This window comes from Macaca thibetana, chromosome 12, assembly GCF_024542745.1.
Source record: "Macaca thibetana thibetana isolate TM-01 chromosome 12, ASM2454274v1, whole genome shotgun sequence".
In the NCBI taxonomy this organism is placed as follows: domain Eukaryota; kingdom Metazoa; phylum Chordata; class Mammalia; order Primates; family Cercopithecidae; genus Macaca; species Macaca thibetana.
Window position 1 is genome coordinate 67,880,603 of NC_065589.1, and position 288,358 is coordinate 68,168,960.

The following is a 288,358-nucleotide window of genomic DNA, read 5'->3' on the forward strand; positions in this document are numbered from 1 at the left end:
TTATCATAGGAGGTATACACACATGGTGTCACTCCCTGTGACATTAAAAGTAACATCCCACTAGGATACTACAAATGATATCACAGGGAGGTGTACACATATGATGTACTCCTGCTGTGACATTAACATTCCCCTAGGATGTTATGAATAATATCACAGGGTGTGCACCCACTCTGACATTAGGAGTAACATCCCTCTAGGATATTAGGAAGAATATCACAGGGTGTACACCTTCTGTGACATTAGGAGTAAAGTCTCTTTAAAATATTATGAATAATATCACAGGGTGTACACCCTCTGTGACATTAGGAGTAACATCCCTCTAGGATATTAGGAAAAATATCACAGGGTATACACTCCCTGTGACATTAGTAGTAACATCCCCATATGATATTATGAATAATATTACAGGTGTACAGCACCTGTGGCATTACAAGTAACATTCCCCTAGGATATTATGAATAATATCACAGTGTGTACACCCCCTGTGACATTAAGAGTAACGCCCCCCCAAAATATTACGAATAATACCTCAGGGTGTACACTCTCTGTGACATTTGGAGTAACATCCCCCTAAGGTATTACGAATAATATCACATCATGTACACCACCTGTGACATGAGGAGTAACATCTTTTTAGGATATTATGAATAATATCACAAGTTGTACACCCCCTGTGACATTAGGCATAATATCCCCATAAGATATTATGGATAATACCACAGGGAGTACACCCCCTGTGACGTTAGGAGTAACATCCCAGTATGATACTATAAATAATATAACAGGGTGTACATCCATTGTGACATTAGTAGTAACATTCCCCTAGGATATTATGAATAATATCACAGGGTGGACACCCTCTGTGACATTAGGAGTAACATTTTTTTAGGATAATACGAATAATATCACAGTGTGTACACCCCTTGTAATATTAGGAGTAACATCCCCCTAGGATGTTATGAATAATATCTCCGGGTGTACACATTAGGAGTAACATCCCCCTAGGATATTACTAAAAATATCACAGGATGTACATTCACTGTGACATTAGAAGTAACATCCCCCTTGGATATTATGAATAACATCACAGTGTGTACACTCACTGTAATATTAGGAGTAATATCTTCCTAGAATATTACAAATAATATCACAGGGTGTACGCCAACTGTGATATTAGGAATAATATCTCCCTTGAATATTATGAATAATATCACAGTGGGTGTACACACATCATGTGTGTACTCCCAGTATTACTGGGAGTGCACACACGTTGTGTACACTCACTGTGACACTAGGAGTAACATCCCCCTATGATATTATAAATAACAACACAGGATGTACAAACATCGTGTACACCCCATGTGACATTAAGACTAAAATCCCCTAGGATATTATAGGTAATATCACAGAGTGTACACCCACGGAACATCCCCCTAGGATATTATGAATAATATCACAGAGTGTACACACATGGTGTACACCCTCTGTGACATTAGGAGTAACATCCCCTTAGGATATTACAATTAGTATCACTGGGAGTACCCACACATTGTGTACACTCACTGTGACACTAGGATACTAGGAGTAACATCCCCCTATGATATTATGAATAGTAACACAGGATGTACAAACGTCATGTACACCCACTGTGACATTAAGAGTAATATCCCCTAGATATTATCACAGAGCATACACCCACGGAACATCCCCCCAGGATATTATGAATAATATCACAGAGTGTACACACATGGTGTACACCCACTGTGACATTAGGAGTAACATTTTTCTAGGATACTATGAAAAATACAACAGGTTATACACACATGGATATATCTCCCTGGATATTACAAACCATATCACAGGGGGTGTACACCCCCCACGATATGGGGAGTAGTATCACCCTCTCCATATATGATACAAACCATATCACGGGGGGTGCAGTACTCCCTTTGGGCCTCTGGTGATGGTGGCCACAGGCTGAGGCTCCTCTACCTGTGGAAAGACGAACAAAGAGTGGGAAGGACTGCATTTCCCGGATTGAGAGCCAGCTCAGTAGCAGTACAATAGAACCCCAAGTCGATTTTGAAGGTCTTTGACTTCAGTCCCTGGCTCCTGGACAGCCTCTGTGGACCTACCCAAGGTTTAGAGGAACTTACTGACCTGAAGGGAAGGACACAAGCCTACCTGGCTTTGCCACCTACTGATTGTAAAGCAGTAGGTCCTTGAGAAAATATAGGTGGTAGCCAGGTGGAGGTTACGGTGGGCCTTGGAAGAGGCCCAGTGCTGTGCTGGCTTCAGGTATGACCCAGCACAGTCCTAGTGGTGGTGGCCACAGTGGTGCTTGTGTCACCCCACCTCCAGCTCCAGGCTGCTTAGCATAGATTAAGAAAGATTGTGTTTGTTTAGAAGAAAGTAAGAGAAGAGAACAAGAGTCTCTGTCTGGTAATCCAGAGAGTTCTTATGGCTCTAATCAAAGACCACCAAGGCAGTACTTTACTTCTATGAGTTTACAAGAGCCACAGGGTTACTGGGTTTGAGATGCCCCCTAATGCAGACACAGGTTAGATTATGACACCCAAGTCTTTTTGAATACCGGAAAGATTTCCGAAGAAGGACACAAAGAAGGGTACAAAGAAACCCAGGCTGAGAAGACTACAACAAACACCTAACTCTTCAATGCCGAGACACTGATATATATCTACAAGCATCAACACCATTCAGGAAAACATGACCTCACCAAATGAACAAATAAGGCAACAGGGACCAGTCCTGAAGAAAGAGAGATATGTGACCTTTCAGGCAGATAATTCAAAATAGCTGTTCTGAGAAACTCAAAAGAAATTGAAGATAACATAGGGAAGGAACTCAAAATTCTGTTAGATAAACTTAACAAAGAGATTGAAATATTAAAAATAATCAAGCAGAAATTCTGGACTTGAAAAATACAATTCACTTATTAAAGAATGCATCAGAGGCATTTAATAGCAGAATTGATCAAGCAGAAGAAAGAATTAGTGAGCTTGAAGACAGACTATTTGAAAATGCACAGTCAGAGGAGACAAAAGAAAAAAGAATAAACAATGAAGCATGCCTACAAGATCTAGAAATAGCCTCAAAGGGGCAAATCTAAGAGATATTGGTCTTAAAGGGGAGGTAGAGAAAGAGATAGGGATGGAAAGTTTATTCAATGGAATAATAACAGAGAACTTCCTAAATTTATAGAAGTAACATCCCATTAGGATATTACAAATAAAATCACAGGGGGTGTACACACATGGTGTGTACCCCCTGTGATATTAGGAGTAACATTCCCCTAGGATATTATTAATAATATCACATGGTGTACAACCCCTGTGACATTAGGAGTAACATTAGGATATTATTAATATCCTAAGGACTATCCTAAGATATTGATATCGAAGTACAAAAAGGTTATAGAACACCAGGCAGATTTAACCCAAAGAAGACTACCTCAAGGCATTTAATAATCAAACTCCTGCTTCCTTTTGGCTGGAGCTGCCATCTTCCAGTAATTCACCAAAATGACAAAAACAAAGGGAAAGAAGAGAGGCACCCAATGTATGTTGGTCTTTTAGAAAACATAGAGTTGTTCTTTTGGCCATGTATATGCAAATCTGTAAGGAAGATGATATTGTAGACATCAAGGAAATGGGTACTGTTCAAAAAGGAATGCCCCACAAGTGTTATCATGGCAAAACTGGAAGAGTCTATGATGTTCCCTAGCATGCTGTTGGCATTGTTGTAAACAAGCAATTTAGGGCAAGATTCTTGCCAAGAGAATTAATATGTGTATTGAGCACATTAAGCACTCTATGAAACGTGATAGCTTCCTGAAACATATGAAGGAAAATTATCAGATAAGGAAGGAAGCCAAAGAGAAAGGTATTTGGTTCAACTGAAGCGCCAGCCTGCTTCACCCAGAGAAGCACACTTTGTGAGAACCAATGGGAAGGAGCCCAAGCTGCTGGAACTTATTCCCTATGAATTCATGGTGTAATAGGTGTTAAAAAATAAATAAATAAAAGACCTCTGGACTGTAAAAATGTTTCTCTTCATTGAGCAGAAATTTGGTGTCCCCTTCCCCCCCAAAAAAATTTAAAGTAAATTCTAATTGTGTCCTAATTCATTATGTAATGTCTTTACTATTCAAATTTAATGTTCTTCTTGCTGAAAAATGTGAGGTGACTTACTGTGCAAAAAATTACTCAATTCACTAGAAAGTGGCCAGATATTATTTATGAAATATTTGTACTGGTTTGAAGATAGTTCCTGTAAATCATCATGGAAGAAATAAAATAATTTTAAAAAGTACTTGACCTCCCAAAAATCAAGAATAAAGAAGGGATCCCAAAAGCAGCAAGAAAAAAGAAGCAAATGAAATCCAGGGGAGTTCCAGTATGTCTGGCCGCAGACTTTTCAGTGGAAAGCTTACAGGCCAGGAGTGAGTATATGAAATATTGAAAGTGCTGAAGGAAAAAAAACTTACCCGAGAATAGTATATCCAGTGAAAATATTCTTCAAACATGAAGGAGAAGTAAAGACTTTCCCACAGAAACAAAAGCCAAAAGACTTCAACACCAGACCTGTCCTACAAGGATTGCTAAAGAAAGTTCTTCCATCAGAAAGAAAAGGACGTTAATGAGCCATGAGAAATCATCTGGAGGTACAAAACTCACTGATGATGATAATTACACAGATTAAAAAAGAAAAAGAATATTATAATGCTGTAACTGTGGCGTGTAAACTATTCTTGATATTTTAAACAGGAAAACAAAAAGACGAACCAGTCAAAATAATAACTACAACAACTTTTCAAGACAGGCAATATAATAAAATATAAGTAGAAATAACAAAAAGTTAAAAATCAGGGGAATGAGGTTAAGGTATAGCATTTTTATTACTTTTCTTTGCATTTGTTTGTTTATGCAAACAGTGTTAAGTTGATATCAGCTTTAAATAATGGCTTATAAGATAGTATTTGCAAGCTTCATCATAACCGCAAGTCAAAAACCATACAGTAGAGGTGAGTGGATCACCTGAGGTCAGGAGTTTGAGACAAGCCTGGCCAACATGGTGAAACCCCATCTTTAATAAAAGTATAAAAATTAGCTGGGCATGGTGATATGGGCCTGTAATCCCAGCTACATGGGAGACACATCCCTTCGTGATTCAAACAAACAAACAAACAAAACTCTCAAAAAACTGAGTATAGAAAGAACATACCTGCTGAGTGCAATGGTTAATACCTGTAATCCCAGGACTTTGGAAGGCCAGGGTAGGCAGATTGCTTGAACTCAGAAGTTCGAGACCAGCTTGAGCAACATGATGAGAGTCTGTCTCTACAAAAAATACAAAAAAATAACCAGGTGTTATGGCACATGCCTTTGGTCCCAGCTGCTTGGGAGGCTGAGGCTCCAGGAGGATCACCTGAGCCTGGGAGGTTAAGGCTGCAGTGAGCCATGATCACACCACTGCACTCCAGCCTAAGACCCTGTCTGAAAAACACACACACATAAAAAGAAGGAACATACCTCAACATAATAAAAGCAATGTGCAACAGACTCACGGCCAGTATCATATTGAATGGAGAAAACTGGAAGGCTTTCTCAAAGATGTGTAACATGACTAGGATATCCACTGTCACCACTGTTATTCAACATAGTACTCGAAGTCCTAGCTAGAGCAATCAGATAAGAGAAAGAAAGAAAGGGCATCCAAACTGGAAAGGAAGAAGTCAAATTATCCTTGTTTGCAGATATAGTCTTACATTTGGAAAAACCTAAGATTCCACTAAAAAAACTTTTAGAATTGATAAATTCAGTAAAGTTGCAGGATACAAAATCAGCATACAGAAATCAGTAGCATATTTATATGCCAACAGTGAACAATCTGAAAAAGAAATCAAGAAAGTAATCCCATTTATGGCCAGGCACGGTGGCTCATACCTGTAATCCCAGCACTTTGGGAGGCCAAGGCGGGAGGATCATTTGAGGTCAGGAGTTTGAGACCAGCCTGGCCAACGTAAGGAAACCCCATCACTACTAAAAATACAAAAATTAGCCGGGCATGGTGGCACACACCTGTAATCCCACCTACTCGGGGGGCCTGAGGGAGGAGAATTGCTTGATCCCAGGGGGCAGAGGTTGCAGTGAGCCGAGATCACACCACTGCATTCCAGCCTGGGCAACACAGCAAGACTCCATCTCAAAAAAAAAAAGTAATCCCATTTACAATAGTTACAAATAAAATAAAACACCTACCAATTAACCAAAAGAAAGAAAGCTCTCTACAATGAGAACTATAAAATGTTGATGCAAGAAATTGAAGAGGATAGAAAAAAATGGAAAGATATTCCATGTTGATGGACTAGAAGAGTCAATATTGTTAAAATGTTCGTACTACCTGTATCAGTCCATTTTCACGCTGCTGATAAAGACATACCCGAGACTGGGAAGAAAAAGAAGTTTAATTGGACTTACAGTTCCCTATGGCTGGAAAGGTCTCAGAATCATGGCGGGAGGTGAAAGGCACTTCTTACATGGCAGCAGAGAGAGAAAAATGAGGAGCAAGCAAAAGCGGAAGCCCCTGATAAACCCATCAGATCTCATGAGACTTATTCACTATCATGAGAATAGCATGGGAAAGACTGGCCCCATGATTCATTGCCTACCTCTGGGACCCTCCCACATGTGGGAATTCTAGGAGATACAATTCAAATTGAGATTTGGGTGGGGACATAGCCAAACCATATCATTCTGCCCCTGGCCCCTCCAAATCTCGTGTCCTCACATTTCAAAACCAATCATGCCTTCCCAACTGTCCCCCCAAATCTTAACTCATTTCAGCATTATCCCAAAAGTCTACAGTCCAAAGTCTCATCTGAGACAAGGCAAGTCCCTTCTGCCTATGAGCCTGTAAAATCAAAAGCTATCTAGTTACTTACTAGATACAATGGGAGTACAGGTATTGGGTAAAAACAGCCACTCCAAGTGGGAGAAATTGTCCAAAACAAAGGAGTTACAGGGCCCATGCAAGTCTGAAATCTAGCAGGGCAGTCAAATTTTGAAGCTCCAGAATAATCTCCTTTGACTCCACGTCTCACATTCAAGTCTCACTGAATCAAGAAGTAGGTTCCCATGATCTGGGGCAGCTCAACTCCTGTGGCTTTGCAGGGTACAGCCTCCTTCCTGACTGCTTTTAGGGGCTAACATTGAGCATCTGTGGCTTTTCCAGGCACACAGTGCAGGCTGTCAGTGGTTCTACCATTCTGGAGTTGGACTTATAGTCCCACATGGCTGAGAAGGCCTCAGAATCATGGCAGAAGGTTAAAGGCACTTCTCATATGGCAGGGGCAAGAGAAAAATGAGGAGCAAGCAAAAGCAGAAACCCTTGATAAACCCATCAGATCTCGTGAGACTTATTCACTACCATGAAAATAGCATGGGAAAGACCGGCCCCCATGATTCAACTATCTTTCCTTGGGTCCCTCCCACAACATGTGGGAATTCTTGCGGATACAATTCAAATTGAGATTTTTTGAGATTTTGGTGGGGACATAGCCAATATCCAAAGCAATCTACAGATTTAACACATTCCTTATCAAAATACCAATGACATTTCTCATGGAAATAGAAAAAACAATCCCAAAATTTATATGGAATCACAAAAGACCCATAATAGCCAAAGGCATCCTAAGCAAAAAGAACAAAACTGGAGGAATCACATTACCCGACTTCAAATCATACTAGAGAACTATAGTAGCCAAAATGGCATGATACTGGCATAAAAACGGACACATAGACCAATGGAACAGAATAAAGAAGCCAGAAATAAATCCACAGATTTACAATGAAATCATTTCCAACAAAGTTCCAAGAACATACAATGGGAGAAGACAGTCTTTTCAATAAATAGGGCTTGGAAAACTGGATATCCATATGCAGAAGAATGAAACTAGACCCCTATCTCTCATCATATACAAAAATCAAATCAAAATGGATTAGAGGCTTAAATCTAACACCTCAAGCTATGAAACTACTACAAGAAACATTGGAGAAATTCTCCAGGACACTGGTCTGGGCAAAGACATCTTGAGAAAGCCCCCACAGGCACAGGCAACCAAAGCAAAGACAAATGAGATCATATCAAGTTAAAAAAAAACTTCTGTAGTAAAGGAAACAATCAACAAAGTGAAGAGACAACCCACAGAATGGGAGAAAATATTTGCAAACTAACCATCAACAGGGATTAGTAGCTAGAATATATAAGGAGCTGAAAACACTCTATAGGAAAAAAATCTAATACACCATTTTTTTTTTTTTTTTTTTTTTGAAACTGAATTTCTCTCTTGTCACCCAGGCTGGAGTGCAATGGCACAATCTCAGCTCACTGCATCCTCCACCTTCCAGGTTCAAGCAATTCTCCTGCCTCAGCCTCCCAAGTAGCTGGGATTACAGGTGCCCACCACCACACCCAGCTAATTTTTGTATTTTACGTAGAGACAGGGTTTCACCATGTTGGCCAGGCTGGTCTCGAATGCCTGACCTCAGGTGATCCCCCCGCCTTGGCCTCCCAAAGCGCTGGGATTACAGGTGTGAGCCATCACTCCCGGCCTAACAAACTAATTTTAAAAACGGACCAAAGACTTGAATAGACATTTCTCAAAAGAAAACATACAAATGGCAAGCACATATATGAAGATGTCCTCAGCCGGGTGTGGTGGCTCAAGCCTGTAATCCCAGCACTTTGGGAGACCAAGGCGGGCAGATCACCTGAGATTGGGAGTTCGAGACCAGCCTGACCAACATGAAGAAACCCCATCTCTACTAAAAATACAAAATTAAAAGGGCGTGGTGGTGCATGCCTGTAATTCCAGCTACTTGGGAGGCTGAGGCAGGAGAATCGCTTGAACCCGGGAGGCAGAGGTTGTGGGTGGCCCGAGATCACGCCATTGCACTCCAGCCTGGGCAACAACAGCGAAACTCCGTCTCAAAAAAAAAGAAAAGGTCCTCAACATCATTGATCATCAGAGAAATGCAAATCAAAACTATGAAGAGATATCATTTTACCCTAGTTAAAATGGCTTTTATCCAAAAGACTGCAATAAATGCTGGTGAGGATGTAGAGAAAAGGGAATTCTTGTACACTGTTGGGGGTTGTAAACTAGTACAACCACTATGGAGAACAGTTTGGAGGTTCCTCAAAAAACTAAAAATAAAACTACCATATGATCCAACAATCCCAATCCGAGGTATATACTTAAAAGAGAGGAAATCTGTATGTTAAAGAGATATCAGCAGTCCCATATTTATTGCAGCACTATTCACAATAGCCAAGATTTGAAAGCCACGTAAGTGTATATCAGCAGATAAATGGATAAAGAAAATGTGGTACTCATACACAACGGAGTACTATTCAGCCACAAAAAAGAAAAAGATCCTGTCATGTGCAACAACATGGATGGAATTCCAGGCACAGAAAGACAAATGTCACATGTTCTCACTTATCTATGGAAGCTAAAAGTCAAAACAATTGAATTCATGAAGGTAGACAGTAGAAGGATAATTACCAGAGGTTGGAAAGGATAGTAGGGGGAAGTGGGGATGGTTAATGGGTACAAAAAATAGTTAGAAAGAATGAATAAGACCTAGTATTTGATAGCACAGCAGGATGACTATAGTAAAAAAAATTTAATTGTACATTTTAATATAATTAAGAGAGTATAATCAGACTGACACACAAAGAATAAATGCTTAAGGTGATGGATACCCCATTTATCTTGATGTGATTATTTCATATTGCAAGCCTGTATTGAAACACCTCATATAAATCATAAATATTAATATCTACTATGTACCCACAAAAATTAAAAATAATAATTTTGTTTTAGAAAAAGAGGGATTAAAGAGTTAAATGTAAGACCTCAAACTATAAAAATCCTAGAAGAAAACCTAGGAAATACCCTCCTAGACATTGGCCTAGACAAACAATTTATAACTAAGTCCTCAAAAGCAATTGCAACAAAAACAAAAATTGACAAGTGGGACCTAATTAAATTTAAGAGCTTCTGCACAGCAAAAGAAACTACCAATAGAGTAAACAGACAACCTACAGAACGGGAGAAAATATTCACAAACTATGCATCCAACAAAGGACTAATATCCAGATTCTATAGGGAACTTAAAGCAACAAGAATAAAACAAATAACTGCATTAAAAAGTGAGCAAGGGACATGAACAAACACTTCTCAAAAGAAGATATACAAGGGGCCAAGAAACACGTGAAAAAATGCTCAACATCACTAATCACTGGAGAAATGCAAATCAAAATCATAATGAGATACTGTCTCACACCGGTCAGAATGGCTATTATTAAAAAGTTAAAAAAAAAAAAAAAAAAGAAAAAACAGACGGCAAGGATAAAGAGAAAAGGGGATGCTTATATATATATATATATACATATATATATATTTTTTTTTTTTTTTTTGAGACGGAGTCTCGCTCTGTCACCCAGGCTGGAGTGCAGTGGCCGGATCTCAGCTCACTGCAAGCTCCGCCTCCCGGGTTCACGCCATTCTCCTGCCTCAGCCTCCCGAGTAGCTGGGACTACAGGCGCCCACCACCTCGCCCGGCTAGTTTGTATTTTTTTAGTAGAGACGGGGTTTCACCATATTAGCCAGGATGGTCTCGATCTCCCGACCTCGTGATCCACCCGTCTCGGCCTCCCAAAGTGCTGGGATTACAGGCTTGAGCCACCGCGCCCGGCCTGAAAAGGGGATGCTTATACACTGTTGGTGGGAATGTAAATTAGCTCAGCCACTGTTGCAAGCAGTTTGGAGATTTTGCAAAGAACTGAAAATGTAATTACAATTCAACACAGCAATCCCATGATTGGCTATATACACAAAGGACAGGAAATCATTCTACCAAAAGGACATCACAGCACTATTCACCATAGCAAAGACATGGAATCGACCCAGGTGCCTATCAATGGTGGATTGCATAAAGAAAATGTGGTACATACACATTATGGAATACTATGCAGCCATAAAACAGAACAAAATTATATCTTTTGCAGTCACTTGGATGCAACTAGAGGCTATTACCCTAAGCGAATTAATGCAGAAACAGAAAGCCAAATATTGCATGTTCTCACTGATAAGTGAGAGCTAAACCTTGAGTATACATGGACACACAGATGGCAATAATAAACACTGGGGACTCCAGGAAGAGGCAGGGATGGATGGGGACAAGGTCTCAAAAATTTCCTATTGGGTATTTATGTTCACAATCTGGGTGATGGGATCAGTAGAAGCCGAAACCTCAGCATTATGCAATATACCCTTGTATCAAATCTGCACATGTACCCCTGAATCTAAAATTAAAGGATAAATTTTAAAAATAATAAATGAATGGCTTAACACTAAAACACAAACTAATCTGAACTATTCTAATGATTGACAGTAAAAGCACTACTGAAAAGAAAAGGATACTAATTGACATCTAATTCAAGTGCTTCTGATACAGCTGCCATGCCTGGTTTTGTGTATCTCAGAGACTAAAAACAGAGAAACATGGGCTTAGAGTCTGATTTAGCCTACAATTGAGAAGAAAAGCTAGAATTTGGGGCAAAGAACTAAGAAGAAATGCCATGCAAGAATTTTTAGGAAGTTCCAGGAGCTGTCATCCAAAGAGTGTGCAGCTAGGAAGCTGCCACTAATTCACCTGCCCGTGGACACTGACCCTACACACTAGACTCTGCGCTGTTAGCCCTGTGAATAGTTTCTTTTCTTTTGTTTTTTTTCCTTTGAGAAAGAGTCTTGCTATGTCAGCCAGGCTGGAGTGCAGTTGTGCCGTCTTGGCTCACTGCAACCTCCGCCTCCTGGGTTCAAGCAATTCTCTGCCTCAGCCTCCCAAATAGCTGGGATTACAGGTGCCCACCATTGCGCCCGGCTAATTTTTGCATTTTTAGTAGAGACGGAGTTTCACCATCTTGGCCAGGCTGGTTTTGAACTCCTGACCTTGTGATCCACCCACCTCAGCCTCCCAAAGTGCTGGGATTACAGGTGTGACACACCGCGCCGGGCCAGTGAATAATTTCTTAATGATGCCTCAATCTTTGCGTTATTGCTCAAGAGTTAAAGCTGCAAGTGGTAGCATCTGATTGGCTAAGCTCAGCCCCCAAGCTCCTCATGCTAACTCCTTAGGGATGGTGAAATGGGTACCCTCCCCTTGAAATTCTGTAGTGAGAGGGAGACCTTTTCCCACCAAGATTTATGCAATAGAAGACTCACCCAACAGAGAAATGAAGTTTGAATGCTCAGTAGCCAAGGAAACTAACAAACATCCACCATAGTGAAATATGAAATTGAAGCATCAGAAACAAAACTGAGTATGAGCTAAAACCCAAAATGCCTAGAACTGCTTTTCAGGTTGAAATGGCCTAGGAAATTTAGGGACACTTCACTGATTTAGGTAGGAACAATTTCGAATTTGTTTACATTTCAGCTGAGCAGGGCAGGACTGGGAAATACCTTATGGGGGATACTTCCATGAAAAAAGTCATATTTCATGTAAGGAGCCTAGGAAAAGCAGAAGCAACTCTGAGGACTCAGGAGCTGGCTGGGAGCAGCAGCCAGGCAGCTGGGCACATGGGCACAGTATAGTTGGGACTCTGGGTCCACCTGCTGGTGCAGTTTTTCTTCAACTTTTCTTTCCCTGAGCGTTTCACTGGATGGTTCACATTTCCCAGCAGTGTGGCAATGAGCAAAAATGGGCCCAGATACAAAGTCTAATGTGAGTTCCCTGCATGACAGTGAAAGAGGGGGTGATTAATCAAGAAGACAGTTCTTCGTGGGTCGGGATGGGGACCTGCCAGCTCCGGGAGTGCTTTTCATTTAGGGACACACAAAACATTTCAGTACTGAGGTACAGAATTTCTGTGATTCTGAGACTGGATGCCCAATTGACACCAGAGCTCTTAGGGGTCTCCACCTCATCCTTAGGGCCAAGATAGCAGACAGACACCTGCTAGAGCTGTGGCCCTGTGAAGCCCCTCTTGGTTCATGCGTCATCCTTCTTCCCTCTTTCCCACAACCCTCTTCTACGGACTACATCAGCAGAGAGGCTGCCTGAGCAGCTCTGCTCTCATTGCTGTGTCTCTTATGGCCTTTGACCACGGCTTCTCTCTTGCCCAACACTTGTACGTACCACCTGATTGGCTGCATTTAATCACTGCTTCCTAGGTTTCTCATACTTTCCTTCTCCAATTTAAAGGTCCAGCACTTTTTTCCACCTGCCCCTTTTGGTTTCATGTTAGGGTTTCCTGTGACTGTGCCCCACAACTTAGAGATGTACCCAGGATGATGTCAAACAAATTGAGGTTATTGCTTGGAGACTGACTTACTACTAAACAATGCCAATAAATGTCTTTGGGGTTGCTACACACAGATGTCCTTGGCTGTCAGTATCATGGAATCTCTTTATCATGGCAGTGATGCTGTGGGCAAGGACCCCTGGATCTCACCACCTTTATTCAAGAGACAAGCTGAACCCAGCCAACTTTCTTAGAAATGTAATTTAGCAGTGTTTTTTCTTTTTAAAATAGATTTAATTAAATTCAGTAAAATGTATGTATCTTAAGTGTAAAGCTCAGAGAATTTTTATGGACATGTGTCCCCATATAACCATCACCCAAATCCATGTATACATGTAAATGAAGTTTGAGAGTGTGAGTCAATTAGAGCTAATTTCTACATTAGGGGGAAAACACCTAAGACAGTGATTCTGAAACTTTCGTATGCTTCTGGATCACCTAGAGGGCTTATTAAAACACAGATTGTTATTCCCAGGTAATATTTATGCTGCTTGTTCAGGGACCACCTTAGGGAATCCCAGGGCTCAGGACTGCTAGTAAGCTCTAAACTGTCTCCAATTCATAGTCCTACAAAGAAGGAAACCCCATTAGCAAAATAGTTTTAGTTATTAATTTTTCTTTTTAAAATATACAATGTGTCATGAATTTGTGTGTCATCCTTCCACAGGGGTCACGCTAATCTTCTTTGTATTGTTCCAATTTTTTAGTATATGTGCTGTCCAAGAGAACACAATTTTAGTAAAACTGAATTGGCCATATACTTCACTGAGGATCTTTAAAGGCTAGCCTTCTATTTTCTGACCCAGAATTTTCTGAGTGCGTCTTGGTTGCCAGCAAAGGAGTCAACAAAGTTATAAGCATAGATTGCATCAGAACAATGCCCTTTTGAGACTACTTTCCAATGAATTAATCAGCGCTGAGTATGTGAAGAGCTTGAAAGGATCAATATGCTTTTAAAGACTGGAAGACTCATCATACCCTTTTTACAGTCAGAGCAGGGGTATTGGTAAATTGCTCTGAGATCCTCAGAGGGAGATTAACCAGCCAGCACTTATTGTTAGGGCATTTAAAGCATTTTTAAAAAGTAATACATTTAATAAATGTAAAACTAACCACCTAAAATATGTACTTTTTTGTTTTATATTCATTCTGTGGACATAGAAAACTTCATAATTTTCCAGATTTTCCTATTATGATCGTATATTGCTCTTATAGTCAGAAAAAAAAAAAAAAACCCAAAACAAAAAAAAAAATCCAGGGTGACTCACCCCTCTTGCTGCCTCTATTTAGTTAAACAAGCTGTATTTAATTAAGGTTTTTCATATTGCAAGATATTTACTCTTTTTTTTTTTTTTTTTTTTTTTTTTTTTTTTTTGAGATGGAGTCTCACTCTATCACCCAGTCTGGAGTGCAATGGCGTGATCTCAGTTCACTGCAACCTCCTTCTCCCAGGTTCAAGCAATTCTCCTGCCTCAGCCTTTGAGTAGCTGAGATTATAGGTGCCTGCCACCACGCCCGGCTAAGTTTTGTATTTTTAGAGACAGGGTTTCACCATGTTGGCCAGGCTGGTCTCGAACTCTTGACCTCAGGTGACCTTTGCACCTCGGCCTCTCAAAATGCTGGGATTACGGGCATAAGCCACTGCGCACAGCCTGATACTTACTTTTTTCCCCCCTACAAACACACATGTATATCAAAGTATCCATGGGCTGTTTTTCACTGCTATTTAAATCTACAATATAGAAGAAATAGATTTTTTTTTTTAACAATAGCCTTTTAATATGCTATCTTCTTATATGTATATTTTTTCTTTTTAAAAAGGTAGCATTAGAGGTGGGGCAGCTTTTGAGAACAAAGTTCTTTTTTTAAAGAAAAAGTAAGCCACTTTCACTGTGGAGTAAATAAACAGAGGAATTCAGATCCCCCTGATTTGTTTTAATTCCTTTGTGTTTACTTAGTGTGGGCTCATCTAGGCAGTGGTTGTTCTATGAGCAAATAGTCTGGCAACACCTTCTTTAGAAAGAAAATGCACTTGCAGATGGATTTGCACCATCTACTCTGTCTCCTATGCCTCCAAGGCTGACAGCAAGTGACCAGAATGAAAAACGATGACCCAGTGGTTTCACAAGTCTTCATCTTACACAGGGGCAGGACCACAGCTTCTTCCGCATCCTCCCATGGCTATGGCCACAGGCATCAGCAATACAGAAAGTAGACTCAACTTTGACCACGTGGGCACAATCCTGAAAGTGAGACCAGTTGGGAACAATCTGTCCCGGGAGGCAGTCATGCCTCTTTCCATTCCCATGTACTTTTAGGGCCAAAGCCAACAGGCAGCTGCTTCTACTTTTTACAAACTGCAATTCATTGGTCTAGTGTTTGGTTATCCTCCTTTAAACCTAAACAAAAATCTCAAAAAAGAGTCATGCAGTTTTAGAATATGAAATGAAACAGAGCAGGCCTGAATGATCCACCTATCTTCCATTTAGAATTCCTTGTTCATGTGTCCCTGAAATGACATTTACCTGGCTCCTCTTGGGACCAGTGGATTGCGGCCCTCCATCACCAGGCAGCTGGCGCTGGGAAAGAGCATGTCCTCCCACTGGGCCGGAGTCTGCACCAGGCCCTTCCTCGCAGGGCTTCAGGAGCAAGTCAGAAGTCCCATCTCTCTTCTACAGGACGGCACTTCTGGTATCTGAAGACTGTTATTTCATCTGCTTTGCATCTTGTGTTATTCAGAACAAGCCTTTTAAAGGCTCTCAACTGTCCTTCAAATTACATGGTTGTCTCTCTTCTCACCCTCCTCCAGGGCTTTCCAGCCCCTCAAAGTGCTGAGTACAGACTCTATTTTGATGGGTGCTGAGGAGAGAATTCAAAAATTATAATCTTCCATAATCAAGACACACTACTTCTAGCAATGGAGTCTCATCTTTGCAAGTTTTATAATAGCCTTGCCATTTTAACAGCTCAAAATGGACTTGACATCAGCTAATCTCATGTCAACTTCCTAACTCAGGGTCTTTTAAATTTTTTTAATTTTTTCATATTTTCTTTTTTCAAAGCAAGATACGGAGTAGGAAGACTTAGAGTCTTTAATCCATGAACTTCTGTTAAACTGTCTTATTTCCAGGTATTTGAGCCTGAATATGAGACTTTATATTTGCCTGGTTAAATAGTGAAAAAAAAAAAAAAAAAAAAAACTGCTTCTCAGGGAAGTTAGGCATTTCATGCAGTAACTGAGTAACTGAGGTTTTAGCATATCATTCCTTGATAGCGTATCAACACCTTTTCCATCTCAACTCTATCATTCAAAAATTATGAGCATGGGCCAGGCACGGTAGCTCATGTCTGTAATCCCAGCACTTTGGGAGGCCGAGGTGGGCAGATCACCTGAGGTCTAGAGTTCGAGACCAGCCTGACCAACATGGAGAAACCCCATCTCTACCAAAAATACAAAATTAGCCAGGCGTGGTGGCACATGCCTGTAATCCCAACTACTTGGGAGCTGAGGCAGGAGAATCTCTTGAACCCGGGAGGCAGAGGTTGCAGTGAGCCAAGATTGTGCCATTGCACTCCAGCCTGGCAACAAGAGTGAAACTCTGTCTCAAAAAAAAAAAAAAAAAAAAAAGCATGAAAATAAAACAAAAATAAAAAAAAATACTTGCATGTGTCAGGCATTGTTTAAGTGCTTTTTGTAAATTAACTCATGTAATCCTCATAACAACTTTATGGGACAGGTCTTATTATCAACAATATTTTAAGCTTGAAGAAGCTGAGACACACAGAAGCTAATTACATGCCCAAAGTCACACAGGTAATATAATAAATGACAGAGCTAGGATTCAAACACAGCAGTCTGACTCCAGAAGAGGTGTGCTTAAGGACTATGCCTCTCAAAGCAACCCTTCTAGTTTTTCGTCATCTATAGATTTAAGTGTCTTTTATTTTATTTGTTTGTTTGTTTGTTTATTTATTTATTTATTTATTTATTTATTTATTTGAGACAGGGCCTCACTCTGTAGCCCAGGCTGCAGTGCAGTGGCATGGTCTCTGCTCACTGCAGTCTCAACCTCCTGTGCTTAAGCAATCCTCCCACCTCAGCCTCCTGAGTAGCTGGGACCACAGATGCATGCCACTATGCCCCTAGCAAATTTTTAAAGTTTTTGTAGAGATGGGGTTTCACTATGTTGCCCAAGCTGGTCTCAAACTCCCGGGCTCAAGTGATCCACCTGCCTCAGCATCCCAAAGTGCTGGGATTAAAGGTGTGAACCATTATGCCCAGCCTAAAATGTCTTTTATTTTTAAGAGGATACTAGTTTATTTATTCAGTACTTGCTGATTCCCAGACCTTATGCTTGGCACTGGGTACATGACACACAGAACAGATGTGGGGAAGATTGGGCACAGGGTGATTTCAATTGTAACTGAGAGAAATATGACTAAAACTAGAGTAAGCCAAAGAGTAGAGTTATTGGCTCATATGTCCAAATTATTAGAGGAATAGAGTTTGGTTTAGAGGCAATGGAATCTAGAGACAAAGATGCTGTGGTAAGGGGGATGGGTGAAATTTGTCACCAGTACAAGATGAGGAAAAGCCTGATTTTCATAAAATCATAAAATCAGCTAAAGAGCCAGGCTCACCAAGAGCAAGAACCAGGGCAGCTTTAGGGATCCAAGGAGCATGAGATTCACTCAAGTAATCTTTGCTAGACTGAATCAACACTAATAATTTTTTTTCTCTCCTTGTGTTCTTTCTTTTTTTTTTTTTTTTTTTTGAGATGGCGTCTAGCTCTGTCGCCCAGGCTGGAGTGCAATGGCCAGATCTCAGCTCACTGCAAGCTCCGCCTCCCGGGTTCACGCCATTCTCCTGCCTCAGCCTCCCGAGTTGCTGGGACTACAGACGCCCACCACCTCGCCCGGCTAGTTTTTTTGTATTTTTTAGTAGAGACGGGGTTTCACCGTGTTAGCCAGGATGGTCTTGATCTCCTGACCTCGTGATCTGCCCGTCTCGGCCTCCCAAAGTGCTGGGATTACAGGCTTGAGCCACTGCGCCCGGCCTTCCTTGTGTTCTTTCACTGAAGATTAATGAGGCATCTCTGCACACTAGTAGAATGGCTAAAATTAAAATGACTGACCATACCAAGTGTTGATGAGCATGTGGAGGAACAGGAACTCTCATATACCATTGGTAGAAATGTAAAATGGCACACAACCTTTTCGCAAAACAGTTTAGTTGTTTCTTAAGAAGTTAGACATGCGGCCGGGCGCGGTGGCTCAAGCCTGTAATCCCAGCACTTTGGGAGGCCGAGATGGGCGGATCACGAGGTCAGGAGATCGAGACCATCCTGGCTAACACCGTGAAACCCCGTCTCTACTAAGAAATACAAAAAATAGCCGGGCGAGGTGGCAGCGCCTGTAGTCCCAGCTACTCGGGAGGCTGAGGCCGGAGAATGGTGTGAACCCGGGAGGCGGAGCTTGCAGTGAGCTGAGATCCGGCCACTGCACTCCAGCCTGGGCTACAGAGTGAGACTCCGTCTCAAAAAAAAAAAAAAAAAAAAAGAAGTTAGACATGCATTTATTATCTGACCCAACCATTCAACTACTAGGTATTTATGTAAGAGAAATGGAAACATATGTGCATAGTAAGACTTGAATATGAATGTTCATAGTACTTTGCTCATGATATCCCCAAACTGGAAACAATCCAAATACTCATCAGAAAGTGAATGGATAAACTACTATATCTATGCAATAAATTACTACTCAGCAATAAAAAAGCGTGAAGTACTGATGTACACAATGACGTGGATGAATGTCAAAATAATTATGCTGAATAAAAGAAGCTAGACCAAAAAGATTGCATACTGTATGATTTCATGTATATCAAATTCCAAAAAATGCAGACTAATCTATAGTGACAGAAAGGAGATCAGTGGTTTTCCGGGGATGGGGAGTGCTGGAGGAAAAAAATTACAAATGAACACGAAGAATACTTTCTGGGGCCGGGCGTGGTGGCTCACGCCTGTAATCCCAGCATTTTGGGAGGCCAAGGCAGGTGGATCACTTGAGGTCACGAGTTCAAGACCAGCCTGGCCAACATGGTGAAACCCTGTCTCTACTAAAAGTATAAAAATTAGCGGAGCATGCTGGCATGCGCCTGTAGTCCAAGCTATTTAGGAGGTTGAGGCACGAGAATCACTGGAACCCAGGAGGCAGAAGTTGCAGTGAGCTGAGATCGTGCCACTGCACTCCAGCCTGGGCAACAGAGCGAGACTCCATCTCAAAAAAGAAAAAAAAAGGAAACCTTTTTGGAGTGATGAATGTGTTTATTATCTTGATTATGGTGATGGTTTCACAGGTATACACATATGTCTAAGTGTATCAAATTCTACATTTAAAATATGCAGAGTCAACCAGGTGTCAATTATATCTCAAAAAAAAAAAAACTGCTAAAAAGGTTTTTAATAAGCTGTTTAAAATGTTTTCTAGTCTCCATTACAGAACTGGAAAAGAGATGACCATCCCTCTCCTCTTTCAGTCACCACCCAGTCTTAAGATAATACTTTCTTGGAAATCATATTATAGTGCGCTCATGTACAGTGTCCACTTCGTGGTTTACATTATACAGAAATAGTTTGCTTTTCTATTGAAATAATTATTTAACATGTGCTAATTTCTTAATGAGCCTTTGGTAAATTAGTCTTTGAATGTTGACTTTGGTGGATTTTAAATGCCTTTGGGGAATACAATATTTGATTAATGGTTTCATACAGCCCAATGCATTTTTACATGGGAAACTGGTAAATCAGTAAATTCACTAGAACTTTTATGTTTATAAAGGATTTTTACGTTTGTAGGAACATTAAAAATCATTAGGAAACATTAGAAATCATCTACTTCAACTGTGACATTTAGGCTACAGTTATTTGACTAGGTTTTTTTTTTTTTAATTTATGATATAATGAATTTTAAAAGGATCTTGCTGGGCAATGACACACCCCCTAGAAATAAATAATAACAATCTTGTCAGACCTTAAAATTTGTTTGAATGGTTTCTGCTTCTACAATCTCTGATTTCTTCAGTGTAGAGACCTTGCTTTTTCACAGGTAAAAAAGGATGGGAAAGACATGGTTGTCACTTGCCTGATGGTGCCTTTCTGAATTCAGCTGGATTTTCCTTTTCTTTTCTTTCTTTCTCTCTTTAATTTCTTTTCTTTTCAACATGGGAAACCTTTACTTTTAAACCTTTCTGGGTGATTTTTAAAAATACTTAATTGACAAAGATTGTATATATTCAAGGTGTACAATATGCATGGTGTAAGGATTGCCACAATCAAATTAATTAACATATCCACCACCACCCATGCTGTACCTTAGATACCCAAAACTTCTTCATCTTATAACTGAAAGTTTGTACACTTTGATCAACAGTTGTTTCTTCACCAAGTACTAGAGAAGGATTTTGTAAACATGGTGGCCTCGGGGAGGCTCCCATATTCTTTTTGTATTGATGAGCCATTAGGTAGAGTAATCTTGTTGGTATGATCCTAGCCTTTGGTCTGTTTTTTAACTGGTAAGGAACAACAACAAACATATAACCATGAGAAATTTCCAACAATTAGGTAAACATTATTTCAATAGCAGTAGTTGTCAAAAGTATTTTTTTTTTTTTTGAGACGAAGTCTCACTCGTGTCCCCTAGTCTGGAGTGCAGTGGCGCAATCTTGGCTCACTGCAACCTCTGCCTCCTGGGTTCAAGCAATTCTCCTGCCTCGGCCTCCCAAGTAGCTGGGATTACAGGTGTGTACCACCACACCCAGCTAATTTTTTGTATTTTAAGTAGAGATGGGGTTTCACCATGTTGGCCAGGCTGGTCTCGAACTCCTGACCTCAGGTGATCCGCCCACCTCGGCCTCCCAAAGTGCTGGGATTACAGGCGTGAGCCACTGAGCCCGGTGTCAAAAGTATTTTAAATAGTCTAAAAATTAAGACGTCTAGTTCATTTCAATAGCAATTTGGGCACATGTTCAATTTATTTTTCAATCACATTTTGGGACAACTGGCTAACCTTTTGCAATAAAATACAAAATAAAATAATGTGAGAGTTCTAAAGCATACCTAATATAAAAATTTATTTTAGATATATGGAAAGTTTAAAAACTATAAGAGTACTAGACTAAGATATATATGAATGTGGATTATATTCTTTTATGGCAAAGACTCAACACATATCCCATATGCCCTGTGAGAACAGCTCTTTCTGTACATGCCCTCGTCAAGATAAGCCCCTCGTATCTTGTGACTTCCATACTCCCTGGCCACAGTTCATTTGTTGGGAGAGGGCGGAGATGGGAACTTGATCCCTGGACCAGCCAATCTACTAGATGAACTGTGTGAATCGGCTTCTGTTTCCCACAAATTGAAATTGGGGCACAGAGATACCAGTCCGCTTGTCAGTAGTTTTGGAACTGAGGTGGCCACATCAATGATGTGTATAGATAAACAACTTATCAAAGAGGAGGAAAGGAGAATGAAGCAGTTGCTTAGAGAGAAGCAGAGAGGAGAGAGAAGGCAAGCTTAGAGAAATGGATAAGGATGTTTTGGTTCTGGACAAGGTTTCAATTCCTGGTTCCCAATATCTCATGAAGCCTGGCTAAATCTTCTGCATCTGGGTTCCAGTTCAAATCCCCTGTATTACAATGAATTTCCCTTTAATTAAGCCTTCTTCTATTGCTTGCCAACAAAAAAGCCTAGACTGAAGCAATAATCTTGGCAAAATACCAAGTATGATATTAAACATAGAACCTGTAAAGAAAATGTTTTTTAAAAATCTGTTCTTATAAAAATTAAAAATGTCTTTATCTAAAAAAATCATAAACAGCACTAAACTGAAAGAACAACTGGGGACAGAGAACTATACATATATGAAAAACAGCAACATTTTAAATATCATTGAAAATTCATACAAAAAGGTAAATATTCTAATAGAAAAATCATCCAATGTCTTAAATAGGCCATTCCCAATAGAAGAAATACAAATGACCAATTTATATATAAAATGTTTGGATGGAAAATAAACAACAAAGAAATATTAGTTTTGGTCAAGCAGATAGGCAAAGTCTTCTACCTGCTCTCCTACTTCGAATATTTTTAAAAATGTATTTTAAAAATATTAAATACTTCAGGAACTTGCATGTCATTCTTGCACAGGATCATGCTAATTTTCTCTATATAGTTCCAACTTTAGTGTATGCACTGGCAGAGCCAGCACATCCTACTTCCAATTTTACTTTCACTATACAGTCATGCTCTGCATAACAATGTGTCAATCAATGACAGGCCACATACACTACAGTGGTCTTGTAAGATTATAATACTGTATTTTTATGGTAGCTTTTCTGTGTTTAAATACACAAATACCATTGTGTTACAATTGCCTACAGTATTCAGTCCAACAGCATGACGTACAGGTTTGTAGCCTAGGAGCAATAGACCATATCGTATAGTCTAGGTGTGTAGTAGGTCACACCATCTAAGTTTGTCTAAGTTCACTCTATGGTGGTCACACAATGATGAAATCACCTAACAATGCGTTTCTCAGAATAGTACCCCATCAATTAAGTGATGCATGGCTGTAGTCTTTTCTTTTCTTTTTCTTTTTCTTTTTTTTTTTTTTTTTTTTTTTTTTTGAGACAGAGTCTCACTCTGTCGCCCAGGCTAGAGTGCAGTGGTTCCAACTCGGTCATTGTAACCTCCGCTTCTCAGGTTCAAGTGATTCTCATGATTCAGCCTCCAGAGTAGCTGGGACTACAGGCATGCACCACCATGCCTGGTTAATTTTTGTATTTTTAGTAGCGACATGTTGACCAGGCTGGTCTCAAACTCCTGACCTCAAGTGATCCACCCACCTCGGCCTCCCAAAGTGCTAGGATTACAGGTGTGAACCATTGCATCTGTCCTGTAGTCTTTTCTTAATGCCAGGGTGCGCCCTTCAAATCATAAATGGGAACCACGTACTCTTCTACTAAAATCCCTCTAGTGGCTCTCCATCTCACCAAGAAAAAGCCACCTTCCTCAAGATGACGTGGCAGCCCTCATTACCTCACTAACCTCATCTCCTAGTCTCTCACTTGCTCCGTTTGCCCCTGCCTTTGCATACTGCCTTGTTGCTACTGCTTGAACATAACAGGCATACTCCAGTCTCCAAAACTTGGTCCTGGTTGTTTTCTCTGCCCCAGATGCTCTTCCTGCCCAAACCCCTCTGCCCCTACCAGTATGCCTACGACTTTTTCCTTTACCTTCTTCCAATCTTGGCCGAAAAGCCATCTTCTCAGAGAGGGCATCCCTGACCCCTGCACATAACATGGACGCCCCTCACCTCCTGCACTGCCTGTCCCCTCCTGTGTCATGTGTCTCCATGACATTTGCCACCTTCTAGTGTACAATACCACTTACTTATTTTGTTTATTGTCTATCTCTTCACACCTAGAATGGAAGCTCCACTGTGGCAAGGATTTATCCCCAGCCCCTAGTACATAGCCAGGCACATAGTAGACACTCAATAGAGATTTATTGAATGAAAAAGTAAAAAAGGATAATATCAGAGTTGGACAGAGTCTAGGAAATGGTTACTTTGGCGTACTATTAATGAGAATGTAAGCTGGTGCAGTATTTCTGAAGGATAATGTGGCAATGGGGATTAAAATCTTAAAACTGTATCGCTCTTGTGTAACATCAGTTACTTTGAGAAACTTATCATAACCAAATAATATGTTAGTTAGAGCTTTGGTTGCAAATAACAGGAAGTGCTAACTTAAGTACTTGTGCTAACTTAAGTACTCATGGTGGGTGGTTTGTTTGTTTATTTTTTTATTTGTTTATTTTTTTATTGAGATGGAGTTTAGCTCTTGTTGCTCAGGCTGGAGTGCAATGGAGCGATCTCGACTCACTGCAACTTCCACCTCCCGGGTTCAAGCTATTCTCTTGCCTCAGCCTCCCGAGTACCTGGGATTACATGCATGCACCACCACACCTGGCTAGTTTTGTATTTTTAGTAGAGATGGGATTTCTCCATGTTGGTCAGGCTGGTCTCAAACTCCTGACCTCAGGTGATCCACCCTCCTCAGCCTCCCAATGTGCTGGGATCACAGGTGTGAGCCACCACACCCAGCCAGAGTGATTTATTATGATACATTATATGCCACATTACAGAGGAAGAAAGCAAGAATGCATTATACGGGACATTTAGACTGCTCTACCAAACCCACTGGCTTAAGTTAATCTTCCCAGGAAACAGATGGAGACGGAAAGTTTTCTAGGCAGTGCTCTTTGAATCAATACCTGTAACAGAGTGAAGGAAGCAGGACAGAGCAAAGGGCAAAGTTGAACTGAGATGCCAGTGCAACCCATGCTACAGTTAATTCCATGGTCAGCTCTGGCATTGTTCCCTTTTGAGGCAAGGGACTCAGACCTTTATATTGATATATTAACCAATAATTGCTTGTAGGATAATCCTGGAAAGAGTGTGCAGCCTTGGTCCAAACAGCTGCCTTAGTACAAGGGCAAATCCTAGGAACTGACTCAGCTTTGAGCCATCAGTAACCGACTCTCCTGGCATCTCGGGCAGTGGATAACTTGGGCCTGATGGGGAGGATCTGGAAAACAGCATACCATAGCATCTGCTCTACCAGGAAAACTAAAGAAAGTTTAGTTTCCTCCAGGCCTTCGGATAATTGGAACCAAATACTTGGATGCTGCCAGGGCTCTCTCTCGACCATTTCTTTCTATGCATCTCTCTCACTCTGGACTGTTTTCCCAGTTTCTTATTTCACATGGTCAAAGATTATTTCCAGCAGCTTCATCCTCAGAGACAGGGTAACTCTGAATGGTCCAGTTTGGGTCACTGTCTGTCCATGGACCTAACCACATAACTCTAGTAGAGGGTAATGTTGTTACTTAGTATTAATATGATGGCACCTGCTGTAACTATTTGTATTCAAAGAAGTAGAGAAAGGGGGCAAACCCATACTTGCATGTGCCACATCTATAGAGTCAGGAAAAAAAATCTCAAAGAATATAAAGTGTTAACAGTAGTTACTTTTTGGTAGTAGAATTGACAATGGTTTCTTTTTCCTTCTGTATACCTTTTTTTCATTGTTATATGTAGAATCATATTTTAGTAATTGCAATTTTTTTTTTTTTTTTTTTGAGACGGAGTCTCGCTCTGTCTGGAGTGCAGTGGCCGGATCTCAGCCCAGGCTGGAGTGCAGTGGCCGGATCTAAGCTCACTGCAAACTCCGCCTCTCGGGTTTACGCCATTCTCCTGCCTCAGCCTCCCAAGTAGCTGGGATTACAGGCGCCCGCCACCTCGCCCGGCTAGTTTTTTGTATTTTTTAGTAGAGACGGGGTTTCATCGGGTTAGCCAGGATGGTCTCGATCTCCTGACCTCATGATCCGCCCGTCTCGGCCTCCCAAAGTGCTGGGATTACAGGCTTGAGCCACCGCGCCCGGCCGCAAATAGTTTTAAAAAGGAAAAAGTAGATACCTGTTTCTGTCTTCCGCATGAAAGATCCACTAGTTATAGGCTGTAGGAAGAATATTCATATCAAGTATGATGTTCTGGGAACTGGTATAGAAAAAAAAAAATCTGGCTTAACTTTGCAAGCTTATTTCATCAAATTGCAAACTAACTAAACAGGGGTGATTTTTAAATAAAACATTTAATTGGCTCATGGTTCTGCAGGCTGTACAAGCATGCCTCCAGCATCTGCTCCTGGTGAGGGCCTCAGGAAGCTCGCAGTCATGGCAGAAGGTGAAAAGGGAGCAAGCATGTCACACGGTGAGAACGGGAGCAAGAGAGCAAGAGAGAGAGGAGGGGGAGGTCCCAGACTCTTGTAAACAACCAGATCTTACATGAACTGAGCAAGAACTTGCTTATCACCAATGGATGGTGCTAAACCATTAATGAGGGATCCACTTCCATGATCTAGTCACCTCCCACCAGGTCCCACCACCAACATTGGGAATCACATTTCAACATGAGATTTGGAGAAGACAAACATCCAAACCATATCATTCTGCCCCTAACTTCCCAAATCTCATGTACTTCTCACATTTACTACAATCATACCTTCCTAATAGTCCCCCAAAGTCTTAACTTCGGACAAAAGCCTCAAGTCCAAAGTCCAAAGTCTTATCTGGAGGTGAGTTTCTCCACATATGAGCCTGTAAGATAAACAAGTTACTTACTCCCAAGATACAATGGTGGTACAGGCAATGGGTAAATATTCCCATTCTAAAAGGGAGAAATTGACCAAAAAAAAGGAGCAATAGGCCCCACACAAGTCTGAAACCCAGCAGGGCAAACATTAAATATTAAAGCTCCAAAACAATCTCTTTTAACTCCATGTCCCACATCTTACTGTGAGGGGTGGACTCCTGAAGCCTTGGGCAGCTCCGCCCCTGTGGCTTTTCAGGGTACACCTCCTGTGTCTGCTGTCATGGGTCGGAGCTGGGTACCTATGGCTTTGCCACACTGAGGCTGCAAGCTGCTGGTGCCTCTACCAGTCTTGGGTCTGGAAAGCAGCTGTCCCTTTCCCAGAGCTCCACTAGGCAGTGCCTTGGTGAGGACTCTGTGTGAGGGTTCTAACCCTACATTTCTTTCAGCAGTGCTCTAATAGAGTTTATCTATGGGTGATCTGTCCTGCAGCAGGCTTCTGCCTGGGCACCTAGGGTTTTCCCGTACCTCCTCTGAAATCTAGGCAGAAATTGCCAAGCCTCCTTGTTTGCGTTCTGTGTGCCTGCAGGCTTAACACGTGGAAGCCACCCAGGGCTTATAACTTGTGCTGTCCAGAGTGACAGCCCAAGCAGTATCTGGTGCCCTTTGAGCCTTGGCTGTAGCTGGAGCAGCTCGGATGCAGAAAGCAGTATCATGAGGCTGCACAGGGCAGCAGCACCCCAAGTCTGGTCCCAAAACCATTCTTTCCCTGTAGGTCTCTGGGCCTGTGATGGGAAGGGCTGCATCAAAGATTTCTGAAATGCCTTCGCATTTAGTCACGCTCCCTTTTAGTCATGTTAATCTCTCTAGCAAATGGTTGTTATCCAGACCACTTGGATTCTTTCTCTACCTCAGGACCAGGCTGCAAATTTTCCAAACTTTTATGCTCTGCTTCCCTTTTAAATATGAATTCCAACTTTAAGTCGTTCCTTTGCTCCTGCATCTGATTTAGGGTGTTAGAAGCAGGCATGGCACTTTTTGAATGCTTTGCTGCCTAAAAATTTCTTCTGCCAGATACCGTAGGTAATCACTTTTGAGTTTAAACTTCCACAAAGCCCTAGGACATGAACACAATGAAGCCAAGTTCTTTAACTGGGGAGTAACAAGGGTGACCTTTCCTCCAGTTCCCAATAAGTTCCTCATTGCCATCTGAGACCTTATCAAGCTGGCCTTCATCATCCATATTTCTATCAGCATTTTGATCACAACCATTCAGCCAGTCTGCAAGAAGTTCCAGACTTCCCCTCATCTTCTTATCTTTTTCTGAGCCCTCCAAACTCCTCTAGCTTCTGTTACCCAGTTCCAAAGCTGCTTCTGCATCATCAGGTATCATTTCAGCAAAGTCCCACTACTCATTATCAATTTTATTAGCTCATTCTTGCATTGTTATAAAGAAATACCTGGAGCTGGGTAGTTTGTAAAGAAAACAGGTTTAACAGGTTTACAGTTGGGCAAGCTATACAGGCATGCCTTCAGCATCTGCTCCTGGTGAGGGCCTCAGGAAGTTTCCAATCATGGTGGAAGGCAAAGGGGGAGCAAGCATGGTGAGAGCAGAAGCAAGAGAGAGAAGGGTAAGGTCCCAGACTCTTTTAGACAACCAGATCTCATGTAAACTAACTGAGTGAGAACCCACTTATCACTAAGGGGATGGTGCCAAGCCATTCATAAAGGATCTGCCCTCATGATCCATTCACCTGTCACCAGGCCCACTTCCAACACGGGAGATCACATTTCAACGTGAGATTTGGAGGGGACAAAACATCCCAACTGTATCACCTTCTTACATCCTGGTGCTCCTTAATCCTCTATGGTGTGACCCCGCAATAAATACAAACTTTAAACAAAACCATCCATTGCATTTGCCAAAATGTAGGCTGAAACAGGACAGTGTAAACCATTGACAAGGATGTCTTCAATATCCTAGCACGCTACCTGCTGGGAGGTCCAGCACAGCAGTAGCCTATTTGAAATCACTATTTGAAACATAAAATCGCTTTTATGTTTATATTAACGTATTCATCCATTCATTTAACTGATGTTGGTGAGTACCTATATGCTGGGAAATACAAAAAACAACAACAGAACCCTACTCTGAATGAGCTAAGGATCCAGTAGACAGAATGGTAGAATATGTGTGTGAGTGTGTGTGTACAAAATATTTATTTGCATATATACTGAAATAGTTATAATAAAATGTATGAAACATTAAATGCATTAAGATCCATCTTGAACAGTTCTCTGAGTGTTAAAAAAAGGATGAGTTACTTCTGGGTGGGCTGGCTTCATGGAGAATTTCAGTTTAAATGATTGTTTTGAGATTTCAGCTGAACAATATCATTATCTATCTAAATATATATATATGTGTATATATATATTTGTTGTTGTTATTGTTGTTGTTGTTCATTTTGTTTTAACCAAGCATCTGGATTATCTCCATACCAGTGGGATGCACAGGTTTTAAACAAAGGTGGGACCCTAAAGAACTAGTATTAAATGTTTTTGATTAAATTAAACTCTCACAAGTTTCAAGGAGGGAAAAGAAGGGTGAAGCTTTAAGGCCCTGAGGGTCTGGGAGACTGGGAAGGACTGTGGAATGTGGAGGCTGTCAAGGCTGATTCCCTTATGCTAAGAAATGCCTGGGTCTGAGACTGATTACCCTAAGATAAGCAAACACCAGCTCTTCCCTAAGAAGACTGTCCTGTATTAAAAAATATAAGCTGGAGAAATGAATTAGCTGCTCCATTAAGTAATGGGATACAAATGTATGTTGGATGGTAGAAAGCCTAATGTTTCCCATTACAGTTGGAAAGGAGGCCGAGCTTTAATGTGGAGGGAAAAACTTAACCTAATGCACTGAGGACAGAAAAGAGGTGGAGAACACAAAGGTGTGGCCAGGCTGATTGAAGACCGGACATGAGAAGCTTTTTCTCATTCTGGATGTTTTCTTCTTTGGGCTGAAACTAGCACTTTACTTCACCCTGTCTCTGGAGGTTATCTTTCTCCAATTTGCATTGTTCCTCAGAAGAAACACAGGAAACACAGGAAGACATTCCCTAAGACAGCTGGCTTCCCCTCACAGCTAAGAGGTACCAGGCACTTAAAACACTTTTAAAGCCAAAGAATCAGACTTCTTTCTGACCCAAGCTCAGAAAGAAAGGGGTATTAATGAAATCACTTATGGGTACAATAGAAACTCAACAGAAAACTCTTGGTTCTACCTTAGAGTGGAATTTAAAAATTTTACTTTTCAGTAAAATAAATTTCATCCTGTCACTCAACTGCTAAAGAACCTATTATCTTGTCATTTCTGGGCCAGCAATATCTGGGCATTCCAGTGACACTAATGGTCCAATGACAGGCAGGTTCTCAGGACCCCCTTCCCTTCTTCCTTTCCCTCTCTGCTCTCAGCCAGCTGTCTCACCAGCTACAATTATCCAGAGAGATTTAAGGGCAAGAGTTGCAGGTTAACTCTCTCCCAGCAGTTTTTCAATTTAGATCTACTCCAATTATATAATTTTTTTTTCAGTCGGTCTATTCAAATCCTATGTAAAAATTTTCTGTTAAAGCTCTTTGCAGAATACTAAGTTCATAAGCAATATTTTATAAATACCTGTTATTTGCTTTATTACTTGGAGTTTATCTTTTTTATATCTGAACTTCTGGTAGTGACCTGGTTTGACTGTGTCCCCACCCAAATCTCACCTTGAATTGTAATAATCCCCATGTGTCAAGGGCAGGACCAAGTGGAGATAATTGAATCAGGGGGGGCGGTTTCCCCCATACTGTTCTCTGATGGTGAGTGAGTTCTCACGAGAGCTGATCATTTTGTAAGGGGCCTCCCCCTTCTTTTTCCTGCCACCATGTGAAGAAGGACATGTTTGCTTCCCTTTCCACCATGATTGTAAGTTTCCTGAGGTCTCCCCAGCCCTGTGGAACTGAATTAATTAAACCTCTTTTCTTTATAAATTACCTATTTTGGGGTATTTCTTCATAACAGCATGAGAACAGACTCATACAGGTACATTATTATCATCAATGAATGTTTTGTCAAATGAAAATAAAGGTGGAATTTCGAAACTGGATTCTAATTGGAGCATCAACTCTAAACTCAATTTTTTATAACAAAATATTTGTTTATGCTATTAGGCTAACTTTTACAGTAAAGGATACTGAATGAGCAAACTATACCAATGTATGTGAATATGCCAATGATAAAAATTTGTGGCTAGATCCTTTCCTATAGAAAGGTGATGTGCAATGGAGTTCTGAGTTGAAAGTCCTGGATTCCAGGATCTACCCTATAAGGTTGCTGAGAGATTAAAAAAAAAATGTATGCAAAGCATTCCACACAATCCCTAACATTCACTTTAAGCTGGGGACAATATTTATTAGAATTTTATCTAGGCCATATTTCTTACTATTTCACCCTCCCACATCAAATTTCTCAGCTTTTTTTAGCAGTGTTGAATCAATACGGTGGGCACAGAGAAACTAGAACTGGAGGCAGGAAGACCAGGAGGAAGATTCTTGGTTGCTGTGCCAGTTCCTGAGTCCCCTTTACATAGGAGAATTTAGGTAATACTTGAAGGTTAAGGAAAGTAAACAGAAACCAGGGGAACAAATCTACATAATAAGAAATAGGGGCTGGAGAGAGGGGCAGGAAAGTCATATAGGCTGAGATATAGGAGAGAATTTGTGGGGTTTGGGAGTGCTCTGCTCCAGAACACTCTGGAGTGTTCTGTGGGGTATGGCAGAAAAGGAGGAAGGAAATTTTAAGAAGAGTCTATATATTATACACTATAGTATTCCTTGTGAAATGCAAGTAAAGGCTACAATTCCTTTTAAATTCCTTTTGCTACATAGACTCTTGCTTAGAATGCAACTCTGCAGACACTAGGCCATTTGGGGTCCTGGAATCTATTTATCTTATTATAAACTCTATAGTTGGTAGCCAGTTATGAACATAATTAATACTTACCCATCCCTGTATAGCAATTTATGTAAGTATGCTCCTATAAAGCTTACTGGTTCATCACATACAGGCAGATGTGAAATTCCATTTGAGGCTCAACTGGAAATCCTAAAACATATACAAAATAATGTTCCTGATGTTGAATAAATTATATTTTAAGAGGTTTAACTTATTTTGAATTTGAAAAATATGACAAAACAAATGGCTGATTTAATGAAAAAAATCCAACTATTTGGATGGCATTGCATAGTAGAAAACACACTTTGTGAAATAATTGATTAAGTTTTTATTTCCAAAAGGTTGTGTTGGTGATGCTGCCATGACTGTATATAGTCTGGGAAGCAAATACTTATGGGGTTAAAGGAGAAGGGCACTGCTCTGGCATTTCAAGAGATTGTTTCATAAAAAGAGGACTTGAAGCTGAGTGTGGTGGTGTCTCACGTCTGTAGTCCCAGTTACTCGGGAGGCTGAAGCAGGAGGATCACTTGAGCCTAGGAGTGTGAGGCTGCAGTGAGCTATGATTGTGCCACTGCACTCCAGCCCGGGTGACAGAGTGAGACTCTGTCTCTGAAAAAATAAGTAAACAAAAGATAAATGAAAATATTTAAGACTTTATAAGAAACTGGCTTTTACTGAATACTGAGGAAGATAACCCACATGGAGCGAGGAAGAAAAATATTCGTTGACTGTCCGCTCTGTGCTTTTACTCCTCAGACTGACCCTAGAAGCAGACATGTGCTAGTTGCCTGCCTAGTTCCTTTTCCATTCTTCTAGCTGTTGCCTGGTATTTCTACAGGAAATTCACCTCAGCCATGTGGTTTGAGATTATTCCCCTCAGGTTCAGGGTGACTCGTGATTGGCTTGCACTTACCTCTTCCCCCTGGCCACAGTGATGAGTCATGGATGGGCACACAACCCAATTCAGGCCAATGAGAGAGACAGAGAGAGAGCGAGCGAGAGAGAAAGATTCCAAGATGTATGCACAACTCTCTTCCCTTGGATGGAGAGGTGGGACTATATGATGTCTAGAAGCTCTGAAGCCATTCTTCTACCAAAAGGGGAGAGTCTGGAGATGCCATGAGTTGGGATGCCCTGTGGTATATGATACAGTGACTACAGAAATGAAGAAACTAAGTCCTTGGGGACATTCTTTGCACAGCTGGATCAGCCTCCCCTGAAACTCACCTTGACTCTATTCTTTCCCATTACAGAACAAACAAATTCTCTTTGTTCATTTAATTCAAAGCCAATTTGAGTTAAATTTTCCATCAGTTGCAACCAAAATATTGCAAACTGATACAGAAGGTACCCTTATTTTGCAGAAGAAGAAACTGAAATCCAGAAAAGTTTAAGCATTCTCCAAATCACATAGGTAGTGAGAGTTGAAGCCAAGATTCAGATCCAAGTCTTTCTGACCAGTGTTTTTTCAAGATGACTGTGGCATTCTAGAAGTCCCAGGGAAGTAGCAGATGAAATGATGAGCTTAATCTCAAGGGTATATTGTGCCTTAAGTTATTAGCTTACAATAATGGCAAGAGTGTGTGTGTGTGTGTGTGTGTGTATTCGACAGTTTTACTGTAACTCAAAAATGTGTTACTGGAAAATAGGGCACTACAAATAATCTGAGGCCAGAGTTTTACATAATGAATCCAAATTCCTATTTGCCTTAAGTACTTGTAAAAAGCAGGCTTCAGACAACGTAATAAGCATCAACTCAACAGGCTGGCCTTCTATGTCTGTCCTCAAACTTGCCTGTGTAGCCTCTTCTTCCATTTCTTCCTCTCACGAGTCCTTTGCTACAAACTGTCCTGCCAGCAAATTTTCTCTCATGATTTTCCTCATGTTCTGACTTTCACTAGAAAGTCTCAGACTTTCCTCATGCTCTCTCTTCTTGCCTAAACTCCATTTCCCTTTTTCTCTTTTCTGTTTGCCTAATTCCTGTTCAGACCTCAAAGCACAGCTTCATCTGTCATGAACATTTTACCTATTTCATCAGCTAGAAATCATCTTTCTCTTTTCCGAACTCCCACAAAATTTAATCTGTGCTCCTGTTATGGCCTCTGTCATTGTCCCATTTTCCCCAGAGACTATTTTTTTTTTAAGATCTGGATACATGTTTGATTCATCTTTTGCTTCTTTGCCAGAAGCTAGCATGATGCCTGAAATATCATAGGTACTCAGCAAATACTTGTTGAATGGATGAAGGATGGATGGATGATTTTAAATATGTGCATTGTCTCAAATATCTGACACAGGTCCTATTTTACAACAGAATACAAAAGAGCTTTATGAAAACTCCATCACAGCAGTAGACGAGTTTCCAATCCAGATTGTGATTTTAATCATGGAATTTCACTTGTCCTGTTTTTCAGTTCTGTTTTCTAATTAGAGATTGTGTAAGTCTCATCCAGAGTTCATAGCTATTTTCCTGATTTATAACTCACAATGTAATCAACTTGAATAAGTCATTCTTATTGTGAACACCCACGTTAACCAAAAAAACCATGGCCATGTTAGGGAGATTTGATTTGTAGCCAAATCTACTTATACCCTCTTGAAAACTAAATCTGGCAGAAATCCAACTGCTCCAGTCAAATAGACATTTAGCCACACTGTGCATTAGATATGCCTGGTGACCTCAGAAAAATACACTTGAATAGAAATGCTGGCTTAAAGTACTATAATATGATTGTAGTTCAGAACAAAAACTTTTACTTAAGAGCAGCCAGAATCATTCTTCTGTTATCTAATGTGTATTTGAAAATGTATTTGACTTTAAGCCTATAAAAAAATTCCAAAAGATCTGCTATACTATTAACCAGGAAATAACTATTCTTTTAAAACGTATTCAAAACACATTGAAAACAGACCTTTTCTTTACCCACTCCCTTCCTTTTTTGTTCCACTCGAAACCAGTAGTGATTTTGACATTATATCAAAATAAATCGTATCACAAAATTTAAAAAACTAGAACCCACATCTTTTAGAATATTCTAACCTAGGGTTTACAGTAATATATGCAGTTTTATTGCCTATTGAACTAAGAATTCCTCTTGGTGCTGAGCAATGAACAAGAACTCCATTCTCCTGGGTCAAGGATAGAAAACCTTATTTTCATTCTGATTTTCAATTCCAATTTCCCCTCCCTTCACACCTACACACACACACACACACACACACACACACACACAGCTCCTACAAACACATTTTCTTTTTACTTTGAAAGTGATATAATAAGGGCTAAGCAGTGTTTCCTCAGTAATAATCCAATTCCTAATCTGTTCCTAGCCAGATGATAGCCACCTCTCATTTTAGCATATTTTTGGTGACAGTATCTTCTGCTAATATAGCAAACACTGTGTAGGGGAACTGAGAAAGTTTTAAATTCTTAAGGTTTCTTATGTATTTCTCAAACTGAGTTTTACTTCATTTCTAAGGCCCAATATTACTACTATAATTTAGGTGTGATGAACAGAACACAAATAATTCTTCTAAACATTGAGTTTTTTAAGCTTAATGGGCAATTTTATAGTTTAGAACATAGGTTTTTTTAAAAAAAATAAATAGTGTTATAACGGCCGGGCGCGGTGGCTCAAGCCTGTAATCCCAGCACTTTGGGAGGCCGAGACGGGCGGATCACGAGGTCAGGAGATCGAGACCATCCTGGCTAACCTGGTGAAACCCCGTCTCTACTAAAAATACAAAAAACTAGCCGGGCGAGGTGGCGGGCGCCTGTAGTCCCAGCTACTGGGGAGGCTGAGGTAGGAGAATGGCGTAAACCCGGGAGGCGGAGCTTGCAGTGAGCTGAGATCCGGCCATTGCACTCCAGCCTGGGCGACAGAGTGAGACTCCACCTCAAAAAAAAAAAAAAATAAATAAAAAATAATAAATAAATAAATAAATAAATAGTGTTATAGTCTAAATCTTTATGTTTGAGGCAAGCGCCGCCTTAGTTACTTGTATGCATATGGCTTTGTCCTGTGAAAGTGCTATTTGTAAATCATGGAATGCCACACAAATTACAGGTAAGGTATTAATTCAGAAAGTCTGAGATAAAAAACAAGAAGGGGGATAAAAAATCATCGGAATTAAGTGTTTAAGGAAAACGTTGTTAAAAACAAGCCAAATAGTCTGGGTGTGGTGGTTCACATCTGTAATTCCAGCACTTTGGGAGGCCAAGGCAGGTGGATCACTTGAGGTCAGGAGTTCAAGACCAACCTGATCAACATGGTGAAACCGATCTCTACTAAAAATACAAAAAGTTAACCAGGTGTGGTGGCTCATGCCTGTAATCTCAGCTATTCAGAAGGCTGAGGCAGGAGAATCACTTGGACCTGGGAGGCAGAGACTGCAGTCAGCTCCGAGATTGCATCACTACACTCCAGCCTGGGTGATAGAGTGAAACTCTGTCTAAAAAAAAAAAAAAAAAACACCTAACAGACCAAATAGCCCAATACAGTGGCTCACACCTGCAATCACAGCACTTTGGGAGGCTGAAAGGAGTGGATTGCTTGAACTCAGGAGTTCGAGACCAGCCTGATCAACATGGCAAAACCCTGTCTCTACTAAAAATACAAAAATTAGCCAGGTGTGGTGGCATTCACCTGTGGTTCCAGCTACTCCAGAGGCTGGGGTAGGAGGATCACTGGAACAGGCGAAGTCAAGGCTGCAGGGACCTGAGATCGCAACAATGCATTCCAGCCTGGGTGACAGAGTGAGACCTTGTCTCAAAACAAACACAAAACCAAAAACAAATCCACTTTAAACAAATTCACATAATGGAAACAAACACTTTCACTAGCAACATAAATATGGGATAGAGAGAATGTCACATATTGTGAATATCTAAATAAATAATTTTAATTTTCTTAATCTTTAGCAGAAATATACTGTGTAATTTTTCTCTTCACTAGCAAACTTCTGCACTATTTTGGGAACTGTGCTAATGGCACTGGTATTCCTAGTGTTTAAAGCTGTGCTGACATGATAAAGTGCTATAATTTTAACTTGTTATTGTGAGGCAGAAACCGCCTCGTTAATTTCTGCTTCATTCAAAATGAGGAACAAATCAATGTTTACCAATGGGAATGAAGCTAAATAGGTAACAAAAAGAAAACTCAAAACACTTGTGATAAGTCATTAGTTTAAAATGTAGGAAAATCATTTTAAAGGGTTGTCTAGGTTCTGTTTAGTCAACAAAACTTAAATAAAAATGAGAAATTGTTTTAGTAAATTTGAAATGGGTTGTTCAGCGCACACTTTTAATTTTAATCCCGTTAAACCAGAAAAAGGTTGCTTTCTACATGATTAATGTAACATTATTAGTACAACACACTGCAGAAGAAATAGCAGTACCAGTGGTTTAATAAAATATGACTTCTTTATTACATTAGGTATGTATGAACTTTAGATATAACAGTACTTTAAATATATTGAAGATTCAAATAAAAATGTCCTGTTTTATCCATAAACCAGTTAATTTAAAGATTTTAAAATATCCAGAATGACAGATAAACCTAAAAGGGATATTAGAGATAACTTAGTACTATCCTTTCATTTTACAAAGGAGAAAGATAAGAACTAGAAAGAGTAAAACATTTGTCTAAAAATCTGACAGCTAGTTAGTAACGAGTAAACAAATCTGGCTCTTCTAAGCACTTGCATGTTAAGCACAAAATGAAATCGTTGAATGAAAACATAAACAGTTTGAGAAGTCAATTCATTCTTTGCCTTCCTTTTATAAACAATCTAAGTCACCACCCGTAATAATCACCTCCAAGTAGTTAACGCCCTTCCTTGCATTGAATCTGTAGCTGAAAGGCTGTGGCTTTATTTTCAGCTAAGTGAGAAAAGAAGCACATGCAATAGAATAGGAATAGCTCATTGAAAAAAATACGCTATTTTAGATGGAGTCTCGCTCTGTTGCCCAAGCTCTGGAGTGCAGTGGGGCGATCTTGGCTCACAGCAACCGCCGCCTCCTGGGTTCAAGCGATTCTCCTGCCCCAGCCTCCCAAGCAGCTGGGATTACAGGCAGGCGCCAACATGTCAGGCTAATTTTTTTGTATTTTTAGTAGAGATGGGGTTTCACCATGTTGGCCAGGCTGAGTCTCGAACTCCTGACCTCGTGATCCACTCACCTTGGCCTCCCAAAGTGCTGGGATTATAGGCTTGAGCCACCATGCCTGGTGAAAAAACTACACTATTCTAAAAACCAATACTATTTCCAAGACAGGCACTTTGATCAAGTATAGAGAGCATTTTGTTAGAGCATCAAACCATTTGGAAGTCAGTTGAAAGGAATGGCTTGTGGAAAGCAGGATGCTTTAAAGGGAAACATAGCAACATTCACACTGTTTTGTTCCAAAGTGTACCTTAAAAACAGGGGTATGTGTGTGTGTGTATGTGGGTGTGTGAGTAGAAAGGGGAGAGGAAAAGGATCTTCACTTGAGTTTAAGCAGGGTGTCACTAGGATTCAGCTGTACTTGGCCAGACTAGTGAGAGGAAAGCTGGTCCAGTAACCAAAGGCTGGCTGTATGATGGGAGGGTAAATCTGAGCATATGGAAGCTCATTTCCCTCTGTCTCACTCCCAGGACAACCTGGCAAGGGATGGAGAGAGCTACTAGCAAGCCCAGCTGCAGCACCAAAACCCTGATGCTCTAACAGAGCTCAACAAAGTGAGAAAGGCATTGTTTCTCTTTTAGCATGATTGGACACATAGTTCGGAGTAGAAGGGCATGTTAATAAAAACTCTTTGAGACGAAATGCAACTTCCCAAACTCTATGCAAAATGGCTAAGGACAAAATACTCTTGTTATTTTGTTTCTAATACTAAACAGATTTTTCTTTTGAAATTCAAACCATGCAACGTCTAAATTGATGCGGGATGGGGGTAGGGAAGGTGGTCGGTGAGAACACCAGAACCTATTTTCCCATTGGTTCTGCTACTAAATAGGTGAACACATTTGCGAAAATCTTTTAACAATGGGGAACTCAATTTTCTTATCTGTAAATCATGGGAGTTTTGGTCTTTTCCTATTCAAAATTCAATGGTTCTATTCTGAAGGAAAATATTTTCTTTTAAATTATAAGGGCAAAAGCTTTCTGAGATTACAAAAAACACTTCCAGGGGATAACCTAAGGTCCCTGAAGAGCCCATAATCCCCTTGAAATTATGTGAAAAATTTCCGGTGAATGTGTGTATGTATGCAAGCACTTTTCTAAGAGGAGGAACAGTATTTTCATGAGAGCCTCAAAAGGAAATTAGGTCCAAAAATGTTGAAGACCACTGGTTGAAACAGTAAACGGAGTCTTCAGTTTCTGATTTATTTGGCTGCAAAGTAGATTAGCAGCAATCTTTATATTGTTATAAAATCTATCCCACAAAGCTTTCGTGAGTTTCTCATTTATCTTTATGAGCTGTGTGTTTGTAATTTTTCATGAGCAGAAAGGTTGTTCAAAATCAAGAGCTCATTTTCATGAAAGATTTTAAATTCTGGGGATTTTAAAGATTTATTTTGATTAGTGGCCAAAGAGAGCCATTTTACATCACAAAATTCCAAGCATATAGCATCTTAAACACTTGCCCATTCATGTTGAATCATTTTAATATTTCTTTCTTTCTGAGTTAACTGACTTGAAACAAAAGGCTTGGCTCCTCCTTCCAACCTGCTTTTCTTCTGATGCTTAAGTCAGTTGTGAAATAATGATGGTGAATTAACTGTGGTTCCATTGGAAGTACTGTAGTAATCCCCCACTTCATCACGACTCGGTCTCTAAGATACATTAAATACAAGATCTTTCTATAATATTCTTAAATAATTATTTGAAAATCGAAGAGAAGAGGGAAATGACACCAGGGAACCTGAGGAACTAAGAGCAAAGACGCCTGTAGAAAGAAAGGAGAACCAAAGAGAAGATCTACATGATCAGATACCAAAATAGTACCAAATCCCTAAGCAGAGAAACAAGGAAAAAGAAGGAATTTCTTAAACAGGGCACACATATAGCAACTAGAGAAGAATGACTTTTTGAATACATTAAACGACAACGACGGAAAACATCATAACCCAGCTTTTCAAGAACATCTTTTGGCTGACAATCTCAAGGCGTTGTATGGCTCCTCATGGCAGAGACAGAGGTGAGGAGAGAACATCACAGAAAGGAGGACGTTGCCGGTGATTATCAGATAAATGCAAGAAGCTCAGGGGAACAATCTTTTGTGGCAAATAAGTGCCAGTCAGTGACACATGCTGATATTTTTTTCCCTTGAGACAATATCAAAGAGGTATAATGTAAAGGGAAAAAAATCAGGTGTAAGGTAATTTTAACAAATTATCTGAGGTAATCTCAGATGCTTTTTAAGCGACTCCTGTTTCCTAATGTGTGACAATTTGATCAGAATTACTCCTAGCGGCTCCTAAGTCCAAACGGAGAGGAAAGCAGCATTCAGTGCCTCTGTTCCTTCCAGAGCCCTGCATCTTCAGGTCACTGGCTCCAGCCTCAGTGAACCCGGAGGGCGCCAGAAGGAGAAATATGTCCTCACACGCACCAGGTCCCCAGATGACCCTGCCCGGACGCTGTATTCACGCAGCATCCTCCTGTGACTCTTCCTCTTTCGAGTAACACCGTTTTTCTCCTCTCTGCGCCTCCTCAAATTCCATTCAAGAAAAAACCTGGGCTTTCAGCTAAAACGCACACCGGCCCCGCTCCATCCCCGCTCCCGGCGGCCGCCTCTAGGGGGGCGCGGGCGGCTCCTCGCCGCCGCGTGAATGAGGGCGCACCCCCGCGCCCCCGCGCGCGCCCGTTGCCATGGGAACGCACTGGGCCGGGAAGCCCGAGGGAGAGGCAGGAGGCGGCGGCGCGGCCAAGCTCGTGGGAGACGCTATCGCAAGATGGCGTCGGCGAGGCCGCGGGATGCGGAGTGAGCGCGCCCCGCCGGGGGCTGTGCGAGGCTGCTGCTCTCCCCGTCGCCGCCGCCGCCGCCGCCGCCGCCGCCGCCGCCGCCGCCGCCGCCGCCACTGCGGCGCCGCCTCTCCGCCTGCCACTGCGCCGCGGCCAAGCCTCCCGCCTCGCAGGTACCTCCTCCCGCGCGCACGCTCCGCGCCTGATAGCAGCGACAAGTGCCGGCTCGAGGAGAGCTAGCGGGGCTCCCTGGGCCCGTTGCGCCCGACAATAACGCGTGAATAACTTTTTCTTGCAGCGGTCCCCCGCGTCCCGGCCTGCAGCCTCCCCGGGCGCCGGCGCCCCCAGCACGCACCATCGGGCACCCCACTCCCTCCGAGGTGAGGGTGCGGCGGGCCGATGAGGTGATCCCTAGCCCGCCTGGGAGGAGCGCGTGGACTCGGCGGGCGGCGGCGAGCAGGCGGCGAGCGCCTTTACAATGGCCCTGACCCTGTTTGGTAAGTGCAGCTGTCTCCCCGCGCCGCCGCAGGTGGGCCGCTTCCCGGGGCTGGCGGGCGGGGACCTGGGGGGTCTGGGTGCCCGGGGAGGGGGCGCGGCGCGTGGGGTCGGAGCGGGCCGGGGTCGCAGAGTTGGGGCGCCCGGGGCGCCGGCTCGCTCCCTCGCGCCTCTCCCATTGTTTCCTCTCCAGGCACGGCCGATGGGCGTGTGCTCCCTTGGCCAATTCTCGGCTGGGAGGCTCAGAGGTCCTGGGTGTTTTGCAAACGCACAACGGTTCTTTAAGATGCCAACTTGGGAGTGTAGTTAACCGGTTGTTTTCAAACCTCCCTTTCCCGTCGGTAAATAAAGGTCCTTGGAAAGTTTATTTATTTTGAACGAGGTATCTGTGCATCCCCAGCCTCCTTGGAATTGCCAAATGCATGTGTTGCTTCCTGTTGGACTATTGGGGAATTTTTTTTTGGACTCAGTATATTCCATTGGAAATAAGTATGATTTGTGAACTGAATATGGGTTAAAATTGAAAATGTTTGCGCTAACGACTGAGAGCAGACAGAAGAAAGTTGGTTACCGGAAGGTAACTGTAATCTCAGGAGACTGAGTATTCATTAAGAAAGAAATGTTATTTTTGTGGTGTAATTACTGCAACACTGTTGCTTTTAGTGTTTAAGACTTCAAGGTGTTTTTTTCTCAGTGACAATGAGAAATGACAATGGGTTGGGAAAAAGGACTGAAAAGATACATTCTTTCCTTTTACAAAACTGGACTATGGTACATACGTACCTGACTTTAAGAAAACTCAATATATGAACATTTAGACGTTCAAAGTATTCAGCTTTTTCGAAGAAGCAAAGTACAATGATATGTAATTGATAGCTACAAGAACAGCCTCAGTAAGTTATTCACAATATCAAGTTTCCAGTTCAGTTTTAATTATGTCATTTGATTCAAGCACGTTAGAGGTGTTACATACCTCAAATGCTTTTTGATGTAAATACCTCCCAGTGAATTAAGCTGCTGGAATCAAAATGTTACTTTTATTTAACTATCTTATTTTATAAATTAAACTTAGATCCAGAGAGGTTGTTTCCCAAGGTCACAGGGCTCTTTTGTGGCAAAACTGAGCATAGAATTCACTTCACCAGGCTTCACTCTGGCACTGTATTTACTGTGCCCAAGTACGTTACTAGAAGTGACATTTCTTACTTGGTGATGATCCTCCATAGGTACTTAAAAAAAGTTTATTCTTTTTCTGAAAAATAGTAAAATTCTCGCTGCTTCTTAGTACTTTGTATCTAAGCATTATTTAATAGCAGCATTTTCCTTAAATGTGGAACTTTTTGGTACAAAAATTTTGTTTCCTAAAGAGATATTGAGCATGTTCAAGGTTTGATTTCAGAAGTAAGGTTTACAAGTCAACTTTTCAAATACTGGCTTTCCTGATGAATAAAAAAGATAAATTGGGGTGAAAAATGCTCTTTTAAAGGATTTCTAAATTCTAAATCTTTAACCACTGAGGTGAAGATGAGGAAGGGAAAAGTACGGAATGTGGCCTGTAGAAGAAAGTATAAGAAATCACTCCCAGCCTTCAAAATGAATAATGTATATTTAAAATGTTAAAGTCTACTTGTGGGAAAATAGAATTCACTTCACAAAATCCAGTTTGTTACAGTGTGAACGTTTCTGTGTTATAAAACAAACCACTCTTGAGTGCAGAGGCTATTTGGTAAGTAGTGATAGAGCAGCAGCTGTTTTTAAAAGTCATTGTACACGACTCATCAGTCATCTGGGATGTCTGTTAAAAATGTAGATTCTTTTGCCCAAAGACATGGGGGAAGGGGATTTTAAAGTGACTCCCTTTGTGATTCTTACGCTCACTGAAGTTTGAGAACTGTTGTATTAAAGATAGATACTAGGAGATTGGGTCAAACTTGCCCAATTCAAAATAACTTTTTGTGTATGTTGAGAGACATACCCACGGGTTAGAAGAAATGGATTTTATTTTAGATTTTACTACCTTTAACTAGTTGGTTTTAGTCAGAAGTGCCTCATGTCCCTTTATATTTACTCTTAATGACTTAGAACAGAAGAGCAATGGAGCAATAAAGTTCTGTGAGATGGTAGTGAAAAGAGTTAGAGGCAGGGACCTAACCAGATCAACGGAATTAGTCAGAGCTCAGCAGAGTTTATACCTGAGGCTCCCCAGAGTAACCATTGTCAGGGCCCTATCTTTTGTATCTTGGTTAATCAGTTAGCCCAGTCCAGCAGTAGAGTCTAGACTAGTTATTAGCTTTGTGTTTTACATTTTCTTTCAGGCTTTTTATAAATTTAAGAAATGTTCTTTTTATAGGGAGTTGGTGACTTAGTTTTAAAAAGTGGAACCTCTAACATTACCTGATTTTGCATTTGCATACATTTAATTTTTTTCACTTGTTAAGTATGTTATAGGAACTCAAATACTTGTTAAATTAAGCTGAATGGCTAAGACTGTCTTATCTCTCCTCCTCACTGTTAATCACCTTTGCCGCTTAAAATGATATTTTTAATGCATATTTGTTTTATTTTGGGATAGAAGAACCAGACCCCAATCTTGAATGATTTTACAGTCTCATTTGGGAATTGAAAATGTGCATTTTTGAAAGCTTAAGGATTTGCACCCATTTTTCTTCTCCTTTCAGATGAACTCACATCTCATTATCAGCTTCGATATAGTTTTTAAATCTCCCAATTTCAAAAATTATCCATATGTATTACAGACTCTGCTCACTCACCCTGTCATTTGTTCAGCAAACATCTGTCACAGTGTACAAGAGACATGGTCCTCTAGTGGCACTCCAGAGTCTTTTCTAGAACTATAGCAAATGCACCTAATTCACTAATTACCTAATTCCATATAGTGAGTGGCACTTAACTATTAACTAATTCCATATAGGCTTTGTGAGAACTTCCTTGGTAGAGAGCACATGTTTTCTAGTAATTACTGGGATAAAAGGAAAGTCTCAGATCCTTGAATGTGGGAATTTGTAGCTGGTGTACCTGACAAAATGTCCTGATTGGCCACACCAATAGAGTCTTAGTTGGCAGAGCTGGGTGAATAAGCATTCTGCCAGCTCTTGCCTTGGCAGGAATTTCTGTCATTTATAGCTTAATGGGGCTGTGGTTTATAGCCCAGACCAACTGATGAGATTGGGAACTCAGTTACCATCCACTGGGCTGGCTGAACCTTGAATAATGCTCCTCGATCTGGGTATAGTCACCTCTAGCGTTGCCACTCACCCTCCTTGCCTCTAATTTTTCTATTCTTGTTATCAGTTAGTCACCATCGTTACTACCATGGATCACTTCTAATAATACTTACAATTTTGCTATATTTTTATACCATCTTTCCTCAGACGCTTCTGCCATGGAAACCTTTTCATTATCTCACTTTATTCAGCATCTGTCACTAGCCTGACAAACCTTCCTATGGACATCTTTTGGAGCAGTTAAATAGCAATGGCATATCCTTTGTGATATAGTTAGGAAATCTTCTGATTTCCCAAATGAGTGTCCTGAAATTAAAATGTATTTTTTAAAAGACAAGTCAATTGAACATTTTCAGTATGCTTTATTTGACTGAAAGCTAATTTTATAGGAAATTCCCACTCAACTATACTCTCTGCTGACATTTTTATTTTTCAGTTATCCAAAGAATACGAGAGGGTGGCCCAGTGGTGTGAGCTCATCTGCCTTTTTCAGAATATATTCTTTTCAGCTGTCATTTAAATAATCATCCTTATTTAAATTTTTCTCCGTGTTCCTTCTCACACTGGTGTCAAAACTTAATATTTTAGTCAGACATGGTGGCAATGTGCCTGTAGTCCCCGCTACTTAGGAGGCTGAGGCAAGAGAATTGCTTGAGTTCAGAAGTTCAAGACTGTGGTTGCACTATGATCGTGCCTGTGAGTAGCCACTGCATTCCAGTCTGGACAACATAGCAAGACCCTGCCTCTAAAGAGTAAAAATAAGAAAACCCAGCTGAGCATAGTGTCTCACATCTGTAATGGGTGGCCCATGCCTCCTGGCACTTTGAGGGGCCGAGGCTGGAGGATCACTTGAGCTCAGGAGTTTGAGACCAGCCTGAACAACATAGGGAGACACCATCTCTACAAATAATAATAATAATAAAAAAGGCTGGGTGCAGTGGTTCACACCTGTAATCCCAGCGTTTTGGGAGGCCGAAGTGGGTGGATCATTTGAGGTCAGGAGTTCAAGACCAGCCTGGCCAACGTGGTGAAACCCAACCTTTACTAAAAATAAAAAAATTAGCCAGGTGTGGTGGCAGGTGTCTGAAGTCCCAGCTACTTGGGAGGCTGATGCAGGAGAATCCCTTGAACCACGGGAGGCAGAGGTTACAGTGAGCCAAGATCGCGCCACTGCACTCCGGCCTGGGAGACACAGGGAGACTTTGTCTCAAAAAAAAAAAAAAAAAAAAAAAAAAATCAGGCCGAGTGTGGTGGCTCACGCCTGTAATCACAGTACTTTGGGAGGCTAAGGTGGGTGATCACTTGAGGTTAGGAGTTCAAGACCAACCTGGCTAACATAGCAACACCATGTCTCTACTAAAATTACAAAAATTAGCCTGGCGTGGTGGCACATGCTTATAGTTCCAGTTACATGGGAGGCTGAGGCAGGAGAATAGCTTGAACCCCAGGAGGTAGAGGTTGCAGTGAGCTGAGATCACATCACTGTTCTCTAGCCTGGGCAACAGAGCGAGACTCCATCTCAATTAAAAAAAAAGAAAAATTAGCCAGGTGTGGTGATGCATGCCTGTGGTTCTAATATTTTAGCTTTAAAGTTTGTCTTTTAATGTGTGGAGAGCTGGTACAATGTAAGAACAATAAAATAATTATAGTTGTTATAACTCTGATAGTCACCATCTGTGTACAAGGAATATTGGTGCTGCAGTCTTTTGAGTCACATCTGGCTCTGCAGATAACCATCCTATAAGCAGCCTAATTTTTGAACATAGAAAATAGTGATATGTATAATTGTACAAATTTGACATATTTTCAATAAAAGTTTTAGTTTCTTTTAGATTACTTTTTCTCAACCTTTTAAAAAATCTTCCCCCTCCCAGCCTTTTATGCCTGTTTTCTAATTGTTCTCCCCATGAAAATTTAATACCAGAAATATACCGTGTATCTCTTTATGTACCGTAGATATATCTGCTTTCTGCATAATATAAATATAGTACTTTTTAAACCCAACTCTCCGTCTCCCCAACTCATTGAGAATACATGTTTTATACTAATTTAAAGCAATCGTAAAATAGGCAGAAAAATACTGTTTGGTGATGTTTTATATGTTATAATAATAGTTTTAAAGGAATGACATTAGTATAATAAGTTACAGATTTTTCATAAGATTGTTTTAACCTAGGAATTTACCATCATCTTGAGAGCAGCCATGACAAAGAGTACCTTGCTGGGGCTGGTGAGGGTGTAGCGTTTCTCAGAGTCCCTCTGATAAAGACAAGGTCCTTTTCTGTGGGCAATTGATGTTTTCTCAGTCTTACAGAAAGTATCAATTACAGCATCTTTAGAAGACTTTATTTATCTGAAATATGTAAACTAAATGAAATCACAGAACTTTCTGTGCAAACTCAATTCAGGACAAGTCCTTGAGCCTGGCCTTGTAACCAAATCGCCAGCCATAAGTCATTCTTACATAGAAAATAATTTCTATGAACTTTGATTTTTTTTATTAATATAATCCTACTATCCTTAAAATAGGATAGGACAAAACTAAGGAAAGAGGATACAGTATGACCATATTTACATTGAAAAGTCATATTGAATAGAAAAAAAAGCCTGACAAAATAAAGTTATAAATGTATATTCCTAATTTGGCTGCTTATTTTTATTTTTTAATTTATTTTATTTTATTTTATTTTTTTTTTGAGACGGAGTCTCGCTCTGTCGCCCAGGCTGGAGTGCAGTGGCGCGATCTCGGCTCACTGCAAGCTCCGCCTCCCGGGTTCACGCCATTCTCCTGCCTCAGCCTCCCGAGTAGCTGGGACTACAGGCGCCCACAACCGCGCCCGGCTAATTTTTTGTATTTTTAGTAGAGACGGGGTTTCACCGTGGTCTCGATCTCCTGACCTTGTGATCCGCCCGCCTCGGCCTCCCAAAGTGCTGGGATTACAAGCGTGAGCCACCGCGCCCGGCTTGGCTGCTTATTTTTAAAAGAATAGATACTTTGTGAATACACTAGAAACCGCTACATTGTATACTTTAAAAGGGTGAATTTTATGGTATGGGAATATATCTCAGTAAAGCTGAGATATATTAATTTAAAAAACCACCTAAGCTTTAAAAATAAAGATTAAATAGAAGAAAAGAATGGTTTTATATCTAAGAACCTTTAAGAGCTTTTTACATTTTTAGAATTTTTTTTACTTTTCTTCCTCAAAGAACAAAAAATAAAATTAAAAATGGATAGGTAAAACTGTTCCTACCTGTTTTACAGTTAGAAAAGTAGGCACTTCTTGGGAAGAGCCAATACCCACAGTTGAGAGAATGGGGGAGAAGGGAAGATGAGTCAGGCCAGCATGTCACCAGCTGCTCAGTGGCCTGGCATAGAGCCACCTCATTGTTTTTTATCCAGCTGCACTGAGAGTGGTTCCTTTCTCTTTCTACTCTGACTTTGACCTTTCGATTCCTTTGGATTGCATGTGTTCCGTGGTATAAGGCAAGCACAGGGATGTGTCAGACATATCTCTCCTTGAATAGATTTTTGTGACCACAGACTTGACATTTCAAAACTGAATGAGTCTTTGAGGCTTTTAAAACTGCAAATTCTTCCTGATTTTTCCCATTTCTGTCATATCTTCAGCTCTTAAAGTATGTGGTTTTTTTTTTTTTTTTTTTTTTTTTTTTTTTTAATCTTGTATCTTTTTTTTTTTTTGAGACAGAGTCTCACTGTGTCACCAGGCTGCAGTGTAGTGGCGCAATTTCAGATCACTGCAACCTCCACCTCCCAGATTCAAGCAATTCTCCTGCCTCAGACTTCTGAGTAGCTGGGACCACAGGCGTGTGTCACCACGCCTGGTTAATTTTTGTGTATTTAGTAGAGACAGGGTTTCACCATGTTGGCCAGGTGGGCTTGAACTCCTGACCTCAGGTGATCCACCCATCTTGGCCCTCCAAAGTGCTGGGATTATAGGTGTGGGCCACTGTGCCTGGCCCTATCTTGTATCTTTTTTTTTTTTTTTTTTTGCCCCCGAGACAGAGTCTTACTGTCACCCAGGTTGGAGTAGAGTGGCGTGGTCTCAGCTCACTGCAACCTGTGCCTCTTCGGATTCGAGCAGTTCTCCTGCGTCACCCTCCCGAGTAGCTGGGACTACCACACCCAGCTAATTTTTGTTGGCCAGGCTGGTCTCGAACTCCTGACCTCATGATCCTTCTGCCTCGGTCTCCCAAAATGCTGGGATTACAGATGTGAGTCACCACGCCCGGCCTTTTGTATCTTTTATATAGAACTTTGCTATTGTTTTCTAGCTCTTTAATGGCTGTGAAGTTACTCTGGTAAAGATGATTTTAGGGTTTGAAGTAGTTGATGCTAGGTCAGGCAGGGAGCAGGTGAGTGGTATGGATGTCCATTTGAGGGATATGGAAACATCTGTTTGACTGAAATATTTTTTCCTGCAGACCTCCCATGGTAAGTGAAATTTACACTATTAAGCATGATTTTTTAGCATGTTACCTATGAGGAATTACATGCTAAATATAGATAAATACGTTCTTTTAGCATGAAAGAATTATTTCAGTTTATGGATGGGCAGTCTTAAAGTAGTAAAAACATAGAGCAGGCATTTTGATTGAGGGAATTATACTGTAAGAGAAAGTAGAAGTTGTAGAGGGTGGGGCTTTACTAAAAAGGTTTGTAGGAGGTGATGTCATAAGCAAAAGTGCATGAAAAAGCAGAGGACATTTGAGGTCTGGGGAAGGAGTGGATGATACCGTTAAGTGAGAGAAGGGTGTAGAAACTAGAAGAGTACTCTTCTATAATTTTGCCAAGGAGTAGCTTTGAGGCTTGGGATGTGTTTTCCTATTTTGTGATTCGTTTATCCATCTATCTGATGAATATTTAGTGAGTGCCTAATATGTGCCAAGTACGTATTCGTTCCTGCCATCAAGGAATTTATATTTGCAGTGGAGGGAAACAGACAATGAAACATGTATAGTGTGCCAGGTGGCAAATGCTTTGAAGAAAAATAGAGGAGAGTGAGGGGTAAGGGGTTACCTGTCTCACAATGTAGGGGGAGGGGGAGTAGGCCTCACAGACAGGTGAATTTTGAGCAGGCTTGAAAGAAGTGAGAAACCCATTACATGAAATTGGGAAATTGCCTCATGGAGCAGGCTTTGAAGCAAGGATGTGCTGGGCAGTTTTCAGGAACAGAAGGGCCAGTGTGGCTGGAGTGGAGTCAGCAAGGGGAAAGGTGGAGGAGATGAGGAGAGAGGCAACTGGGGGATAGAGAGTACTGAGGTGTATCCCCCAGGGCCTGGTAAGGACTTGAGATTTTACTGAGTGAGATGGGAGGTTCATGGAGGATGGTACTTTCGTAGCATGTAGTGTAGTGGAAAGAGCTTGGATTTGGCGGTAAGTGAGCTATGTTTAGTCCTTTCTCTGCCAAGGGTCAGCTATATGTTCTAGTCTCAATTTCTTGATAGGTAAACAGGGACTGTTCCCTTATCCCATTTGCGCAGGAATAAATGAGATTATTATGTAGGGTTCTTAGCACAGTGGTTGAAGATACATAGTAGCTCTTATTGTCACCAATATTGTTATTGTAAATATTAACAAAGGTTGAAGATACCAGAACAATTTCTCCATTTAACAAGTCTGTTGACCCACTTGAAAAAATGGTTTTGTAATATTTCTACTTTGTGTGTGTGTCTGAATAAGTGCCATGTGCCATTGCAGACCTGGTTCAGGGGGCTTACAGTGAAGATCAAGTAGATTTCTGTGATAGTGCTGGCCACTGTGACACTTTCTGTTACTCTCTGAAAATTAAACAATATCCTGTTCAACAGGCAATGCTTACTTCTCCTTTGGGAGGTAACCCAGATGATACAGTAGTCTCCCCTTATCCTCAGCGGATACATTCCAGGAGCCTCAGTGGATGCCTGAAACTGGATACTACAGAACCCTATTATCTACTATGTTTTTTCCTATACAAACATAGGATGGTAAAATTTTAATTTATAAATTAGGTACAGTAAGAGATTAACAGTAATTAATAATCAAATAGAACCATTATGATAGTATGCCAGCATTGCTACTCTTATACTTTGGGGCCACTGTTAAGTAAAATAAAGGTTATTTGAGCATAAGCACTGTGGTACTGCTAAAATGGCTACTAAGTGACTTACAAGCAGGTAGTGTCTGCAGCGTGGATATCTTGGACAAAGGAATTACTCACATTCTTGGCAGCAGGGGTCCTCACCCCCAGGCCATGGACTGGTGCTGGTTGGTGGCCTTTTAGGAACTGGGCCACACAGCAGGAGGTGAGCAGCAAGTGAGTGAGCATTACCACCTGTGCTCCACCCCATCAGATCAGCAGTGGCATTAGATTCTCACAGGAGTGTGAGCCCTGTTGTGAACTGCTCATGTGAGGGATCTAGGTTGCACACTCCTTAAGAGAATCTAATGCCTGTTGATCTGAGGTGGAGCAGTTGCATCCCAAAACATTCCCTCTGCATGCCCCCATACCGCCACCGTCCATGGAAAAATTGTCCTCCATGAAACCAGAACCGGTCACTGGTGCCAAAAAGATTGGGGACCACTGCTTGGTGGGATGGAGCTGTGTAGTGTAAGACTTCATCATGCTGCTCAGAACAGCATGCAGTGTAAAAACTTGTGAATTACTTATTTTCTGGAGTTGTTCATTTAATATTTTCAGATTGCAGTTGACTGTGTGTAATTGAAAGCATGAAAAGTGAAACCGTGGATAAGGATTTCTGTAATCAGTTATATGCCTGCCCTCATAACACTTAAAATGTGTCAAGGACTGTAAACTCAGTGTTTGGCACGTAATAGGTACTCAATCTAAGTTAAGTGAATAAATGAAGAAAGAAAGAATAAACATATAACAATACTGTCACTGTGTATCTGTAACTTGTGAATCACCTTCAATCAATTTAAACATTTACTTTTATGTTTTTTCCTCCTTTATTATTTTACATTATCCTTGCTTATTATATGAGAGTCTGTAATCGGAAACTTAAACCTGCCTCTTAGAAATTGGTTAGTTCACAATTTACTTCCCTACTTAAAATCCTCCAGTGGTTCCTTGTCACCATTAAGTCCAAATTCCCTAGCTTGTGTATAAGACTATCAAGATAGGACCCTTGATTACTTGTCTGACTTCATCTCTCACTGTCTCCCACTTAGAGACTGTGCTTTAGCCATACTGGACTACTTTCCAGAAAAAAATGTACTTAATGAGCCTTTGGCACCATCATGTCCCTATCTCTTCTTTGCTCTCACCTCTACACATCTTGCAAAACTCAGCTTGAATAATCATCTCTTCTACCTGGCCTTCATTTGTGAATTATCCCTTTTCTGCATCCGGAGTGCCCTATACTAAACATCTCTGCCCTAGCACTTGTTATGTGGTAACATAATAGTTTATAGTCTCCTGTCTCCCCATTGGATGAAGTTCCCTAATGGGAAAGCTATAGGTTTTTTCTTTGTATATTTAACAACCGTTACAGTGTCTGCTGCCTACTAGCTACTCAATAAATGTTGCATGTTATGGAGTCTACTGTATTTATTAAATATGGGAGTTAACTGTAAGGCCCAGATCCATACGACATGGACCCCCTGTTTTCCTTTCATCATTTTCTGTGCATTTTTAAAAATTCAGTAAATGTGTCATTCTGTCATGCCTTGGTTCTATATTCTAATATGGATTCCCCAACTGTAAGCTCACAAAAGCTTGAATAAAATAGAAATCTCTCTGGATCAAATTCCGTGAGGTTTAACTATAATATTACTAACCACCAGCAGATGTTTCTAAATTATTTGGCATAATTAGATAACAAATTCCACTTCATTAAACTATTGTTCATTTTCATTTCAATAGTACAAAGGGATTGTACATAAATTAGCTTGGTTTGTTCATGTTTTACCCTCACAGTAGGGAACATAATTAAATTGAATATGAATTCAGTATGAAAATGGCTAATTTAACCTTTTAGAGGTCTGAAAATAAAAACAACATAATCTTTCATTAATTTGTCTGCTACATGAACATTCCTATTATTTTTCAGATGGTTGTGAGAAGAGCAGATATAAACAACAGGTTAAACATTAACATTTTTAGATGGATTAAAAAACCTTTTATTTCTCTTATTTATTAATGCCTCTTATTTTTCTAGGAAGAATTTGAGGCAATTTACAAAAAGATTCAGTGCAAGGAGATTGAAACAATAATCATGGGAATTTGTTTTTCTCTGTCTTGTGTCATTAGAGTCTTCCTCTCCCTTGGGTTGTTTCTCTCTGACTGCAGCCGTGATTTGTCATTCCATATGGTAAAGCCTTTTTTTTTTTAAACTTTGGTACCCTCTCAAGCACTGTCATGTGTTTTTTTGGTGCTCCTCCCATTACCAAGGACTTATTGAAAGAGAAGTCTCTGTATGGTCCCCTTCCACTTCTACATGTCTGTTTTCATCTCTTCCCAGCCACAGTGCCACAGATAATAATTAGTTTTTAGGTGTTTGTGAATGTCATTCATCTCTAGTGAAAAACAAGAGATTGACAACTATTAAAGAAAAACTTATTCTAACACTTGTTAAAGCAGCAAAGAAGATTGTATTTAAGATGATCATGACAGGTGTCCAGACTGCTGTGATAGGGGAGAGATATTGGACTCAATTCTGAATACAACAAGAACAAGCAGGAATTTATAACCATGAAGCAGGTGGTGGGGTGGTCGATGGACAGTTACTAAGAGGAGACATCAAGGGTGGGGGGAATTATTGCTAAACTGACATAACAGGATTCTTACTGAGGGCATGTCAGTGTGATCAGATAACAAGAGTAGGGGGATGAGGAATTCCATTAGCTAACAAGTGATTGGAGCCAGGTGTGGTGGTGGCTCATGCCTGTAATCGCAGCCGTTTGGGAGGCTGAAGCAGAAGGATTGCTTGAGGCCAGGAATTCAAGACCAGCCTGAGCAGTATAGCGAGACCCTCATCTCTACAAAAAGTAAAAACATAGCTGGCATGGTGGCACACACCTGTAGTTCCAGCTATTGGGGGGAGGCTGAGGCTGGAGGATTGCTTGAGCGCAGGTGTTTGAACCCAGGCTTCAGTGAGCACTCCAGCCTGGGTGACAGAGTCAGATCCTGTCTCTTTAAAAAAAAAAAATTGATTAGCTATCAAAGGTGGAAGGATTCTCTCTAAACTGACTTAGCAGGCTTCTTGGTAAAACTGGGCTATGCGGGTCTGGTGGGGCCTGGGCCAAGGTGGAGCCTGGTTGAGAAGAGGGCCTAGGAGAAGCCTGACTAAAGTTTGGTCAAGGAGAGCATCTTGCCACAAGTGTCGTCTTACATTTGCTTCTGATCAACTGGAAGTGCTTTATCCTTTAGGAGCCAGTATCCAGTGGCTTGTTTGAAAATTTGTTCTTTCTGCACTATTTGATGTCTTTGATTACATCTTTCTTCTTAAAACTTTTTTCTCTCGTCTTTTGAGACATTGTGTTCTGCTGCTACTCCTTTTCCTGCCTTTCGTATGCTTCATTTTGTTCAGTTTGATACCCTCTATGTCAGTGCTTTTGAAGAACTGACCTTCTTTTCTCGTTTGGAAGCTTGTAGGCTTCAACAGTGAACACCGTGTGGATGATTCCCAAGTCTTTATCTATCTCCAGCCTGCCCTACCATACACTCCACATCTCTGTCTGGATTTCCTATAGACACTTCAGATGCCACATATTCCAGCCCCACATTCTTAGTGTTTATTCTTCCATCCTCTCTTTCCTTGCCTCTGATATCCAACTAGCTGCTAACTCTTACAGATTGGTCTTTGCATGGCTTTCATACCTCTTTCTTTCTGTGGCTCTGCCCTTCCTTTTAGTTCTGCAACCTTTTCCTCTGCCCCCTGTCACCCATCAGAAGGAGTCCCTTCATGTTCTGAATTCTGTATCATTTTTTCTGTGAATCTCTCATAACATTTGTGAATGCATTTCTTTCATAATAGTTATGTATCTTATTTTTGTCATCTTTTCTAGACTGACAGTTTCTCCAAAGTAAGATTTATTTCTTTCTCATTTCTGTATTCCTCACCTTTCTTAAACTTAGCACAGTGCTTCATACATAGCAGGTGCTTGAAAATATTTGTTAAATGAAAAAAATATCTCCCCTAAACCATGGTGTTCCTGTAGCTTAACAATTTCCAGGGTAGAAATATAAAGCATTTTTAAAGTTATTCTATTGCTTTATAATACTTTAATCAAGTTATCAACAGTTAACATTTCCAGATTTCTTAAATATTGTTTTTGTTAACTAATTATCTTTTTTCCAGGCTTTAACAGAAAAAAATAGATGTATTCCTGCAGTATTGTTTCATGTCAAGGGCAGGTATATTATTTACTCTGGGATTGGTTCCTTTTGCTAGCTTTTCTTTCTTCAAAAGTTTCCTGTGAAATTACAGTTACATTTATACTGTGTTATATTTTATAAAAACCTCTTTATCCGTCTTTTAACTTTCAAACCAGAGGAGAAGGGACACTAAACAGTATCTATAAACACAGGGATTGTTATAATCCAGGTTGATTTTCTGGCCCCTTTAATGTTGTCATGGGTCCAGTAGTCAACTGAAAACAGAAACCTTCTGGAGGGACCGTGCTAAAGGTAAGAAAAATGATGGGTTCTTCTGCTCTGAAAGCTGTTTTCTCTTCTTTTAGACTTTTCTAGGCTGATGGCAAGGAGTTGTGAAGGGCAGCCTTTCTTTGTTCAGATCTCCCTTTCAGACCCCGGTGGGTTAGCCAAGTGCATAGGACGTTTGCATATTAGTCCTCCACTTAAAAACTAGTTTGTGTTTTGAAGGTTGCTGAATAGATGTCACTAAGTAGTAGACCGAAAAGCTCACACTAATGATTGTTTTACAGAATGGAATATATTAAACCGTGACCCTTGAAAAAGATGCAGTCAGTGGTTTATAGGACATTTCACATATTGCTTATTATAATATTTAATTGTGAAAAAAAGTTTTGATGAATTTGACTTTGCTACTCCTGTAAGTTGTTCCTATAAGATGATTTTGCCTATTAAGTCTTTGGATGGTATTTGTTACTGTTCTGAGATTTGGATCTCAGGTTTGGATGTTATAAAGATGCTCATTGTGTATGTGTACAGCATATGTAATTAAAGATGAGAGCCATAAAAATGCAATTCATGTTTCTTTTATCCTAATGTTTAAAAGTTAACCAGAGATTTTAAAGTTATTGTATATTCCTGGAATGAGAAATGCTTCTCTGGGCATGTCAGTTCATTTTTTTTAGTTGAAGTTAAAAGGATAGATTATTTCAAAAGGACAAGAAAAGGAACAAGATGGATTAATAATACAGTGGTAAAAAGAAAGGGGGCAACAGACATCGCTATACAGTAGGGACACTTGCAGAATACTTAAAGGCTTGTCATCCTGAATTTTCCAGACACATGACTCTGCAGTTCTCTGGAGAGCCTGACAAGCCCCTTTCTTGCAGGAGTGGGACAGGTTGGTGAGGATAGGAGTGGGTAGGGGAAGATCTGCTGTTCCTAGGTCTCTCCAGACAGAGGAGCTCTTGCTTTCTCTTTTAGTGTTTATTTCTTCCTCTCTTCTCCCTGACTCTCCATCTTCCCCCCCTCGCTCTGACCTCGCACTTTTGCTCTTGCTCGCTCGCTCTCTCACGCGCGCGCGCGCACCCACACACACGCACACACACACGCACACACACACGCACACACACACGCACACACACACGCGCACACACACACACACACACACCCCCAAGTCTGCCAATGTCAGGAGCAGTGGGAAGGAAAGAGCAGTGATCAAACACACAGATCCCAGAACTTACTCATTTGGGATGAGACCTCATTGAGCTCAAGATGCCTTCTCATGTCACCCTTCTAATCCAAACTTTTCTTCTTTTACTTTTATTCAAGTACAAGAATTGATTTTCAGGAAAACAGGCCTATGACCATTTTTAAACTATTTTTTAGAAATAATTTTTAGTTAAAGGTTGATCAAAATCTTAATAGAAAAAGTCCAATGTTTTCAGGTCTTATCTGTTTGTACCAGGGGAAGAAGGAAAATTGGTATATGTTATTTACATTAATATTAGATAATTTGTAAAAGCTCTGTCCCAAAATAGTGTTTTCTTCATTAGTAAGAGTACATTTAAGATAAACATGCAACTTCTTTTTTTTCTTTTTTTTTTTTGAGACAGGATCTCGCTGTTTTTCCCAGGCTGCAGTGTGGTAGTGTGATCACTGCTCACTGCAGCCTTGACCTCTTGGGCTCAGGCGATCCTCCCACCTCAGCCTCCCAAGTAGCTGAGACCACAGGTGTGTGCCACCATGCCCAGCTGATTTTTAAATTATTGGTAGAGACAGGGTCTCCCTGTGTTGTCCAGGCTGGTCGCGAAGTTCTGGGCTCAAGCACTCCTCCCACCTTAGGAGGAGCCTTCAAAGTGTAATTCTTCAAAGTGCTAGGATTACAGGTGTGATCCACCATGCCCAGCCTAATATGCAACTTTAATATGTTGCTTACTATGTGTTTTCAGCTGTCATAATTAGGTGGCAAGGCACACTTTTTAAAAGTTGACATATTTATCTTTTTTTTTTTTTTTTGAGTTTCGCTCTGATTGCCCAGGCTGGAGTGCAGTGTGCAGTCTTGGCTCACTGCAACCTCCACCTTCTGGTTTCAAGCCATTCTCCTGCCTCAGTCTCCCGAGTAGCTGGGTTTACAGGCACCCGCCACCACACCCAGCTGATTTTTGTATTTTTAGTGGAGATGGGGTTTCACCATGTTGGCCAGGCTGATCTCGAACTCCTGACCTTGTGATCTGCCTGCCTCGGCCTCCCTAAATGCTGGGATTACAGGTGTGAGCCACCATAACCGGCCTTATCTTTTATTTTAAGATTTTAACAGGTTTATGGTAATACAGTTAAAGTACATAGTTCATAGGACTTTTAGCAGATTGAGAGATCAAGACTTTATAATAGATTAATTTCACTACTATTTTTTGAAAAAATGCGACAGCTTTTAATAATAAATACTATCAAGCAGTACTTTTTCTGACTTAAAATTTTAATGCAGACAAATGGTAATGTGAACTGAAATAAAACTAAGCTACTTTAAACCCTTGTGTTCTTTCAAATCTATTTCCCTAAATTACAGCAATATACACCTTTTTTCAAATTATAGAAATAATTTATTGTTAATGCTGAGATATTAAGCTGAGATGAACTGGTATATTTCATACTGTATTTATTAACACTTTACATACTGTCTGTTTTCTAAAGAGCTCAAACCAGTGATGAGTTTTATAGGCTCTTTTTATTTTCCAGTGCCTTATGATAAGAAGATTCATAGCCGCTGAGAAAGCTGCCATAGAATACTATCTGTCATGTTGTCTCAAGGCAACTAAATATATTGTTTTTTTTTTTTTTTTTTTTTTTTTTTTTTTTTTGAGACAGAGTCTCGCTTAGTCGCCCAGGCTGGAGTGCAGTGGCGCGATCTCGGCTCACTGCAAGCTCCGCCTCCCAGGTTCACGCCATTCTCCTGCCTCAGCCTCCCGAGTAGCTGGGACTACAGGCGCCCGCCGCCTCGCCCGGCTAATTTTTTGCATTTTTAGTAGAGACGGGGTTTCACAGTGTTAGCCAGGATGGTCTCGATCTCCTGACCTTGTGATCCGCCCGCCTCGGCCTCCCAAAGTGCTGGGATTACAGGCGTGAGCCACCGCGCCCGGCCGAATATATTGTTATATTATAAGTAATCACTAATAAAGCACTAAGAAAAAGATATTAGCAATATTTGCAAAACGGTACACTCTGTGCTAATTTTATTGAAACAGAGTTGGGAAGTTGTAGACAATTAAAAATGCCATCAAATCTTAAGCCAACTTAGACTTAGACTTGGCTTAACTTAGGTGTGGCTTAAGTTCACCTATTTTTTCTCAAGTATTTGGTCTTTTTTTTTTTCTCATAAAGAAAATGTCAAGTATAACAAAAATCTCCTCAGATCTACCGTCCAGAGGCAGGCAAAGCAGAAAGCCCTCTCAAAGTTTTACATTTCAAAACATAAATTTAAAAAGGTGAATACTGTATAAACTTAGGTGTTGCTACATCATCAACCAGTAGCAGACTTGGGATTAAGCACCATTTAAGAAGAACACTGGTGAAGAATCCTCAAGTAGTTACTATTCCATGACATCATAGGACATGATCTTGTCCTATGACTGTCCTATGTCTTGTCCTGTGTCTGTGCAAAAAAAAAAAAAAAAAAGAATACCAAGAGAAAGAACCCTGAAGAAAAAATTTGGGAAGTTAGAAAGAAGAAGAGTATAAACCAGGGCCACAATTCAGATGTTTATGGTGGGCAGACAGGTACCATAGACAATAGGGAATGCTGAGGCATTTCCTGATTTTAAATGTTGGTAATTTGGGCCTTTAAAAAATCACTGATAGGCCAAAGAAAATGCATCAGCAAAGTGACCCCAGGCCACTAGTTGATGACTTTTCACTTGTAAACTCAATATTGTGAAAATGGGAACCTTGACTGACCTGGTACGAATCTTTGATGAGGCAACTAGGGAGGACAAGATGATCCTAAAGATGATGGCTGAGTTGAATTGAGGGGAAAGGTAGGGTAGATAGTGAGTTGAAGATTTCTACAGTTGAGATATTGGCAGGGTCTGGAGAAGACTGTTGACAATACATTATATTTTGTGCTTTCTCCCATGTTAATTGTACCTTTTAAAAAGGGACATTCTCATTATTCAAGGAGGACTACATATTTATCAAACATGCCTTTCACCTAATACTTGTTTGTTGTCACTTTTTATGGCCCAATTTTACTCATACTTGGAAAGTCTCATTATGTACGGGCATGTTAGTGTTCTTTAGCATGTGAAAATTTTGGAGGTTTTTTTTTTTTTTTTGGTCTTTCTCAGTTTAGACTATCCTCACAATAATTAAAACTCACATCTCCCTCTCCCTCATCCTGGATAAGGTAAAACTGACTGTCGATAACCAGGTCTAAGAAAACAACACATCTATATAAAATTGCCATCATCAAATATTTAGTCTCAACAGTTATTAAAATTTGTCTCCCTTCAATCTAAAAGTGAAATAAAAGCAGTTTCTCCTTACTTACCTCTGTAAAAGAGTATTATGACCTGGCAGGTGTGATGGCTCACGCATATAATCCTAGCACTTTAGGAGGACAAGGTGGGCGGATCACGAGGTCAGGAGTTTGAGACCATCCTGACCAACACAGTGAAACCCCGTCTCCACTACAAATACAAAAATTAGCTAGTGGCGGGCTAATACAAAAATACAAAAATCAGTGGTGGCAGGCGCCTGTTAGCCTAGCTCCTCAGGAGGCTGAGGCAGGAAAATCGCTTGAACCTGGGAGGTGGAGGTTGCAGTGAGCTGAGATCGCGCCACTGCACTCCAGCCTCGGTGACAGAGCTATACTCCGTCTCAAAAAAAGTATTATGACCAAGAGTCAGTAATATAATTTGAGTTTCTATGTATATGGCAGTGCCATGTAAATCTAGAATGTTAATATTTCCTCTTGCATGCTATGTGAAATAATAAAAGCATACTAGAGTTGACCCTTGAACATGATGGTTAGGAGGGCAGATATCATCCCCTACCCCCCACCCCGCCTAGTCAGTCAAAAATCCACGTATGTTTGACTTCCCCAAAACTTAACTACTAATAGCCTACTGGTGACTGGAAACCTTACCAATAACATAAACAATTGATTAACACATATTTTGTGTTACATGTATTATATACTGTACTCTTACAATAAAGTAAGCTTTAGAAAAAATGTTATTAAGAAAATAAAATCGGCTGGGCGTGGTGGCTCACGTCTGTAATCCCAGCACTTTGGGAGGCCGAGGCGGACAGATCATGTCAGTAGATGGAGACCATCCTGGCTAACACAGTGAAACCCCATCCCTTCTAAAAATACAAAAAATTAGCTGGGCGTGGTGGTGGGTGCCTGTAGTCCCAGCTACTCGGGAGGCTGAGGCAGGAGAATCGCTTGAACCCGGGAGGCAGAGGTTGCAGTGAGCCCAGATCGCACCACTGCTCTCCAGCCTGGGCAACAGAGTGAGACTCCATCTCAAAACAAAAAAAATCATAAGGAAAAAATATTTACTGAAAATATGTGGATCGTCGTAAATGTCTTCATCTTTATCATCTTCATGTTGAATAGGCTGAAGAAGAGGAGGGGTTGGTTGATCTTACTGTCTTAGGGGTAGCAGAAGCGCAAGAAAATCTGTTTATAGGTAGACCCACGTGGTTCAAACCCATGTTGTTTAAGGGTCTGCTGTATTTCTAAAGTCTAAAGGGAATCATGAACATTGTGACTCTGGGGTATTTTCTTTCCTATTAGTCTTGTGTTTGTTTTCGTCTTTACATACTATGTATCTTAACTCTTAATCTGTAAACTTTTGATTATTAGGCATATACACATGGTGGATCTATTGATGTGTCTATTCATTAGTTTCACTATATTTTAGAATTATTGGTAACTTTTTTGGTTTAGTTTTTATGAAAAACAAAGGGCCCCCCTTTTTTTTTTGCAAGATGTATTCTATAGCTATGTTTGCTATATTATAAAATTAGGAGAGTAATTCTAACTTCTCTGCTGAGTAGATGCTTTTTAAATTTCTTTGGTATATCAGATTCTCAAGCTTCATTGCATAATATATCTCTCCGGCATAACTCCTGAAGATAATGTATGGATCCAGTGTGATGGTTTGGCTATAAATATTTCACGTAATTTAGAATAATCTTACCTCAAATCGACAATCGCAATTTATTACAGTTATTGATGTTTGGACCCTGGAAAATTAACCTTTTAATTTAAATTAAAGAAACATTTTGAATATTGGGAATATTGTATTGAACATTTATAATGATTTGCTTTTCGAATTATACTGCTGAATAGGTGAAAACATTTTCCAGAGAGTCCACAAGATGGCACTTGCCAACCTGTTTCCTCTGTTTTTCCTTAACTTACGGAAATGCAGCAAAATTTAAGAAGGAACATCTAAATATTTATGCACTTAAAATGCTAAAGTTTAGATTTCTAGAAGCTTTAGTCAGGACTCCTTGAAATTGATGAGCTTCAATTCAACATTTTAAACAGTGTTCATTTCTGGTATAGGAGCCAAAATCCTTTGTTGAAGATCTGTAAAACACACTGGGGTCTGTAGAATACAAAGGGCTGCCTGCATTCACTGTGTTTGCCTTTACTTTTAAAAGAATGTATATGATTTATGAGACTTGTAGTCTATATGCCTCATTTCTGGACATCTTAAAATATGGACATTTATTAGAATAGTGGGCATTAGTAATTGCTCTAAAGTAATTGTTATTTTCTATTTAAAAACAAGATGATGTAGTTGGACTATATTATATAATTTTTAATTATGAATGAAATTTAATAAGTGCAGTGGTAATAAAGGACAACAGGAATCCAATCACAGTGTTAATTAAATTGGGCTTCTTTTTTACTCTTGTATATTTAACAATACCGTTTTACATGTTTACTGTTTACATTAACATTGTCATTAGGGAAGAGAATGATGTTAAAATTATGTTGAGGTTGGTAGGGAAGTTTTATATTGTTTATTGCTTTCTGAAATCCTGTCAGTAATTTCAGTGGAAAGAGCTACATGTTCGTAGAAGACTAAAACAGTAAAGTGTATCAACTAAAATCTAGAGCAAGTTAGATTTATGTCTATAGCATTCTGATTTTTCTCAGCCTCATCATAAAAATCATCAAGCAAATAATATCAAAGACATATCACAGAATAAGAAAAACCCACTTTCTCTTGAAAACTAAGACTTGCAAAAATCTAAATTTAAGCTTATAACCACATGTTTTAGAGAGTTGTGAAAGCACTCATTTTTTTCATCATTCTTGTGAAGGTTTGTTGAAGAAAGAATCTATTACATACGAAGAAAGAATCAATACAGGTTTCTTTTTAAAAATGATTTTGTATGTACTGGCTGCTAAGCTTGCATAATGAATATGTTCTGTGGGGAGGCTGCACATTGAAACTATTCCTTTGTTAGCTTGCCCTTTCTTCTGTCAAGGGTTTAGTGTTCAGTTTCAGGTTACCATCATTTACATGAACTGTTTTGCAGAAGATCTCTTTTTAAAAGCTAATAAAACACAGCCAGGCACAGTGGCTCACGCCTGTAATCCCAGAACTTTGGGAGGCCAAGGCAGGCAGATCATAAGGTCAAGGGATCGAGACCATCCTGGCCAACATGGTGAAACCCCATCTCTACTAAAAATACAAAAATTAGGTGGGCGTGGTGGTGCACGCCTGTAGTCCCAGCTACTCGGGAGGCTGAGTGAGGAGAATCCCTTCAACCAGGGAGGCAGAGGTTGCAGTGAGCCAGGATTGCGCCACTGCAGTCCAGTCTGGCAACAGAGCAAGACTCCGTCTAAAAAAAAAAAAAAAAAAAAAGTGAAAGATCCAGGTTAGCTTCCTCAGTAAATAGATCTTTGAGCACATTGAAAAATATAATTTGATCGTGGCACCTTTCTTTAATTTGATTTCCTTCTTTTTGCTAAATGTGGATTACATTATATCCACAGTGTAAAATTCGGTGAAATTTTACATCTAAGGTTAATTCTCAACCTGATCTCTTTGTGGAAGCTTTAAGCAGTTTTTAAATTTGCAAATTAGCTTGAGTGTCTTACTTTATTGTTTCTAGCTAAGTCGTTTTTTCTGTTTAGTTGCAAACTATCTTTGGAGCTTTTCCTTCAAAATTACATGATTACAAGTCACTGGAAGAGTAATAATTTCAATGTAGTTTTTACTCAGGTATTTCGTACATACAGAATATCATAGTTTAGATTCATTTGCAAGTTTGCGATAATCTACCCATTTAAAAAATTGTCTCTCATGTTTTTTAGATGTCTGCTGCTAATTATTACTGATTGGTTGGTTGTAGTCAAGGAAGAACAGAGCATCTTCATCACTCTTAGGAAACCAGGCATATCTCACCTGAATTTTAAATAATTTGTGCTTCCATTTTTACTTTAAGCTTAAATCTTCAATTAGGAATCAAAGAATTGTTTTTAACCAATAATGCATGTTCCTATTTGAAAACAATTTTAAAATCATAATTTAAAAAAAGGGGGAAAAATTTTCACATGTATAAACAGGACTCTGGGTATTTTTATGTTCTGAGGAGCTCACAGTGGCAAAGAAGTGGAACTAAATACAGTGTTTATATACTAAATACTTGATCAAATGCAATTACAGCAGGAAATTAAACTGATATGTGGGAGTTTGTGGAGTTTGTTTGTATTTTGTTTTCAAGTAAACAAGCAAGGAAACCAAACATTGGTTTCTAGAGTGAAAACTTTCTTTTCCGTAAGTCTTGCTGTTGAGTAATTCCCTGGGTGAATTAGAGATAGCAGAGGTTGTTTTGGTCAGTATTAATGGCCTCTCTTATTCTCAAAGCATTAGCATTTATTGTTCACTTACACTTGAGGAAAAGAATATGCTAATAACATAAAAATGCCAACAGTTCTAGTTATTTTTTTTACAGAAGCGTTTCTGCTCTTAAGACTTTAACAACTTCTCCTTCCTCTATAGAGAAGCGAGAGTCAGGTGGTATATATAAACATTCTTAAATTTTCAGTCTTGGAATGAAATTGTTCTAAAAAGGTATGCCATGTTAATATTGTGTACATATTTTTTTTGAGGAGAGGGGACGGAGTTTTGCTCTTTCACCAGACTGGAGTGCAGTGGTGCGATCTCAACTCACTGCAACCTCCACCTACCGGGTTCAAGCGATTCTTCTGCCTCAGTCTCCCGAGTAGCTGGGACAACAGGCGCCCACCACCATGCCTGGCTAATTTTTGTGTTTTTAGTAGAGATGGCGTTTCACCATGTTGGCCAGTATGGTCTCGATCTCTTGACCTCGTGATCTGCCCGCCTCGGCCTCCCAAAGTGCTGGGATTACAGGCATGAGCCTGTGTATATCTTAAATATTGCCTTGTACCCCTTGGGTTACACATAACCAGAGCCTGCCAATAAGCAGGTTTCCTGGGTTGACTGTAGAGAAAGAAAATAGAGGACTAAGATTCTGGCTTAAGTCATATATTAGTAAACTGATATTTCTTTATTTTAAAATAGATAAGTGTGTAATCCAGAAAACCTTCCATTGCTCATGAGTATTTTATCAAATGGAATAATTATTCCGTGTAAAAATTCCAATAACAAGTTGTTATGGTTGATAAGGATAACACCTCTCATTTTCCTGTATTACTTAATAATTTTATTTTCAAAGTACTTTCTTTCATTGTAATTCCACTGTAAAATATCTCAACTGTTCATAAAATTTAGTAAATGATGATGCCTCAACTTGAAATTGGCTCTCCTTCTGGTATCTATTAGCAACCCTCGTCCAGCTTTTCTCATGCTGCATTGTGATTATTTAATGTCTTTCCTCAACCCTAAACTATGGAATTCTCAAATACAGAGACTGTGCTTTACTCATGTTTTTTTCTGTGCAATTTAGCCTTAGTTGGTACTTAATACATGTTTGATGAATGGATGGATGAAGGACTGAATGGGTGAGATTTTATCTGATTGATGGTGATCTAAGATTTTTTTTCTCTTCAGTCACTAAAGGTCTGGCTATCATTTTGATTTCCAGAGTATTTTGAAAACATTTTATTATTGGTTTGGTCAGCCTGGAAGGACAAAGGATAACATGCTAAGAGCAGTTTAAAATGATTGTGTATCATTAACTCCATTTCACACTATCAAAAGTTATTAAAGATATATTGAAAATCTGGAATCTTTATTGCATTTTGACAAATGTAAGTGAAAAAAGAACCAGAAGTAATAATAAACTAGAATTGATTAGAGATGCATTTGGAGCCTTGAATTAGTGTTTACAAAATGGATTAGTCTCTCAGTGTGATGCAGGGGAAAGTATGAGCCATTACCTGAGTAGTAAGTAGGTTTGTAGAAATGTTTAACCTGAATCAGGGCTGGCTTCATTGGCATGTGACCTATGCAGTCACTCAGGGCCCACACGCAGAAGAACCTCATTCTTTGTTTAATGCCCTGTGCTGCCGTTTTGAAATTTTTAATAATTTTTGAACAAGGGGCTTGCAAATTATCTAGCAGATCCTGATCTGAATTGTGGGGAAATAATCACAGAAATACAGAATGTGGACATTCTACAAGACAGCTGGTCTAGATTTTTAAAAAGATGTCATTGTCATGAAAGATGTTTTTAAAACCTAGACGAGTGGGAAATGAACACTAACTAAGGAGACATGGTAACCAAAAGCAATGCATGAACCTTGATTGGATCCTGGATCAAAGAACAAAATAAAACAACATTTTTCACATAATTGGAAATACTTGATGATATGTTTAAACCTTAATATACCATTAGGGTCCTTTTTGCCCAATATTAATTTTTGAGTTTCTTTTTTGAACAGTTCTAAATCTTTATATAGTTTGACATTTCATTACTTTTATTTTTTCTTAGAGGTCTTCCATAGAACAAAGAAAACAATTTACCTGTTTTTAATAGAATGAAAGTATTGTTATCTTTTAAACCTTTTATTTATTTATTCATTTTAAAGCCAGTCAAATTTAGCAATGGGGGGTTATATATCAACTTTAGTGACACAAATGTTAATAAATTCTGATAACTCACTACCATTGGAGCAGCCAAAAGTCATTATATCTAGCAATTACCCTACGGGTCCATTTAGAAATGTAAGTCTCATGAAGGGATTTTAGTGATCTTATCCTGAAACATTTTGCCACTCCATCATCCTAGGAATTATTTGCTCATTGCTTATCAATTACTCCCAATTATACTACAAGTAAAAAGACTAACATAAAAATCAAACAAAAGAATTGCATATTTGTGAAATACATGATCCGATTGTGTCATCCTTCAGTTTTCTTATTGCATTGCTAAGGTATTGCATCATCTTCAACAAGGTATAAAAGCAGCCCGAAGACGCTGTCTTTGTTGTTTGTTAAATTTTCATTGAATACAGTTTGTTAAACACAGTTGAAAATTTGTAATTGTTTATTTTCAGCCCATATTGACAAACAGAAATTCTTTGACAGAGGAAGGTTTTTTTAATTATTAGATAAATCAGATGAACTGATAATGGTACTCTAGACTCTAATGATAATGGTTAAATTGATTATATAGAAGAAATGTCAATATAAATTACCAGATGATGATATCCTAGGTCTAGGATTGACAAGCCGGCCAAAGTTTTATCAGGAAAGCCATGCCTACTCATTTACATATTATCTATGGCTGCTTTTCTGCTACAAAGGCAGGGTTCAGTCATTGAGACAGAGATGGTTTGTTTTGCCAGCCTAAAGTATCTACTTTCTGAAACTTCATAGAAGTTTGCCAACCTACTTGTCTAAGGTGAATTTCATCAAACTGAAGAATTGACAGTGAACAATGTGTTGAAGAACAGAAGGAGAAATAGTATTCAAACTCACGTAGTCATTCAACAGGAAGGATTTTATTGCAGCAAGATGCTGGACCATCCCGTTTGCTAATAGGACCATTGACAGTATTTTTTCATCTTTTATGATGTTTGTGTGCCAGAATATACTTGATGCAGTTATTTAGTGGACAAATGCCAAAGACAGGTATGTGTATAACAATGACTGGAAGGAAATGAGTGATATAGAAATGAACAAATTTATTGGATTGATCAGTTAAATTGGTTTTTATAAATCTAAAAATGAAAATATTTTGCAATTATGGAGCAAAGAAGATGGCTGTCCTTTCTTCAACAAAATTTTGAGCCATCTGATTTCTTTTTTTTTTTTTTTGAGACGGGGTCTCGCTCTGTCACCCAGGCTGGAGTGCAGTGGCCGGATCTCAGCTCACTGCAAGCTCCGCCTCCCGGGTTCACGCCATTCTCCTGCCTCAGCCTCCCGAGTAGCTGGGACTACAGGCGCCCGCCACCTCGCCCGGCTAGTTTTTTGTATTTTTTAGTAGAGACGGGGTTTCACCGGGTTAGCCAGGATGGTCTCGATCTCCTGACCTTGTGATCCACCCGTCTCAGCCTCCCAAAGTGCTGGGATTACAGGCTTGAGCCACCACGCCCGGCCGAGCCATCTGATTTCTTTAAGGTATTCTGTTTTGAAGATGCAAGTGCAAGAAGAAAAACCAGAAGTAATGATAAGCTAGAACTTAATGAAGCTAATTTTGAAGTCTGGAATCTTGATTGCATTTTGACAGGGTAAGTGCAAGCAGAAGAACCAGAAGCAGCTGGGTGCTGTGGCTCATGCCTGTAATCCAGCACTTTGGGAGACCGAGGTGGGCAGATTACCTGAGGTCAGGAGTTCAAGACCAGGTTGGCCAACATGGTGAAACCCCATCTCTACTAAAAATACAAAAAATTAGCCCGGCATGATGGTGGGCACCTGTGATCACAACTACTCGGGAGGCTGAGGCAGGAGAACTGCTTGAACCTGGGAGGCAGAGGTTGCAGTGAGCCGAGATTGCGCCATTGCACTCCAACCTGGGTGAAATTTATATAAATTTGAAGTCATTTTATGAATGATTTACCGATGTAATAAAAGGATAGTGAAACATAACATGGCAGAAATTTTAATAAAAATTTAAACAGGAAAGCCGAAATCTTATTTTTTATATTTTTTTGTTTGTTTTAAAGATACATACCCCAGATGGGCAGCATTCTTTGAAGTCTCATCAACTAACTACTCATTAATTCTATCATGTATGAACCTGGGATATATCCATTTATGTAAATACTGATTCCAGGCTTCAAATACATCTAGTTTATATCAAATAGATTCTAGCTTATCATTGCTTCTGTTTTTTCTTTTTTCTTTTTTTTTTTCCTGGCTAAAATTTATATAAATTAAAAGAGTTTATGGACCTCGTTGATAAATGGTAATGACTGCTCTTCCAGGCACAGAGGGTTAATTTCTTGGGTGTGATAATGTTTTCGTGGTTATATAGGAGAAGGTTCTTGTTTTTTCAGTAGTTAAGTGCTGAAAGATTTAAAGGTGAAGTGTTGCATGCCTGCAGCTTACTTTGAAGTGCTTGGGGAGGGCGTAATGTAGAGAAGGGAGAACAAATAGGACAAAGTACTAACAGTTAGTGAATTTAGATGAAAAAATACTGATTTCTTATACTATTCTTTCAATGTTTTTGTAGGCTTGGATATTTTAAAAATTAAAAATGAAATAAAATCTAAGAAATGAAAATTTGATTCTCAAACACATGTAAAGAACCATTTCCCCCCAGTACTTGTCCCTTTGAGAGGAAGTACTTGCATTTATACTATAAATACATATTTTTTAATTATTAGTTTAGCTTAATTATGATTGTGTCAGCTTTTTGCTACTGAGCAGTAGAGGAATAAAATGGTGAAGTTAATAATATGCAGTTGTTGGCCACCAGGGGTTTTCTAAGAAGTTCTTAAGCTTTCAGAAAATGTTACGTTTAGCAGTAAAATGCATAAATTATTTTCCTTGTCTGTTAGGCAAGATTGCTACAACAGTTGACCCCAGTGGGTGACTTAGCTTGTGTCAATTTGTTCTTTGTGTGTGTGTGTGTGTGTGTGTGTTTGTTTTTTTTTTAAATCATTTCTTATGGCCTATTTGCAGAAAATCAGAACTTAAAGTTACAGGCATATATACTGAGAACTCAAGTTTTCTGAATTTATTTCATATATGTTATATGTGCATGAAGGAAACCAGTCTCATGTTTGTGTGTTTATTAATGATATGAACAAAAGTATATTACTCTTACCTTTATTTTATCTACCTTTATTATTACCCTTATTTTTGAACATTTTATTGGTGCTGGGAAAACATTTACTACTAGCATATTTGCCTTGACTTTGAAGAGTAGTCCAATATTTACAAATTTATGAGAAAACAATTTGATCTAATTGTCACTTGTGAACAGTAAAAATTCATTTTTTGGGGGTATATTATGGGAATTTGAAAAGTCTTATTAGAGATAAATAATTCTCTCTTATAGACTGATAAAAGCACATGAAAATTTTTTTTCATTGCTGTCGTTTGTCTGTGCTGATGTGGGTTTGAATCAGATAACTTTTTTCATTTTCCAGTGACAATGACCTTTTGCTTTTCAATTCCTAGTATTCAACATCCTTGCGGGCATTCCAACAATGTTAGTGCAGTAAAGCATGCAGACTATATTTTCAACAAAATGCTTGTTCACAGCTGCATGACATAAATCACTCAGAATGCTCTTTGAATAACAAATAATATTGCTTATTAGAAATCCACATCAAGTCTGGAGTTGAACAAAAGAAGACTCTATTTGAATATTTAAAAACCGATTATCCACCTTTCCATTTTGGTAAACCTATTGGACTATAACATTTCATATGTGAAGTATGTTTGGCATTGTCACAGTGTTCTGAGTCCTGAAGTGGAAATGGGAAAAAAAGAAATAATATTTTCTAAATAAGGGCATTTTGGAAAATTCTTTAAAGTATGATATCTTGAGATTTTTAGGTATTCTGTTTACATATGTTCATATAAGAGATACCTTGCACTACTTTAATTCACATATTTATTCATATTGCTTTCTAGTTACATCTATATTTCTTTCCCTGGAAATTTCCTTAATGTCAGATACTTCAGGAATAAAGTTAAAAGATTTTTTGATGGTAATAATAATAATAACAATAATAGCTAATATTCATTTGTCCAACTGACATGCCCGGGGTCAGACTCACAATTAGGTTTCCAGGCAGGTTTGGTACAGGCAGGTTTCCAGACTTCCAGGGCTCACACTTCTGACTGCTGTCCTGCACTGCCAAAGCTGGCAGCACAAAGTGAGGTGGGTCCACATTGTCAGTCCTGAAACTCACATCAACCTGGCTGAAAATGTGTAACTTGTCTTCCTCCTGAGCACCCAGAAGTGAAGTGCCCAGGCATCCTTCATCTTTTGCTTGCTTTTGCTGCTGCTTCTTCATCACTTTGTCTTCCCTTGTTTTGCTTGTGCATGGAGAAATATCCCAGAACTTACTTTCAGTCATTAGTTTTTTTCCCTGGCCTTGATGTATATTTTGTCACCTCCTGCCTAGGTTTCTGCCCTTCCTGAAAAAAACGTGTTTTGTGAATGGGCTTCCAGCAGCCTGAGTTGGCCTACTGATATCATCAGGAAGATTTCCAGTGCTCTGTGGCATCTAAAACACTGAATAACTGTGTTCATATGTATGTTTTCTGTTTCATGATCTGGCAAAATGTTGTCAAGGTAATTCTGCATATCATATGTTGAAGCATGGGCTATAGTAGGAAGGAGGCATGCAGATTGCCCAGTTGCCCATTCAACTGTGGAAAATACCAGTGAGCATAATCATTGTTATCCAGTATTCTCTTTCTAACTCTCAGACTTTTACTATGATGACCCAGTATGGAAGAATTTGTGGTTGAATTACTGAAGGGTTCAAGGCAAAAACAGTGTGAGGGTGATCCTGGGTCACTAGTAAAGCTATGAAAGCCCTCTTAATTTTCTTTTTGTATCTGCTGATATAAAATGAGAATAGAACACTAGAAAAAGAGAATATCAGTGATTATATTAGGAACTTTTCAGGATCTCCCTCATTTAAAATTTGGAGAATAAGTTTATAAATTCACTTTTTCCATGGATTCAGATATTATGCTTACTAAGGGGTTATATTTTCTATTTCCGATCTTCCTTATGCATAGCTGAGTCAGAATTTTTAAAACATTCTCTCTGATAGAGTTATGTAGTATAATTCCTTACGTGATAACACTTAGCCTTGGCACTGAATCAACCTGACTTTATGGCCTCCCTCCCTCCCTCCTAATAGAATGAGTGAGGAGGACAGTTCCAGGATCTCACGTTACTGCTTTGCCCCAACTTCCATTGTCTGAATGCTGCATAGCTCAAACTACGACTACTGCTTTGCCACCCACTTCACCTTCTTTTTTTCTTCCCAATCCTAGATCACTCATTTATTAATCATCCCCAACAAAGTGATTCATAGACTAAATATTACAGGAAGTGTAAATTCCAAGATTTTAGAAAGTCTGTCTGCATATTCTAGCAGGAATGTTTAGCTTAGGGGAATTTGAAATTGGGTAAGGGATTACTGTTCTTGACCTTACAGGACTCCTTGAGATGCAGACAGTAAGTGTCTGTCTTGTCAACTAAGCTTATTGGAGTGATGAAGCATCAGGATAGCACCCTGCCATGGGTCAGAGAGAAGATATTTCTTGGCCTTGATGGTTTTAATGAGATGTCAACTCTTTTTGGACATGGGAACCAGAAAACATCCTAAACATTTCATTGAAGGTTATACTTAAGCTTGAGCTACAAGGAAACCAGTAGTAGCAAGAATACTTTAATGGCATCACGAATGAACCTGACTATAAGGGATACCAGTTTGTTGTCCTGGAAGCTACGCTTGAAGCCAGATACCTCAGGGTTATTATTATTCATTGTTTAGCCTAGTGATAGTTGTCTGGCCCTTGTGGACTGTACTTGAAGCATTTCCTCAAGCATCTGCATCTGCCTCTGAGAAGTTGTCCTGGCATTTCTCCTGCTCATATGAGCTTGCTTAGGTTATCTCCCTTCAATCCCCAATTCATTTGGCTTTCTATTTTGGCTACTTATTGCCTTGATATTTTTAGATGTAGTCACCTGGCATGGCACTTTTTGCCTTGTTTCTAACTTAGCATCCCTTTATTATACTATCAGTTTTGGTCAGGAATATGTGATCTGGAGGCACATGATCTTGGTTCAAGGACTGGCTCTGCTCCTCGTGACTTTAAACAGGTGCCTTGATCCCTCTCAATTACTGGTTTTCTCATTCATAAAATGGTAATAGTAATAATACCTTATAACGTTGTTTTGAGACATAAATGAAATAAGTATAAAAACATTTAACAAGAGACTGGCACATTGTAAGTGTTCAGTGCGACATAATTTACTGTTGTGTTCTAGTTATTGTTTTAGGTCAGTGGTTTTCAAACTTTTAAATCTCAGGATCCATTTATATTCTTCAACATTGAGAATCCTAAGGTGCATTTGTTATGTGGGTTATATGTGTTGCTATTTACTGAATTTGAAACTAAAATTGAGAAGTTTTTTAAAATTATCAATTAAAAAATAATTACATGTTAACATAGATAACACATTTTATGAAAAATACTATATTTTTAAATGTAGTAAGAAGAGCCATTCTTTTACATTTTTATAAACTCTTTAATGTCTGGCTTAGGAGAGAGCTAGATTCTCTATTTCCAGTCATCTTTTGAAATATATTGTTTTGTTTGGGATATATGAAGAAAATCTGGCCTTATACAGATATATAGTTGGAAAAAAGGGCAGTGTTTTAATAATCTTTTCAAATAGTTATGGATATCTGTCTTGACACTAACACTTGACAAGTGGTAGTTTCTTAAAGGTCAGTTGCAACGTAGACTTTGAAACCATATCAATGACATTTTTACTCTAGTACGTTATAATCTACTGTTCTATCTTGTATTTGACTGGATTTTTTGCCCACACATGATACTGTGTTATCATACATTCATCATTTCAAAAATATTAGTTCATTGATTTATGTAAATCTTTTGAACGTTAACACGTTTCGTCATGCAATATATCTTAAATCATCTTCTTTAATATCACCATCGATCTCATGGGAAAAGTCTTTAAATATTAACAAACTGTCAAACTCATGGTGGTGGATACAAGTTTCCTCGAATTCTTATTTTCACTTGAAAGCTTGAATCTTTGTGACTGACAGTAAATACTGTTAGTTATTTTTGTTGGAGTCGCAAGCTCACTTTGCTTATTCTTGAGAAAATATCTATTAAATACCCAAGTCTGATTAATCATAGTTTCTGAGTCCTTCTTTCAAGTGAAATGGCTACTATGAAGATAGAGCTAGTTCAGCTTGCAACCCCAATGACCTCAGATGTGCTTTTCTTCAAGACAACCATCATACTTGGTATATGCAACAACACATGGTGCTTTATGCACACTTCACACTTTTTTAACAGAATGCCCAAAAGAAGTGTACTCAAGGATCAAGATTTAACAAAACCAATACTTTAAAACTGCTTCATCAAGGGCATTCTTAGGTTAAACGATTTTTCTTTTTACTATGAGTGTGTACTGGTGAAGTACAGTGACAGCCTAGTTGCCGCAGCTTTGTTTTACCCAGCATAGCTTTTGTACCACCAGTACAAATGTCAATGTAGTGAAAAAGGCAAAATCCTTCTTAGGATTACTATTAAAATAGTTTGGGTTTTGTGGACCTCTCCTGAAAGGGTCTTAGTGACCCACAAGTGTTTACAGACCACACTGAGAATTACCGTTCTAGGCAGTAAGAACACAGCAGTGTGAACAACAGATGACAAAAATATCCTGCCCTCATCGAGCTTACCTTGTGGTGTAGAGAGACAAACAACAATATAAAATTGATAAAATATATAGCATTTTAGATAGCAATAAGTACTAAGTAGAAAAAAAAAAAGAATATGAAGTGCCAGGGGGTTTTGAACTTTTTAAATGACAGGGAAGGCTTCACTAAGTCAAGAACTGAAGTTGGTGACGGAACAAACTATAGAGACACCTGGGCAGGAACATTCCAGACCGAAGAAACAGCTAGGTGGAAGTGTGTCTTATATGTCTGATGAATGGCAGAGGAATAAAGAGCCTGGAGAAGAGTGAGTGAGAGGAAGTGAAGCAGATGAACTTGGGGGCTTAGTGGGGACAGATCACCCAGGGTCTTGTAGGTCAGTGTTTCTGAAAAATCGGTGTGCACACACATCACTTGGTCTTGTGAAAATGCAGATTCTGATTTGTAGTTGGGAGTTGGGTTCTGTATTTCTGCATTTCCAAGTTACAAGACGATGGCACTGTTGTGGTCCTCTTTAAATAGCAGTCTTTGTAGGCAGTTGTAAAGAGTTTGGCTTTTATTCTGAGTGACACAGGAAGTCATTGGAGAGAGCGCAGCAGAAGAGCGGCATGTTCTGACTTATGTTTTAACATGATCAGCTATAAATATTAATAACAGTAGCAGGCCTGTAATCCCTTATCCACAACCCTTGGGACCAGATTTGTGCTGGAATGCAGGATTTTTCAGACTTCAGAAAGGTAGTACATTTCACATATATATAGTATATTTTATAACAGTTGCAACAGTGTCTGAGGCATTACTCTGTAATCACACATTAGTATTTCTGCAATGAAATAAATGAATAGTCACACTCAACGGGATAAATAAAGACTAAATATTCTCACATTGATCAGGTAAGGTTTTTGGCACCAAATGAGTTATAGTTATTAAAATACTTTGACGTTCAGGTCAGACCAGGCTTTGCTGCCAAATGCGTTATAAAAATACTTTCACTTTTTAAGGCATTTGGATTTTATAATGGAGAAAATACGGACCTTTGTTGGTATTATACTTGTTAGTTACTCATATCCCTACACTGCTGGAACTTCTTTAAGACAACCAGTCCATTACACGTTCATTTTAGGCCTTGTTGTATGCAAGTGTCAGCAAGAAACATTACAGCCTTTCATGTTCTGGTTCTGCTCTCAGGAAGAAAAACAAGTACCTATCAATTTGAAACATAGGTTCTCATTTATAAAGAGTTTTTACCCCTTGGCAACTTATTCTGTTGTGTATGCCATAAAAGCGTAGTTAATTAAAAGATGCCAAGCATTTTACTATACTTTAGGATAGTTAACTTGCTTTAGAATTATCCAACTCTGCTCATTTGTGGTTGCCACAGTATTACTTCCATGTCTGACTTTGCTTTCTTCCTTACAGCTGTGAGCTGCCTTATTCCACATTTGGCTCTACAATTTATAATCTAAGGCAAACCTCTCTGTGTTCCTCAGAATCCACTTTTTTTTTCCTTAGTGACTGAGTGGTTTTCCCAGAGGTATCCAGTTTAAAAGAAATGCATTTGGAAATGATCAAAATAAGATGAGAAATGTTGTGATCTTTTCCCATCTCATTTACCTGTGATGTGAGTATTAGTAATAGGCCTTATCTCTTTTTTCCCAGTAGTTTCATTTAAGTGTTAGTTTATCTTACTTTCTGAGCAGCTGTCCTTTTGATAAAGCTTGAAAACATGGATGTAAGGAAGACTTTGAAGGGTTGCTGTTTTAATGCCTGCTGGCAAAATGACATATTGACTCTCATCGTTGGAAAATGCTATGAATCCGCATTACAGAATAATGCACATTCTAATAAACACATTACTTTAAATACTCCCAGGCTAGGGAATATGATGATCGATTCCTGTTCCTAGGGCAAGAATCCAAGTAGGTCAGTGCTACAAAACTATGTTGGAGTATGGGGAAAGCATGGGTTAGGAATAATTTGTGTCAAAGAATGAATAATAGCAAGGAGAAAAACATCGTTTGCAATTTTTCTTTTAAGAAAAGGTTGAGGAGGTTATATACTGGGTCTGCTGAAGGAGGTGAGGGTTATCTGAGACCACTGAATTATAGTTGGAAAGGTAACTGACAAGGAAAATCTCCACTAAAAGTATAGTTAATTATTTTCCAGAACTTGTACTTATAAAAAGTAAAAATTCTGCAAAGAATGTTCATATGGTTACATTTTTTAATATCTGGAACTTCAAGTGTTATAAATGGTTAAAAGTCTAAGTTGTTGAATTGGAAAAAATTGAAACATTGGAACATGAACATTGGAAAAAATGTTCATCAAGCATATATTATTTTATTGTAGTAAAACATATATAACATGTAGTATATTCTTTTTTTTTTTTTTTTGAGATGGAGTCTCGCTCTGTCGCCCAGGCTGGAGTGCAGTGGCCGGATCTCAGCTCACTGCAAGCTCCACCTCCCGGGTTTACACCATTCTCCTGCCTCAGCCTCCTGAGTAGCTGGGACTACAGGCGCCCGCCACCGCACCCAGCTAGTTTTTGGTTTTTTTTTTTGTATTTTTTTTTTAGTAGAGACGGGGTTTCACCGTGTTAGCCAGGATGGTCTCGATCTCCTGATAGTATATTCTTTTAAGGATGAATTATAAAGACTTCATAAACATATTGCATTTTAATTTAATTTAATTTAATTTAATTTAATTTAATTTTTGAGACAGGATCTCACACTGTTGCCCAGGCTAGAGTGCAATGATGTCATCTCGGCTCACTGCAGTCTCGACCCTCCTAGCTCAAGCAATCCTCCCTGCATGCCACTCCTGGCCCCTACCCCAGTAGCTGGGACTACAGATGCATGCCACTACACCTGATTAATTTTTGTATTTTTTGTAGAGACAGGGTTTCGCCACATTGCCCAGGCTGGTCTTGAACTCCTGAGCTCGAGTGATCCCCCGCCTTGCCTTCCCAAAGTGCTGGGATTACAGGTGTGAGTCCCTGCACCCAGCCGCATTTTAATTTTAGACGTGAGATGCCGAGAAGTAGAAGGATCTACTTTATTGTCGTTGTTGAGTTTTGCATATTCTATTTTCTGGGGCAGAGGGTTTTAGGAAATGTATTATATTATTAAAGGTGAATTTTTGAAATGTACCCAGCAAAATCCAAATGAGAGCCAGCTGGGAATGTTGAGATGTCATTGAGAGGATTGACAGGAATTAAACATCATCTTGGAGTTCCCTTTTGGAAAACCTGTACGTAAACAGGCCTGTCTGAGGACTTTCTGTAATTATGCCGACATGTTAGGAGAAACATTATCAGAAGTTCTCTTCTTCTCACCTCAGATTTGACTTGTCCAGAAGACTAATTAGTAGGTTGGAGAGTGACACTCTTTACCTTTGGATTGAGTTAAGCGACCCATTTCCTGTGTATAGCTTTTCATTTTCAAGAGTATAGTGAAAGATTTGAGTAAGCAGAAGGACTTTGTGTAATCTGTTTGCTAGGTCTGCCAAGCTGGTTAGAGGAAACTGCTTAGGTCTTTTATTGAAGACCAAGCTTTAAATAGGAGAGGTTTCCAAGTTTGCTTCACATTTCATTTAGGAGGCTTTGTTTGCCCAGGCTGTGGGTCCATGGTGAAGAATTGAGCACTGCACTTGCAAAATATATGTTTCTGGGGATCTTTGATGAAGTTACATGTGAGCACTGTAGTTGCACAGTTTCAGAAGTTTTATTATTTTTTTTCTTAGTATTAACAGTTCTGGGTCACTATTCTCTGAAGAATTAAAAATAATTGTCTTTGGTTTTAAAAATAGTTTATTTCCATCAGAGTTGAATCATGACACATCAGTTTTCAACTTGGAACAATTTTAAATGACTTTGTTATTTCTAAGGGTGAATTTAACTGACCTGATTTGGCCATGACTTTGCAGGGTGAATTTTAATTATCTTAGTTGTAATGCCTTCTTTCCACATTTTGAAGCATCTTCTAGGAAAGAAGTTTAGTCAGGATGTGAGATACCTAGAAACCTAGCAAGGCTCATTTTTGTTTCTCATTAGTTTAGAATCGTGTATGTTATTAGGAGCCTTTTCATTTTCACTGCAAATTTTTGTTTTCCAAGAAACTTCTTTTATTAAAGAGCTTGGATGTTTTCTTTGTGACTCTTTCACATATTACCTATAGTACTTGTTTGGTATTTACTGTTTATGCCCTTGTTCTTTTAAAAATCACTTTATAGTAAAATAACAATTTAAGCTTGTCATTATTTTGGTGTGTCTAAATATTGAACAGAAACAGAACAGCAACAGGTGGGGATTATTATTGCCTTACATTTTTGGATTAAAGCAGTACAGGAAATCTCACCAGTTGGTTGAAAGGCGACTCGTCATTTGAAGGGAAGAAATGGTCTTTTTTCTTGCCAATAAATGTCATTCTGGTTATACAATTCAAAATTGTTAATTTTCAAACCAAAGGCAATCTGAAACTAATATGCTTTAAAACCTAAATCACAATTTTTGAATGTTTATAGGTCATTTGTCTAAACCTCATTTAAAATGCAATATAGTCCTTTTTGAGAATTCATTATATTGTTTAAAAGTTGTAACAGCCTTTGGCTTGACCCTAAAACGATAAACAGCTTAAATTTAACATTCTAGTCTGTTCCAGAATGAACTGTTTAAAAGTAAAACGTTAAGCAGGTTTAAACTTCACCAGAGGAATATTATTCTAAACCAAAGAATGCATAAGATACAGATTATATAATGATACAAAAAGAATATATAATAAAAAGAAATAATTTTTGTTTTCAGAGGTCATTTTTAACAACTTCTATAGATGTAGTGGATGTAAATAGGATCTAATTGGAGAGAACATGAAGATGTATTCAGTCATAAAATGTTATAAATTAATCCAAAAAATCAGCACATTAAGGTATTTATAAGTAAATTTAATCCTATCAGTCAGTAAATGAATACTTTTGAGTATCTCCTAAATAACCATAATGTTATAAATTATATCAAAGATGGATTTAACTAGGGATTTTTTAAATCATTGCCTAAAGGCACAGATAAATATCCTGAAAGTTTTGTTATTTAAAGAAAAATGAATGTCCTGACAATACTAATATTTAGAGAAAAAGCAGCACAAACGATTATGGCAACAATGAGTTTAACACTAAATCTTGCTTAAAATTTAAGTTTGAGCTTAAAAAAGCAAGAAAAATTGGAATCACTTTTTATAAACATGATAGAATATGTAAAAATATGTTTACGTAAAGTTTTCTTGACTTGCAATTCTAGCCGTTAACCAAAAATGAAAGAAAATTTAATTAAGAAACTGTTTTTCATTTCCTATAACGAATGCTTGACATTCAGTAAATTCAATTAGAACCGGCAGAACAGGTAAAATGAAGACCTCCACAGGGATTCTGAGGGGAAATTCAAAGACTTTAGAAGAATATGGTGCTTTATTATGGATAAGTTTGCAACAAAGCTATAGTCGATTTCTAAGCCTCTCAGACTGGGATTTCTCTGGTAGTACATGCAGTTCAAGGACCCACCTAAAACAGTTAGAGCCTCCTGTGGAGTTTATTAAAGAGGACTTTTCTCTGTCTGATTCAGTTTCCATGTTTTCTTCATCTTATAGATAGTTTACTTGCACTTTTTTGTTTTTAATAGTTCTCTCAGCACAAATGTAATATATTCGTTGTATAATAGAGAGGCCTTTCTCCTCCTGGTTCTGGGAGAGAATAACACCCCAAGACCATAGAGCATCCATTACATGTAGTAAGGTGACCTCTCTCCTGTCTTCCACAAAGAGTTTGTTATCTCCCATACTTGGGAGAACTAGGAAAACAGTCACTTGAAACATTATCCAGGCTTGCTTTAGAAGAGGGGAAAGGCTGATCTAGAGATGACTGTTACCCTTCTAGTGTGTGTCTTTCTAGTTCTTTCATCCTCTCTCTTCCCTCTATGTACACATGCACATACATACACACAGAAATATCTTTTCTTTCATTTATTAAAAAAATGAAAAAATTCACTGATGAGGTTGTACTGTACATATGAATTAACTTAGGCTTATTTTGATCTCATCTTTTTCTTTCATTTTCATGAATTTGTTGATGTTTTTACATCAAGTCTCGAGGAGAATGTCTCGCACAGAACCTAGCTTAGACATGAAGCTGTCTCTCCCCTTTCCCAGGCCTTGCTGCCACCTGCGATTTTCAGTTCATTACTTTGTGCTCTTGTGAGTCTGCTCCATGAGTTGTGCTTGTTATCTTCTGCCTTTGGCTTTCCTGGTGCCTGGCTTGCTTTCTCCAACTCTTGAGAAGTGAGCTGGACCTGACTATAGCATTCTTCTATCCTCAAATAACAGTATTTAATTGGAAGAACGTACAAAGCAGAGAAAACCTCGCAGTGAGTTATTTATGGATGCCCCCTGACAACTCAGCCCAGGTTCCCTGCAGGGCCTAAGTCACAAACTTCCTTCAGTATATCTTTATTTCAGCCACTCTGCATTGTTTACAGTTCCTCAAACATATACTGAACTTTCTTGTTTCTGCCCTCTTATTCATGCATTCTCCTCTGTTTAGTGTCCTTCTGCCTTTTCTCAGCCCCTTTATTTTAAAAACCGTCTATCTTTTAAGGGCCTTGTCAGGTAATACCTCTTCTGGTATGTGTTTCTTGACACTCTGGGCAAAAGTGATTCCTTCTTTCCTTCCATTCATTCATCAATTCAGCAAATAGTGTAGACCTATTCTTGCCAGGCATTTAGACAAGACAATGGTTTGTAAAACTTCTGTTGCTCTTACTTTATTACCTTGTTTGTAAATAATATCCATCATACTTTTGTTACTGCCATTGAAGGCACAAACTGTATCTGGACCCACCTCGTAACTGACACCCTCACCCATAGAAGGTGTTTCATGTGTAATTACTGAATGAGTGAAACTTTCTGATTGTTTTAACATTTCTGTATGCTACCATAACTGATATTTTTATAAAATTATCTTTTATATTAGGTATGAAAAGTATTACTGACACTTCATGGCAATGGAGAAAACCTTTTAATAGATTTTATGGGTATATACTTAATTTAAATAGTCATACATATCATGATAAGGATATAAGTATATAATAATAATTATTATTTTTTGAGACAGAGTCTCACTCTGTTGCCCAGGCTGGAGTGCAGTGACACAATCTTGGCTTACTGCAACCTCTGCCTCCCTGGTTCAAGCAATTCTCCTGCCTCAGCCTCCTGAGTAGCTGGGATTACAGGCGTATCCCACCATGCCTGGCTAATTTTTGTGTTTTTAGTAGAGACAGAGTTTCACCCTGTTGGCTACGCTGGTCTCGAACTCCTGACCTCAGGTGATCTGCCCCCCTGGGCCTCCCAAAGTGCTGGGATTATAGGCATGAGCCACCGTGCCCAGCCATACCATGATAAAGATATTTTAAGCAGCTGTTCCTGAGTCATAGGTTATCTGCTTCTCATTCTCAGTCATATTCTACTGGAGTTTGACGTGTTCGTATGATGGGTCTGGGCAGATTTTGTGACAGAATCAAAAAGAGGTGTTGTGGGCTCTTGAGACCTTCAGCTGAAGGCGATCACAAACATTTTCGGAGTATTAGCCCTGGATAACTTTGAACAAGCTGCTGTTTTCTGCCAAAAGAACACATGATTTTCTCTCTTTTCTCTTCCTAATTTTTGTATTTCTTCTATTAGATGAAATATTTGTTTCTGAGACGGAGTCTCGGTCTTTTGCCCAGGCTGGAATGCAGTGGCGTGATTTTGGCTCACTGCAACCTCTGCCTCCCAGGTTCAATCAATTCTCCTGCCTCAGCCTCCTGAGTAGCTGGGATTACAGGCGTGTGCTACTATGCCCAGCTAATTTTTGTATTTTTAGTAGAGACGGGGTTTCACCATGTTGGTCAGTCTGGTGTCGAACTCCTGACCTTGTGATCCATCTGCTTCGGCCTCCCAAAGTGCTGGGATTGGTGAACCACCGTGCCTGGCCTTAGATGAAATGTTTACTACCTGTACTTTATCCCATATCTTAGATATGCCAAGGAAATTATGGTTTAAAATATTCATTTTCAAAGCATGGTCCAGGGACTCCTGAGGGAGTTTTTACAAAGTTAAGACTATTTTTGTAATAATACTGAGACATTATTTTCATCACTCTCATTCTGTTGCAAGTATCTAATTGAATCTTCTAGAAGCTACATGGCATGTGGTATAACAACAGATGTAGATATGAGAATCCAGCTGTCTTATATTAGGCTAGACATTAAAGAGATTTGCAGAATGTAAAACCATTTTTTGTTCGAAAAATATAGTTATTTTTCATAAAAATATTAAGATGTAATAGGCTTATTATTTTTAAATGAATTAACAAAAAATATGATTCAAGTTTCTGCCTGCCTGCCTCCCTCCCTCCCTCTGTTCCTTCCCTCCCTCCCTCACTTCTTCCCTCCCTCCTTTCTCTCCCTTCCTTCCCTCCCTCCCTTCCCTTCCTCCCTTCCTTCCCTCCCTCTGTCACTGTCACCCAGACTAGTGTGCAGTGGCACAAACACAGCTCACTGCAGCCTCCAGTGCCTGGGCTCAAGTGATCCTTCCACCCCAGTTTCCCATGTAGCTGGGACTACAGTCATGCACCACCTAATTTTTTTTTTCTTTTTGTCTTTTTTGTAGAGACAAGGTCTCACTTGTTGCCCAGCCTGGTCTCGAACTCCTGTACTCAAGTGATCCTCCTGCCTCAGCCTCCCAAAGTGCTGACATTACAGGCATGAGCCACTGTGCCCAGCTGTGTTTTTGTTTTTATTTTTATTTTTTTTGAGACGAAGTCACGCTCTGTCACCTAGGCCAGAGTGCAGTGGCACGATCTCGGCTCACTGCAACCTCTGCCTCCTGGGTTCAAGTGATTCTCCTACCTCAGCCTCCCGAGTAGCTGGGACTACAGTTGCGCACCACCACACCAGGCTGATTTTTCTATTTTTAGTAGAAATGGGGTTTCACCATATTGACCAGGTTGGTCTTGAACCCCTGACCTTGTAATCCACCTTGGCCTCCCAAAGTGCTAGGATTACAGGCATGAGCCACCTCGTCCGGCCCCAGCCGTATTTTAATTTCCAATGTGGCTAATATCAATAAATATTAAAAACTCTTTAGAATCCAGATTTCTGAGACCCAAAAGATCGATAGCCACTGATTTATAAGTTTTTAAATATTTAAGATAACAGAGAATAGACTTTCTAATAGATTAAAAGGTAAAGTCCTTTTCATGTAGTCCAGGTATCTTCAAACTGGAATACTTAATCATACTTAATCATAATTGATTAAGCCGGTTTTCAGTTGTTGGACATTTAGGTTGAGTACAGTATTTTAGTCTTTAAAAGTAATATTGTGGTCATATTCTTCTGTATTAATATTTTTCTAACATCCTTAATTGTTTACAGTGAATTTCTAAAAATAGAACTGCTGGGTCAAGAGGTATGCAGAAGGAACTGGCATGACGTGTTACATAAATTCAGGGGCCAAATATACTCTCATATTTTTTTCTATTAATCAGCAGGAAATTTAGTATCTTCTTTTTTAGACATTCTCCACCTCCAAGTTTGAGCCCCAGGAGGCTTTCCCAGTCCAAGAGTTGTCTCATCTGCCTCCAAATGCCAGAAGGAGAACTGACTACACTATTGCTCTTCCTTTCCATCATCATTTTCTGTCAGCATTTAAGACCAGCCCTACACTGTTGAACAATAGTTGCTTGAACTGCCACTAGGATCCCGTTTCTAGTCAGACCATGGCCCAGGTCACAGCCGTCACCCCAGTTAAAGGTCAAGATTGCAGTTTTTTAAAAGTTCATTTTCTTTTACTCAAGGATTTAGTGTACCAGGGAGGCTGAGGTCAGAGACACTTCCAGCATCCACCTTAGGCTGTGCCAGAGTCTGTCCTCCCTGATAAACACAGAAGCTTTTTGTGTGACCTTAGATCACCAGTTTCAGTTATTCCTTCTTCAAGGCCATTTTATTTCAGGAATGTCTCTGCCTCTTCTTGCCAGTGGGACTTGGCTTGAGCTAGGCGTGTCTTCTGTGACAGAACTCTTTAATTTTTGAATCTCAGGAATCAAAGATTGGGGTAATGTTTCTTCCTTTCCAGGTAGATTTAGGGTCCTGGAAAATTGGTCTTCCTGCCTTTAGCAACTAATTCTGCATATCAAGAGATTGAGGCACTTTTTCCTAAGCCATTCAACTTTTCCCTCCCAGTGTCCCCTCCTCCTCTGAGTCCTAAGGACAGTGGCACCTACCCACTGGTCAACTAAAGGAACATTCAAGCCATTTTTCTCTCGGCAAAAGGATCCACACCAGTGATCTAAGGTCTCTACACATAAACATAAGAAAGGCTGAAATAATTTTTAAGTGTTCTCCTTCAAAGAACATCTCATCTAATCTCTGCCGTAACAGATACCTGTTACACAGTTAAGCTTATGGTATATATAGCTAATTGCTCTGCAAAGAGACTATGCCAGTTTACACTTCCACCAGCAAAAAATAGGAAAATATATTTAAAACCTAAACAGTGCTCTTAAATGTCATTTAGAATTGTTTTAATATTAAAAGAAACTCAAACTTTTCGCCTAATATTTCTTATTTTTTTTGACAAATACTAAATTTGTTTGGCCATGATTGTGATCTGTAGCATCTTGAATACTGTCTTTTATAACAGAGCAGGTGTACATGGAAGACCAAAATAGTAAGAAGGGCTGAAATCATTAACAGTGGCTTGAGGCTAATATGGTAATACTGTGTTTTCAGAATCACTTTTGGTGAAGGCAGGAGAGGGTACTCATTTACTGAAGGGTCTCCTAAGTACAAGGTGCTTTTTAGATGATACCTAATTTAATTCTCAACAACAAACCTATGTTGTTACTATTCCCATTTTAGATGATATTGTTATTCCATTTTTATAAATAAATAGATTAAGATGCAGAGAGGTAGTAAATTTTCTAAAGTCACAGAGCAAGTAAAGGTTGATATTCCCTAAGAAAGTCCCACCTAGCACTAAGTACACAGTTCTCAGAGTAAGGACTGTGAGAATTAGCCTTTCTCTCTCACCTTCTCCAAAGTCAGAATGACCTCCGGGAGGCCTTCACCACTCGTAGGTGAGCTTTGCACAAGGTCTGTGAGGCGTTAGGGCCAACTACAAAGTCTCCAAGACTTCCCTCACTTTTGACACCAACTGCAAATTGGGTGGGGGGAGTTCCCTAACCATCTTTCACGGACTAAAATTCACTAGAAGGACTCAGCGGAACTCACTAAACATTACTTACAGTCATGGTTATTGCCGGGAAAGGATACATATTAAAATCAGCCAGGGGAAGATGTGCGTAGGACAGGGTCCAGGAGAAATGCAAAACGCAGAGCTTCCATTGCCCTCTCTATTTGGAGTCAGGACACATGTCCTCCCTCCCTCCCTCCCTCCCTTCTCTCCTCCTGTCCTTCCTTCTTACTTCCTCCCTTCCTTCCCTTTCGTTCCTTCCTTGGTGCCCAGGTGGGTCTTAAACTCCTGGGCTCAAGCAGTCCTCCTGCCTCAGCCTCCAGAGTAGCTGGGATTACAGTTATGTCCCTGGCTCCTTCTTGCATTTATGTGTGATGATCCACGTGGGATATTTCCTACCAGAGAAGCTCTCCCGGCCTCGGTGTTCAGAACTTTCATCGGGGCTTTATTGCATAAGCATGGTTGATTGTCCATATGGTTCCTTAACTGATACCAGTGACCCAAAGCCCCAAGTTACTCTCTGGCTAGCCCCAGGCAAACAAAAATTATCTCCAGGAGTTGAAGGCAAAGTCTAGACCTCTTCTGAGACAAGATTAAATTATTTACTACATAGGGTCCAAGGCTGGTTGAGTATCTCCTCCCTTCCTAGTCCCCCATAGTGGATCAGGAGGTGCCTGGTCACTACCTCTTATAGTTTGGAGCCCCACAAGGAAGTGGAGACATGCATAGAGTATGGGTGTCCTGTTATAAACTGGAAACTCACTACATGTCATACTCCTTAGGATTGAATAATAATAGCAAAATATCAAGGAAATAATAACATGACTTGAATAGTTACAGGCAAATTTTTTCTGGTATTAAAACTACAATTGAATTAATTATGGTTTACTTATTAAGACAAACTTCAATATAATTAACCCCCAACACACACACACACACACATATGCACACACCTTCTAGCACAGGAAAGATGTATGTATCATCACTGCATTAAGGTTGTGTTTCATTCTAACTTTTTATCATCACTGGATAAGTTCACCTGAGCAAGCTGTTTTCCTAAATAATTGCTTATTATTTATTTATTATTCATGGATTCCGTAGTTGCAAGTTTGCCCCCTTTCTAACATTTATTTGTAACCCTAAAATAAATCATTGTGGTATTTTTGTGGTCACTTGCAAATAATCACAGAGCAGCAAAAAATTTGAGTCACATGACCTGCCTGTTCCCGGCTGTGGCCAAGCAAGGCAGTGCTCCTCCTTGTTTCAGCTCTCATGCTGTAAACAAGTCCTCTTTTCATGGTCTTTTCAGGGGCACACCTTTTTACGTTTTTGTGGGGATTTTGTTGTTGTTGTTAGTGATTTTGTCATTTAAAATGGTCCCCAAGCCTCGTGCTGAAGTGCTGTCTAGACAGTGTTCCTAAGAGTTAGAAGGCTGTGATATATCTTTTGGAGAATATGCATATGTTAGATAAGCTTCATACAGGCATGGTTATAGTGCTGTTGATGTGAGTTCAGTGTTAATGAATCAACGGTATATACTAAATAAGGTATCTTTAAAGAGATACACATACAACACAAGTTTATGTATTTAATGGTTGATGAAAATGTTGTGACCAGAGGCACCAAGGAACCTAACCCTGTGTTGCCCCTAGGAGCAGTGGTTCAGTATATGCTGCTAAATTCAGTGTTTGAGGTAACTTCATAGTATATAATTATTGTGAATAATGAGAAATGACTGTATTTGCTGCATTATTTCTTTCATTATTCATTTTATTCATTTATTCATGTAATCTGTTATTCTTTTTTTTTTTTTTTTTTTTTTTTTTGAGATGGAGTCTTGCTGTGTCACCCAGGCTAGAGAGCAGTGGTGTGATCTCGGTTCACTGCAGCCTCTGCCCACTGGGTTCAAGCAGTTCTCCCTGCCTCAGCCTCCTGAGTAGCTGGGGTACAGGTACCCACCACCTAATGTTTGTAATGTTTGTAGTTTTAGTAGAGATGGGGTTTCATCATGTTGGCCAGACTGGTCTCGAGCTCCTTACCTCAGGTGACCAGCCCACCTTGGCCTCACAAAGTTCTGGGATTACAGGTGTGAGCCACCGTACCCAGCCTGTTATTCATTCTTCAAGCAGACATATTTGTGTGTATGTTTTGTTTTTTCATTTTATCATTTATTCCTTCTCTGATGCTCTTTCTTTCTTTATGTAGATTTGAGTTTCTGACTTACATCCTTTTCCCCCTCTTTTTGAAGAATTTCTTCTAACATTTATTTTTTGCCAGGTTTGTTGTGATGAGTTCTCTCATTTGTTGTTTGTCTGAGAAAGTCTTTATCTTTCCTTCTCATTTGAAGGATAATTCTAGTGGATATAAAATTTGGAGCTGTTATTTTTTTCTTTCTTCAACATTTCGGATATTTTACTCCTCTCTCTTAATGCTTTTATGGTTTCTAATGAGAAGTCTGCTTGTAATTCTTACCATTATTCTTCAATGGAAAAGTTATTTTTCTTCTTGCTTCTTTCAAGATTTCCTCTTTGTCTTTAAGTTTTCCTCAATTTTTTTTTTTTAAATTTTCAGCTTTTATTTATATATGGGGGTTCATGTGCAGATTTGTTACATGAGAATATTGCATGATGCTGAGGTTTGGAGTACAGGTCCTGTCACCCTGGCAGTGAGCATAGTGCTTAATAGGTAGTTTAACTCACCCCTCTCCTCACCTTCTGGTAGTCCATAGTAGACATTGTGTCATATTTATATCCTTATGTGCTCAATACTTAGCTCCACTTATAAGTGAGAAGATATGGTATTTGGTTTTCTGTTCCTGTGTTAGTTTGTTTAGGACAACGTCCTCCAGCTGCCTCCATATTTTTGCAAAGGACATAATTTCATTCTTTTTTTATAGCTGTTTAGTATTTCATGGTGTGTACATACCACATTTTCTTTATTTTTCATTTGTTTTTCAATTTATTTATTTCAATAGGTTTTTGGATGGTGTTTGGTTACATGAATAAGTTCTTTAGTGGTAATTTCTGAGAGTTTGGTGCACCTATCACCTGAGCAGTGTATACCGTACCCAATGTGTAGTCTTTTATTCCTCTCCCCGCCCATCCTTTCCTCTCACTTCCCAAAGTCCATTGTATCATTCTTATGCCTTTGCATCCTCATAGCTTAACTCCCTCCTGTAAGTGAGAACATACAATGTTTGCTTTTCCAATCCTGAGTTACTTCACTTAGAATAATGGTCTCCACTTCCATCCAGGTTGCTGCAAATGCCATTATTTCATTCTTTTTTATGGCTGAGTAGTATTCCATGGTGTGTATATATATGTCTGTCCCTCTCTATATGTAGATATATAGATATATATACCACACGTTCTTTATCCACTTGTTGATTGATGGGCATTTGGGCTGGTTCTGTATCTTTGCAATTGTGAATTGTGCTGCTATAAACATGCGTGTGCAAGTGTCTTTTTCATATAATAACTTCTTTTCTTCTGGGTAGATATCCAGGAGTGGAATTACTGGATCAAATGGTAGCTCTACTTTTAGTTCTTTAAGGAATCTCCACATGGTTTTCCATAGTGGTTGTACTAGCTTACATTCCCACCAACAGTGTAAAAGTGTTCCCTTTCACCACATCCACACCATCTATTATTTTTTGATTTTTTGATTATGGCCATTCTTGTAGGAGTGAAGTGATACCATTTTGTGGTTTTAATTTGCATTTCCCTAGTAATTAGTGATGTTGAGCATTTTTTCACGTTGTTTGCATATCATCTTTTAAAAATTGTTTATTTGTGTCTTTAGCCCACTTTTTGATAGGATTGCTTGTTTTGTTCTTGCTGATTTGTTTGAGTTCCTTGTAGATTCTGGATATTAGTCCTTTGCTGGATGTATAGATTGTGAAGATTTCTCCTATTCTGTGGGTTGTCTGTTTGCTCTGCTGATTATTTCTTTTGCTATGAAGAAACTTTCATTTAATTAAATTCCATCTCTTTATCTTTGCTTGTGTTCTGTTTGCTTTTGGGTTCTTGGTCATGAAGTCTTTGCCTAAGCCAATATCTAGAAGGGGTTTTCCAATGTTATCTTCTAGAATTTTTATGGTTTCAGGTCTTAGATTTAAGTATTTGATCCATCTTGAGTTGGTTTTTGTATAGGGTGAGAAATGAGGGTCCAGTTTCATTCTTCTGTGTGTGGCTTGCCAATTATCCCAGCACCATTTGTTGAATAGGGTATCCTTTCCCTACTTAATGTTTTTGTTTGCTTTGTTGAAGATCAGTGGGCTGTAAGGATTTGGCTTTATTTCTGGATTCTCTATTCTGTTTCAGTGGTCTATATTCCTATTTTAATACCAGTACTATGCTGACTGTGGCCTTATAGTATAGTTTGAAGCTGGGTAATGTAATCCCTCCACATTTGTCCTTTTTGCATAGTCTTGCTATGGCTGTGCGGGCTCTCTTTTGGTTCTATATGATTTTTAGGACTGTGTTTTCTAGTTCTGTGAAGAATGATGGTGATATTTTGATGGGAGTTGCATTGAATTTGTAGATTACTTTTGGTAGTGTGGTCATTTTCACAATATTGATGCTACCCATCCATGAGCATGGGATGTGTTTCCATTTGTTTGTGTCATCTATGATTTCTTTCAGTAGTGTTTTGCAGTTTTCCTTGCAGAGGTCTTTCACCTTCTTGGTTATGTGTATTCCTAAGTTTTGTTTTTGTTTTTGTTTTGTTTGTTTGTTTGTTTTTTGCAGCTTTTGTATAAGAGATCGAGTTCTTGACCTGATTCTCAGCCTGGTCACAGTTGGTGTATAGCAGAGCTACTGATTCGTGTACATTAATTTTGGAAACTTTGCTGAATTCATTTACCAGTTCTAGGAGCTTTTTGGATGAGTATTTAGGGTTTTCTAGGTGTGCGATAATGTCATCAGCAAACAGCGACAGGTTGACTTCCTCCTTACCAATTTGGATGCTCATTGAAGCATCTTGAAGCAGACATATTTGAACACTCCCATGGGGTCCCAAGCAATTTCCACATGATTTAAAATTTCCATGTTATGTTAATATGCCTACTATTAGTAGTCTTGCTATAACCCTTTTTCTCAAAGTATTTGTGTGATTTTTGATAACACATTATAAACCAAGTGTGATATTGCAGTTTAAAGGTTGCAAATTGGAGGCTGAATGTCTTTCGTCTATGACCATTTTACCTGAGCTACTTGTTTAGTTTTCTCAATAAACTTTCCAGGGATTTTTTTGCTTCCTTGAAGATGAAGATTTTAGGATCAGATTGCCTAATGGGTTCATGTTGGTTTCCAGCAGAGCCAGGTGATGTGGCTGGCCATATCTTTTTTTTTTTTTTTTTTGAGATGGAATCTCGCTCTGTCGCCTGGGCTGGAGTGCATTGGCCGAGTCTCAGCTCACTGCAAGCTTCGCCTCCTGGGTTTATGCCATTCTCCTGCCTCAGCCTCCCGAGTAGCTGGGACTACAGGTGCCCGCCACCTCGCCCGGCTAGCTTTTTGTAATTTTTAGTAGAGACGGGGTTTTACCGTGTTAGCCAGGATGGTCTCGATCTCCTGACCTCGTGATCTGCCCATCTCGGCCTCCCAAAGTGCTGGGATTACAGGCTTGAGCCACCGCACCCGGCCCATATCTTTATACCAAAAAATGTTTCTGCAGTCTTGACTATATAGTCTTGCAGGCAGAGCTTTTGGCTGGCAAAATTAGCCCCCAGCTATACTTTACTGATGAGAAGCCAGACCACACTGGCTCCTTCTCCTTTCTCTGATTACTTCACGTCCCTCATGTGTTTGTATTTTCATCTCTTTCCACTTCCTATTTATACTATCTCCTACATCTGCACTCAGGCAACGTGAGGGGAAATGGACTTGAAGAGCAGATGTTCACCTCATGTTCGTTGTCGTTCCGTAGATACACTCTCTTCCATTGAAGTGTTTCTCATTTCCTGGTTTTGATTGTCCAGGATGTGTGAGGACTGAGATCTGAATCTTGCTGTTCTCTCTTCATGTTAGTAAAACCATGTACATTGGAATCCCCTAAATGTAATGGGGGAAAATAATAGAAATACTTAACTGTTGGGGTAATTAAAATTATTAATCTGGTAAATTTGACTGAAAAAGAAAAATTCAATAATTTTAGGGGTCTTTCAGTGAAATAATCATTAAGCCCAAAGAAACAAAGCCTTTATTGACTATTACTTCAGTGATAGTAAGAAATGAGTACCAGCAGTAAAAGTTAACCTTGATGTTTTATGTAATAAGCAGTTGAATAAATACAATAACTTTCTTTAAACATCTTTGGAAAATTTCTCCAACTAAGGACGGACCAAGGCTAAAAAAAACCCTTGAATGCCCCTTCATGCCTAGCACAATACCTAGAACAAATAGATCTCAAATATGTATTAAATGAGTTAATTATTAAAATGTCTCATTTAAAATTTAAATGTTCGGTAATGTTAATTTGATGTTTTTTCTTTCAGATACAGATGAATATAGACCTCCTGTTTGGAAATCTTACTGTAAGTCTACAAATAAATTTAATTGTGTGGGTTATAGTGCTTTATAAGTAATATAAAAATATGGGATTATTAGATAGAAATTCCATTTTGTATCCATTGTTGAAAAATTAATTTACAACAAGGTTTGGGAATAGCATAGAAGTAATTGTGGTTAATTAAGTGTTTCCACAAAGTCTGTTCAGTGTATGGTTTTCTGTCTGGAATGCATTTCATCCCTCTGAGCTTGCATGAATTCCATGTAGTGAAACTTGAGACCACTTGTTAAGAGTGGTTAATAAAACTAATACAAGGAGACACTGAGAATTCAAACAGTCTAATTATTTTCAGGTCCTGTTTCTTTATGTGAAGAAAGGAATATTTAAATGACAATAATTCAGGAGGCTATGTTGACAGAAAGAATAAGTGAAAAGAGGCAAAAAAAAAAAAAAAAAAAAAAGGTGATCTAACTTTTAAATAATTACTTTCCCAAAATATAAGGGAGATACTTGATTCCATGCTGCTCTTTAAACTGCGTTAGGATAAATATTTCTTTTTAAACGTCTAGGGTTTTAGTTCTTTGTTTTCCTTTCCTTGTTTTCTAGAGAATATTATTTCATCAAGTAAAGGATATTTCAGATTTTAAGAGTTGAAATAGGGCTAATATAATCAAAATGGTTTTTTAAAATTTATGAATGTATTATTATGGAAAAGCACTATAAGTTCTTGTTTCTGTAGTTGAATGAGCAGCCTAAGAAACCTGTACTTTAATTATAGATTAACATCTTTGTAAATGTTGAGGTTTATTATAAATTTGATGTTTGTAGGTTGCTGAAATTTGCCGACTGAAGGAACAGCAATTCAGATTCTCATTGGTCTTATGTTCTCAGAAGAGATAATTTTGTTTTTAATAGATTGCCACTTTGGGCTAATTATAAGTAAAACATGAACAATCTTTAAAAATATTGCCGTAGATGCTTTGCCCCAACGCTGCTGGTGCCTTTTTCTTTTTCCCTTGGGAGTATAGTTATACGAATATGTAAAAATGACTAATGTTCTTTACCTCCTAAATATTTTGTCTCGTAATCTCATTGGCTGGAAGCCTATTTAAAATTCTTCTCTGGCCGGGCGCTGTGGCTTATGCCTGTAATCCCAGCACTTTGGGAGGCTGAGGCAGGCGGATTGCCTGAGGTCAGGAGTTTGAGACCAGCCTGGCCAACATGGTGAAACCCAGCTCTACTAAAAATACAAAAATTAGCTGGGTGTGGTGGCACACACCTGTAGTCCCAACTACTTGGGAGGCTGAGGCAGGAGAATTGCTTGAACCAGGGAGGCAGAGGTTGCATTGAGGCAAGATCATGCCACTGCACTCCAGCCTGGGCTACAGAGTGAGACTCCATCTCAAAACAACAACAACAACAAAACAACAACAACAACAACAACAAAAACTTCTCTGCATTTTCTGGTTTTCAGTTTGTCTTTATTCTCTGACTCTGACTTGCACCCTGCACATTTTTAATGTAAGAACATTTATGAAGCCTCAGACTATTATTGAGTTTGTGGTGATCTTTTCCTCTGTGAAAAATATCAATTAGTAAATGTAGTATATGCAATTGGTATTTTTTGTAGCTTCACATATCTTGCATGTCTTGCAGTAGCTATCATTTGTTTTAAAAAATGGCATTTATGTAATCCCAGCACTTTGGGAGGCTGAGGCGAGTAGATCACCTGAGGTCAGGAGTTCGTGACCAGCCTAACATGGTGAAACCCGTCTCTACTAAATACCAAAAAATTAGCTGGGTGTGGTGGCGCATGCCTGTAATCCGAGCTACTTGGGAGGCTGAGACAGGAGAATCCCTTGTACTTGAGAGGCAGAGATTGCAGTGAGGCAAGATCGCACCATTGCACTCCAGCCTGGGCAACAAAAGCAAAGAGCAAAACTCTGTCTCAAAAAAAAAAAAAAAAAACACATTAAAAAAAAAAGAGATAGGCTATTACTTTGTCGCCCAGACTGGCGTTCAGAGGTGCAATCTTGGCATGCTACAGCCTTGACCCCCTGGGCTCAAGTGATCCTACCGCTTCAACCTCCTGAGTAGCTGTGACCACAGGTTGATTTTTAAAAATTTTATTTTGTAGACTACAAGGTCTCACTGTGTTGCCCAGGAAGGTCTCCAGCTCCTGACCTCAAGTGATCCTGCCTCCTTGGCCTCCCATGTGTTGGGATTATAGGTGTGAGCCACTGTGCCCAGCTGAATCTTTCTTTAATAAGACTATAATTCTGTTACTGAGTTTTATCATTTCTCTTAATGACTTCAGTGTCTGAACTCCCCATAATCATTTTAATAGTAGAAATGTGTAGGAAATTATTAAAATAAATATTTTATCTTTTGACTGTCAAAGGAAAAAAAACTTCTGATTCAAGGAAATTTTATAATAAAACTATATTAAAAGCAAGTGGAAAAATCCTTTTTAGAAATTTTCTTATAAGATTATGATATTAATCTTCCAAGATTTGAGTATGTACAAGTTTTAACAAATGAGGAAACAAAAATTGCAGCCAGGCCTGGTGACTCAGGCCTGTAATCCTAGTAGTCTGGGGAGACTGAGGTGGGAGGATCTCTTGAGCCCAAAAGTTTGAGGCCAACCTGGCCAATATACGGGGATCCCATCTCTACCAAAAAATAAGAAATAAAAACATTAGCTGGACATGGTGTTGCCCTCCTGTGGTCCCAGCTGCTTGGGAGGTGGAGGTGGGAGGAACTGCTTCCGGGGTGGAGGTGGGAGGATTACTTGGGCCCAAGGGGTGTGGAGGCTGCAGTGAGTTTTGATCAGGACTCTGAACTCCAGACCCTGTCTCATTCATTTATTCATTCATATTAAATAAATAAATGCATTCTAACGATGACTTTTTATGATCATATAGATGGTTATTGTGTTTGTCAAATTCCGATCTTAGAAAAAAATGTGATTAAGCTGAACTTTTTGTTTATATTATCTTTACCACTCAGGCAGTTTTACAGTTTCTACAACTAGCTCTAAATAATCTTCATTAAGATGTTTATTAATTGTACCTTAAGGACTTCATCTCTTAGGAGTCTTTACATTTTAGTAGGAAAAATTTTAAAGACCGATAGGCCTGTAATACCCTGATGTCATCAATAGAGACTGGAATTTTAAATAACTGAGGTAGGAGGCATTGTTCAGTTTCCTTAATATTTGAGCCATGACAATCTTAGGCCAGATATATGTATACAGTTTAGAATTGATAATTGACAATATTTTCTACTAATACTCTTTGGGACCGACAAACTGTAATGCTTCAGCATCTCCGTAATGTGACTTAAATTTAATTATTAAAAAATTCTTAAAATGGTAATGAAATAGACATGGGCTGAAATTTTAAAAATAATTAGGTATGTCAATTCATGTAAGGCGGTACACCCGTTGAAAGCTACTCAAGAAGTTCTAATTGTTCACTTCTGTAATAGATCTATAAAAGTAAACAAGATGATTTAATTTAATGTCAAAAGTTGCCACATGTTAGTGTGTTTTGTTTTTCTATCTTTGGCATGGTGGAATCTGAACAGCATTTCACAATTTGATTCTAAAAGAAACTTATTTTACCCATGCCTATCTTGTACTTCTTACTGTTAGTTCCACTGATCTTGTTAAAATGTAACTCTGAAGTCTTACAAATATAAACCAATAGGGAAATAAAATTAGCGAGAAGTCTAAGTTTTGGACTCTTTTTAAACAAATATGGTTTTATTGCTTTTCAATACTTGTTGTGTGAATTAAACCAGGAACCTTACATGTAATAAATGAGGCAAGCAAGCCAGATTAGGACTCTGAGACAGTAGACCGTGGAGACCCTATCTATAGAGAGTAGCTCAAAATTAGCATCTTTTATTGTCTTGTTAGACTCTGGGTTCAATATTGCTAGATCTGAGTTTTCAAGAGAGGCTGGCATTCTCTTTTGCTTTTGTTGTCCTTAAGTTTCTTAATTTTTTGATGTTAAATACCTACTCAAATTTAAAAGACAGCAAACAAAACACATGTGGGCCAATTTTGACTTCAAGATACCAATTGTGATCTTTGGACTTGATGAACAATTTATTGTCTGTAGGGATTGAGAATTTCATTAATAAGTATATATGATTGACACTTCTAAGGTGATTGAAGATATTAAGTACTTTAATCATATATTCCCTCATCTTGAATTTAGCTATTAATTTTTGGTGAATCTTTTAATGATTGTGCTGATTTAAATTCAGCTGAGTTCCAATTCAAATTATCAAAAATTCTAAACTGAGAGAGAAGGGCCTGAATTAGACGTCATTACTTTGTATAATTTTTTACTGATCTTTTTGATAGGTGTTTTTTGAATCCAAATTTGTTATATTTGTTATAAAATATCCAAGACTTGATCAGGCACAGTGGCTTACACCTGTAATCCCAGCATTTTAAGAAGCCAAGGTGGAAGGATCACTTGAGCTCAGGAGTTTGAGACCAGCCTGGGTAAGATGGTGAAACACTGTCTCTATAAAAAATACAAAAATTAGGCTGGTCGTGGTGGCTCACACCTGTAATCCCAGTGCTTTGGGAGGCCGAGGCGGGCAGATCACGAGGTCAGGAGATCGAGACCATCCTGGCTAATATAGTGAAACCCTGTCTCTACTAAAAATACAAAAAATTAGCCAGGCATGGTGGTGGGCGCCTGCAGTCCCAGCTACTCGGGAGGCTGAGGCAGGAGGATGGCATGAACCTGGGAAGTGGAGCTTGCAGTGAGCTGAGATCATGCCACTGCACTCCAGCTTGGGTGACAGAGCGAGACTCTGTCTCAAAAAAAAAAAAAAAAAAAAAAAAAATTAACTGGACGTGGTGGTGTGTGTCTGTAGTCCCAGCTACTTGGGTTCTGAGGCATGAGGATTGCTTGACCTCGGGAGGTTGAGGCTGCGGTGAGTTGTGTTTGTGCCACTGTACTCCAGCCTGTATGACAAAGTGAGACACTGTCTCAAAAAACAAAAAAACAAAACAAAAAAAACCCAGGAATTAAAAAAAGCGAGTCTTAAAGGTAGATTAACCATTGGTAACCACTGGTAGCCAATCAGGAAGCATTTGTCTAAAAGTTTCTCTTTATGAAACAGAGCTTTATCCTTTGAGACAATTAGGAGGATTTGAAAGAAACTGAAAAGTAAATAACCTTATGTGACTTAATGTTAAGAAAATACTGTACCCTTTGAAACTCTGATGAAACAAATTTGAAACCCAGATCAATTCTCGTATGACAATATTGTCTCCCCTTTTTTCATAGTGGCTCATCTTAATGTATACTTACTGAACAGGCAAATGCTTACTGCTGATAACCAGATACTACAGTATTTGTGCTTTGAGTCAAAATCGACATTTTACTTTCTGTATTAACTTTTAATGTTCTTCTTGACTATCATTCAGTTCTCAGAATTGGATTTTCATAGATGGCAGCACTTTCCAGAGCATTTTCTTGACAAAGGGAAATACCAATGTTTTGAGAATTACTGATCAAAGTAGAAATGTGAACTGAATTTTTACCTTATGGTTACCAATATGGAGGAATGGACTTGAAGAATCTTTTTTTTTTTTTTTTTACATTTTTTAGAGACAGGGTCTCGCTATGTTGCCCAGGCTGGTCTCTTAAGCTCAAATGATCCTCCCACCTGGGCCTCCCAAAGCGCTGGGATTACAGGTGGGAGCCACTGTGCCTGGCCCTTGAAGAACACTTCTTTCTTACAAATCATGTTTTGGCCGCTTTTAAGGAGGGTGGAGATTTACACATATCATGGGGTGATACACATGTACTTTTCATTATCAGGGCCAGACAAATTTGACTTTAGTGCTTTTTCTTCCCTTTTCTACCTCAGAATTAACTCTCTTTGTGTCATCTCGTAACAATATATAAAACTGTATCCACAGGAATATTTCTTATTAACTCTCTCAATGAAATATGAGTATCTAAAACTATTTTAATGTATTACTTCTCTTGGGGACTTTTGCCATCAGGAGAAAAAGGTAAAGGAACACATTTCTACCAGTAGAATTTAAACATTACTGATGAAGTGGCTTTGTGTTTGATTTTTAAACAATAAAGCTGTATTTTCTCAGTTCCTTTTAAATTATAGCATTGCTCTGATACTATGTTTTAGTGAGGAACTCAAGATGCATCCTAGTAATCAAGTATTATTATAAAGAATTTTATGTATTAATACCAGTCACCTATGCATAATAATGAGTAATTTTCATTGAGCATTTACTGTGAGCTAGGGACTATTTTACATCTTTTACATAAATTATTTATATCCTTAAGTAATCTGTGAAGTAGAAATTATTATTAATCCCATTTTGCAAATAAGGAAAATGAAGGCACAGAATGCAGTGTTAGTGACAGAGCCCCAGTGTTCAGACTCCAGATTGTTCGATTCAAGAGTTCAAATTCTTAACCACAGTGCTGTATCCCCTTTGCATAGAAGTACACATGGTGATTGTATCTGTGTGTGTTCACTGTGTGTGTGTGTAGAGAGAGAGAGTGTATATATACACACACATTTATATATACACACACAGGCTAATTATGTATGTGTGTATATATGTATAGTCTAATTGCATTTATTCTATATATGTTCCTATGATGTAGATGAATCAGTGTGGTCAGAAGTAGAGTCTGTGTAATGATATCCCTTTGAAATCTGAGTCATCTGTTACCTGATGGTCCCAGATTACTGGGTAGTTTGATGTTATGTTGACAAAATATCTTAAGTATTTAGAATATTAAATTATATGTGATTATATATGTAGAAATAGAAAAAAATCTCTAAGAGATAAACTTAGACATATGTAGCCACACATCCTATTCATTCTTTTTTCATTTTAAATAAAAAAGTCTGAAGTGAGGCTAGAAGGAAGTCATGGTATCGGTATAATTTTCACTGATACATTTTCATATGCCCTGAAAATGATTCACTCTTTTGGCAAGTTATTTGAATATCTGAATTCTTTCTTTTGCTATATTTGCCCTAGTTGAATAAGCAGTGGTAACTTTGGCTCAGAACTTTTGTTTTTAGGGAAAGAGGAAGATTATCTTTGAAGGTAGATGTTTGCAATATAAATAGGGGAGAAAAACAGTGTATCCGTTACATTTAGCCTGTAAATCTTGATTTTAGTTTCAAGCTTGACAATAACATGCTTTAAATATATGTATATATAACCATTATTGGTTTATATCAAAGACATCCTTTAATATCCCCACAAAGAATTGGGAAAAATAAATGACCAGATTTCAGAGAACAGAGCCAAATATCCAGCACTGACTTGTTACAAGGTAAAAAGACACTTATTTGGATTATGATTTTTCTGTTTGTATTGCTCCTGGGCTTTCACTAAATGTAGTTTTGTTTACTTTCTTTGTTTTGTTCATAACACCATTTAATAAATAAGGTTATACCAGTTTTCTTGTGAACATAAAAAGCAGCCAGGTTTTTATTTCTAATATATTGATAAGTTCTATGGAAGGGACATTGACACTTTTTGTTTCTACCTTCTCACAGTATATCAGCTACAACAGGAAGCCCCTCATCCTCGAAGAATTACCTGTACTTGCGAGGTGGGTGTAATGAAACTGCTACCAAAAAATGTCTCTCAACCATCTGCTTCCCAAACTTTCACCTTCTTCAGTGACTTGGTTGTTTGTGAGATAAACCACTTAACATTAATTGATATCATAAAATTATAACTTGAATACATTTTTCTTAATCCTTCTCGTTTGATTTAACTTCCACTTTTTAGTGGACTGTTTGGAACACAGTATAGAATATGACGATATAGTTTTAAGGGTTGTTCGTATTCTTTTCAGTTAGTTCTTACATTGTTTTTTCATTGTTTAATATTCTTTTTTTAGAACAAAGTTTGAAGCCATCATTATAGGATTATTGAATTCTTTTTTACATTGAAATAAGTGTTTAACTTATGATTTTAAAAATGAACAAAAGATATGGATAGTTCACCAAAAAAAAGATATGATGTATGACAATATTTGTAAAGATGTTCAAATTTCATTGATAATAAGAGAAATGCCAATTAATATACAGAGAGATCATTTTTACTTTGCAGATTGGCAAAAGTTAAAAGCTCAGAATATACTTAATTGGTAAGCCTGTGAAGAAACAGGCACTTATGTTGCTGACTGGAATGTGACAGTGTAATTTTATGAGAATTTTGTAGTATCTACCAAATTATACCATCACCTACCTTTGACTTACCAGTCCAAATTCTAGGAATTTATCCTGATGAACCACCTGTACAAATATAGAATAACATATGCTCAAAGTTTTTCATTATAGGATTGTTAGTAATAGCAGAAAAAACCTAAATGTCTGTCCAGAGGAGACGGATTGAATAGAATAGAATACTAAAAAGAATAAGGAAGATTTCTATGTACTGATATGGACAGATTTCCAGATATACAATGTATATAGATATAGTGAGTATGGTCCCTTTTTCATATGAAAGAATAGAAAATAAAAAATATGTAGTCTGGCCAGGCAAAGCAGCTTATGCCAGTAATCTCAACACTTAGCGAGGCACGGGCGAGAACACTTTGATCCCAGGAGTTCAAGACCAGCCTGGGCAACATAGTGAGAGCTTGTTCTCCACAAAAAGGAAAAGTATATTTATAGATATAGTTTATTTTTTGCAAAAGAGAAGCACAGAAAGGGTTAAACCAGAGACCAGTAAAATAATTATGATAAGGATCGGATGAAGAGCACTGTGGAGGAAATAGGATGGGAGTGAGATTTTTCTAACTCTGATTTTATAGTTGTGACTTTTGACCCATGTAAATGGTCATGTATTGAAACAAAAAAGGTAAAGAAAAATGATTTTTAAAAAGCAAACCCAGCCGGGCATGATGGCTCATGCCTGTAATCCCAGCACTTTGGGAGGCTGAGGCGGGCAGATCACAAGGTCAGGAGTTTGAGACCAGCCTGGCCAACATGGTGAAACCCTGTCTCTACTAAAAATACAAAAATTAGCTGGTTGCGGTGGCAGGCGCCTGTAATCCCGGCTACTGGGGAGGCTGAGGCAGCAGAATTGCTTGAACCTGGGAGGCAGAGGTTGCCGTGAGCCGAGATCGCACCACTGTACTCCAGCCTGGGCAACACAGCAAGACTCCATCTCAAAACAAAAACAAACACACACACACACACACAAAAGCGAACCCTAAAATTCAAAACAAACAAGAACAAATGAGCCTTACAAATTCACGACGTAATCACCAAAAAAATAAACTTAAATAGCTTTTATTTATTTATTTAACTTTTTATTTGTTTGAGACAGAGTCTTTCTCTGTCACCCAGGCTAGAGTCCAGTGGCGTGATTTGGCTCACTGCAACCTCAACCTCCTGAGCTCAAGTGATATTCCTACCTCTGCCTCCCAAGTAGCTGGAACTACAGGCATGTGCCACCATGTCTGGCTAATTTTTGTATTTTTTTTTATAGAGATGGGGTTTCGCCATGTTGCCCAAGCTGGTCTCAAACTCCTAAACTCAAAGGATCCACCCACTGTGGCCTCCTAAAGTGTTGTGATTACAGGTGTGAGTCAGGGCACCTGGCCTTTTAAGTTGCTTTAAAAACTATATTTTAAATTGACACATAATAATTGTACATATTTGTGTAGTACAGAGCGATATTTTGATACATGTATACACTGTAATGATTAATTAGGGTTATTAGCATATCCATTACCTCAAATATTTATAATTTCTTTGTGTTGAGACATTCACAATTCTCTCTTCTAGCTAATTGAAAATATACAATAAATTATTTGTAACTCTTATCTAGGATAATTTTATATTTATTAACCAACCTCTCCCTATCCTTTTCTTTTCTCTACCCTTCCCAACCTCTAGATACCACTGTCTTGTTCATCTTCTGTGAGATCAATTTATTTAGCTTCCACATATGAATGAGAATGTGCAGTATTCATCTTTCTGTGCCTTTCTTATTTCATTTAACATAATGTCTTCCAGGTTCATCCATGTTGCTGCAAATGACAGGATTTCATTCTTTTTAATGACTGAATGGTATTCCATTGTGTAAATAAACCACATTTTCTTTATCCATTTGTCTGTGGATGGACACTTAGGTTGATTCCATGTTTTGGCTATTGTGAAAAATGCTGCAATAAACATGAGAACACAGACACCTCTTTGACATACTGATTTCCTTTTCTTTGGATATAACCCCAGTAATGAGATTGGTAGTTCTATTTTTAGTTTTTTGGTGGAACCTCCATACCATTTTCCGTAATGGCTGTATTAATTTGCATTCCCACCATCAGTGTATGAATTCCCTTTTCTCTGCATCTTTGCCAGCATTTGTTTTGTCTTTTTGATAGTAGCTATACTAACTGGGGTGACATAAAATATCTTATTGTGGTTTTGATTTGCATTTCCCTGATGTTTAGTGATACTGAGCGTTTTTCCATATACTTCTTGGCTTAAGTAACTTTTAAACATATTATTCTGATTGTACAAACTCAGAGGGAAATATTCTAAGGACAAAATTTGCAAAAGGCAGAGGTGAGAAGACAGCTTGAACCCAGGAGTTCAAGACCCGCCTGGCAATATGGCGAGATACTGTTCTCCACAAAAAAGAAAAAAAATAGTTTATTTTTGCAAAAGAGAAGCACCGAAGGATTAAACCAGAGACCAGTAAAACAATTATCATAAGGAGTAGATGATCAGATGTTCAACATGTGAACATTTACATAGTTCAAAAGTCACAACTATATAAAAACAGACTTAGAGAAGTCTCACTCGCATCCTTAACTACATGTATCTTGAAATTATTTTGTTTGTAATATAGGATAGAGCAAAGAAATAATTTTACTGGATTAGGGGGAACCAGGGTTCTTAGGAGATATTAATTAGGAGAATGGGATGAAATTAGAAAGTGTACTGTGGTATTAGTTTTGAATTGGTGGCATTAATATTAACTCATAGATTTAAAAAATTTGTTTTCTATCTCAGTCCAAGGAAAGGGCCTAGAAGCCCCAGTAAGAATGAATATATCCAGGGTGTAGATTTTGGGTTCCAAATATGGTTTCCTACCAAAAGGAAGCAATGTTCCTTAGAGAAGTTCCTGATTTCTTAATGGGGGGCAAAGAGGTCCTGGAACATACTGTGTCGGAAAGCAAGAACGTGCTCAAAAACTGATGGGGACATGTCAAAAAGGCACAGGAGCCTATTTGAAAGTTTCCTACCATCAAAACTTGAAACAATTTGAACATCTAAAAGAATAATGGTAGGTATGGATTATAACACATTATGTGAAAGAGAATTTGTAAGTCCATAATCGTACTTTAAAATTGAAAAAAAAAAACTCACTTTGTTACAAAGAGAGAAAAGGGGGAAATATAAAGTTGTTCGTTACAGAAGAAATGACACTTAAAATGTAGACAAAATATAAAATTACAAAATCACTAATTTGCACTAATGATTGACTCCAGGCAAGGATCATCAATCATTGGATGTTAAAACCATTGGGTGAAAGGCTGTAGGTGAACAGGATATTTACATGGTCTTAAGGTATGACAACACCAATTATGTGTTAATTGCAAAGAGAAAAATATACCTTTATAGTGGAGAGATCTGGTGGTCAAACTTAGCATTACCTGTAATGGGACAAACTGACACCTGTCTACTAAAGTGATGCAGTGAAACACACAGTATCACCTGTATAATATTTTTGCCAAAACTATTTAACTTAAATCTAACTATAAAGTATGAATCGGACAAGTTCAGAGTACGTACATTCCGTAAGACATCTGCCCTGGGTTTATAAATCATGTCGTTATCACACACACACACACAAAACAGAACAGTGGTGGGACGATATAAAATTGAAGGAGACTAAAGAGACATGGCAATCAGATTCAAGGACCTTGATCGGGTCCTCAACTTTATACATATATTTTAAAGCTATAAATTTTGGGTACAATTGGATAAATTTGAGTATGGACTGTGTTAGGCAATATGGAATCATAATAACTTTCCTAGATAACACATTATTGAAAAACAATTACTTCTCGGCTGGGCGTGGTGGCTCACGGCTATAATCCCAGCACTTTGGGAGGCCGAGGTGGGTGGATTACGAGGTCGGGAGATCAAGACTAGCCTGGCCGACATGGTGAAACCCCATCTCTACTAAAAACACAAAAAATTAGCCGGTCATGATGGCACATGCCTGTAGTCCCAGCTACTCAGGAGGCTGGGGCAGGAAAATTGCTTAAACCCTGGAGATGGAGGTTGCGGTGAGCCAAGATCGCACCACTGCACTCCAGCCTGGGCAACAGAGGAAGGCTCTTTCTCAAAAAAAAAAAATATATATATTAAATAAATAAAAGAAAAGTAATAAAATAATTATTTTTCTGTTGATAAAAATGTTAAAATGGATTTTGTCATTGTGACATCTGTTTTAAAACACAATATAGCTTTGCAAATATATAGTTAGTTACAAAGAGAACCAATTTAGAGAATTAGGTAGGAGTTTCATGGGATTGTCTTTTGAATGTCCAGTTGCATTTTAGATATATGTAGATTTCCAGTCTGTGTATTTGTAAGCATAGAATAAGTATGAGGTACTTGATTATTGCCTTTCATTGCTACTATGCTGTGATCAAGGATGATTAAACAATTTGCATGTAATGGGAATTTTAAAAATGCTTTTTAATAAGATGTTTCATTTTGTTTCATGTTCTCTTCAGACATACTTTTAAGTATGTGAGAAACTGAAGGTGAGAAATTGGCAGTACTTTGGAAAGTCCTGAAGTATTTATTAGTAAGACTATTATCTTTATTGAAAAACAGCTATATCATTCCTTTCTTAAAATAATTTGAAACCACACAAATGAAGATGTAATAAAAAGAATAAAGAAAAGTTGAGGAAATAAAAACAGCAAAATGCCAGTAGATTGCAGTGCTGATTGAGGATCAATATAATTGCGTGAAAAGTGTTTCACAGTTATAAAGTATATAAAACTCTGAAGGCCAGTATTATCCAGTTTTTTCCTGAATTAAATTGTTCTTAAAAAAATTCATTTGGCATGACATTAAGGTATGATAAATCAATGGAACTGACTTTTAAAGGGCTAAGCTGATGTGGTCAAAGTAGATTGCTTTCTGGTGATTCACCCTGATGCAGAGACACAAGATAGAGTAAGATATTGGAGGAATAGATGGATGTTAGAGTCTCTGAAAATAATTTCTTTTTATTTACCTTTCCTCTATGATTGATTGAATGCTGCTATCCCCTGAGGAACTAGACCAGTTGTATTCTCTCCTTTGGTTAAAAGCAGGCATGAAAGCATTGAAAAACCAGAAAAGCAAATTGTACAAGTGACGTTTTCCTACTTAAATTGAGCAATGTATTCATCATTTCCACTTAGTAATATAAAAAATATTTATTGTATTAACTTTTCACAATATTTTGTGAAATATTTATGTTTCACAAAAATATAAATTTTTTGTAAATATTCTATGTTTGTTTATATTTTAAAATATTTATATTTTTTTCTCCAAAAAATAGCAGTCATGTTTTAATGACTAAATTGGTGGGCAAGGAATGCTGTTCAGAATGAAAAGATTTACTGTGACTGACTCTCCTTGTACATTGTAACTATCCTTACATATTCACAGCTTATAGTCTGTTTGTTATTTCATGTTAAGCACCTGGTTGAATTCAAGTAAATGTATATATGTATATATATGTGTGTGTCTGTGTGCACACACGCACACACGTGTATGTATATAGAGTGACCGAGTACACACAGGTATAAATTACATAGGTATAAACTATATCTATTTATTACATAGGTATAAAATCTATCTAATTCAGATGGAGAGATGAGAGAAGCTCCATATCTTTTGTTCACTGATATTAATACAGTGTATTTGGCATCTGACCATTATTAAACATGGACCTTCAAAGTGGACGCATTTTTTCTCCTGCTATCCACACAGTGGGAAATGTAGTGATTTTTTTAAAACACATAAAACCAAATTTCTATTCCCTATGATACATTTTTCAAGATAGTATTGCAGGGAGTTGGATAGCATTTTTTTTTTTTTTTTTTTTTGAGACGGAGTCTCGCTCTTTCGCCCAGGCTGAAGTGCAGTAGCTCCATCTTGCCTCACTGCAAGCTCCACCTCCCGGTTTCATGCCGTTCTCCAGCCTCAGCGTCCTGAGTAGCTGGGACTACAGGCCCCCGCCACCATGCCTGGCTAATTTTTTTGTATTTTTTTAGTAGAGACGGGGTTTCACCGTGTTAGGATGGTCTCAATCTCCTGACCTTGTGATCTGCCCACCTCAGCCTCCCAAAATGCTGTAATTGCAGGCGTGAGCCACCGCACCCGGCCTGGATAGCATTTTTGAGTACAGGTGCACATTATGGTAACAATGAGGTTGTCTTTCTCTAGGCTAAATGGGTAAAGTAGACTGAGGCTGGACAAAATGTACGCAAGTCAGTGCTATTAATGTAATGAGAAATGTAGATAAAATGACACAATTTACACTGTATTCAAGTTCTAATTACAATACCAATTAGAGGAATACTGAGTATGTATTTTGGTAGCACATGTTTTATTTTTATTTACTTTTAATATTTTTTTTAGGTACAGATTCTTGCTCTGTTGCCTGGGCTGGAGTGCCATGGCCCAATTTTAGCTCACTGCAGCCTTGCGCTGCCAGGCTCAAGTGATCCTTCTACCTCAGCCTCCTGAGAAGCTGGGATTGCAGGTGTGCACCACCATGCCTGGTTTTTTTGTTTTGTTTTGTTTTGTTGTAGAGACAAGGTCTTACTATGTTCCCCAGGCTTGTCTTGAACTTGTGGGCTCAAGCGATCCTCCTGCTTCAGCTTCCCAAAGTGCTGGGATTATAGGCGTGAGCCACCGTGCCAGGCCAACACATGTTTTAAAAATATTTTTCTTCAGACCTACTTGTAGAAGTAGGAAATTGACTGTAATCATTTTACTCACTTGTCTCCCGCAAGCAGATTATGTTCAGCACCTAGGTATGCTGACTGGTGTGTAGTATAGGTTGTTAAATGCTTGTAGAGTGAAATGAATGAATGAGATATCTTTGTCTAATTTATTTTTCAATACAATGTTCTTATAATATGGCTTACAAAATGTGTGCATTAATACCTATATCTGTTAGAGATGCTCTGGTTCTTTCTGTCACGTGTGTATTTGTTTATTCAATCAACATTCTTGGAGGGGCTGCCATCTCCCAGGCCCTCAGGTTTCAAGTCAAATAAAGCAAGATCCCTGTCCTGAAGGAGCTTCCAGTCTAGGTGGGGAATGGAGCAGTAGCTCAACCTTTACTTAGCATTGAAGCACAGAGTTGGTAGTACTTACCTTGATACATATGTATGCAGCTCCTCTGGCCAAGGGCAGAGTACTTGTGGGAGAGTGGTAAAAGATAAGTCTGGAAAGCTAACCAGGCATTAGTAATAAAGGGTTCTATGTCCTAAGCTTAGAGTTTAGACTATAGAAGTGAAAGTATTTTAAGCAGGAGAAAAACATGATTGATTAGGCTTAGAAAGAACATCTGGCTTCAGGGAAGAGGATGGATATTTTAGAGACAAAAAAACTAGTTTAGGAGGCTATTATGATAGTCCTTGTGATAAGTGGAAAGAACCTATAAGACACTGGTTCTGAGAATAGTCAAGAGGGGATTAGGAAACGGGAATATTTAAAGCAGTAGAATTCTCAGGACTTGGTGACAAGATGGTCATGGGTTGCATGGGAGTCTAGTAGATTTTCAGGAACCAGTCAACTCTCCTAATCTTCTCTCATGTCATACTTGCTTGGCAAAACTGCAACCCTATTGCTATCTCTGCCTATTCTGTACATTCTGCCAAGTAACAGTATAGCTGGAGGACAATGAAATATTTCAGAATTTCTGAACTTCAAGCTCCCTGTACTGCCTTTATTCATGTCACACCCTTTTTCTCTTCTCAAACCTCTAATACAGGGGTCCCCAACCCCCGTGCCACAGACTGGTACTGTCTTGTGGCCTGTTAGGTACTGGGCACCACAACAAGAGGTGAGCAGCAGGCAAGTGAGCAAGTGAAGCTTCATCTGTGTTTATAGCTACTCCCCATCGCTCACATTACTGCCTGAGCTCTGCCTCCTGTCAGATCAGTAGTGGCATTAGATTCTCATAGGAGTGTGACCCCTATTGTGAACTGCCCATGCAAGGGATCTAGGCTGCACACTTCTTATGAAAATCTAATGCCTGATGATATGTCACTGTCTCCCGTTATCCCCAGATGGGACTGTTTAGATGCAAGAAAACAAGCTCAGGGCTTCCACTGATTGTACATTATGATGCATCATATAATTATTTCATTATATATTACAATGTAATAATAATAGAAATAAAGTGCACACTAAATGTAATGTGTGTGAATCATTCCAAAACCATCCCCTTACCTCTGACCCCGGTCTGTAGAAAAATTGTCTTCCACGAAACTGGTACCTGGTGCCAAAAATGTTGGGGACCACTGCTCTGATACCTGACTCCCTCTTCTAATTTTCAGCTCAAAATTTTATATCCTACTTTACCCCTGCTTTTTTTTTTTTTTTTTTTTTTTTTTTTTTTTACTTTTAGTATCTTTTTAAGATACAGAATCTTGCTGTGTTGTCTGGGCCATCAGAAGGGAACTTCCACAAACTCCCACCATCACATCCACCCAACCATCAGCGTTTGTGTCTGTATGCTCTGCATTCTTGCTTATCTTCATAGAAGATAACCAGCTCTTCACTACACTGAACCTCATTTCCTCTCATCTGCTTAAAGACATAATCCTAGCAATTCTGTCCTTTCCTCCACCATCGACAGCTTTTCCCTTTCTACAAGATCGTTTTTGTCAGCCCACAAATATCCTATTATTTCTCCTATCTTAAAAAGTTCTCTTGACCCTGCTTTCTCTATTTGCCTCGCTCAATTTCTTTGCTTTCTTTTGTAGAAAATATTTCAAAGTGTTGTCTGTACTTGCTGTCTGCACTTAGACCTTTACCAACTGCCACTCCAAGCGGAACTGCTTTGGTGAGGTCAGCACTGACTTCCACATACATACAAATCTAATAGTTGGTTTTTCTCTCATCATCCCATTCGGAGCATCTGATACAAGTGATGACCTTCTCTGCCTTGATACATTTTCCTTACTTCGTTTCCAGGATACTACATTCTTTTGTTTTTTTCTCTTGCCCCACAGTCTATTTCTCTGGTGCTACTTCAACCTGATCTCTTGATTTTGGGGTGCCCCCAAATCCTCTCCTCTTTTCTTCTCTACCTATATTTACTTTATTATGATCTTACCAGTTTCAGGTTTTAATGTGACTTACATTTCTTTATATGTCCAGTCCTTTCTCCTAGACACACACACATACACACACACACACACACACACACACACATATATATCCGATTTCCTACTCTACATCCCCTCTCATATGTCTAATAGACATCTCAAACAGAAATAGCATGTTCAGAACAGAACCTTCTATTACCACAGCCTTCCATATCTCAATTGATGGCAGTTACTTAATTCTAGTTGCCCAGATCAAAATTAGGAGATCATATTGGGTCTACCTTCAGAATATGTCCAGAATCCTAACTGTATTAGTCTGTTCTCATATTGCTATAAAGAAATGCCTGAGACTGGGTAATACACAGAGAAAGGAGATGTTTAATTGGCTCATAGTTCCACAGGCTGTATAGGAAGCATGGCTTGGGAGGCCTCAGGAAACCTTTACTTGTGGTGAAAGGCAAAGCCAGAGCAGGCATCTTCACATGGCCACAGCAGGAGGAAGACAGAGAGCGGGCAGGCGCCACACACTTTTAAACAACCAGATGATGTGAGAACTCTATCACAAGAACAATACCAGAGATCCAAATCCACCCCCATAATCCAATCACCTCCCACCAGTCCCCACCTCCAACACTGGGGATTTCAATTCAACAGGAGATTGGGTGGAGACACAGATCTAAACCATATCACTAACTTTTAGTAGTTACCTGTTTTCATGGCTACCAGTTGAGGATGAACTGTGGAAACTGTGAGATACTCAGCAAAATCCAGTCTTCCTTTCTTTGGAAACCTGGCTAGCCTAAATTTCCCCAGCCTCTTTTAGGTACTTATGTCAATTTGACAGTTTTCTCTAGTGGAACAGACATTCACTTTAATGCTGGACCCATTAAAACTTTTTGCCAATTTAAATCCTGCTTGCATTCAGATAAAAACATCTCCCCAAGGAGATGGTGTAGCTACAAGATGGAGGGGATATGGATGCAGGACAGTTGTCTTGCCAACCTGAGTACATATACAGGAATGTTATATAAACAAGAAATAAACTTAGGTTGTGTCTAGTTATTATATATTTAGGTTGATTTGTCATAGTAAATTATCCTACCTTACCACACAGTAATCCCTCAGGAGGGTTACTGAGCTAGTTCTTAACTGATCTTTCCCCTGATAGTCTATTCCCAGCACAGAGTAATCTTTTTGAAACCACAGTCAGCTCATGTCACTCATCTGCTCAGAACTCTCCATTGGCTTTCCCTTTCACTCAGAGTAAAAGCCAAACCTTCACAATGCCTTATAAAGTTATCTCTAACTCATGTCTTACTACTTCCTTGCCTCCTCTTCTCTGCCCCCTTTCTGCTTCAGCCCCACCAGTCTTCATGCTCCTCAGATACAGCAGGTGTGATCCTTTCTCAGCCCTCCCGCTGACTCCTCTTCCTGGAATGTTCTCTCTGATACACACTTGGCTCATTCGTTCATATCCTTCAAATCTTCCCAGCGAGGCCCATTGTGACCACTATGTTAAGAATTATACTTTATCATCCCCCCAGCATTCCCAGTCTTTTCCTGTTCTACTTCGTCTTATCTTCACAACACTTTTTCCTTTTGTTACGTGCTATATAGTTCACTTACTTATTATTGTTTATTGCTGTTTTCTCTTAATAGAATGGAAGCTCCATGCAGGTGGCAATTTTGGTCTGTTTTGTTTATCAGTATTTCCCAGGTTCCTGGAACAGTGCTTGACACATAGTAGGTGCTTAATAAAGACTTCTTAATTGAATGGATGGGAGGTACAGTGTGCTTGTTTTATACTTAGTCCTTTTTAGAGGACATGTTCTGCTCGGTGGGAGCATTGAGTTTGGCACAGGAGTGGGAGGAAAGCACTCTAATTGAAATTAGAATTTGGCCACTGGTTGCACTATGTGCTCACACAGCCTATTTTGGTTCCAAAAAAATAGATTCACATGCTCATATATCTTGGTGTTGTGATAATCTGTTATTTAACACTTATAATATGTTTTGCAGATAGAAGCATTTTATATGAATGCTGAGTGATAGCTGTGAATTATTGAAACCAACCATTTATTTAAAAATCATCCTATCACTCAAAGGCTTTTTTTTTTTTTTTTGCTATATATTTCTTTTGAAGTGGTCTTTTAGTGCTGTCTTTTGCTCCTGTTTAAAATTCAGCTGTAGTAAATTCCTATAATTGTTTGCTACCTAGGCATCCATCTTGAATATTAAGTTGGACTTTTTCATACCAGAAACAGGGCTTAGTCACCCTTGACACAGTTTCTATTTCCCTTCCCCCTGCCAGTTTCTTAATGTTGCCGATCCAGATATTTGCCTTATGCAGCCTCCTTTGTTGACCTCCCTTCGGGCCAGCTAGGTGCAACCTACTTGACTTGCCCCCTCTAACCCCCATACCCTGCATGGGCTGCCCAGATATGTCTCATTGACCACCTCTGAGCCATAGCATGACTCCATGGAGCTCATGCCTGCTTTCTGTAAGCCCGCTGTTAACACCCTGGGTCGTAATAAAGTGCTTTGATCTCTTCTTTTCTCTCTTGTGATCTGACCTGCTGGTTGAGCATGCAGGTGGCTTCCTCACTTTTCTGGCATTTTGAGGTGTGCTGTCCTCTTCTCTGCAATAATCACCGAGTAATACACTGCTTCTGTTGTGTCATACACTTTGCTTTTTTGTGTTTCCTTCTCTGTGTCTCACCTGACTAATCCATACCTGACTCTCCTGGTCAGGGCTCTCCTAGAAAGTGGCTATCTTGGGAGAAATAAATTGGACACAGGTCAGACAAGAGCCACAAGTGTATCTGCTGGTATAAACAAGTTTCCTGTGAGAGGGACACCTGGTCATGGGTCAGAGACTTAGGCATTAGGCCATCAACTGGATAAAAAAGCATCCTGTGAAAGACAAGCTATGTACATCCGTGACCACCACTTCCCCTGGAACCCTGTTAGGGCCAGGCTTGAATTTATAGCCACTCTCCAGAGAGAGACTACCCCATCACTAAGAGGAAAACACACATCAGAGTTCACAAACAAGTAGTAAGATATGCATTGGAGTAAAAGTCTGTAGTGTCCTAATGTAGACACACATTTGTAAAACTGAAGATCACAGTGACAATTCCAAAAGGAACTTCTTACCAGTTAAATAAACAGATTAGTAGTTTCCACACCTTAACCACTACTGGTTACTTGAATCTAAGATAGGAAAATAGTGAATACAAAGACGTTTGAATTATCAAACTTATGTATTATCCTTTTCCAATGCAGTCTGATTTTTTGAAAACTGAAAACCAAAAAAGTAATCTTAAGAAGCTGAGTTTTTCGCAAAGGTTTTTCTCAAGTTTTTTCCTTTTTTTAAAATAGAGTCTCACTCTGTCACCCAGGCTGGAGTGCAGTGGCGCGATCTCAGCTCACTGCAACCTCCACCTCCTGAGTTGAAGTGATTCTTGTGCCTCAGCTTCCTGAGTAGCTCAGACTACAGGCACGGACCACCATGCGTGGCTAATTTTTGTATTTTTAGTAGAGGCAGGGTTTCACCATGTTGGCCAAGCTGGTCTTGAACTTCTGACCTCAGGTGATCTGCCTGCCTTGGCCTCCCAAAGGGCTAGGATTATAGACATCAGCCACCATGTCTGGACTCTGCAAGTTATTAAGTAGTATTTATAGAGTCTTAAAGAAAAAACTTTTAAATATTCTTTATTGAATTAGTAAAATTTGATCATAGTGAGCATACTTGGCATGCTGAAGGTTAATGGTTTTCTTTGAGAAAATGGAAAACACAATGAAAAACAAGCTGCATTTCTAGTTCTGGTAACTAGAATGATATAGCACTGAGTAGGAAGGCAGGTATCTGAAAGTCTGCCTTACTACAAATGGAGTAATAAAAGTAAAACAATCTGTGTAAGTTTCATAACATATCTGATTCTCATTTTCCTGATTTTTCACCTGTAAGTCACTTCCAACTCTATGTAGCTCTTTGATAAGTATTCCTCCACTTTGCTGTTACTCAGTTTTTTTCTTGAAGATTTTGTAAGTTTAAACTTTATTGATTTATTGTAAGTTGAAGCTTAGCTGTTACCATATTGATATTTTCTATGGCTTAAAGTGCAGTGAGAAAAATAATTTAGAAAACATAGTGAAATATGTGTTTCAATGGAAAACTGCATTGTCTGCATGCAGCACATTTTCCCAGGTTATCTGTTTCTAGTCTTTCATTGGCTTTGGCTTATTTTAAACTCTGTAACTTGTAGATAACTGGTAGTAATGCATTTATAGACATGTACATTTTGCCTTGTTCAGCGAAGTTTCAGTCATATACCTCTGCCATGCCTACCATTGTGGAAAAACTCATTTTGCCCTTATTTGCACATTCATTTCAAAATTTCTAATTTATAAATGTGTCTGTTCTTCAGATTATCTTTTGAACTGATTATATCATCTGCCTGATCCCCTCATTAATGATTACAATTAAACTTTTAACGTGTTTATTTTTATATATGTATGAGTCATAATTTTCCTTTGTGAATTCTCTTTAAACAACAGATCCCTTACTTTGATTTTTTCACTTAAATATAACTGTATCTTAATATGATGAATAATTTATAAGAAACTTGTAAAGTTTGTTATTCAGTTCTAATTTTGATTTAAAATGTGATAGCAGTGTATATATAGAATTACTATGATTATTTTCCTAAGCCACGAGGCAGTGGCAGTGGCTTCTGTTTCTCTTCCTCCCTGCCCTTCCTCCTTCCTTACTTTAGTATAAGAAATTAAAATAGATCCAAAGCTAGAGTTGAATGCTAACTGACTTACTAGCCTTTAATTCGGAATATAACTCTGTAGATAGCAAATATGAAGTGCATATTGTTCTTCCTTTTCCCTTTCTCCCTCTCCAGACAACTGAGCCATTTTGAAGTACAATGCAGAACCAAATCTTCAGTTGAGAATACTTATTTTTTAATGTATAATCTTTATATACATATTCTCTAGATTGTTACCTGAAAAAAAGTATTATTTTGTCAGTGTAGTCATATTGTTTTATGTATGTAATGTGCTAGCTTTTAAGAAGCATCATATAGACTTCCAGACTAGGTTTAAAATGCCAAATTGCCTGCCTATGTATATCATTTTTCACAGGGTGAAGAAAGAAGATAATGATTCCTTTGATTTCTGACCAGATCACTACTGCTGTAGGCAAGAACAACGTTAAACATTTTTGAAATTTTATAAATGTTTTAGTGGCATTACCTGCAGAGTTTTGTTGTTGTGGTTTTTTGGGGTTTTTTTTTTTTTTTTTTTGACTACTGTCTTGAACTGTAGCCATGGAAAAGTTTCCTTACTAAAAGAAATAACATTGTTAGGGAGAAGAGAAGGGAATTAACATTTATAATACTTTTATTGTTTATTTCTACTGTTTTCAAATTTCCTGTGGAGAGCAAAATACTTCTACATTAAAAAAGCTTTTATTGTCTTTGTTGAAAATAAGATATAAGAAGTCAGACTTTAATTTGAAAAAATATAATGTAGTACATTAGATTAAAATGTTTATGTATGAGGAAAATAGGCCTAGCATGGTGGCTCACGCCTGTAATCATAACATTTTGGGAGGCCAAAGCAAGAGGATTGCTTGAGCCCAGGAGTTCAAGACCAGTCTTGGCAATGTGGCAAAATCCCATGTAAACCAAAAGTATGTGAGACAGGTCTTAATTAATTTAGAAAGTTTATTTTGACAGAGTTAAGGTCGTGTGCTTGGGAGGCAGGAGTCTGTGCCTTTCTCTAAAGATGATTGTGAGGGCATCAGTATTTAAAGGGGAAAGGGCAGATATTGAGGAAGGAGGAAGGAATTTCAAAAAGGTGTAGGTAGACAAGAGACAAATGGTTGCATTCTTGAGTCTTTGATCAGACTTTCACCAAATACACAATTTACCTTGCGAGGGGGAATAGGGCGATAGTCACTTATGCCTTTGTCTAGCTCAGTGAATCTGCATTTTTCCATCAGAGGAAGCAGTCAGACATGCATTTGTCTCAGGTTGGCACAGGAATGACTTGGAGTTCTGTCCTTTGTCCAGTACTTGTGAAAATAAGCTATCAATTTACATTACCAGGGTGAAAGTCAAGAGGATTAAATGAGAGGCAGGTTTGCCTGATGCAGTTCTCAGCTTGACTTTTCCCTTTGGCTTAGTGATTTGGGGGTCCTGATAATTTATTTTTCTTTCACACCCATCTCTACAAAATTTAAAAAAATAATCAGCTTGGTGTGGTGGCATGTGCCTGTAGTCCCAGCTACTCAGGGGTCTGAGGTAGGAGGATTGCTTGAGCCCCAGAATTCAAGGTTGCAGTGAGCTGTGATCCCCACTGCACTCCAGCCTGGGTGACAGAGTGAGACCTTGTCTCACAAAAGAAAAAAAAAAATGAAAGTAGTTCATTGTGGGTAAAACTGCACAGTAAATGTTAATTTAATGAATTTCATTGATATTTTAAATATTGTAAAATGATCTGTTCAGTTATTTATTGAATTCCTATATTGTACTATGTATTTTATGCCACATTCAATAATGGTAGATTAACTTAAAGGTTTTTTTCTCCAGTGAAATAGCATGTAGCATTTATGCAAACTATGTTATTGTTAACAGAAAAACCAAACACTGTAAAATATTTTAAAATTCATTCTGAGCCAATATGAGTAACTAAGGCCCAGAGCTCTCAAGAGCTTGTAAGAAAATGTGCCTGAGGCAGCTGGGTTAGTTCACATTTATACATTTTAGGGAGACAGAAATTATGGGTAAAATCATAAATCCATACATGGAAGAACATTGGTTCAGCCTAAAGAGGTGGTATATCTTGAAGTGTTATAGTCATAGGTGGATTCAGATATTTTTTGATTGGCAGTTGGTTGAAAGAGTTAAACTTTGCTTAAAGACTTGAAGTCAATAGAAAGAAATGCTTGAGTTAAGGTAGAGGGAGTTGTGGAGACCAAGGTTCTTGTTATGTAGATGAAGCCTCTGGATAGTAGCCTTTGGAGAGAAAAGATGGTAAATGTCTCTTTTAGACCTTAAAGGTGTCACATTCTCATTTAATAACTCCTAGGTCCAGGAAAGACCTAGAAAGGGAAGGCCTGGATGTATTAATGGAAATTCTCCACAGTTGCAAATTCCCCCACAAGGGATGGCTTTGCAGGGCCTTTTCAAAATATGTCAAAGAAATATATTTTGGGATAAAATATTTGTATCTCCTTTAGAATCTGCTATCTGTCATATGATACCATACCAGAGCTGGATTGGAATTTGGTATCTTATTGCCACAGTCTGTGTTGTCAGCCTTATGATCTCTATTTCAGTGTTAATGCTGGTCAGTTGTGCCTAAACACCAAAAGGGAGGGGGGTATGAGGAGGTGTGTTCAACGTCTCTTCCCATCATGGCTAGAAATTCAGTTTTTCAGGTTTCTTTGGGGCCCCGTTTGGTCAAGAGGGAGTCCATTTAGGTGGTTGGAGACCTTAGGGTTTTTGTTTGTTTGTGTGGTAAAACATTTTATAGGTACCTTTTATTTTCAGTTAGAAATCATTTTTCTTCTCATTTTTCCTACCCATTTTATGGTATCATGAAAAAATGTTAACTACTAAATACAGAAAATTAGAGAAAGTGAAGCATATAATTCAATACAAGTACTCATTTTAAAACATATCTTAGTTACATTGAGTTCAACCAGTTTTAGTCTGTAAATAGTTTCTTATTAATTTATAAAACTTAGAAACAAGCATATAAATGTTTGTGTAAGCATAAAGATGTTTTTCCTATAGTATATAACACTTGAAATTCCTCATTTGATGTATTTGCAAGTAAATTAATTTGGGGTTATTAATAATCATTTTTATATTATGAATTCCTTAATTTAATTATCCAAGTAATGTTATATTGTCTCTGAGTTTGAAAAGACGATTCCAAATCACTGAAGTAATCATACCTTAGATATCAGCAAAACATCTAAATGCTATTGTAGAGGAAGAAAAACTTCTCTACCCTATTAGGTTCAGTAGCTGCGATTTTTGGACTATACTGACAAAAGGCAGATTAACAGGAGAAAAGGTTTATTTCATATGCACATGGAAAGGGGGATATCACAGAAAATAAGTGAAAACACCAAGAAGGCAGTTAGACTTGGGGGTTATATACCATTTTAACAAAGGGTGATAGAGATAAGAGACTAGACAAAGAAAAAGGGATTTGGGCTTGGCAGGGTGGTAAGTTGTGGGAAGGAAATATGTAGTAGATAAGGATTTTTAGTAAGATTTGTTATGCAGACTCAGGTCATCTCAGGAGATTAGAATTGTCTGGAGTTGGTTTCCTCTTCCTAGTATGGTGGAAGAGTATGTCTTTACATTTCTTTACAAATGTAAATTTCTTTTACAAAAGGGAATTTATGCTGTGTTTTTAGACAGAAAGGGGGAGTACAGAAAGCATCTATGTTTGATGTTTCTAAATTGCCTTCAGTTTAAAATAATTCTTTTTTTTGTTTTGTTTTGTTTTTTTGAGATGGAGTCTCGCTCTGTCGCCCAGGCTGGAGTGCAATGGCATGATCCCGGCTTACTGCGAGCTCTGCCTCCCGGGTTCACGCCATTCTCCTGCCTTAGCCTCCCGAATAGCTGGGACTACAGGCACCTGCCATCATGCCATGCCTGGCTAATTTTTGTATTTTTAGTAGAGACAGGGTTTCACCGTGTTAGCCAGGATGGTCTTCATCTCATGATCCGCCTGCCTCAGCTTCCCAAAATGCTGGGATTACAGTATGAGCCACTGCGCCCAGCTAAAATAATTCTTATGCCAATATACCATGTTTTAGGGTAATGTATTGTGATCCCCTTTACTATCTAGACATGAGAGAAAAAAAATCTAAACTTAAGTTTTGATTGACATTTCAATTATAAAAATACAGAAAAGATGAAATTGGTGTGTGAATTTTATTTCTGATATAGTGCTTATTATATATAAAATGCTCTTAATTATCAGTGCTTTAATTTCCTTTAATTCAGAATTATTTTGGGTAAAGCAAATAATTATTTAGTAACATAAGGCCATAATCAATTGTTTTCTGAAGATGATTACATAGGCAATTAATGGAAGCAGACTATGGACTTACTGTAGGACTACTGAATAAATAATCAGTATTTCTCTTAGATTGGGAAATGTAGTGGATTGCCACACCATTTGCAGCCACCAATCTCACTACTGTCACCACTTACATGTACTTGCCCAGGATTTTCCTTGGTATGTAGAGTATTTTCAAAAACTCTCCTTTAACTTCAGTGCCATATACCTTCAACTACCTTCAAAGTTCTCATGATTTGAAGGAAAGGCCATGATCTCTTCTCAAAATGTTGGGAGACCCCATTCTAATGTGTCTCCAGCTTTGATATTAGGTTACACAAAAGCTAATCTTAATTTATATTGTTAAAGGTAATATTAGGTATATAATTAATGTATGAATACATTTTTCTTTAAGAGTTATGATATTATGGTCAAGATTAAAGTTCCTTTTATGCCTTTTCCTTGGCCCCCTCAGGTCTGTTCTCCACCCACTTTCCTTGAGGTAACAATTTGAATTTAGTATGCATACTTCCAGATCTCTATTTATGCCATAAATACATATCATGTGTATATGTGCTTTTTCCTAAATGGTGTCATTCTGTATTGTTATTTCATAATTTATGTTTGTATTCAATAGTTTGTCTTAATGATTTTGCCATATTAGTCCTGATAGATCTATATTATTGCTTCAAACTGTGTATGTTATTTATATTATAAATCAGGTTAGTTATTGCCCTATTGGTGTATATTTAAAATATTTCTGTTTGTTTATGTATGAGTGAATGAATGAATAAATGAATGACAGGGTCTTACTCTGTCACTCAGGCTGAGAGTGCAGTGATGTGATCATGGCTCACTGCAGCCTTAACCTCCTGGGCTCAGGCAATCCTCTCCTCTCAGCCTTCTGACTAGCTAGGACTTCAGGCACGTGCCACCACCAAAAAAATATTTTTAAAATATTTTGTAGAGATGGGGGTCTTGCTATGTTGCTAGGCTAGCCTTGAGTTTGTGGCCTCAAGCAGTTCTTCTACCTTGATCTCCCAAAGTACTGGGATTACAGGCATGAGCCACCATGTCTGACTGCCCCATTTTAAAAATGACTATGTCAAGCCTGTAATCCCGGCACTTTGGGAGGCCGAGATGGCTGGATCACGAGGTCAGGAGATCGAGACCATCCTGGCTAACATGGTGAAACTCCGTCTCTACTAAAAAATACAAAAAACTAGCCAGGCAAGGTGGCGGGCACCTGTAGTCCCAGCTACTCAGGAGGCTGAGGCAGAACGGTGTAAACCTGGGAGGCAAAGCTTGCAGTGAGCTTAGATCCGTCCACTGCACTCTAGCCTGGGCAACAGAGCGAGACTCCGTCTCAAAAAAAAATGACTATGAAGAGTGCATATGAGAACATTCTTATTCACGTTTCCATGTGTACATGTACACGTATATCTTCCTCTAGAGTAAATACTGAGCATCTTCACATTTTTAGTTGGAAAGAACACTGCTAAATGATTCTTTTGAGTAACATTTTATCATATAATGCTATAGAAAATTAATTCTCTAAGACTTAAACATTGAAATTTCATCTTCGTAAGCAAAGATTTATTCTCAAGCAGTTGCCTGACCCCACTCTATAAGCTCTGGACTAAAACTAGAATAGCCATCATCTGTAGCTGTAGGAGTCAGCTGGCATATTCTTAGTACATTGAGTTTTATGAGCAGAGAAATTATTATGGAACAAGGCCAAATCAGGTGGAACTCACCTCGGGAAGATAATAAATAACCTGACTACAACCTCACAGATAACAGAAGATTCATGAGGGATAAAGTATTATTTAAGTATATGATATGGTTTGGCTGTGTCCTCACCCAAATCTTATCTTGAATTGTAGTTCCCATAATCCCCATGTGTTGGATGAGGGACCCGGTGGGAGGTAATTGAATCATGGGAGCAGTTACCTTCATGCTGTTCTCGTGATAGTGAGTGAGTTCTCACAAGATCTGATGGTTTTATAAGGGGCTTTTCCCTCTTTTGCTTGGCACTTCTCCTTGCTGCCGCCATATGAAGAAGGACCTGTTTGCTCCCCCTTCTGCCATGGTTGTAAGTTTCCTGAAACCTCCCCAGCCATGCGGAACTGTGAGTTAATTAAACCTCTTTCCTTTATAAATTACCCAGTTTCATCACGTATGTCTTTATTAACAGTGTGAGGATGAACTAATACAGTATAATTTTTATGAAAAGTTAAAATCATGACTCTCCTATAGATATGAAAATGAACACATGTTAAAAATTTATTTTACTCGTAAGATAGGAGAGAACTAGGCAGATGTTATAATCAGTTGAAAGGAAAATGCCAAAAACTCTTATATGGAGTCAAGGAATATTGAGATGAATTGCACATGGAGACAAAACTAGTTTTTCCACTCGGAGAGAGGGTAGGGGAAAAGTCAGTTCAACCACCAATATGCAGGAAAAAATGTATCTATTAGTTACCTACAACTTAGGCAACACCAAAATAGCTCAGACACAAGGCACTGGGCTAGAATCTGATAAGCCAGTAGGGTATGCTATAGATTAGGTGTCCCCAGTCCCCAGGCCATGGACCAGTACCACTGTGTGGCCTGTTAGGAACCGGGCTGCACAGCAGGAGGTGAGTGGTAGGTGAGCCAGTGAAGCTTCATCTGCAGCCACTCCCCGTTGTTCACATTACTGCCTGAGCTCCGCCTCCTCTCAGATCAGTGGCCATATTAGACTCATGGGAACATGAACCGTATTGTGAACTGCACATGCCAGGGGACCTAAGTTGCATGCCCCTTATGAGAATCCAGTGCTTGATGATCTGTCACTGTCTCCTGTCACCCCCACATGGGACCGTCTAGTTGCAGGAAAACAAGCTCAGGGCTCCCACTGATTCTACATTGTGGTGAGTATATAATAATAATAGAAATAAAGTGCACCGTAAGTGCAATGTGCTTGAATCATCCTGAAACTATACCCCTACCCCTGCCCCGGTCCATGGAAAATTTGTTTTCCACAAAACCAGTCCCCGGTGCTAAAAATGTTGGGGATCACTGCTATAGATGAAGAACAATTTTTTATTGAAACAAAAGTTTTTCTATGCTGTGAGTAAATATATCAAGTTTGCTGAAAACAATACCAGACTTGGCACGCAAGCTATATGCAGAACTAAGGGAGAAGATCACTGAAAAGATAGGCTTTGAGTTGCTTTGGGAACTGCCATATTTAACCAAATTCACATGAGTCAGTGTTAAATAGACAGAGGGCGTGTTCCCTTTTTGCCATTCTTAAGAATCCCAATTGTGCCTTGAGTCCGACCGTTTGAACAAGTAACCTTGAATAAGTTACGTAATCTCTCGGATGCTCAGTTTCTCCACTACCATGATTCTGCAATCTCACTAGTTGGTGTATACCCAAAGGAAATGAAATTAATATGTTGATGAAATATCTGCACTCCCATGTTCATTGCAGCATTATTCATAGTATCCAAGATACGGAACCAACCTAAGTGTTCATCAGTTAATGAATGCATACAGAAAATGTGGTGTATAAATACATAATGGAATACTGTATATTCCATTTCAGTATACAGTGGAATACTGTTTATTTCAAATTGAATACAAAAGGAAGTCCTGTCATTTGCAACAACAGGGATGAACTTAGAGGACTTTATTTATGTTAAGTGAAACAAGGCAGGCCCAGAAAGACAAATACTGTATGATCTCACTTGTGGAATCTAAAAACCTTTAATTTGTAGTAGCAAGAAGTAGAATAGTGGTTATCAGTGGCAGAGGGAAGGAGAAGGAAAGAATGTGGTTGGGGAGGGAATTCAGGAGATACTGGTTAAAGGATACAAAATTTCATTTAGGTTGGAGGAATATGTTCAAGAGATCTATTGTACAACTTAATGACTATAGTTAATAACAATGTATTATATACTTGAAAATTGTTGAGGGTAAATTTTATGTGTTCTAACCACAAAAAAATAAGTATGTGAAGTAATGTGTGTTAGTTAGCTTGTTTTAGCCATCCTACAATATATACAAATATCACAACATCATGCCATATACCATAATACACCACACATACCCCTTTTATTTGTTAATTATAAGCACATTTAAAAGAAAAGGTGAATTTTGCCAAGAAAAATAAATAAAATGAGGATGATAGTACTATTTCATAAAAAGTAGAATAATTCCTCTTATTTTGAGGATTCAGTGATCTTTAAATGTAACTAAACGCGTAGCAAATAGCAAGAGCTCAATAACATAGTACGTGGTGTCATCAAAATACCTACTAGGGAAAAGCTTTTTTGCTGTTCCTGTGATTTTGTAGTCAGAGTTGGCATCTTGTCATTCAGGACTCAGTTTAAATGTCACCTCAGAGAGAGCTTTGCTAACCACCCAGCTTAATAAGTACCTCACTGGTCTTCCCTTTTGTTACCCACTCCTATTTTCATTACAGTATTTACTACTACTTTCTATTTTGTTTTTTAAACTTCTTTATTATCTGTCTGTCACTATTAGAATGTAAGTTCCGAACGAATTTTGGTCTTATATAGTACTGTGTCCCTGCAGGTAGAACAATGCCTGTCACATATTTGCTGTTCAGTGAGTGTATTTTGAATGAGTGGGGTACATGCCCTCAATCTTCCTGTGAAAATTCCTGGGCATTTATCTTGCTGGGGCTTTTCTTAGCTATAGCCAGCACGCATGCCCTGACAAGCTGTGGTGAGGGAAGAGATGATGGGAGAACAGAAGGGCAAGAGTATATGGAGATGCTAACAGAATGGAGAGTCTGGAGCAAGAGGGAGAGGAATAGCAGGGGAGGATGGGGGAAAAAGCTACAATTGAGTGTGTCACAATTGTGGCTATATGTTTTGGGGTGTTACGTTTACTCTTGAATAAAGTGAAATTTTTTCAGCTCATTAGATTCTAGAAATTAAAGATAGTTTAGTCCAACTACATACACAGCATTTTATAAATAAGAAATAGGTCTGGAGAGATGAAGTGACCAGTCCAAATGGCACAGGTAACCTGCTGGTAGAACTGGGACTCCATACTCTGTTATTTGAATTCTTTTTTTAATATATGCTTTAGTTTGTCACATGCACAAAATGTTGAATTATGTTCTGCACATTTGCATTTTTACAAATATGCCTTTTTTTCCCTTCCCAATAGGTAGAAAACAGACCAAAGTATTATGGAAGAGAGTAAGTATGAATTATTAGAAATAATTTTATAGATTGGCATATGTAAAAGAGACAGGGTAAATGGATGCTTTTAAATGAAAGCAAGAGGAAGAAGTATTCAAGTTCGGTGGAGTGACATTTATTTCTTAAAAATTTCTAATGTGATCTAATTGGTGAACAATATAGACAATAAAGACAAACATAAATAAGAAAATAGCATGGGAAAATGTACATGCAATAATGTTAAGGATGCAAACCATACAAGTAAATAATCTTAGATGTATATGAGAAAAATGTACATATTTGTGTTTTTCTGTACATGTATATTAGACATATAGACATGTACATATGCACACATGTATGTACAGTGGGATGTGAGTGATTTATTCTATATATTTTTATTTTTCAGATTTTCTTAAATAGTATGCATTTATTATGAGAAAAATATAATTCATGCTACTGAGAAACAATTAATGTTAACAATTTGAAGTATTACTATCTGAAGAAATATTTTCCCAATGGATTTGAACCAAATTGAGATATTATACATACCATTTTATAGCCTGATTATTACCATTTAAAATTGACAACGAGCATTTTTCTGTTTTGTGAAAAATGCAATGATTTTTAAAGTCCTTAATTTTTCAGGTTATTGAAAAACAGAAATGTAGCACTTTGAGGAAAAGAATAAAAATCATTCATAATCTCATCATTCCTCAAAATTGTTTTTTATGACTGGAGATCATATCAGATAAAAGTATACGTAACAAATATTTTTAAATTATTTCAAATTCTATATGTTTTCAGGACGTAGGAATGGATTACAGATGCACACCTATGAGTTGATGAAAGGGTGATTTCAAAATTAAGAACCACTGGTATTCTACAGTACAGTTGTATTGTAATTTATATAGTCATTCTTCTGCTTTTGGTGTTATAGGTTGCTTTTAAACTATACTATTGGAAGTAACACCATAGGAAACATCTCAGTACATAGGGTCTTGGGGAGTTAGAAATTTTTGATTAACTTGTGCAAATAGTTTTAAAATTCTTTAAATATATTGTCAAGTTTTGTTTCAGAATTTGTTTTCTTTTAAGTTAATTGAATTTTTTTTTTTTTTTTTTTAAGATGGGGTTTCGCTCTTGTTGTCCAGGCTGGAGTGTAATGGTGCGATCTCGGTTCACTGTAACCTCCACCTCCCGGGTTCAAGCGATTCTCCTGCCTCAGCCTCCCGGGTAACTGGGATTGCAGGCACTGCCACTACGCCCCATTAATTTTTTGTATTTTTAGTAGAGACGGGGTTTCACCATGTTGGTCAGACTGGTCTTGAACTCCTGACTTCAGGTGATCCACCCGTCTCGGCTTCCCAAAGTGTTGGGATTACAGGCATGAGCGACTGCAATGAGGTTTTAAAAATTACAAAACCTCCTGGGTTCAGGCGGTTCTCCTACCTCAGCCTCCCGAGTAGTTGGGACTACAGGCACCTGTCACCACGCCCGGCTAATTTTTTGTGTTTTTAGTAGAGACGGGGTTTCACCATGTTGGCCAGGCTAGTCTCAAACTCCTGACCTCAGTTGATCCACCCGCCTTGGCTTTCCAAAATGCTGGGATTAGAGGCATGAGCTATTGTGCCTGGCCAGTTAATTGAATTTTTAAACAAATAGATAACTATATTTTACCAACTGTATTATTTGATATTATGTAAAGTTAAAATATATACCAATGTGCTAAATAGCAAGGGATAGGTTACCATCTCCTTGCTTCCAGCAGATTCAGAGCATTAGCCTTTGGACCTAGTTCTCAAAGATTGGGAAATTTATGGAGATAAGAAATTCAGGAGCCCATTGTAAACCTAGCTGTCATGATTTGAACATGCCTACTGTGAACTGTTTGAAGACTTAAATTGAGAGACTGAACCATCCCTATCAGGAAAAATTCCAGAAAATTTCCTCTTGTCCCTCATAATGTTCCTGAATTCTTAAAGTGCCATTTCAACGCCTTTTAAATGTATCATTCCAAATTCAAGTGACTATTGTTTCTTTAGTACCAGTAAAAGCTGCAAAATTTCTTTTGAGCAGTGGGTCATTGCGGTTATTGTAGGGGAGGAAAGACTTTCCCTCTACCTCCTATGTTTGAGAGCTGGGTCTACGAAATAAGCAAACAATGTGCAGATTAACAGGAGAGAAGGTATACAAATTTATTAATTTTTAATACTACTTGCACAGGGGCATCACAGAAAAAAAGAAAGTGAATACCACTCCAAAAAGTGAGATTTGAGAGTTTGTATGCCATCATAACGGGAATGGGAGGGAAGTTTCTGGCCATTGACGGGAAGGTAAATGGTAGTTTGTGACAGAGTTTGTCTGAGTAGGTTGTTGACTTTTAGTCTCCTCTCCTCTATAAGAGTCAGTCTTCCCTGGTTGCTGAAACTGATGGGAGGGCATTGATAACAATTGAGTTCCTTTTGGATGATCTGTCTTTAGGTAGATAGGGAGAGTCAGAGAAAGCCTGTCTCTGCATTTGATATTTTTTAAGTGCCTTCAGCTCAAAATACTTGATACAGCAAAGTGGCATATTTTGGGGTGACATGCCCTGAATTCCTTCATTATCTTTGAGTTATACAAGGACATATAGGTTCTTTGTAAATTGTAAATCGCTATACAAATGTAAGATGGTTTTTTATTTTTAAGATGTGTCACCGACATTTTTTTTCAGTATTTTATGCCAGATTGTTATAGATTCATCTCTGTTTGTGTAAAGAGCATGTTATTTATGTTATTTATGTTTATTCTTTCTCTATTTTTCTGTGTTAATCAAAGATAAGGTTTTAGCAGGGAATGAAAACAAGTATTATACTTGTTTGCTTTGGGCTTGAGTGTTCAGTAACGCAGATTATGCACATTATTGGGCAATCATGCCAATTAAGGACAACCCAGGGTCCTGGAAAATTGCCAACATGGACTCAGAGCCAAAATTTTGGAGCAGTGCTACTAATGGGAAGAAAGGAAAATAGGATACATTTCTGGGTGTTTTTTTTTTTTTTTTTTTTTTTAAGCAAGCCGTATGGTTAAATGGATACATAAGAAAGGAATTGTCCTCTTGAGAGAGGTGGTTGATCTTCCCTTAGATGGTTGTGGATTTTGATTCCATGGTTGTTAACTGGATTGGGTAGTCCTTTGGTGCTGCTCTTATCACCACAGAGAAGCTGGCTGGGGGCCAGGCCCAGAGAAACACAAGCATAGTTAAACCCAAGTGCTTCCCCTCCATTATGTGGCAGTACTTTGTCTAGAAAACAACAGAAGGTGGTGGTAGTGGGATGTTGTTTTATCTTGTTTTATTGAAAAATGTAGAAAGCACAGTTTCTGAATAGACTTTGTTTCTTAGGTTTCATGGCATGATCTCCAGAGAAGCAGCCGACCAGCTCTTGATTGTGGCTGAGGGGAGCTACCTCATCCGGGAGAGCCAGCGGCAGCCAGGAACCTACACTTTGGCTTTAAGGTTGGTCATGGGCCTGCAATTACTACTGTGCTTTATTTAAAACTCTCTTAATAGAGGGCTTTCAATTTTAAAAGCATCCAGCATGTAATTTAATTGGTTCTTGTTTTCTTGGGATCTAATTACCATTTTAATAGCTTTGAGACCCTTTAAAAATTCCTCGTGAATGGTAGCACTCAGTAATTAAGAATAGAGAAACTTTAAAAAAAATTTTTTTTTTTAAGACGGAATCTCACTCTTGCCAGGCTTTCAGTGGCATGATCTCGGCTCACTGCAACCTCCGCCTCCCGGGTTCAAGCGATTCTCCTGCCTCAGCTCCTGAGTAGCTGGGATTACAGGCGTGTGCCAACACTCCCAGCTAATTTTTGCATTTTTAGTAGAGACGGGGTTTCACCATGTTGGCCAGTATGGTCTTGATCTCTTGGCCTCGTGGTTCACCCACCTCAGCCTCCCAAAGTCCTGGGATTATAGGCATGAACCACCACACCTGGCCTGAACAACTTTTAAAGCATTTTGTGGGAGCTGCTTCCTTCCATTCCATCTTACTCCTTCTTTACTGTTTGTCTAGCTTGTCAACTTCCATCAATTTCTTGAATAAGGAAAGAGACCAAGAGAAAAGATCTTCATAACTTGTAAAGCTAAAGTCAGTGCCATCTCTCTTAGGTTGCCTTTTGGTTGGAGCAGTTTTTCTTGGGAGCTCTTGGCTCTTCCCTATCAGCTGATCTTCACTTAGTGTTTTGGCTGTTCTTAGCTTACAGTACAGTGCCCAGAAACAAATACTCCTGTTAATCCTGCAATAATAACCCAACAGTAAGAACAGTAATACAAGAGCATACTTATCCATTGTACTTACCTTATGCCAGGCCTCTAACCTCATTTAATCCTCACGACAACTCTGTGTATTGTTATTACCCCCCATTTTACAGATGAGGAAACAGACGACCTGGATGGAGATTGAGTAACTTGGTGAAGGTCACACATTTAATAAGTTGTACTGCTGCTATTTGAACCCAGATTGTCTGACTTCGGAGTCTTTGCTCTTAATTTTTCTACATTGCTGCCTCACCAAAGGCTTAGAGTAATTATCTGTTGTCTTTGTTCATCCCTTTATTTGTTCATTCATGTATACATTCATCTATTTGGAAAACACTTAAAAGCAGAGACTTCTGAAGACAGAGATCAAATATATGAAATTTCTTTTGGTAGTCACAAATAGAGGATAGAAAGTTGATGTTAATGTTTAGGACTAACATGTCTAATTCCTTCTCCAATCACTTATACCTGTGTGAATGAGCAGGGCCTGCTCTGATTCCTGTCCACAAGATTTGATATTAATCTTTCTGTTAAATAGAATGATGTAATTCAGTATTATTTCATACTGAATGCTGAAATAATTAAATACTTGGAGAATAGAGCTTGCCACAGGAGTTCATGGAAATTTGCTTTCTATGGTAAATTATAAAGTGTAAATTCCCCTTCAATTACTTAATTATACTGTTTTTTTCAGGTTTAAATTGTGGTATATAGGAAAAAAAATTCTGGTATGGTAATTCAAATACCTATTTATCATTAATTGAAATAGAAGACTGATTTGGGGCAAATCACAGAATTTCTTGAAGTTGGTTTCTTTATCTTTCTACTCCTAACATACTATAATTCTGGAATTCTTCACCACTGTATTTCCAAATAGTCTGGTCATCTGATTGTCTATGGTAAACAGCCTTGATGTAAATGCTGGTGGTCCAGAATAAGGAAGGAAGAAGGTGAGGTAAAATGAGAAACAGAAACCTCTCTTTCTTTCCCCTTGGTTGCCATTTCCCCTGCATTTCTCCAGGATCACATAGAAGTTATAAAACTTTAATTTGAACTCAATTTTTCCTAACTGCAAAATTCAGGTACTTTCACCACATTACACCACATTGCCTATCATCTTATATCTGTCACACAGTTTTCACCAGCTGATACCAGCAAATATTTGAAGGCTAAGGATTTAGTTTGGAGAAAAGTAGTACCCGGACCTTCCTATCTCTTTCTCATTCCTGCCTTCTTGCCCTCTTTCTACTCATGGCTTTACATTTATAATCACTTCCCATCCACTTTGGCCCAGTAAATCTTGATGGTAATGTTTCAAATTCATATCTCTGGGGTAACTTACAGCCTTTCTTTTGTTACTGAAAATTGCCATAAAATCATTACTTGGAAAAGAAATAATAGTGAGTAAAAGGGGGCTGTAATGGTCATAGATAGAGGAATTTTACTCATAATATACATTGAGTAATTTATGTGCCCAAATATGATTGACAGTTTCCTTGTTTTAAACTTATTGTATGGCTGAGAAGTGTTAGGCAAAATCTGAAATAGAAGTTGTATTGATATATGTATTATTCTTATCTGATACTTGCATTTCACCTGATGATTCTCCCAGTTCACATCAGTTTGTTTTTAACATACACATAATCCATTAAGGGGTATCCAGTTTGTCTATTTTATACCCATCAGTGTTCTTTATGCATTTACTGTGTCAACTGGGGCCTCTAAAATTAGGAATAAGTCCTTGAACTTGATTCCTCGTAGACACCTCAATCTCAATATATCTAAAACTGAACTCAAAGCTTTTCTCCCAAATATGCTGTGGTATCTATATTTCCTTTGTTAGCTGGTGACACTGTTATCAGTCGATTCCATAAAACAGAAACCAAGAAATTATTTTCACTTTTTCTTTTAGGTATATTTTATTGTATATTTGTAAGGCCTGGCACTATTCATCTAGAGGCCCCTACCTTACATTATACCACACACTGTATTGTGTAAAGATTTTATGTAAATTGCTTTTGAAATTAGCTTTAGTTTTATAATTTTCTTTTTTTGTGTTTTGGAGCCATATCTTTCATGTTTCATATTTTTTATATTTTTGTATTTCTCATTTTTCTTAGACCCTGGCAAGCCCTGGGTACTGTACCTGTATGATAATGATTAAGAGGACTTTTTCTTTCTTGCTCATGTCACACAGCCAAGTCCAACAATCTTATTTATTAAGTATTTCTCAAAATTACCCCTCCTTTTCAACCCTAAGCCACTTCCTGGACTAGTTGAGTAACTGCCTAAGAAATACCTGTGTGTCCAGCTTCATCCCTCTGATGTATCCTCCCCAGTAATATAAATGATCCACCTGAAAATCCGATGGTGTGATCAGCGAGGTTGTAAGGTTAAGGAAGGCACAGAGTTTCAAAGAACACACCTCCCTCACACATTGGCATCTCTCCTTGACTTAAAAGGGACTAGCCCTCCACTGAGGACCCTAATGAATGCTATGAGGTGCTCTTTAGGGAAGTGTGTATTGTATGTGTGCTGTCACAATACCAACTATCTGCAGTCAGAAAAGAAGTTTTCACCATGTGGCATGTCAGGTGTTCTATGGGTGAGATATTTTTTGCTCTTCATTTGCATCTTCTTCCATGCCCCATCCAGCCTAAATTTTAGGCTGAGCCTTGTCTGGCTTTCCTACCTATGCTCATATTCATCTCTTGACTCAGGAAAAATGATTTTGACTCAGTGAAAGTTTGTCACACAAGGGAAGCATATAGACAGACATTTGCATGTTCAGAGTGTGTAGTTGTAAAGAAGATGCTAGCCAGGCACTTGGTTATGACTCATGAAGTGTTTCAAAGTGATTCTCAAATTTTCTGTATGCTGATTTTGACAACATTTGTATTCATTGTAGTTTAATGAGATATGGCAAATATCAGTTACAAGTAACCTAAAATAATTTAAGCAGTTTGATTGAAAACACATGGCTTTCATCATTTTAGAACTAATTATTTAAAAGATATGTTTTATAAGGCACTCTAGTTTTTCTCACTAAAAGAAAAAAATACTAGGTTGAGTTTGGACGTTTTCTATGGGCCATTTTTCTGGTTTACTATTCCTGACTTCTGCTGTTTCTGATCTGCTGTTAGACCCATCCATTGAGTTTTTAATGTCAAATACTATGTTATTTGGTTCCAGAATATTCATTTGATTTTTGGAAATAGTGAAGTTTAAGGAGGTGAAAAACCTTGTGGAGAGCTAATATGAGTGAATATATGAAATCTTTTAAATATTTGATATCTACTTTCTCATTGTCACCACTGTCCTGGATAAAAACCCAAACAATTTATGGGCATAAATGCAATCATAACCCATTCAGAACTAATTTTTTTCCTGCTGTTTTTATCTAAACATTTTATTTTTGGGGGGATTGCTGTAAATGCCAAAAGGCCTTTACTTACTCAACAAATTTGTATCATTTTTATCCTAATGACTGTTTACTTTTCCTCCTTTAACAAAAATAATGCAAATAGGTGAATTATAGCCTAAAATTAAGATCTTTCTATTATTTCTCCTAAGTCATCCATGTATTGCAGAGCACATTTGCTTAGACTCTCCAAGAGTTTTCTTGGAAATTAAAAAAAAAAAAAAAAGAATTCTTTATCACTATTGGACATTTAATATGGCATAAGACTAAAGTTTTGCATTAACTTTGACTTATTATTGGGCCCCCTGTCAATGTTGGCTCCCTTTGATATAAAATACCCCTTTTTCACAATGACTTGAGCTGCTAAATTAGTTCATTTTTACTAAGAAAAATAAATCTTGTGTGTATTTTACTAAAACTGGAAAAAGGAACATTTAAAATGTTAACAAACAGGAACACTTTCTATGTAATGTATAGATTGAAAGAATAGAGGAAAATCAGAGAGAATAAGGAATTGAGATTTAAAAAAAAACTATCAGAAAAGAATTGCAGTTACCCACTCTCACTGTTAGAACTTTGGAAATGAAGTTGTAGTGTAGACTTTAGAATTAGACAAACCTGCATTCTAGTTGCCTGACCTTATTTTGTATATTTAACCTTTTCATGCTGTAGTTTCCTGTTTATAAAATGGGGATAATAATCCCAGTATATCTCCAAATAGACCCTTTAAAATTCTGTTATTAGCAGCATCCCACTTTCAAGAATCATATTCTGTATCAATTGAGATGCTTTCAGCCGCAAGTATTACCTGACATTCAAAATAAGCAAACTCTGCCCACTTAAACATAAGTTATTTAAGGTAATATCTCACATACTAAGTTCAGAAATGTAATAATAACATAGATGGTCAGTATTCTAGTGATGTTGTGAGGGACTTGTGACCTTTCTGTTTGTATTCATGGCCAGTCACAGCATCAGCTTCAGTCTAAGGTTGATTTTCCTGGCGGTCAAAAGGTGGCTGCCAGTGCAATCAGAATTGTAAGCTTTTTTGTTTATGCCCAGCAGGAGAGTGTAAGGGAACCTCTCTTCTCTCTTGCAGTATGCATCCTTTCCTTCAGGTTGATAGGGCTAGCATGAGTCTGCCTTTCCCATTCCTGGACCAATAACATCTCAGGGAAATGCATGTACTGATTGCTTGTCTAACCTAGCACCTGCTCCTAGAACTGGGAAATGGGTCAGCTTCTTCTGGAAGATAAGGCTTTGGAAGGAAGAATGAATGACCAAACAAAATCTGGTTTTCTTTTCTTGTTTTAAGTGAAGGAAGAAGGTTGGAGGAAGGAAGGGAACGTGTATACCGTTTAGATAGTTAACCATAGCCAAGTACAGGCTGTACTTAGAAAGCAATTTCTTTGTTAGGCAGATCAACCTATGGTGTAATTTTTCAAATATTTTAGCTCTGGTTAATCTCTTACTAAAGTTGTATATCTAATTTTAGCTTTAGTAAATACTGTAGTAAGAAAATCAGGTGTGAGTTCCAAAGACAGTTTTATGTGAGGGCAAGCATCAAAGAGTTTTGTAAAACGTGTTTTGATAATGTTCTTTTGTCTATAATATTTTAGAAATTTGATTTGAAATGTTGTTTTCCAAACTGACTTTAGGTCAATATTTTAAAGGTCATATGGAAAACCTAATTATATTAATAATTTTAGCATAATGAAATCCATAGATTTTTATTAATATCTAAAAAATTTATTCCTGGTATGTCACTAATATGTGTCAAGGCCTTTACATGGAAATTGAAGGGGCTTGCTCTTCACTGTTAAATTGGACAATTGAAATAATTCTCCAGATTCTGAATTATCAAAAGAGCAGCACTTATTGAGCTTTTATATTGTGCCAGATACTATTCAAGTGGGTCAAGAAAGAAGATATTTAAGCTAACTCTTTGACTGGCTTACCAAGTAAAAGGGTAGAATATGATGAAAAACAAGCATTTTGGGAAGAAGAAATGGTGCCAGAATGTAGAACACCATGGAGCATTTCGTGTATGGCAGTCTGTTGAGGGACTGGGAGCAGGGGAAATTGTAGCACTTTGTGTGCCAGGAGAGCCTAGAATTTCATGCTTAAGAATTTGGACTTTATCTGTAGGAAATTGAAGGCTTTTGGTAGAAGACAATAAGGGTTACATTTACAGTTTAGAAAGATTTGCTGGAGGAATTAGAATGCTGAGTGGAAAGGGTGGTAGGAACTATGTTTTACCAGAATTATTTAGATGATTAATTTAGTAAGCAGTTTTTCTTTGGCTATGGAGAACTGATATTTAAAAGGTCTTCTGTATACCATATAGATTTTAAAGAGTTCACTTTGAGGAGAACTGTTAACTCCAAATTTGGCAACTCCAGAGACATTTCTGTTAGTCTGACTCATTTTAGCTTCTCTAAATTGGGAGAAGAACAAAGTGACATGTGCAAGAGTCTTGATAATCCCCAAACTCTGTATCTGGATATTTTAGGGCATATTTGGACATACTCCAGAGAATGCCTTATACCTACAATACTTGGCACTTTCCTGTTGATTTTATGCTGACAATAATGTAAGAATTATTTGGAAAAATTTTAGTAATTGAGAACAAATGATAAATCCTGTAAAAAACATGATGTTTGGGAAAATTATATTTTCTTTTAAAAATATGTCACATTTCATAAATTCAGAAACATAACTTTTATCAATCTGAAAAATAAAATTTATTATACAGAATAGTATGTATATAGTATCATATTACTTATATAAAATTTCATACCTATAGGTGTATATTTAAGTAGAACAGTGTCTAAAAGAATGATCATCAAAATGTTTGGTGTTTATTGCTTAGTGACTAACTTAAACACGATTGTTACTTCTTTGTATTTTTTGAGTTACCTAATTTTTTTTTTTTACAATGAACATGTATCATTTTATAAACAGAAAAAAACAAAAGAGCTATTTTTATTTTGAGAAGAAATGAAGACATTAGTTGTAACCTTGGGTCAAAACAGAAGATGATACCTCCTAAATCTCCAAAGATTTGACACTAAACAGAATGTATCAATTTATTTAAATAATTCCTTGGAAGAAGGATTGGTCAGCCCTGGGGCAATAGAAGGAAAAGTCATAGAGGCCTCTGTTCCATCCAAGGTCTATATGGGAAGGGAGTCTTGACCAGCATTGGCAGTGCTGTCGCTGGCATGGAGAGGAAGAAGGAGCCATGTGGGTCTCTCTGCCATTAAACGTAATCAACTGAATGTTTTTTCCAGTAGTAGTTCCCAGAGCCTATGAGTATTGTTAATAGGAGTGTACTGCATTTCCCAAACTCATTTGGTCATGAGACCCCCTTTCCATGGACTTTCTCAGTGGAACACACTTTGAGAAATGTTCCATTCAACATTCAATCCCTCAGTTCCTCTTGCTCTGGACCTCATGCTCACCAAGCATGGCTTCCCATGTTGTCTGTCTACAGAGTGGGAAAACTTAAAATATATAGGCTGAGTGCTGAGAGCCTTTGAGTTATTATTTCTCATTTTCAATTAACAAATTAAGATTAAGTGCTGGTACTACCGGGAGGAAAAGAAGGAAGAAAATCTACCAGGTTTCTTCTGTTTGGTAAATTCAGATAAACATGTACTCCCCAGCCCTCGTTTTTTCCCCCTTTTTAAAAGACACCCTTTTTTGATCAGTGAACCTAAAACCACTGCTTATTAAAGTGTTAACTTGATAGAGAAAAAACGTTAAGGGTTAATTGCCTCACTGATCCTTTTTCTTCCTGTTTTCTGATTTTTTTCCTGGACCAAAAAAGACTTGCCTCCTATCCAAAGAGTGTCATGAAACATCTACTGAAGGCAACCAAGCACTGTTTCTATGTATTATAAAATTGCACCTTTTTTTTTTTCTTACTCTATTTGCAAGCATGGCTTTTGCGTGTTCTCATATCTTACTTTTTAAAAACTGTTTCTTCAGTTATGTAGCATAGGAATTCGCCTATTTCAAGTGTACAGTTCAGTGGTTTTTAGTACATTCACAAAATTATGACGTAATCATTTTAGAACATTTAATCACCCTGAAAGAACCTCTATACCCATTCACCCTCACTTTCCATTTCTCCTCAGCTCTCCCAGCCCTAGGCAACCACTAATCTACTTTTGTCTCTATTGATGTAAACAACCTAGACATTTCATATAAATGGCATTATATAATATACGTTCTTTTGTGACTGACGTTTTTCCCTTAGCATAATGTTTTCAAAGTTTATCCATGTTGTAGCATGTATAAGTACTTTATTCCTTTTTACTAATGAATAATATTGGAAAAATATTCCAATAGTTGATGGACATTTGAGTTTCTATTTTTTGGCTATTATGAATAATACTGCTGTAAACAACGTTATTAGAATAAAATTGTGTACAAGTTTTTGTATAAACATATGTTTTAATTTTTTGGGGTATATACCTAGGGGTGAAGTTGCTGGATCATATTGTAACTCAAAAGTAACCTTTTTAGGAATCTTTGAGGAATCATGGAATGGTTGTCCAAAGTGGTTATATCATTATAGTCCCACCAGTGGTGTATGAAGGTTCCGGTTTCTTCATGTCCTTTTCAACACTTGTGTTACGTCTCTTTGAATATAGACATCCTAGTATATGTGAAGTGCTATCTTTAAAAACATTTTATCCCCAGCATGGTTTTTATTGACTAGTATTCTGTCTATTCAATCTTCAGTTCTCTCTCAAAAGTATGCATACATAGCAGTGGATTTAAAGTAGAAGGCAGAGAAAGCCAAAAAGCTGATTTCAAGGTCTTTTTGGTGTTTTTATTTTTAAGGCATGGTATAAAGCAAATTTTATTATTTAAGGGTAGAGTTGAGTTTCAAGTACATTTTGGGGCTAATAGAAACTTTTACATAAAGAGGATGGCTGTCTCTCCAGTTATCTACTTTGCAGAGAAGAGCTAGAATCTCATTTGTGTATCTGCTTTAAGGTACAGTGGAAGACATGCTAGATTCTCTTAATATCTTTTTTAGTAACTAGATACAGTCCTAGCATAGGTGGATAATGTGATTCCTTTTCTGTGAATGATTTGGAGCCACCAAATATTTTATTAATGGACTTAACAGTTTTATAAATATAATAATAGCTAACATTTCCAAATATTTACTCTTCCAGGCATTACGGTAAATACTTTATGTGAATTATCTTTTAGATAACCCAAACTTTTTTCATACTGCCACACCCATACAAAGTGATAATGTTGTGTGGTACATTAAGGTAAATGTATGAGATTGATCATGGGCCAGTGTGACTGGCTCAAGGACTTCAGTGTATCAGATACTTTCTGGCCTCTGAAAGGGCTGGACAGATTTGCTGTCTTATAACCCGTAACCTCTGTTCTTGGCAACAGGTTGGAAAACTAAGTTTTATCTATAAAATAAGACCATGTGGTAGATACTATTATTTTCCCCAGTTTACAGATGAGAAAACTAAGGCTTAACTTGCTCAAGAACAAACAGCAAAAAAACTGAGAAATATAACTTGTTTAAAAACAATATCTGGCTGGGCCTGGTGGCTCACGCCTGTAATCCCAGCACTTCAGGAGGCCAAGGTGGGTGGATCACCTGAGGTTGAGAGTTCGAGACCAGCCTGACTAACATGGAGAAACCCCATCTTTACTAAAAATACAAAACTAGCCAGGCGTGGTGGCACATGCCTGTAATCCCAGCTACTCGGGAGGCTGAGGCAGGAGAATCGCTTGAACCTGGGAGGTGGAGGTTGAGGTGAGCCGAGATCACACCATTGCACTCCAGCCTGGGCAACAAGAGCAAAACTCCATCTCAAAACAAACAAACAAAAATATATATATATATATGTCAAAAAACATGCAGCACTTTTTCTAAGTTGTCAAGAGGTGTGACACACAAGTAAACTCTTAGTTTTTAAATCAATGCCATTTTAGTAATTAAGATTTTAAAGTTATCAGCACATTACTATTTTTATAAACAGATATACCTTGTTTAAAGCCTTTAAGGATAAGGTTTATTCCAACTTATTCTCAAGGGTTCACTTTCCACCCCCACCACTCTCAAAAGAGAAAAGCCAAATTAAGTGCATTTGAAGTTTAATAATTTAAACAAAAATCCCATTATAAGATCACTTGGTAGTTATTTGTACTTATAAAAATAATTTTATAGTAACTTTGTATATTTTTTCAAAGAAAAACAGCAATAATTCTTTATAAAAATAACAGCATATTTGCATCTATGTAATTTATTATATTTCTATTATAAAAGCAACACATAGATATGGTTAAAAAAAAACTGAAATAAAAATGTTTAGAATGATAAATTATAGTACTTTCCCACCGTGACATACTTCTAATTCCACTCCCTAGAGATAACACCATTCACAATTACTTGTCTATCCTTCCAGAAACTGGTCATGCATAAAATATACTTCTGTTTTTATGGCATATATGCATATCGTGCTTTATTTTAAGTGAAAATTGTTAAGGAGTGGCCAACCATAACAGCAAAGATGATCTCTAGTCTTTGCGGAGGTTTGCCCTATTGTCTGCCTGACTATATAGTTGTGCAATAAACAGCTAATGCCTGACAAAAGCCATCATTACCTGTTTATTTAGTTTTGGCTGATTGGTAGTTTAAGATCATGTTGAGCCAGATTCTGTGAGTTTAGCTTCAGTGCCCAAACTAAACTTACTGTAGCTTTGAGTTTAAAATACTGATAAGATTCCGTTAAGCAAGGGATTTCTGTGAGAGGGTGATATAATCTTTACAGCTCTGAAGATTTTGTGTGAAGAAACTATTGCTGCTATATTAGAAAATGATAAAATGCACTGAAATAAAAAATGTAATTTTGCTAATGATTGAAAACACCCAACAATTCATAACTGAATCTCAAAACATTAGGTTGACTTACAAAGTGAGCTTAGCCAAAGAGTTCCTGAGTAAAGCCAGAGAATCATAGTAGATATTGATAAAGGGGCTTTTGCAGTTTTAAAATATGAAAATTGGTTGAAAGCATTTTTCATGTTAAAGAAGAAGGATCAAAAGGAACTGGGGAAGGATTATGCTGCTAGTAGGCGTTGACGTGTAATGTACTGTGTGTTCTTTTGATCTGATAGCTCATGATAGGTTCAGTTGGTTACCATGGTTTCATTCCATCTCCTGCAAACCTTCTTGTTGTGCTATTTGGAATAAATGAAAAATAATGTTCTGTAGAAAATTTTTCAAAACTGTTTTTCTCCTCTTACTTTAGATTATGAATCATTTTATGAGAAAATTTTAAGATGTAAGAGTAAGTGATAACACATGATGACAGTAACATTTAGTTCTGCAGTATTGGAAAATTAATATTGATGAAGGGGATAGCACAATTTATTTAAAAATATATTATTGCTAAAAAGCTTTTAAAAAACATTGATATAATAATTCCAGTTTATGTAAGGTATTCTTGCTCAGGTGTTCTTTAATAAAGCAAACTATAGAAAGTAGTTGATATGACACAGTAGGAAATGGGTAGTTTAACATAAGGCATCCCTTACTTGAAAAAATTGGTATGTTCCTGAAAATGTGTTGCAAATTGAACTGTATTGTAAATGCACAAGAGGAGATAGCTATTCAAAAAGATTAGTATTTTTTCCCTGACAAATATACAATACAAAAAATATTTAAAAATGTAGAAAAACACAAAAGCAAAAAGCACCCCTAATTCTACCATCCAGAAATAATCACTGTTAAAACTCTATTGTATGAAATTCTAGCATTTTCCCAAGTTACACAGAAATGACTTTATACCAGGTACACTATATTATAGTATGCTTTTTTTCAGTTAGCTGTGTATCATGAATATTTTCCATGTTGATAAATATATGGGAAGTTTGCTATTTGAATTAATTCTTCATAAGGTCAGGTTTCACCTCCCCTTTTTAAAAATTCTGATTTTCACTTATATTTACTTATTTAAATGTAGGTCTATCAGTAACTTTGTTTTTATTACCATGTGTACTATATATAAAATGCAGAAAAGTAGGAAAAGAAAAATATTACCTATAATCTCATGGCCCTCAAAGACAAACATTATTTTTTGGCATTTATTAAATGTATTTTTGTTGTTATTGTTGTTGCTTTGTTTTTAGAAAACTGCAGTCTCCTTCTAGGTGCTGGAGATACAAGGAAGAACAAAACAGTCAAGATCCTTGGCTTTATGGAGCTTAACAGTTTATTAGGTAGAGAGAGGATTAGACTTTAATGAATTGTCCCACAAATGCCAAGCTAAAAACTGAGGCAAGTTGCTGTGGAAGGAAAGCAAGGGAACTATGAGTGCATAAAGGAGGAGCTGATCTAAACCCGGAGTCTCAACTGTAAATCTAAATTGCAGTCAGGGAAGGCTTTTCTGAGAAAGGAAAATCTGATTTAAGAACTGAAGGGTTGTTAGAGTGATCTAAAGGAAGAGAGTGAGTGAGAGGGCAAATAAAAAGAGCCTAGAAGCCGGACCAGCATGTCCATGCAAGGGCTGCAGTGCACATCTCTGAACTGAAAGAAGAGGATGGCCAGGAGCACAGTGAGTTGGAGAGGGAAGAAGTGAGGCTGCACATCTGCTTCTTGTAGGCCACGTTAAGAATTTTGCTCTTTATTCTAAGAGCTAGGGTGACATGACCCAAGTTTGAATTTCCCTTTGGCTTCTGAAGAATAAACAGCTGAAGTAGATCAATAGTGGATGAACACAAGAAAGTTGCTTGTTACCTTTTTTCTTAGTAACCTGTTCATGTCCATTGCCCTATATATTTTGTGTATAGTACTTATGCAACCATTTATTATATTTACCATGCAAGTTTTCTCTATTTTTGTTAGTCTTTGACATAATTTAGTGTTTCCTGGTTACACTTTAGTGAATCTTTTTCTAAGTGAACATTTTATTTTATAAAATTTATTCCATTTTTCTTTGCCCTAGATAGCACACTTCCACAAGAGGTTTGATAGTTACTTTTTTTTTTTTTTTTTTTTTTGAGATGGAGTTTCACTCTTTTTGCCCAGGCTGGGGTGCAATGGCGCAATCTCAGCTCACTGCAACCTCTGCTTCCTGTGTTCAAGTGATTCTCCTGCCTCACCCTCCCGTGTAGCTGGGCATACAGGCACCTGCCACCACACCCGGCAATTTTGTAGTTTTAGTAGAGACTGGGTTTCACCATGTTGGCCAGGCTGGTCTTGAACTCCTTACCTCAGGTGATCTGCCCACCTTTGCCTCCCAAAGTGTTGGGATTACAGGCGTGAGCCACTGCACCTGGCCTTGATAGTTACGTTTTAAAAATTTTTATGAGACGGCCTTCCTCGCTCTATTGTCTAGCCTGGAGTGTGATCATAGCTCACTGTATCCTGGAACTCCTTAGCTGAAGTGATCCTCCTGCTTCAGCCTCCCAAGTAGCTAGGACTACAGGTACATGTCACCATACCTGGCTAATTTTTTCATTTTTATGTGGAGACAGGGTGCCACCAGGCCGGTCTTGAACTGGCCGCCTCCTGAGCTCCTGGCCCGAGAAGCAATCCTCCCTTCTCAGGGTCCCAAAGTGCTGTGATTTTAGTTGTGACTCACTGCCCCTGGCCTTGGTAGTTACATTTATTCTCTTCTAGATTTTGTGGTGTGTTTTATACATGTAACTTGTTTATCCACCAATAATTTATGAGATATTATGTTATATATATTTTATATTATATGAGATAAATATTTTCCCAACTGTATTTAATACTTTCTTCAAAATATTAATAGGTACCACAGAAGTAAAGTAGAATGTATTTGGGGATTGTTGCATACTGTATCCCTGTCCTGGGGATATTTTTTTGTTTGTTTGTTTTTGTTTATGAGACAGAGTCTGGCTCTGTCGCCCAGACTGGAGTGCAATGGCGTGATGTCAGCTCACTGCAACCTCCGCCTCCTGGGTTCAAGCGAGATTCTCCTGCCTCAGCCTCCTGAGTAGCTGGGATTACAGGCGCCCACAGCCATGCCCAGCTATTTTTTGTATTCTTAGTAGAGATAGGGTTTCACTGTGTTGCCAGGCTGATCTCGAACTCCTGACCTTGTGATCCGCCCGCCTTGGCCTCCCAAAGTGCTGGGGTTACAGGTGTGAGCCACAATGCCCGGCCAACCTGGGGATAGTTTTAAAGACTCTGAGAAGTTTTGCAGTGAAACAAAATGAACATACATATACACATAAAAACTGACAGTTTGTTATTTCCCTAACTTTTTTGAAGATAGATTACACTAATGTCTCACAGAATTTCACATGGTATAATTCTAAGATTTGTTTGCTAATAGCCAAGCAGTGGTTCAAATTCAATCCTGGTGGCCTTTCTGTCCCCCTTCCCAATTTTGGGGAATTATTCTTAACGTCTTATTGCTGTCAACTCTACTTTGGAATTTGACAAGTTCCTCAAAATTGAGGTTACATTTATTTTTCCTGTCCTTAATTTTAGTCAAAAAGACATGGCTAGGCACATAGATCAGGTTTTGGCAAGCTTTTTCTGTAAAGGATCCTATAGTAAATATTTTAGGCATTGCAGACCAATTGAGAATATTATGTTATATAGATACTTGGGTAGCTGTTTAAAATGTAACCACTGAAAAATTTAAAACCAATGTTTAACCTGTTGGTGATACAATAATAGGCAGTGGCCTAGATTTCCCTCTAGAGTTAAAGTTTGGCAACCTCTGTCTGTTACTGCTACCATCTTTGGCAAATCTTTGACCTCTTTACACAATCTAGAGTTGACATATCTACTCAGTCGCAAACACAGGGACAAGAAGATATTCACAGGATGTAAGTGTTTTTTTTTTTTTTTCCACTTTGCTTTTGTTGTTCTCATATAATTGCTATTATTTTTTACTGATGATTTTTAAACTTACCTATACTGTGACTCTTTCTAATTCATATGTATTGTGTCTGTCTTCTCCTGAGTGCCCTACCTTTTCAATTACCAAAATATTTCTTAGACTAGGCTTCTTAAACCACTTTTTCATTCAAAAAGCATCTACTGGTATAAATGTATATAAAAAAGGAATTGAGAAGGTAACAAGGCTGTGTGGGGGTCTAGGAACCAAAGGAGCCTGTCCCACTGGCAGCCAAGGAGTTTTAAAGCTCTGTGACTCCCCCAGGATTTTCTTGGAATTTTCCAAGCAAGCCCAATTCCCATAAAAATAACTAAAATTGTACTCTTTATTTTTCCTATATCATTGTAACAGACAGACAAGAGCATATTTTGGGGTGGCAATAATAGGTAATTGAGAATATTTTAGGGACTTCCTGTTTATATATTTTTTTAGTTTATTAATTTTGTTATTATGGTAGAATTCTTAGACAAGAATTTTCTGCCACTGTTGGGGAGAAAGTTAACATAGAATCACCTTTTTAAAAATTTATCGTAGTATTCCCAGAGAGACATGATCTTGTAGAAAAAAACTCTTGAAATAATGAAATTATTCTATCTTTGCAGTAAGGAATGAGAACTGGAATTAGGTTTGACTACAAGTAACTCGGTAAGAAGTTACAATTTCTTTGTTTTTTTTTGAGACAATCTTGCTCTGTTGCTAGGCTGGAGTGCAGTGGCACCCTCTTGGGTCACTGCAACCTCCGCCTCCTGGGTTCAAGTGATTCTCCTGCCTCAGCCTCCCAAGTAGGTGGGACTACAGGTGCGCACCACCACACCCAGCTAATTTTTGTATTTTGTATTTTTTTTTTTTTAGTAGAGACAGGGTTTCACCATGTTGGCCAGGATGGTCTCAATCTCCTGACCTCGTGATCCGCCCACCTCGGCTTCCCAAGTGCTGGGATTACAGGTGTGAGCCACCGCACACGGCCAGAAGTGACAATTTCTTTCCCAAAATAGTTGTTTATTTTTCTCCCATGTTCAAAGAATTGGGAGTGACTTCAAGGCTGGTGTGGCTCTCCACAAGGTGAGAGGCCCAGACTAGTTCCATTTTGTTGCTTTTCCTGTGTGTGGCACCCAAATTTATCTCGTGGTAGCTGCAAGGCACCATGCACATTCCAGCTAATGAGACGGAGAGGGGTGAAGATACCATTTTGATTTATTCTCATTTGTCACTCCTACCAGCAAGGTAAAAGAAGCTGAGAAATGTAGTCATTAGTTTAGGGAGCCGTGTTCACACCTGAAAACCAGAATTCTATCACTAATAAAAAAGAGAGAAATGATTATTGGGAAGCTATCAGTAGTCTCTGCAGCAGAAATAAAAGATGGATTTCTGTCAGATTTAGGAGCAAGTCATTCAGTTGCAGAAATACTTTAAGTGCATTCTTTCCTTCTCTCTGCCTCTTTTTTTCACCGCAGGCCTTTTTTTATTAATAGTCCCAGAAGAGAATAGATTGTGAATCAGTTCTAAGGAACCTATTATTTCTGTGTTGTCTGAACTGTCTTGCTTAGCCAGCTTTCATTTTCATTGTATTTATTTTTGTGTTTTCTATCGAGTTATGAGTTTGCTTGTTTTCCAAATAAAAGTACTTACATATATAGGTAGCTTAACTAGCCACTAGATGGGCTGATGAAACTCTACATTGCTTCTTTGAACTACCTTAGGAACTGAGGGGAATACTTTATTACATGGAGCTAAACTTTGGAGTATTTTGATTTTTTTAAACTATCCTGCCAGTAGAACTAACACGTCTAAGACATATCTGAAAATATATATGTTTATATATATGTGTATATATGTATAACACACACAAGCACACAGAGGTTTATTTTCTCTGTTGATAATTCTGTTGTGATCTTAAGGCAAATGTTGATCTTCTGTCATTTATGCTGACAACCGTTCAAGGACAGGCTTCTGCTCTGCCAAAATACAAAAGAGTAAATGCATTTCTCTTACATTATAATGTGCCAAACAATAAAAATTCAGTAAGTGTACACAATAAGATATTGCTTTATTCAGGAATAATCATCTTTTCAGTCTTTAAAATCAGCAAATTTCAGAAACTGGATAAGAGAACAAGGTTGCAAATGGTTATCCAGCATTTTATATCCAAATTTTGCCAGAACATACAGATTTTGGAATACACCAATTTTAGAATTTGCCAGAATGTATCAATAGAAGGTGGGAGGAGAAATTCCTTTCTTTCTTTGCTTCCCTCCTCTCTGTACTCTTTCACATTTAATTATAAACCATTTCACTAAATTTATATATATAATTTGAACGTTGATATGATATTTACAGCATAGGTAAAAAGGTAATTTATACCATTAGATAATATATGTATATTTTATATATATATATGGTTGGTGATATTCACTAACCAACAAATACAAATTTTGAAGATTTGTTGATAAACAGAATTAAGTACAGTGGTGTTGGAAACAGAAAAACTAGAAGCACCAATACCCATCACCATTGAAGGTTAAATGTTTAATGTAGTCATTATCTGAATTTACTCACTTACTTTGCAGGTTAAGAGGATGAATATGATATACACAAAATGTGGGCTTCTGTGTAGTGCTGTCTGCATGTCTTTCTCAAAATTGTGTAAAAGCGTGATGTGACAAACTGAATTGGACTGACATCATAATTTTCAGCACAAATACATGTATTGGTTACTAAAATACTTTTATTGAAAGATATATATTAAGTTCATATAGTTACCTACCTAATTAAACTGTCCTCTCTAGCCCAGCCAGATGTCACCATATGCTTTTTAGAAAACTGTGATTTAAAAGTGTTTAGTTTTTAAGAAATTAGCAAAGCTTAGGAAGAGGTGACAGGCTGGTAACATGCCTTGAAAACAGTATGAAATAAAATAAGGAACTTGATTTTTAGAGGGAGGAGAATACAGATAAATATGTGAAGTTAAGAGGTTTGTGTTTTCTCTTTTGTAAGCTTAACTTTTAGCATATGTAATACCTAGAGAAGTTAATGAGTTATGTAGCAGTATCCAGTTCTATCTCAGGAATACACACCAGGCTCTTTATACTGTACTGGGGCTTATAATGAACATACGTAGATTTCATATATAAAGGAGTTTTTTTTTTTTTAATTTTAGATTTGGTCTTTGTGACTTCTCATTTTCCAGCTACTATAATTAAAAAAAAAACTGAAGCCCAAAATTATTAAGAACTTTATAAATGTCATATAAGCATACATAGATGTGGATTTAGAGTCAATATAGGTGTTTTGGGTGTTCTTAATTAATTGGTCCGAAGTCACTTTCCTCTTTTATCAGAAATGTTTCAATGTCTTGATTTTAAGCACATTGACTTCTCTCTGCTCACTGAAACTGTTGATGAACCTTCAACTCTCCTCTGTGAACAGTTTTTTGTGAGTTGAGCTGAGGAGAAAATGGAAACTTTGCATATATATAATTAATACTTATGGTAGAATCTGAAGGGATTGAGATTTCAGAGACCTACTTTGCTGTGAATAGCATAATTTTTCAGATGGTCCATTCAGTTTTTGGATTAAGGGTAATGACTTCTGTTGTCTTGCATGAAGAGATGTGTTTGGATTTACAGAGGGAAGGGCAGCTATTAATTTGTCTCAATGGATTGTCCGTTTGGTTCTAATCTATACCCCTGTTTTTCTGAAATTGCTTATTTATCTTTTTTAACTTAATAATTTTTAAGTGCAATTACAGTATTGTTAACTCTATGCACATTGTTGTACAACAGATCTCCAGAACTTTTTCCTCTTGTGTGACTGAAACTCTATAGCCATTGAACAACTCCCCATTTCCACCTTCCTCCTACCCCATAGCAGCCACCATTCTACTTTTTGTTTGCATGATTTTGACTACTCTAGATATCCATATAAGTGGATTCTTTTTATGATTGGCTTATTTCACTTAACATGATGTCCTCACAGTTCATCCGTGTTGTAGCATATGAAAGGATTTCCTTCATTTTAAAAGCTGAATAATACTCCATTGTGTGTGTGTGTGTGTGTGTGTGTGTATACACACAGTAGTCCTCTCTTATCTGCGGTGTATACATTGAAGACCCCAGTGGATGCCTGAAACTGTGGATAGTACTAAATCCTGTGTGTCTGTGTGTGTGTGTGTGTGTGTGTGTGTGTGTATACACACAGTAGTCCTCTCTTATCTGCGGTGTATACATTGAAGACCCCAGTGGATGCCTGAAACTGTGGATAGTACTAAATCCTCTGTGTCTGTGTGTGTGTGTGTGTGTGTGTGTGTGTGTGTGTGTGTATACTATGTTTTTTCCAGATGATAATGAGCTACTAAGTGACTAACAGGTAGGTAGCTTATACAACATGAATATGCTGGATAAAGGGACAGTTCATGTCCTGGGAGAGACAGAGAGTGAAGAGGCAAGATTTCATCATGCTATTCAGAATGGCGCACAATGTAAGACATGTGAATTATTTATTTCTGAAATTTTCCATTTAATATTTTCAGACCGTGGTTGACCATAGGTAACTGAAACCACAGAAAACGAAACCATGGATAAGGTGGACTACTGTACCACATTTTCTTTATCCACTCATCCATCAATGGACGTCTTGGTTGCTTTCACATCTTGGCTATCGTGAACAATGCTGCCGTGAATATGGGTGTGCAAGTACCTTCAAGATCCTGTTTTCCATCCTTTTGAATAGATATGCGGTAGTCGGATTGCTGGGTCATTTTTATTTTTGAGGAACCCCCATACTGTTTTTCATAGTGTTTTTCACCATTTTACAGTCTCACCAACTGTACACAAGCATTCCATTTTCTCCACATCCTCACCAGTATTTGTTATTTTCTGGCTTTTTATTTTTGATAGTGACCATTTTAATGGCCATGAAGTGATATCTCATTATGGTTTTGATTTGCATTTCCCTGATGATTAGTGATGTTGAACATCTTTTCATATGCTTTTTGGTCATTTGTACGTCTTCTTTGGAGAAATGTCTATTCCTTTGGCCAGTTTTTAACTGGGTTATTACTGCCTTTTGGTTATTGAGTTGTAGGAGTTCTTTATATGTTTTATATATTCTGGATATTAGCCCCATATCTGATAATATGGTTTACAAATATTTCCTCCCATTCCCTAGGTTACCTTTTCACTCTGTTGATTGTTTCCTTCATTGTGCAGAAGTTTTTTGTGCTATAGTGCCATTTGTCTGTTTTTGCTTTTGTTACTTGTGCTTTTGGTGTCATAGCGAAGAAATTACTGCCCATTCCAATGTCATGAAGTTTTTCCCCTGTGTTTTGTTCTAGGAGTTCTGTTGTTTCAGGTCTTCTATTTAGGTCTTTAATCCATTTTGAGTTGATGTTTGTACATGGTGTATACAAATGATTCCTTTGCATATAGACATCTAGATTTCCCAACACTATTTGTTGAAGAGACTATCCTTTTCCTGTTGTGTAGTCTTGGTACTCTTGTTAAAGATCATTTGACCATACACATGAGAGTTTATATCTATTCTCTTTCACTGGTCTGTGTCCAAAACCATACAGTTTTGATTACTGTAGCTTTGTAGCTTTGTTATATACTTTGAAATGAGGACATTTGAGGCCTCCAGCCTTGTTTGTCTTTTTCAAGATTGTTTTGGCCGTTTGTGGTCTTTTGAGATTTCATATGAATTTCAGGATTTTTTTCTATATCTTTAAAAATCCTATGGAGGTTTTAGTAGGGATTGCTTTAGTTTATAGATTGCTTTGGATAGTATGGACATTTTAACAATATTAAGTCTTCTAACCCGTAAACATGAGTGTCTTTGCATTAATTTGAGTCGTCTTCAATTTCTTTCAGTGATGTTTTGTAGTTTTCAGTATAGAAGTCTTTTGCCTCTTAAGTTTATTTCTAAGTATTTTATTCTTTTTGATACCCTTGTAAATGGAATTGTTTTCTTAGTTACCCTTTCAGATTGTTCATTGTTACTGCATAGAAATATAGCTGATTTTTCAGTTTTGATTTTTATATCCTGCAATTTTACTGAATTCATTTTTTTGGTTCTAATAGTTTTCTTGTGGAGTCTTTAAGGTTTTCTACATATAAGATGATGCCATCTGTGAACAGAGGTAATTTTACTTGTTCCTTTGCAATTTGGATGCTTTTAATTTGTTTTTCTTGCCTAATTGCTCTGCCAAGAACTTCCAGTACTAGGTTGAATAGAAGTGGTGAGAGTGGCCATCCTTGCCTTGTTCCTGATCTTAGAGGAAGAGCTTTCAGTTTTTCAGCATTAAATTTGATATAAGGTGAGGGCTTTTCATCTATGACCCTTCTTATGCTGAGGTGATTTCCTTCTATTCCCAGTTTGTTGAGTGGTGTTTTTGTTTTTTGATTTTTGTTTTTAAATCATGCAAGGGTGCTGAATTTAGCTAGATACTTTTTCTGCATCAATTCAGGTGATCATGTGATTGTTGCCCTTCATTTTGTCAATGTGGTATATTACATTTATTGATTCTGTATGGTGACTCATTTTGCATCCCGGGGTAAATTTCATTTTATGTATGTAATTCTTTTAATGTGCTATTTAATTCGGTTCACTAGGTTGTTAAGGATTTTTGTTTCAATATTCATCAAGGATATTGGTCTATAGTTTTCTTGTAGTAATCTTTGTCTGGCTTTGGTATCACAGTAATGCTAGCATCATAAAATGAGTTGGGAAATATTCCTTCCTGTCTTAGTCTGTTTGTGCTGCTGTAACAAAATACAGCAGACTGGGTAATATATAGACAATTGATATTTATTTCTCATAGTACTGGCATCTGGTAAATCCAAGACCATGGTGTTAGCACATTTGGTGTCTGATGAGGGCCCAGACTTTGCTTCCAAGATGGCAATTTGAACACTGTGTTCTCACATTGTGAAAGGAACAGAAGGGAAAAAGGGCCAAACCCTTTGTGAAGCCTCTTTTATAAAGGCTTTAATTCCATTTACAAAGTAAGAGCCCTTGTGAACCGATTGTTTCATAAAGGCCCCACCTCTTAATACTCCCGCATTGGAGATTAAGTTTTAACATTAATTTTGCAGGGGACACAGACATTCAAATAACACCTCCTCTTCAAATTTTTAGAAGAGTCTGAGAAGGAATGACAATTATTCTTTTTTAAATGTTTGGTAGAGTTTTTCACTGAAGCCATCTGGTCCTGGCCTTTTCTTTATTGGGAGGCTGTTGATTACTGATTTGATGTCCTTGCTAGTTATAGGTCTGTTCAGATTTTCTGTTTCTTTATAATTCAGTCTTGGTAGGTTTTATATTTATGTGAATTAATTAATTTTTAGGTTATCCAGTTTGTTGACATATAATTATTCATGGTCATTTCTTTTACTTTTTATTTTTGTGGCATCTGTTGTAATGTTTCTTGTTTCACTTCTGATTTATATGAGTCTTTGCTATAGTTTTCTTAATGGCTTGTCAATTTTGTTGATCTTTTTAAAAAACTAACTCATAGTTGATTTTTTTCCTCTGTTGTTTTTCTAGGGTCTATTTTGTTTATTTCAGCTCTAATCACTGCTGTTACCTTCCTTTTGCTAACTTTGGGTTTTATTGGACCTTTTTTTCCCCCTAGTTCCTTGAGGTATAAAATTATTTGATTGGGATCTTTCTTTTTTAATATAAGTATTTACCACTATAAACTGCCTCTTAGTTCTGCTCTTGCTGCATCCCAAAAGTATGTTGTGCTTTTATTTTCATTTGTCTCAAGATATTTTCTCGTTTTCCTTGTGATTTCATCTTTGACCCATAGTTTTTCCAAGAGTATATTATTTAATTTCCACATATTTGTGAATTGTTTAGTTTTTCTACTGCTATTGATATCTAGTTTCATTTCATTGTGATCAGAAAAGATACTTGGTATGATTTCAGCCTCCTTAAATTTTTTAAGACTTGTTTTGAGGCCTACTGGAGAATATTCCATGTATATGTGAGAAGAATGTGCATTCTTCTGCTGTTTGGTGGAGTGTTCTGTGTATGCCTGTTAGGTTCAGTTGGGGTATAATGCTGTTTAAGTCTTCCTATTCCTTGTTGATTGTCTATCTGGTTTTTCTATTCATTATTAAAGTAGGGTATGGAAATTTCCTACTATTATGTTACTATGAATTTCTCCTTTCAATTCTGTCAGTGTTAGCTTTGTATATTTGGGTGCTCTAATAGGTGAATATATATATATATATATATATTTTTTTTTTTCCCCCTTCCTCTTCTTCTTCTTGTTTGAGATGGTCTTGCTGTATTGCCCATGCTGGTCTCAAACTTCTGGGCTTAAATGATGCTTCTGCCTTGGCCTCTTGAGTAGCTGGGACTAGGACAGGTACACACTATGCATCTGGCTAGGTGCCTGTATCCTTATATTTATACGTGCTATATCTTTTTGGTGAATTGACCCTTTTATTATCATACAATGTTCTTCTTTGCCTCTTGTAACAGTTTTTTACTTAGTAAAAGTCTGTTTTCCCTGATACAAGTATGGTCACCTGCCTTCCTTTGGTTACCATTTGCATGGAATATAAAGATATCCACCGTTTCACTCTTGGCCTGTGTGTTTTTACGTCTAAGATGAGTCTTTTGTAGACAGTGTATAGTTGAATCTTGCTTGTATATTTATTCAGCCACTCTCTATCTTTCAATTGGAAAGTTTAATCCATTTACATTTAAACTAATTATGGATAGTGGAGGACTTACTATTGCCATTTTGTTAATTGTTTTCTGCTTATCTTATAGCTATTGTCACTGTTCTCTGGTTGCTTTCATTTTTGTTTCATTCTTTTTTTTTTTTTATGTGCTTTGATTCCCTTCTCATTTTCTTTTGTATATTTCATGTATATACATACACACACACACACACACAAATTTATTGTGGTTAGAATTCTTCAAGCTTCTTGAATTTGGATTTCTATTTCCTTTCCTCAAACTTGGGATATGATTTCTTCAAATTAGCTCTACTGCTTTTTCTCTTTCTGGAATTCCCATAATGTGTATATTGATACATTTCATAGTATCCGGTAAGTCCCTTAGGATTTCTTCACTTTTTTAAGTTCATTTTTCTCTTTATTCTTTGGGGCCAGTAATTTCAAATGACCTGTCTTTAAGTTTGCTGATTCTTCTGCTATATAAAGTCTGCTGTTGAACCCCTTTTTAATCCATTTATTGTATTCTTCAGCTATAGAATTTATTGGTTTCTTTTTTATAGTTTCTGTGTCTTTGTTGATTTTATTTTGTCATGCATTTTTTTCCTTGACATTGTTTAGTTGCTTATCTGTGTTGTCTTGTAGATCATTGAGTTTCTTTTAGACATTTATTTTGAATTCTTTTTCAGATGTTTCATAGATACCCATTTCTATGGCTTTAGTTTCAGGATATTTATTTTGTTCCATTGATTGTGCTATTTCCTTGTTTCTTCATATGCTTTATAAGTTCATTCTTGTTTTTAGCTGAGTGTGTTTGAAAAAAATAACCACCTTTTTCAGCCTTTATGGACTGGTTTCATACAGGAGAAAACCTTTATCAATTAACCTATGTAGAGATTCTAGGGGCCTCTAAAACCTTTTAGGGGAGATGTGTTTTCTCTGGCCTTGTGTGTGTAATTTCCCAGTTAGAGAGATTTGCTGGTTTCTTTTTCAGGAGCTTTTAATCTCTTGCTCCCTCTGGTATCTGTGGGTAGTTTTGCAGGTTCTTGGTCTGCAGCAGCAATCTGTCCCACTCTCCCCTGAATCAAGTGAGACGTTAGTCCCTTGAATGGCTCCCTGAAAAGTTGGAACACCATATTCACACTCCAGTCTTCTCCCTCCCACCTTTGGTGGATTCACACCGGGCTGCACTGGCTTCTCTGTGGCAGCATAAGACCTCTTTTGCTGCTGCAAGCCATCCTTACATTACCAGTTCCATTATTGCTTTGAGTTCTGTGAGGCAAGAGGAAAAACAATCCTTCAAGAAACCCTCTGAAAAGCCAACATTGCATGCATGTTCTTCTTCCTGCTGCTCTCCCCCATCACCCAGAAGCTGCAAAAAGAGCTTAACTATGCCAGCTTGGGGAAGAGGTTATTGTGGATAAAGTGAAATGGCTCTTCTTACCTTTCAATGCACCTCTTCTGGGCTTTGCACTTACCTGGAGTACTGCAACTTCTTAATTGGTTTCTGAAGTTCTCATAAAGGTATTTTGATTTATTGATATATTACCCTTATCTTATTAAATGCACTGAATGTTTGTTTTGATTTGTCTCCCCTCAACACCCCATATTTCCCTTTCTTCCTTGAGTATAGAACAGATCTATGAATGCTTCATGTTATCCCCAGGCTACAATTGCCACCTTATGGTTCTTGTCATCCTTCCGAGTGAGTGTTTCTCCCTCCTCTTGCTCCCCATCTGCTCTTATTTCAGACAATTGTGTAGCTTTTGGCTCAGCTTCTGCTCTCAATTATGGTTATTCTCCAAGCTGCAGATTGACCTTTCCTGCTAGGACTTTCAAAATTTCGCCAAGGGTTCCAATAACTGTTTGCTGCCAGGCTTTTAGGTTCACTGAAAAAAAAAAAATCTCTTCATGACTCAGGTGTTTTGATTTTTAGAGATGGTACCTAATGTGCAAGGTTATATTTGAGTCTCTATTGAATATGGTTTTTCCTGGTGCTTTTGATCATATAGTTATTAATTTATTTTCTGAAAATATCTTCACATGTTCTATAAATATACCTAAGTGCAGGCACTACCTATAGTAAATATTTATAAGTCTATCCGTCTTTAAAAATGAACTAAGGTCCTCCAGGGCAGAAATGACATCTTGTACATCTTGGTTTCCTTAAACCTTGTGCAGTGGTTGGCATATACTGGGCTTATTTAGTAGAATTACATTGAATAATAAATTGTCAGACTTAGAACGCTTTTCTATGATACAGTTCTTGGCATAAATAAGAAACTGCCAGAAATCCATTTTTCATTCTGTTTACCACTCTTGTCTTAGGACCTCTTAAGTAGACAGATATTTATGATTTCTTTGTTATGTTGCTCTAAAAAATACATAGCCTAATTATGGGGCTTTTGATAATCTTTTTGGCCCTGTGATTTTAAATAAATATAGGTGGTTGATTATTCAGAACATGCCTTTGCAGTCAGACAGTCCTGGATTCAAATTCTGTTTTACATTTTCTATATGACTTTGGGCAAGTTACTGTATCTCCCTAAATTTCAGTTTCCTTATCTATTAAATGAGGATGTAATAATAATAATAATAATACCTCCTAGAGATACTGGAGGGATTATTTGAGATAATACATACGTGGTGCCTAGGATATAACACTAAAAAAGTGTTAGATAGTATTATTAAAATAAACACACAGAGATACATTCTGTGTTACATTTTAAGCCTTTTGCTTCTTAGCCATTAAAAATCAACAAGTGGTAACTATTGTTATGTTGATAATTATTTTTTTCATCTAATAGGTTGATTATATCTGATGCCTAATATCTTCATTAGAGAGAAAAGCTAATTAACCCCAGAAACTAAGTAGCAAATACAAATATGGTTTATTGCTTTTCCAGAGTCAGAAATCCTAGTATAGTTGTATTTAAAGTCTGATAAGAATAGCCAGCAGCTTAATGTAATTTTTTATCTTAAAAACTTAGCTCTCCAAGCACAAAATAATACATGTTATATAATTCCATTTATATAAAATAGAAAATTAAAGCAACAGAAAACAGATTAAGTGGTTAAATAGGACAAGGCCAAACTGCAGAAAAGCATGAGGAAGCCATTGGAGGTATTGGAAATGTTCTACATCTTGACCATGATAATAATATATACCAAAACACATTGAATTGTGCACTTTCAGTGGAAGCAGTTTATTCTATGTAAATTATACATTAATAAACGGATTTTTTTTTAGTAAGACTTTTTTTCTGAGAAAAATGTGGTACTCTGCTGATTGTTAATGAATACTAAGTCCTAAACCTAAAGGCATGTACTTGACCAAATTTAGGTCTGTGTCTGCTCATTTATAGTAGCATCCTGCCCATATGGAAATCAGACTGTTAGCAGCGTCAGACCTCCAAAATATGGTCCTGAAGCTGGAAATAAATGGGAAATGCCTAAATACCCATCACAAAACCCATACCTTTATTCCAAAAGAGTGCTCAATAATCCCAATCAGAGTCTATTTAAGACAGTTTTATATAAAAATTAATAAATCCTTTTGTCTTGTTTCCAAGCTTACAGTGGATAAAAAGCAAATTGGAAGGAGAACACAGTTAATAACCTGCAAGGAGGATTTAAAAATATAAAACTAGATCTAAGAACTAGAAGTTCAATAATTGGGGTCAATTTAGGTTAGAGAAAGGCAACTCAATACACTACAATAGTCTCTGGGATGTTTCTGTATTCAAACAGTAATATGTTAATAAACTTGAGTCATCAAGAAAAATGTTAAATTGTATTCCACATATGATACTTAGGATGGTGTAATTTATATAGAAATGATTAAATGAAAGCATTGTATTGTTTAACAGAATTAAATAGGGATCTGAAAAATCTACATATGAATTTGTGGGTTTGTGTTTGTACACACGCTCACACTTATGTATTACTCTGTGCTTTTGTAGACTTCTGTCACAGTGTGACTTTTTATCCTGACATAGTAGTAGCCTCATTTATAGTAAGATTTCAGTTAGCTTTTAGTGGGACCAAACACCAACTCTTGAATAAGCCAAGTCTATTATTAATTATTCAAACATATTGATTATTTCTAGGCCTATTCTAGTTTTTAAATGATTGGAATATGTGTAAAATACCTTTCTGTAAGTACAAATATAAATTTATGTAGTAGCGGGACACAATATTTAATATTGGTCCTATGGTTTAGCAGTAAAATGAAACATAGTAGGTAGCAGAAGTTACTGTAATTGGCTCACTACATTAAAAAGGTTGTTTGTAGGCCAGGCTCACTAATGTAATCCCAGCACTTTCGAAGGCTGAGGCAGGCAGGTCACATGTAGCCAGGAGTTCAAGACCAGCCTGGCCAACATGGCAAAACCCCAACTCTGCTAAATGTTAGCTGGGCTTGGTGGTGCACATCTGTAATCCCAGCTACTCGGGATTACTTGAACCAGGGAAGTGGAGGTTGCAGTGAGCCAAGATTATGCCACTGTACTCCAGCCTGGGTAACAGAGGGAGACTCTGTCTCAGAAAAAAAAAGACAAGTTGTTTATCATTTATTTACTCCCAACTGTCAATAGAAAAAGCAGCTTCATATTATACCGGTCATCACACTAAGACCATTATGGCTGCGTAAATGGCAAACACTCTATCATGGTAATTATCACTTTTTAAATTATGTCCAACAAAACTACAGTAATCTGATTATATTTTGGCAGTTATATGTAATTTCTGTATATTTTTAAGAATTCTTTTTATTATTACATATAGCTAGCTAACTTAGGGGAAACCATTTATGAAGTCTTTACTAATTCTATTCCACTTACTTAGGAGGCATGATATATGCCAAGTACTATGCCTGTCTCTGGTGCTTTAAAGTGAGTAAAACTAATAACCTGTTCTTAAGGACTCACAGGTAATAGCAAACCATTAACAATTTTCGAGAAGGAAAAAGCATGTGGTAGGATCCCTCAAATGCATAATAGTAATTATCACAGTATATGTCCCATAACTTTTTCTATTTTACTGGATACTTAATGTGGTTTCCAGGTTTAGCTATTTATGGATGTTGCTGCCAGATGTATATATATGCTGGTACATATAATCACACATATTGTCTAGGATATTACCTAGGAGTAGGATTAATATGTTGTAGGGTATGTGTATATTCAACTTTAGTAAATAATATAAAACTCCTTCGTTAAACAATATAGCAGGTACTGATAATATTAGCTACTCTGTATCCTTGCTGGTACTTAGTATTGTTAAGCTTGTTAAATTTTGCCAGTCTGAGGATTTATTTGCAATTACTGGACTATTTTGTGAGGACCAGTTCTTGGTGTGGGTGTGCTTTCATCCATTGTGTAAATGTGTGTTCTTCCATTATAATAAAAATTTTTGAGTTATCACTTTGATTCCTTCCCCTTCCATTTTGTCTCTTCTCTCTTTCTATAAATGTTAGACTTTCTGGATTGATTCTCTATCTTAATTATTTTCTCTCCTTTTTTATTTTTATCTTTTTGTCTTTTTGTTCTTTAAAATTTTCTCAACTTTATCTTTTTTAAAAAAGACTTTCATTTATGCTATATTCCTTTTTCTACTTATTTTTCTATGTATTCTATATTCCTTTTTTATAGCATTCTAATTTTTTTTGTTAAATTCTGTTCAAGAATAGGAACAGGAAACATCTTATTTTGGGTTTTTGAGCGTATTTTCATTCCCATGCACGATTTTGTTTCCTCTAACTTGCCTTGATTCTGTTTGTTTATCATAGTCTTTGTCTTTCATGAGAGGAGTTTTCCTCGGATGTCAGGTGATCCTTGGCTGTCTGCTCATACTCAGCATATGGGACACTAAAAAGCTGGCTTGTAGTTATGAGAGCTTGGGGGAAGCCTGACAATTATAGGATGATGGTCTCTACTCTTAAGTCTTTTTAGTTGAGTTGATCAGATTTCCAAGAGTAGAATCTTTCAGTCTCCTATCAGGGAAGGTACAAGCCTTCTGATAACCTCATGTTGAAGAGAAATGGAGGTATCAGTTTCCTCAGTATTTAAATTTTAGGTATTTAAAACTTTCACTTAGTTTTCAAGATGATACCTCTGCTTGTATTCCCTTAGTTCCCTATCTCCATGTTTTATCCTGCCTAGAAAACAGAACTTAAGTCTTCTGCCATGGTGGGGAAGGGATAACAATGGGGACAGGATTGGGGAGGGCAGGAGGAATATCTAACTGCTTCTTTAACAGACTTCAAGTTAATCCTTCCAGAGCTATGTCAGTTCCACTGTTCAGAAGATAGCTTCTTTGGAAGTTTAATTAGGCAAATTGGATTTCTTCTGAAAATGATTTATTTGGCCAAGGAAATATCATTATGAGTTGACATAATTTAATACTTTTCCCCATAATCCAAAATTATATAGCAAGATAGACAAAAGTCATAGCTTAACAAAGTTTTGGATGGGAGATCATTTAAGGCTTTGTCTTCCATAGCCTTCCTTAATTCATAGAATTCATCTAAATTTATTTTTTAGTATTTAATTGAATGCATCATCATATTCTTATTTCTGTTTCAACTTTTCTTCCAAGAGTATCTTATGATTGAATGAATGTGTGAGATATTTATATTTCACCATTAGATTAGCTTTTTTGACTCTGGCAAACAACACACAAATTATATTTATGATAAATAAAAGTGTTTTTGTATGTTGGTTGCGGGAAATACTTCTAACATTTTATTGTTAGCTTAGACCAGTGTGTTGTATGTGTTTTGTTTTCTGTTTGTTAACACAAAACATCTGTTAGCTTGGAGCTTTCCTTCAAAGAGATTCTTTCAAATCACTTTGGCCTCAAATCAGAATTAATTCTTGGTTTTGTACAAAGTAAAGTAAAATTCTGAAAGCTATTCTTTATACATTTTTTCATCATTTTTTTCTTCTAGACTGAATTTGTTGCCGATATGATTTATTTGCTGAAAAATAGAAAATATGGTATATTAAGGATTTTGTTTATTTTGGAAAAGATGTTAGAATTATATATCTTGAAAGGCATCTGAATGCATCTGGACACAGCATTAAACAGCTTTTTAAAATAGGAAACCCAAAACCTGGAATCACTGGAGGAAGATGTTCTTTCTAGAAAGCGGTATTATGTACAACAGTAGCAGTTAAAAGCCTTTCTTTTCTATTTGTTTACTATAGTACCACTCTGGAAAAAAATGAATTTTCATCTTGTTGAACTCTACCTAGATGAGAATTGGGCCTATTCATCTTCAAGTATGTTCACCAAGGAATAAACAGCTATTAAGCAAGGGCAGAGTCAGATAATAAAAGGAAAAGATGAAAAGAAAATTATCCTATAAAAGTCAAAGGGAAATGATTTTGGCAGCTATATGTAATTTCTGTATATTTTTAAAAATTCTTTTTATTATTACATATAGCTAGCTAACTTAGGGGAAACCATTTATGAAGTCTTTACTAATTTTATTCCACTTACTTAGGAGACATGATGTATGCCAAGTACTATGCCTGTCTCTGGTGCTTTAAAGTAAGTAAAACTAATAACCAATTCTTAAGGACTCATAGGCAATATGAGTAGCCCTCAATAGTTTTTACAAATCAGTGCTCTGCAGTCAAGGGTTCAGTAGTTGTCACTAGGTCCACTTAATATGTCCTGCTTTCAATATATGTAAATCTCTCGGCTTTCGCCTTTGAATTCAGAGGCCTCATTCCCAGGACGCAGTGGAAAGACCTTCTTTGCTTGCTTCTCCTCCCCGCTTTGCACACTGTTGTCTTCCCACTCTATTTAACCAAGTGGCAAATACAAACTTATTCAGAGACATCCAGAAGAAAATTTCACAAAGAGCCCCTCCTTGCCTTTTGTTAACTGTACAGTAAATCAGTGCAGAGATGTTTCTGTACAGCCAGTGTTGCCAGTTATTTATTTAGCCATCTTCCATGCATATCTATTGAATATTTTTGCTGTTTTACTTTAGTGTTGGTAACTCATTCTGTCATTCTCTGCAGGGGCCTAAGCTAACAGAGAAGGAGAAAGGAAACTACCATTTGAGCCTACTATATATATTTAGCTTTCACTTAAATATCCTCATGTAATCCTCCCAGCCATCTGGGGTAGGGTGATGTTATTCCTATTTTTTAGATGCAGAATCTGACGAATGATTTTCCCAAAGTCACCCAGCTAGGAAGTGGCAGATCCAGGATTTAAACTTACAACTGTCTGATGCCAAAGCCTAAGGTTTTCTCTTAAACATATAGGACCCACATTTGCCTGCCCCTGCCCAAACCGTATTTCAAGACTACAGGAGAAGACTGCAAGGGTGCTTTTGTACTTGGACATAAGCAGTAGCTCTGAGATCTTATGTAAGCTTAACTGTTGTGCTCTGTTGTACTAGGCAGTGAGTTTCTTGGTTTTATGGTGTGAGGGAGATACTGAATTCACTTGGTTTTGTGAATCACTTTACAGAATCTTTCTACATAAGAGCAAGATTCTATATGTATATAGTTATTAAAATAAATCAATCTGAAGATGGACTTTTTTAAATTTAGCATTTTGTGCCTTTGTATTGACCCTGTTTTATGTTTATCTTTTTACCATTGGGGTTACCAAGGGACTAGGAACTTTATTGTGAACCACCTAATACTTGACAGTAAAGTACCTGGGTGTTTTGTTAACTATTTGTTGAATAAATGACAATCTGCAAGCAGTGAACTTCAAGGAAAGAGTCTTTCTTTGACCTTAGATTTGGAATCTCCCCCTTTATGGCTCTTCCTATGTAGAATAGGCACATCCATTCCCACCTCTCTCAAAGATTTTCTGTCCTCTTTCTCTTCTTCTAATCCCACAAAGCACAATATGCCTTTCAGATAAAGTGGAGAAGTCTCTGATAGTCTGCTGTGGTGCTGTTCCTAGGTAACTTCCCAAGTTAAAGAGAGTAGCTCAGAGTAGGCAACGAAAGCTTGGCAGTTCTCTTAGTAAAATATAATGCAATTTTTCTTTAAAAAGATCAATCATAATTCCAAAATGGAAATTCTTTTTTTTTTTTTTTTTTTTTTGCCCTTTGAAGCCAAGTTTTAATCAAACCATGTTATAATTTTTTTTCGTTATCTGATCATCTCCCTTTAGACTGAAAGTTTTATTGAATTGGAAGCCTGGAGCTGAAGTACAGGCGGAGCGGGAATTGGAAATTGTGGGCAGGATCTTCTGAAGTCACTGAGTTGTGAAAGAGAAAAGGACAAATGGGGTTTTTTGCACAGCTCCTTTCAGGTAGCCAGGCCTCTTCTTGGATGAATTAGGCATCGTCCATTGGAAAGAAAGTTAACTCTAGATAGACTTCCACTCTTCAGTCAAACCATTCCCAGTGCAGCCATCTTCACTTCATGCCCTGTGCCCCCTATACTTCTCAGATTTCAGAAGGCAATTGAGTACTTAAATGACTGACACCATTGTTGAATTGTTTTTAAATGCTATATCCACTGTGGAAATGCCCACTGTAAAATCTTAAGTCCCAGCAGGAGTAAAATGGTCTGAGCCCTCACTGAAATGTCTCTGATACAACTGAAATATAAAGGGACTCAGTATTATGTGTGTTTATTATTGTAAGAGTCTTGTAAAAGCTATGAAGTTACTTTCCATGTTGCAGATATTGTATATTAGAAAAAAAAGGAAATGATGAAAGCAGTATATTAAACTGAAAAACTTTTGTATTTAACTTTGCTGTAGAAATTTCACCTTTCTAATTTTTTAGGCTTTATAATGAAAATTTGCTTGGGAGAAATGTGTCTTTAACATTAGAGGAAAATGGAGAACAAGAAAGTTTAATTATATGGATAGTATAATTATATGGATATATAATTAATTATTTGATTTACTTAAGTGTAAATCAAAATTTGATTGTTACTAAAGGATGGATAAATTATACTTTAGAAGGGCCAACATGGATAGTATGTTGGATTCTAGATTAAGTCGTTATTAAAGTCTAATTTGAACCAAAGAAACAGACATGCCTCTGGCCATTATTTTTAAAAATGTTTTATTTCCTTTCCATATATCCTTTGTGACTTGTTTAGTTTTTAATTAGTCTCACTCAGGGTTACCTTCAGGAGACCATGACATTGGCAGCTCTTGTTACCATGTTGCCTTTTGACGTCTGCTTTCATTAGAGTCAGTGCATTTTCTTGCCTGTGTCTTCCTGCAAGGACACTGATGTTAATCATGCCAAATTGGATCCATTTCTGAGGCTTGCTGCAGGAAACAAAATACTGAAATTATCATAAAAGTAAACCATTATTCTTCAGTTGTTAGAGCACATCATCAGAACATAAAATTGAAAACAGAATTTCTATAGTCCAGTAGCTTATGACTTTTGTGCCATATTTGTGCCATATATGTGCAATATATATATTGCAAACATTTCTTGCACAGACCTAACCAGCAGACAGAATAATGACTTTTTAAAAAGGAAAGAATAAGTCCTTGGCTTGTGGCTAGAAGTAGCAAAAGTGTGTTTCTGTGCCATGCTGCCTTGCATGGCTCAGGTTTCTGGAGTCAGCTCTACTTTGATTGCTGGCATCATATTCTGGTTAGCCCTAAATGGAGCTTTCCTTTTAAAAGACATGACTGCTGAGGTCTAAAGTACATTGAATATTCTTATTGATCAACTTGAAGAAAAAATGTTAGTATAGAAATGTCATCTATTATGGAGTTGGCCAATTGAATATTGACTATGTTTTAATGTGGTGTGAGGTTTATTTTCTCCCATTTTTTCCACAGGCACAATAAAGTGGTTTAAAAAGATAAATAAAAAAAAAATTCTTCCTTCTATGGTAGGCATGCTTTTGACTAGTTGTCCCTAGTTATTACAAGTTCATTCTTTGTGTTCAAAGGTTTAATTTTATATATTCCAGACGACTCAGAGAGATTAGCCACAGCTTATTTAAACAAAGAAGATACACACAAAACAAAGCAATAGTTTTTTGTTTTGTTTTGTTTTGTTTTTCAGAAAGAATTCAGTTGCTTACTTTTCTTAAAAACATCTTTCCCATTTCATTGAGGCAGATTTGGAAGTCAAACCAGAAACTTCAGGCTCTACTACGATGGCAAGCACTTTGTTGGGGAGAAACGCTTTGAGTCCATCCACGATCTGGTGACTGATGGCTTGATTACTCTCTATATTGAAACCAAGGCAGCAGAATACATTGCCAAGATGACGATAAACCCAATATATGAGCACATAGGATACACAACCTTAAACAGAGAGCCAGCATACAAAAAACATATGCCAGTCCTGAAAGAGACACATGATGAGAGAGATTCTACAGGCCAGGATGGGGTGTCAGAGAAAAGGGTAAGCTACTATGAAACCACACTTTATCTTTTTCTGTTTGGGGTTCTTTTAAGAAAGCCATTATTGCCAGAAGAGATTGATTTCTCCACAGTGCTTTGGAAAGTATATGCATTTTTCTTAATGTCTAGTTTCTGTGATGCTGAGCTTTGCATATAACTAATTCTTGTTCTATTAAAATATGTCAGGTATATTTTTATATTCCTCATTATGTTCTGTTTTATCCGTTTCACAATTTAAAAACTATGTTGGAAAAATGGCCCCTAATAAAAAATAGTTCAGGGAATTGGTCAGAAGCATAACTCCTGGTCAAGAAAAGATAGCTGCTATTACATAAGTAATTGAGGGGGTTGCATTGTCTCACAAAATTACTTTTCTGTTTTCCTTAAAGATAATTTACTTTATAAATAGTTGTGTTCTTAGCAAGATGTTATGTGTGTGTGTGTATATATATACACACACATTTTGGGAGTCAGTCATTCTTGAGTAGGAGGACGATTTATCTCTTTATAATCTGTTAAGAAGTAATTGAATGAGTATGATTTACTTTTACTTTTCTTTAATTATAAAAGACAATTTAAGTTTTTTAGCTGTCATATTTTAATTGTGATATATTTCAGGTTAACATAAAAGTTTTAATTTCTTGGCATTAAGATTATTTTACTTCTGAAAATTGTCCCCAGCCTCCTACTCACCCCTAAGAAAAAAGTAAGAGATTTTCCTGATGTTTTATAGTGTGTGACATTTAGTTGGGGGCATTTTATGTATTGTAATTGGAACTGTGTTAATTCATAGTTATGTTTTTAAGTATCTTCAACTGCTAAATCAAAGAAATGCAGTAGGTCTTGAGCTTGGATTCTATCACCAAATAGATCTGTGTGCAAGTTGTAATACCTGATTTGTCTCTGCTTTTGATTGTCTTATTTGTAAAATTGTGATAATGGTCAAGTTGCTGTGAGGAGTGAGTGAGATAGCTAGTGTAAAATGCTCCATCAGCACTTGGCACATGTAGACACTCAGTGTAAGTCTGGTGGTAATGTTATTATATAGCAGCCATCTTACCTCAAGGCAGCATCCTCAAATAATTTCCCATTACCTTAGAGTATTTGGGTACAGAATGAAAATGAGAAAGTTTGTGTCCAGCTCAAATTTTAGCTTTTGGCAGATCTTACATTGGCATTTTGTGGCTACGGAGAAATCAGCATTTAAAAGGATAAACTGTAGAAAATATGTAAAAATGGTTTTTTATATATTCATATTTGCTAGGAATCACAAATCTTGTTTGGAAGTAGCCAGAGCTTAAAATCCTAAATACCTGTTGTGTTTAATATTGTTCTTTTCATGGTCTAGTTCCTATTTTCTCACTATTAGTTGGTTTTCCATCTATGGCATTTTTCAGTAATGCTTATATTTGAATATCTAATACTGACATTATATTCTTTGCAGATTTGCTAGAACATTCTAAGTCAGCATTTGTGAAATGTTTAAAAATGTGTACATGTGAGTCTTCAAAATTGATCAGCCTAGTGATAACCTTTGTTAATGCATTCTGTACATGCTTTCCAACACCAAGGGACTTCAGCTAAAGACACTTAGCTGTTTAACATTAGGCAAGTCATTTGACTTCACCAGGCCTTGGTTGTCCCCCCATCAAAGTGGAAGTGATATTCACAGAGATAGTAAGCTGAGGTAGATACCTAGAAGACCCTTGTAGCTCCAGGAGTCATGGTTCCCTATGTATTCTAGCAACTTTCTGTGCTGAATTCCCTGGATTGTTTTGTGCTGGTGGACAGCAATAGCTACTGAGAGTGAAACTGCTGGTGCTGGGAAGTATCTCTCCGCGGCAGTACATAATTAAGAATCATTTTTAAAATTATTCTTTGCTTTAAACCGCATGCATCTTAAATCTAGCTGGCTTAAAATCTACTCACTCAAAAATAGATTTATTTTATTTACAGGTGTCATCCAACAGGACAGGGTTGATGACCTGTTCAACAGCTTGAAACATTGATTCCCTGTCACAATGGATGACATTTGTAAGTAAAGACAATCATGTTTAATTGATTTAAAGTATCTATTGACACAAGTATGGTTTAATAAATATTTAATGGGCCCTTAATAGCTAAAACCCCTCTTGTTCATGAATTCTTTACCTCAGAGGCCAAAAGTGTTGGCTTTGCAGGAATTAGCATGCTGTTGTGGAAAGATACTAGTGTTGGAATTAAGAGCTATGTTCTAGTTCTACAAGAATGAATTTTATATGTCACTTTGGGCAAACTGCTTTACTTTTCTGAGACTGTATTTCCCTAGCTTTATGGGAGGGCTTTGGACTAGGTGGTCTCCAAGATGTGGTTCTTTTAGTCTGTGATCCTTTAAGGAGTGTAGGTATTGTAGAAGAAAGACAACATCGTACCAAAAGGAATACCTGATGGGGTCCTGAGAGGTGAGGTCTGTTTTTAGCTTATTCACCAACTAATTGTGTGACCTTGGGACAGTCACCTCACCTGTCTGGATTTCAGTTTCTTTGTATGAGATAAGGTATTTTCTACAAAACATTAATTACACAGGATTTTAATAAATACTGCAAAAAGGGTTCTATGCTCAAATAGGTTTGATGAAAATTTCAGTTTTTTTAAAAGTCTGATCCTTTCTGTAGGCCTTCTCTGCGTTATGCATGACCTAATGTGATTATGACTCTCTAAGAATGCTCTCATACTTATTTGATCACCCTGCCGTTACTAAGAACATTTTTGAAAAATAATGTTTCATGAAACCCACTTTGGGAAATTTTGAGCCAGCTAATCTCCTAAGGTCTTTCTTTGTTTTAAAATAGAAAGATGAGAATTCCAAGTGTTTTTATTTTTTTGTTGCAATCCTAAAGGTGTAAGTTGTGCATCTGAGCTTTTGGGAAAGGCTGGCAGGATGGTTTCATGGCCGTGAAGGTTTTTACCATGAGGAGTGAATCCTGAAGATTCTTACTTGTCCCTAGGATCTGGTAGCCTGTTGTGAGGGAAAAATATTTTTTTCCAAGTGATAGCTATGTCATTTTCCTCATTAACTATTTAAGTTGCTTCCTCAGCTTGAAATATCGATTGGAAAACACTGAAACAGATAAAAATATTTAATCATGAAATTGCAGCATCTTGAGAAGCCAGACTTTCTTCCCTTCTAAAATGGCTTAATTTAGTAGTCCAGACTGGCCAAGAACCCAATTTTTATTAGTTACTTCTTTTTATTTATCTTGGAACTGTATTTGAATAGTTTGGTATTCCAAGTGGTGAATACAATATGTTTACGTCAACAGATACTGGACCAATGGCTGAATGCAATAGTTTTTATGATAATTTTACACTTAATAATTTTAATTCCCCCAAGCCATGCTTTCAAAATGTCTCATATAATTGTTAATAATATAAACTATCAAACATGATATAATTTATATTTCAGAAGCCATACTGTGAGCCAGATCTCTGAATCTAGGCAGAATGTCCTTACTTTGGGATTTTGTTATCTAAGATCTAAACCTGTCCCACACATGTGTAAGGGTGCCTGCGATGTCAAGGGTGTACAAAATGAATTTTTTTATTTTATGGAACTTTGACACACTACATAACCTATGTGTGTTCTGTGTATTTTTTTCTTCCCCTCTAAGCTTAGAATGAATGCAATGCTTGATACATTGTCATATTAATTTATTTTTAAGGAATTTCTTTAACATTTAAGTTCCATTTTTGAAGAGTTCTTTTGCGATCACCAGACTGTGTGTTGTATTAAAAAGCCTTGTGAAATTTTAAGTTGAAATGTAAGTGGGGTCCTTGCCCAAAACTGCCATAACTACTTGAATTCTTTGGATATCTCCACAAAATGCTAGGAGTCTTTGTTCCCTGCAATAGCAAAAGGGGCATGGTCAGTCTGCTTTGTTGATTGACTTAGTCTCTCACAAAGCAAGTCTTCTAAATGTTTTTACTTTGCTTCAAATATATATATAGGCCGTTACCTGTATCCATGTAATCTCAGTGTACAAATCAGCAGTAAGGTGATACTTAATCACAAATAAAAGTAACAATACCAGAGGAGTGCATGGCACAAAGAAGTTTGCAGAAAACTGTTGATTTCTTGATTTTGTACCTTCCCAGTCTTTTGGGCCTTTTTTGTCATTCCTTGTTCATGCTCAAGCTGTGCTCCTCTTTTTGTTCTTCTCCCTCTTAACCCTGCCTTTTAAAATCCACTTCTCGCTGTCCCCCAAATTTACATGCTCTAGTCTCCAATGTGGCTTGTTCAAGGTTAAGATCAGTTGTTCTGGGATGAACAGGCTCTTAGAGATTGCCAGTTGTGCCCAGGGTTACTGATTTGCATTAAAAAGCCAGTTTAGTAATTTATGAGAGAGACTATAATTTCTGCACAGAACTTCTCATAGTGCATTTATCCTCTCTAAACAGCCTCCTTCAGAAATTAAGTTAAATTTTTTAAAAGTATATATTAGTCTGTGTGGTCTTGAACAAGTCCTTAACCTCCCCAAGTCTCAAGTTGCCCCAGTCTCTAAAATGGGGATTATGGATACCATTACACTGGTGGGCAGGAGTGTTGCAAGGATTTTATAATGTGGCCTTCCTAGTAAATGTGAAGCATTGCATGAAGAATTATTGCTTTCTGGGATCAGAGTAGTTCCCAACCAGGTGCCCATTCCTTAGTCTTAGTACTATCCCCCTAGCTTTTGCTAGGAATAGCATGTTCAGATTTCTCTTTAAGATTCATCTTTTGAGTGCTTGAACTGCCCTTTAAGTTCACAAGATTGTTATCTTGTATTAGGAGCAAAGGGCTCCTAATTGCTTTATCAAGAAAGCAGAGTTTCTCTTTTAATAATATGGTGATAGCTCTATCTCTGCTCAGGAAACATATGCCTTTGTCCAATAATTCTCTAATGACTTTTAAGGCCAAAATATATTATTTTCCTGTGATATTTGCATTTTAGTATTGAACAGTATTTTAACTCTCCTTTCCCTGAACATAATACAAGTCAAACTTTCTGCTGCTATGCCTGTCAGTGAACTTTTATTAAACCTGCACTCCATGTTGAGCCCATTACAATCTTTCAGATTTTCTTTAAGTCTGTTTAATATCTTTATATTTCATTTTCTTTAAATAGTCTTTCATGAGCCATCTACACAAATAATTTCTTCTTGATATTCACACATTATGTTGGATCCTTTTTTATTTGAGACAGGGTCTCACTTTATCACCCAGACTGGAGTGTGGTGGCACAAATATGGCTCACTGCAGCCTTGACCTCTTGGGCTCAAGCTGTCCTCCTGCCTTAGCCTCCTGAATAGCTGGGACTCCAGGCCATGCATTACCATAGCTGGCTAATTTTTGCATATGTTGTAGAGACCGGGTTTCTCCATGTTGCCCAAGCTGGTCTCAAACTCTTGAGCTCAAGTGATCTACCCACCTCAGCCTCCCGAAGTGCTGAGATTACAGACGTGAGCCACAGTGCCTGGCCTTATGTTGGAATTTAAACAAGTTAAGAACAAGGCAGGAATATTATCTCTATCTCTTCTTCAGTCTCCTGAACTAACTTATCTCCTATCAAAATTAATTGCACTTAATTCAACATTTATTGTATGCCTCCCATTTGCAAGGAACCAGGCTAGGCTCTGGAGGAAATAAAAGATGTTTAAGATTTAAGCCCTATCTCAAAGAACTTACATTTTCATGTTTTGTTATTTCTACCTATTTAATAACACTTAGGCATCTTGAAAGCAGGAGGCAAGCTGCCTTTATCATCTCTATATTATCACAGGCATTAAATAAATATTAAGTTGGACTCACTTTGATTTGAGTTTGCCATTATCATAGCCCAGCAGACCACAGAAAACACTTTTGTAGATAAGAAAACTGATTTTTCAGAATCATGAATAAGAAATTAATATGAGATTCTGGCATTCCACCCCAGTTTCAAGGCTTTCGTCCTCCAGTATTGTTTCATTTGTGACTCGACACCTTGAGTTTTGTTTGAACAGTTGTTGACTGACTAAATAAATGACTTTTTAAAAATGAGTTCAGCCAAATCCAAGGTCCTAATAGAAATCAGTCCTGAGACTGAGAAAGAAAAACAGTCATTCAATTTGATTTGCTACTATATATTTTTCCCTTAAAGAATTCAGAATCCTTAGAATGTCCTTGGGAGGTGGAGAGGGTCATTCTTCATTCTATGGTTAAAGCATCAGAGGTAGAAAACAATTGTCTTTTGTGACATGAAATAATTTGTGAGGGTGGTGGCTAGATGCTCCTCTTTAGGGATATGTTCAAAGCAGCTAAGATGGTAAGTGGCCAAGCTCATGGCTGTCAGTTGTGTATTGGGACCATGTATACCTTAACAGAGAATCCCATGCTGTAATGATTAAAGAAAACTCAAATGGGGACCAGGAAATTATTTGTGTTAATCTCATCCATCCTTCCATCTTATCACCCACAGAAAAGATTAGTAATTGAAGGCCAGTAGGGAAAACCAGATGGAAAGAGGAAGATGGAAGATAAACATCAGTTTCCCAGTTCCAAAGAACCAGGCCAACAGAAGACCAAATTGTAATTTTCCAAGCCAGCTGCAGTTTTGGAAGGTTTCTGTATCTGGGCCAACTAAACAAAATCACTTAAATTACTGATTTGAGGGTTAGAAAAGAAAGCGATTCGAACACAACTGCTATTTCAAAGTCTTTATTTTGGTGAGGAAATAATCATTGGTGGCAAAATCTTCATTCATCTAACTTTTCAAAAGGAATCAACTCTGGTAGCTTATAGAAGAGTATCACCGTTTGGGGTACAAAGCAAGATGAGACTATCAAGCAGTTAATCTGGTCTTGGCCACGTTGCTCACTAACTTTGTGGGCAGTTCTAAAAGAATCTGCTTTCCAGTTGTAAATCCTCACATTAGACCACATGCTCCGGATCTGTAATTTTCATCTTATGCGTTTTGCTCCATCGTATTTTCCTTTTTTGTTTGGAATCATTTCTCTTTTCTCCTAATATTTGTACCTCTCAGAGATTGGAAAACAATAGCCATACCTCTGAGCCTTTACTTAAGTTATGAAAACGCTTGTTTTTATATGGCCTCATAAATTAGTCCCTAACTCTTTGGGGGCCTCTTTCAAATCACTACAACTGGTCAGAAATGCTTAACCATAACATTATATTGCAATAACTAGATTCTTTCAACAGGAAATTATAGGCAGCTATAATGGCTACTAATCTTATCCTTGTCTTTATGTCCCTTTTAAAGTATGCTGCATTATTTTCACTGTGGTTTGTCAGTAACTTGAAGGAATCAACCTTCATTTCGTTAGCTTCTAACACCATTCAGTCAACATTCACTAAATGCTGTAGGTTTGCTGATGGCTTCATTTACATTCTTAAATTTTACATCTCATCCAGTGTAAACATTTTCCTTGATAATATCTACATTACTTCATCTTGTACTTATTTATTAACAATGTTTAGTAGAAGATCATCTTTATGGTAAAATTTCCCTCCAAAACAGGGGTTTTATGCAAGCTGCAGATTGTTTAGCACCTTCTAAAGAGATTTTACACCCCTCTTCCTTTCACCCACTCAACAGGAAAGGATCTCTGTTCTGGGTATAGTTTGCTTATTAACTTTAGAATGGCTTTGGGCTGCCGCCTAAGTTCATAGTGAGAAAAAGAGCTATAGTCCTCATCCCTTGAGAAAGTTCTGTTTTTCTTTATAATGTGGAAACTCTACGAATGACCCTGTATCTCCATGTTTCTAAGAATTTTTAAAAAGTCAACTTTTTAAGGTGTAATTTACATGCAGTAAAATGTGCACAGTTCCATGTACAGTTTTGACAACTATATGCACCTGTATAACCAACCTTACAGCCAAACTCCAGAAAGTTCCCTCATGCCTTCTTATAGAAAAATTTTAAATTGTTGACATAACAGGTGACATCTTATTTTTAGTTTCTTATATTTGAAGTACTCCTTTCTTTGTTTTTCCTCTTTTTATTTATTATAAGCATATCATCTAATTATCTTTAATATCTACCTTCCTTAACTCCGATTTTGGAATGTAAAATTTCTCAGGTCATTTTTCTTAGGGAAATATGAGCAACGAAGGAATTAGAGGTGTATAGTAGTGATTACAAGGCAGTATAACTTGTTGAATCTTTCTGTCTTATCATTAGGGAGTCTTCACCTTTTAATCAGTAATAAATGCTTCAATAAATTTGAGTACACCAATGAGGGAGGATACCTGGGTGCAGGGAGGAAGAGCCTCTCTGCTCTGTTGGGATCTTCGACCTGAGCCAGAGTCATTCAGCCAGCCCTCCTTTAATCATTGGCTATACCTTTGCTCTTCCTTTCTGGCCTGAACAGGTCTCCCAGAAGGTGATACTCATGATCACAGTTGATGGGAAAGTAGAGCACCCCCTACTCTCTGAGTGTGAACTGTACCTCATGGTACCAGGTACCACAGTGAGAAAAACTATCATTTCTGCATTTCCCTCTCCCAGTCTTACTCAAATGGGAAAATTATGGCAGTTGTATGATTTCAGAGTTTCCTATGGAACACCACTACAACATTTAGATTTCTCTCCTTATACTCCTTGAAACTATGTAGGTGCAGCCCACTCAACTGCCCTGTAGAATGGAGTTCTCCTTTACTGAGTCCCAGGTGAAGAATGACATTCTCTTGTGTAACGGCCTCCTATGGGTAGATTGTGGGTTGTATAAAATTCCTAGAGAAATGATTATAACTTTTCTTCTGTTACCTTTAGGAAAACTTATTGGAATGTAATTGTTTGAGGAATGTTAATATAGGCAGAACCTTGACTTCATTCTAATTTCTTTAAAAAAGATTAAATCATTTGCATATTAGTTTTAGTAACTGATTTCAATGCACCTTGACTGGAGTAGGCCCTCCGGTGATCTGGAATTGTTCTCTAAGGAAGCAGCCATTAGGAGCTCAACGATCTCTTCTTGTGACCTACCTTTAGAATTCTGCATGGTTTGTTGGCCACATTCTAGACGTGTAGTGTTTCTTAAGGCTGGGAGCACCAGGAATCGTATTGCAGAGCGGAGGGCACCAGAGTACCAAAGTAGTAGAAAATTGTAGAAATATTTCATTTGCACTGACTAACTCATCATGTTATGCCAACAAGTATAGGTGATATTTGTGAGCAAGTCCAATCATATTATCTAATATATCTAATTAATAAATTTAAGATATTTTTCCAAGTTTTAAAGAAATATAAGCTCTTTATAAAAAAATTGGAAAGATATGAAAAACAGAGAAAGAAGGAAGGGGCTTACTTATAGCTCCACCATTCGAAGACAACTTTATGTTAACGTTTTGATGAATTTCCTTTCAGTCTGTCTTCCTATGCATAGATTAATGTACACTTTTATATTTTAATTTTAAGTAACTCATGTTTATTGCTTACAAAAATAATAAAACTATGAGAAACAATAAGAATATATAAATTACCCCAGATTACACCATTGACAGAAATATAACTAATAATATTCTGCTGTTTATCCTTCCAGAGTTGTGGGGCAAGGAATCTTTCTTCTATATAAACTACTTTGTAATTTGCTTTATTGACCATTAGGCTATGAACAATCTTTCCATGTGAATATACATATATATTTCTGCTTTATGTTTTAAATGCCTGTATAATATTCCTTTATATGCAGGAATTTAGTCCCTTACTTTTTTTTATTCATTCATTATTTAAATATTCATTATGTAATTAACAAGACCATCATGGCTCTGTTCATGAAGTTAATTTTTGTCATTCACACCCAGAATACAAAAAAAGAAACTTAAATATTATTTGCATCATTTTTAAAGATGAGGAAACGAGTAGAGAGAGAGAGACTCTTTTTGCCAGGACATTTTGTTCTTTAGTGATTGGTAATCAGTACTCTTTTTCCCTGTGCTCTCTATGTTTAATAATAAATCTTCCTTAAGTAATCTTTTTTTTTTTTTTTTGAGACAGTCTCGCTCTGTTACCTGTGCTGGAGTGCAGTTTGACGCAATCTCAGCTCACTGCAACCTCTATCTCCTGGGTTCAGGTGATTCTCATGTCTCAGCCTCCCGAGTAGCTGGGACTACAGGCGTGCACCACCACAGTCAGCTAATTTTTTGTATTTTTAGTAGAGATGGAGTTTCACATATGTGGCCCAGACTGGTCTCCAACTCCTGAGTTCAACTGATCCGCCTGCCTCGGCCTCCCAAAGTGCTGGGATTACAGGCATGAGCCACTGTGCCTGGTCCTTAAGTAATCTTTAAAAAAAAAGAAAAATTAAGTAAAAAAAAAGTTGTCATTTTAACAGTCTTTGTAAGTTTAGAATTTTGTTTACTCTTGTAAAATGGCTTTTTCATGTATTTCCAGAATATTTAATGCTCTAAAAATCAGCATTTATTTATAAATAAGGATAACTAATAAAAATTTAAATTTATAAATTAATTTCCTTTGGAGATAATTAAAAACTTGTGCAAATTGTTTTTCTTGAAATAGTCTGTATCTTTAAAATTATAAAACTTCTATATGAGAGAAACATTTTTCTGAGTTTGCTGAATATAGAAAGTTTGTACATTAGCTTCATATGTAATCATAGTCAAGCTTGTCTACACTTTAGAGTTGCCCAGTTCTAAATTCACAAAGTATTTTGAGAGGAAAGGATTTCCATAATTTCCATCTGCAGCATGCATAGAGGGGCTTAGCTGAAATTGTTATTTAAACCAGAACTATTTTGCTATCTTGTGGCTATAACATTCTAATTACCACGTATTTCAACGTGAATAGTGAATTCCCTTTGTCCCCTTACAGATAAAGCCCCCCCCAAAATGCCTTTCCCTAACTAATGAATATGAAAATGCTTTTTTTTTGGAAGCAGTGTTACTGCAAAGGGATGGGTTTTTCTATATTTTGTTTTTAAAAATCATACCGACATTGATTATAAATGTTTTTAATATTGCATCACTTTTGATTTTGTACAAAAATATTTTAAACTTTTAAACTAATTTATTTTTCTTTAGAACAAGGTACTTAAATAGTAATGGATCTTTAATGTTTTATCTGGTGTTAAGACTCCTAAAAGAATTTCTATATCCTGTATGCTAAGTGTTTGGTCATAGCTTGGAGTGATCCACAGTATCTGGTTCTTTTTCTGCTATTCTTTTCCTCCCTTAATTTCTTAACTTTTTGAGATTTGTTTTTCATAAAGATCCACCTTTACTCTTTAAACAGAAACACTTCAAAAGCAGCTTTATTACATGTTATGTCCTATTTATCCAGCAGTTCCCTCACACACAGAAAATAACCAACTTTTTAATTGGGCATCTACTTGGAAGAAGAGATCTGGATCCTAGTCTGTCACTTTAGCTAATGATTTTTGCTTTAAGCATGTCTTAATAACCTCTCTGGGTCTCAGTAGTAAAATGAAGGACTCAGCTTCATAGATGACCACAAGGTCCCTTCTAACTGCCATAATTTTCTACCCATATGTTCTTTTCGTTAACCCTTAAGAGGTTTTTCCGATTAAAGATTCTGTACTTCTGACAACTTACTCCAAGAGGTAGAATAGGCTGAACATATACATGTTTAAGTATAGACATGAATACTTAAATGTGCTACTGACTAGGATTATAAATCTTTGAGCCAATCAAACCATTCCCTTTGGCCTTAAGAAATTGAAAGTCTCTTCTAGCTCCCTACTGTACTTTTCTAAGAATTGTAAAGCTTAGAATTATAACAGAAATAACTAACATTTATTGAGCATGGTGTATCAGAAGCTGTGCGAAGTACTTCACCAGGTTATCTCCTTTAATCTTTAATGCAATCTTTTAGGGATAGGTATTAACGTGGAGATCTTGGGGGTGATAGATTTATGGTGAGTTATCAAGATATTCTTAGGGGCTGTCTTAATAGTGCATCCTCTATTTTTGGGAATGAAATCATAGAGAACAGCCAGACCCTTCCACACAATGCCCCTTAGTATCACTGTAGAGACTTACTGTTGGACTGAATCAACACTAAGTAGATCACTATCTTTTGAGTAGTTAGGTTACCAAAAGGGAGTAGTACCTCTAGAGCTGCCCAAAGGAAGTTGAAGCATGGTTCAGACGGATCATTAAAGAATGTCACTCTAGAATTGCATCTCTTATGTTCAGTTTTTTAAATAAACTCTTACCAAATGTGAAGGAACGAAGATTCCAATTCATTGAATAAGAAAACCTATGATATCGAATTTTAAATATAGAAAAATAAAATATCATTTCTTAAAGTGTAGCTTAGTTCTCTCTTAGTTGCTTATGTCAAATGCTGTCCTCTCTTCATTAAGTATCACACAGATGTACAGATTCAGATAGTCTTGTTCCTTTCATACAATAAACAAATAAATACAACATACAACAACAATAAATAAATAAGAAAGGATTTAGACTTAGTAGTTGTGTAAATTTACACATAAGTGTGCACTAATTCAACAAGTGAATTTTATTTTATTTTTATTTATTTATTTAGAGACAGGGTCTCCATCTGTCAACCCAGGCTGGACTACAGTTGTGTGATCATGGCTCACTGTAGCCTCAAGAACTCCTGGGCTAAAGCAATCCTCCCGCCTGAGCCTCTAAAGTACTAGGACTACAGGCATGTGCCACCATGCCTAGCTAATTTTTTTTGTAGCAATGGGATTTTGCCATATTGCCCAGGCTGGTCTTGAACTTCTGGGCTCAAGCGGTCTGCCCGCATCGCCTCCCAAAGTGCTGGGATTATAGGCATGAGCCACTGTGCCCAGCCAGAACATGTGAATTTTAAATAGCAGTATAAGGATAGATACAGGTAAACTTTTAAATTTTTTAAATAATTGAGCCATATTAAATGATTAACCTAATTTATTTGCATATTAATGGAATCTGATAACTAAGATGTATAATATAATGCATATTGCATTTATTATATTTTAGATAAGTCAGCTTACATTTACATCTTCAACAGTTGACTTAAACTCAGTTTGACAGTTTCAGGTTTTCATCATTTCAGTCTTCAAGGTGCTTATTAGCATTTCATTGTCATAGTTGAAGCATACCTAGCTCTTTGAAACTGACAAAAGACCTCTGAGTTGACAGTTACCTCCCAAATAAACAAGATTTTTAAGACAGTTGAAGTGCTTTCCAAATAAATACTCTAGAGTCTATATGTAACACTTACTCTAGAGAGTTTATTATTATTTAGAAGTTAAAAAAAGGAAAAGAAAACAGAAACAAACAAAAACCCTCTCAGATCTTTAACACAGTTTGTCAGTTTATCATTTTCTATGTTACCTCTCAGAAGAAGAGAAATCAATAACACTGAAGGATTAGCATTTCATAACTATAAAAGAAAAAAATTAAAGATGGTCTTACTAATGACAGTACTTATGAAAAATAAAATAAGTAGAATAAAACTTTAAATTTGGGGGAAGTTCTGAAACATGCAATGATAAATAATTTTTTATTAAGGTGCTAAGTCAGATCAACGTTCTCACCAATGAAGCTTTCTATAAAATCGAGATGTCTGCAGAAATTTTGATTCAGTATAATCAACATGGAGCCTAAATATCTGTATTAGTATATTTATCTTTCTATGTACACATCTATATCACATGTGTGATTCTGTTGCTCAGTAGAATTTACAACTAATAGATTAGATATGTGATTCTGAAGCTTTTTGGAGTTAGGACCCCTTTACACTTTAAAAATTACAGAAGACTTTAAAGAGCTTTTGTTTATGTGGGTTATATCTATTGATGTTTACTATATGGGAAATTAAAATAGATTGTATAAAATATCTTTAAGAAATAAAAATTACATGTTAGCAATATTATTAAATAACCAATTTTTGAAACAAAAAAATTTAGAAGAGTGGCAGTGTTTTACATTTCTGTGAATCTCTTTAATTAATGGCTTAATTTTAAGGAAATGAAACTGGGTTCTCATAAATGCTTCTGTATTCAGTCTGTGGTGATAGATTGTTTTGGTTGAAGTATATGAAGAAAATCTGGCCACACATAAACATGCAGTTGGAAAAGAGAGGAGTATTTTAATAGCCTTTTCAGATAATTGTGATATTCCTCGTTGATACCATGCCAAAACTAGACAAGTGGTAATTTATTAAAGGTTACTTGTAATGTGGAGTCTGAAACCTTATTAATAGCCATTTTTTTACTCTGTTACACTGAAACCCATTGGTCTATTGAACTTTGGATCTTTCAACTGTGCATGATTTTGAAACATCATGCATTGGTCACTTGGAAAATATTGGTTCACTGAGTTATGTAGGTCTTCCAAATGTTGACATATTTTATACAATATAAAAAAGTCACATTTGTTAATATTCAGAAAACTCACTTAAGTAGCTGGAAGCTGTCAAGTTTAGGGTGGCAGATACAGATTTTCCAAAATTCTAATTTTACCTGAAAGTTTTAATGTTATCATTGACTGTCAGTTGTTTTCCTTGAGGTAGCCAAAGCACTTCATTCATTTTATAGAAAATGCCAGACACCTGGCGGGGCTCATTGACTCAAGGCTGTAATCCCAGCACTTTGGGAGGCCAAGGCAGGGGAATCACGAGGTCAGGAGATCGAGACCGCCCTGGCTAACATGGTGAAACCCCGTCTCCACTAAAAATACAAAAAATTAGCCAGGCATGGTTGCAGGCGGCTGTAGTCCCAGCTACTCCGGAGGCTGAGGCAGAAGAATCGCGTGAACCCAGGAGGCGGAGCTTGCAGTGAGCTGAGATCACGCCACTGCACTCCAGCCTGGGCGACAGAACGAGACTCCGTCTCAAAAAAAAAAATGCTAAACACCCAAGTCTGAACAACCAAAATTTGTTTTACACTTTCTTTCAAGTAAAAAATGGTACTTCTGTCGAGAAAGGTGCTAGCTTAGCTTACTACTAAAACAAAGAATACTTTTCCTCAAGACAACCAGCTCTAAAGGGAACCCAGAAATACCTTTTATATTATGTGATGTGAACCTAACTTTCTCTTTTGGAGAGGTTTTCAAATGTGGAAGTGTAAAACTCTAAATTTAATGTAAGCTAGAGGAGAAGAGACAATGAAAACAAACAAAAAGCCTACAGTAACTAATTTAATATGCTATTGTTCATTAAAAACAGTATCGTGGCCAGGCGCGGTGGCTCACGCCAGTAATTCCAACACTTTGGGAGGCCGAGGTGGGTGGATCACTAGGTCAGGAGATTGAGACCATCCTGGCTAACATGGTAAAACCCGGTCTCTACTTAAATACAAAAATTAGCCAGGCGTGGTGGCACGCACCTGCAGTCCCAGCTACTCGGGAGGCTGACACAAGAGAATTGCTTGAACCCAGGAGGTGGAGGTTGCCGTGAGCCAAGATTGCGCCACTGCACTCCAGCCTGGCAACAGAGCAAGACTCCGTCTCAAAAAAAAAAAAAAAAAAGTATCATTGGTATAACATAATGTATTAAATTCTATACCTAGTATCTCAAAGACCCTGAAAAATGAAACCAACAAAGAAACATTATTCAACTGAGGACATGGTTTGATATTTTGATAGTGAAAACATAACAAAAGCATATGCTTTAAGAACCTTTCCACAGCTGATCCTGCAGGAGGAGATATTTTAGGCAAGTTTTTTTTAAAACAACATACTTCTTATTTTCATGTCTCTATTATTAAGACATGCATTTTAAAATAATGAAAATAACTTCATTTTGCAATTTTATAGCAAGTTATGGGTTTGAGTTCATAGAAGGAAAAGTGATCAGACTTTAGGCTTAAGAATGGTAGATACTGCCTAAATTCCCTTTTCCTTCTAATATTTTCTTGGAATTTATTGCAGAGGGTTTTTATTTATCCAAAATTTTCATGGCACTTTACATTATTCCTCCAGTAATAGTTGTTTTGGTCCTGCAGATTAGTTTAAACCACAATGATTCAACAACCTGTGGAATAGAAAACTACAGTTCATGAATCCTAAACATCCTCCTTATTTCAGGTGGCACATGTTCTCTCAGCAAAACAAATGTTTTCAATTCAGTGTCTCCTTTAGTCAGTTATGTTGCTAAGATACCTATGTTATCAAAATTTTCTCTCTAACATGTTTTTAGTTCATATTCTGCATATATTTTGACTGCCAAATGAAGAAACATTATTTAAAATGCCATTCTTCTTAGCACCTCTGACCTGCCATTACTTTTTGAATAACCTAGATAAAAGACAAAAGGTTTATACATTTCTTTGTATTAAATCTATTCTGACCGCATAAGGGCAGGAGACTGAAATCATTCAGACAGGCACTCATCTATGAGTCTGAAGAATTCAGTGAGGCTTACGAATGTGCCATGAATTTTGCTCATTCTTTTAACATTTATTTAGCATCTACTTTGTCCCAAGTCTTGTGTTAGGCTATAAGACTGATGCTAATGATGATAACAATATCAACATCGCATCACCACATAGTCTTTGAGAGTTTTGAGAGCTCTCTGCACGCTGGGTACTAAAAATATATGCCTTATGTATATTCCATACATCCTACCTATATTATCTCATCTCATCCTTCCAGTCCCCATGAAGTATAGGTACTGTCTTCATTCCAGTTTTACAAATAAAGAAACTGAGACTTACCTAAGATCCCATAACTAGTAAATGGAGCTAAGATTTTTTTAGATAGTCTTTACTCAAGAGCCAAGCTTTTAACCACCTAACACTAAATTTTAAAAATTTTAAATTTTTAAATTTAAAACAATTTAATTTTTTAAACGCTTTATGGAAGGAGGGATTAGGCATATTGAAGAGGAGAGTTTATAAACTTCAGCTACCTGTCTGTATTATTTCTGATAAAAGGATTGTATGAGATGGTCAAAAACTACCCTGTGGTTTGGACTTCAGAGTTCTTTAAAAACACATCCCTATTGGAAAGAGCGAGAAATCTGGGATGGAGAGAGGTGTAGAAGTCACCTGTGAGAGTGTCAGAAAGCCCGTGAGAGGAGGGAGCAGTTTGGAAGGAGGGTGTGGTCATAGATTTCATAGACAAATTCAACTTTTGTTAGAAAATGTGATTATGGGACTAAAATAGGGTGGGAAAATACATTATTCATGTAGCACTTATCTCAATTATAATTTATTTATTAAATATGTATTTAATATTTGGTCCTTGTAAAATAGTATACCACCCTAGTCTCCGGTATGAAGCTGTAGATTGATTAGTGCCTAGCATATAGTAGATACTCAATAAAATGTATGTTGAGTGAAAACTATGAGCACTTAGTATTGTACATATATACTTTGAGCATTTCAGTAGTTTCATTTAATGAATTTGTGGGTTTTATAAAGTTTTTACACTTTGGCCACATGTCTAGCACCCAGAAATTTTTGTTTTTTTACATTATATTCTTTTAAAGATAAAATGTGTCCTAATTATATAATTACTCACTGAATTAGCCAATCTGCAATCTCTGTTATAAATTTAAGACTTGTTTAATTGTTTTACCCATAAGATTGAAATGGCTTTCCACCTTGTAAATTATGTGTGTCTATTTGGTGGATTTTAATGGAAAGCTTAATTAGCTATTTCTAAAAACAGTTTAATTAGTTGCTCAAGAGACTACACTCTCATTTCATTGGTTTGGAGGTAGTTTTGTTTGTTTTTAATTTAAGGATCAGGAAAAGCCAGTGCAAAATTAACAGAAACAAAAAGACATGCTACTCAATGACTCTCTTTGAAGCCCTGATACATTATCTGACAAAGAACTGCATGTATCTAAATGAGATCAACATATCACTTTACCCCCTATCCCCCACCATCAAAATAATGGGAAAGTTTTTTTTTAATTCTCGAGTCAATCACCGAGGCTGACTTTACTTCTCTATATGTTGTAAACCAATTGTCAGGCTTAGAAGTGAATTAAGAGTGGTCATTTCTAGTTGTGAATGTTTCTGTTTGCTGATGGTTCTGGGTCTTCGTGACAGCTGAGCCTTGCTTAGGGTTAAGAGTCAGCCTGTTAAGTGATTATATCCCTCTGTCTCAGGCAAACACAGTAGAGTAGAGAGAGGATAGGGTGTGAAGTGGAGAGAGGATAGGGTGTGAAGTCAGAAGGCCTGGTTTCCATCTTGGCTGCTTTGCTTACTGATTATCTGCCCTGAACAAATACCTTAACATCAGTGAATTTCCTTTTTGAAAAACAAGAATAGGAAGTTACAATGAAATAGTGTATATGACAGATCACTTTGTGGAATGGAAAGCTCTTTCTAAGTGCTACCGATTTGGGGGCAGTGTAAGTGTGCCTGGATTACTTTTTAGCCAGGTTGGCAGAAGACTACAGTAATTAAAATTATTGTGAAGTAGAATTAGTACCAGATTATTAAACCAGTTACCTCACAGATTATTTCTTGATATGCCACATGGTTATAGAATCAGGCCTAGGCCTGGATGAGGTTTTCTAAGGCCTCCTTCGGGCACCCAAGCCTGTTCTCCTGAAACTGTGTTTTTCCTGCTAGTTGGCGGGGATATGCTAAACCTAAAGGTAAATATGGCATATCTTCCTAGAGCATTAATTTTACTCAATAGTAATGGACTGAAAATATTTTTATATTAAACAAGCCTAGGTACATTCTGAGATAACATTTGACCTTATCAACCTAAAATCTTCAATTGCTGTCTCACTTTAACCTTTTTTTTTTTTTTTTTTTCGGTGGAGGAGGAAATCAGCATGGTAGATTCTTCTCAGTCCATTAAAATGTCACTGAAAGATATTAAATCATCCTTTAATCTTTCTTCTTCCTCACAAGTGCCACTTGTTGCAGTCTGACTTTCTGTGTCTTCCTTCTAACATACTGACCACATGTGGACCTTGTCCAGATGCCTCAAATCACTCTTTTTTTTTTTTTTTTCCTGAGACAGAGTCTCATAGTATTGCCCAGGCTGGAGTGCAGTGGCATAATCTTGGCTCACTGCAACCTCCACTTCCTGGGTTCAGGCGATTCTCCTGCCTCAGTCTCCCGAGTAGCTGGGATTACAGGCACCTACCACCACGCCTGGCTTATTTTTTGTATTTTTTAGTAGAAATGGGGTTTCACTATGTTGGCCAGGCTGGTCTTGAACTCCTGACCCTGTGATCCGCCCATCTCGGCCTCCCAAAGTGCTGGGATTATAGGTGTGAGCCACTGCGCCCGGCCTCAAATCACTTTTAATATACTGAGTTCCATGTGAGACACAGTATGTATAAAAATAAGAACCTAATGACTATCTCTTATATGAAGAACATATAAGTTAGGGGTTGTTAAGTTCTCTATTAGTTTTATTAGGATCCTTTGAACCAACAGGAATTTCATAAGTGAAATGCTATGGACACGACATAAAAAGTTTGTTTTAGAAAATGCCCAAAAGCAAGCTACTTTTACTTTTCAGACATCATCATCTTATAAAACGTGAGTTGTATAGCAGAGTCATTACAAATAAAATTGAATGTGTGGTGGTACAGTGGACAATTAACACATCTGTGAATTATGCCCATGCTTGTACTTCTTCCCAGGGTAAAGTTATGAAAGTTAAATCTTTTGTCTTCAGGCCACTGTTGCCATTTTCAAAATAAAAGCAAATTTTCAAAAGTATGTTTGAACATCACAAATCTGCCTCATACCATGAATCAATATATATCTCTATTGAGGCTTAAAGTGAATATTTTAAATAAATTACAATTGACATATTCTAATCAAACTGTAGTTTATTTTTGCCATATAAAGGAAATTAGCTTTTCTAACTGAAGTTTATAGAAGTCTGTAACAGGCCCTTTTTAAAATAACCAAATCACTTAGGCTTCATCCTAGCCTAATCAACAGAAGTCACTAAAAGAATGAGAAAACTAAAAATATAACACTTAGCTTTTGTTTTGATATACTAGATTGCCTCCATTAAATTAGTCAGTATGGAATGTTCGCTGAGATGCAATAACTTGAAATAACCTCATATAGCAGTTTAAAATCAGAAAACACTCCTAATAATATCAATCTGATTCTGCCTTTTAGTTGTATTTTTGTATGTATATTATTTCCAAAAGCTTTTTGAAAAAGTGAAAATGTTTATGGTTAAAGAATTTTGCACTAGATTTAAAGTTCCTCATTGTTGACAAAGTGTTAGACCTTCTCTGATTTCACCTTCTCTATTGTTACAGAATAATAATAGTGTTTCTTTAAGTCTCGCAGGTAATAGGTGTCAAAAATTGGACAAAAATTGACAAAAATAAAAATGTAATGACACATTTCCCCGAGTATCCCCTCAGATTCATGGGGGTTGGGGGGAGGATCAAGAAGACCTTCTCATGAAGCCCAGTTTCAGCTTTTCATTAGGAAGAGCCAAGGAAGAATGTTGTTATACAACCATCACTCCTGGTAACCAAACATTAGATAGTGTTAGATTAGAACGTTTTATTCTTATGTAATTTTGTTTATATTTACATACTGTTACATAATTCAGAATAAGGACATCTTCCATTTATTGTATAAGTTGTTACCAATACATCAGGACCACAATCTGCCACCCTCCAAGAATTTATAAGTGAAAAAATAAGACTGTATCTTATGAATTAACTTTAAGATCACCTAAGATATGTGAGCAATGATATGTAAAATCATAAAGAAATAATTAAAAGAGGAGACTAAAATAGGTAGAAGTTGATTATGCCCATTAAAGCACAGACCCAAAGTGAGGGGAGACCCATGAAATGGATGCTGAGTATTCTAGTCCATCAGCAAGGTCATCCTAATTGTAAAGGTTGTTCTAACTCTACATATTAAGTGTTCAATTTATCTCACTCCACTTGCTCCAATTCCATTCCCACCAACTTCCTAATTATGTTTTGTTTGCAGTGTAGGTGTGCTACCAAAAAGAGCATGTTGGTCACTACTTTATGATATTAATAACTATATCTCGTATTTTGTTATAAACTAGACAAATGCCATTTTGATTTACCTATGAGTTTCATGAGCTTGGTATTTTTAGTCTCCCCTTAAGAAATAGATATAATCTCCTTGTGCTGACAAACTCCATTTCTGAGCCTGTCTGATTGGGTACCAGCCAAAAGCCCATTGTAAATTTGCCAGAGCTACCTTCTGAAGATCCACTTGATCAAAGAGCCAGCAGGCATTTCTCTCATAGACATCCCCAGATCTTTCAGCACATACTTGTGTACTAAATGAGTATGAACCTTTTCTTTTCTTTTGAATTTCTATTAAAAATATAGAGAAGACCATTGAGCTCATTTAGTCCCCAGGCCTGAGACTTAGAAAAGCTAAGTGGCTTGTCTAATAGCAGTAAGAACAAGGCTTGGAAGCCAGGCTGTGTGCTATTCCACCCCCTCCTCTTTGGGCGTAATGTTCTTCATGTAGTGTGAAAAAGCTCCCTTCACAGCTCAGCTGGTGCTTGGAGAATTTCTCATATTTCTGTTGTTTCTTGAAAGAAGAATGCAAAGGCTATCCTTTTTTGTTTGCATTGTTTTCAAATGTCTTATGTTTAAATCTTATTGCATGTGAATCGGTCAGGGAGCATGTGAATCGGTCAGAGTATACAACATTTGGTAGTGGCAGTGTTAGTATAGTGTGATTTAAATTTATTATATACGGAGATGAATGCACTGGTGTGCCTTATTGTTATCTGTTTAGATGGATATTATATTAATGCTAGAGGAGCCATGTAATGAAAACTGAGTTAGGAATTATGATGTGATTGCTGCCAGTAGCATAAAAATTGAGTCCTAGCGTAATGTTAAGAGTTTTCTGTGTAACATAAACATTTATTTATCCCAACATATTTTAAGGAATTTATAGAGTTCTGATACAGAAGTCTCTAATGTTTGACTTAAAATACATTTGAAATTTTTGCTTGATTGTTGAATCTGGTAGTTACTATAAATTCAAATACAGCAGTAGTAAAAGGCCTAGTGATCTGAAAGGCACTAGAATATAAATGCTCCAGAAATTTATTCAAATGGCAGCCTTTCAAAAATGGCATGTTAACAATAGATAATATGAGAGGCAGGATAGTCTAGAGGAGGAAGACAATTTGATATCAAATAGACATGGGTTCAAGTCTTACTTTCATCATGTAATAGTTAGGTGACCTTCAGCAAGATACTTAATTTATCTGAACTTTTGTTTCTTCATCTACAATAGTGTTTCTTTAAGTCTTTAAAGTATACAATTCTTAAAAGTCTCTAAGTATACAATTCTCATCTATAAAAAGAGAATTGTAATAACTACCTTACTGGTTGTTTTGACAACTAAACTATATCATACATGTAAAGCATTTACTAGTACAGTGCTATGCAATTGTCAGTTAATTAATGGAAGCTGACATGTTGTTAAGTACCTTGGAATATATTTCACTCTTGACTCTAATGGAGAAAAAATAGGTTACAAATTATAATTCAGGAGATGAAGGTAGGAATTTGCTTGAATCCATAAATGTTTATATTATAACTTGATATTGGAGGTTTCAGGAAAGCTGTGTTTGTGCCTCAATTTTAACATTTTATAGAAATTGCAGGATTTCGCTAAACCTGAACCAGAAACTCATATTACCCAAGAGTTAATCCAGTTACTCAGCACCTTCCGAGTCATAAGGGTCATGCCAGCTAGAACATTCCTCTGTGGTGCTTTTTGGATGGATTGTTGACTTAGCTTTGATAACTGGAGCATTGTGCTAATGATTCTATGGTATCACCTTGATGTTACAAAGGAGGTGGCTGTTTGTGTTACATGAGGTCCTTCCAGTGTCCTAGAGAACATTCTTACTATAAATAAGTACTGACATTCAATAGTTGGAGAATTATTTCTTTGGCTTAAGTCTCGATTCCACATTAAAAACTAGATATTTGTGGAAAAGAGAGTATAATCGGTCATTTGTAGTTTAGTGTGAATTGATAAGACCCTTTCCTATAAGCAGGATTTGATGGGATTACTGAGTTTGAGAATGGATGTTCTTTTAATTATAAAATTGCCAGAAATAAGGTAAGGTAAAAATTGCAGAACAGTGATGCTTATAATGTGATAATGTGTCCCTAAACTATTGGTTATAATTTGACCTGAGCTCACATTGCATAGAGCAATGACCGTAGGTCTTTAATCCATATCATAGTCACAAATTATGCTAACTCTTATCTTGGAAATGTAGGTCCTTTGACACAAGGGAAGGGAGGCAAACTTCCATTTATTGATTTACTTTCTGTGCCAGAAATAATGCAAAAATGCTTCCCACATAGTATCTCATTTGATTCTTAATAATTCTATACCATAAGTATTTTCAATTCATTTTACATATAAAGAAACAAAGACAGAAATAAATTAGTTACTTGACCAAGGAGGTGCCACAGCGAGTAAATGACAGAGTTAAGGTTAGCGCTTTTGTCTGGCCCCAGAGCCCTTGAGTTTCCTATTTTACCACACTTGGTGAAAATGAGAGGCTAGCTCAATGCAAATCCAGTATTTGTGGATTTTTGTTTATTGGACAAACAACAGGGTAGTAAGATCAGTGGGAATTTATTTGAAAAACAGTGAATGTGTTCCTTTTCAAGGTCACCTATTTCACCTTCTATTTCTTATTCCTCACACTGCTCCTCTACCCCACCCCTTACCTTTTTTTTTTTTCTTTTCAGTGACATAGGCAATGTACATTGTGGCTTAAAATGCATGTCTCTTCACAAACAGGTGAAAAGTAAGGTTCTCAGGTTGGCACTGGGTAAAATTGATCATTGTAATTATAATCACAAAACAGTATTAAAATGAGAAAAATAGAATATAGTATTTTAAACACTTTCTTGTAAAATGCAAAGATCTGCTATGAAAATTTGATCATATTTTTTGAAGTATTAACAGTACTTTAAATTTTTATTTGTTTTTTTACTCAGCTTTGATTGTAGATACAGGGTATACATGTGCAGGTTTGTGACATGGGTATATTGCACACAGGCAGTGAACGTAGTACCCAACAGGTAGTTTTTAGATGCATCCCACTCTCCGCCTTCTAGTAGTTCACAGTAGCTATTCCCAAGTTTATGTTCGTGCATGCTCAGCATTTAACTCCTGCATGTAAGTGAGAACATGCATTATTTGGTTTTCTGTTCCTTCATTCATCTGTTTAGGATTATGGCCTCCAGCTCTGTCCATGTTACTGCTAAGGACATGATTTTTTTTTTAAATGGCTGCATAGTATTCCATAGTGTGTATGTACCACATTTTCTTTATCCAGTCTACCCCGATGGGCACCTGGGTTGATTCCATCTCTTTGCTATTGTGAATAGTGTTGTGATGAACATGCAAGTGCATGTGTCTTTTTGGTATAATGATCTATTTTCCTTTGGGTATATGCCTAGCAGTGGGATTGCTGGGTCAAACAGTAGTTCTGTTTTAAATTATCTGGGAAATCCCCAAACTACTTTCCACAGTGGCTGAACTAATTTACATTCCCACCAACATTGTGTAAGTGTTCTCTTTTCTCCACAGCCTCGCCAGCATCTGCTGTTTTCTGACTTTTTTAGTAATAGCATTTCTGACTGGTGTGAGATGGTATCTCACTGTGGTTTTGATTTGCATTTCTTTGATGATTAGTGATGATGAACATTTTTTCATATGTTTGTCAGCCATTTATATGTCTTCCTTTGAGAAGTGTGCATGTCCTTTGCCCATTTTTTATTGGGGTTGCTTTTTGCCTGTTGATTTGTTTAAATTTGTTATAGATTGTTACAGACTTTGGTTATTCGCCCTTTGCCAGATGCATAGTTTGAAATATTTTCTCCCATTCTGTAGGTTGTCTGTTTACTCTATTGATAGTTTCTTTTGCTGTGCACAAGCTCTTCAGTTGAATTAGGCCCACTTACCAATTTTTGTTTTGTTGCAGTTGCTTTTAGGAATTACACAAAAATTATTTCCCAAAGTTGATATGAAGAAGGGTATTTCCTAGGTTCTCCTCTAGGATTTTTATAGTTTGAAGTCTTTAAATCTTTAATCCATGTTGAGTTAAGTTTTGTATATGGTGAAAGGTAAGGATCCAATTTTCATTCTTCTGCATATGACTAGCCAGTTATCCCAGCACCATTTATTGAATCCTTTTCTCGTTGCTTGTTTCTTAGGGAGTCCTTTCTTCATTGCTTATTTTTGTCAGCCTTGTGGAAGATCAGATTGTTTTAAGTGTGAGGCTTTATTTCTTGGTATTCTGTTCTCTTCCATTGCTGTCTTGGTTACTATAGCCTTATAATTTAGTTTGAAGTCAGGTAGTGTGATACCTCCAACTTTGTTCTTTTTGCTTAGAATTGCTTTGCGTAGCCAGGCTCTTTTTTGGTTCCATATGAATTTTAGAATAGGTTTTTCTAATTCTGTGAAGAATGATGTTGGTAATTTGACAGGAATGGTGTTGAATCTATAAATTGCTTTGGGCATTATGGCCATTTTTATGAATTGATTCTTCCAATCTATGAGCATGGAATGTTTTTCCATTTATTTGTGTCATCTTTGATTTCTTTCAGCAATGTTTTGTAGATCTCCTTGTAGAGATCTTTCACCTCCTTGGTTAGCCGTATCCCCAGGTATTTTCTTTTCTTTGTGACTATTTTAAATGGGATTATGTTTTCGTTATTGGTTTTGTTTTGTGTGTGTGTGTGTTTTGTTTTTTTTGTTTTTGTTTTTGTTTTTTTTTGCAGACAGAATCTCTGTTGCCCAAGCCAGAGTCCTGTGGTGCAATCTTGGCTTACTGCAACCACCGCCTCCCAGGTTCAAGTGATTATCCTGCCTCAGCCTCCCAAGTAGCTGAGCTTACAGGTGCCCGCCACCACGCCCAGCTAATTTTTGTATTTTTTTTTTTTAAGTAGAGAAAAAAGCGGGGTTTCATCATGTTGGTCAGGCTGATCTCAAACTCCTGACCTCAAGTGATCCTCACACCTCAGCCTTCCAAAGTGCAGGTGTGAGCGACTGTGCTCAGATGGGATTATGTTCTTGATTTGACTCTCAGCATGGACATTATTCCTGTATAGAAATGCTACTGATTTTTGTGCATTGATTTTGTAAACTGAAACCTTCCTAAAATCATTTATCAGTTCTGGTAGCCTTTTGCCAGAGTCTAATTTAAGGTTTCCTTTAGTATAGAATCATATCGTCAATGAAGAAATAGTTTGACTTCTTTTTTTCCTATTTGGATGCCTTTTCTTTCTTTCTCTTGCCTGATTGTTCTGACTAGGACTTCCTCCTTGCCATTTTTATAGTCCTCCTCTCTATATTGCAGATGGTATGGACAAAGGTAGAAACAGAGGATTGTGGAATTCACCCATTCTCCATCCCATTTTCCAGGCCTCATTCAGATGAACCTACAGAATTGATATCTGTGTCAAGGATGGGCAGGATCACTGGTTGCAATGGCTGACGCCTATAATCCCAGCACTTTGGGAGGCTGAGGCTAATGAATCATTTGAGCCCAGGAGTTCCAGACCAGCCTGGGCAACATGGGAAAACTCCATCTTTAGAAAAAAAAAATACAAGAATTATCTGGGTGTAGTGGCATGTGCCTCTAGTCCCTGCTACTCGGGAGGCTGAGGTGGGAGGATCAATGGAGCCCGGGAGGTTGAGGCTGCAGTGATCTGTAGTCACACCACTGCACTCCAGTCTGGGCAACAGAGTGAGACCTTGTCTCAAAAAAAAAGGATGGGCAGGATCAGGTCTGACAACAGGTCAAAGATTCCCAGTCAAAATAACAAGCTAGATACTGTTAATGTTTCTATCAAGAATGACCTTGTGAGATATGTGCCCAACCAGTTTAGGCTCCCACCCAGTTAAACCATTTCTTCTGTTTTGTAGAGCCAGAATATGAGAGGTGCTATATGCCTAACACCTTATGTTATATACTACTCTCATAAGGTAGCAGAAAGAGCTGTTAGGCTTTGAAGACAAAAGATGGGGATTCTGAGCTCAGACCTCCACATCCTGACTGTGTGACCTTGAGCAACTCACTCTGTGAGCCCCAGTTTCCTCATCTCTAAAGTGACCATTATGCAACATACTTCCCAGGATGGCTGTGAGAACAATAGATAAGACAGCCTTGGGAAGCATCAAGCAGTGTTCCTGGATCCTTAACAATACTGAGTATCTCCTTTTCTTGCCGCTTTCCACTTCCCGCCTAACCCTGCTTCCTCAGCTGGCATACATGTCATTATATGCCTTTTAAAAATTAGGATTAGATCCAGAGTATGAGTAACTGGGTAGGGACAAAACACAATGGGAAGGGCAGCGTTTCCAGGCATGCTTATGTGGTATAGACCTAAAGCAGATTACAGACTCCTTGAGGGCAGGCACTTGTGTCCTATACTTACACTATATACCTACAGCTAACATTGGGCTCAGCAACCCTGTAATCCTATCATTTATTGGTTACTTACTCCCTGCAGATAGTGGTTTTTGTTTTTGTTTTGTTTTTGGGTCATTTCTTTAAACTTCCCAGTAACCTGTGAGACAGGTATTATTATTCATATTACATAGATGAGGTAACCAAGAAACAAAGCAGAACTCCCAAGGTCAGTATTCAAACTTCAGTTTCTCTGATTTTAAATCATATTTTCTTCTTTATACCACACTGCCCCACAATAAAAATAACTGCCTTCATTTGGTTTTATTTTTTAACTAAATATATATTGAACCTTTGTGTAAGCTGTATGCTAGATTCAAGGTGTGTAGAAATATATATAAAGCCTAATTCTATATAAACAGCTACACAGATAACTGATATGAAGTAGAACGTGGTAGTCTCATAACTAATGAACCAGTGAAAGACTGTGAGGTTCACAAGTGGATGAGATCACTTCTAATTGGTGTGGATTATCAAAGCCATCACATAGGAGGGGGTGTTTGAATTGAGCCTTGAAGTCTGCATTTCCTACTACATGCTAAACTTGAGATCATAAGATCTTGGTTACTACATTTTTCTTTTTTTTTTTTTTTTTTGAGTTAAATACAGGTTTTTTTTTTTTTAATCTGACATTTGATTTTAAGAAGACACTTTACATCAGGTCACCACAAAGCAGATTTACATACAACCATCAATTGCAGAAAAACAAAGTTTCTTTTTGATCCAAACACAAAAAGCTTTGTGTTTTATTTTTTTATGATCTCTTCCTTGACCATAAAAAAAAAAAAAAAAAGTAAAAAATGCAGTACTTTTCAAAGGCGAAGCTAGTAAGTTTACAGAAGTGCAAAACACCAAAACACTTTAAGCAAAAACTTTTTTTTTTTTAAGAAAAAGGTATGACTTCTCGTTTTCTGTTCTTGGCATAAATTTTAATTCTTTCCAGTGGAACCAAACCCACCTGAACCCCTTTCGGTGTCATCCAAAGCTTGAACTTCTTCTAGTTCTGGATAAAAAATCCGTTCGCAAATGAGCTGTGCAATTCGATCACCCTTTTTGACTTCAAACTTTTCTTTGCCAAAATTAAACAGTACAACACCAACATTTCCTCTATAATCTTCATTTATGACACCAGCTCCTACATCAATAAAGTGTTTTGCAGCCAAGCCTGACCGTGGAGCTACTCTTCCATAACACCCAGAAGGGAGCGCTATCTGAATGTCCGTTTTCACAAGTGCTTTCTCCATAGGTAGTATTGTGTAATCATAGGCACTGTACAGGTCGTAGCCCGCCAGAGCCCCGGGTGGGGGCCGTGGCGTGCTCGGAAAGCCGGGCAAAGCGGAGCTGCATGCCGCCCTCCTCTGCAGGCCGGGGCCGCTTACTGGGTGAAATGGCGGGTGTCTCTTCAGAGCAGGGCATGGCAAAGCCAGAGGGCGAGAGAGGAGAGCGCCCAAGGAACAAGAGAGCGCACGATGAGTTCGGTTACTACATTTTTCTTACCATCCTTTGATAATTACCGCTAGTCTGTCTTACCATCTATTGCAACTCCTCAAAATTGAAAGAACGTAACTAGAGAAACCACCTTGAATAGAATCAGAGAGAAGACTCCATGGTTTCCTCCCATTTTCTCATCTGGGTGAATATAGCATAGTATTTATGAGCCCAAGCCCACCACATACTAGCTGTGCAACTTTGGGAAGTAAACTGTAGGTCTCAGCTCTTTCAACTGTAAAATTAAGATAATTTATGCCTCATAGGGTTTATCTGTGGATTCAGTGGGATTCTATATATAAAGTGCTTAGTTGGGTATCTGGAATATATGTGCTCAATAACTAGTAAGTGATAACCATAATTAATAGATTCTATATCTAAGTAGATGGAAATGTACTAGATAATGTAAGCATGAGTGATACACATTTGTCTAGAATGTCAGACTATTGATTATATTGGTTCTGAATTTTAGAGTTAGCAATTTTTGTTATTTACAAGTTCTTCACCAAAATTAATGCAGAAGTGCTGTTACTGCCATGTTGAAGGCATAATAGTGACCAAACCCTTAGCCATTTGAGAGTAGCCAATGCTGTTTTCATCCTGAGCTATTGTTTTCTATCTCCTTACTGCCCTAGGTAGCTGTTCAGATTGCAGTTAATCCAGTATTTCTTGACTAAATAGAACATTACTCAGGAAATACAGTACAATCTGTGGAGTCTACAGTAGACCTTACCTCTGAATGACAAAATGTTTACTTTTACCTAGCTATAAATTTTCTGGGTAACTATCATGAATATTTTTATGCTTGGTTGAATTTAGTAGCTCTAGCTGAAGAACCAGGAATGATCTATAAAATAGGATGTTGATCAAAAATACTCAGAAAAAAGATGCTACTTTGGTTACATGTGTGATTGTTTTAACTTAGTAACTTGATATCAAACATTGTTGAAGAAAAAAATTTACTGTTCAACTTGCCTTTGGAGCTATTTTTTCTGGTTCCTACTGAGAACTAGTTAAACTTAACTTTAGGCTGTACATGTCTAGAGTCGGTTGGCCTTTATATTTTTAGTCATCATGTGACAAAATAGGTCCAATCTGAAAAGCAATTTAGGCTAGGGAAGGAGACTTTTTCCATTGCATTTCTTCTTGCAGTGGGAGCATTTTATGTCTCATATGAATTATCTAAGTATACAAACTTGTGAAATTGAAACTCCTATGTAAATACATTTTGCCTTTTATTTACTTAGACATAATTTTAGAAGAATAAAAGGGACTAAAGACTCAAGTAAACAAAAATAATTTGAGGATGTTTAGAAAATCAATCATTTGTTATTTTCAATGTCTAGCATATCTTAAGAACCACTCCATGCCCTAATTAAACTAGAATATGCACTGGGCACATACCCCCTGTAGATTATGAAATCTGAGATTAAAGTGTTTACACTATAAATATACTGAATCCATTTAAATGTATAGAGAATTTTAGATGCTTTAAATACAGTGTAACATTGGCATGATTATTGGTTTAACTTTATTATTATAGCATGAGAAATAGATGATGGGAGGTAGTTAGGGAACAAAAATGGGAAATTTAAGCATCCTGTAGCACCTTAGTGAAAAAATGTGGGTATTGCTCCTAAATCAAGTTGTGCTAAGTCTCTCACCTAGCCACCCTGTTGCTACACCAGCAAACAAAATATATCTGAGTCCTATAAGTAGTTACACTACAACTGGGACCTGTGCAAATAAGGAATTTTTCCCAACTGGCTTCCACTATGACCTGGCCTCAAGCTCTCTGAATAAAAAAAAAAATGTTGAGACTAGAGAATTAAAATAATGGTTTCTTCTATGTAAGTATAGCCCACAACAAAACTACTCGTAATACAGACAAAACTGACCACTCCAAGCTATTAGCAATGTGATATGCATGCTCCTTGTTCTGCATGAAAATAGTACGATACCTAGTTAAATATTTTTCATCAAAATATTCACCAGTTTTTCCTCATCTTTAATAAACTTTGGTTTTGGTTAGCTAACATAATGAACAAAGGATACAGATTAGCCTTTCATAATTTACGTGGCAGTGGTGCATTATTTCTAAAACCTAGTGCTGTATGTATGTTAATTTTCCTCTGCTTTTAATAGGTTAAAAAAATTCCATTTTGCAGTAATGCATGACTCATTCATTTCTCATTACCTTCCCACTGATTTTTTTTTTTTTTTTTTTTTTTTTTTTTGCCTTGAGCCAGCAAGAAACTCTTACATGAGAGGAGGGAGAAACAGAGAGACAGAGTGAGTTGAGGAATACAGTACTTAAATACTGTTGCTTGATTTTCATTGGTTATCTCCTTTCTTACGGTGGCCAGTCTAATGCAGCCTTCCTTGTGAAATCCTTCCCTTCCCCCCACCTTCCCTGCTAGGGGCTTCACAGGGTGTCTGTTGCTAGAAACTGATTGCAGGCAGTATGTAGGCATCTTTCATTCAGAATGGACATTAATATCTTGAATAGAGAAGAAAGCTTTTAGAAATGTATCATTTGTCAAAATTGCATGCCTTTTAAAAAGCGATAGAGAGAGATGCTGAGTGTTTCGTATGTTAGCATCGACTCTTTATTTCTGTTCATACTCAAGTTTTTAGAAGCTAGAATATAGATCCCTTTAAGAAAAAAAGGAAGAAAGAAGAATTTGCTGGTTAGTCGACCTCAGTTTAAGAAGTGCTTCATCCTCCTCCTCCACCTCTCCGTGGTGTTTCTCTGCAGCTCTCTGTAGGTTAGGGTTCCGTGCTGCCTGGCAGAATGCTCATGTGTTAGCTGAATAGATTTCATCGACAGACATAGACCACTATAGGTTTTCTTTCCCTGTGAATTCCAAAATGCCATCCAAAGAGTCTTGGTCGGGGAGGAAAACTAATAGGGCTGCAGTTCACAAATCAAAACAAGAGGGCCGTCAGCAAGATTTATTGATAGCAGCCTTGGGAATGAAACTGGGTTCTCCAAAGTCGTCTGTGACAATCTGGCAACCTCTGAAACTCTTTGCTTATTCGCAGTTGACATCACTTGTTAGAAGAGCAACTCTGAAAGAAAACGAGCAAATTCCAAAATATGAAAAGATTCACAATTTCAAGGTAAGAATATTTGCTTTTAGTCTTTTAAGAAATACACATTACTTGCAATATATAATATTAAAGGAATATCTTCTTATGTCTTTTTAAAACTAGGATGACTTGACTAAAATGTTCTTGCTATTTAAGGACTGAGATGTTTTCAGCCTGATTTTACTTAAGGAATAGCTGAATAAAGCTAATAGAAATCCAACCCCGTTTTTCTCTAATGCTGTTTAATACTGTTTTATCAATGTGTACTCACTGGTAAAAGTCTTGCCCGATATTTAAAAGGTCTCAGTTAATGATGATTTTGGCATTGTTTTTATTTGTGATACAAATGTGTCTGAATACCTCTGTTGGAGATTTTATGAGAGGATTAGATCTGTGTTTCTGGTAAAGAGCTTTGGATATAAGAGGCATGTGCTATTGCATCTGGATTGAGCAGATGGTTTGCATTTCTCATAGTTTCTGTCTATTCTCCCCTGTTAATGAATTGACCATGATGAAAGGAGGATGGCTACCATGGGACTGGTGATGCTGCTGACACTAGCAGCTTCTCTTCACTTTTTGAGTATTTGCTTTCACCATGTATGCGTGTGTATGTGTAGTTTTTAATTATTGTGTTAATGTGGTTTATCAACTGTACTTGAATTTTCTTTCAAGGTGATATGTGTGTTGATTCGAGCTGTATGTAGATCTTGTCTGTATTTATAGCATGATATAAGGCCTTGAATTTCTGTCCTTTGCAATCTAATTCAGAGATTAAACAACGTGAGGTCGTGCATAAGGAGACCCAGTTACATTTAATAGGTAGATGCACTGGCATTTCTACAGTAACTTCCCAATAGTTAGACAACTTTATGATGCGGTTCTTGAGACATGAATGTTCTTAGTTTAGACAAAATATCATTAGGTTTTATTTTAGAAAGGGAATAATTTGGTTTCAAAATGTGATAAAGCTGGAAATCGTGATCTTTCATTTATTTATTAATTTATTCAACATTTACTCAGCACCTATAATGCACCAGGCTCTGAACTAGATAATTTCATTCCACATTTACAATTTATTCTGATTTTTAACACCAGTATTTATTTTACTCAATTGCTAAGTACCAGCACCCCCCCACCCACCCACCCATATGCTCTGCATTTTCCATAGTGAGGAATAGGTTTTTTGTGCTCTTCAGATCATTTTGGGATAAAGGAGAAATTACTTAATAATGTTTCTTAAGTATGTGGGCTATGTAAAAATTGCTAATATTTTAAAATAAATAACATTTTCTTCTTCTTTAAACATATTAAGGACCTTACCTTTCAAGCAATATCTTGATTTAAAATGAAAAAGAGGCAACTTAGTAAATTAAATACCGGATAGAAAACAGATATCATATGTGTCTCTAGCTTTCACTACATCTTTCATTTAGGAACCTAAACAATACATGCAGGCTTCTAGGCCTCAGTTTCTTCTTGCATGATATACAACCTGGTCTGACAGGATTTTTATCAGGAAAATGACCCCAAATAAATCCTTTTGCCAGTATGAAGTTATGCCACAAAAGAAGTCTTTAGGTTACTAATAAAGAAGAAATTATAGGTACGCTGTTTAGAAATGGCTGAGATCTTAAATATATCTCCAAAGATGTACTCTGATTTGTTCAGCAAAAACCTACTAAGAATGCCATTTGAGTAGTAAGTCAAGTTCCTTATACATACTTTTTATCAATATTGATTAAGAGCAACTAGGAGGTCTATTCAAGAATTTGCATAAACAAACTCTTTTTGTGGTTGTATCTTCCAGTTGTTTCTCAATTTTAACACATGACTTTAATGAATAAATTCTGTATAGCCAGAAAGTTCTGACCCTGCAATCAATTGTGACTCTTAACCTTGGTATCTAAACTGCTTTAAAGATACTTGTGTGTTTTTTTAAGCCTTAAAAAATAGAAAGCTTCTTCATTCTCTGGAGCTGAAAAATAATGAAAACCAGCTTGGACTTTTTAAAAAAGAGTATGCTCAAGAAAGAGCTCATTTTAGACAATAAGTTGCATTACATATTATTTAGAGCTGCTTATAAGGTCAGGAATCTCAGAATTGACTCTTTCCGTTGAAATTACTCTGTTTTTTAAAAATTGTTTCTGTGGGGTGGCATTATAAAAAAAAAAAAGAAAGAAGGGACGAAAGTCATACTTGACTTCCAGGAACATCCCAGACTCTGTGGCAGGCGCAGTTCTCTCCCACACAGACGCTCGCTTAGAAGGTCACTGATTGTGATACACACATCTATATGTGTACAGTTCAGAAATTTATGTGGGGAAAAACCATAGCATTTCCATGATGATAATCATTCATGTGTCCTTGCTGTTAACTATTTTTCTATGGTGGTAAAAGTGTATTCTGTCACAAGCCCACTCACCAAAGCCTCATTTCAAGGTGGTTTTCTTTTTTGCTTCTTGAACTGCCTTGTTATGTAATAGTGCTCTGTGGAGTCGAACAGCTGTCAAACCTTATTTCAGGGAGTGAAGCCAAGAATGCCTTCTACCTTTGGTGAAAGCACTCACCAAGGTGAAAGCCAAACAAACCAACTGGACCTAACCTCAGCCTACAGACAGGCGTTTGTTTTTCAGTTTTGGGTTTTTTTTTAGTAGAATAAAACAGGAAGGCTTCCATTTTGCTATGTTATGTAACACAGTCTTTTTTTTTTTTTTTTTCTATTGTTACTTATAAGGATTTGAGAAACCTTCTATCACAAGAAGGATACTTATATCCCTTAGGGAGGTTATTTTACAGATAAATGCACCAAATCCTCTAAAAACTATTACACTAAAAGTTATATACATCAATTAGAGAGAAAATAATTGTAATTGTCCCCTGGATCAACCTCTTAAGAACTATCTCATCCTAATACAACATACAACACACACACACACACACACACACACACACACACACACACACACACACACAGAGAACAAAACAAAGCAACCTCTAACATTAAAAATAAAACTCAGGCACCCCTCCAGCAATGATTGTGCCCTGCATTCTGAGGCCTTCTGAGTAAAATGATAAAAGAAGTCCCAACCTTTGCCCTCAGGAGCTTGCTTATTGTATGCACCACCTTGGGCCGATTACTTAATCTCTCTCTACATCGGAAAAATTGAGTTCCCTGTACATGTAGATACATGGTAGCCACTATTTTTGTTACTACAAATACCCCTAAGTGGTTTTTTTTTTTCCTGAATCCATACTGACATTTATTTATACTTAAGGGTTCATCTGAATCCTCTTCTTCCTGTCCAGTTGCAGAGATTATGATGTGATTGAAAACCTTAGCATGATTGTGGGGGCTGTGCCTAGTTCTCAGGCAGAGTTAGATGTTGCATAAGAATAGCTACATTTGGCCAGGCGCAGTGGCTCATGCCTGTAATCCCAGCACTTTGGGAGGCCAAGGTGGGCAGATCGAAAGGTCAGGAGATTGAGAACATCTTGGCCAACATGGGGAAACCCCGTCTCTACTAAAATACAAAATTAGCCAGGTGTGGTGGCATGCAACTGTAGTCCCAGCTTCTCTGGAGGCTGAGGCAGGAGAATCGCTTGAACCCAGGAGGCGGAGGTTGCAGTGAGCCAAGATCGCATCACTGCACTGGGCATCAAAAGCGAAACTCCATCTCAAAAATAAATAAAAGCTACATTTTTCATGCACTACAGAATACAGTGAAATCCTCTATATTTATTTTACTCTTTTCAAATTAAACTGTTAAATGTTTCATTTGGTTTGTTGCTTAATTCAGATAGCTCTGTAAAATAAAATCAAGAGCAGGCACAATACAATAACAACAGAAGCTAGGCTACTTAGGCAAATTAAGTAATTAAAAGAAAACAACATTAAGAATTATAGTGAGTAGATACTAAAAATATGAGTTTAATTTTTTTAAGGTAGTCTTGAATTAGTTGTCAATTTTCATTTCAGGTACTTGCATTCTTCATATAAATGAAAGATTTGAGATATTATATTAATAGATTTAATGTTGCCAAGATAACAGGCAAACAGTGAATCCTGAAATGTGAATTGATACTGCAATTAAAATAACACTGTCATGTGAACCTTATAATAGTTAATAAAATTACTGGTTCAAGACCTACTAGGAAAAAGAGATCATACTGAACCCAGCAATCCTGGCCAACAGACTGGACGCTGTGCGGTCTGATGAACTGAAGGGCGGCAGTGGCCGGCACTCCTGCTGAGGGTAGTCCTTCCTTTCCTCCCAAGGACGTGGGCAAATCCAAGCCCCCTTTGGTCTTTATTTGATTCACATTTATAATAAAATAAATACAAAGTGAATGAACAAATAAAAATAATTTTAATATGAACTGTGAAGTTAAACCACATAGTCTAAGGGTTCTCTTACAGCTCTAAAATTCTCAGATTGAATTATTCCATTTTTCATTAAAATTTTATTGAAGTTCATATAGAGACAAATTTTCAATATGTTGATTTGAAAAGGAACTAAAATTAACTATATATGAAAGAGTATTTAAAACTGTTTATATTAACAGCAGTGAAATGTAATATTCAGAAACAGTACCTGTCACCTCTTTCATATTATCCCCACCAACTCTCACCACACCACACCTTGCCTCCCTCCATTCTTCCTTGCCCTTTCCCCATGTCTGGTAAAATGCCTGTAACTAACAGATGCTCAAGAAGCATTTGATAAATGACTAAATGAGTACACAGTGTGACATGGGAGGGACCTTGGTTGTTGTTACTTGAAAACCTCTTCTCATGACAGCAGGATATTAAACACAAAAATAGATTATTCTATTGATCTTAAGATCTATATTGTTACATTTTCTTTTAATCAGATTTATGTGAGTTTTAAAAATGAAATAAAACCCAAGATACCATCATGTTATCTGATATTTGACTAGAGAATCTATGTATTTTAAATGCTCAGGAATTTTAATAGCGTTTTGAATTAATGGTATTATAAATGAAGGTAAATGCAATATTACAAAATGGAAATGACAATCTAGAATGCTTCATTATGCTTCTGTGGATATGAACAAGGAGTGTCCAACATAAACATTTTAAAGGAATAATGTGAATTATTCCTTGCGTGCGCGCGTGCACACACACACAGACACTCACTCTCTTTCCCCAGTTCTTAATGTGGGCCACTTGCAAGAGAAGACAAAAATAGCGCAGATCAGTATGTAGTGTAGGTTCTGTCTGCCTAAGGCAATCGGACATGGAGAGGACTAATGACGAGAAGCTAGGAAATTGGTCAGAATCATCTTTAAGGTCCCTGTATTTCTGTTGCTGCCTAGTATAGTACATATCTGATGCTGCGGAAGTCAAAAATGATAGCCACTGCTCCGCTTTCCGCTTCTGCCAATGCTGCTGGTGAGGAGGACCACAGAACCTGTGCACTGCCCCTCAGCACTGCGGCCCTCTCGGCCTCACCCTGCCTGGCCTTCTTATGGTTTGTCATGCAGGCTGGGGAACTGGTATGACACCCCGAGTGCAAGTCATTCAGATCATTAAGGTTATCAGAAAGGTTACTACCTGCCACTAATAATCTGAAAAGAAACATTTCACAAGGTTCTTGTTGGTTTGCACATAGTTGCATATACTTCTTTGTAGCTGACTAGAGAATTTTAAATTGCTATACTTAAGAGAAACCCATATTATTCTCACAGACCATGGCCCTTTATTCTGGAGATGTTTTATAATCTCTCTTTATTCCCCAAGTTCCAAATTTGGCATCTCTCTATTATACTGCCTCTCTATTATACTGCCCATTATACAACTTACTTAACAGTATGTTTTTAATGTCTTCCATTCAAGCTTTCTACTATATCTTTTTTTAATGTTTTAAATAAGGAAGACATGTTTCGGAAACACCTTCCTTTCTAGCCTCTTGTTCCATGTCCATGTGGGCCCTGAAGAGATTGGCTCTTTCAATATACGTATGAAAAGTTGCTGTTGAACATATTGACTCAATCTTTTCAAAGAAAAATCCCTTAACAGTGTTGAAACATCTTGCCCACAGTATTCTCTAACCTAAAACAAGACTCTCCAGGCTTTCTAGCATGCATGTACTCCGTTTCCCCCTTGCTCATCCGTCAAGTATTTATCAAGCAGCTGTTGTGTGCAGACCACTCTGTTAGACATAGGAGGAGACACAGTAATATGCAATATATAGTCCTTGACTGCTGGATATATGCAAACTGACTGAAAAGAAAGCAAATGTCAATATAATGGGAATGATCAGAAGGACATAGGAAGGGTTTGGGGCCAGGCAGTGGCTCATGCCTATAATCCCCACACTTTGGGAGGTCAAGTCAGGAGGATTGCTTGAGCTCAGGAGTCTAAGACCAGCCTGGGCAACATAGAGAGACCTCATCTTTACAAAAAAATTATAAGATTAGCTGGGTATGATATTGTGCACCTGTGGTCCCAGCTACTTAGGAGGCTGAGGTGAGAAGATGGCTTGAACCAGGAGATAGAAGTTGCAGTAAGCTGTGAACACACCACTGCACTCCAGCCTGGGAGACAGAGCAGGACTCCATCTCAAAAAAAAAAAGAAAGAAAGAAAGAATGGTTTTATGCATAAATACTGGCAAAATACCTTTAATTTTATGTGCCACATATGTATAATAATGCCATATTCCTCATGGTTCATATACAAATATTTCATATACAAATATAAAAGACATCTCTGCCTGAAATGGAATGACAGTCAGAAGTGTGTATGCAAAGTATAATTCAGCAGAGGGTAGTTTAAACTTTGGGGAGAGATTTTTTTTGTGATAAGAACATGTCACATGAGATCTACCCTCTTAAATATTTAAGTAAGGCCAGGTGCAGTGGCTTATGCCTATAATCCCAGCACTTTGAGAGCCTGAGATAGGCTAGATCACTTGAGCCTAGGAGTTTGAGACCAGCCTAGGCAACATGGCAAAACTCTGTTTCTATAAAAAATACAAAAATTAGCTGGGTGTGGTGGCACATGCCTGTAGTCCTAGCTACTCAAAAGGCTGAGGCAGGAGGATCGTTGGGGCCCAGGACGTCAAGGCTGCTGTGAGCTGTGATTGTGCCACTGAAAAACAGCCTGGACAATAGAGCAAGACCCTACATCAAAAAAAAAAAAAAATCTTTAAGTGCACAACAGAGTATTGTGAAGTAAAGACATAGTGTTGCTCACAAGTTTCTAGAAGGTACTCATCTCTTATAACTGAACCTTTATATGCATTGAACAGCAGCTCCCCATTTCTCCCTCTGCCATCCCAGCAACCACTCTCTCTGAGTGTGAATATTATAGATACCTCATATAAGTGGAATCACGCAATATTTGTCCTCCTGTGACTGACTTATTTCACTTAACATCATGTCCTCCAGGTTCATCTCATGGTGTCATATATGGCAGGATTTCCTTTATTAAGGCTGAATACATATTCTATTGTACATATATACCATACTTTCTTTAAGGATATAAATGCATAGGAAAAACACAATTTTTAAAAGTCATCTCTTACCGTTAACAACATATTCTTGAAAGTCTCTCTGAGAGTAGATTTTAAGTGTTCTCACCACAGAAAATAAGTATGTGAGGTAATACTTACATTAATCAGCTCAATTTAGCCATTTCACAATGTATTTGCATTTCAAATCATGTTGTAGACAGTCAATATAATTTGTCAATTAAAAATGAAAAAAATTTTTTAAGTAACCTCTTCTAAAATTTTTTTCTTTTCTTGTTTTTTGTTTTGTTTGTTTTGTTTTGTTTTTTTGAGACAGTCTCACTCTGTCGCCGAGGCTGGAGTGCAGTGGTGCAATCTTGGCTCACTGCAACCTCTGCCTCCTGGGTTCAAGCAATTCTCCTGTCTCAGCCTCCCTAGTAGCTGGGATTACAGGTGCCCGCCACCACACCCACACCATGTTTTTGTGTTTTTAGTAGAGATGGGGTTTCGCTGGTCTCAAACTCCTGACCTCAGGTGATCTGCCCACCTCAGCCTCCCAAAGTGCTGGGATTACAGGCGTGAACCACTGCACCTGGCCTGTAAAATTCTTAATACTTCAGTTTACATGTTCATACAATAGTCCAACCTTCAGGGGTTGGTTTTTCCCCCATTTGAGATATGTTGGTACTCTAATGCCCCTTCTAATAGTCTCTTCTATCTTATATTCACTCACCCTTTCCAAATTTAACTGAGGATTGGGTAATAATTCTCTTTTGCTTATTTTGTAAGTTAATAGGAGAAATACCATATGTAATATTTCATGTCTGTTTCAAGCCTTGTTTAACTGACAAATTGTGCTATCACACTTCATCTTTTTTGTGACCCACTGTGTCAACATTCCCTAGAGGACAAAGTCTTATTAAGAGTGAGGTTTGGCTGGGCACAGTGGATCACCTGAGGTTGGGAGTTCAAGACCAGCCTGACCAACATGGAGAAACCTTGTCTCTACTAAAAATACAAAATTAGCCGGGTATGGTGATGCTTGCCTGTAATCCCAGCTACTTGGGAGGCTGAGGCAGGAGAATTGTTTAAACCTGTGAGGCGGAGGTTGCCGTGAGCCGAGATCATGCCATTGCACTCCATCCCGGGCAACAAGAGCAAAACTCCATCTCAAAAAAGAAAAAAAAAAGAGTAAGGTTTACCGTGACTGTTAGTAGGATAGTTAAAGCATGTGCCTAAAGAATAACGTACATGTCTTATCATCTTGCCTCAATTATTGTCTATGTTGTCAAGTACTCCATATCTCAGTAAACTTAGTATCATTAGTCAGTGTTCATCATTTGTTATGTAATAGTACATGACACAAAAATACCATTGCCTTCATCAAATATCCCAAAGGATAGAGAATAAAAAAAAAAAATAAGAGATAGAGAATAGAAAAAAAAAATAGAATCTTTTCTCTTCACTTACTTTTTAACCTATATATTCCACTTCCTTTGGTGTACAAGGAAGTGGAATATATAGGTTAAAAAGTAAGTGAAGAGAAAAGATAACAAGCAATGATTTTTCTTTGTAAATATTTTTGCTGCACAAGAACTTCTGGTAGCTGAAAACCACTGTAAATTATTTTTTTGACAAGCAACATACTAATAGATTTTTTTTTTCAGTTTTCTAATCGCTCTTCTTAAATTATCTTGAGATTCTTCTGGTTACAAAATAGGAAAACTATAAAGGAAAAGGCCAGGAGCCCAGCAGTTGAAGAACCACTATATCATCAGCTGCTTATTTTCTATATTTTCATGTTCTTTGGGGAGCAAAAATAGAACTGCCGTGTTTTGTAAGATATTATCCAGACTTAAAAATTAAAAGAACACATCTATTTTTAGGTCATAGTAGTCAGAGGTTTGTTGTCACTTTAGGTGATACCCTCCTGTCTTTTGTATTAGAGGTGACGTTTTGGCTATCCGTGTGAATGGATTTCCCCAAATCAGGCCTAAAATATCATATTCCCTTTTTCTCTTTTTAGAACTACCTTTGTTTGGAGCTTCACCTCTTGCATGTGACACAACACTGATCTCTGCTTGTGCTCTGCCTGGTACACATGCCCTTGTTCTTAAAGAGAAGTCCATCTCTAGGGGGCGTGCTAATTTGCTTTGATGGTTGCTGTTACAGCTCATTACTCCACCACAACTGTATTACTTCAGTGTGTTTTTCTTGATCTGTTACCGTGAATACATTTACTATTTGATGGAACAGTTGAGAGACTTTTATTGCAAGTGTCAGAAAACCCAGCCCACACTGGACTAAGAAAAAAGGAAATTTGTTGTGTCGCATAGTAGAAAAAGTCTAGCATTAATTGAAGATATCCTTTGACTTAGGGGCTTAAAATGCCACCAGAACCCCATCTCCCAACTCTTTCTTCATTTTTAGGCTCCCTCTGGTAAGATGACTGTCAAAATCTTCAGCTCTATATCCTCCCAGATTCTAGTCAGCTTCAAAGACAGACTGTTTGAACAAAGGTTCTGGGCCTGGCAGTCATTGACCAATTATATCATATACCCATCTCTGCACCAGTAGCTCCAGTCAGGAGAAGGGAATGTACTGGCTTAGATCCAGGTCTTCCCCTGCAGCTGGGGAAGAGGTCAGCTCTATATAATTCACATGGATTGGGAGCTTTTATGCAAAAATAAGAAACTTGTTCTGTGTACTGAAAAATAAGCAGTGCCCTCTACAAGATTAAATGTCAAATGAAATCACCCATTGCAACATCTTAGTGAACACCCTACTGAATATGACAGTGTTAATGTAACACTTTGCTGGGTGAGATGTGCTCATAGAACATGGATTACAGAAGAATCCTGAAGCAGTTCAGTCTGTATAAAGGGGGTTGAAAATTACTGATTAAGTTAATCTTATTTTACATGTGTAGAAACTGAAGCCTAGTGAAGTCACTGGTTGGCGCTCACATGAACGAATCAATAGAACCAAGAATATAAACAAAATTTCTACTTTCAGTCATGATGGAAGAACTACATTTACCTTCCCATCTTAAACAACTAGCAAACCAGAAAAAGTATATAAAAACCACAGCCAGACATTGATCAATAGGTAGTATAAAACTGTGATAACTGAAAGAAGGAACACACAAAAAAATTATCCTTAAGATCACTCTTACTGCTTGGAGGCAGTTCCCAGGCCACAACACATAGAGGGGGAGTCGAACCAGAGTCTTGTGGTCTACCCCAGTTAAGGACAAAGAGATTAGGGTGGGGTTGTGGGGGAGGTGTAAAGCAGCTCATATATATGGGGCAGAGGCTGCCTGAGGAGACAGCTGCACACAAAAAGCATTCTGGAGATCTGCAGAGGAGCCTTCTTGAGTCTTTTGCTGATGACTTACCTGTATATACGTGGGAAGAAACTATTGGGAAACCAGCAGAAAGCAATAGGCTAAACAATGGCTGAAACTCACTGAAGACTGAGACTCATTCTGCCCACTAGTAGAAACAGAAAGAAGTCACAACACATGGAGCATTGGTTAAGACTCTTCAAGAGGGTATCATCTTAGTAGTGTGACCAAAATTAACAGTAGACTAAAGGTTGTAGTGAGGAAGGAAATGGAAGCTGTTTTAAAAAATCCAAATTGAATCTCTAGAGGTGAAAAGTATATCTGAAATGAAAAATACACTGGATTATATTAACAGCATATTAGACACCACAGAAGAAAAGATTAGTAAACCAGAAAATACAATAATAGAAGTATCCAAGATGAAGAACAGAGAATTAAAAAAAAAAAAATGAATACAACATCAGTGACCAGTGGGACAATAGCAAGCAGTCTTAACATAAGTGTAATTTGGGTCACAGAAGGAACAGTGATGGGAAACCAGGAGACAGAGCAATTATTTAAAGCCATAGTGACCAAAAATTGTATAAATTTGATGAAAAGTCACAGATCCAAAAGTGCAGTCAACACTAAACAGAAAAAAAATATGGTGAAAGCAACATCAAAGCACATGATAAATTGCTGAAAACCAGTGTTAAGGAGAAAATTGTAAAAGCAGCCAGAGAGAGTGAGAAAATTTGGGGAAAGAACAGTTTTCACTGTAAAGTGATACCAATGGCCCCTGGCTTACAACGGCTCAGCTTATGATTTTGACCTTATGATGGTCTGAAAGCAATATTCATTCAGTACAGTCCTGGATTTAGGATTGGGTTACATCTGGATAAATTCATCATAAATTAAAAATATCACAAGTAGACACCCCACTCTCAACTTATGATATTTTCAACTTATGGTGGGTTTATTGACATGTAACCCCATCATATGTCAAGGAGAATCTATACTTTGCCTCAGCCTAAGAGTCAAGATTGTTCATCCCACACAATGTATAGAGGATGTCTCTTAGATCTAGAAATTATACATACGTTTGGCTTGTCTTAAGTTTTATTTTCACATTTCAGTTTCATAATGTGTTTATAGTTTTATGGTTTTATAGAATCTTAAATGTGCACACTTACACTCAAGAATATAAATGCACATTTGTTTAAAAGAATAGAAATTATTTTTATACTCTCTTCTCTGTTAATATCTTTAAGGATTACTTTAGTGTAGGACAAATATGTCAACTTTGAGGAAACAAATTCTTTTCCTTTTTCACTGGTACTCACACATCTTACAAAGTTTTTTTTAAAAGCAGTTGGGGGGATGCACATTACATAAAAATAAATAAAGAATGGCAGCAAAATTCTCATCAAAAACTATGCAAGACAATGGAGCTTCATCTTCAAAGAACTGAAGGAAAAGAAACCTATTAACGTTGAATTCTATATCTAGCAAATATATCTTTTAGAGATGAAGATAAAATAAATTTTTATTTTTTAAACAAAAGCTGAGTGAATTCATCACCAGGAGACTGGTACTACAAGAATATTACAGTAAGTTTTTGAGTCAGAAGGCAAATAATATCAGATGGAAATTTAGAACTATACAAAGGAATAAAGAACACTAGAAATAATAGTAAGCATGGGTAACTTTAAAAGATATTTTTCCTGACTTGGTATCTTTAAAAGATAGTTGACTCTTTAAGGCAAAAATGGTCATATATTATGTAGTTTATACAAGCAAAATGTATGACAACAATAATGTAGAGTAGAGGATGGGGGAAGTGGAAGTATACTTCATGTATAGGATTCTTGTGCATTACATGAAGTGACATAATATTATTTGGAAGTAGACTGCAAGTTAAAAATGTATATTGTAGACTGGGCATGGTGGCCAATGTCTGTAATTCCAGCACTCTGGAAGGCTGAGGCAGGAGGACTGTTTGAGCCCTGGAGTTCGAGACTAGCCTGAGCAACATGGCAAGACTCCATCTCTATCTAGAAAAGAGAGAGACAAAATTAGCTGGGTATGGTGGCACATGCCTGTGATTCCTACTGCATAAGAGGCTGAGGTGGGAGGATCACTTGAGCCCAGGAGTGTGAGGCTGCAGTGAGCTATGATTGTGCCACTGCACTTCAACCTGGGTGACAGAGTGAGACCCTGTCAAAAAAAAAAAAAAAAAAAAGATGTGTATGTTCTAGACCTTAGAACAAAACTAAAATTGATATAGTTAAACTAGCAGTGGAGACAAATGGAATCATAAGAAATATGCAGTTAATTCAGAGTATGTAACAGAAAAAAAAGGAATAAAGGACAAATGGAATGCATAGAAAACATGTTGATAGTTACATTAAATGAAAATGACTCAGACACACCATTAAAAGGCAGAGATTGTCAGGTTGGATAAAAAAGCAAGATCCAGTGATACGCTGTGTACAGGAAACCCACATTAAATATAAAGGGCACAGAGAAGTGAAAGAAAAAGCAAAATTCTCATCAAAAACTATGCAAGACAATGGAGCAACATCTTCAAAGAACTGAGGGAAAAGAAACCTATTAACCTGGAATTCTATATCTAGCAAATAATATGTATATGTAGACAATAATTCAAAGAAAATTGGAGTGACTGTACTTTTTTAAATATAATTTTTAGAACAAGGAATATTGTTAGGAATGAAGAAGGTAAAATTCATCAAGAAGATATAACAGTTTAAAATTTATATGTACCTAATAAAAGGTGCAAAATACATAAAGCAGCAACTGAGCTGAGGGTGAAATAGACAAATTCACGGTTATAGTTGGAAGTTTCAACCCTTCTGTCTCAGTGATATTCAGAAAATTAGAATATAGAAGACTTGAACAACAGTATCAACCAATTTGACCTAATTGATATTTATAGAGTACTCCACTCAACAACAGCAGGATACACATACTTTTCAGGTGAACTGGAAGATTCACCAAGATACACAATATTCTGGACCATAAGACAAATATAGCCATGTGTCATATAACTGTTTCAGTCAACAACTGACCACAGTTATGACAGTGGTCCCATAAGATTATAATACTGTATTTTTACCCTGTCTTTTCTATGTTTAGATACATTTAGATACACAAATACCATTGTGTTACTGTTACATATTCAGTACAGTAACATGCTGTACAGGTTTGTAGCCTAGGAGCAATAGGCTAGACCATTGAGCCTAACACATCGTAGGTTTTACCATGTAGATTTTGTATAAGTACACTCTATAGTGTTCACCTAATGAAGCATTTCTCAGAGAGTGTCCCTACCATTAAGTGACACATGACTGTATCAATAAAGGTAGAAGGGTTAAAATCATACAAAGCATATCCTCCAACCACAACAGAATTAAATTTGAAATCAGTAACAGATATCTGAAAATTTTCCCACATACTTATAAATTAAATAACATACTGCTAAATACATGGGTTGAAGAAGAAATCACAAGATATGTTAGAAAATATTTTGAACTGATTGAAAAGAAAAATACAACATATCAAAATTCGTGGAATGTGACTAAAGTAGTACTTGTCAGGAAATTTATATCATTAAATGCTTATATTTAGAAAGGGGGGGAAAAGGTCTTAAGTCAAAGAGCTAAGCTTCCACCTTAAGAAACTAGAAAAAGAACCAATTAGACCAAGTACTTGAGAAAAGGCAGTATTAAAGGTAAAAGCAGCAATCAGTGAAACAGAAGAAAAACAATTTTTAAAATCCAAGAATGTACTGGGATTTTAAAAAAGGTTTTAATACATACTTTAATAACTTTCTGTGCATTTTAGTCAGATCTTTTTCTTAGTATATTATAGGAATACTTGCATTCATATTATAATATATGTTAACAGTACTTCTTTAGATGACTACTTTTATAACCAATTCAAAAAGAAATTGAAACCTGGTTGTATGGAAATAATCTATTAATGCAGACTTAACTTCAAAGAATTGTGGATCACATTTTATAGACTGGTCTGAGGGTTTTCTGTATGTCAGTGTTCAGTTACCTATCTATAATGTGGGTATAGAGATTTTCTGTCACTCAGCTGTGGAATGTAAGTGGTTTTTACTGCACAACCATTTACTTATTTTCCTATTGTACCTACATAATATAACCTTAGGGGACTGGTATTTCAAAGAGTTGATTTTTACTACTGATATTTGAATACAAACTCATTCATCTAAGTAATGAAGCTAACTTTCTAAGTAGAAGTGTTTTAGGTTATGGCATTTAACATTTTTGAACCTTGAGCGTGATTCACTTTGGAAAGCTATCAGGGGAAAAGAAATTAAAAAGAAAGTTGCTTCTGAAACTTAAAAGAAGCCTAAACATTAAAATTGTGTATTTTATAATACTCTACTCATATTTTGAAATGGAAAGTGTCTTTGAATTAATGGTTATATTTTTTATTATTATACAAACTATACCTTGTAGCATATAATAATCAAAGGATTGCTTTGAGAACTTTGATATTTTCCTGGGTTTCAGATTGGTGGTTCTGTGCGAGGGGCCACTATTTCAGCTCAGCACAGAGCATTGACACCAGAAGTTGTGTTTGTGTTCTAGCATTAATGTGGTTGTTTATGATTCTAAGCAAGTTCTGTGCAAGCTTTGCATTCATTCTGTAATTTTAGATATATTTCTCACTCAAAAACATAGTGGTGATTGGGAATGTATAGATCATAAAGGAAACTTTAAAAAAATTTAAGCTCTGTTAATAAGGCCTATATTGAATTGTGGTGAATGTATTTTTATGAGAATTGATAATTTATTTTTTCTGCACATATTTAAAATATTGTTTTGTATACCAATTAACATAAATCATTTTTATAACATTCATGTGAGAGCAGAACTAAATTACTATATTGCCCTGGTGACTGTCCTACTAATGGTCAGTCTTGTTGTAGTATGACCATATTTTACTAGCTTTTTCCTGTAGTTACTGCTCACAGTTAAAGGCACATCATTTATTTGTGGTAGGTCAGTGTATGTCTAGTAGGATTTTATGGTATTTCTCTCAATTTTGAACAATTTTCTTACCCTTAAAATTAGGTCACCAATTTTCTGTCATTTGTCATTCTCTTTGAAACGATGCTTCTGTGTTGACTACTTGTGTGGTTAAGTGGCTCAGAAAGACCCTGCAAATTCTCCCCCGTGTGACCACCTCTGTAGCAGCTGGTTGTACAGGCCATTAGCACCTGGGCCCCTTCCCCAGCTGCCTAGTGCCTCTGACTCCTGCCTGCTGCTGGCCAGTGGGCATGCCCCTCTATTCCAGGCACTTAGCCTTGGCCAATGCTTAAAGCTATGTTTCAGCAAGTGCCTGATGCATTTCTCCTGCCTTTCCTGCCATGGTCATCAATTACACATCCGTTCGATCAGGACAAGAAGACTAGGAATGGCCAGCATAATGTCATTTATCTTATCTAAACACCATGATTAACTGACATTATCATGGTGATTAACTGAACCAAAACCTTGCTCTTTGTTATAAATTATTACTCCAGAGTTATAGAGTGGTTAGTAGTTTTGACTAGATATAACTAAACAACAAGGCAAGAAGGTATTACCTTGATACTAAAGATACTCCTATAGTAAGTATTCCTCCCAATTTAAGTACTCCTGTATGTATTTCTTGCTAATGATTGTAGCCAGTATTATGTATTTTCTTTTCATGGCATAATAGTATAAATCAAAGTACTTTAAACTGAAGTAGTAAAATTAAGGTTTGATTTCTAAATTCCATATCATATGGACCAAAAAGTTTAAGACCATCTTGGTGAGACAAACATTGGTCACTTAAAAGAGTGCATTCTGGTTACCCTAAACATAAAAATGAGGGAAGAAAAAACTTTGCTGCCCAGCTGCCTGCCTACCTACATTCCTTTTGTTTCGATTTTGTTCATCTGTTCTCTCCCCTCATTGCCCAATAGTGTGCTGGAGAACTGACTCATCATAGTCCCAAATGAGAAGCTGCAGCTGAAATGTCATTGCCACCTTCCCAAGCAAAATTTTATTTCCCATAATGATCATATCACCTCCAACGTGGCTTACAATTGCAGCAAGCTTTTCCTGGCATGCTTCTTGGCTATTTGCATCCATGCTTATTTCTAAAGAGACTGTTTTGACTTGAAAGGAATAATGAAGATTAATGGTGAATTTTTCTTTATCTTCCCATATCATGGATTTCTTTTTCAGTTTCTGTTACTGGCATTCAAACTGGAGATATGAATGCTATAAACATGATGAGAAGCAGGGTGTTTGTTCCCTTGTGTAAGCCAGGATTTTAGTCTGAATAATGGCAGGCCCAACTGAGAATGACTTCAGTTTTTACCTGAGTCATTGCCCAAGAGACACATGACACTTGGCCTGTGCCATATGGGCCCCTCAATAGCCCACCCTCTCCCACCCTGTCCTTTGCAGCCTTCTTCTGACCAATGCCTTCACTGATAAGACTGTACTGGGGATCAATTAATTAATCCAGTCTTTCATCTCTGTTTTCACAGAGAGGTTAATGTGAAAGGAGTTGTTCACAGGTTAAAAGCAACCTCAAATGTCATGGTAATAAAATGGTCTTCTTTCCAGTTGCATAAGAGGGCTTTAAAACTAGTTCATTTTGCCCTTTATTCATTAAAGTGTAATTCATGCCTTATACTCTGTCACTTTCATTTGTCAAGATGGACCAAAAGCTTTGGAGGTGGCCTAGAAAAAAATATGTGGCCCACTTATAAGGTTGCTTTTCTTGGGACCATTTTTGACTTCACTAATAATGTAATATGCTGAAACTGATTGTTCTTTTGAATTATGTCTTATCAGGCACCATACCCAAAGGAATGGATTGCAGATTTCTAGGGGGTGTGGCAATTCTAGGCAAAAGTCGCTCTCTGTTGTGATCTAGAGCTTCAGGCCCAAGCCCCTGCACCCTTGTGAGCCCCTCCAGGCCTTCTTTCCCACATATCCCACCTAGTTCTTCCTTAGCATCCTGCGACACACAAATAGTCTTCAAGATGCAACTTATGGCCTTTTGATTATATTTTGAATGTTCATTACATTTGGATTTCATCATTTTTAAAAGAGGTAATTAAAATACAACAATGTCTAGTAAACAAAATTGTCTGCAGATGTCAGTGCCTGTAGAATTATCTATAGGAAACAGCACCTATTACCATCGTGCTAGATGGTACAGTACAACTGAAAAGCTATTCTAAGTTGTATAATTTGTGCAATTGATTTTTTAAAGATATCTTTTTCTGAGTTGGCAAAGTATGTGATGTAAACATCACCGATCATGTAAAACTGCATATAAAGTGAAACATTTAGATAAAGCATAACCACCCACTTAAAAAGAAAATATTCATCACTTTTTCTTTAATGTGCTTGACACTGGCTGGTATAGTATGATTTTATAATGTATCACCCAAAAAGGAAACTTGCTTTCATGTCCAGCAACCCTTCTCTGAATTCCTGGCCAGTTTTAGCTCTAGTTCCTATTCCCCACTTTGCCAAAACTCCTCATTTGCTCCACAACTGAACTTACTTCCTGATTCTCAGAGACTGTAGACTGCCAGGCATGAATTCCTGTAGCTTTCTGACCCCAGGCCCCACCACCAGTCCTGCAGAGTCCAGCCCTCTCTCCTCTTACCCTCTTCCCTTCCAACTCAGGGAGGGGGAAAGTGATTTTCCTTGTATTCAAACCTAATTGCTCTGCCCTGGATTCTGTCTCCAACATTTGACTTCTCCAGAGCCTTGCTCCATCAGTGACCCTCTCTTTCTTATGAGTCAGCCTTCCCTTTCCCTTCCACAGTCCTCCCCACCTCACTTCCAAACCAGTTTCTCTACTTTTGTACCTCTGTTAATGTCATTCTGCCCCAGTCAGCAGACCTTAAACCCTAACAGACCAGTGTCTTTCCCTCTCCATTGCCTCTGATTCAATTGGTTACCAAGCCCTATTGATTCTGCCTCCTAAATAACTCCAGTTTGTCCCTTTTTCTCAGTCAGCAGTGCCCGAATTCAGATCCATATCGTCCGTTGTCTGGGGGACTGCCATAGCATCACCCTACCTAGTCTGTCTTCCCTCAGCCTTGTCCCCTTCACCGTGTCACTCTCCTTAACGATCCTCAGTGGCTCTGTATTGTTCACTGGACAGAATACAAATCTGTAGGCGTTGAAAAGGCCCTGTCTGCCTCTCCTGTCTCCTGCCAGGACAGTCGTTTCCACTCCACCCAGACTGAACTTCCTTGCAGTTCTCTAAACACCACATTGTTTCTCTCATGCCTTGTATCTTTGCTTTTCAACTCGGGACTTAGCTCACGGGGTGCATCTCTTCCCAGCTTCTCTCACACTTTGCAAATATTTTGATTTAGAGTATTTTCACACCGTGTTTAATAGGAGAAACCCCTTTTTATTTTTGTATAGGCCATCATTTAATAAATGTTTATGAATGAATAAAAATGACTAATTAATGAATAAAATCAGTATTTGTTTTGATGACCTTTACGGGAATAAAAAAAGACTCAAAGGCTACAGTAATCAACTTTTTACAACTATAATCCAGTGTCATAGAGTCATAAAGGTTACAGAACAAAGGAAACTTGAGATATATGGATTTTAGATATAAAAATTCTAGTGAGTTTTAGATATAAAAATTCAAAAGGGAATCCAGTTAAGCCCTGTTATACAAATACGGTTTTGTAAGCTGCTGGTTCTGCAAGGCCTATTTCTAGAACGTTTTCATGGAGAGCTACATAAGCTACCTTCTAAACGATTTAAAAAAAAAAAAACCCAGCCTCAAATGACTCAGGATGCCTTCATTAAAAAGCTGCCCAAGAATGAACTGTAAATAAGTAACAATCTCCTAAAGTTTGCTTTCTGAGATCAATGTGTGACCCTTTCATTGGAGAACATGGGTCTGCTCGGACAGTTAAACAGTTAAAATCCTCCCTTCAGCGTATCTAATACAAAGAAATATCCCAGGCTTTTTGAAACGCCACATTCACTGCTACTTTCCCGAAGGTGAGGAAAGGACTGCTTCTGTTACAACAGCTCAGTAGCCAGTGCTGTTTCCCAAATGCCTGTTTGTTTAATAACAAACAAAACACCATCTACTCTTTTTGCTCTCCCTGTGTAACTTTCAGACGCTTTCTCATGAGATAACTGATAGGCACAAAATAATTCCTGGGACTTCCTTCATACTTTCATTGCATCTTTAGTCACCTTACCAAGTAAATGATACTGATTATCCTGAGGTTTGGCAACCTGTAAGTGAGTTTGCATCCCAAAGACTTTCTCTAAAAGTAGCTTCACAATTCTGTTGCTGTTTCATGATTATATAACTCTCTTTCTGAATCAGCACTGTCTACTTCACTCATTCCCATAAGAAGAAAGCACGATTGCATGCTTTATCCAGTTTTATCCACTCGGAAGAACACAGGGACATTACAGAGTATCTGGATGTTGATCTTGGGCTCTACTTCAGCAACTCCAGGAAATACTTTGAGTTTACAGGCTCTGAACATCGTGAACAATCCAGAGGCAACTGTGCCTGCATTCCTGACCCTCCTCCATAAAACACATAGAAGGGATTATGGCCTTCTTTTCAAAATCAACATAAAATTTTGTACTCCGACTCAGTTGGCAAGAACAAAGAGTCACAAGCACATACCTGCTTTGAGTGAACCCGTGGCTATCCATTGCAGCTTTATATGGATATTTGGGCCAATGTAGTATTTTGAATTCTGATATACTATATTTCATTGATTCTTATATGCACATTTTATTTTCCATTTTAATGTCTCTGAATTTGGGATTTATCTTACAACCAATGGCTTGTCATAATTTAATTGGTATGGTTTTTCTAAATGCAATACATAATGGTATGTCTTACATTTATGGTATTTTCACTTGAAGAAATAAGTTTCGTATCTTAAAAATCATTTACTTGGTTTCTAAGACTTAGTCAATACATTAATACAGCAGTTGTAAAAATGACAATCTTAGCTGTGAATTTTATTATGTACAGTAGTGGTTTGGCAGATATTTATGTTGGAATCAAATTGTAATTTACTGATAATATTAAAATTTTTTTTCATTTTTTAATGTTTAGAGTTTGGATTCATTGCTTCTGCAAAATATTCTACCAATATTTTTTCATCGGAGTTAACGTAGAATGCCTTCTCTTTCCCGTATTTAAAAGAGATAGGTATCTTAACATTTGAATCCTTTCTTCTTTGGGGATTCCTTTCTTTTTCAAGGAAAAGAAACAGTAGAAAGAACCTTTGTGAGCTGGAATGGTTAGCGAGTAATTACTTAATGTTTCTGATAAACTGTAGCTCTGCAGTTTCTAAAATAGATTTATTCTCTTTGCTAACATAATAAATATTAAAAGTTTTAAACAGAAATTGGGCCTTTAATGATTCTGATGTGACCCATCAATAATTATCTCCTTTAATATCTGTGATCCTACTCATGGTCACAGAAGGTAAATTATCTGAAAAGCTCCTGACAGGACCCAAGACATACTCTATATGGCTGCTGATGCCTTTTCATGTCATAGTACTGTAGAAATAGCATAGTACATAGAAATGCCAGTATTTGTATAGATTAGGGTGCTTGCACCTGAGGGGACATTGGAAAACTCCACTATATAGTTTTCAAAAGTAAGTTACAGAATATTGGTCTGATTTATCATTCCTAAAACAAAGAAGAAATCAAGCTCTGAGAAAAATGTTAACTGCTTGTCAGTTTCACTCAACCAAGATTCTTCTAAATGCAGCCATGTTGCCCCTTCATTACTAATTGTGGGCTGGGTGCGGTGACTCACGCCTGTAATCTCAGCACTTTGGGAGGCCAAGGCAGGCAGATGCTTGAGCTCAGAAGTTCAAGACTAGCCTGGGCAACATGGTGAAACCCCGTCTCTACAAAAAATATCTGGGTGTGGTCGTGTGTGCCTGTAGTCCCAGCTACTCGGGAGGCTGAGGTGGGAGGATCACTTGAGGGAAGCCGCAGTGAGCTGATACACCACTGCAGCCCAGCCTGGGCAACGGTGAGACCCCATGTCTCTCTCATGTATATATACAATATGTGGCTTGTGTAGTAGTGCTTTGATATGAAACAGTCTTCTCATCCATGTGTTTCCCTGTCCTGAATTTGCCCCCTTTTTTTTTCAGGTCCATACATTCAGAGGGCCACACTGGTGTGAATACTGTGCCAACTTTATGTGGGGTCTCATTGCTCAGGGAGTGAAATGTGCAGGTAAGAGCTCTTGTCTCTGGATTGAGTCAGCTGTGAAGTTATAAGAGGTAAGGTAGAAGGAGACTTGTTGTTATACATATCCAGTAGGCTGGATCCTGGTTTGGTATTATGCACATGCAGTAGGCCAGATTTTCAGGCAGCCACTTTGGAAATTTGATATTTTATCTGCTCTTAACCTTCTGGCTCTTGATGGACAGCACACTAGGGATCTGGCATTAGTCCACTGAAAAGAGAAAAGTCAGCTTGTTCAAAAAGTCTGATAAAAGGAGATAAAAGTAAAGCAGTTATATTTAATACTTGCCTTTGATGTTGCAGTAACTAAATTTATAAAAATGATTTTTTTAAAGCAATGTACAGGGACCTATGATTGTTGCCTTGGAAACTGAATTTTAAAGATAACTTGTTAAGCTGGATTGTCCTTACTAAATTTTTGTGAAATCAGATTGAAGCTTTAAAAATCTGTGAATTCATCTTCAAAGATGGTTACCAAATTCTGAAAAACCACTTAGTCACTAATATTTTGTGTGACATTTTGAAATCAAATACATCCAATACTTTTTGTAAAATATGACCATGAATATTTAAATTTAGAAACCATGAGATTTACACATACAGAAATAACCAACACAAGGATGTATTGAGATACTTTGTGAAATAAAGTACTTGTTTATATACGTGAAATCCATTTGTATAGAACAACTATACTGAATACTGGCCATTTATCCAAACTACTCTAAATTCTGACATAGGCTTAAAAATAATCATGTAAATTTTAAATGTCTAGTATTTGGTCATAAAAGTTTCCTTCTGCTATTTAATTTGTAAAACTAAAAAATGTCTTCTTACGTGTCTTTTAGCATGAAGCTTTACACTAAAAAATATACTAAGTATTTCAAAATGGTAACTATAGTAACTGTCAGATTTATCACTATAAACATCAATTCTTTTGTGGCATGATTTTTAAATGGAATATTTTTGTTGTCCATTATGTGCAGGAATTTCTGGGTTATTTCTAAATTGCATTTCCTTTGAATAGTAAGGTATATGTGTTGCATGAAAATGTTCCAAGTCACTCTTCTTTCAGTTATTATTCCCTTAGTATCACTAAAATGTTATAAGTTTCCAGGCATATATCACCATTCAAGGACCTTCCTGCCACAGGGAGTGGGATAAGAATCCTACATGTGTGGACTTGGAGCTGTGCAGAGGTGTTCGTCAGGGAGTGCCTCAGCTCAGAGTCGAAGCTCAGAGTGTATGAGGAAAGCCTTGCTGTGGCTGGTGGTTATCCAGAGTTGGGATGAGGAACCATCATGAAGAAGGCTATGGTTGTGCCTTTGCTCTGGAGGGAAACAGTAGAATGGAAAGTGTTGGTAAAGTGGAGGTATTGAGGCAGTCTGCATTGCAGTTTCACAAAGGCATATGGAATACTCTTTCCAAAGCACAAATTACCTACTGGAGAACAATGACCTTAATGAGCCTAGTTTGCCTTTATGAGACTGTCTTGACCAGCTGATACTCTGCAACAGTTTTTTAAATGTTTTATGGCTGTCACAAAAGCTTTTCTTTCATGAGTAAGGGTGTATATCATTTCCATTTTGAAAAAGTGAAGGCCATCTACATAAGAATTCTTAGCTATTAATAGAGAACAGGTACAGCACCTATGAATAATCTTTGGGAATATGCTACAACCCCAATCATGTTGGAAAGAAATGTTTTGGAACATTTATCATGACAATAATATGGGGGAAAGGAGAAAAAAATCATCCCCATCTCCCCAGCCACCCACATTAATAGCCTCTACCTCTTATTGTGTGTGAGTAAAGATCAGGAATTGAAAGAAAAGCCTTGAGATTTTTCATTTTATGTTATATCTTGTCCTTAAAAGCATTATATTCAGTGTGATTTGAACCATATTAATGTGTAATACAAGCATGAATCAACTCATTTTGAAAACACAGAGGGTTGGGATTTGAATTCGTTCTGTTTTCTATGACAACTAATTATATTTGGATTGATAGTGGGATTCTTAGGTATAAAGTGGCTTTGAGGCTCATCTGGCCTTTGACTATCTAAATCCAAATGCAAAGAATTGAGAATTTAAAGAGAGAGTGTACACTAGCTGTGATCAGCTGAAAAATAGGTCCCCAGAGATGTCCACTTCTAATTCCCACAACAACATTCCTTGTTCCTTTCATGGCACGAAGAATGTTGCAGATGTCATTTAAATTAAGGATATTGAGATGGGGAGTTTTGGGTTGCTATGACAAAATACCACAGAGTGGGTAATTTATAAGTAATAGAAATTTATTTCTCATATTTCTGGAGGCCAGGAAGTCCAAGATCAAGCTGCCAGCAGGTTCAGTGTCTGGTGAGGGTACAAGTTATGCTTCCAAGATGGTGCCTAGAAAACTGTGTCGTCCAGAGGGGAGGTGCCTAGAATGCAGTGTCCTCAGGAGGTGGCAGAAGAGTATAAAAGGGGCCAACTCCCTCTGTCAAGCCCCTTTATAAGAGCATCTAATCCCATTCGCAGGGGAGGCGCCCTCATAACCGAATCATCTCTTAAAGGTCCCATCTCTTAGTACTGTCACATTGGCAACACCTGAATTTTTGAGGTGACACTCTCAAACCACAGCAGGGAGAATACCCTGGATTGTCAAGGGAGGTCTAGTATAATCACAATCATAAAGATCCTTATAAAAGGGAGGCGAGAGGTTGATAAAGATGATATAAGGACAGAAGAAGAGGTCAAAGGGAAGAGAAGATGCTATGCTGCCGGCTTTGAAGACAGGAAGGAGTCACAAGCCAAGGAATGCAGGTGGTCTCTGGAAACCGGAAAAGGCAAGGAAAGAAATGGATTCTCCCCTAAGCCTCCAGAAGAAATGCAGACCTGCTAACACCTTGATTTTAGCCCAGTGAAAGTGATTTTGAACTTCTGACCTCCAGAATTGTAATATATGCTTGATGTTTCAAGCCAGGAGTTTGTGGTATTAATAATTTGTTACAGCAGCAATTGTAAACTAATGCACTAACCACTAAACAAACACTAAAGGTATTCTTTCCAAAGAAAAATGGCAGGCTGTCAGAAAAGAAATGTATATATCTGCCTTTGATTCCTGAGACAGCTTGGTTTGTTCTGCCTTCTTTTTTCAAAATCCACCAAGGCAAAAGAGAGCTTGTCAGGAATGTTTAAAGGAGGGTTTGCCAAAAGCAGCAATTTTGTAGCCCTCACCACAGCCCTTTTTTAAACATCATGTAAAGGTATTGGGTAATGTTCCAACCACCAGGCTGGCAAAGTTGCTGTAGGAGTCAGACTAAATCCAGCTAATACCAGGCAAGCTGTCCCTTCAGGACTGAAAACGCTGGCTTGCTGCTAAGCACACCACAGTGATAAGGACAACTGAGGGAGCAGCAGGGACAATCCTGAGAATGCTAATCATTACATTACATGGGCTATTCAAAACCACGCAGTGCAAGGTGACATCGCAGGCATTACACAGTCTGACCCACTGAAGTCACCCTTCCTGTAGCCTCCTCTGAAGTGAAGAAAGTGATGTTGCAAGGGCATAGCTAACTGCAGATTGGAAACGGTGCTCCTCCGGCTAGAATATTTATGACCCGAGTAGGTAGCCTTTAAAAATCAAGTTCAAAGGATGGTCGTTGTTCAATTAGAATAATTCATTTGAATAGTTTTTTTTTAATTTATGAAAGGAAAGCTTATAGGTTATTATGTAATCATTGAGACTGTCAAACATTTGTCTTTAAAAAAAGATTATTCCAGCAGCGTTCCTGAATTGTTTTCATCTTAGCCTTACCAGAATATTCTAAGAAATTAAGAAAGATAATTATTTCAAATCAGACATGTCAGTTTAATGTGGGTTGTTTATGAAAGTGACTTCCTATTTTCAGTGTATCATTATCTTTGCTGCCTCCAAAGGGAAATGGCAGGAGTTTTCCTAATAGTAAAGTGTAAGTATTTATTACTTCAGGTATACAAGCCCTTTTAGGTTGAAGAAAATAAGTGGAAGTAATGTGTTTTATTTTAACTACGGTTTTGATTGATTGTACCTAAAGAGTTACGTTTGTCCTTGTAAGCCAGTGAGAAATTGGTAAGACTTGCTTAAGTTTCGTGGAGTCCCTTTTAATTGGAAACAATATTTTCATCAATATCCCAAAGAATAAAGCATTCTGCTTAATTTTGCTTATGAAAATAATTCTGATGCATATTAAAATACAAACGATTCCACTTTCCTGGGGGAAAAAAAACAGATACGTTTCAAAACAAATTTTTGCCATTATTTAAAATATGAACATTCAGAGAGAATGATTATAATTTCAAATCTTAACATAATTATATTATCCTTTAATCCTGTCAATAGAATGTAAATATCAGCTATTCCTTTCAAAAAATTGATTTCTGTGCTCTCTAGATATAAAACCTGTGTTTTAGCAAAATCCAGCCCCAGATTTGAAAGTAACCTAAAGTTGGTAGTCTAAGTAATAGAAATATTTTTAAGAAAGTATAGAATAAAATGTGACTTGAATTTTTTATTCCTCCTTTCATATGTTTATTCTATGCTTATTAACTTGAGAAATTGGAACAGAGAAATGTGGTTTAATAGTAACATAAAAATAACCTACCAAACCAAGAGATTCAACAAATGAAATCATTTATGGACCTTTGATTACTATTATTATTTGTAGTATAGAGCTTCCCTGAGAGAAATGGAACTATATAAGAGTTATGTGACTTTAATAAATAAGTATGAAAACCAAATAAAGCCTTAATGGCAAGCTGAAATCTTGATATACTGTTAGTCCCTGAAGCAGCAGTTTTCAGAGCAAGCTCAGGGCTAGTGAATTGCACTGTGAATGTAAGTGTATAAAAAGCAGATTTTAATGACTTTGCCATCTTTGGCAAAGACTTCATATCCAGTCCACCAAAAATTTAGCCTTTGAGATATATTGTTAAAATTGAGCATAACATACTAATATTTTCATATAGTTTTATCTTATTTAAATAAAAGAGAGAACATCAGTTTAAAAAACATTTCCCTCCTCTTAAATACCTAAATCTGAGCTCACTCATCACTTTATCCAGTCTTCACTGAGTCACAAATAAACTTAGGAACCTGCTGATGTTTAAAATGGGAGATGAATGCTGGACGTGGTAACTCACACCTATAATCCCAGAACTTTGGGAGGCCAAGGCAGGTGGACTATCTGAGGTTAGGAGTTCAATACCAGCCTGGCTGATATGGTGAAACCCTATCTCTACTAAAAATACAAAAAATTAGCTCTGCATAGTGGCGCGTGCCTGTAGTCCCAGCTACTCAGGAGGCTGAGGCATGAGTATTACTTGAACCGGGAGGCAGAGGTTGCAGTGAGCCAAGATCGCACCATTGACTCCAGCCTGGGTGACAGAGTGAGACCCTGTTTAAAAAAAAAAAAAAATTGGGGGATGACTCCAAACATTCAAAGGAAAAAAGTCAATACCAAACCATTAGTGCCATTCAGATGTTTTATGTATATGCATCACAATTTTACTTTTTTGCTTTCTACTGGATTTTTATACATAGGGAAAGAATATAACAAAACAAGTTTTATCACTGCATTTTAAAAACCCTACCAGATCAATTATATATATAGATATCTATAAGGGGACATTTGGGTAAAATATAGCAGTGTTTTTTAAACTCAAATCTATACAATGAATAATGAGTACAATATACATTTTTGAATAAGAGGTTGAAAATAGCAAATTCATCTTCAATAATGGAAAATATAACCACGAGTACATGATATACTGTATGGTATACGTGGGGAAAAGTGGTGTGTATGACCCAGTGGGAAGAGGACAGGCTGGGAATCAGCAATCTAACATTTCAAAGTCAGTTCTAGCACTTTCTGGCTGAGTAACCTGAACAAGTCATTTAGCCTCTCTCAACCTCATTGTCTTCAGCTTGAAATGAACATATTGGGATAGTTTTTACCAAGAGCCCTTTCTGACTCAATCTGTGACCTGTGTGTATTACACTTAAAGTATGAAGTATATCAACACTATTATTAGATTTTGAAGCTTGTTGAATTTCATGCTTCTAAAACATTGTTATAAGAGTTCTTCCAGTTCTGGACAAGGTGGATAAATATGCTTTTATTACTCCCGATAATTATAACAAAAGGCACTGGACAAAACATATACATCAACTATCAGAAGACTGTAAAAGTTGAAAGGCAGACTAAGCACCTCAGGATTCCACAGCCTAGCAGTGAGTTCCTTGGTGGCTAATTTTGTCTGTTTTAACCTCCAATGCATCCCAGCCTGGTCACCAGAGAAGCCCACGAACCATAAATGCCAACTGGCAGAGATTAAAAATAATCCCCAAAAAAGGCTGTTCTTTCTACCTAACGCAGTGGGAAAAGGGCAGCCCAGCAACACAGAAACCTTTCAGCCATACCTTCCATTCTCTAGGTAAACAGAGACCCTTCTGCTACACCTTGTCAGTGGATGCTGCAGCAGCAGAGTCTGTAGGTACAACCTAGTTTTCCACCACTGTCTTGCAATAGCAGTGGTGCACTCTACTGCAAACCTGTGAGTGGAACCCTAGCTTCCTTCCATTCCTGCCTTGCAGAAACTGGTATCCCTCCTTTGCTGAGCTTGAGAGTGGGATCCTGACTTTCTTCCCCACCCTATAGTAGAAGCAGCACCCTCTCAGCCCAAGTCTATGGGGAGAGCTGTATCTTCATCCCTAACCTGCAGTAATGAGGCAGCTGAGAGTGGTGAGAACTCTATCATCTATGCCCACCGTGCAGTTACATGTAAAATAGTACTATTCCCCAACCAAGTTTGTGGGCACAGCTTTGACTTCAACCCTACCTGCAGTACTCTCCCTCCCACCCAGTGCACAGAGAATGTGGAGCAGAGTCCTGCCATTTGAGTAATAGACAAGTGGGGCAGAAACAATAGCACTGCAGTAGTATTAAAAAAAACTTTGTAAACTAGGTTGACATTTGGATCACGGGCTACACAAGGGCATTCTAAATCCAAACAGATTGACTACAGGCTACAATTTTAAAGATTTAGTAGGAACGAGAGTCAAATAATACTCAAAATATCAAGGATACAGTTCAGAATTACTCATCAAAAGTTACTCTGGAAATAACAAGGAAAATCTTAAATAAAAAAGGACAATTGACAGACACCAATAACTACAATATCTGTGTCATCTTGATGTTGCTATCAGACAAGAAAAGCAGCTGTCATAAAAAATGCCCCAACAAGCAATTATGAACACTCTTGAAACAAATGAAAAAAAAAGGAAATATCAGAAAAGAGATAGATATTAGGAAGAACCAAATAGAAATTTTAGAACTGAAAAATATAATAACTAAAAGGAACTCACTGGATTATGGGCTCAGTAGCAGAACAGACATGACAGAGTGAAGATGAACTTGAAGTGAAGATCAATAGAAATTATCCAAGTCAAACAACAAAGAGAAATTATGTAGTTTTTATTTATTTATTTTTTTTTTTTTTTAAGAGAGGGTCTCGCTCTGTCATCCAGACGGGGGTGCAGTGGTGTGATCATAGCTCACTGCAGCCTTGACCACCTGGGCTCAAGCAATCCTCCTACCTCAAAGCCCGCTGAGTAGCTGGAACTACAGGCACACACCACCACAATCACCAATTTTTAAAAATTTTTGTAGAGACAGGGTCTCACTATGTTGCCTAGGCTTGTCTCAAACTCCTGGCCTTAAGCAGTTCTCCCACTTCAGCCTTTCAGAGTGCTGGAATTATAGGTGTGAGTCACCATGCTTGGCTTAGAAAATAGATTTTAAAAAGTGAACTGAGCCTCAGAGACCAGTGGGACCATAACAAAACTTTTAAGCATTTGTATTGTTGGAATCCCAAAAGAAGATAAAGAATGAGAGGCTGAAAAAATATTTGAAAAAATTAATAGCTGAAAACTCCCCAAATATGGCAAAAGCAGTCAAGAGAGAAATGATGCATTACTTACTTGGGGATCCTTTTATTGAAATGAAATACATTAAGAACAGTGTAGATATGGAAGCATCTGTATCCCCAGTTATCCAGTTCCTTTTCAGGACCTGGCCTTCACATCTGACAAATATGAAATTTTTAGCCTTGAGTTCAACTTAGCTTCTAACCTTAAGCTGATTGACAACCTTGAGGTACTACATAGAAAAAGCCTCTCGGCCGGGCGCGGTGGCTCAAGCCTGTAATCCCAGCACTTTGGGAGGCTGAGGCGGGTGGATCATGAGGTCAGGAGATCGAGACTATCCTGGCTAACATGGTGAAACCCCGTCTCTACTAAAAATACAAAAAACTAGCCGGGCGTGGTGGCGGGCGCCTGTCGTCTCAGCTACTTGGGAGGCTGAGGCGGGAGAATGGCGTGAACCCGGGAGGCGGAGCTTGCAGTGAGCCGAGATCACGCCACTGCACTCCAGCCTGGGAGACACAGCGAGACTCCGTCTCAAAAAAAAAAAAAAAAAAAGAAAAAGCCTCTCAAAGTGTTATTTCATTTTTCTAAACAACAACATAGTTATGGTAAACACAGTTTACTACAGGTATGCATTTTACATATATTAACATTGAAGCCTCACATGAACTCTAATAAATACTATTATTGTTCCCAATTTACATAACTGAGGTACAGAAAATTTGAGCAACTCACTCAAAATCACATAGCTAATAAATTCTAGACTGAAGTCTAAGTTATAAAAGTTACCCAAAACATTAAAATATTCAGGAGACAGGAGATCTTTTAAGTGGACAGTTGGTTTGCCTTATGATTGAATCAGATCTCTTATGTATTCTCTAATACAGAGATAAAGAAGAATTTGGGACTTGGTTCTGAAGTCATTTGGACATTAATGATATGGAATAGTGTTGGGTCATTTGTTCAGATAGTGCAGATTGAGCTGTTTGTTCTGGAAGCCATTCTGTATTCACAAGCTGACGTTCCTTAGGGGTGATAACTTTTGGCACCATTAGCACTGGTGATGCCATCTTCCACACATATGCAGAGACCCAGCTTCACTTGACACCTAGCCTTTCTTTGTACCTGGAGGTGTTCAGTTCATATGAATTCTTTCCCTAGAGTTGCCACAGGCCTTAAGTTCTTACTTCAAGTTGTCAGTGTCTACACATTTAATGAAACAATGATATTGTTTGTAAGTTTTGGCTAATTTTCCTTGTCTCTGTTAACTGTTACCGCTATATATAACTAGATCACAGCTAATAACTTTTACCAAAAGTCATGATAATGATCACCAGCATTTGTCTAGCATTTTATAACATTCAAAGCACCTGAATGCATTGGCTCATTAATTCTCATAACAATTTTGTGAGGTGAATATTAGGATCCCTTTTCTGCCAGAAACAGCAAGCAAAACTGAATGGCATTGTACGATTTTCAAATTGACTTCCTTAAGACCTGGCTATAAATCATATATTCGCCACTTGGACTGGATTTACAAGAGGTCAACATCGAGTTTTTATGAACTTAAAAACAAATAGGTTATGTTCTTTTAAAACATAAAAATGACATTTATTTTAGTTGAATTATTTAGGTATGGTTTCTCACTCTGCAGTCTAATTTAACAAAATATTTGTATTCCTCTCTACCCCATCTAAAATGTCTTTGTGCTTTTCTTGTTGAAAAATAAAGTGTCTCACAATATTAACTAGAAAATGTTTGGTTTCTGGCATCTTAGGAGTTATAACTAAGTAAAATTACAAAGCAAAAGAGTAACTTCAGTAGAGGCAGTATGTGTCTAGTGTTAAAATTGTAGACTGACTCTAGGGGCTTCCAGATAGCTGAACATGCGGTGGTTCCTAGAGGGTGATGCACCCAGGGAGGGCTGGAACCACCACGTTCCTTTCCCCATTCCTCATTCTGTACATCTTTTCAGCTATATCCTTTGTAATTAAACAGTAAACATTTTTAAAATGTGGACTCTAGAATCATCCATAGGCTTGAGTTCTGCTGCACTGTGTACTAAATGCATGGCCTTGGGTAAATTACTTATTACTTGTGTGCTTGGTTTTCTCAGGTATAATATGAGGGAAAAAAGTACCTGTTTCATAGAGCTTTGTGAGTTTAAGTGAAATAATAAATGTAAAGCACTTAGAATAGTGCCTGGCACTAGTAAGCCCTCAATAAATGTTAGCTGGTAATAGTATAGCAATAAATAATAGTTACAGCTATTTCCAGCTACTAGAGGAATTTATATATTAGTTATCATATATATAGAGAGGATTACGGATAGATATAAACCTGAGCAGCACCATTTTAAGAGGGCCCTGGATACTCCTACTTTTGGAGGTCCAATTCCACTTTATATCACATATACTTAGAATATAATTATACCCCACATTAAATAAACTTTTTATGTAACTTTAAAGAAATTGGTTAATTTTTTATTGGCTATTTGACATATTTTGTGGACTTTGAATTAAACACTTACTAATTTTGATTTTTCATTGTATTCTTCTGAGATCATATAGCAATTAAATGATGAAGCATGAGCAAGAATTCTGGTCTCCTGGCTTATAACCAAATCGTTCCAAGAGAAAAGATGAGAATATTGTTTTCCCACCCAGAAGGAACTGCTGGAGTCTAGTCCACTTTAAAACCTAATTCAAGCTGGAGTGCCTTTTGCTCAAATTAACACTCCAGAATGCTCAAAACTCTGAAAATAATATTGAATGTTTCCTTTCTTTATTCTTTTCTTAGATTGTGGTTTGAATGTTCATAAGCAGTGTTCCAAGATGGTCCCAAATGACTGTAAACCAGACTTGAAGCATGTCAAAAAGGTGTACAGCTGTGACCTTACAACGCTCGTGAAAGCACACACCACTAAGCGGCCAATGGTAGTAGACATGTGCATCAGAGAGATTGAGTCTAGAGGTGAGGCATTTGCAGTGTGGGTTGCAGTGGTCTCCTTTCACTACCAGTACCAGTCCTGATGCCTTTTGGGTACCTCATTGCACAATACGGTTGTCTTCTGTAATTTGGAGGGGAATGGTTTCATATGTCAAATGATCTCAAAGACTGAAATGAATTAATTTAACAAGTAATTAAATAGCTTGATTTCAAGGTACATTTAACCAAGTATAGCAAATATGCTTATATAAACATATATTTATAGATGATGCTTCCAGTCTGCAAAAGTTGACAGGTAAAGACAAATTCATTTTTCAGTTTTTATATTTTTCTTTGGTTCAAGAAGCAAAAGTGTAAATGCTCTACTGAAACTATCTAAAGCCAAAAACAGAGCTGCATCCTAATTATTCTTTCCCACTTGGGAAAAACAGGCCTATATTTTATCTTAGTCTTCTGTTATGTAAAAGAATTTATGATGTAATTGGGGTGATGAATTATTTCCCTTAAGACTTAATATATTTGACTTAATTAGACCAAATGATGAGCCAGATGATATTCAGGTGACAATAGGTAAGAGTTAAAGAACTGTGTGTGAAATCATTTTATTTTGGGAGAAGAGTGTGAAAAGATTTCTAAACATGTATATTTTATTTCTTCTGACACATTACCTCCCAGCTTAAAGTGTGAAAAGTTAAAATCTGAAGAAAAGACATAATTCAGAGAAACTAACTAGTTTTATTTGTCAGGTCTTAATTCTGAAGGACTATACCGAGTATCAGGATTTAGTGACCTAATTGAAGATGTCAAGATGGCTTTCGACAGAGGTATGTTTTTCACAATGTTCCATAACTTAAGACAATAATACTCTTTGCCAGATTTTTTATGAGGTATTTTTTGCATTATTTTTTCTAAATCATCGATGATTATTATACCAAATTTTAAAACTTAGCTTATAATTTTTTTTTTGTGAGTTGTAATTATTAAACAGTCAAATTTCAGAATGCAAAAGAAGTATAAAATAAAACTATGTTACCAATATTTGAGTATCCAAGGGTGGTCCATGTTCACCAAAATAGAGAGCAATTACATTCGCCAAAAACCATAGAATAAAGAGTAGGATCTATACCATTACAGATCTCAGGCTTCTCAGGCTTGAGTTAACCCACCTCACCCTGCCTGTCATCCATGCCCCCCTGGCATCTTCATCACCATCTTCGATGAGCTGAGACCCAAGCCCGGACTCGTGTGTTGGGGCCAGAAAGCTGAAAGCAGCTTTAGTGGCCTTCTGTGGGGCTCCCATCCGCCACTGTAGGAGAAGGGGCCTAGTCAAAGAAAAGCTCAGTGGAGCTTAATTTTCTTAGCTAACATTTAAATTAAGATTTGCTTCCATGGTTCTCCAATTTGTCTTTGCTTTAAGGACTAGAACAAGGTGGTTCCAAAGAAGACCTGTAGCCTTGAATACAGGAAGTAAAGGAGTAAGAGTTAGTGATCTTTTAAAGAACCACTTTCCTTTGCAAGTACGTATTCCAGTTCTATCACAGAAACCTCTCCCTTTCACAGACCTCCTGTAAGCAACAGAGGCAGAAAGCAAAAATAATTAAATATTCATTACCAACCTGAGGGAAACAAGGCCAGCCCAAGTACGTGATTAAGAGCAAAGAAAGGGAGGTGAAGTAATGGTGTATTCACTCCGAATAAGCATCAGGAAGAGCAGTCCTGAATCCCTGACAGGTTGAACGGGAAGAAGCATCTCTTTACTCTGGAAGCTCTACAGCTGAGCATGTCCATTCCCAGCCTCTGGCTACGAGTCTCAAAACTAAATTCACACTGACAAAGAAATTGAATGTTCCTATGGACCCCAGAGAACAAAGAAATGGCACAGTTTCCTCTATTGAAAATATAAGACAACCATTTTGTGACCTGAAAACACAGATTTTAAAATCTGACCAGTAACAGATTTTAAAATTCATGGAGAGCTCACCTTGGCTCCCTGTAGCCACACTGCTGGGGGCCAGTCTTTGGCCTCCCAAGGCCAGATCTTGCAGATGAGTGTACCAGCACTCATCTGCAAGATCTGTAGAAATGATGCAAAGGATTTTAACAAGAGTTACAGGAAGCCAGTGACTCAGATCATTAAAATCAGTTCTGTATATAAATACTGCCCAATTCCATGCATGTTCAAAGGAATAGGATATCAAATAAACAGAGCAAAATAATTTGGAATAATTAAGGATGATCACTTCTGAGAGACATAAACCTCAAGTAATGAGATCCAAGAAAGAAGACAATATCCTTAGGATGCTGGAATGAACTCATTTAAGAGCCAAGGTAAAAAGGCAAGTTTGGGAAAATCTTCCCCAGCTTAGTCACTGAATGGAAAGCTGACTACTCTGACATCAGCAGCTGCCATTATACCTCTGCTACATTTTGTCCTTTGGTGGAATCACAGATACTTATGTGTACAGTGAGAGATCCATGGTCAAAGCAAATAAAATCTCATGAGCTTTACCCCAGAAGAGCCCCAGTCTGGTGGAGGCAAGAGCAGAAAGTAAAGAAACAATCAGGAAACAGATATTATAGACTGTGCTGATATGGTATAGCCCTACTTAGAATGTAGTACGTAGATATCAGATTCCAGGATTTTTTTGCATTATTTCAAAACAGAAAATAAGTAAATAGATAATACAGGTGGAAGAATGTATTTGTGTATTTGTGTATACTTACTAAAAAGCAGGTTTTAAAAGAACCAGTTTAATAACAACATACATAGGAAGCCCCGGCATGTTACTCTTTTAGGCTCCTAGCTTGTCTAAATCTATTTTCCATTGATTCGTTAACTCAAAAATATTAAGCAGCTACTATATGCCAGGCACCATGTTCTTTACTTTAGATACGATGGTTAACCATGTACGCTTGGTCCTTGCACTCATGGAGGGCTCACTTTAAATAATAATCACACAGTAGCTATTGATTTTATTTTAATAAGGGCTATAAAGGAAAATATTAATAACTGGGGAGCTTAACCTGTCTGGTAGGGCAGGTGAGGCATGCTGGAGATCAGAAGAGGCTCTTTCACAGAAAATTAATCATTAATATGTGACATGTAGCACACTAAACTTTATGTTAAAAACTGAAGCATTGCTAATCTTTAAAATCTGATTTATATACAGATATGTCTTTCATTAAAACAGTGCTGTGAATCCAGATATTTATTTTTGTTTCTTTCAACATCCTTAAAAGATGGTGAGAAGGCAGATATTTCTGTGAACATGTATGAAGATATCAACATTATCACTGGTGCACTTAAACTGTACTTCAGGGATTTGCCAATTCCACTCATTACATATGATGCCTACCCTAAGTTTATAGAATCTGCCAGTAAGTATGAATGCATGTATTTCAAATAACCTGACAACCTCCTCTTGGTAATCACTCTTCCTGGTTTTCTGGTTAACTTGAATGCATTTTTGAAATATTTCCCCTTTGCCTCTCTCTATGGTTAATATACTCACAAGAATTTTGCATTGTTCTGTAACGTAGATTATTTTATAACTTAATACCATGAGAAGCTTCTTTGTAATGTGCTAAACCTCATTTTCCAAAATAAGGCTTATACCAGTGCTCTTTAGACGTAGGCCAATGCTTTTGTAAAATAAAATAAAAATGAATAACTGGAAAAGTAAAATTAAAAAAACAAAACCAGGCCGGTGGTGGCTAATGCCTGTAATCCCAGCACTTTGGGAGGCCGAGGCAGGCAGATCACCTGAAGTCAGGAGTTCAAGACCAGCCTGGCCAACATGGTGAAACCCCATCTCTACTAAAAATACAAAAAATTAGCTAGGTGTGGTGGCGCATGCCTGTAATCCCAGCTACGCAGGAGGTGGAGGCAGGAGAATTGCTTGAACCTGGGGCGGAGGTTGCGGTGAGCCGAGATTGCACCACTGCACTCCAGACTGGGCAACAAGAGCAAAACTCTGTCTCAAGAAATAAAAACAAACAAAAACCCAACTATCTTTTATTAAATTCAGCAAGCATAAGATTTCTGTCAGATTGCTATATGTTTCTAAATTCTTATTCTCAGTTTCTGTACTCATATAAGTTAATGCAGACTATTAACAGCAAACTGGCACTGGCCCACAGATCATACTTTGAAAAGCACTATTTTATATCAAGAAGTTTTTTTAAATTCCAGTTGAAATGAAAATGAGAAAAAGCAAAGGTTTATTTGTCAAAGTTTATGCTGTAAAAATCGTACCTGTAATTCACACTTCATTTTTTAAAGAAGGGAGTTCTTAATGGTTTTAAGTATTAGCATTACCAGTTTTTTTGGAAAAGATAGGCTATTTCTGTCACTTTGCTTTTCTCTCTTTAAAACCATATGTTGTCTTCATCTTTAAATGATAACATCACTTCCTTAGTAACACTAATTTGCTTTTTGACTTGGGAATTTCATGAAGTACAGTCTTTCTTTGTTCTAAATTTTAGTTTCCCTTTCAGGGCTTTTATGGAGGATTTTTGTGGTTAGTTCCATGGAGCCCTGATTTCTTGTGGGTCAGCTCAAGCTCCCATGTAGAGAACAGCCATGAGAATTACACTGAATTCTTTCAAAGCATTAGGTTAGAAAGCATGACAAATTCTAGGTCTCTTATGGACTCAGGGCTGATCATGAAAATTTGTATGAGGGATCTAACACATCCTTGTCTCATGGGGCAGACATTTCCTCTCCAGACGGGTAAGTCTCTTTGCCACTCATCTAGAAAGCAACACACACACACACACACACACACACACACACACAGAGCCTGTGAAAAGCTGCGCGGTCCACGGTGTGCTGTGATCCCCAGGACTCTGATCCCACTGAAAGTGGGTGAGTTCCCACTCTGTTGTTGCTTGGAAGTAAAACTGAAGCTTGGCTGTATGCCTAACTCCAGGGCACACGATCAGCAGAGGACAAAGCAGTGATGCAAACCCAGGTTCTGAACTCCACATACCGCCATATCTAGGAAGAAGTAAAAGCCAAGCTTCCTCTTGGATTTTGAGGCCTTTGCCCCCACAATTCCAAATGACCTCTCCTTTCCTCACACCCACCTTAGCTGCTGAAAAAAATCTCTTTTTATTGTCCTTCCAAATCATTTGTCATCACTGTGGAGTTTGTTTCTGAAACAGCCTTCCCGTCCAAAATTAGCACCCCTTATCTCACCTCTCAGAGAACTCTGGAAACCACATCATAAGAAAGAAACTTTTGGAAATCAAGGTAGAAATTTCTCCTTATAATTTCAGCTATTTGGATGTCTTGATTTATGTGACACCAAAAACCCTGGCATAATATTGATATATAATATAAATGTTTGTTGTACATGTTTGATAGCAATATCTTGTTTGTGGAACATTGTGTCCTTGTACACTCTCTTCTGGCAGTAGAGTAAGTTTCTTTCTTTAGATGTGCAGATACAGCCATTCTCTTAAAAGGCAGATAAGAAAGATGAGAGAAATTAACATTTATAGAGCATAGACGAGGTGCCATAGACGAGCACTTTACATCCATGATGTAATTTTAGAAAGGAGGAGATGTGATGGAGTATCAGTAAATTGTGTAAGGTCACATTGCTCACTAGGGGAGGTGGCACTGGCATTCACACACATTTCCAAGGTGAGAGCCCTTGCTTAACCCACTCTGTCACACTGCCTGGCTCACTTGATAGAACAGGGAATGAGACTTACACAAGGGAAGGAAGGAAGGAAAGAACCCCTTTCAAATGAGAGACAGGGTTAAATGATCCTTCCTAATGCAGATATAGTCTCCAAAATTTTTTTCTCTCTCAGCTCCTAAAAATGTCTCTGGCGTTTATTAGCATCCTTTGCCAACAACAACCAAAAAAAACAGAATTTACATTAAACTTTTCTTCTACAAAAGCTGTTTGAGCTCTGCTTTTGCTGCCTTCTTGGAGGAACCTGCAACTTTAAAGCTGGAAGGGAGTGACCGCAGGAAATGAAAAAAGGAAAGCAAGGGTGGAGAAGGCCCGATCATCCCATGCTACAGCTGGAAGTTCTTCCAAAGCCCCTGGAAACTCCATGATAAACCCACCTGAAATCTGGGTTCACTAACCCCCCCGTTCCTCATTCCCTCTCCCCATCAGTTAAGACATTGCTGCCCTAGGATAAAAAGACAGGTGCTTCTCACAGAGCCTCCAGTAACCCAGCATTATGGATGCTTCCTGGTCACGATGGAAACAGCACTACCAAAGTTGCGCTCATGGTAATGAGGGGAGAAATCTTCCTCTGGCCAAGGATTCTGAGAGCTCTGTTCCCAGAGCATCTTAGAAAAGCTACTTGTCTCAGTGTGTAACCTTGAGTGAGTCAGATCAACTCAAATAAAACCCAGGGTTCTTGGTCCCAAGCAACTTAAAATTTCTGGAAGAGAAGCCTGGGAAGGAGAACTTGTTAGTGTTTCCTCAGCCCTGCCACTGAGCCACCCCTTTTGCTAAGTTTTAATCTTCTTGTATTCAAGTTTCTCTATGTAAAATTAACTAGACATACTGTAGAAGAGCTTTTAATTAGATCTTTATGGGCTTAGAGTCTTTATTTCCTTCTCCGACAGTGTTCACATTTTCCAGATCCTTCCAGGCTGTCCTCTAATGCCATCTGCTCTTCCCTGGACCTCTCAGCTGCAGACCGTCTTTTTCCTCTGATTCCTATCACCTCTAATTGGATATCTTTACTGCCTCCTTCCTTCATGCTGGAAGGTTATAATTACGTTTTGTCTTCCTACTTCACAGGAATCCCTTTTAAAGGGAGGAGTTCTCGCTCATGTTCCTTTTCCCACAGTACCTGTGATAGTCCCTTACTTACATAATAGGTGTAATAAATATTTGTTGAATAAGTCAACTTATAATTTTATATTGAGAACTGTAGGATGTTAGAGTTTGAACATATTCTAAGGGGTCATGCAGCTAGACTCTCTTCTATAAAACATTCTTTTTGAAATATTTAGTTCCTGCAAGCTCACTCACTGCTTCCAGAGGCAGCCAGTTCACTGGTGGACAGATGTAACAGTCATGAAGCCCTTCTGTGTACAACAGAAATCTGCCTATTTTTATTTAATAACTCCCTCCCATTAGCAGTGTTCTTGGCCTCACCCTTTTCCATGTGTATTTTGTATATTTGACAATTGATGGTCATTCATCTCTGAATACATTCTGTTTTGTCTATTTCTCTCTTAAATTATGCTTCTTACGGCTAAAGAGTTGTGTTCTCTAAAAAATGGTAATGGGTAATACTTTAGTAAGTGGAAGAAAAGGAGAAATGAGTTCCAGGGAAGAATGTCTGCCAATTTGATCTCAGTATATTCAGTGCATTTTGTCATTTGTTTCCAAATGTATATCTCCAGCCTGGAGATGTAAATGTTCTCTCCCTGAACACCAGATTAATCCACAGTCAGCATGTTCATTTGAATGCCTGACAAACATCTCAAATGGAACTTTTCTCCACCAAACCTCCTCCACCCACAGTCTTTCCGATCTCAGTTAACAGAGGCCTCGTCCTCGCAGCTGCCAAAGCCAAAAACTCGGATCATTCATGATTCTTCTGTTTCTCATACATCCTTCGTCAGGAATCCAATGAACTCCACCTTCAAAATATACCCAGAATCCAACAAATTCTTATCACCTTCACTGATACCCGCTGGTCCAAGCTACTGTCATTCTTCACCTGGATGTTTTTAATAATTACTGGAATGGTCTTTCTGCCTTTATTCTTTGCCTTCCAGTCTGTTTTCCATTGGCCAGCCAGAGTACAGATAACTGAAAAATACATGTCAGATCATGACCTTTCTTTGTTGCTAACCTTCCCATTTATCTTAGTAAATGCTAAATCCTTAAAATAGCCTGCATTGCTTGACATGATCAAGTGCCCTGTTGCCCTTCTGACCATACCTGCTAATATCCCCCTCTTCACTCAACTGGCAGCCACAATTGGCTCCCCGCTTTTCCTCAGACATTATAGGCATCCTCTCCCCTCAGGATCGCTGCATGGCTGCTCCTCCACCAGCGCTCTTTCTCCAGATCTCCACATGGCTCATTACCATTGAGGTCTATCCTGACCACACCACTTAAAATTGCAACGCCCCAATACTTCCAATGCTTTTATCCTGCTGTATTTCCCATCGCACTTGCCTCATTCCAATCGTGTAACTATAATATGTCATATTCATGGTTTATTGTCAGTCACCCTCAGTAGCAAGTAAACTCGCCATGCGCAGATTTTTTTTTGCTCGCCCGGTAACACTGTCTCACAGTTCTCCCTACAGAGATTAACTGTGGAAATTAAAAGGAAACGGTTATTCTTTAATTTCCAGATTTGTGTAGTTTCAAATTAATTTAATTTATCTTATAGTAAAAACTAGAGCTGGGTGCAGTGGTTTATACCTGTAATCCCAGCACTTTGAGAGGCTGAGATCACTTGAGCCCAGGAGTTTGAGACCAACCTGGGCAACATAGTGAGACCTCGTCTCCAAAAAAAAAAGAGTAACATTTAGCTGGACATGGTGGTGGCAACACCTACAGTCCCAGCTACTTGGAAGGCTGAGGCAGGAGGATCACTTGAGCCAGGAAGTCAAGGCTGCAGTGAACCATCGTCATGCCACTGCACTGCAGCTGGGGTGACAGAGCTGTCTCAAAAAACAAACAAAAACCCTAACTAGTGATTGCTATAGTAAGTGGAGTATTCTTTTATTCTAGAAATTCGATGATTACATTTCAGTATCTGAGCTGGCACCACTGTTATAAATTGGCACTTTTTAAAGGCCCCGAAGTTCAGAGACCATACATCATTTATCATGGCAAAAAGCAAATCCATTCTTCATTCAAAGAAATGAGCCAGGAACTATGAGGAAATTTTGGGTAGAGATTGTAAAATGGTCAAAGTTTGTTTGAATTAAAAAGCTTCAGTCATTGTTCAGTTTCTGAAATTTATCACATCTGCTTTACCAATGCTAGGAAATTTTCACATTCATCTTACACCAATTTTTACCTGACCTCAATTCATTACCATTGAGTTGGTTTGTTTTATAAGTTGGAAACACTAGGATTTTTGGTCTTGTGTCTTGGATGTTGCATTCTGGTCAGATGTAGTCTTCATAGCATTTCAAGGCCGCCATCCTGATTAGGACTCAGCAGCATGTAGTCTCATTGAAATTACCTTGAAACCCAATTTTTTTTCCCCCACCAGATGGAGTCTTGCTGTGTCACCCGGTCTTAGAGTGCAGTGGCACAATCTCAGCTCACTGCAACCTCTGCCTCCCAGGTTCAAGTAATTCTCCTGCCTCAGCCTCCCGAGTAGCTGGGATTACAGGCACCCGCCACCACACCTGTCTAATTTTTAGTAGAGATGGGGTTTCACCATGTTGGCCAGGCTGATCTCGAACTCCTGACCTCATGATCCACCCGCCTCAGCCTCCCGAAGTGCTGGGATTACAGGCGTGAGCCACCGCACCCGGCCTAACCCAACTTTTAAAAGCACCCCATCCTTTGACATTTGAGTAGAAGCAGGAATGTACTGTGGTGCTCTTTTTTTGAGATTACAGAATTCCAAATATGTTGTTTTCAGTTATATAGATGACTAATGAATTGAATGCAGTCTGACCTCAAAGGAATGTGCTGGGGTTTTGTTCATTTGGAACTAAAACATTCAAATGTAGATGGTTCCCTTCAAAATTTACACCTTTGGAAGAGTCACATTTATTTCAGGGCTCCCGCCATCAGGCAAAACACTTGGAAGTGCCTTCAAAGTCTGCCGTGCATTCTTCTGAATGTCTGAGTCATAGAAAATTTTGCATTTTGAAGGTAGATTTGATTTTTCTATACAAAGTAATTTAAAATTAAACATAATGAATAAAGCAAGTAAATGTTGGATGGTACATGTTTTGGTTTAAAAAGAAAAAAGTATGAATATCAATAAGACTTTCCTGGGGTCAGAGTGGGTAATGGAGTGACATGGTTAGTATACCATTGCTGAAAATGGATATTTTAAGCAGTGTACCATCCCGTAAGTATTATTCTAAGGTTACTTCATTTGCATGTATAAGTTTTTATCTGTGTCGACATGTCTGAATTTTTTGTAGTTACATCCTGTATTCAATGTCCAATTTCTGAAGTTGTCAGACTCCAAGACACTCAAGTGACAAAATTAGATTTTCCCTCCATCCCCAAAAGTCCAAGTAAATAGTGTTGCCACATTGAAACGAAGAGCCTTTGGAAATCTGGACTTGAACCTTAAAAATAATTTCCGAAGCTGTTGGACAAGGAATTATAAGAAAGCATTTCTTACCAGTTTCAGAGGATTATCACAAGAATAGAATTCAGTGAACCATTTGTATCAATTTTGTGTTAATGCTTTTCTTCTTGGTATTCAACTTGCCATTTTAGAAATTATGGATCCTGATGAGCAATTGGAAACCCTTCATGAAGCACTGAAACTACTGCCACCTGCTCACTGCGAAACCCTCCGGTACCTCATGGCACATCTAAAGAGGCAAGTTACAGACTTTGAGTCTTATACTTGTATTGCATCCAAATTTTAAGGACAAAATGAAATGAAGGGTGAAAGAAAGGACAAATGATCTATTGAATGAATAAATGCATAGCCATATTGTCTTTTGCGAAATTGTACTAGTTGAGAAGGAACGCTAAAAATATTTTACACTACAATGCTGAGTACAGACTTGATTGTGTTATAAATGGATTTGCAGTTTCAGTATATGTTTGCAGATATGCTAGAAATACCAATATTCTGCCAAGGACGTGCACTAATTTTTGTGGAGAGAGTTGTGGCTGCAGAGACCTTTGCATAATAAAGCAAGAAGAAAGCAACTTAGAACTTGCAAGGCAGCTCACTTTTCCTGTCTTATTGCTCCAAAAAAAAGCACTTCAAACTTGGTGATGGGATTTTTTGATTATTGAATTAATGTTGCCAATACTGCAAACTGATGTAAAAAGTGGTGCAGTAAAGAAGTAAGGGATAAAGGGAGGAAAGAAAAAGTATTTCAGTTAGTTGTGGTTTGATGTTTTCAGGCGATTGATAGTCATGCAGTTTACTCCCTTACTCGGTCACCCTTGGTCTCTATCAGTTGAAGCAAAGGTTTCCAGATTATATGACCAAGTTTTGGTAGTTTTAGGTTTTCAAAATTTAAAACCGATCAGAAACAAAAATACATTTGTGGCCAAAGGCATGAGTTATACAAAAATGATATTTAGTCACTCATGAATGTTTAAATTTTTCCTCTCATTTAAAACCTTTGTTTAATGTGCTTACAACTTCACTTATAAATTCAGGTTTGCTTCCTATTGGGATGTAATTAAGTGTTCCACGCTAAAACAAAGGACTAACTCTCAAATGATATTCTCTGTGCTACTGTGCAGTGGTAAAAAGCATATAAACACATACCCTCCCTGACGATGCTGCCTACCCATAGCCATTGCTTATTACTGTCGCTGCTGTTCTCTCCCTAGACACTTATTCAACTGTCTACTTGTAAAACTACTCTATAGCAAAGACAGCCAGAGTGAAGGGAGAGTGGGTGGATTAAATCAAGGTGACCCAGTTCCTTCTCAGCTATTTGCAAATGTAGGTTTAGAACTATAGGCTGTGGGCTGTGGGCTGTGGGCTGTGGCAGGAGGATCCATAGATAGAACTGAATCCATACAGTCCAGCACATTAACACAGGCTTGAGCCTCAGTGATCACCACAAGTTTAAATTATCTCTTAACATAGTTTACTTTAGGGAAAGTCAGTACTTTGATATTACAGAGAAATAACCTGTTGATAAGTAGATGCAAACTTTTATTGTGAATCTTGTTGTTTTAGTGTTCAAGCACAATGAAGAACATATGGCTTACACAAAGTCATTTATTCCTGGTACTTGCATTTTTCAGAGTGACCCTCCACGAAAAGGAGAATCTTATGAATGCAGAGAACCTTGGAATCGTCTTTGGACCCACCCTTATGAGATCTCCAGAACTAGATGCCATGGCTGCATTGAATGATATACGATATCAGAGACTGGTGGTGGAGCTGCTTATCAAAAACGAAGACATTTTATTTTAAATTTTTAATTTGAGGGGAAAAGAAATGTTTTACAGATGAAGGAATGTTTTATAGTAATTTAATTTGCTCCTGTAGCTGCATTATTTCTTGATTAGAGGTTTGGGCATATAACCAGATTAAAGTGAAGGAACTTTCTGTTGTTTTTGTAGCACCGCTCAGCTGTCTTGTAAAACAGTGAACACACGCTTTCCGGTTCTAGTAATCCTGGGTGTTTATCACGTTCAGAGAAACTCAAGCTATTGCATGATTAGCCCCCTATCTGGCAAGGAAACCCCATACAGAAGAAACAACAAACCTGCGCCTGCACCGCCTCTGCGTCCTGGGTAGTCTGTGCTTGTAATCCAGCATGTTTCACAGAGTAAGCCTGTTGTGACTTTGCTTTTGGGGTCTATGTCATTGGTTTCTGATGCTTGTACAAACATGCACACACAAATGGATAAAACAGCACCTCTGGCTGTTGCATTACCATAGACCATATCACATGCCTACATTTTGCAAATGATTTCTGGTTTCTCTTAGTTCTTCTCTAACATAGTACTTTCTTTCCAGCAAAAGCAAAAGGTGTTTTCAGATTTGTTACTTTAATAAGTTATCCGTACCAATAAAAAGTGTACAACACAGCATTTTCTGTTAAATTATTATTGGTTTTCAGTTGTAATTTTGTATTTTTTCTGGCATGCATTTATTTATTAAATTGGCCTTTAGAAATCAAAAATATTGATAGCTTACTTTTTTCTGGAAGAATATTCGGGAAAATGTGTTTGGCCATTTATTAAATACCGAGTACTTCTTCTGACCTCTTTTGTTTACTGTTAAAAGTGATAAGCTCCTAAAATAATCATTTAAAACTGCTTACAGTTAGAACAACCATTAATTATATTTATTTTTCTTCTTGTATTACTCTGGCAGAAATCTAGAAAATATTTTCTTCACACTTTTTAACGAGGGGTTGGGCAGGAGTTCCTTCCAGAGCTCTCAGAAGAAGAAAGAGGCTAACTAAAAAGAGTGACTTCTTCTAAACATTTGATTTGTCAAAAATGTACGACATCAACATGCATTGAGCTGACAAGGCTGCCTGAGAGATAAGCCCCAGAGGGCAGCCTGGTGGCCAGAGAAGGGGTCTGCAGCTAGGGGCCAGGAGCCCGGATTCTGGGCCTGGTACTGTCACTGGCCACCTGTGTGGCTTGGAGCCAACGTTTCTGTGCCTATCAGATGAACGCCCTTCTAGAACAAAAGTTCCATCCTGCTTTCAGATTTTTAACAATAAAAGACACATGTTCAAACTTTTAAGATTATTCCAAAAATAATGGGAACTGATGAAAATATGGACTGTTTCCATATTTTTGCCCCTAGGCTATAGTAGGAAATTGATAGTATGCTTTCATTAATCTTGATATTGAGAAAAATATGGTTTATTCAGTAGATATTCCATCTCAACTCTCCAGTCAGCCAGTCTCCTGTGAAGAACACCACTGCACTGAGCAACATCAAATACATGGATTGATAATATACAGAGATTTGTATAGCATAGAATTTTTTTTTAAATGGAGGCCACTAAAAGGCACTAAACAGCAAGGCAGTGCTTCATCAAACACAGTTCATATGAGAAATCTGATCAAACGAATCTGTCCCTGGGTTAAGTAAACCAATTGGACTGCTATGTGTTCGTTGCTGAAGTCAGTTTTCTACAAAGTTTTTACTTTTAAAAGAGAAATTTGGTTGTAAAGGAGTATACTTTATTAGAATGGATTCACCATTTTTTCCTGAGAGAAATGTTTGACTTTAGAGCAGGCACTTACTAGAATTAGAGGTATATTTGGAGCAGAAGGTCATAGTAAATAGGAAGCAGATGTTCAGAGAAAGTTCTGAGCAAGTCTTCAGACAGTTATTGCTTACTGGCTCTGTGAAGAATGTGCTTAGTATGTTTTTACACAGAAGGATGTGTGGTTCATACCCTCAGGATGTATAGAAAGAAATAACAGCTACTTCATCTGTGAACATGCTTGGACTGTTGGGTGACACTTCCTTGAAGAAACAATTCCCAGTTGCCTAGGGAGGGTTTTGCCCAATGATTAACCAGGATCTTCTACACATATCTTTCTATGACCAGTGGGAGATTTCTTAAATCATGACTTTTTATGATGAGGCAGATGTTTCTATTTCTAACACAATCAGGAGTGAGAGAAGGAACCAATAAACCACTCCACCATCACCCACAGGTTTGACAGCACTACAGATACTTTGCCCTGAATGCTAAGTTCTACATCATCTCAGTTTTCTGGATATCATTTTTGTTTATATATTGGGAAACCAAAGACTTCCCTTTTACATTTTTTTGTCTTTAAATGCCAGTTATATCAGCTGACCAGAAGAACTAGTCCTTCACTGAATTGAGATTTAAAACGTTTCTGTAATTGGAAGAATGGATATTTATCAAGATGTTTCTGGTTACTTGATGAGGTCAAATAGAGGCCCTCTGAATAAATTAGGTTCAGGGTTCCGATCATTTTTTTTTTTTTTTAATTTCCTTTTGTGAGTTTTTTGTTTTTTATATCTTTTGTTTTGGGTTCTGATCATTTTAAATAAAATTATTTAGAGGCTACTGCCCCACAGCTGATTATATATTATGGGCAAGTCCACTTAAAGAGCAAAAAGTGTTTTTATAGCTTGATTTGTCCGTAACAACTGTCTGGCACTCACATTGGTCCATTAGAGTTGAGCCAAAGTGGTAGTGCCCTTCATGTATGTCATCACCATGCATCACACGCCCACTGAACATCCAAGTTGGTTCTGCCCCTTAGCTGGCATGCATTGTGATAGAGGGGAATGCTAAGGAGTCTGGCATCAGCAAGGATCTGTCAGCCTAATTTTTAGAGATCTAGTTCTCACTTGCATTCTCTCCAAAAAAAAAAAAAAAAAAGAAAACTGCATCCCTTGTAGCATCTCTGCTACTTACTCCATACACAGATCCTGTGTGCCAAGCACTATGCTAGAACTTGGAACAAGATTGGTTCTGATTCTTGAGGAACTCACGAGATCCATTTGGACTAGGCAGAGTTTACCAAGTACTGTAAGCCTCAGTGCTAGATGTCAATAGAAAGCTACAAGACAGCGTGGATGGATTTGCGTTTCTTTGGAAAAATGTGAACTCACAAGTCATACCCTTAAAATTCCATTTGATACTTTGAGGTTGACCTTAAACATTCATTTGACCAATAAGGAAAACACAGAAATAAAATGACAGAGCCAGTGTAAGTCTATTTGGAAAAATCAAAAGCCTAATGCTTAGCTGCCCGTGCCTTTGGGTGAGTGTCATCTGGGATGGGACACCACCACATGAAAGAGCTACAGTATTCTCTGCCATGGACTCACTAGTCCCTAACTTCCAGGCATCAGATGAGGATAGATGATGATGCTATCAGTTCCATTGCCTTCTGGCATACTTAACTCATTTTAACCAATCCCATGCAGTTGGCAGTCGTTCTGACGCAAGGGATGGTCTCGATCTGACAGCTCAAAATCTCCATGGCATATATATATATTTGGTCTCTGTCCTGGCTCCTGGCCTAGATCTCCTAAAACCCCTGGAATTTCCAGGGTGAAAAGAGTCTTTTGTTATTTATAATGACCCTTTGTAAGTACACCAGACTGTATGCTAATGAAGTGGCTTAGGCTGGGGCCCTTTGATAGCCTCACAATTGGGCTGGTCATAGGAAAGACCAAGTGATTAGGGGCTTGGAACTTTCTCTCCACTGAGCACCAGAAAGGGGAGGTCCAGAGATTAAGCTCTGTAACAACTAGGTTTGGTAAGCTTTCTGGTGGGTGGACACATGGAAGCGCCAGGAGGGGGCACATCCCAGAGGGCATAGAAGGCCCCCCACCTCTTTCCATACCTTGTCCTATGCGTCTCTTCTATTTGCTGTTCCTGTTGTATCTTTCCTAATAAACTGGTAAACATAAGCGAAGTATTTTCCTGAGTTCTGTGGACTGTTCAAGCAAATTATCAAACCAGAAGAGGAGGTTATAGGAACTCCTGAGTCATAGCTCAGCACAAGTATGGGTGGTTCCCTGGGACTTGCAACTGGTGTCTGCATTGGGGCAGTTTTGTGGCATTGAGTTTTGTAACTTGTAGGATCTGACACTAACTTGAGGTAGAGAGCGTCAGAACGGAATTGAATTGTAGGACACCTAGTTGGCGTCTGGAGAGTTAGAGAAGTTGGTGTGGAAAAAACCCACACATCTGGTTTTAGAAGTGTTCTGAGTAAAAATATCCCACTCACCATTTATCTAAAACAGGCTGTGACCATCTTGACATTTCCCAAATAGTAATGAAGGAAAAAAACTAAAGTTGCTGTTTTCCCTTTGTTTTATATAATCAGGGAATTAAGTTATAATTAAAACACCAAATCCTTATCAATTTTGTTAATGAAGGTTGTATTAATACTTTCATTACAAATTCAAACATTTGTTGGTTTCATCACTGTTCTGCCTTATTAAAGTCATTAGGTATCTCAGCAAATGCTTAAATAATTTTTAAAGTATATTTCACTAGTTTTGTATCTCATACAAGGATACTGCTCAATTGATATTTATACATATTGAAACCAAATCAAGAGAGAGCTAAGCTAAAAAATTATAATTCATCACTACATATTGGAAGGAAAATCCTGGTTTATGAGTTTCATTGTTCTCTACTGAAGAGATTATATTTTCATACAGTCTTCTGGTCATAGACTATTTCACAATGTAAATGTTTTCCTCTATTGCTTATTCAACTCAATAGCACAAAACATCACCAAGAGTTAAGTATAAGTGCCACGTGGCTGACCTAGTTTTTGGAGCTCTAGCGAACCCTTGGAAGTTTTGGGGGTTTTACAGTTTTTCAGATCCACTCAATTATATCGTAGCAGGAAACATGAGCATGTGAGGCTAGAAATCTTAGGATTGTTTTTTCTAGTTCTGAAGCATAACCACCTAGCTGCCCATGCCACTGTGGTAAGACACAAAAAGCCGAGGAGGTCATGTTTTAGAGATTACAAAGACTCCGGGAAGGAAATGAGCAAAAAGGGCCTTCTAGAGGTAAAATGCCATAAATTTGGGATGTTCTTAAAACACACCAATCTTTGGTTGCCATTACCTCAAGCTTTGACCGGTTGGTTTCCTCTGATGTGTGTATAGGTACAACTGGGGCACAACCCTAGGCTTGTCCGTGCAAAAAAAATCCAGCCTGATGTTTGGAAGCCTCTATATATGAGTGAACATTTCCCTAAGACAGTTCTTACCAGTGAATATACATAATAGGGAGGAATACTTTGCTCACATTCTTTAAAAACGGTATCCAAACTGTGAGCAGGCGATGACACGGGCATATAAAAAAGGTTAAGTTCAGGTTGGGGGTGGAGGCTCATGCCTCCCAATACTCTGGGAGGCCAAGGCGGGCAAATCTCTTGAGCTCAGGAGCTCAAGACCAGCCTGGGCAATATGGCGAGACCCCATCTCTACAAAAAATACAAAAATTAGCCAAGTAGACCTGTAATCCCAGCTACTCAGGAGACTGAGGTGGGAGGATCGGGTGAGCCTGGGAGGCAGAGTTGCAGTGAGCCGAGATCATGCTACTACACTCCAGCCTGGGCCACAGAGTGAGATCCTGTCTCAAAAATAATAATAATGTTTAGCTACATCAGCAGCAGAATTTCTGTCCTAAGATTCTAGAACCGGAAGAAGCTTGATCAGCACTAGCAGAGAGCAGAAACTGTAGCCATGAAGCTCCAGGCCCTTAATCCATTAGTGACCTGCTTCTGCTTCTCTGACTCTACTCTGCTTTAGGTCTGTGCCGTGGTTTTCAAACTTTAGATCTTTCAGAATCACCTGAAAAACTTGATAAAGCAGCTTGCCAGGCCCTGCCTCCAGAATTTCTGAATTGGGAGGCCTGGGCTGGGGCCAAACATTTGCATTTCTAACGAGCTCCCAGGTGATGGCTGACACTGCTGGTCCCAGGATCACACTTTGGGGATCGCTGACTGTGTTTCTTGCCCCTGGCTGTCCATTAGAACCACCTGAGTCCCTACTGCAGGCCAATTAAATCAAATACTTGTTGGGCAAGGCCTGGGCAGACGGCGCCCCAGGTGATTCTGATGCGCTGCCATTGTACCGACTACATTACGCTTCGTTTCCTGTTGGTGCGTTAAAATGTTCCTGGAATTTGTTTTAATCAGAGATAGTAAGACAGCAGATGTGGAAATGACTGTCATGAAGGAAGAAGTTCATACAGACCCCAGAAACAGGAGGCACGGTAGACTATGCAGGATTACATGGCAAGAACCACAGTCACTCAGGAGGCAGAAGAAGGGGGCAGAGCATGGCCAGAACCTTTATTGGGGTCTCCAGGGAAGGATGCATGAGGCAGGGTAGGTAGCTGAGTAAGCTACATTGGCTAGTTTGAATATTTCAGCAGGCTCTGGGCTACAGGAGTGGAATCCAGTTGCTGGGTACCTGGTCCTGGGGTGATTTCGAGCAGGGAGCATGTTGTCTGGTATGTGAGTTTGACAAAGGAGATGATTGGGGATGCGAGCGCTGGATGGGTTGGTTTATATGTCAAAGGTGTCCTCAAAGGGGGATTTGCTCTGTAGGACTTAGCTAGCCCTGGGAGGAGCAGGCTCTCCACCATCAAGGCCTCAAATGCCAGAGCATTAAGAAAACAAAAAATTGGAAACTATATTCCATACAGTTGATTGTTCCTACTTCCCTTCAAAGCCACCTCCCAGTTTCTGACTCAAATCTGACTCTGTCCTCAATACTTTCTTTTCTTATTCAAATTTTATTCTAAATTGCATAACTTAACCTAAATTAGCTGTTCTTAGAAAAAGGAAATGGGACTTTATCAAATTTTATAAAAATCACAAATCACAAGGAGAATGAATCATATGAACACTTATTAACTAAAATCCTTAATTAGGAAGACCAGGGAGGTTCCCTAGAAACACAGAAAGTCATTTTTATGCAATAGGCACTAAACTCAAGGACTTTCTGTTGGAAATGTTAACTTCAAAGATTCTGTATTTCTCAGAGTGCATTTGAAAAGACTAGCATCCCATGTACTAGTCTGTTGTACATGTGAGAAATATGAATTGTTCTGAGAACTACGACAACCTCCATCAATCGAACACAGCTATAGGTCCTAAGAACTGAGACCACCTGTGTCAACATGACTTAGTTGTTTGGTCCACGAAATCTTTGCCCAAGGCAGATAAGACTATGAAGCAATAACTTCACTTTTGCTTCAGAAACTCCCTACAGAGCAATCTACTTGAGACAGCACGCTGCTCACCTGAGCAAACAGCTTGCTTACCAAACAACAGCTTATCTATCAAAAGTCCCTGCCAGACCCTGCTAGGTTGGCTAGTCTTAACTACTATATGCCCTGCCTTAAAAAGCTTCTTAACCAATGGGGACCCTATAAAATCCTCCTGTCTTCCTCATCCTGAGACATGGCTTACATGCTGTGGTTCTCTCCCTTCCTGAGTTCTGTTAACTTAGTTTTGCTTTATCAGCAGGTGGTTTGGTGATGCATTAGATAGCTCAACAGGTATCCCAAGAGCAAAGAGACTGACAGTTAAATGAGCTTGGGAAATACTGTATACCAATTCCACCTGTGTGGAAATTATGATCTTGTTAGCATAATAAAGCTTCTGAGAAGTTCTGCATTTTAAAAAGCTGAGATTATACAAACTGGCAACTTGTGTGTGGGAAGCCTTGTTGTTCCCGCAAACTTACTAACTTCTCTAAGAACATTATTTTTCCTAACGTCAGTTTTAAAAACATTACTTTAGGTCAATGGATGAATGATTTATCAGAAATGAAGGATCCTGGCATCCTGCAGCTAATGGGAAGTGACAAGATGCCCAGGCTACCCACACTGAGAACATCCCCAGTCCACCAGCAGAGCCTCTGCTGGGCCTGCCCTATGCCGCGAGTTTCCATGTGTTTAATAAGTTCGATTTGACTGGAATCCCTGGATCTGTCAACATATGGCCTTTCGCTGAGGCATCCTCAGCAAGGCACCCACCCACTTTGTCAGAGTAGGAGGAGCCAGGACGCCTTCTTGCCCCAAGTTCCCAAAGCCACTTGAGCAGCCTGCCCACTAACACAGGCCCAGCCCGGAACCAGCACTCAGTGAACACCCACCCGATACCCACTCCCATTTCAGATGGTAATGCCGGGAGATCAGAGGAAATCCTCACTGAGAACCTTCACAGTCTCTCAGTCAGGACAGCTGACTTCCCTGTTGTTTCTACTCTGGAAACCCCCTGGTTTTGTCCCAGGTCTGGGAGAAGAAACTAATAAATGATCAGATAATTCTAGGATCTGATGCATTGTCTGTGGAACCGGTGGCCAAGCAAAGACGATGCATGGCTCACAAAATCAAGGTTATTCCAATTGCCAGTGAGCATTTTGCAAGTGTGTTTCTTAGTATGTCCCCATTAAGGATTAATCACTAATAGTAATTACAGTGATTAAAAGGAAACATCTGTGAAGACAGGCTTGAATCCTTATAAGCTCTGGCTGGGTATAGCCAAATAAGACAGAGCTGCCAGAGGGAAGCAGCATCATGTCACTAGGAAGGGAGGCAGCAAGAAAGAGGGAGGGAGGGAGGAAGGGGAAAAAAGAAAGGAAGGAGAAAATATATTAATAAATAGGCATTACCTTAAACTGTTCAGGCTAGGCCCTAGGACACTGATTCGGTCTCCCCTCTCCCTTTTTCCTCCCTCTCCCGCTTCCCTGCTCTTATTACTCTGGCTTGCTGCTAGTTTTCAGATTGCAGAGCAATGCATCTACAGAGGAAGCCAGAGTTTTTCACTTTGCAGAATTCATGCTGTTCCAAGTCTACTGAACTGAACATGGGTTATGGCAAAGTTGCAACAACTTAAAATATCAAATATTTTACCTGCCCACATGCCATGAACCACTTTTCTTCTTCTTCCAACTTTATGATGGGAAGAAGCGAAGGGTTTGGTGGAAGGTCATTCTGACAGGAGCTGAAAATTTCACACAAGGAAGAAATGCCCAACGCCCCTGAACTCCTCTATAGTGGGGAGTCAAGAAGTCTCAGAGATGGCCAGGAGAGGACTGGACCCGCTCAGCCTTAGCCTAAGATGCAGAAAAGCTCAGTCTGCTAGGAGAGGCCTCCCCAACTGCCACCCTCACTCTATACCTGGCCAAACACAAAGAAAATTAGTAAAGAAAAAAAATATCTGTGATCCGTCAGCAACATGGGGAGCTCCTTTCTTCCCAATGTGTTTTCCTTCATTGAAAGCCTGGCCCAATCAAAGACAATGCCAAAAGCAAGCTGCTTAGTTCTCAGAATGCCCAAGGCCTTCTACAGTGTTGTGGAAAAAGACTCCAGGCTTGGAATGTAAAAACAAGCCTTGCCAATTATAAAAACCGCATTGTGGGAGAGATGAGAATGCTAGCCAGTCTGGGGCTGAGGCCCCTGAAATATCAAAATCGAGGGCTTGCTTTGATATCTACAAGCCCCGCAAATCTTTCCGTCAGCAGGGGAGGGCGATTGCAAGGATGATGGCCTTCCAGCCACTCCCACAGGAAAGACCTCAGATGGGATCGCCACATTGAACATGGTATGGTCGTAGACAAAAGGACAAAAAATAACAAATGCTGGCAAGGATAGAGAGAGGGGAACACTCACACACTGTTGATGGGAATGTAAAGTATTATTACCGTTATGGAAACCAGTACGGAGATTCCTCAAGAACCTAAACTACAGTATGATTCAGCAATCCCACCGCTGGATATACATCCAAAGGAAATGAAATTAGTATGTCAAAGACACTCGCATGTTTATCACAGCACTACTCACAATAGCCAAGGTATGGAATCAACCTAAGTGTCCATCGACAGATGGATGAATAAAATGTGATGTCTACAAAACAGAATATTATTCGGCCACGAGAATGAAATCCTGGCCAGGCACAGCGGCTCACGCCTGCAATCCCAGCACTTTGGGAGGCCAAGGAGGGCGGATCACGAGGTCAGGAGATCAAGACCATCCTGGCTAACACGGTGAAACCCCATCTCTACTAAAAATACAAAAAATTAGTGGGGCACGGTGGCGGGCACCTGTAGTCCCAGCTACTCGGGAGGCTGAGGCAGGAGAATGGTGTGAACCTGAGAGGCGGAGCCACTGCACTCCAGCCTGGGAAAGAGTGAGACTTCATCTCAAAACAAAACAAATCCTGTCATTTGCAGCAACATGGATGGAACTGGAGGACATTAAGTAAAATAATATGTTACTTATATACTCACATGTGGGAGCTAAAAAAAAAAAAGTGAATCTCATAGAAGTAGAGAAAGAATGGTGGTTACCAGAGGCTGGGAAGCAGGATGAAGAGAAGTTTATTAATGGGAACAAAAATACAGTTAGTTACACAGAAGGAATAAGTTGTAGTATTCGATTGTATAGCAGGGAAGTTATAATTAACAATTATTTATTGTCTATGTCAAAATAGCTAGAATTGTGACGCTCACAGCTCAAAAGTGTTTGAGGTGATAGATTTCCCAATCACTTGATTTATTACCAATTGTATACAGGTATCAAGATATTATATGTACCCTCATATACATGTACAACTATTATATATCAATTTCGTTAAAGACCTTAGTGAAATGGGAAAAGTTCACTTGTCGCCCTTGCAGGCGTGCGACACGGGGACCGGCTCGCTTCTTCAGTGCCCCACTACTCAAACCTTTAGGGAGCATACAGATGGGCAGGCTATGGGGCTCCAACCCCACGGCAGTGTCGAGGGGTGGATGTTTACAGCTCCTGAAGCCCCAGTGGGCGTGCGCTACCCTGCGCTCTTTTAGTTTTTTGTTGTCTATAGGCAGCTTGTATTAACCAACTCAATTAGACCCTCTGCCTTGTTGCAAGAACAGGGGGCTTTCTGTATCCTGGGTGCTTGCTTTGCTGTAACTGAAGAATCGGATCACACCTGGGCTTGGAGAATGAGTGCAAGATTTTGAGTAAAGGCAGCTCTCAGCAGATGGGGGAAGTCAGAAGGTGGAGTGGGAAGGTTTCCCCCTGCAGTTGGACCGCCCCAGCTTCATTCTGCTTATGCCGGTCAGTGGCCTGCTGGTGCCTGCTGATGCGCTCCTCTCGAAGTCCAGCTGCCAGTGTGTTCCTCCGCCGTTGTGCTCCTCTCCACCTCCTGCCATCTGTATGTCCGCCTGCGAGGACCTCAGGACTTTTACAGGCACAGGATGGGGGCGTGGCAGGCCAGAGTGGTCTTGGGAAATGCTACATTTGAGCAGGAAAACAAAAATGCCTGTCCTCACCTAGGCTCGTGGGGGTGGAGCCCTAGCCAGGGGCCACACCCTTCCCCCTGCCTTAAAGGGACCACGCTCTTCCCTCCAGCACTTCCCTTCGGTATCATTAGGAAGCTCAACAGGAAGAAAGGTGGCGTTATCATAGGCTAGCCATTCCAAAATGCTATTGAAAAAGGGACTGAGAGTGTAGTTTGGAAAGAAGTACTTGTTCCGAATGATCAAAGGGCAAGATGACACAGAAACTCTATAAAAAGGTCATGATGTCTGTTCAAGGAAATGAAGCATTAAGGATCTGATTATTCTTTAGGTTTTTAACTGATCCAGGACTCGCAGTTCTTGTGTTACCAAGGGCCTGGTTTTCTGGTCAGCAGCACACAATTGTTTTAAATCCCAACCACTCATCCTAGTACTCCAAGCCCCTGAGTAGCCACAGGGGTCTTGCATTTCCCTGGGGCAATGGCTTGAGGGAGCGTCTCCTCCCCCTCTATGATTTTTAGGAAGAGCCAATTCCCTGTCCCAGGTTAGATGGGTCTCCAGGAATATCCCCTTAGTGACTAGAACAGAGCCCTCAGCCAGCCATCCTGGAGCTTCAAGCACCCTACAGCAGTGGGTGGTATCATCTGGGCCCCATATGTTCTCAGGGAAGGGCTGAAAAGCCCAGGCTTACAAATGGGTGGGTGACCTGGCAATGATGTGTGGTCACAGTGGAATCTGGTTGCCATGGCAATGCGAGGTTTTCTACTCAGGCTGTTTGAGAAGCAAATTTTTCCATTGTGTATATGTAAGCATACTGCAACATCTTTAGTTTTTAAATTCCTCTTCTTTTTCAAATAGCATTCAGGGTGGATTCATACATTAAAAGAAAAATTCTAAAAGGCAATTTCCCAGAAAACAGACTTCTGGAGGGTAGCTAGGGTTCAGCCTTTGTTGAGGGATGGATGAGGATAGGAGGAAGGGGCAGGGTCCACTTTTCCAGAAGCACCCAGGTCTACCCGCAGTGTTTAACATCTCCGTGCTGCTGCCAGAGGTGGCCCAACAGTAGCAGAAGCTCCAGGGATAGGCCAAGGAAAGCATTGTTTTCTTCTTCTTCAACCTTCAACAAGGAAAGTTTACCTTGTTTCTATCTTTCTCGCTATTCAGTAAATGATTCCGCAGCCCAGGCCTCTTTCCTCTATCTCAACACACAGGAACAATTTTTTGAGCTCCTGTGGACTTCTTTTTGGAATATGGTAAAATATACATAAACATTACCATTGTAACCATTTTTAAATGTACAATTCAGTGGCATTAATTATATTTACAATATCGTGCAACCATGACTGCCATCCATCTCCAGAACTTTATAGTCATGACAAATAGAAACTGTACCTGTGAAACAATAACTCTCACCTGGGCGCGGTGGCTCATGCCCCTAATCCCAACAGTTTGGGAGGATGAGGCAGGTGGATCACTCGGAGTCAGGAGTTCGAGACCAGCCATGGCCAACATGGTAAAACCCATCTCTACTAAAAATACAAAAATTAGCAGGGGGTGGTGACACAGGCCTGTAATCCCAGCTACTCAGGAGGCTGAGAAAGGAGAATTGCTTGAACCCAGGGGGCAGAAGTTGTAGTGGGCTGAGATTATGTCACTGTGCCCCAGGCTGAGTGACAGAGTGAGATTCTGTCTCAAAAAATAAATAAATAAATAACTCTCAAGGGGCATGATGGCTCATACCTGTAGACCCAGCACTTTGGGAGGCTGAGTCAGGCAGATCACCACTTGAGCTCAGGAGTTCAACACCAGTCTCTACAAAAATTGCAAAGATTAGCCAGGCATGGTGGTGCATGCCTGTAGTCCCAGCTATTCGGGAGGCTGAGGTGGGAGAATCACCCTAGCCCAGGAGGTCAAGACTGTAGTGAGCAGAGATTGTGCCACTGCACCCCAGCCTGGGTAACACAGTGAGATCCTGTCCCAAAGAAGCAAACAACACACACACAATAACTATGCTCTTCTTTTCCTAGCCCCCACTAACTACTGTTCTACTTTCAGCCTCTGTGAATTTGCCTATTCTAGGTACCTAATAGAAATGGAACAATTCTATAATATTGTCCCTTGGCGACTGGCTTATTTCCCTTGGCATGGGTTCAAGGTGCATCCATGTTGTAGCGTGTCTCAATACTTCATTCTTAAGGCTGAATCATATTCCATCATATAGACATGCTGCATTTTGTTGATTCATTCATCTGTGGGTGGGCACTTGGGTTTTTCCACCTCCAGCTATGGTGCATAATGCTATGGTGCACAAGGGTCTGTTTGAGTCCCTGCTTTCAGTTCTCTTGGATGTATAATTGAAGTAGAACTGCTGGATTTTAAGGTAATTCTATGCTTCATTTTGTAAGGAACTACCAAACTGTTTTCCACAGTAAGCCCTGGAGACTTCTGATGAATGCGTTTCCTGGAGCAGCTGAGGATTGTTTTCCAATGGAGTTCGGCAATGAGAACAATGGAATCTATTTTTTTAATTCTCTTATTCACTTTCTATTTTTCTCTGAAGGTTTCTGCATGTCTTCTTTGTCCAAGATTCTCCTATTGACTGTTAGATATAACATATCTGGGGGCACCACTGAATTGATAATTGATTGGTGAACCAAAACTAGCCACAAGGTGGGGTGGAGCAAACATCCTCCTGCTTTTCCAAACCCTCCTGTGGATCCAGCAATACTTGGCTTCCACTGGTCATTCGCAGGGGCCTTCATCACAACATCCTCTCTCACCCTCCCCACTCCCAGCTTCTGTCTCCCCAGGTCCATCCTCAGTACCAGTGGAGTGTTCCTTCTCTGGACTCATTCTCCAAATTTCCATAACACTGGAAGTCTCTACACCGTGTTCTCGTGTTTTCACTGTTATTCCTAACGTTTTGTCTTCTTGGGCCAGCATATTCCCATCCCTCCCACTTCCACACATACAACAGTCCCAGATAGAAGGCTAAGCTCATCATAGAACTTGGAAAGTAAGAGCACACTGACTTATGACCCTGGTCATAGACTTGGACCAATGCTGCTTGAGGTCCCAGAAGGAAGCCTGGGGTAAAGGAAGCAGCCATTTCTAGAAATGGAGACTGGATTTTGCTTTTCTCTTTTTCATATTCTCATAGTGAATATAAAATATTCAAAGTAAGACATATAACTGAAGAGTTTCATGAATAATTTATAAAGCAAACATCTTTGTCACCACCACCCAGGTTAAGGAAAAAAACATTGCCAGGCACCCCAGAAGTCCCTGTCCACCCTGGGAAAGAAAGTCTGGTCGATTCTGATTCCTCTCCTTCCTCCTGGGTCTCCCTATCCTGTGTTTTATAAATTTTTTTCCCATATTTTTACTACTTTTTTATGCATCCCTAAAAAAAATATGGCTTGTTTCACAAGAACAATATAATGCTGTATATGTTCTTTTTCGATTTTCTTTGTTCGCTTGACTTCATGCTTGTGGGTTACGACCATGTTGTTGCCCTAGCTGTAATTAGTTCATCTTTACAGATGGATAGCATTCCACTGTGCAAATATAGCTCAATTTATGTAGGCCGTCTATAACTGTTGATGGGCATTGTGTTGCTTCTAGCATGGGGCTATTAGAAAAAACACTCTCGTGATCATCCTTACACATCTCCATATGCAAAGCATGTGCCTAGGAGCAGGGTTGCTAGGTCACGGTGCCAGTGTATCTTCGCCTCTCCTAGATAATGAATGTTAGGCTGTTTTCCTAAACCGTTGTGTCATTCTCACTCCCACCACAGGTGGGAAAGTGCCTACTACTCCTTTGCTCTCCAACACTCAGAAAATGCTCTGCAAATCCATGAACACAGAAGGCTGCTTATCTCTTTTACTGGAGCTAAAAATGTTCAACAGTCACATCCTTGACGTTGGAGATCTTTCCACAGGAGCTCCTGTCCCAATTTCAGAATAGTGAGAGTCAGGGGAGACTGGAACAGAGATGACAATTGCAGCTGGGCAGGAAGGCCCTGAGGGCACTTAGCAGCCACCCTGGAGTTGTAAATGGCAGGGCCTCGCCCGCTACAGACCCGCCAGCCAGTTGCACAGCATACATCAAAGGCTTGAGATGCCCGGCTGTGGGTTTAAATGGAGCCCAGGTGTAGCCTGCAAACTCTCTCTTTTCTCCCCCACTGAGCTACACCTCCACTTTACACGCTGAGCTTGGCAACCTCAGCACGACCAGGGCTGTGGGGTCAGAGTTGCGCTCAGTTAGGCTTGGTGATTAGGACCCACCCTATGAATAGAGCAGAGCTGCTGTGTTAGACCAACTGCTGTTCTGGAATCAAGTGATTCGGATCATGTGTGTAAGCAAATAAAAAGTTCAATGTCGTGTATTGAGAAAAAATTTTATGTACCTCCTTATTACAAATTTCAAGCAAAAGAGATAAGTATGAAGAATACAAAATCACTTAAAACTCCACCATACGGAAACAACCATCACAAACATTTGTTCATTATCATTCCATATATCTCTCAGTGCAAATATACAGATGGAAAAAAGGATGGAAGGAAGGACGAACTGAAGAATGGATGGATGGGTAGATGGATGGACGGATGGACAGACAGATGGGTAGGCGGGTGAGTCCGTAGATGGGCACACAAGTTATAGATGTAATTCTAGAAATAATCCTATAGCACATGTTATTTTGAACTGAAAATGTGTTCCTTCTCTTTAGAAACTATTACCTGTTGCTTTCTTCCTGTAAGTACAGGAGTAAGATATTCTTAATGAAGAAACCTGGAGATCATAGAACACAAAGAAAAAAATGCACTCCTATTCCACCACCAGAAGATTATTGTTAACATATATGCATACGTATGTATATAGGTATGTTATGGACTAAATTATATCACCCCATAATTCATGTGTCAAAGCCCTAATCTTCAACGTGACTGTATTTGGAGACAAGGCCTTTAAAGAATTAAGGTTAAACGAGGTCATAAGGCCCCTAATCCAATACGGCTGATATCCTTATAAGAGGAGGAAGAGACACCAGAGTTCTCTCTCTCTCTCTCTCTCTCTCTCTCTCTCTCTCTCTCTCTCTCTCTCCATGTGTGTACAGAGAAAAGGTCGTGTGAGAACACAGTGAGAAGGTGGCCGTCTGCAAGCAAGGAAGAGAGCCCTCACCAGAAACTAACCCTGTTGGTATTCTGATCTTAGACTTCCAACCTCCAAAACTGTGAGAAAATAAACATCTGTTGTGTGATCCATCCAGCCTGTAGTATATTATGGCAACCCAAACAGACTAATACAAAATACAATGTAATATTTAGCAATGCACCTATGTCACCTACCTCCATGGTCCCTTTTTCAGTCTTTATTCTGTTCAGTGGCCAAGGGCCAAGGACTCCCTGTGATGCCGGCCTCTGGGCACCAGGATGGACCTACTCAAAAGGGCAACAGCAGCCCCGCAGGCCTCCCCATCCTCCCACCCAGGGTCGGCTCAATAATAACTGAGTCTCCATAGCTACAATGCCTTGAACCAGATTTTAAAACAAACCATGCATGAAATTGATACAAAAAATAAAATGCTGCTTAAGTCTGTCCCTAGATCCAGCTCCTAGGGGAGTCTCTTCTCCCCTACAGAGTGCACTGGCCTCCAGCATTACACCACCTTCTCCACCACCAGCACAGGGATCAGGAGACCAGACATGTTGTCCAGACCCAGGCTCTTGTGAAAGGTTTTGGAAAACAGGATCCAAAGCTTTCCAGCTTCTTCCCTATGCTAGGGAGAGGCGAGGCTCTGTAAGTGTAAGCCTAAGGGGTGAAGAGGCCTCGTGCTCACAATCCCTGTCTCCAATCTCATTCCTTATTCACTCTAATTTTCCTAGTGCCCCTTCTTATCCAAGCCCCTCATGTGATCCCTACACCCAGGGCACCCACCACTGCATGTCCTCACTTGCATCAAAATCTCTCCAGCTCCCATCCTTAGAACTGCCCCTTGAGCCATCCCTTAGTAATGTGGTTGTCAACTCTGTAAGGGGATTGAGCTGGTCATATATTGCTGTTCCCAGGCTACAGGTTTGCATTGTAAATGGGTCTTTCTGAAAGCAACGCTCTTAAACACATGTCGCCTCTGAAGCTGCATGCTGTAAGCCTGATTGGTGGGGCTCTGCTGGGGCCTGCAGGTGTGCGGACCCTTGGACTATACTGGGCAAGGGGCTACCAACCCCTCTATGCCTGAGACCAACCCGACTTCTAAGGGGTTGGAGGAAGGGGAGCAAAGAGAGAGGGTACCTCCACGTTTCTGCTCCGGGCCCCGCTCTGTGGGGGCGCAGAGCAAGCTCACTGTGTTCAGCCCAGCCGCAGTGCCAGCTGGCGAGCTTGCCAGATCTTTCTCTATCCCCCATGCCACCTCCTCCTCTCACCTAAAATGGGAGGAGAGGGGGAGGAAATGCTACATTTTCCTCCTGTGCTGAATTTATCCCGACTCAGACCGGCTGCGGAAGCCAGGGAGAAGATAAACAAAGAAGTCTTGTTATAATTTTTCAAAAATCTCCCAGTGCTCTGCAGCCCACTTCATTTTCTTCCTACCTTGCTTAGAGTGGAACTCCGCCTGGCTTCTGCCGCTCTGTTCTGCATCTGAAGGGTGACCTTGCTGGAGGAGACCCTCCTCCTCCGTGTGAGCCTCAGACCCTGGCTGCAGCTTTATTTCACAGGTGGGGACTGAGCTCTGAGGCAGGTGTTTGGCATTTTCTAACCAGTTATTATCCTTGCTGTGGCCATCAGTTGGCCACTACCTGCACCTGCCTCGCTGTAAACTGGCGAGCAGCGGCACTGAACTTTGCCTCATAACCCCTTCCCTCCCTATGGAGGCCCTAAGGAGAGATACAGAAGGGACAACAGACTAAGGAAGAAAGACAAGTGAAGTGAAGGGCCTGGATATCCACCAAGCAGAATATGGTGCTTGGACCAAAAGAGCTGGGTGGTAGGGGCAGGGAAGGACAGCCTCACGAGGGTCAGGCTCTTGTCTCATTTGGTCTTCATTGTATTCCGCTGGTGATACAAGGCGCAATCAGTAGCTTTCCTCCTGGAGAGTGTGGGATCTGCATCGGAATTCGGGCATGGTGGATATTTACCACCTTGCCGTGGGGCATAGGCACATGGTTGAGCTGGGCCAATTAGGGACACCTAGACTTAGAGGTGCCAGAGCTGATAGTGGTAGGAGCTACGAGAGATCACCATGGCAGGGGAGTGCGGGGGGTGGAACCCTGTGTCCTCAGTGGCCTTGGAGGTAGCTATTCCCCTACGGTGGCCAGGCCAAGCACCAGTGGTACCCGTAGGGGACTGTGATGTTCAGCAACCCACAGCAGGCGTCCCAGAGCCCTCCCGGCCCTAGGCTTCTGGTGTGGTTCTGCCCATGAGCCTGTGTCAGAGGCTTCCTGCTGTTTTCCAAGCTCACACTGCAGCCCTCACTGACTCTGAGCCACCCCATAGCCATTCAATACGCTCCTTTTCCACTGAAAAGGCAGATAGTGAGAAACGATGATCCAATAACATGAAGTCCATGAAAGCCTGTGGCTATGAAGAATGTTGAGCCATACAGTCCACCAGTGATAGTAAAGGGGGCCTTGAAATATTCTGAGGCTTGTAGAAGGGTAAAGTAAATACCTAAGGTAATTGTGATGGACACTGCCTGCTGAAAACAGCCCTTGTTCATTTCTGCTGCTTACATCTGAGAGCTCCAGCTGATTTCCCAGGCCCCTGGGCTTTGGTTCCAGAGACTTCCACCCTACTTATCTCCAAATGCTTTCCGCCTGTCTGAGGCCAGAGTAGACCCACTACGCTTAGATGAACCAAGCATATCACATGCCAAATAAAAAGGATAAAAGCCTCCAAATCTTGCACCAGCCCCTGCCCTCCTACCCTGACAGCTGCCGCTTCTACCAGTGGGGGTTTTCCCACCAATCAGGCGAGTAGGTCGAGGAGTAACCTGTTCTGTGGGCAAGTGAGGACTTCTGAAACAGCAAGGCCACCAATCATGATGAAACTTGATGTCCTGAGAAGCCCCCATACAAGCCTCCTGCATGGCTTCTGATTGGTTTGATTCTAGCCCTGCTGTTCTAGCTACCTGATTATTTCTAAATGGAGCTTTTATTACTAAAAGCAAGGTTCTCAGAGCCTGGAGTGTCTTCCAGCATTACAATCCACATTGCAATGATGAATAATCACCATGATGATCACTCAAAAGTCAGGCGAGTACTTCCTTTTGCACTTGCCCTTTTGCATTGGCATTTTTCTCTCTGCCTAGCCTTTTAGCACCTGCCTGGCAACATTAATTATTTAAAGGGAGGTCAGAGAGGCCAGAGCATCCCTCTGTGCCTGGAAATGACTTGTTTGCTTCTACTCTCAGGAGAGTCAGAATACAGGATTCCCGAGTCTCTGGGAGAAGGTCACATAACAAGAAACAAAGCGTTTCTCAAATCCATCCAGATTTGTGGGGAGGGACTTGCAGAGGGACCAAGGGGCTCTCCTGGAAATAAGACCTGAGTGACTTCTTTTGAATATCTCTGGCCTCTGAATAAAGCGATGATGTTCCTAGGCCCAGAGGCCTTGAGCAGACAGAAGCTGGCCTCTGATTGTTAAACCTCGAAGTCCTTGTAATTCACCCACAGAGGGGGGCTCTGAAATCAGTGGAACATGTGGGCTCTGAGAGCATCCAGCCCCCTATTGTCCTCAGAATCCCACCTTCCTGACGACATCCAGATGTGTCAGCATTCCATGGGTCTGATTAGCTGTAGAATATGGTATTTCCATGTTCCCAGGGTTCATCTGAGTTAACTCTGCTGCTAATTGGATTTGTATCTGGCAGTGGTGACATGAAAAAAAAAAAAAAAAAAAAAGGTTTTGTAGTCAATTAGGTTTCCCTGGAACACACAGGAAGGGGTTGTCCTGTCAGCGCTGAGGTGTCTCTGCCTTAATGAACTGCCCCAGACAAAGGCACAGAAGAACATTATCATGCCTGAGTGCCTGTCCTTAGTGGCTTCTGTTGAACAAGAAACTGAGCTGGATCTGGGCACATGCAAGCTGGCTTTACTGCACTTTCAAATCGCCTGCTTCCCTGGGAACACATCTGAATGTGATCAGGTGCATTAGAGCCACTTTAAAAAATCATCCCCAAGGAAATGAAATGCACAAATGGTATTCCTGCAGCCTAATGACCGAGGGCTTGGTTTAACTGCACCAAAGGCAGGAAATGACCACATACAAAGCCAGTTACAGCCCCCACTGCCCCCGTAACCCAACCACATGGAACACACCTGGAGGAAGGGAAGTGGAATTCTTCCTGCAAGGTTTTTTTTGGGTCTAGAACAAATTATTCTTCAAATGTCTTAACAACCTGAGTGTGGGTGGAAGTGATGCTTAGCTGTATCTTATGGAAAAGATGGCATGTTTTAGAGAAGAATCATCTAGCTGGCTGGGGACCGCAGGAAGGGCCAATGGCCACTGAGGGAAACCAGCAAGGCCTTAGCTTTTTTCCCCTTTGGGTCTTGGTGGGTCAAGTTCTGCCACTTTTTTTAGAATACTGGGAGTCTCCAATCTCTGCCCCAAAGATCTGGAGGCACTTCCTGCTCGAAGGGAAGCGGAAAGGCAGGGAGAGTTCCATATTCATCCCTCAGCAGCAGTCACACTGCCAGGACTGGGAGTGGTCTGAGAGGAAGTGGGCTCTCTCCGGGATAGTGGGGAGCCCCAAGAGGAGTGACCTTGTGAGGAGGTGGCTTCAGTCACAGACAGTGGTGGGAGTGAGCCAGGCTGTGGTCAGTCTGTGGTGAGGAGGGATTCCATCCAGGGGCGGGCAGCACCCAGCATGTGCTCTGCCAGGCCAGCCCCTGGGCCTGAGGTCAGCCTATGCTGTGTTTGCCTTCTGGATCCCATGACCTTTCTGTAAATGTGATGCAACGTGGTCCAACCGCCCCTGCTATGGGAACTGGAACTGCACATTTCCTGCCTTTCATCTTCAGCGTGTTAGGAACGAATATGTCAAAATAAGCAAACCACAGCACTGTCACTGGGGCGAGGGGCAGGGCTGTGGCTCTGGGGGAGCAAAGAGGGCTCCAAGCAAGCTGTGCCAAGAAAAAAGCCTGGGGCATGTTGCCTGCCCACACCAGGCCAAGCGAGTCTTCTGCTGGCCAAGGACAGGGGTGTTGCTCAGTCAAGGTGCACAGCCTGTGTGGGGACATGTGCTATGGTTGTCAGGACCCAGCTAATTCTGGGTTCTTTCTGGGTGATGCTGGGAAAGGTTCGCTGTGGAATTTTATCATTTGCTGGAGAGCGTGAGGCCCTCCCTTGATCTCCTGCCATAGTGGGATTCTGGAGAAAAGCCAGGCTTTGAAAAGGGAAATTCAGAGAGCATAAATGCAGACCGTGAACGCAACAAGCATAACTTTTGGGTAATGACACTGATCTTTAAAAAATCAAACATGTTAGAATTTATGTCCCAAAGTGGGGTATCCTTGTGCCATCTCCTTGGGGGTGGCAGGGAAGAAGGAAAGGGTGTGCACTTACCCTATTCCGATCCAGGGGGAAGAACTGCCTAATTAAAGTGTGAGAACAGTCAGACACCAAATACAGAGATGGTCCCAGATCTGCAGAGCCCAGCATTGCCTGGCTGGCTGAATGTTCTCCTTAATCCCAATTTGCTTTCGCTCCTTAATCCCAATTTGCTTTCTCTCTCTAGCCCCCACCCCACCCCACATCTTCACTGCATCCCCACAGCAGGCAGCCAGTTTTTTTCCTTCAGCCTCTCGTCCCTGAAGGCACGGCTCTTTCTCCCAGACACCAGGTCCAGTGTAAAGATTCAGGCCACATAAACTCCCAGGAAGCTCCCTGGAATGTCTCCCTTGGGTCTCTGACAACAACCTCCTATTTCTAAAACCTGCTCCCCAGTTCTGTCTTTGAATTGTTCTCTCCCTATTCCCTTGTTCTCACTTTCTAAGCTTGCTTCCTCTGGCTCTTTCTGTGCCCTTCCTAAGCCATATGGGAGGGGGCAGATGATCTGTCTCTGTCTCAGGGAGGAATTTCCATCTGCAAAGTATCGGTCTTTATACATATGGTACAAGAATAAGCTCTGGTTTAGGACAAAAAGGGATACACAAATGCTGTGTCACTGGCAGGCTGGGGATGCTTGTCACAGAGTCAGGCACTAGGAACAAGTTCTTAAGGTGACCATTCTAATCAATGACAGGGTCCTCCTTAACCAGCACCATGCCAATTCACCTTCGGAATAGAAATGAGCACAGAAGTACATGCCTACAAATTTTTCAAGTACTTTTCTCTAGGAAACATGAGCCAAAGATCAGTCTCCGGGACTGATATTTATATTTTTAAGAGGCAGAACTTGAGGGGCCCTCGGAGAGGGGTCAGCAGCTTCGACCTTAATGCAGGTTTAACTGCATCAGGTCTGGAACTGGCCTGGCTAAAACAAAGACCGTCACAGTCCCATCTCAAATTAGGGATGCCTTGTGGTGCATTTCTTCCCACCCAGAATGTATCCTGAAAGCCCCCATCCTAGGAGCAAGGGGGAAAACATCAGGACAGCAGCTGTTCGTCCAGGACAAGGGGGGCCCAGTCATCCTCTGAGCCTTCAGTTCAGTGAGAGTCTCATGCTCAGAAAGGTTTCTCATGCCTGCCTGGGCTCCCCATGTTTCTAAGAAAGGAGGTGCAGGGTGGCAAGAGGATAGAGCCAAGGCTAAAAGTCCCCAGAATCCTATCTCCTGCTCTCTTAGCTCAGGTTCTCAACACCAGCCAAAGTTGCCTTTGTTGTTTTTGAAACGAAAAACAAGCATCATAAAGTCAACTTTCACCAAAACAACTTTAAGTACTTCTGAAAACAATTTTATGGAAAAACAGAAAAGAACCAGACTGCACAAAATTGGCGCAACCACTAAGAAAGAAAACAGGTTTTATTCCTTTGATATGTTGCACAGATTGGGAGGAGGGGATAAAGGCATTGCATAGAGTTCAGTTAGGAGGCTGAATATCCGGAACCGTATGGAATTTCCCCTGATTCCAGCAGGACACGTGCCCTCTGAAGGACACTGTCTCTGATTTTGCTGGAGGACATCTCACATTGGCGGAATTATTTCCCTTGTACCGTCGTCCCTTGGAGCTGCACTCCTCAAAAGTGACTGTCGGTGGCGCTGTAACAGCAGCGGATGAATGCATCCCCCAGGGGCGCAGGGATTGCTCAAAGGGGCCACAGACAGACAGCACTCATCTTTGAGGTCTGGTATTTTAAGCATTCATGTGCATTTTGCATTCATATTTATTTTCACAGAAAAATCAAACTTTATATTGTTCATTAGTTGAACTCATCTATAGTCCTGGCAATGGACCACATAAAGACAGGAACTGGAAATCTGGACCAAGGTCAAGGGCAGAAACTCTCTCACAGGACTAGGACTGGACCTAAGCAAGACTGTGTCACCACAGTGGGCAGGGAGGGGCAAAGCGTGCAGTAGGGGGTGAAAAATGGTAATCCCAGTCAAAGGCAGGGACTCAGGCACCAGGAGCTGGGAGGTGCCACGGCCAGGTCTGGAGAGTAACGAGGACAGCTCTGGGAGGATGCTCTCAGGACTCGGGGACCTCCTGGCCAGTGTGGCTTAGCTGAGGAAGGAGGAACTTCCTCAATGGCCCTGCCCATGCTGAGCTCACCCATGCTTCTCGGGATCTCACCTGACAACAGGATGAGTCCCGTTCCCTTGGGTTGGAGGCTTCCTGTTCCTTCTTGAACAGTCCCTGGAGTTCCTGTGCAATGACAGGGGACTTTGACATGAGATAGGAATAGGCTTTGGACTGCCTCACCCGGAAGCCAGGTGGGGCTCTGTCCCAACACTTCTCAGGATGAGTGTCAGCACATTTTTTTCTCAGCCGGTTTCTGGCTGGAACTCCAACAGCTAAGCAGCCATACTTCTGGGTTTACAAGTTGTTATTCTATCCCTGAAAGTATTCAACAACATTTGGGTTTTAGTCATAAGATAGCTAATGCAATAATTTTGTTTGCTTTGCAGCAAATTAAATAAAGAATTGGAGCATATTATATAAATGGTTAAATCGATTAATTTATATTTTTCCAAATCCTCAAGTAAAATTGAAGCTCCGGACAGATGCACTATGTTTACCCAGGAGCTCCAGGCCTCCCACCCAGGGACTGCCAATGTGCCCAGAATTGTGACAAAACTAAGCTAGTGCCACTAATGCATTGACTGAGCCAGAACACACAGAAGGAACTCGTAGAAGTTGGCAGTTTAAATAGTACTGATCATGGCCATATAATAGGCTAACAAGGCTAATGTACTTAAAATAGTATGACAGATGAAGTAGTGTTTGAATAAAATTCAGCCTTAACTAGCCAATCTTTAAAAGTCTAGCTAGATAATTAGGGAGCTGACACACATGTTTTAATTTGTTGTAAGGCCTCTGTAACAAAGAGAGAAGGTAAAACGTCATAAATATTGAACACATCTACACTCTTTTCACTGAACTGCAGAACACTAAATCATTCTGTCACATACAAGGCCCATCCTCCTCACCCGTAATTAGTGAAGCATTCCCAAGACCAAATTACATAGTACTTAAGAAAATTATGAAAATGAGAATGTAAACAATATCACATTTGACCACAGCACTTGTCAAATGTACCCTGCATATCACGGACTTTCTCTAAAGAAACCTGTTCGTGCATTTATTAGTGTCAAAAGACAAAGTTACAACAGATTTCATTTAAAGATCTTAATTGGCTTGTATTTGCAAATCTAGAATATCGGGCAATACCTCATTCTACAAAATAGAATGAGTGTTCCCGTGAGCCGAGCAGAGGATGTTGGTTTTATGGTCAGAAAAGGGTTGAGGAAAGCAGAAACGGAGAACAAAAAGCAGATTGATTGTTTCAAAGTTACTTTCCTTGTAAAGGTTGAAGCAGAGGGGCCTTCCTTGTCATGCCAGCTAAAACTGGCCTGTTTGGGGATTGGGCTGTTATCTCCGTTTCTTTCTTGATTTCTTGGAAGATCAGATAAACAACTTAGTTTTGGCTTGGTGGGTGTGAACTTCAGCCTGAGTGACTCCATTTTGGTTTGGTCGGCTAGGCCTAGTGCGGGAGCTCAGTCCAAATCAATGGCCTCCTATCAATGTCACGTAACATTACTCTACACATTTTAGGACTAAAAGAGAGCAGCTTAGATTATTATCACGTGTAGAGTCCTCACAGGCACATTTCACTGTGTATCAGAAACCCTTTATGAATTCTGTTTGATCTTCATCAGACATTTACCCAAAAGGATTCAAAATGGTTTACATGCTTTGGAAAAGACTAAAGGCTGTCTCCCAAATTTCCAGCTCTTTGATATTTGGCCACTTTTTAGCCAAAAAGATATGCAAGTCTTTGTTAGAAAATCATGTATTAACGATTAGTGGACAACTAACTACCATTGTCTTAAAGAACAGGAAAAGAAGAGAGGGAAGAGTCCATTAAAAACTCCAACAATATTTTAACATTTCTTGTATTGTCAGCTTTATGATATTTTGAGAGCCCTGAACAACTTATCTTTGGCAGTTTTTTAGGAGAAAAGATTACTGCTTATCATTTTTCAGTGTGTAATGAATATAGTAACTATCCCAGCTAGACATGAGGTTTCAAAAGCTAAATTCAGTCGCTGATTTGATTGCATTTTTTGCACCAATGCAATTAATTCCACTGGAAGATGATAGAAAAATTTCATTATACAAAATGCATGAGAGGTGAAAAATAATGTTTAACTAAACTCTTTACCAAGGCTATTACTGCTTTGAGGAAAATCACTTAAAAACAAAATTAAAATTTCTAAATTATCTGTGACTCTGCTGAGATAGATATTATAAAATACTGTAATATTAGTGCAAATTTTTTTCTGAAGTGAATTCTTTATTAATTTCATTTTTGATCATTCTTGACATAGTGTCAACAGTAGAACATTCTTGGTTCAAATTAAAACTAATTAAAATTTATTTAGGGAACACAAGTGAATAACAATGTTAACAGTTAGCACCTCTCAGAATAGAAACTCAAGCAGCTGACAAAATGGAAGTTGAGAAACATTCATGGCTTTGACTATTCCAAATCACAGTAACGTTTGCTTATGTAATTGAAATAAACCCAGGATCCTACATGGTCCAGTCTTGGCACTGGTTCAGTCCAGCAGAAAAATAGAATTGAAAACAAATCTTTCCTGCCTTTTGAGAAAATGCCAAAGGTAGGAGTGCATTTTAAATATCCAACAAAGCGCCTCAAAAATAATGTTTGCACTCCTCTCCCACTCTCAAGTTATCTGGCCAATTATATCTCCTCCCTCTCTATTCCCCCAACCTCTCCAGACACCCAGATACTTTCCAATTCTCTTTTTTCTCTGCCTCAGTTCATTTTTCATTGAACTTAGCCTCCCAGGCTTCCTTAATTTTCCTTCAGTCTGTTATTACCCAGACTGTGTATAACAAAGAAAAGTTCAAAACATACTTTTTGCTACCAGCAGGGGGTACAGGAAGGACACATCGGATTCTGCACCACACTCATTTTTCTTGGTTTGTGTCTCTCCCAGAGAATATGAGAAGCTGGCCACGGAAGAATTCTTTCATCAAAGCATTTCCTGCATTGATCAAGTGGTTGGACCCCGGAGCTGCCGTGGCGAAGGCCTGGCTTCGGTTCCTGTTGACTCTGTGCAGTACTGTAGCCACAGTCCACGCTTACTTCTGCCAGGGGTCCACTGGGTCAGAAAGTACCCCAGAGGCAAATTATCCCTTGAGAGGAAGAGGCGCAGATTTTTCTCCTCCTTCTGAAAGGAAAGTTAAGAGAAAGATTACATATATAATTTAATGTACACACATGTATATTTTAAAAATCAAAGCACAGCTGTTCTAGATGAAGGAAGGGTGGGAAGCAGGGAGCACCACCCTTTTGGCCACTCCTCCCCGTCTGCTATCTCTCCTCCTTCCCTTCTCTCAAGGCCACCTCAGAAGAGTTTCTTGGAGCACAATTTGAACCATGAGTGTAGTGGAGAGAGCATCGTGTTTGGGGTCAGAAATATCAGATTCCCCTCCTGGTACTTGTACCTAAGTGAGCTCAGACACATGACATATGTCACGTGCACAGCTGAGCTGTTGCGAGAATGAGGTGATAGGTAATAGGATTGCAGTACAGGGTGATTTCCCCTCTACCCTTAGACCCAAAGGAAAAGGGAGAGTGTGAAGCAGGACGGGGGCAAATCCATTCCTGCCCCTGGAAGAAACAGCACCAAGGTTGGGGGGACCCATAATGATGGTCAGCAACCTCTTTTTTTTTTTTTTTTTTTGAGGCGGAGTCTCGCTCTGTCGCTCAGGCTGGAGTGCAGTGGCGCGATCTCGGCTCACTGCAAGCTCTGCCTCCCAGGTTCACGCCACTCTCCTGCCTCAGCCTCCTGAGTAGCTGGGACTACAGGCGCCCGCCACCACGCCCGGCTAATTTTTTGTATTTTTAGTAGAGACGGGGTTTCACTGTGTTAGCCAGGATGGTCTCGATCTCCTGACCTCGTGATCCGCCCGCCTCGGCCTCCCAAAGTACTGGGATTACAGGCGTGAGCCACCGCGCCCGGCCAAGTAACCTTTTTGTATGTAGTTAGAAGCCTTTGTATAATCTAGTGCTAACAAACCCAATCATTACTACAGACTGTCAGCCTGATTGCATGGCACTGAGCTTGGCTGAAAAAAACAAAAGAAACTGACCATTGCAGACAGGCTGAGACATGACAGAGGCAGGTCATCTGGTGTGAACCGGATGAAATCTCACGCCCGAAGAAGCCTAGATTTGCACATGAATTGCCTTTGACTCTTCAGCCCTCCAGTACAATTACTCAGAACTGTAAGCTTGTGAAATAGAAAGGCAAAGTCAGGCTCTTTCAGGGGCTGAAAGTTGACCCCCCTTTCTTGACTCTTCTGAGGAGCACCTGCAGTTCCTGAGGTGCCTTCGTCACCCGAAACGGCCTGCTGGGCTGGCTTGCTGGAGTTTCCAAAACACAGGCCCTGGGGGGCACAGCAGGAGAGACACCTCATCCGGAGAGAGCCTCTAGCGCTCAGCTGCTGCTTTAATAACCATTTGTTGCCACCTGCTGGCCACTGGACCAAGGCACTCCATGCTGGAAACAGGAGTTTGGCTAAGCGTTAGCCAGGCCCCAGGGAGCTGCACCCGAATGTAGACAGACTGTGTTTTCTCCAAAGAAGTGACCTTGGGAGGATCCACAATTATTCCATTCATTAAGCCACACAAGAAGGTGGATTTTATAAAAGAGATATACTTCATTCATGCATTAATCAGTCAATTGCAAACACTTTTGGAGCTACATGCCAGGTACCCTGCATGGCACTGGGGGTGATTGATAGTCACATTTTATTTTATCCCCAAATGACATTATGATCTTCTACCCTATTCATTGGTAGTGTGATCTTCTACCCTATTCATTGAATTAAGCTTTACATCCATTCATTCCCTCATCAGCAGTTATTTACTGACTGCCTACTCTATGACAAGCTGTCAGCCAAGAGCTAAGGATACAGCGGTGAGCAGAAACAGGTGCCATCTCTGCACTCACTGGGTTGCAATCTAGTGGGAGAAACAGATGTTAATCAGATAATCACACAAATAAATGTAACATATGCACCCATGACAGGTATAATAGAAAAATATAACTGTGAGAAGAGCAGGTCTAAGTGACTTTGGTTGATTCTAAAATGGAGATTTAGCTATTTGATGATATGCGTTAAAATTATTTAACATGTTTTCATTTTCTGACCCAGCACTTCTACTCTTAGAAGCTCATCCTAAGGCAATAGTTAGGAAATTGGGCTGATTTATATGTATAAGGATGTCCACTGCATGATTATTTATAAAAGCAAAAATTAAAAATAAAAAATGAAAACGTCCAATAAGAAATTGGCTAAACAAATTATGATACATTCAAAAAACAGAACATTCTCAGGCATTAAAAATGAAAATGGGGAGGGCACAGTGGTTTACGCCTGTAATCTCAGCACTTTGGGAGGCTGAGGTGGGCAGATCACCTGAGGTTAGGAGTTCGAGATAAGTCTGGCCAACATGGTGAAACCTCATCTTTACTGAAAATACAAAAAATTAGCCAGGCATGGTGGCTCACGCTTGTAATCCCAGCTACTCGGGAGGGTGAGGCAGGAGAATTGCTTGAGCCTGGGAGGCAGAGGTTGCAGTGAGCTGAGATCACACTGCTGCACTCCAACCTGGGTGACAGAGCAAGACCCTGCCTCAATTTAAAAAAAAGAAAAAAGAAAAAGAAAAGAAAAGCATATATAGTAAATCCCATTTGAAACTGTTTTTTTTTGAGACAGAGTCTCACTCTGTTGCCCAGGCTGGAATGCACTGGTGCTATCACAGTTCACTGTAACTTCCAACTCCTGGCCTTAAGTGATCCTTCTTCCTCGGCCTCCCAAAGCACTGGGATTATAGGCATGAGCCACTGGGCCCAGCCCTCTCTGGAACATTTGTAATGTTGTTGATTGGATCAAAACATTATATATTTAATATTGTTGAATATTATTGTTAGCTCATTACATTCATCATGTAAATATGCTGTATGCTGTTATTTTTTCTACTCAGAAAAAGGCACAAAACAACAACAACAACAAAATTCTTTTCACTCTGCTCCCACCAGCTCCCACCTAATTTCTTTGTTACCTTTTGCAGTAAAACCTCCAATTTTGCCCCCTTAAACCGATTTCAGTCAGGTTTCACACACAGGAGGTTGCCAGTGGCCTCCATCGTGCTAAGCCCCATAGCCGTTTCTGTCCTCATCTCATGGGCTCACCCCCACCCCCACCTCCTGCACTGGCCTTCACCAGGCTTCCAGAACTCTACCCTCTTGTGGACCTCCTCCTGCCTCACTGTGTCCTCCTTCTCAGTCTTCTTCGCTGCACTCTCCTCTTCTTCTCAACTTTTTTTTTTTAATGACACAGAGTCTCACTCTGTTGCTCAGGCTGGAGTGCAGTGGTGTGATCATGGCTCACTGAAGCCTCAACCTCTTGAGCTCAAGGGCTCCTCCCACCTCAGCCTCTCAAGTAGCTGGGACCACAGGCACACACCACAGTGCCCGACTAATTTTTTTATTATTTTTCATAGAGATGAAGTCTCACTATGTTGCCTAGGTTGGTCTCAAACTCCTGGCCTTAAGTGATCCTCCTGCCTCAGCCTCCCAAGTTACTTACCAACTGTTTTTTTTTTTTTTTTTTTTTTTTGGAGATGGCGTCTCACTCTGTTGCCCAGGCTGGAGTGCAATGGTATGATCTTGGCTCACTGCAACCTCCACCTCCCGGGTTCAAGCGATTCTCCCGCCTCAGCCTCCTGAGTAGCTGGGATTACAGGTGCCCACCGTCATGCCTGGCTAACTATTGTATTTTTGTAGAGACGGGGCTTCACCATGTTGACCAGGCTGGTCTTGAACTCCTGACATCAGGTGATCCGCCCACCTCAGCCTCCCAAAGTGCTGGGATTACAGGCATGAGCCACCACGCCCGTCCTCCAACTTTTTAATGTTAGTTTTCTTCTCTTCTCTGCCTATACTGATTGCTTTGACCTTATCCTGTTGTGGCTTTAAGCAACATCTACTCTAGATCTCCCAAACTACTGACTCAGAAATCCAACTGCCTGCTCACATTTCTAATGGGCACCTCCGATTGATCACGTCCCAGGCAGAACCCTTCAATTTCCCCCCCTTTAAACCTGCTCATCCACGGTCTTCCTAAATCCACTTGTTGGCATTTAAATCCTTCCTTATGCTCAAGCCAAAACCCTGCAAATCATCTTAAACACCTGCCGTTTTCTTGCATCCTAAATCAAATCCTTCAGGAAATCCCATTAACCCTCATGTCAAAATACATTTCCCAAATCTAACGACTTCTTACCACCTTCACTGCAACCACTCTGGTCCAGTTCATCACCATCTACCTCAGGGATTACTGCAGTAGTAGCTCCTAATTTACACCCCGACAGCCTGGTGTCCTCAAAGCAGCCAGAGTCGACCTTTGACAGCATATGTCAGATGGTGTCACCCCTTGGCTCAAAACGCTGCAGAGGCTCCTCATCTCACAGAGAATGAAAGTCGAGGATGCATGTTGCGTCCCCCTTCCCTGGGCTGCTCCCTGACCTCATCTCCTAGCAGTTTCCCCACTCTCGCCCTGCTCCAGCCTGCCAGCTTCCTGGCTATGCCCGAGCACGCCAGTCCCATTCCCCTCAGGGACTGTGTTGCTGCTCACTCTGCCTGCAATGCTCCTGCCACAGATATCTGTCTGCATTTCCTTCAAATGCCACCTCCTCAGTGAAGCCCACCCTACCTGCTGTGTTTAAAATAGCCATCCTCTTCCAGCTGTCCTGGTCCCCTTTTATCCCGCTCTGCTTTTTCTTTTTCCTGTAGCATTTCTTACCTGATGACACATTAAACAATTTACTTTCTAGTTATAACAATTTACTTATATAAATTACATATATGTTATTTGTGTAACATATAAGAAAAAGATATATAAAGATATATATTTATATATAAATAAAAAAGATATATACATATTTTTTACCATTTATATATTATATATGCTTACATATATTACATAATATGTAAACATATATAAACATATATACATAAATATATAAACATATATTACATAATATATGTAAACATATATAAACATATGTGATATATAATATATAGCCATATATTATATAACATGATATATAAAATTGTTTAAAGGATATATATCTTATTTGTATATTATATAACATATAATATATAAATAAATTGTAAAATATATATATGTTTTTTAATTTTCCATCTCCTCCAATTAGAATGTGTTTTTCCTGAGCACCAGGAATCTTTGTCTGCTGGGTTTATTGATGTATTCCAAACGCCTAGAACACTGCTTGGCACATAGCAAAACCCAGTGAAAAAATTTTTAGTGAGTGAATGAATGGAATGTATGGAAAATGGGTCTGAACAGACACAAACTAAAACATTAAAATAAATATTCTGGGTAGAAGGAGAGCAGGTATTTTCATTCATCTGTTCTCTAATTTCTCTATAATAAATTCAAATTACTTGAATAATAAACTTTTAAATAAAACATAGGTTACTCCTGAGGATAATATTAATAGCAGTTTTAGTAATTTATTTTAGTCTACGGTTTCAACTGTTCACCTTTAGAAGAAATTTGGTAAGCTAGTGGCAATGAGGGGGGAAGCCTCCAATGATATCACTGTGAAGACCCCATGCCAGGCAGTGGGAGAAATTCTGTCCTGAGTTGAGGTTCCCCTGACCCTGTAGGGAGTTGACTTGAGAGGTGGCAGATTGGAGAGAAGAGACAGAGAAGGAGAGGAAGCTAATACAGGGAGGGTTATTGAGGCATGTCTGTCATGGGCAACAGGGACTCACTCCCACAGAGAGACATCGTAGGGCACGCTTGGGGGTGACCCAGTCCAAGGGGTGAGGGAGAGGGGATATTTATACTCCAACATTGGTTGAGGCCTGTTTCTGTAGGCAGTAACACTTCTGCATCTCAGGCTTGTTTCATGTGTTCCCATCGCCAAAAAAAAAAAAGAAAAAAAAAAATCCCTCAGTTACAAGGTTGCAGGCATTGGCAGTAAGCAGAAAGCCAGAGGCACCTGGGTGGGCACAGAAAAGTTCTCAACAGATTCCTCAGTTCGACCCAGTTCTGCTGTGTGGGTGGGACTCCCGTGTCCGTTGCTGTCTGAGGTTCCTGGCTATGCCCCTGGGAGGTTCTTCCTTGCCCACTTTCCCTCACTCACTGCCACATTTGAAGGAGGGGATGGAGAGAGCACCCTTTTTGGAAGACTGTGCAGATCTTGGAGGCTGCTTTCAGGCTGTGCGTGTTTGGGAACTCAAGGACTGCTTTAAACCTTGAACAACCAAAACTTTTGTAGCCTGGGTTAGTGAATTCTTTGGCAATATAATTCCTTCAAATACTGAGTAAGCTTCTGCAATATTTGTTTCCAACATTCCCACGTGCCTATATACACACATGGGCTTCTTTCCTGGACACACCTTTCCAATCGGATGTATTTATTTGCATCCTAACCACTATACCTCTCTCCTTCAACTTAATAGCAGCCATCGTGAAGCCATCTGAAAAAAATAAGCTAGGCTATGAAGAAAGCATCCTTAAAGTGATCTTTGCTGTTGTGATGAAGCTGCCTGTTTAAACACAAATCTTAAAGGGCTTTGGTTGCTCAAAGCCTTTATTCCATGTTTTCACTTACTCTTTGAAGTTCAAAACAGAAGACTCCACATTTCTGGACTCATTCTATTTCTTTTCATTTCTGCTCTTGAACCAGCACATTTTTGCCTCAGCTCAGCTCTTCCTTGTACTGACTTGCTAAACAAAGCCAGAAAGAGCTATCGTGCACTAACTTTGGGTTTACCAACCTCTTCTCCGGGAGTTACGGGCTCAGTAGACACGTTGTTCACCAAGTAATTGAGGACAACAGTTTATGAAATTATTTGGTACTATATAACATGGGTCTTCATCTTTTCAGCCTCCAATATCAATTTTCTTGCCTTCTGCTGCAGTGCTACATATTTTAGAATTTATTTATTTATTTATTTATTTATTTATTTTTTTTTTTTTATTTATTTTTTTTTGAGACGGAGTCTCGCTCTGTCGCCCAGGCTGGAGTGCAGTGGCCGGGTCTCAGCTCACTGCAAGCTCCGCCTCCCGGGTTCACGCCATTCTCCTGCCTCAGCCTCCGGAGTAGCTGGGACTACAGGCGCCCGCCACCTCGCCCGGCTAGTTTTTTGTATTTTTAGTAGAGACGGGGTTTCACCATGTTAGCCAGGATGGTCTCGATCTCCTGACCTTGTGATCCGCCCGTCTCGGCCTCCCAAAGTGCTGGGATTACAGGCTTGAGCCACCGAGCCCGGCCTTAGAATTTATTTTTAACCTCAGGATACTAGTGCAAAGGGCTAAACTTTTTATTAATTATGGAACACTAGCTGCTGTACAAATAAACCCAAGGATTTTGATGGCTCAACACAATACATGTTTTGTTTTCACTGAAATAGTGCTGGGTGGTGACCAGGTGGGTAGGGGGTTCCCCCTCCATGCAGTCGTTCAAGGATTTAGAATATCAAAAGCAACACACACCTTCAGAACATGGTTTCTAAGGTTGCCCCGGGGACCATGTCCATTCTAGCCGGTCAGAAAGCTGGAAGGGCAGGGCTGAGTCTGAGAACATTTTTCCACTCATGCCACTGGCCAGAGGTCAGTCTCATGGCTGCATTTAGATGGAAGGGGCTGGTCAGAGGGTGGGGGTTGTATTTCTCCCACAGGGCTATTCCGTGGAAGGGAGAGAACTAAATTTGTTTTAGCAAACAGTTAACTGATCTCCCATAGTTTAAACAAAAAATATGAATAGTATGAGCTTGCAGCTCTCTCCTCTGCCCTCCGAGCCCCTTCTCTAATGATTTGTTCGAATCCACTGGAATGAGAGGATCTGTCAGGATGTTGTCGTGGGCTTGAGGTGAGAGGACCTTTCTCACCTAGTTCCATGTGGGAAGGAGGCCTGGAAGGACAGGCAGGATACTTTTAAATAACTGTCTCCTTCTGTGAACCCACCTCACGCCCTGCAAAGAAGCGCAGCTCGGGTAACAATACTTCTCAGACTGAGAAATTACTAACTGCTGGTTTTCAGGATGTTTTTCAAGCAAAAGAATTGAAAAGCGGAACCACTCTGCTCTCTGCTTCCCTGAGTGAGAGAGTGGGCAGAGGAACGGATGGAAGGAGGCAGGGACCCGGAACAACTGCTGATGCGGTGGGACACTTTTTCCCGGTAATTACTCTTCACTTGAATCACAGTGCACAGGACGTGGGCAATTTGCTCCAGCTAATGGTTCGTGTGGGATAGGTATTGCCTGATACAGAGGCAGGGGTTGGAACAACCACTCTGGGGGCCAGTAAAGTCAGTTTTATGGAAGAAGCCGTCTTTGTTAAAAACCAAACCCAATCAGCATGGGGGCTCTCCAGCAGCGGACTCAACACCAGCTACACTCTTCTGAAATCCAGGCAGTCACAAAAGCCCCCCGGCACCCTCAGCCTAACACTGAGGCAGAGGAAATGAAACTGAAGCCATGTTTGCAGAATGTGGATTTTTGTGGTTTAGGACAAACAGCTGACTATCTACTCAGACCAAATGTCCCTAATCAAATCAACCCACAGAGACGAGGTTCTGGTTTACACAAAAGGGAGGCGGTTTGCTCACCATTCAAAATAATTCCTTCCTTTCTATACATTTTTTTTTTTTCATTAAGATCTGACTCCTGGTGCATTTAAAATATAACGCAGTTCATACTCAGCTTGTCAAGGGTAAGCAATTGTGTAAAGCGAGGCACATTTGTAATGGTGTACAGTGCCAGTAACTCCCTGGGCTCCAGGGCTGAGGGCAGCCCAGCTGTCGCTCCCGCAAACAGGTGGTGTAAAACAATAGCTCTAGTGAGCCGACTTGCTTTCCAAACCCTCCAGCAGCCAAGCGCCCAGTCAGAGTGCCAGTGAGAAGTACAGGCCACCACTCTGCCCTGGTCCACACCAGCTCCGGTGGCCCATGGAGCCCTGGCCTCTCCTCCTGCTCTTTAGCCTTTGCTCAGGTAAGTGCTGGGGTCAGGGGATCGGGGAGGGCTCTCCTTTGAGGCTAAAGTCCTGGAGGCCCCCAATCAAAGTCTTGCTTCTTTGATGAGACCACAAAACGGCAGATCCTCCCCAACCAGAGGCTGCTCTGTCAATTTCTTCCTGATGTTAGCTTGATTGAGTTTTTGGATAAAGATTTTTAGTTTGCGTTATCTAATTAAAATAGAAACTGCCTGATCAAAGACTTCAAGGTACACACACACGTCTCTCCCTCCATCATGCCTGGCAGCCAACTCATCCCTCTGAACACTCTGCACCACTTGTAGGACCTGGACCACTTGTGGACCATGGTAGTGTCCTGGGGTTCATATTTAAACAACGACAGAGACTTAGAACAGTGCCTTATAATCACAAACAATGGAATTAACAAGTCCTTTTACTGCCCCAGGAGAATTCTAATAATAAAGAGGACTGATTGACAGCTACATGTGCTGGAGATAGAAACCAGTTAATAATCGTAACTAAACTCTCTCCACAGAGACAGAAGTATTTTGTAATTTTTTTGAATTTGTGAAATAAAAAAGAAATTCCATATGAATGCATTCCTATCTACTTTTTTTTTTTTTTTAAAGGATGTTACTATATATAGGTTTGGGTTTGAATTGAAACTATAAAACCTTGCACGGCATTTGACCTGCATTCTACTCTGGAATGTGTCCTAACACAGCAGCTGAAACACCATCCTGAATCCCAGACTTCCGCTAGAGGGAAACAGGAGATGTTTGCTGATTGCCTCACATAAAAGTTTACTGGTGATATCATCCCAACTGAGAAACAAGGTGGCTGACATCCTGTGATTTTTCATTTCCAATATTGCTCTGAAAAACACAGGCCTTCTGGGCAAGAGGCAAAAAGCTTTATTATTAATTTTTTCAAATAGCAGAGTTGAGTGAAAGAGCCTAAACTCAGATAAATTATATCCTGTGGGATTTGGACTCTGTCCAATCAAAGCTGACTTGGTGTGTGTGTGTGTGCAAAACAACACTCACTGAAAAATTCTTAAATGATATGCTTTAATGTAAAAATCCTTAAGAGAGCTCTTAGGATTTTGGTTATTGCTAACCAAAAATGCATGATTAGCTTGTTAAAGAAGTATGTGATACGTATTTAGGGCAAATCTCGAGTTTGCTGGCATTGATTTCCATGGGTGTTTTACAGAAATTTAGAGCTAGATCAGGCAGTCCAACATCCTCAATTTTTTATTACAAGGAAGCTAAAGCTGACCTGCCCAAGGTCACTTAATTTATACATTTTGGAATGTGGTCAGTTGGAGACTCGGTTTATTACATTCACAGTCAGAAAACACAGCCTGAACTAGCCAAAGGTAGCAAGAGATACAGGATCAGGTTAAGATAATAATGATCTAAGATAATAATGATCTAAGATAATAATGATCTAATAAGGACTAGTAACAGTTCAAACTTTGTTTTGACCAGCCCGGGGAGCTATTTCCTACAGACAAATACAAACTGAACCAGTGTGGTACAAAAGGAACACTTTGAAATTGTGGTTGAGTTTCCCTTCTTAGAATCAGTCCTTTGTGGACAAAATTGTCATTTATATCAGGGACCTTTTTCTTGTGTTAGCTTAACACAGCGTGATCTCTGTTCTATTTATACAGCACTTTTCACTTCAACTTTTTCTTCTCTTTGCCTCTGGAATCCCAAGCACCTCATTGCCATCTTTCTTATGGCATATCACTTTCCAACTTGTTCACAGTTATTTACGTAAATGACAAATGTCAATCTCCTTGAGGGTAGGAAGAAGGATTCACTTTTGAATATCTCAGAGGTCCCAGAACAATGCCTTGCTTACAGTAAACGCTCAATAAATAGTTCATGAATAAATTAATGTTACCATCATCTGACTAAAGATTACAAATATAATCTTGCTAAAAAGGGAGATTTGACATTATTTAATATTTTATCTGCATATTTGTTTATTTATGCCCTACCTTTTTACAAAAGTATTTACTGTGATTCACTGAATCCGTGAAGAACTAATCCAACTCTCCAGGCCATATTGGAGTTGGGAAGGGAATCATAGAGTTCTGACTTTGAGTCCTGTGAGTTTTCTATCACTCCACCCTGCTTTGGGGAGGAAAAAAGAAAAGAATACCAGTGAACCAATCTAAGAAATGAAGCCCTCCTTCCTTACAAATTCCTTAAGGAAGGAACAGACACCTTGTTATTGGCTAGGGTGGGAGAGGAGGAGGTGACTGTCGCTGAAATGCTGATTATGCCTGCTTCTGTCATCCTCCCCTTCCTCTTAGTGGGCCATAGGGTTGCTCTGCGTAGTCCTCCTGCTACATAATGCTGACCATCTGCTCTGTCCTCTGCTTTCTAATATGTTCTTCCTGTCAAACTGGAGTGAACAGTCATTTAAAAATAAGCAGCCCAAGGCAAGGCCAAAGCAACAGCTTCAAATTCAGTGGCCAAGGCGCTCAGTAATCCATTCCAGTCTGCAACCCCACCGTGGGAGGGATGAGGCCCAGGATAGAAAATGCATGGAGGACAGAAGGATTATCAAGTCCCAGGGGCTCAATGGGGTGGTTGCAAAAACTGGATCTTCAAACAACATATTCCCTTCAAGAGTCCTCAGATGCAGATGGTTTTGGGGAAATGTCATGTGAAATCTCTGCATGGTTGGGCACTGAGTGCCCTTGGAACATTTTGGGTTCAGAAAATTTGTGAAACTAGCCATGTGAGGTGGCTCTTGCCTGTAATCCCAGCACTTTGGGAGGACAAGGTTGGTGGATGGCTTGAGCTCACGAGTTTGAGACCAGCCTGAACAACGTGGCAAAACCCCGTCTCTACAAAAAATACAAAAATTAGCTGGGTGTGGTGGTGCGCACCCAGGTAATTTTTGTATTTTTTTATAGAGATGGGGTCCCAGCTGCTTGGTTGGGGGAGGCTGAGGTGGGAGGATTGCTTGAGCCTGGGAGGTCGAGGCGGCAGTGAGCTGTGATTGTGCTACTGCACTGCAGCCTCAGCAATAACCTGTGGAAAGGGGAGATCTGGTTACGTGAATGAAGGCAAATGCATCATGTGTCTACTTCCTCTCCCAGCTCTGAACACACAGTCCCCAATGCACGGAAGGCTTGAGTTACAAAGATCCTTCATAAGACACTTGGGATTTGGAACACATTTTCTCCTAGGAATAGTGGCACTTGCAGTTGTGAGTTTCCAGGACAGCTCACAACACACTGTTAGTATCAAGAGTTAGTGCAGGAGCTCAGCGCAGAATGACAGGATTCTAAACCGAGCTTTGCCCTTACTGGTCACATGACCTTGGACAAGTGGTCCAACCTCCCTGAATCTCAGGTGAGGATATCTGCCCGCCTGCTTCATCTGAGGCTGATGAAGATTGAAAAGAGCTGTAGATAGAAAAGGGGGCCGTGGGTTCTGAGAGTATTAGATGATATTGCTCTCTATCCTGAAGGAAATGTAGTGAAGATTCCTTGGAATCGCTCGTGTTCCAAGTAGGAGCCCCAAACCCAGGTCAACAAAGCACAGTTTTCACTCTACTTTAACAAGTTAACTAGGACGTGTACCTGCCAGCAGTGGTATTTTTTAAAAATCGTGGTCAAATACCCATTTCATAAAATTTACCATTTTAACTACTTTAAAGTATACAATTCAGTGGCATTAAGTACCTTCACATGTTATATGACCATCACCACTATCTATTTCCAGAACGTTTTCATCACCCCAAAGGGAAACATCATGCATATTAAGGAGTCTCACCCCATCCCTCTCTCCCCCCAGTCCCTGGTAACTCCTGCTCTGCTTTCTCTCTGTATGGATTTACCTATTCTGGATACTTCATGTAGATGAAATCATACAATATTTGCCCCATTATATCTGGCTTCTTTCACTTAGCAAAATGTTTCCAAGCTCCATCCATGTTGTAGCATGTGTCAGTACATCATTCCTTTATTCCTTTTACTTGTCTGAATAATAGTTCATATGTATACCATAATTTGTCCATCCATTTACCTGTTGATGGACACTTGAGTTGTTTTCACCCTTTGGCTATGGTAAATAATGCTGCTCTTCTTTTGGGTGTGGACCTAGGAGTGGAATTGCTGGATCGTATGGTAACTGTGTTTAACTTGTTGAGGAACTGCCATTTTACATTCCCACCAGCAACATATGAGGTTCCAGTTTCTCTGCAGCCTTCCCAACCCTTGTTATTTTCCACTTGTTAATTATGGCCACTCTAGAGGGTTTGAACCAGCATCAGTTTTGGCTGTTCATGGCATCATGAGATCTGACGCAGCCAGTACAAGATTTCATTACACTGCTCTGAAACACCAAGATTGGCTTTTTTGTGGGCTTTTTTTTCGTGTGTGTGTGTGTGCCTGTGTGTGTGTGTGTGTGTGTGTTCCTGGCAAACTTGATTCAGCCATGCTGTATTTAGGAATGTCACCTGTCCAAAGTACAAGTGTTGTGATTATCTGGCATACCCCACTGTCACCGGGTAAGGGACTGCACCAGTAACTGTAATTGGAAAACAACTTAAGGCAATAACGGCTGCATTTGGGAGCCTTTCAACAAGGAGGGCTGTGTGCCTTCCATTAGAAGGAACTGAGGCTCATGCCTCAGTTCCTCATGTTCATGTGTTTGGAGGGTGGGGAGCAGAATCTGACAGTGTGGGTGTCATCTGCTGTCTCAGCTGGCCTCGTCCTGGGCTCCGAACATGAGACCCGTCTGGTGGCAAAGCTATTTAAAGACTACAGCAGCGTGGTGCGGCCAGTGGAAGACCACCACCAGGTCGTGGAGGTCACCGTGGGCCTGCAGCTGATACAGCTCATCAATGTGGTGAGACAAGAGCACTGGGGGCTGCCCACACACCCGGACCTCTCACCCCTGGGTTTCCTCCCCTGGGTCCCCTCTCTCCCCCCAAAAAATGATGCCTTATTTTTTTTTCCAGGATGAAGTAAATCAGATCGTGACAACCAATGTGCGTCTGAAACAGGTAACTTAGCCAGATAATCGCATATATGTCACTTTTATTCACCTGAAATTAAACCCGGGCCCAGAGGAAATCAATCTGGGTAACAGGGATATATACCAAAATGTTGAAAGTAGATATTTTGAGATGGTGAAAGCATGGATCCTGTTTGGTTTCAGTTTTGCTTTTTTTTTTTTTTTTACTTTAGGGCTTTTTCTGTGTGTATTAGTTTGCTAGGGCTGCCATAACTGGGTGGCTTAAACAACAGAAATTTATCATCTCACAGTTCTGGAAGATAGAAGTCCAAAGTCTAGGTATTGGCAGGGTTGGTCCCTTCTGAGGGCTGTGGGGAAGAATCTGTCCTAGGCCTCTCTCCTCAGCTTGTAGATGACTGTCTTCATGTTCAGATGGCGTTCTTCTTGTGTATGTAATACATATACGTATGATATATATGTATATTTAAATACATGTATATGTCTTTAAATTCCCCCTTTCTATGAAGACACCAGTCATATTGAATGAGAGTCTATTTTAATGACTTCATTTTAACATAATTACCTCTCTAAAGAACCTATCTCCAAATTAGGTCACATTCTGAAATACTGGGAGTTAGGGCTTCAGCGTGAATTTTAGGGGGACACAACTGAACCCATAGCATTGTGCTTTCCAGTTTTGCTGCAATGGGCACATAGAGGTGGAGTACCCCTTTCCCAAAATGCTTGGGACCAGAAGTGTTTCAGATTTTGGATTTTTTTTTAATTTTGAAATATTTGCATATACTCACCAGTTAAACATCCCAAATCTGAAAATCTGAAATTCAAAATTCTGCAATGAACATTTCCTTGAGTGTCACGTTGTGCTCAAAAAGTTTTGGATTTTGGAGCATTTCAGATTGCAGATTTGGGATCCTCAACCTGTATTACTTTTCTTTTGAGACAGAGTCTCACTCTGTCGCCCAGGCCAGAGTATAATGGCACGATCTCGGCTCATCGCAACCTCCGCCTCCCAGGTTCAAGCAATTCTCCAGCCTTAGCCTCCCAAGTAGATGGGATTACAGGTGTGCACCATCATGTCTGGCCAATTTTTGTATTTTTAGTAGAGATGAGGTTTCACCATGTTGGCCAGGCTGGTCTCGAACTCCTGACCTCAGGTGATCCACCCGCCTCAGCCTCCCAAAGTGCTGGGATTACAGGCATGAGCCACCACGCCCAGCCATTACTTTTATAATGTAGAAAAATATATGGTACTTTTTAAAAATGATGCTGCCTGCTTGAGGAAAATGTTCACACTAGGATCTTTCTCCTTTCCTGGGGGTGGACAGGGTGACATGGTAGATCTGCCACCTCCCAGCTGCGTGACTTGGGGGGTTCCTTTGTTTTCTCATCTGTAGAATGAGGTCAGTAATCACCCTCCCTCATGGGATTGTTGTGAGGACTAAATGAGTTAATATAGGTAAGGTGGTTGAAACAGTGTGAGCACATCATCAGTGCTGTTTGCTGTTCTTATTTACTGAAGTGAAAGCTGAATTCTGAATCCAACTTTTCTTATGGAAGCACAATTTCTGTCAATACTGAATTCCCATGCACATCAGGGCTCTTGATAATCTTAGATTTTAAAAATAAATCTAATAATCTCCTGTTTTTGACTTTTTAATTAGCTGTATGTCTTTGTTTCTAGCAATGGGTGGATTACAACCTAAAATGGAATCCAGATGACTATGGCGGTGTGAAAAAAATTCACATTCCTTCAGAAAAGATCTGGCGCCCAGACTTTGTTCTCTATAACAAGTGAGCAAACTGCATGGGTGGTGGAGGGCGCTCCTGGGGCAGGTGGAGTAAAGTGCCCTAATGGAAGGGCTGCGCGCTCGGAATGCTTCTCACCACTGCTAATATTAAATCACCCAGGATGGTGGCTTACACCTATAAACTCAGCACTTTGGGAGGCCAAGGTGGGAGGATTGCTTGAGGCCAGGAGTTTGAGATCAGCCTGGGCAACGTAGCAAGACAACGTCTCTAGAAAATTAAAAAAATAAATCACTCTAAACCAAGAGCCAAGTTGATGGGCTAGGGATGCCATACGGTGTCTCATGACTTAAAGAGAAAGGATTACTGCAGCCAAATTGAATCCAGGCTGAGCGTGGGGGACATTTGATCCCTGAGAGCCCCTGAAGCACGTGTGGCAACTTTCCAAGGCACCCAAATGCCCTATCGCTGAGTTCCTTGGAATCCAGTGTCCTCCCTACCAAATATTTCTGAGCCTACTGGGGTTGTTACTCATCACATCCTGAACGCCTTCCTGACACCCACTGCTGCTGTTGGCCTGGGATGCCTTCACTGCCTGTCCACTGGGCCCCACGACAGACTGCATGTTGTGAAATTATAATATTATTCAAGACGTGCTAGTCTAATGACACATTCATTAGCATACGCCCTTCATTTGTCAGGAAATGCTCATTTTCAAAAAGCATCCTTCCCCGGCAGAAGCATGCGACACCGGCCCGGAGGATTTATGGTCTGACATTATACAACATGTGTTGGGGGTCTACAAGCTGTGTGTCCTAGCAGACTCAGGGAAGGTGACAGGGCTAGTGGATGAAAACCATACCCTTTAAGGCAGGCCCTTTCAAGCTTCGATTTTCTGCCACATGTTGTCCAATTATACCTGGGGTTCAAGTTTGAGCCAAATTTTTCGATCATTTGTGTAACCTTTTTGGACAAATGGGCTGATAAAGTATCTTTCAGTTCCTCTTCCAGTAGGAATCTGAGAAGAGCAATTAAAATCCTTTGGTTCTTTTGCCAAACTCACTGAGGAACACCCTGGTGAGGAGAGAACTCTGTTTTACTTGCTTACTGGGAGAGACTAAGCAATCCTATGACTCTGCCCTTCGGGCTGCTTTGGGTGGGTCCAGTGCCACACAGTTTTCCAGGTACAGAGCCCACTTCAGTCCCAAGGAAAAACCAACGGGAAGAAAACCTCTTGATTTATGACATGAGGGACCAACATATGCTATGATGTGCCTGAAATCCCACTGAGACAGACCCCATCCCGCCCATTCAACACCTATTCTAACACCCTGCCCTCTGCTAAATCCCTTGAACACAGACTGTTGTTTATGGAAAGAGTAAGTTGTCCACTGAATAAGGCCAGCAGAAGTGGCTTATTTTGTTTTTTTAGAACCTCCCATGGTGTCTGTATTTTTAAAAATAATAAATCATTGCCAACAGTTGAAAACCAAGAAATATCACATTAAAATCTGTTTTTTAGCCTCTCTAGAAAAATCCAACATTGAAACTTCCAGAATTCTTTTTGAGACAAGGTCTCTCCTCAGTTCCTCAGGCTGGAGTGTTGTGGTGTGATCATAGCTCATTGTAACCTTAAACTCTGAGGGGCTGAGGCAGGAGAATGGCGGGAACCCAGGAGGCAGAGCTTTCAGTGAGCCGAGATCACGCCACTGCACTCCAGCCTGGGTGACCGAGCGAGACTCTGTCTCAAAAAAAAAAAAAAAAAAAAAATCTAGGTTTCCAGCTTCTGAGGAAGAATCCAAATCTGGCAAGATTGGGCCTTCATTCCCACACGAGCACATCAGGGAACACTGCAAGGTGGCACCTTCCTGACAGGAGAGAGGGGCAGTCTGTTCAGCAGTGTCACCCTGCACTCATTCCTCACCTGTCTGGCCCTGGAGGTATCTGAGTTTGTGACTCCACTCCAGAGAGTTCTAAATCATTCTTTAAAAAGCAGTAGGCCAGTCAGGCACGGTGGCTCACTCCTGTAATCCTAGCAGTTTCAGAGGCCAAGGCAGGCGGATCACTTGAGGTCAGGTATTCAGGGCCAGCCTGGTCAACATGGTGAAACCCAGTGTCTATTAAAAATACAAAAAATTAGCCAGGTGTAGTGGCGGGCGCCTATAATCTCAGCTACCTGGGAGGCTGAGGCAGGAGAATTGCTTGAACCCGGGAGGTGGAGGTTGCCGTGAGCCAAGATTGCACCATTGCACTCCAGCCTGGGCAACAAAGCGAGATTCTGTCTCAACAACAACAACAACAACAACAAAAGTAGTAGGAGGCCCCTTCCCTAACCTGCTTGTCACAGTAACGAGCCCCTGGAGGTGCTTTTATGTAAAATTCCTGTTTTTTTTCCCCCAACACAGTACATCAAGGAGGCAATAGATGAAGATTAACATTACAAATACTCCTGAGGGTGGAAAAATAATCTGGGATGCAGTGGACCCACGTTACCTGTTATTTCTTTAAACCTGTGGGTTCCTACATTCTTTCCCAGATACTCAGATTCAGGGTTTACTTAGAGGGTGTGCAGGACTCGGTATTTTTAACAAGCACTCCAGTGATTCTTATTATCAAGTTTGGGAAACATTGTAATAGATAAGAAGTGACACTGCCCAAAAGAGCGCTTCTATAATTAGCACCTGAATAATTAACAGCTGTCTCCTGTTAACATTCCCAAGCGGAATGGAATGCTCATCTGTCACTTGGAGCCATTTTCCTCTTTTATCCCAATTGTAGTGCAGATGGTGACTTTGCTATTGTCAAGTTCACCAAAGTGCTCCTGGACCACACTGGCCACATCACATGGACACCTCCAGCCATCTTTAAAAGCTACTGTGAGATCATCGTCACCCACTTCCCCTTTGATGAACAGAACTGCAGCATGAAGCTGGGTACCTGGACCTATGACGGCTCTGTCGTGGCCATCAACCCGGTAGGTGGTGGCCACATATGATAAGGGTGGTTTCAGGAAAAGTGTGATTCGGGTCTCCAACTTTTCCTTGGAAAATCATAGGCTGTCAGTACCAGTTAGAACTCAGGAATCATCCAGGTTGATGGTTCGAGTTGTTTGGCAAGGGAGAACAAAATGGGAGCTTAAATTAATTTGTTACGCCCAGGCTCAGTCTCAAAAATTTTGATGTAATGGGCCTGGGTGGCAGTAGGGCATCAATATGTATTAAAGCTCCCAGGTGACTTGAATGTGTAGCCAAAATGGAGAATGCTACTAGTCCAAACCCCCTTATGTTATAGGAAAGGAATCTAAGACCCCAAAGAAGTAGTGCCCCAGAGTCCCTCCTGGGTGTGTGACCCACAGAGCTGGAATCTGTGGCCTTGTCACTGCTGATTACAAAACGCTGCCCCTCATCAGGGTGACCTGCCTGGGATTTCAAAACCTCATTTCCTTTCTCAGGAAAGCGACCAGCCAGATCTGAGCAACTTCATGGAGAGCGGAGAGTGGGTGATCAAGGAGTCCCGAGGCTGGAAGCACTGGGTGTTCTATTCCTGCTGCCCCAACACCCCCTACCTGGACATCACCTACCACTTCGTCATGCAGCGCCTGCCCCTCTACTTCATCGTGAATGTCATCATCCCCTGCCTGCTCTTCTCCTTCTTAACTGGCCTGGTATTCTACCTGCCCACAGACTCAGGTGGGTGCGGTTGCCATGACGGCTGCTGCTGACGCTGATGGGTCTCGTGCTGCTATTTTGGGGAAAGCCAGAAATAATCATGTGCTAACAAACAGGCAGATCGACCCGAACCATCATCATTAGGAGGGTGTATTTGCTGAGTGGGCGTGTGCAGTGGTGAGAGTCACCGTGAGTGGAGTTCACAGCTGGGGCAGACATCCAGAGCGGCAGGGAGTTGAACATGACCCTCAAGATGCACGTTGTAGCTCAGGCTGGTTAAAGTACATTAACCACCAATACCTATTTGCTGAATACCAACTGTGTGCCCAGAAATGTGCTGGGTAAGGTGTGTGATCCCAGACACTTCTCATGCCACTTCCACGATGAAGTCACCTTCTATATACTGACTAATCCTGGTCTTGCTCCTTTACCCGCTGCTCACCACTTGAAAATAGATTCTGCATATAGAGATATTCTGCATATAGAGATATGCAGAATCTATTTCCAGACGGCGGCATCTTCACACACAAGACCTTACTTCCCAAGCGGCTATTCTTTCTCACATATCAGCCTAGACAACTTACTCACCTCCTATTGAGTAATCATATCTGTGACATAATTTTATCAAACAACAACAATCTACTAGAAAGGAGGAAAGGGTACCCATCTGCCTGCCCGCAAGTCACTATTCATAAACAATTTACGGCAGACAAGTTTGGAAAAAAGAAAGATGCTACAGACGGACCTCAAGTTTATGACAGGTAGCAATTTTTATCAAAATGACTTAAAAAAACACCCACGAAACTTTAAATCCAACTTGCCAACTAGGAAAAAAGATTATTCATTTACTCAATGAATATTTGCTGAACAAATATTATGTGGCAGATAGACCGTAGAGAATAAGACAGAAAGTGCCTCACCCCACAGAGTGCATGGTCCAGTGACTGCATTCGGGGTTTTGTTTTTGTTTTTGAGACTGGGTCTCACTCTGTTGCCCAGGCTGGAGTACAGTGGCGTGATCACGGCTCACTGCAGCCTCAACCTCCTAAGCTCAAGTGATCCTTTCACCTCAGCCTCCTGAGTTGCTGGGACTACAGGCATGTGCCACCACACTTGGCTCATTTTTGTATTTTTTGTAGAAATGGCGTTGCACCATGTTGCCAAGGCCAGTCTCAAACTCCTGGGCTTAAATGATCCGCCCACCTCGGCCTCCCAAAGTGCTGGGATTATGGGTGTGAGCCACTGTGCCTGCCCTGCACTCGTTTTTAAAGAAATTATTGCAAACACAATTTTTTCAATCTTCTAATCAAATGCAACTTTTTACATTAAAAAAATAAATAAATAGAGATGGAGTCTTGCTATGTTGCCCAGGCTAGTCTCAAACTCCTGGCCTCAAGTGATCCCCCCTGCCTTGGCCTCCCAAGGTGTTAGGATTACAAGCATGAGCTACTGCACCAGGCCCTCAAATGAAACTTTTAAAAATAAAAACACTGTCGGGGCATTATAGGAACTAACAAGAGTCTCTATAAACCTTAAATGATTTGCACCTGAAAAGCACTTAGGGGCCAGATGCAGTGGCTCACGCCTGTAATCCCAGCACTTTGGGAGGCCGAGGCGGATGGATCACTCGAGGTCAGGAGTTTGAGACCAGCCTGGCCAACATGGTGAAACCCCATCTCTATTAAAAATACAAAAAATTAGCCAGGTGTGGTGGCACATGCCTGTAATCCCAGTTACTTGGGAGGCTGAGGCAGGAGAATCGCTTGAACCCTGGAGGCGGAGGTTGCAGTGAGCCGAGATGGCACCACTGAACTCCAGCCTGGGCAACAGAGTGAGACTCCGTCACAAAAAAAAAGAAAGAAAGAAAAGAAAAGAAAGAAAGAAAGAAAGAAAGAAAGAAAGAAAGAAAGAAAAAAAAAAAAAAGAAAGAAAGAAAGAAAGAAAGAAAGAAGGAAGGAAGGAAGGAAGGAAGGAAGAAGGAAGGAAGAAGGAAGGAAGGAAGGAAGGAAGGAAGGAAGGAAAGAAAGAAAGAAAGAAAGAAAGAAAGAAAGAAAGAAAGAAAAAAAGAAAGAAAGAAAGAGAAGAGAGAGAGAGAGAGAAGAAAGAAAGAAAGAAAGAAAGAAAGAAAGAAAGAAAGAAAGAAAGAAAGAAAGAAAAAGAAAGAAAGGAAGAAAGAAAAAAAAAGAAAGAAGAAGAGAGAGAAGAAGAAAGAAAGAAAGAAGGAAGGAAGGAAGGAAGGAAGGAAGGAAGGAAGGAAGGAAGGCAGGCAGGCAGGCAGGCAGGCAAGAAAGAAGGAAGAAAAGCACTTAGGACAAAGATTATGCTTGATGATAAATGTTGGCTATTATTATTATAATTATTAATCAAGAAATTTTATATAAGCGGACAAATATTTTGTATTTGTAGTTGTCTTCTTTTTCACTTGGAAAGGTGTTCCTACCCACCAGGTAGAACTGACAATATGCTGTTAGCATCCGCGCCGTATCCTATACATACACACACATTCTATACATATTCTAGAATCCGGAAGCAGCCAGTAGGGGAAAGCTTCATCATTGAAAGCAGGCTAACACAAGGGTTTCCAGCAGCACCAACAGCAAGGCCAGCCCAGGGAAAGTCCCTCCCAGAGCTTCTCTGCTGCATCTAGTAAAAGATTTTTCATTTACTCAATGAATATTTGTTCAACAAATATTCATTGGTGAGGTCAAGCCTCACAAAAATACCTCAGTGCCATTCAGCCCCTGACCTTCCTGCTGCCAAGTTTGCCCAGCCAAAACCCTCCTGAGATCAAAGGGTCTGCAGAAAAGAGGTGGGGGCTGCGGAAA

The 288,358-nt window shown here is 38.9% G+C and overlaps 2 protein-coding genes, 2 non-coding genes and 1 pseudogene across 8 annotated transcripts in view; 2 read left to right on the forward strand and 3 right to left on the reverse strand.

Annotated features, from left to right (window-relative positions):
* Nucleotides 1-14,020: 14,020 nt before the first annotated feature.
* LOC126933216 (U6 spliceosomal RNA) lies at nucleotides 14,021-14,129 on the reverse strand. The gene has a single exon (XR_007718463.1). It is a non-coding gene; the product is annotated as a U6 spliceosomal RNA (small nuclear RNA).
* An 8,433-nt stretch (nucleotides 14,130-22,562) lies between these two features.
* Nucleotides 22,563-22,668, reverse strand: LOC126933229 (U6 spliceosomal RNA). Its single transcript, XR_007718474.1, has one exon. It is a non-coding gene; the product is annotated as a U6 spliceosomal RNA (small nuclear RNA).
* An 18,038-nt stretch (nucleotides 22,669-40,706) lies between these two features.
* Nucleotides 40,707-239,795, forward strand: CHN1 (chimerin 1). Of its 4 annotated transcripts, XM_050751783.1 has the most exons (13): nucleotides 40,707-41,044; nucleotides 91,523-91,561; nucleotides 99,118-99,173; nucleotides 123,237-123,268; nucleotides 126,633-126,746; nucleotides 161,675-161,963; nucleotides 193,911-193,988; nucleotides 215,996-216,080; nucleotides 226,838-227,011; nucleotides 227,734-227,811; nucleotides 230,228-230,365; nucleotides 237,409-237,514; nucleotides 238,915-239,795. In XM_050751783.1, exons 1-13 carry the CDS (start codon nucleotides 41,026-41,028, stop codon nucleotides 239,084-239,086), a joined length of 1,380 nt encoding a protein of 459 aa, XP_050607740.1. In that variant the 5' UTR covers nucleotides 40,707-41,025; the 3' UTR covers nucleotides 239,087-239,795. The 4 variants fall into 4 exon arrangements, with proteins under 4 accessions (XP_050607740.1, XP_050607742.1, XP_050607741.1 ...); XM_050751785.1 differs by lacking the exons at nucleotides 40,707-41,044; nucleotides 91,523-91,561; nucleotides 99,118-99,173; ... (1 more) ...; nucleotides 126,633-126,746; nucleotides 161,675-161,963 and adding an exon at nucleotides 163,918-163,996; XM_050751784.1 differs by lacking the exons at nucleotides 40,707-41,044; nucleotides 91,523-91,561; nucleotides 99,118-99,173; ... (1 more) ...; nucleotides 126,633-126,746; nucleotides 161,675-161,963 and adding an exon at nucleotides 168,247-168,282.
* Nucleotides 189,963-190,837, reverse strand: LOC126932705 (deoxyuridine 5'-triphosphate nucleotidohydrolase, mitochondrial-like; annotated as a pseudogene). Its single transcript, XR_007718283.1, has one exon. The product of XR_007718283.1 is annotated as a deoxyuridine 5'-triphosphate nucleotidohydrolase, mitochondrial-like (transcript).
* Nucleotides 239,796-275,006: 35,211 nt separating the features above from the next.
* CHRNA1 (cholinergic receptor nicotinic alpha 1 subunit) overlaps nucleotides 275,007-288,358 on the forward strand; it is a 17,208-nt gene continuing 3,856 nt past the window's right edge. Inside the window, exons 1-6 of the mRNA XM_050751787.1 lie at nucleotides 275,007-275,127; nucleotides 279,845-279,990; nucleotides 280,103-280,147; nucleotides 281,801-281,910; nucleotides 284,644-284,839; nucleotides 285,317-285,554. Of these exons, the coding sequence (XP_050607744.1) occupies nucleotides 275,085-275,127; nucleotides 279,845-279,990; nucleotides 280,103-280,147; nucleotides 281,801-281,910; nucleotides 284,644-284,839; nucleotides 285,317-285,554 (778 nt within the window). The 5' untranslated portion in view covers nucleotides 275,007-275,084. The remainder of the gene's footprint in view (nucleotides 275,128-279,844; nucleotides 279,991-280,102; nucleotides 280,148-281,800; nucleotides 281,911-284,643; nucleotides 284,840-285,316; nucleotides 285,555-288,358) is intronic.

Bases quoted from the DNA above. Each gene is read 5' to 3' on its own strand.
- CHN1 (XM_050751783.1), top strand. The intron at 99,174-123,236 runs GTGGGTGTAATG...CCTTCCCAATAG, and splicing joins GAATTACCTGTACTTGCGAG to GTAGAAAACAGACCAAAGTA. The intron at 230,366-237,408 runs GTAAGTATGAAT...TTGCCATTTTAG, and splicing joins TAAGTTTATAGAATCTGCCA to AAATTATGGATCCTGATGAG.